Source organism: Neopelma chrysocephalum, unplaced genomic scaffold (assembly GCF_003984885.1).
Source record: "Neopelma chrysocephalum unplaced genomic scaffold, ASM398488v2 Primary Assembly neopelma1_142, whole genome shotgun sequence".
Lineage (NCBI taxonomy): Eukaryota > Metazoa > Chordata > Aves > Passeriformes > Pipridae > Neopelma > Neopelma chrysocephalum.
Window position 1 is genome coordinate 2,650,422 of NW_020897804.1, and position 288,358 is coordinate 2,938,779.

The following is a 288,358-nucleotide window of genomic DNA, read 5'->3' on the forward strand; positions in this document are numbered from 1 at the left end:
CAGACTTGAGATTATCTTTGGATGTGTCAGTAAAAGCTTTCAGGACAGAGTCCAGAGCCAAACATTTCTCAAGTGGCGAGCGGTTTTGGGAAACGCAGCTGTGCTTGAGTTTCCCTTGAGAAAGAGGGATCTGATAACTCACCTTGCAAGGAATCAGGTCCCTTTGCAGGGATGGAAGGAGTTAACTCAGTCTCCCACTCTCAGTAGCTTCCTACACATAAAAGCAATGAGTGAATCCTTCTCAAAGCTGCCTCCATTTTTCCCCAGTAAGATATTTCTGCAAGATGATTCTTCTTTCAATATGAACGTCTGGGATGCATTAGCATTTGAGGTGGTTCTGTATTTCTGTTACTGAGATCTAATTGCTTTCAGTGAAATCACTCCTGGTGGAAAATCAATGGAACTTTTGTCACTTATTTCAATTGCATTGAGATTTCTCGCAAGTGAGAGCTCGGGTGTCAGCCTGCCTCTTCAGAAAGGCCCACTAAACCACTGACCTGAGGACACACCATGCTTGAACATGTGTTCATTGGTCAGACCTCACAGTTGGCTTCATGTAGGAAAAAGGTATTCTTCCTTCCCCATAGAGCAAATGAGGAGTTCTTTCTGAAATCAGTGTGGCAAAATAGTATAACTGAAGAGAAAGTCTGCTAAAAAAAAATCAGCCTTTAAAGTTTATTCTGATTTTATATACATTAGCTCGGATCTGGAGTGTGTCTGAGACAAGGGCTGCACAGCTTAAAACTTGCACTTCAAAGTAAAGGGAGATCTTGGTAGTATGGGAGGTAAAACCAAAAAAGCAAATTAAACATTACTGTGCAGTTAGGTAGTAACCCAGTTGTGAATCCTCTGCTACTATAAGGTCTTCAAGTCTGGTCTGCCTTTCCTCCAACTCCCTTATATATCCATAGGGTGAAAAAAATCTGAAATGTAGGAGACTGAATCCAAGATTTGAAAACAATATTTCTCCTCCAACTCATCTCTCCCTTTCTTCCCTGACCTGGCAGATATTTGACTGCGTAGAGAAAGTGATAGAACTTCAATAGGATGCATCTCTTCAATAACCTAAAGGCTGTCTGACCTTGTAAACAAAGCATGAACTGATAGCCCAGCCTCAGATAAGTTGGAAGGGAGGTTCTCTGCATGGCCACGAGTCACACAGCTGATCTCAAAATGCCCCTGCATTATGTGAAAATCCATTGCACTTTGGTCCATAGGCAGGAGAAGGAGAGGAATGGCCGATATGGAAATCCTCTGAGGTTCATGCATGTCTCCAGGCATCTTAGCTCTGCCAGGTCTTGGCAGGTTTGCTTAGATTTTCTAACAGAAAATTAAGCACCTGCTGTGTCAAGTGGCAGCTGAGATGAAGTTTGGAGCATCTCAGCGGAGCCTGTGTGCTGAATTCAGGCACCTCATCATCCAAACCATTTCCCAAGGTCTATCTGAAATATAATTCCTTCATTTCCCTGAAATGCTTCTCTGAGATCAGGCTTGCAAACAGGCAGAGCTCAGATTCAGATGGTAAAACACTGGGGAACTCTGCTGCACCATCACTTCTCCAAGTGCCATGGTCCAGAGGTGTACACCTCTTCAAACTGGTTGTGTTCTGCCCAGCACTGTACGAGCTAATTATAGTTATTTCACCAAAAAACATTCCCTCCACCAGTTAATCAGGGCAGGGATAGCTGCATCTGTCAATTAACATTTCATTATTGATCCTTCGTGGATGGATTGGAACAACAGCAACTCAGTTATTGCAGCTACACACAAGCTTCAGACTCCAAGTTGTCACCTCCCACTTCTACTATACCCTCGACACTCAGCCTGTGTGAGCCTTTTTTTCTCCCCCAGACATTGGCAGCAGAGCAATGGAAAACAGAACATGTTCAACATGTAGGAGTGTTTACTCTTGTCATGACACAATTTGGGATTTTCCATCTAAGCTTGAAAAACAAACCCTAAACAGAATTCATTAGGAAAATAGTAGCTATGAGGTAAACTTGTGCCAATGAATGCCAAGAGGTCAAGCAGACGACGCATGACATTTTGGTTGAAAATTCTGTGTGTTCCTAGAAGCAGTGTGAAAACTGGCTCACAAAGTATTTGCTGGAGAGTTATAGTGACTGGGGAATAGGGCAAGTCCAGAAAGTTCCTGAAAGCAAAGCCTTATTCTGCTTAGTTAGGACAGAGGATTTTTCTTTATACACCAAAACTGAGCACTCCACACGCCAGGACTGGGGAATGGCAGGGGATGCAGACAGAGGCATGGCCACATCGCCAGCAGGAACCAGAGTATGCAGGGCAGGCTGGTGGTGCAGACATCCCTGCTCCAGCCTGGGTGGAGAATAACTGGTTTTTCCCATGCTGGTCTCAAACTAAGCAGTCATAATTCCTCCAAAAAGTAGTCCTAACCACTCCACTGAAGTGAGGGATTCAGAGTTGCTTCTGGTGAAGGTGCTCTACCCTCATTAAGGAAGGCAGAAATCCACTCAGCCAGCAAGAGGGGAAGCAAGACTAATGGCAAAAGCTGAGGAAGAGGAGAGTAATCATCCATCCTTGCTTCAAGCAAGGTTCATATCACAGAATCGTAGAATCATTAAGGTTGGAAAAGGCCTAGAAGATCATTGAGTCCAACCATAAAGTTATTTAGCAATTGTTGCCCTCAGTAATTACAAACCTGTATCATGTATGTCCCCTATTTTTACATCATACTCATTTTTTACTACTGCCTTGGTTTTTTAACTCCATGAGTTCTGTTTCTAAGAAGAATTTCACACGTCTTTAGATTCACAATGATTATCCCAAATCAGGCCATTCCTTTATTCAGGCAACATCTGGAGACTGGATAAATCCTTCATCGTTAGAGCTCTGCATTCCTGGGTTATTAGCTGTCTACCAAAATCTTACCCTTGTCCATCTGCAGGATGTCTTGGAATAATCTGAATAGAAGTATTGAATACACAAAATATCACACATAGCAATATATTTTAATAGTTATTCTTATTTAACATATTCCCATAACTCTGCAAAATTAATGTTTATTCATTATGTCCCCTTTCTTGCTGTTAATAATGTAATTTCCAGTTCTGCATTTCCAGAAATTATTCTCCCTGGTTTACATTGCAGCACAAGGTGTTTGCAGATGAAACAAACGAAATATACTGGAGTTATGGGAGGGGAATTAGAAGAAAGTCACCAACTGAGAAAGGGCAAATTATAACCTCTATTATCACTAGAGCACCCCAAAGAAGTTAAGACTTAAGTGTTGCGTAGAAGTATTTTGCAGAGAGGCAAAACACTTCAAAATGCCCTCTCAGTAAACAGGGAAAATATTTATACAGACACGTGCTGTTCACAGTTAAAACCCAGTGATTTAGGAGAGCTCACATACCACAATTAGGTGTGCTAGTTTTCATGGCTGTGATAACCACACTGGGAAGGGCATATCCCAACAGGTCTCTTGTAGGCTGCAAATACTACATAACACTGCAGAGTGCACAGGGGCCCCTGGAAGATGCCACTATGCAATTTAACATTTTTTTGCATATCTCCCATGTGCGTTTTAAATTCATATGCTTTACGAGAGTTAATTTACACTGCAGAGAAAGTGGAAAATTAAGAGGAGGAGAAAGGTGGCAAAAATAAGATGTTTCAGATGATGGAAAAAATTTCCAGCAGTATCTGTGTGACCTTGGAGGGTAAAGGCCACAACTATACCAGCATGTTTCCATGGACAAGGCTATAAACAAAAGACTGGATGTACAGACTGTGGGCCACATCATGATGGCTGACTGTGGGAATGCTCCGGTGTGACAGCTAACCCCAACTGCCTTGGTTACCTCACACACTGTCACAGGTAAGAACAAACACTTACCTAGAGTCAGAAGTGAAATAAAGCCATTCCCTGGTTCACTCTGCGATAACCTATTTGTGCAGCCCTAAATCTCAAGTCACAAAACTTAACTTAGAAAAATAGGACTTTGAGTAATTTATAGTCTTTTTTTCTTTTCCCAGCATCTGTGGTACCTTAAGATGCCCAGTAAGATTTCAAAGTTGAAATCCTGTTAGGATCACAGCATATTTGAGCTTCCAGCCTCCAAAAGAATGGAGGTGTCTGAGGTGTGCCTATGTGCAAAATTTAGGTGTACTGAGTCTTTCACCTGTAACTCGAAAGCTTTCCCCTAAATATTTTGACTAATACTATCAACTACATTTCCAACAACAGCCTTTCTGCCAGGCAACTAATTCAAACTAAGTCAACCACTGCTCTGAGCAGAGGTCCAGTAGCAAGCTCCCACTCAGACCTGTTGGGATGTAAAGATACAGCCAGTTTCCCCTGATATCCCAGTTGGCTGGAGAATAAACTTTTACAAGAAAAAGAAGAAGTTTATATCCTGGGCTCTGGTAACTTTTTACACATACATATGTCATACAGATTGACATGTAGGGGCCCCCATACTTCGATCAGCATGGAGCTGAGATACTTTAGTTACTAGGTCATCACTTTCCAAAATTTCAGGAGGTGCAAGATTGCAAACACAGACCTATATTTAGCCTTTTCTTGGCATTAATAAGGATGGTCCTCCACATGTTGACCTGTCCACATCCTTTCTTAAGTTATCTGTACAGTATATAATCCACAGCCCCCAGCTCACAGGTCAGGATCTGTCTCTAAAGGTTAAGCATTTAAGGCAGGTCCTTAACTGTCTGACCTTCTTCTATCTAAATCCTTTATTAGTTCTATCTCTGAGTCTTCAAATTCACCTGAAAATTTTATAATTAGAGTCAGGGAAACTCTTATTCTATCCCCATGAAGAGCTGCATCCACATCTCTGCAAAACCAGCACATCTTTCTTGCAGCGATTAAGTGTCTGTTTGAGGCATCTGTCAGTGGCAGAATCTGATTAAATTTTAACTATGGAGCATTTAGAACTTTAAAATATCAATTTTGAACAACTAGGTCTAGCAACTGCTGACATGGGGTAGCATGGAGCTCTAGGACTGAAATGAATAGCAGAATCCAGTTCTTTTTGATGCCTGGGAGCACAGAGCTTCTAGCAGAGGCCAAATCCTGCCTTGGGCACCCTGACCTGATCTGACTGGTGTGTGGAGGCATTCCTAACAATCCCACAGCAGATCCCAACAAAAAGACAAATGGAGGTCAACACAGTTCCCCACCCTCCCATTCTTTGATGCTAAACCACCACCCCCCTCCCTTTCACCTACACCAACCCTTGATGCAAGTGGGTCAAGACTCACCCTCCATATGGGGCAGTGAATGCTATTTTTAATTTTTGAAAGTTAAACCATCTCTGAAGCTGGATTAGTGATGGCAGATCCCCCTAAACTATAGGCACGTAAACTGAGGGTGGACAGCTGCTCCGACGTTCCTGGCTGGGAACCCAACCCCTAAACACACTGGATGCACATACATGGCTTCTTGGCTGCCCCTTTTATGCCCATCTGTTACGATGGCACCCTGCCTGCTCAGAAGTTGGTCAGATCTTTGCCCTTGGGTAATATACCAGGCAATGATGGATGAATAAGGACAGCCTGCATATGGTGGCAAGGGATCTCTTCCCCAGGAAGTGCCTTCTCCTGCTCTACCTGCACCTTGCACAGATTGGTGTGGTGGTACAACCCTGCACTCCAGGCATACCTGTTCCATTACTACCCTCCTAATAAGTAAGGAAGCCTAGAAGAAGAAAAGGAGCCTGTGGACTTCATGGAAACTTCTGGCTGTCAACAATGAGCCAGGTTGTATTACAGAGCATTCCTGAAATACATGCGGTCACTAATGGGGACATCAACATGACAGTCCCACCCACTGCCACTCTGCATAACAGGCAACAGGACCAGGGGACAAATCAAATTTCAAAGGATTGCTCACATTTGAGCCCAAGATACCACTTGTACATTTGCCTCAAGAAGAGAGCCAAGGGACACAATCCTTCCTGATCTTTAGTAGGGTACATGGTGCCCTTTCACAGGGGAGCATGATCACATGAATAACTGTGTCAGGTCAGAATTGAGGATTTTCTTATTTTCCTTTCACTTATGTCCATTTTTCTTTGCATAAAGTGGGAGAACCCCCTTAATTTGAAGACTAAGAATTTTATAGACTTGTCCCAAAGATTTTTTTTCCCGAACCAAAGATCTTGAGTCTGTAAGAGAAGTAATATTTGGCTTGATGCTGAAGAGGACATGCAGTGATCTGTCTTTGTATTTGCAGTAACACTTACAGACCTCACCTGAGATAGAAGCCCTAGTCACTCTTCAGGATAGCTTCTGTCCTGGGAAATATAAAATATAAGAACATTATATGGAAGAAGGCAAAAGAATAATATTATCTTGCAGCTGACTACCAAGAATTGGATAAAATGGCTTATTTGTACTCACAAAGAAGAATTTTATTTTAGTAAAGTCCCTATAAACTCTTCACTCCCGTTTTATCAGTGAGATAAATCCTCCTGTGTTAGAATCATTTCAAATACATTTGCTCCACTTCAGGTTGGTAACAGTGTCACTTTGCTGCCTTTCTGTCTAAACCTTTCCCACCACCTCATGATTATGTTTCAAGTTGATTTCCTTAGTTCGGCAAAAGCTTGAGGAAGAGAAAACTGTCTTGATGTCACCTTGGAAGTGGCTGTCAGGGAAACGACCCCCCAAAGATCCAAGATCCTGACTCCGGAGACAAGAAGCATGTTGGATTCAATGCATGGTGCCTCTGAGGATGCTACAAATCTCTCACCTATTCTACGCTCCCAGTAAATCTGCTCTACACTATTCTGTACCTATTTCTACACTGTCTGCAAAGCAGTTCCAAGCCCTGTGTGAGCCCTGGTGCCCAAGTGACCGCAGCAGGTCAGTGCACTCTGGCTCCACCACCTCGTGGACAGGCGGCTGGCAGCCCTTCAGAGGCCATTCTTGCACAATGATGCACATGTCCCCAAGGGTAGGGCTTGGAAGGGTAACTGAATGTCTAGATCCCACTGAAATCCTATAGTCTCCTTGTCCCCCAGGCCTCCACATAAATTGGGAATAACAGGAAATCTCCAGCTTAGAGGAGCGCTGTGAGGCACTTAGATGCTGATGTAATCACGTCTATTTATGTACTTCAGGTGGAGGGATCTGATGTATTACCCGCGATGGCCCCCTTGCTGTCCAAACCAGCCTCCAGCCTGTGTGCACTTCTCTGCAACACACTGGCCCCTGTCCCACCACTGACAGCTCTTTAGAGTGCACTTTGAGACTTTCTGGTGAAAACTCTGTTGTTCCGTCACCAGGATGAGAAAACATTCTGATGGAAGTCCGTGGTGTTCTCACCACCAGCAGTGAGAAGCCCTCGGTGTGAACTCCTGGCTCTGGGACTGCGGTGCAGGGCGCTGTCCCACCGACCTCTGAGTCTGGCTCAGCCCCAGAAGCCAGGAGTGGACAATGTGTGCAGTTTCTGACCGTAGGCCATTTCTCTCACTCTAATTAAGTCTGACAAGCTTAGTTTCTCCTTGCGCGTTGAGCTCACATGTTCCCATATGAGAAATTTTATTCCAGCTGCCATTGTATAATCAGAAGTATTATAGGTTTTGGTTCTTTCTTGCCAGACAGTGTTTTTTCTCTAATTAGATCCATAAGAATGCCCTTACCTCTGAGATGAGTCAGGCTTTTGCCAAGTTTAATGTCTGCAGAGGGGACCTAACCTCGTTTATACCTTACAAAGTCATGCTTTTAATCCAAGAAAATGATTTTAACATTGTGTTACTTGGATGAGTGATATGGGGTAGAAGCCGCCCAAGTGACCTCACAACTCTTAAGTAGTTAATGACATAAATCCTTCTCCCTAGAAAAATCTTCCTTCAGTTTTGTGTCTGCTGGCTGTGTTTTGTAAAAGGCCAGTCCTAACAGATGTCTAAACAGCAGTGGGTGCACACCTTGCTGGTGAAACAATTACAGAAATGCCTCTTCTGTGCAGTCTGGCAGGATTTAGCTGTAGGTGAGATGTGTTGATGTCCAGCAAGTTCAAAGTTTAGCTGGATGTGCTCAGGTTGCACTCAGTGTATATCTATCTATCTATCTATCTATCTATCTATATATCAGTATCCAGCAAACCATCCTTCATTTCTGACAAAATTTGTTCCAGGTAGTTCACAACAGCTACTATCCTAGCTTTTCAGTCTATCTGTGTCCTTAGGCACAAGAAATATTCATGTAAAGGATCCTTCCTTCCCTGTGCTGGTACCTCTCTGTATGTCTGGACCACTGCGAAACTCGTACCGTGGGGTGAAATACGATGTTGTTCACACATCTGAGCTCCTGAAGGTCCAAGTCCCCATGCAAATCATGTTCTGAGGCTTCAGCAGAACACACAGACAGCAGCTGAGCCAGGACTGGAGGATCTCAGTTTTGCACTTAGGACCACAGGGAGTTTCCTGTTCATTTTGTGAAGCTAGGTTGAGAACACAGATGCTTCTTTTTCAAAATGCTACTCTTACTTGTTAAATTATATTTCTGTTGGCAAATGAGGGCCTTTGACCTCTCCAGCAGCATGTTCTTTCCAGAAGAAAGTTTATATGTAGACTGGCTAGTACATTACCACATGAAGATCACTTCATTGTTAAGAATAGATGGTACTTGAGCATGGTTAGAAACAAAAACATAAAGAAAATTGGTCCTTTTCAGGCAGAAAATCATGGAAATTCAGCTCTGAGTGAAGTCACTGAACTCCTGCTCTTTACAGTGACATGAGACAGGAAAGGCATGATACAAAGCTGCAATGTGATGTTGCCAGGTAATTGTTGGGGTTGAAATCACTCTTGAACCAAAGACCCAGAGAATCAAAGGCTAAGGACTGCCAGTGTTTTCTGAACCATTTCTTAAAGATTTAAATGCCAAACAGATCTAGCAAAGCTTTTTAAGTTAATGTAGGTTTGAGAAACTCTACCCTACAGAATACTTGAATGCAGCTACACCACAACTTCAGGCTGACTACAGGGATGATGCAGAAGGGAAGGGGGAAAACACAGGGATATGTCCAGGATGTCTGCCTTACACAATACCTTCCAGAAGAAAGGCCAAGATTTCTAACTTATTGGACGTACTCACCCAAAGATTTGCCAAAGCCTTTCATTCTCTGTGCTGTGAACAGGAATAAGGTAATGGTAACGGGAGGTGAAATTCAATTAGGTGGAACAAAAGGGACCTTTTATGAATTTTCCATCATAAATCCTTTACTCAGATTTTTATTTTTTTTGGGGGGGTGGAATCATACTGTTTAAAGAAATGAGGCATAACATATAAACCAGTAATAGTGATTAAATAAACATAAATCAGCACTTAGTGAAAAGTTGGTGCAAATGCAATAGCGGCACAATATGCTGTTGTCCTTTTGCCAGAAAGACTGTTTAAAAGTAAAGGGTAAGAAACTGCTCTTATTTAGGCATCATCTAGACACCAGATGGATGCCAAATGGTATTTGGGATTTTAAATCACAGTCTATGCACTAAGTTCAATGAATCTCAAACAAGGGACCACCTCCACTTCTTAGAATCTCTACATTTAATTCAGGCTGACTTCCATCTTTTCCTGTCCCAATAGGATGAGGAATTACAAGGCATAAATCTGGGCTTTGTCCACTAATATTGAGGGCATAGACTGAAATCCTACTGATGTCAGAACAGCTGCTTTAAATTTAGACCCTAAATACCCTCTTCATTATATTAGTTTGAAATTTTCCCTGGCACATCTCAAAACCCTCTAATGATATAAATTTTGTCACACTGATGTTTTTATGCCACCGTGTAAATCAGTGGTGCTTCTACATCACAAAAACAGTTTTCCCTCACCCTAAGAAAAACCCATATAGTAAAATGAGGAAAGCGAGCATGCGGGATCTCTATTTTCCCCTCCTTTCCTCATCCTTGGGCAGTAGGTCCAGGAAGAAAAGGGTCATGATCCCACCAAAGACTCCTGACAGATGCCCCTACCTGGGAGTGTGTCCAAGGCAATGTGAGAAGTCTACGGGCTTTGGGGGTGCCAATACTGGAGAGTTTTTTACCCCTCTACTGGACCAGGGAGGAGGATGACACTTTCATCTCCTACATCCCACCATCCAGTTTTACATTACTCCAAGAGCAATAATGCTTCTCCACCAAAATTTTGTCAGAGCTGTGGTGTCCATGCCACCCTTGGGAACCTTCATGGCCTTTGGGTCATAGATTTTCCACTTCAGCCCCCGTCAAAGAAATGGATCACTACTCAGATCTTTTGCACAACCAAGGCCTGCCAGATCTCCTGGCACTGCAGTCAGACATGGAGGTGACATGAACGCTGGATCTGTTTCTTCAGGTGGTGGATGAGCCAGAGCCATGGCCCCCAAGAGCCATGCAGGAGTGAGGGTGGTGGTCCAGGAGGTGGAGGCATCCAGACATGACGAGGGTGACAGTGTCAGCTCCATCACCATCACCTGCTCCTCTGAAAGGTTTGCAGAGACAGGTAGAACTAGAGTTTGCAGGTGTATCCCAGTGTCATTGGCACCTAAAGAAACATTGAACAGTGCTGTCAGGAAGTGCTGTTTGCATGGTTAGAGTGCTCTATGCCATGGGATTGACCTACCTTCAGTGATCTTCCAGTTTTCCTCTGAGAAAGCGGTTATCAGCAGGAAAGAAGATATCTTGAGCTTAATGAGGAAGAGCCCAGGTCGGTGTTAGTTATGTGGATACAGACACTAGATCATGGGAGTGAAGTGCTTTGACTCCATCAGTAGCAGAAGCTGGCCCAAGGAGCACTTCTACTCTTCAGAGTTCAGTTGTCTTTTCTGTGCATTGCTAGAACAGCCACTGACACGGTTTTGTCCGGGACTAGCATTGCCACAGACAACTTCTGGGCATAGATCAGGAATCAGCAATTCCCAGTGATCCAGAGACTGTAGAGGAGGAAGAATTCTCTACACTGTCTCTGCTTTTAGCCATATAATTTAGTTGTAGATAGTCCTGAGAGGAGCAGGGAACTGGAACTGATGATTCTTATGGATCCCTTTGCTTTCACCATTATTGCCATGCAGGGTCATGATAATTCCTATCTCTCTCAGGAGAAAAGAAAATAGGTCCTGTTGTGATAATTTAGTTAAATTTCTCTTCCCTAAAGAAGCGAAGATTGCAACAAGAATGTCTATCTTCTTGTAGGGTCCAAATCCCTTAAGTAGAGCAGTTTTTGTACACAAAAATAACATGTACACTTTATTACAGAAAATCACACCCCACAGACATTAGAAGAGGGAGCCACATATTTTGCCTCTCCTCCAGAAGCCCACAGCAACCCAGTCCTTGCATGGAGGGGATGTGGCTATGGCAGTCACCCATCATCAGGCAGCATTTACTGGTCCTGCCCACAGACATGTTGGTCACAGGTATGCAAGAGCTCAGAGAACGGCCCATGCCAAAGTGTACAATTTAAAACCCATCCAGTTACATTCTTGGAAACATTCTCCCCCAAGTCAAACCGAGAAAAACATGTATTCCAAACACAAACAAGAGGCACAAAGAATTGCATCACTCTCCTCTGGCTCCAGACTTGCAGTGTGGGTAAAAAAAAAAAGGAGATGCGGGAAGGGCAGGATGAAAAACTGCAGCCCTTACTGCTACCTTGTAGGAGGCTTGAGGGTCCTTGGGTTCAAGGAGGAGAGGTTACAGCAGCAGAGTTCTCCTCAGCATGTCACCCATAAAGATGGTAGGATGATTTCATACAGGACTCTGTCTTGCTCTTAGTGAAATCAATGTCAAGACTTCTCCCAACTTAATTAAAGGCTCATGAAGTGATGCCTGAGTACAACTGGACTTCAGTGTGTCCACAGTGTTGATCTCTCCTCAGAGCACCACACCCATGCACTGGTGACACAGTGAGCCCATCACAGACACACTGTTACACATCCACATATTCACACGTTCAGAGGAGTCACATCTGTAAACGATCTGCTTTTAAACATGATGATGGAAATGAGCCGTGTATCTTTAAAAAGGTGGGGGCTTCTTTTAGACAAACAATGTTTTTTTTGCATCTTTTCAACGTGTAAGCAAAAAAGTGGTAGGTTGAATCAATGTTCTTTTTTTTTTTTTTTGCAGGGGTCATTATTTGCAATTTCAAGAAAAGAGATCTTAAAACAAAATCAAATTCAACCTGTTCTTTAATCGTCCTTTCTTTGAATCTCTCCTTTCTTTGTAGACATGTCCACTAGTCCTTAACCTGATTTATGTGATTGGTCAATTGTGAGTTAATGAAGGGGATAAAATGTTTTCTGGAATGCTAGGATAATGGACAAATAGCAATGACCAGTAACTGGACCACGTCCAAGACAGGAACTTAATCCCCTGAAGTCCAAGGGTATTGTGAAGTTGCATTGAAGTGGGAACTGAAAGAAACCAGTTACATCATTCCATTTGTTTCCTTAGATTGGGACAAATGTGCTCCCTCCAGAAAGCATATTTGAAGACTAATTATTTAGGGACAAAACAAGTTAGGAAGGAATTTCTCTACTTCTAGGCATATGTGGTTTCAAGTGCAGTTTAAGGGTTTTAATCCTCCTCGTTCCTGGCAACATTTTGCTGTTTGATGCATTCAGTGCAGGTTGTTTCTCTCAGAGGTCACACACTCTTGTCCCATACCTCTGCCTTCCTTAATGATGCAGAGCAGCTCCTTCTCCCTCTTTCAAACATTTCGCCTGAATTCTCAGTGGCAATACAGCAGCTGAATGGTTCAGCTGCAAGGATTGAAAAGGTAGGTTTAAAATGTCTGTATATCTTTCAAGTGCAAAATTTAGATTGGAACACAGAGACACCCTTGCTTGCTCTGCCATGGATTTCATGTAAAGGTCAGAATTCATCACTGCTGGAGCCTCACTGAATTAAGCAGGGATGAACTTGTGGCTGCTCATTCAAGCCAAAGCTTGGATCTTTTTGATTTTGAACATGGACTTCAGGACACACTGTGGGGGTGAAGGGGGAGAGAGGATTTTTAGGTAGTTGGTACACGGTCACTGAATTTAAAAGTTGAAGCTATGCACAGGAAGCCCTGATCAAAGCTCACAAGTTCAGCACCTACAGCACCTGTAAGACCACCAAGAAGTGTGCTATCACACCTTTGGTGGAGGACAAAGAGTGGGATATGGGCAACCCCCTAGTGACAGTGAGAGGACAAGTGGGACACTAAAATATCCCCTCTGCCTGTGATGGTTATTGCCAGCACTGAGCAGCTTGCCAGGAGTAGAGGGAAGACAATCTAATCCGCCCCAGGACTCCAGTTTTGGGAAGTTATACCAGGTTCCCAGTGAGTTACAATATATATGTCTGTACAAAGAGGTTCATCGACTCAGTCCTTGTACTTAGACTGTGCAACACATCTCCCAGAGAGTATTCTGGGGATACTGCAGGATGACCCCTGCAGTATCTAGTCAACAACCAGATGCTCAGTAATGTTTTCTCAATTACACATCATCTTCACAGATTTTAGAACTTGCTGGAATGAAAAAAAACCAACCCTACAAACAAACTGAAGTGGCAGAAACTCTTCATGGACTTCCAAGCTAACACCCTCCCATGTGTTTCTGTGCTGCTTAAGCTCACTTTTCTTTCAATAAGTGGTTAATTTTTATAGCATTTTAAGGATATTTTTCTGACAAGAGGCCCTGGAGGGCCCATGTTGTGCATGCAGGTGGATTGTGAATTCGCTGGGGAGAGGACTGAGGTTTATTTGCCTCATTTACACCTCAGACAGTGGGTCCTGATTTCACTGCTATGCCTAATTCATGTAATTGATGGACAAATAATTGAACAGCTTAAAATGCCTGGGAAGGCCCAGGAGAAGGTTCATATGGAGCCATTGCTTTCCTTACAAGAACAGTTGGGGTCTGTAATGATGTGAGCTTTGAAGGGAGCAGGAGATGATGTTTGTGGTAATGAGATTTCCAGAGTCAGAGGCCCACAGGGAATCGTAAAGGAGAGAGTGAAGTGAGACATGAGAAGTGAGGAGAGATTAATTAGTGGTAAAAAACATCCTCTTGGTATATTTTAATAAGCCAAAACACTTATATATGTAAGAACTGGGTTAATAGCCCATGGTGAAGCACTGGATGGGCCAGCATCAAGGTTCTACATCCAAATGTGGAAGCTCTTGGTCAGTCCTGCTGCTCCTCTCCCTGTCTGGCTCTGATCCGAATTTGTGGACTCCTCACCACCCTGAGCTGACTGGCCATGATGGAGTCAGGTTCCCCTTCCACATCCCCCTGGCTCCTCAGCACCAGTTTCTTTATGCCTTGCTCTGTGTATTGCTTTAGCAATTTTGCCTCTTCATTAGCATTTCAGCAAGCTAATTGCTGTTCCCCCACAAGCTGGCTGGAGAACTGTATCCGCCAGGCAGCTGCATCTCTCCTGTGTTTAGGGATTTGTTGATTAAAACAGTTACCTCATCCAGTGTGACCCTGCGAGCTCCAGCTTCCCATGCTGCTGACGAGAAGCACATGTTGGTGGGCCTGGAGCATTTCACAGCAGAGCTCATCCACAAGACAAAGGGATGGACAACAAGCAGGTGGGCCCTGGCAGTGCAAATTCCTCCTTGCCATGGGTTCAGGACGGATCTGTGGGGACTGATGGTGATCACCAGCATAGAAAACACTGCCAGTAGCCCAGGATCCCATTTAAGACAAAATTCAGCAACAGTTGGCTTCAGAAAAGAAGGTCCCTCAGGAGAAATATTGAAAAAGATGGTGTTGTGTTGGTTGGGTGAGGTCTGGGAAGTTAAGGGAGAGGAGGTGGCATTTAGCTCTATTTTGCTAAAAAACACTTAAAAGAATTATTGTAGAAAAGCCTTGGAAAGAAACAGAAATTATTCTTATCAGATTTGTGTGTGGTGTACTAAGACATCTACTAATGTATTGCATAAATTTGAGAGAGCTCTGTTCGTTTGGTGTGTCAGAGGTTTCAGATGAAGCTTTTGTTACTTGTCAGCTTCCCAATGCTCTGACCAAAGCTAGAACTGATTTGGTTACAGCTCAAAGTTCTAAACCTCATCCCTACACAATTTTAATCACAGAAAAGGCTTGGAGGAGAAATCCAGAAAGGTTTTAATTATTTTTTTGCCTTCAATCCTTAAATGTCATATTAAGGTACAGACTATTAAGGTCTAATCTGAATAAAGTGTTAATCAGGAAGACAATTGGCCTCAATTGCGCCAGGGGAGGTTTAGATTAGATATTAGTAAAAATTTACTCATGGAAAGGATTGTCAAGGCTGCCCAGGGAAGTGGCGGAGTCACCATCCCTGGAAGTGTTCAAAACCCATGTGCATGTGTCACTTGGGGACATGGTTTAGTGCTGGACTTGGCAGTATTAGGTTATTGGTTGGATTCAATGACCTTAGAGGTCTTTTCCAACCTTAAAAACTATATGATTCTACTAATTTCTCTTAAAGACAACAAAAAAAGCTGTCCAACGATGAGTGTCTACAATAGCTCAGTTCAAAGCCTGAGTCACCTATTTCAGGTCTCTTAAAAACCTCCCATCTATGATTTTTTCATCTATTTTCTCTCCTGTGGTTTGGATCTCCTGTGTCTGGAGTATATATTACTTAGGTTGTAGGGCCTGAAGTTGAACAAAATGCTCCACATGTCTCAGATATGCCTCTCTCAATTAACCATAAGCTAGAACTGCCAAGTAGTGACTTAATAACATATCTATTAATAGTGACTGCTATCAGTGAAACTGGAAGGACAGCAGACTGATAAAAGGAGAAAAACAGTATCAAATGAGACATTTCTCTGAAAATACACTCCAATTTAACCACAAATATAGTCAGATAACCTACAGAGTTACAGCTACGGTTACATGAGTGATAAGTCTCTCTTCAATTTTTGCACAGGAAACCATGTTTCAGATTAACTTTTCAGAAGGGATAACAAAAGTGATTTATTCCTACATGCACAAAACCCCACACTAGCATGCTTATGCATTGCCATGGGCAAAGTGCCTTCCAAACACTCAAAATCATTCTTTTTTCTAAGCATTGGGCAAATCAAAATCTGGTTTTTTTGCTTCCTGGGCTATAGCAGAGCTGATTATTAAGTTTGAAACAAAATCTCAGGTAACATGAATATTTAGAAAGAGCAATCCAGAGGGATTAAACCAACAGAGAGCCTAATTCTGACAGGATTTACCCGATGTTGTTATTTAACTTGCAGAGATAAGAAAACCAAACTCTGTGGAGCTCTGTTAATTACTGCCAAAGACTAAATGTCCATATGTATGGTACTAGATTCACTGGAAGGGTTTAAGGATCAGTACTAGACCCTGTTCCTAAATCCTGACTAGGTAATTCCTGAAGAAAGTAGTTCACAAACCCCAGTGCCCTGAGCATGACTCTATATAGACTCCCTCTATAAAAAAAACCAAAATCCTGAGGAAGATAAATTTCATGTGGGATTAACATCTGGAGGTTTTTTGTTAAATCTAAGAAGTGAATCAGGTCAGTAATTCCTCTCCATTCTTTTAAAGAATACTAGAATTGAAGTATCTTGTGCAGAGCTCTCGTGCCCCAAATAGTAGTAACCTACTCATCTTGGACATGAGGGAGCCCCTTCAATCTCCACATCCTCTCCAGAAGACCATCTTAGAGTTAGATCATTACATTTTGTGGTATAGTTATTAAGGGCTTTTCATGCAGAGGGGATGGGATTTTGGTGTGGTGAGGATTGCAGGGAGAAGGGAAAAGGGTCTCTGCAATAGCCCGTGGAATATGCCCTTCATTTCTCACATGCTTCTCCCATCCACAGCCTGAAGAAAACCTCAAACCCAGCTCAGAGTGAGGGGAGGCAGCTTTACGTGGTAAGCCACTGGGTTTTTACACAATGAAAGCTATTTTGGATGGAAAAGCTTCAGCTCCAGCTCCAGAAACATGCTGTCATCAGGGGACTGACCAAGTTATAATTGAATATCTTTGTGCTATTGGTCCCTTGGCCTCCCTAAGCTGAAGCAAACTACGTTTGATTTCTTTGGCATTGTCTAGCATGTGTTCTGCCAGCACTTTGCCCTTGGTGCCTTGTGTAAGCCAAACTGGCCACTTCTGTGACCTCTTGTTCCTTCTATACATGGAACATATTTCAATGAATTTATAACTCCTCAAATAAAGCCTCTTTTATTCTAATCTGAATGCCCTGTTAACTTGGGCTTGGATCCTCTCCCAGTCTCCAGAATACCTGATGCTTTATATTTTGGATGTACCAGACTGCCTGTTGCTCCAGGTTGTGACAGGGAGTGTGTGGTTCCTATACTTCTACCTTTAGATGTTAGACTGATTATACCAGTTCCCCAACAAAGCTTTAAAAGAAAATAAGTGGGGGTGGAGGGGGGGGGGAAGAGCATGAAGTCCCTGCAAAAGCTGCCCACCAGGTCACATATGTTACCTCATCACCTAGCAAAGCAAAAAGTCCCTCTTGCTGGTCAGGTCACCTTGTCCAGCCCATGTAAGTGGACAGATTTGAATCAAGAAAGCTCAGTGTGACTTGCTTCCACACAGGTCTGAGGGCAATGTCTCAGGCGCAGGGCTACAGAGATAAGGATCTCCCAAGCAGTGCAGGAAACTGGCACGAGAAAAGCCACATTTCCTGGAAAGTGGTTTGTCAGAAGCCAACCTGCTTGCAGGAATATTTTCAACTTGCCATAACACACTCTCTCTCTTTTTTTTTTTCTTGCTTAAATGAAGAATTTCTTTTGATTCTAAACTACCTTTGAAATGACAGTATACTCAAACTTTTCAAAAGTTTTTCATTATCTTTAGATATTGAATTGAAATAAACTGGGATCATATGCTTCAGATTAAAAATTGCAGTGGAACAGATCTGAAATTGGAGGGAGAAAGTTTGGCGTGCAGAGTTTTACTCATTCTTCTTATTTATTACAGGAGGGGAAAAACGAAAGCTCTGAAACCTCTCAGAGAACAGGGAACAAGTTTTCTATTCACTTGTGGGGGCCAAGTTCCCCAGGCACAGTGTCTCTCACAGCAAACCAGCCCTGGTGAAGGTTTCTTTCCACCAACAAATGGAGAGAAAATCTTTCTCTCTCAATTGAAAAATGGTCATAGAGGGTATAATGAAAATCATAGGGTAGATTAAGGCAAATAATTGACCCTTTCTCTCATTCTCAATTCAGCTTCATCCTCTTCTTCTAAATTAATTTGGTTTTTTGTAACTCTCCTGCTTAGTATTAAGCGTGAAAACTGTAGCTCCTATGGTGGTCGAAGAGAAGGGTGCAGTTATATTAAATTGTAGCAATTGACCCCCAACTTCCCCTGCTTTTTATGCTCTTATGGTTCATTTTGACTTCTCCCACTGTCCCTGGTCTTGGCCATGTATTTCTTGAACTTCACCCTAAAAAGGCCTCTCAATTCCTGAAACAGCTTCTTGTGTCTCCCTTGTCTGCAGATTTTCCAGTTGAAGTATCCCAGACCACATCAAAGTGGATGTTTTAGAAAAGCCTCCCAGAGGGGAGATTCAAGTGCTTCCCTATGCTCTCCCCCCATTCCTATTCACACCTTTTTTTTATGGTTTGAACTCTGGGCTGCATCATCTCTGCAGCCAGTAAATTATCCAGGAATTCAGCATAAATATATTCAGCATGTGGGTTCCTATCAGTTTCTGTGTCATGCTCTAGTGCAGCAGTAGGAAAGAGGAGAAAAAAGTGATTTCAGCAGAAAAAAAAGTAGGATGAGCAGCCCTAAGTGCCTTGCTGGTCCTCTTCTCCTATGATGATAGGAGGTGCTTAGCAAAGGCTACTGGACATCCAAGCCTTCAGCTTCATTATGGACATGACCGATGAGTTTCCAAAGGGTCATGAGGTCTTGGAAGTGTGGACAAGACTGCCATCCTCAAAAGCTTTTACAAAACAAATGTCAGCCTCTCTTCAGGAGTTACCATGAAAATATATGGTTACTTTTGTAATTTCTTGTCCCTCATGAACTTCCTTTTGCACTCAGATTATTACATTTTTGCCTCTTATTGTCTGTCCCAAGCTTTCAGTCAGAAAGAAAGTGATACTTGGGAGCAAAGGACACATTGCCACGAGATCACACCACTCACCATCCCAGAAACAGCAGCTGAGGCAAAACAGAGCCCAGGCTGATTGTCCCCACATCTGTCAGGACAGCAAACGGGAAATTTCTCCAGGTAGCAGATATGACTGTACAACTGAAGGCTGTGCTCCAAAAGTCATGACATATTGGTAGAGGAGGACTCAATGCCATGTAAAGTGCCATCCAGTGCACTGAAAGCAGGTGCTGCTCACAGAAATGCCATGACTGACATCCATAATCAGCCAAAATTACAGCAATGAAGAATGTTGAATGACCAGGACAGGTCAAGTAAGACTTCAGCGAGTAGTACTACGAGCAGTAAGACAATATTTGTAAAAGCACCTCTAAAATCCAACTTACCTTTTCAGCTCTACACCCTTCTCTTTTCAGAGAGGGAACTTTTCTGGGCTCTATTGTAAAGACGATCCCAAAGGGCCAGGGAAGTGTGAAAGGCTAAGAGGAGATCATGGACAGAAAGAGATGGCAACTGAGGACTAGTCTGGACCAGAAATACAAGTCAACTTGGAATGGCAACCTTACCCTAATCTCTCTGGTAAGGATAATATCCAGGTTTTCCAAACAATCTCCATTCAGAAATAAGAAAATCAGAGATTTGCAATCAATCTATCTCTACATGGCACTGATGTTCTGGCTTAAAATAATAGCCTGTAATCCCAACTGAGGAAGCAATTAGTAATTATAACTGTAAATAGAAAACATGTTTAAAAAGAAATCCCAGTTCCTCTCTTCTTTTCTCACAAATCATTGCTTGAATTTTCTACATGTGGTTTCTATTTGTAAACCTTCAATAAAGATTTTGAGAAATAACTATTATACTGCTGCCCTTTGCAGTGTCAGAGTGGCTGCTAAACCTCCCAGCAGTATCTGTACAGGAGTACAGGGTACTGCTGTAGAATGAACTACAGCATGAGGTGTCCTAAAGGCTGAAGGAAATTATTCTCAGAAATGAGTGGTCAAGAAGATTAGAATATTTTAAGAAATCCCCAGTGGCTGCCACATGAGTTTGTAAATATGATATTTAATTATTTGATGGGCTCTGGGTTGCTATGGGAACTCGATGAATTTGGACAGAAACAGCAAAACAAGGCCCCTCCACTTGGGACCACGATGTCTTTGGTCCCAAACACTTCATGGTGCATTGTAATTACTTGAATACCAGCAGAGAAGTGATATCATGCAAAGACATGACAGATCACACTTTTCTCATATAAGGAGAGGGAGCTGGAACATGTGAGTATGTGTACAGGAGTCTGTTTGTAATGAAACTGCTGTTATGAGGCCCTTGGGTGCTCACAGTCTCATTTCATCGAGTTAGGAGTGCTCACTTTTCTTAATGCTTGCTTAATGTGTTTACTTAAATATATTTAATAGCCCATTGAGTCCATTTCCATTTACTGCTGGAGCTTTTTTAGAGCATCATAGTGGCAAGGCTGAATAAGATACCTGTAAAACGCATAAGAAATTAAACATATTGAAAGCACTGAGAATTGCAGGTTCAGGATGTCAGAGGGTAATATTCAGTTTTGTAATGAAAATAAGTAAATGAGGAAAACTGTGGGGACATATTAAAATAGAGCAACCAGACAGGAAGGTAACAACTTACACTATGTACCCAATGGGAAACAGCGAAGAAAGCCAGTTTCTTTTCTTCTGATGTTGCTCATTGTGGATGTAATAGATGCCCAGTTTGGAAAAAAAACATAATGATAGTACAAGATATTGCTCTCTATGCTCCCAGTTTGCCATCTGACCTCATCACAGTTGCATTCTTGGCTGCAAAACAGCTCGGCTTCAAGGCAAAGACCGGGCAGCTCTCAAGAAACCCTATGACCTGGTGGTTAGGACACTCTCTCAATCTGAAGGAGAGGAAGATTTAGTGGTCTCAAAAATCACCTGAAATCACCTCTTTCTCCCTAGATGAAGTCAGTAGCATGCAAACAGCAGCCACCACAAGAGCAAAGGTAGTGGCTGTCCCGATCATGCTCTGGGACCTTCTCTGAGAGGCCTTGGTTTGGTGCATTTGACTGGTTGAGACTCCAGTGGAGCTCTTGCTGGGAGATCATCCCCTGGTTTTACTATGACAGGTTCTTCTGACCCTGTCTAAGGACTAAAGCTGAACATCTAGGGAAATTTCAGGTGAAGTTCCTGCAGCCATTCTCATTTCCAGGTCACTATACAGGAAACTCCTTGCTCAGTGACCTGCAGGAAGAGAGGCAGTGGAAGAGGCTAACAGCCATGAGGCAGAGATACCAAGAAATTGAGAATCCACCCTTAAATTGCAGGAATGGCAAGGGGATTTTGCACTCACCCCTCCTGTGTTGCTCTACTGGGAGTCCTGATATTTCTGTTAGAGATATCTCTATGCTGGAAAAGCAGGCTCTGGTGGCAAGGCACACAATGATCTCTTCAGAAGGTTCCCAGCTGCCTTTCCCTGTTCAGTGTCACTCATTCCACTGGGCCTGGGGAGCCAGTGCTCATGCATGTAAAATCCCCCTTTTTAATTTTCTGTTTCTGTAACATGACCTATTACTGTACTACATCTTCATGAGGCAGAGCTGTCTGGAGAACATCTGTTGCAGTCCCAGCTGTTCGGGTACTTCCTCTGTCTGATGTTTCAGCCCTGATATGTGCAAATCACTGACAGTAATACATCCCCCAGTTCCTCCTACAAATCCCATTTTCTCTGTTCTCACAGGGAGAGGGGGGGAGAAAAAAAAGAAAAAGACACTTTGCATGGTTAAATATGGGATAGACTCTTCATTCTCACCAAATCGCACCAGTAGGGTCATTGTGGACTGACTCATACCAGACAGACAGTAAAAACCATCCCAGTGTTTATTCCCTTTGGAGCCTATATAATTAAAGCTGCCCACCTGCTGCTGAATTTTGCTGTCATTTTTTGATGCTATGGGCAATGTGATACTCGGTTATTATCATAAACTATGTTAAGCTCTACCCACTATGGGGTTTATGACAACAATCCTTGAAAAAACTGTAATCCTCTGTGCTCAAGTATATCTCCTTGTTATAATGCTTATGATTCTTGGCTTGAGATGATGGCAGATGATGGCCATGAAAGACTTCCAAATATGGGTCCTGGCAACTTGCTCTGTCCCCAGCATGCCTGTGTTAGATATGTTAGATGAAGCCATTTCCAGCCCATCTCCTCCAGCCATACAGCACAGCCGTCATTCCTGTTCAGAGATGCATGGCTGAGATGTGACAGCCTGCCCCAGGCTAATAGTGCCCCTCTCATCCCCAAAGCCACCCCACACATATCTGCTGAGGGTTCAGGGGGAACCAAGGTGGCTGTAGTGTCATCTGAACAGCTTCATCTTGGACTTTGAAAGTCACTTGTCTCCTTTCCCTGCCTGGTCCACAACTCTTGTTTTTATCCCCATGCAAGAGCAAGCTTCAGGATGCTTGGCTGAAAGTCAAGATTTGGGCCAATTTACAGGACTTTTGCTGGAAAATTTGCAAAGATTACAAATATGCAGTCCTTCTCCCACACCTTGAGTGAGCATTACAGCCACCTGATTTTCACATTGAAGGGTGGCAAATCTTCTGGGTGTTTCTTAAAAGAAAACAGTGATTGAATTTTGAGAGAAGGGTTGTACAGAAAAGCACTCCAAGCTGTGGTCCCATGCAGACTGATGGACTTTGGGTGCTTCCAGTTTTGATATTTTGCCTTGGAAAAATGGGAATTATTGACTAGTCCTCCTTATATACTGCACAGGCATTGCCAGAGGCAAAGACCAAAATACATTTCTAATGCTAAACATTTAATCTGCTACATTTAAAAAAAAAAAGGAAGTCTAGCTTCTGAGTTCCAAATACTGTGAAGTAACCAAGGGACACCAACTCACATTATTAAAAATACTACCATGGGACCGCTCAAATATCCAAGAGGGTTAGAAACAATAAAATTGCTTTCCCTATTGGCCGGTACTGGTGACACATATATTAATCATGATAAAATTATAACTTCATCATTGAATACAGCAGTAATATGTTTTGTCTCTGTAAACTCCCTTTATTGGTTTCTGTAAAATTTAAAAAAGCATGAAGGTTATTTTTAAGTACTACTTTGACCTTGATTTGCCCATGTGATTTTCTGCCTCTTGATTCCTAGGTCCTAGTTCCAGCAAAGATGGCAAATTGGATCAGCACTTTAAATGCTGACTGCAGAGTCATGTTTGCACAGAGGCCCCAGCAGCACTGTCAAGGAACCAAAAAGCAAGTGCAAACAGAGCTGTACTGACTTTATGGCCCCTTACAAATCTTTTCTGGCATATGGGAGTATTAGGCCTTAAGAACCAAAATGAGAGGAAAGTGTTTTATCACCTCTCTGTGATAGCGGGTTGAACCTGCCCTTACACGCAGCCTCTATCACACGCACACTTGGAAGGGAGTTTCAGATAAACATCAAAACGCCTCTTCTGATGTCAAGTGGGAGAGCTCTTTGCTCTTACTGAACCATGGCAGAGGGCAGCTCAGGTTCCCCTGGCAGCCCAGGGCTGGGGCCAGCACACAGCAGCTGGAGCCGAGCGATGAAAGCTGGGTCTTGTACCAGCAAGCAATCCCACCCTGTACGCCTCTCCCCTCTCATCATCTCCTTTTGTTTCCTATTCCTGTGGGCAGGGAGAGTTCAGGAGACCACCAGCCTCCCAGGCCCAGAGGGATGCTGCAGAACACAGCAGCATAAGGAAAGTAACCATTATTTGCTGAGGTCTCTACCAGATTTGGGCAAGTGCAACGTAGATAGAAACTTCACCTATTTTCTCTTATTTCTGTATTTTTCTGGTGGTGTATTTCACAAGGTTCATACTTTTGTTTGATGGTAGCTGGATAAAAAAATTCAGCTTGTCTTTAGAGGAACAGGAAACAACATTGGGGGTCTTTCTCTCCACCCAGGAACCAAACCACCTTCAAGAAGTGCCAGTTCCTCTTCCCTATTTAAGGAAGCTCATGATTACTTGGTCCCTAATTTGGCTAACTTGCTTAAGAAATATGAATCTAGGCCTTAAAACATTCATATTTGTCTTTGAAAGGCAGGCAAGGCAAGAACACACTTTTAATGAAAGATGATATGCAGAGATGTGCTCAAGGGAACTTGCATGTTACATATTGGGCATTGACTGCTCTGGTTTGTCCTGCATCTGAGGAAGTTTCCCAAAGCTGCTCCAGCTGCCTCCTGGGCTTCAACACACGTGGAGTGGCCAAAGTAATGACTTGACTTTATCCTGGAAACCTCTGGTGACATGATACTGCTCCCTCTCTTTTTTAATTGCCCCTCCCTACCATTCACAATTCCTTTTTTTCACATTTGCCTCCTGTCTTAGACAGCATTAGTGAATATATTAATATTTTCAATTTTCAGTATTAATAACATTAATATTAATACAGGGTTGAACTTGTCCTTACATGCAGCATAACATTAATATTGAAATAACTCATCAAAATTCGCCTTAAACCCTTACCCAGGTCCTCAACAATATTTCAGATCCCAGCTCCAAGATGGTTTCATCATCTGGACCTCCATCCTTATCTTTTTGATTAAATCATTAGCTTTAAAATCCTTCACCATTATCAACCCTATAATAAAGCACAGGAAAAGGTGGCTGTAAGCTTCATGAATATTTATTTTTTCAGCAATGAAGGAGCAAGTTTACCTAACAGCTTTTCTAACTGATTGTCTGCAGAACAAGGAAGTTACGGCCACGTTAACGCAAGCAGTAGTAGTTTATTGTTTTAGTAGACACTTCTTTTTCCTTCCTTTCGAATAAATACACCGCAGGGTCTGGGAGGACGTGTGCCAAGAGCATTACTGAGCGCAGCAACAGCCGAACAAAGCGCAATCCTAATCATAACAGAGCGAGCAAGTATTGTTACAAATGTTCTCTTTAGTATGGAAACGAGCCAGGGGTAATAAAAACGCCATAAAAACGTCAAAATGACCGATCACCATGAAACGCTGGCCTTTTTATAACCAAAACTTGCAATGAACTTAAAAAATTCCTGTGTTAAGAGAAATGCCATTTTTACTTAACATTATTGTTTGACTTATCCTCAGTTGGCTGCACAGTTAAACGACTGCAGAAGAGAACAACTTCAGAAGGGCATCAGTAAAGACAAGACCTGATTGATATTAAATGGCATTTGAGAATGATGGTGGACTCTGGATGGAAACAAACTGTTAACCAGGGCATTAGCATTAACACTGCTACTGCCTCTTTATGAGAATATGGGGCATATTTAGGTACTAATTGTTTGAACAGCATCAATAAAACATAATGCTTAATAAGATACAAATGAAGGGCTGTGTAACTTGTGTAATTCCATCAGAAAACGCTCAGGAACAGCAGTTTGACTTTAATTACTCAGATCAAAAGAAAAAAGGCATTTTGAAGTCTGGTCTAAAGTGTTATTTATTACTCCTTTCACTTGAGCATAGACAAGCTCAGATAGAAATAGTGCTTTGGACTGGATGTGGTTAGTGAAAATGGGAAACAAAGAATATTCATTGCTTTGCTGATGTCCATGTATATTGGAGGATATGTTAAATCCTAATTACAGAAGACTGGCAGAAAGGAAAAGAGAAAAGAAAGAAAAAGTGTATAAGCTAAAATAAGGACAAATAAAGGTCACAGCTCTGTGTATTGCTCTCAGGGACGTGAAGCTGGTAAGCAAAGTGCCTTGGCTAAACGAAAATTTAAAATGGGCATCCTCTTTCCTCTGGGCTCTACTCTGGACAACATATATGTGCCACTTAACAGTCAATATAGCACCGGCATTTTAAATGTGGTTCTATCAGTCATTACTTCCTTTCACAGATCTAGTCTGAACTTCCACTGGTGGAGTTTAATGCCATTTCCTCTCATCCTTTGACTTGAGACCGATCCCCCCTCACTACAACCTCCTTTCAGGTAGTTGTTGAGAGCAATGAGGTCCCCCTGAGCCTCCTCTTCTCCAGACTAAGCAACCCCATTCCCTCAGCTGTTCCTCATAGGACGTAGAATGACAGACCCTGATGCATCCCAGCACACTTGAATTACAGACTCTAATCCTGGCCAGTCTCTTCATGCCTCATCTCTTCCTCTGTGAAATCATTGCTGAGATCGACAGGTGAAACCCATCCCCTAAAGTTTGGCATTTTTGTGACTATGCCCTTCACACCCTCACCACACCCATCAACCCACAAGCAGAGAAAGGCACACGACTGCTCCCTCCGTGGGCTATCACCCACTGGGATCCCATGGACATAGGAAACCTGCAGGGTCACTTTGGCCAACCTGTACAACACAACATACAACCTCTCATGTCTGAATGTGAGGAGGGACCTGTGTCCACCCCTGTGGAGGGCAGTGGCAGGATCCTGGCTGGCTCCCACACATGGCAAAAAGGGAACAGAAGATACTTGCACCAACAACGAGTTTGTGCAACCGAGCAGGTCATTACATACAAATTCCCATGTAAATCCTCCATGGCACTAACTGTAGCCACTGCAGTGAGATTTTCTGCAGTGCTGGTCACGTAGAGGAGGGGTGTGAGTACACACAGGGCTGCGCCGCTATTTACACAAAGCGGCAGTAAATGCAGATGCAGAACCCCAGTTTGTGTAAATAATGCCATCACTGTAGCAATAAGCTGGAAAGTGCTGAGATCATATAGTCTGGCGGCAAGTGGAGCTGGGTGTGCAGCCTGAACGAGGCAGCTGTGTGCCCAACGGTGCCGTAAGGTCTGCGGTGCAGCTACGGCGCTCGCCAGGAGCAGGGACACACTCTCGTGTCTCCTTTTCTCTGCATCTCAACTGCATTTCTTTAAGGCCAGAAGGGCCTACCAGATGACCTCATCTGGGCTAGAGGTATCCCTTTATCCTAATCACATTCCCAAAATCTCCAATTCAACCAAACACACTGTCCACAAAGCACTCAGTCTTCTTTTGAAGATTTTTGAGAAATGCATTGTCTACGTCTTCCTTTGGTAACTCCTTCCAAAATGTGTGCATTTCCCATTTATATGTGCCTGGCTTCACACTCAGGCCATTGACTCTTGTCACATCTTTCTCAGCCAACGAGCCAGCCAGCACAAAGATGTAAAAACCTTGCAATGACTTCATATGTCCCATTGATTTCCCAGTGGACATTGCAGGGATTTTTTCCCACTGGCATCTGCACGAGCTGGAATAAGCTCTGCATGGGGAATAATTCAATGACCTTAGGAGTCTTTTCCAAGCTAAATGGGTCCATGTTAATCATTGACTTTGGATGATCTGGAGTCCTGGGCATGCTCAACATACCTCATGTAGGCAGAGGTGTTGCCCAGATAGGAAAGCCATGATAAATTCTCCGTTAATCTTTGACCACCTCCCAGGTTTAGCTCACTGATACATCTTCCCCAGATCTTTATTCCAGTATTTCAAAAATCTGAAGAGTTTCAGACAGCCACAGAAATGGAGTCAACACAGAAATATTTCCTCTTTCCCACCCCAAGTGTGCAATTTCTGCACAGGGCTCTTTGGGTCAGAGGTCCAGGTCAGGTCAAGATAAAGTTTGTGTGAAGGCCAGCTTTTCTGAACTTCAGATGTCACAGCTTCGACATTTGCTGTCTCTGGAGTGAGTGGTGAGACACTCACAGGTTTGACTCGAAAGGGGGAGAAGTGCTGGGCTTGACCTAGAAATCACTGCCCCACTCCAGGTACCCCAAAATTTCATCTTGCTAATTGCATCTTGGCTCCTGGTGCAGCTACAGCATTTGGCTCTAGAAGTGAAGAGATCAAAAATTGCCCCTTTTCACTAAAAACCAGAAACCTTTTCCAACCATTTAAGAAATAATACCTCTGCTAGTTTCACAGAACCTACACAAAATATCAGACCAAGTTGTGGTACCAAGGTAATTTTGTAATATTGTCTGCTTTGCCCTGCCAGCACATATTCGTGATGTGTGCTATCACACACACACACACACTCACAAGCACAGGGAGACATCCTTTCCTTCCAAACACAGCAGGTTTGCAGAACTCAAACATCTATTAACACAATTTCAGGCTTTTATTCCGTTTCTTCTGTAACTTTTATTACAAAGCCACAGACACAGACATGCTGTGCCATTCTGCCTCCTTTTGATGTGTTCAGTTACTATATTTGTCACCAACTGAAAATCACAGAACACTTTAACACTTTTTATTTTCAATGTCTGATAAGTTTTCAGTTTGAAAGGGGCCGACCATAGAACGATTGTCCATATAAAGTTTAAAAAAGCCACACACAAACTGGCAGGTAAGGTCATGTTTGATCTCTAATGCAAATAAAATTAACAAAGATAGTGAGTTTTAAGCCTAAAATTCCTTTGATCTTTGAAGCTCCATGGGTTTAAAAGTACAACTGCCTTCTGTATCACAGCCTGGCATGTACATCTATATGCCTATATGTATATGTATACAAATACATGAAATAAAAAACTTTTGTGTTCAAAATAGGGTCAGTTACTAATGGCAAGACTATGGTTTTCTTTAAACACCCTCTATTCAGGAATGAAGTTGCATCCAAATCTTTTTCCACTTAAAAAAAAGAAAATTCATACACAAGCACAACCTGGTTGAATTTATTTAAACTAAGGAAGACTTTGCAATATATGCAAGGCACAACCAAGCCCTAAAAATCAATGGCATGCAGTAGTGTATGGGACAGAGTGACTTGAAAGAGCCCTTACAGGTACCCTGTGGAGGCAAAATAATTCCTCAAAAACATGAACCCCCCCCAGGCACAGCAAGCCAGCAAAAGGCCCAGACAATACCTACAGCCCCTCTTAAACAGGGCATATGATGATATTTTCCTGGGGGGAAATTTCACACCAGTTTTGGTGCGCAACAGGAGATGCTCATGAGGGAGCAGATACCCAAGGCAGGATGAAATCCCCCTGCTTTCTGCAAATCAAGACCTTCACAGCATCTCTCATGGCACATCCAAAACCAGAGTTGCCTTCTCGGTGCCGTGGTTGGGAGCTGCAGCTTTGCTGGGCTGATGCTTCATCCACGCTGGGTAGTTCACTGCAGCTTTGCCTTTGGAGAGCTCTGCCAGCATCACTAGAGATTTATCTCTAATGCAGGAGCTTTAAGGGGCAGGAAGAAGCCACTCCTTCCACTTGAGCCATGTGGCAAAATGTGGAGTTTTTTGACTGGATGATACAACACTGTGGAGCTGGATCACAAGGGGCAGAAGGCACTGGTGGAGAGTGTTACACACAGCCTGGAAGACTGTGCTGTGTGGGAAATGCAGGATTGCCTCTTTTAACCCACTAACCCTCTCTCTGAGGGTCAGAGATAGAGCTGCCATTTGAAAAAGTGCTGTAAGATAATCTCTCAGGGTTTGCTCAGCTGAACCATACAAGCCCAGTGTTCACCTCCACCTTTGAAGCTGGTATCAGTACCACTAACACAGCATGTGTTAGAAGTGTCCTCTTGCTGCAGCACTGGCCTAGAGAGCAGAGAAGGGCCACGGCCTTACAGGGGAATCCTGCTCTTTGCCATGCCTCTAATGTTGCTGGAATGTGCAGTGGCTTGGGATGTACCATGGTGTAGTAAGCAGTTTCCCACAGGTATGAGATATGAGATGTAGCCCTTAGTATCTCTCATACACTTACTGTCTTCTTGAAATAAAGGTGATGCACTTAGTGTATAAAGGCTTTTTTTTTTTTTTTTTACGAAATTACTCAGTATACTACAGCCATTAAAAACTCCTGACTAAATCATGCCTTATATCTGAACAGAGTCCTCAGTCCTCAAATTTAAGTTGCCCTGAAGCTGAGAGAATGCATATGAAGCCCCTCATCTGAATTTAGCTTTTAGGGACCTCGTCAATTTGTGTTAACAAAGTTTAACTGAACCCTCCTGCTGAAAAAGAAACAATGGTTAGCGATGGGTTGCTTTATTACAACCTCTGTAGGAACACCATGGTGAGGAATGGTCTTCCTGTAGAGGTTATTACATGGATATCCCACTACTAAGGCAAAAAAGGGACCTTTTGGAGCAGCATGTATTGATGAAGAAAAGCAGGAGCTGATGTATTTCACTGAATCGGGGCCCCATCTCACAGCACTGCGGCTGAGCAAACAGGGAACTGTTTGGTTTGCTGGTGATTCAAACAAACCACCAGAAAAATCACTGCAGGTCAACACAGAGCAAATACCTTCAGAAATGTTCAGAGAAAAGCAAAGCCTAAAGCACTGCTTTGTTTCAGATTAAATAAAGTGTTTCACTATTAAACGGAGCAGCTGCTTTGGTGGGGATCTCTTTCACAGAACAGGTTTGAGAAGGAAGTCATTTCAAACTTAAAAACTCTCATTTTCAAATTTTCAGTTGTTTTTTTTTTCTTTTACCAGCAAACTTTAAATGAAACTCAAGAGAAGAGCAAACAGTTGCAGCATTGCTGAAGCTGCCTCCTCTAAGGCAAATTTTGGCCACTGAGGAGTTGGGTGCCTCTTGTTGGTGTGCAGAAGAAGGAAGGTTCAAGCCCCACTGGAGGGGAGCAGCTCCAGCTTTTCTCACTGCACCCAGCTCACACTCTGCTGGCTCCTGCAGCAGCTGCAGTTACAAATTGTTTCACCTGCATTCCATAATTTCCCCTTCCAGGCACCCACCCTGAGGCCAAGGTTCCTTTTACAGCCTCACAAATTATTATGTTTTGATTTACAAAATTTTCTTTTAAGAAGTTAAGACCCGCTGCAGATTTGTGCTTAAAAAGCTAATGAAACCTCCTATCCAACTCCTCAAAAATGCATAGTGTGAGCACAGAGCTCTGCTGCTGAAGATGAACGGGGTCCATGAGTAGTGAACTGGCCATTGCAGACCCTCACAGTCAGAATATAAGCAGGGAAAAAGGTCAGTTTCTGATGGAAAGGATGGTACCAGCAGTACCTGAGGTGATAGGAGATTACACATGGTTAGTGTACAAAGGCATAGAGACAGGTGGCCACCAGGTTAGGAGAAGCACAGTTGGTCACAAGCTACATCGAGCATACTCTGAGCATGGCATCTACAGAACCTGGAAAAAAAAAATCTTTATTTTCTTTGATCAAAAATACGTATAGAAATGCCTGTTTCGAGGAAAATATCATACATTTTTTTTCTTGTTTAACAAAATAAATTAAATATACATGACTTCTGTTTAAACTCTATATAGAATTACAAAGGTTTTATATTTTGCAATTGGATTCATTCCCAGTCCATATAGGTATTTAACATGGTCCTTATTTATTTTCTCTTCTTTCTGTTTTTACTGTTGAACTGCAATGAAGTTTTATCATTTACAAATGATATCTGAGGGGAGGGGGCAACCACACACAACCTAGGTGAGTATTTCTCAAATGCATTTTTTCCTACAAGATTATTATTTCATTCTCTTTGTTTCTTACACTTTTTTCTAATGCTTTTATGTATTTTGCACTGATGTAGAAAATCCAGTAGCTTGTTGCCGTAAGCCGTCAGAGAAGGACAGTGTGTTTTGCTTTCTTCACCATCAGCAGTTCAATTATTATTATTATTATTTATTATTATTTCTTAAATATAAATATAAAGGTGTTCTGTACAATGTTCCTCATTCCTTCTCTCCTTTTTCTTGGCAGTGGCACTGAGTCCTAGGACCAGGGGAGTGGCACTCTTGTGGCTTGATCTGCAGAACATCCCATGGGAAACAAGATGTCTTCACCTTGCAGAAATCGAACCAACCAGCTTGGTTAGCTGGTTGTGCTGACTGTGACTGAGAAGCATTCAGCATTTCACCTTGCGAATGGAAATTGGTTTTTCCAGACCCTCTTGTGTTATTTTTTCCCCCTGGAAGAGATGAATTGGTTATGTGTCCTGGTGCTTTGGCTCTAAACCTCAAGTACTTGAGAGCTCGGGTCACTCAGAGCAGGACAGGTCTGGGGGCTTCCCACCAAAACAAGTGATGTGTAGCTGGCACAGGAACAGCAGTGCCCATCCAGAAACATACCACACACACCTCTTGCTCTACTTGTTCCTCTTAGTAACACAAGGAAGGAGGTGGTGGTTCACATCCCTCTGTCCTGTCTCACTTGTTGCCACCCTGATTAAAATATCCAGGAAGGCTTTGCTGTTGGAGATGGCTGCCTCTCTGCTGTGATTTGGAGATCCTTCATTATTCCTTAGCTACATCCTGATTGCAATAATTAAAAAAAAAATCTCTTTTCTCTGTCTTTCTCTATTATATATATATTTATATAGATAGATATAGATATATACACATATATATATACACACATACACACACGCATATACAATTATATATATATGTATATATATATTTAAAATTATATATAAAATATTTTCTGTCTGCTTTGCCTGTTGCTGGCAGTGAGAGCTGACTTGGAGCAGTCTCTTCTGAGGTACCACGAGGGAAAGCCCAAAAACGAGCTACTGTACAGGGCCAGCTCTTAGCACTGGTACTGAATGTGTTGGTGCTGGTGGACTTTGCCTTCCACGTGCGAGTGGGTGTGGGTGTGGATGTCCGTGTAAATCTTTGGGTACATTTTGGATGCCATGGCTGGGGCGAGCGCAGGCCCTTGGGACAGCAAATGCTGCTGCTGGGCCACATATTCCTCATAGTTTATGGAGGAGATGCAGTCTTTGTCCGGGACCTGGGAGACGCAGATCCTCTCCCGGGGCTGCGGTCGGTGCACGGGGGCAGCAGCTGGAGGGGAGCAGGGTTTCTTCTTGGACTGGCAAAGCCACAGGAGGATCGTCCCAAAGATGAAGACAGCTCCGGCGGGGATGCCAATGATCACAGGCCAGGGCAGGCTGCTGGCTGAGGAAGGGGGCACAGGTGCACTCGGAGGCTTGGGATCTGGACATTATGGCAGGAGAGAGACAGAAAGAGTTAATTAAATGCAGGCAAAGTGGATTCAAAACAGATGTCACACTTGGGCTGGCTGTTGTAAAGGCTGTCTGGCAACCCTGCCAGACCAAGTAACGAGGGAGAAATCAAGCCAGCACATGATGTTTGGTAACTGCTTTGCTTTTCAGTGCTCCTGGAAGGACAAGCAACTCATTTTCTCTGGTTTAGGGGTCAGGAGGGGAGTCTTTGGAGGATTTTTTAACTTTCTTATCCAAGCTTTAATGGATGCACTAGAGCCAGCCCTAGACAGTTTCCTAACACTCTCACTCTGTGATGGAGTGAGCTTTGCTGCCCAGATTGGAGTACACAACACGGGACATGTCAGTAATACCTCCATGTCAGCAGCCCAGGAAGCATGATGGGGTTGTGCAGAGACACAGCACATTGCCCACCTGCCTCTGCCAGGTGTAGCTCTGTCTGCTGGGCTTTAGACACTCTTTAGTAACCCCATCTAGCAATACTAGAGCTACTCAGCACTGCTCTGCCATGGCAGGGAGCATGGATGTTGGGTTTCAGAGGTGTTTTCTTGAGTTTCTTGTGCAGCTGGGAGGAAGGCTGAAGGATGCGAAAAACATAGGTGAGCTGGTGTCCCCTCACCGGTGCCCAAGCCATGGAGAGCTGAAAAGTTCACACAGCATTAAAGTGTGTCCACAGCTCCCTACACCAAATGGGCACTGCCTCCACCAGTCTGTTTGGAGCTGCTGTTGGCTTTTCCAAGGCAGTAAATTCAGCTACTGTGGAGGAGACAAGATGCTTCAGACATCATCTTTCACACTTACCTTCCCTTTCCCCCTCTCTGCTCTTAGAGCCTGTACATCCTTGAGTAGCCACTCTGGTTTCTCAGCCTGATCTCTTGATTTATATACCCAAAAGGAGCCCTGGTGGAGGATTCCAGCTATAAAAATCCTTGTCTAGATAGCTACCAGCTGGGAATTCCAAAGCCTGGAAACATACCTAGGCACAGAATTCAGCTTGCAGGGAGACACTCAAGAAATTTCAAAAACCACAGGCTATCTAAATCGCTCAATATGTTATATTGAAACATATATCACTTAACTTTCAAGCCAAACATCTTTTATGACACTAATGTCTTTTTCTCTCCTTGACAAATAATCCCATGGCTGGATTGAAATGTTAAATATATACCATGTGGTCTCTTTGAAGTTAGAAGGACCTATACTGTTGACCTCCATAGACAAAACTTTGATTCACTAACATTGGAAATTACAGAATAATTTAGGCTGGGAGGGGTGTCTGGAGGTCATCTGGTCCACCCTCCTGCTAAAAGCATGACAGGATCAGAGAACTGACCCGTCAGATGACCATGAAAACAACAGTCTTCATGTTGGTTGGCAGAAATCCTTTGCTAGGCTGAAAGTAAAGTGTTTTGACATTCATCCGTGCTGTTCCTCAGAGCTGTCTATGTCAAAACTGGTAGATTTACAAGAAAAATGGTGTTTTTAACTCATGGCCTTACAACCACATCTTTGCCTCTTAGGGCAAGCTGGGCTCTCCTTCTCCATCCTTGCCAATAACAACAGGCCTGCAGGCACTGGCTCTGGCATTAGGGCTCATTATAGTCCCATTTAAATCAATGGAAAGTCCTCCACTGATTTCAGTGGGAGCTGCATCAGCCTCCTATAGTTCAGAAAGTCCCAGAGTCCCATGAGTTATATCCCACCCATGCAGCCTTTTCCTTGGGATTGACTGGCTTTTCAGTTAGAGTTTAGTCCTAAATCCAAGTGATGCAGAGGACAATGCCAAGAGCATTCTCCTACTTGGCAACCTGCTGTCAGTATCTAAGTTCAAGCCAGTGACCCTCGATGGCTGCTGAGACACAGAGCTTTGGCAATCAGGGAGTAGAAGAGGCCATGCAGCCTTAGTTACAGGATTCATGAGCATTTCCCTCACTACCTACGGAGAAAACCAGTTCATGATTGCTGCCTCTCACTGGCGTCTTGACTGGAGACACTCCATTACACCTGGGAGCTCAAATGTTCTGATATTGGCTCCAGCTCCTGCACTCTCTTAGCTGTGTTGCCTTTGTGGTGACGGGAAGAAAAAGCAGTACAATTTATTTTTGTCATAAAACTGGTGGATCTGAAGCAAGATTCACAAGGCAAGATGAGGCAGAAAAAAAATGCCCTTTTCAATAAAAAAAGAATTATCAGGATAGAATTCCACAGTCAAGAGGCAAAGGAGAAAACGGCCAAGCAAAGATGGTGTGTCTCAAACACAGTCTCAGCTGGATGTGGCCACCAGCTCTGAGGTCTGGGGAGAGAAGGCAGCAGCTGTGAGTTTGTCACAGGGACCCCAGGGGACCATTGGGTAAGAATTCAACTAATCAATCATTCTGTTTTTCACACTCATTCTTTTCATTTCCTTGTGACCAGAACGGTTTTTATTCTCCTCTCATTTTATGGGCCTGTATAATTGTTTCCTTTTACCAGCAAAAGCAATATAAATATGGGCAAAAGAAAGGAGAAATGTGAGGGAATGGGGTTGCAAACTGTGCTGTTATTCAGTTCCCCTCTCCTGTCCTGCACTCAAACCTGAAGTAATGTAGTGTCTGAAACTGCAGCATCCGTTCCCAGCTCCTCTTCCATACAGGAGCAGATAATTCATTTTATTTCATCCAGATGACTGAGAGGGGACCTCATCAATGTCCATCAGTATCTGAAGGGCGGGTGTCAAGAGGATGGAGCCAGGCTCTGCTTGGTGCCCAAAAGTAGGACAAGAGAAAATGGGCAGAAACTGATGCATGGGAAGGTCAACCTTAATATGAGAAAGAAGTTTACTTTGTGGGTGACAGGTTGCCCAGAGAAGTTGTGGAATGTCCCTCACTGGAGATATTCAAGAACCTTCTGGACATAATCCTGTGCAACCTGCCTTGGGATGACCCTGCTTGAGCAGGGAGGTTGGACCAGATGACCCATTGTGGTCCCTTCCAATCTCACCTATTCTGTGCTTCAGTGACTATTTCCCATGAAGGGAGAAAAGGAAACATCTTCAACAGGATTTCAGCAGGGAACGTTTTAAATCAGGGCTGATTTAGTCCCCCATTCATTCTTACCAGAACCGGACAAGTCTAAATCAGCATGGCATCACAGAGGGCCAGGGAGCCCAATGGGCATCAGTAGTTGTATAATTAACACCACGAGGCAGACTGTTGGTACAAATGGGGGCAAAAAAGTGAAAACTCACCTGGCAGGACTGTGAGAAAAGCGCTGCGAAAGCTGTAGCCCATGGTGTTTGCCCCCAGGCAAATGTACATCCCCGCATCCTCCTCCTTGGCTCGAGTAATCATCAGTTTGTTCAGGTAGGAACCATCTGGGCGGGACCAGACCTCCCCCGTGGGCAGCACAACAAATTTCTGCCCCCCGACATCGATGGTGGAGTTGTACTTGCTCTCTGTGCCATATTCCACCCTTTTCAGCCACTGGATGACGGGTTTGACGTCGCTGCGGACTTTGCACTGGAAGGATGTGGTCCCACCGTAGTCCACTGTTGTGTTGACAGGGTGTGTCCCTGTCAGGATGGGCTTGGACCTCGTCCTCTCTGCATGGAAACACAGGGGAAAAGGTGTTTGTTTGTCAATCTCAGTAACATGCAATTGCAGAAACATAGGAAAAAGGTGTAGGAGAGATGCAAAATTATAGTCTAGTCCAACTCCCTGCCCCAAGGCAGGCTGAGATCTCTGCAAACCTCCACTGATATAAATTTGCCCAGCCTCTGCCAAAGCCTCCAATGGTAGATGCTCTCTAGTCTCTCCAGACAACTCCTCCGTTGTCCGAGGCTTAGCAAGTCTGTTCTCATGCTCAATCTGAATCTTACTGTTTCTAACAAGGAAGTTACTTTTCTACCCACATCAGACCTGGAGAAAAGTATGCTCTCTCCCTCTGAGCCCTTTTTTTTTGGAAGATTTTCTTCATCCCTCTCTTCTGTACGCTAAATAACTCTCCCATCTGTGATTCTGTGATGCTGTGTCTTACCACCACGTCCAGCAGGGTGCAACTTACAGGTGAATAAGACAGAACTTTATGTCTTCTCAGAAACGACCTCATGTTTTTACCAGATTATTTACAAGTATTTATCTATTAAGACACCACACCATAACCACTGTGGCTACCCCCCAGTTCAGAGACAGTGAGAGGTGGGGTGTTTCTTTCTTCAGTCTAATCCTCGCCACACTCACTACGGAGAAAATTTTCATTGAGGAATAGCTCAGAAGACATTTGATTTTCTAGTCAATAACAAAATCTTTCCTTTCTCACAATGTTTTTTTGCCTCAAGTCTCAGGTGAGGAAGGAAACAAGATGGTAGGAAAGGAAATCAAACAGAAGAGGTTCACAAGAACACCCTTTCCAGCATGACCGTAAGCCTTAGGTTGTGTCAACACCACATAAAGCAAAAAGAAAAATATATGCCTCATTCTGAAGAATGTTTGGATTTTTTTTTAGTGTTAGAATCAGATAAATCAGTCACAGTTTCCAGACAAGGAGGTACTGCAAACCTCTATCCTAGGCACAGAGAGAAATTATGGTACCACAGTGGGTGGTAACTGCTGGCAATCATCATCTCCTTTTGATGGCAAACACTGTTGGTTTGAGCATGTAACAAAACAGCTCCCACCAGCACTGGCTTTGGGGTGAGAGGAAGGAACAATGGACCCTTTTTCAAAAACTCAGGATACGTTCAATAATGAGGGCTATAAAGATGTGCTTGGGAAACAAAAATACCATAGTGGTCTCTGTAGGCCTTGCCTTGGGACTGCGAGCAGCAATCACAGCTGGGGAGACTGAGACTCAGATAAGCAGGACTTAGGAGTGGAGGCTCAAGGGGAAAAAAAAAGAAGGAAATTGAATAAAACCTGTAATGTTTCACAGAATGATGTTAAAAATAGAAAGATGTCTGAAAACTGCTTAATGCCCTTATCTCCTTGACTCTGGTTCCAGCTTTGGTTACTGTTTTCACTCCTGGCCAGCAAAAGCTAATGAAAACAAAGGTTACATACATCTTTAAGTTGATAAAAACCAAGATAAACAGGGACACAGAAAGGGGTTTGTTCCTGGTGCTGTCTGGTTTTGATGAAGTGAAAATGCCACAGCTGCCATTAGGATGGGGCTTGATTCATTTCCCTGCCTCTGCTCCTGGTTTTAGTGTAAACACATGTTTTTACTGTCTCCACACAGCTGCATCTTTATCAATCCCAGATGTCCAGCAGGTTTGTGCCTTCAGAGCCCAACAGAGCTTCCCACATGTGCTTTTAATTCCTGTGATTCTAGAGAAAGGACTTATCAGAGAACAAATCTTTACCTTTAAGAACAATCTTTCGCACCGGGATAAACTTTCTCATGCTAAAATGTATGCACAGACAAACAACATGCTTTCAAAGTGGCTGCAAATAGCCCTCCATGCCCCTGCTCCTCATTAATGAAGGCTATTCAATCTTCCCTCCACTCAGCTCATCTTCTCCTCTTTCTTGATTTGGCTGCTCTGTAATCATTTCCATGACAACTTATGATGATGTCATAGACAAAGCACAATGATTTAAGAATAAGAGCTCTTCTCTGTTAAACTTAGGTAGGATTTGAGTATAATTATCTTTGGTAATAATAGGGGAAACAGGAGATTAGAGAGCGAGCATCAGAATAGCTAAATAGTAAGAAGAGCAATTTGCCTCACCACAATGCAGGGTAATCCCCCACAGCTCATCTTCTAAGGATTGAATCTTTAAAGCTATGTGGGCATCTAAAGATACGGACAGGACCCTAATGGGAATTTTTCAGGTCTGTTTGTGGGTTTTTTTCAAGTATCTCATTTGTACCCACCTGGACCATCAGATGGCCAAATGTTTTTTAGAATCTGGCTCTAAAGCCTTGTCTGGCTAATCACTCTAGACATAAGACTTCTGCTAATTCCCTTTGGAGATTTCTAGATTAAATTTTCAATTGATTGGTTTCACCTATTCTGACAGAGTAATCTGGGCTATCCTAAATATTTTCACTTCTCCTCTATGGTACTTGAAATGCTTTCTCAGCTAGTTCTCAGTCTGTCCTTGAATTGACCGTCTTGGTAGAATAAGATTGAACTGGGCAATGGTAAAGTTTTACCATGCAGGTGCCCTTAGAGATGACTATTTCCCAAGTACCCATCCTCATTTCAGCTACTTAATTGTGTTGTTGCTCCTCTGTCTTGCCCAGGTGCCAGGTTAATTCTGGAGTTTCAGTAATGCTTTCTTTGTCTCTGCTGATGTTTTTAGCACTTCCCCATTTCTGTGTCCAGCCACCAGCACTGCACACTTGCCATCATGCTCTTTCCACCCAGCCAGCCCCCTTCTCAAAGGTCCCTCCCTGCCTTTCCACCCCAGAGGCTGCACTTACGGATCACTTCAACTTTGTACGTTGCATTGATTTCTCCAACTTTGTTAAACACCCGGCAGGTGTATTTCCCACTGTCCTCTGGCTTCAGGTTCTTCAGGTTCAACGTCCACTTCTTCTTCTTGTTCTCCCCAATCTCTTGGGGAGTGAGGGGCTTATTGTCCTTCAGCCACGTGATGTCAGGCCTTGGGTTCCCGCTGGCCACGCACTTGAGGCGGATGGAGCTGCCGACAGGACGGGCGATCACCCTCCGTCTCATCTTGGCAGGCTGTGTGAACCTGGGCCGGGCTGCAAGAGGCATGAAAAATTGGCTGTGGTGAGCAAAGAACACGTAGAAAAGGATAATGTTGTCAAGTGTTGCGGACAAATTTGCTTGAGAGGCACCTGGCAGCCCCATACACATCAGTGCATCACTCTCCCTCATATCAGCTCAAACCGATTTCCTTGGAAAGGAGACACTACCCAGCCTGATGCATTTGAAAGTCTACTGGACTGCTATGGCCACTGTATCAGCCTTCTCCATAGTACAACCCCAGAATTTCTGTGTCTGTAAGGCAGCTGCACCAGACCACCTCACAGAGTAATACCAAAATCACATTATTGCAGCTGTAGGCAAAATGTGGCTCCATAATCACACTGTAATTGTTACCATATTCCATGCCACAGAGGCAAGTCCTTAGCCAAGACCAAAGGAAAAAGCTCAGATTCCTGTCAGGCTGACCATTTTCTCAATTTTTTGCTTGTCACATGAAGCTTCATTCTCCAAAGATGTTTTGCCCCTTAGTTCTCACTGGCTTTAAAGGGACTTCAGAAGAGTCAACATCCTTTCAATACATAGGAAAGTCTCAGAAGTGTGTCAGACTTCTGTACATTGATCTGAACTTAAATGTGTGCAGTTCATTTAACTTCAATTTACAAAGCATTCGTGTTGAAAGGCCCAAAGAAGCAAACAAAGAAATGGAAAGACATAGTAGAAACTCCTAGAGTTTGTTATTAGAAGGTATTCAATGCCAGTCCATCCCAAAAATGGAGAATCTGAAGCAATAGCTGCTGGTGGACAGAACCATGAGATAAGCTACTCATCTTGTCTTAGCAAAGAAATCACCTGTATTTTCAACAGCAGTGACAAGAACATTAGGGAAATGCAAGGTCCCTACCAGTAAAATCTGAACCTTAATGAAAAATCAAAAAGAAATTACAAATTTCTCACAGTTACTTTAACTATACAATGCCAGTCCAGGGGCACTTCTAGTTGCAGGCTCCTGCTGAGATCAATACCACTTCTGACGCCCACTTGACACTCTCTCCTGCATCCAAAATGCTCCTGCCAATTTCATCACCTGTCTTCTTTTTTTTTTATTTTCGCAAAATCAGTTTCTCCTCCAAGTCTGTTCAGAATTTCCACAACAGGTTTTTACCCCTGCTTTTGAACCCTACTTCTTGATTACTGTGGTGTTACTCCTCAGCCCCAAAGGACAGTCACCCTGCACTTTTGCATGCTCCTGGTAAATATTCCGATTCTTTTCTTGAGAAATATGAGAAATAGGTAATGTGTGGCCAGCTTTGTGGCACATGGGGTTGAATTATGCCCATCATAAAATCACTAAAGTTGGAAAAGTCTTCTAAGATCATCGAATACAACCATTTATCTAACACTGCCAGCTCCACCACTAAACCATGTCTGAAGAAGCATATCTACATGCTTTTTTGAACACTTCCAGGGATGGTGATTCCACCACTTCCTTCGGTAGCCACTGGCCTTCACCAACAGCAACTGGAAAGCCACAAACTCAGTAGCATGTAACACACCAAAACAAGCTGAAAAAGTTGTGCTTCAGGTATCAGGGAATTCAGCTACAGGATGGTGGGACTCTCTCCCAGCCAGCCAGCCCTGCTGCCCAGGGCTGAGGGCCAGAAGCTCCGGGATGTGCACTGTAGTGGGGCTTTCCTGAATGGATGAGGCTGGTCTTCAGCTTCCTGTCTCCAAGCACTGGGGAATGGCAGCCATTGCCCTCTGAGGTTTGTGAACATATCCCTTAGTCCTCACCCCCCTGCAGCCTTGGCCAACATCCCTCCCTCTTGGAAGAGGACACCCTTTGGCATACCCCTCTCTGCAGAGTCCTTTTCCGCAGGGGAAACCATCTGTCTCCACAGCCTTCCCTCGCCCCCCTTGGCTGTCATTTTGGGTCCCAGCCACTTCATGTTATTCCAAACTCTTGCTCAGAAATGCTTTACTCTCCATACAGAGTCTTTCATGTGTAATCCAATGAACCGGAGTAACTCCGGCACTGGAAGCCTTTGCCGTGACAGCTGAGCAACAAGTGTGACATACTAACCCACTCCACAGGTCGTGGTGCCTAAATTGCTGGGTGTTCCCTTTGGGGTCTGCTGCAGGAGGCCCCCTCCCAGCAAAAACAATCACCCTCCCTGACAATGAACCCTGTCAGAGCTGCAGGCTGTGGGACACGACATTCCGAAGTCTGAGTCTGAGCCGAGGGAGACGTGCTGATAAGGGTTGTCACTGTGGAAATTGAGTAAATGTCTGCAAGGTGCATGGAGAGGTCAGGAATCAGCTGTGAAATGGGTGCATTTGCAGTTATCCTCTAATCTGGCAGTAATTTACTCCAAGACCAGCAACTCCAGGTCCAGGTAGGGGAAGAAAGGATTTTTGGGCTGGGACTAACATATCAAAGAGCAGGCTGGAGCCAGGATAGTCACACTTCCCCAGCAGACTGAAGACTCAAGGCAGTGATTCTGAGCTCTCAGAAGGACTTGGTGGCATCCCTGCTCAGTAAGGGCACTGTAAGACAAAAACTCTCTTTCCACCCAAAAAAGCCAGGCTTCAGCAATTCTGATTTTCCTCTCACTGTGACTCCCGTGAATCTGTCTGGAGTTTTGCATTCACTCCTTGTACATGGTTGCACAAATACACACCAAACAACAGGTAAAACTACACTTCTTAGGCTCTTTCTGCCTTTTTTTCTTCCTCTGTTTAGGAAAGGTTAAGTGACTATGTGATCTCAAGAGCTACTCCAGGCTATGTGCAATATGCTGAAATCAGATCCCATTTACACAGTTCTGAATGTTTCCTTGACAAAAGCCTGAACTGGACAAGTTTAGAAAAGCCAGTTAACAAAAAAGGAGAAAGAGAGAGAGAGACACACACATAAGAGAGTAAAAGAGACCCAGCAAGCACAAAGAAGAAAGAGGAGAAGCAGCAGTGCGAGAGACAGGCAGAAAAAAAATCTCTTTTGAGTTGGTTCTAGTAAATGTCTGTCCCCAAATCTGTACCGTTTACAGACATTTTGCTTGTTGGAGTGCCAGCAAAGGCCATTACAAAGTGCCTCTGTGTTATTTATACTTCACATGCTTGTTCTCCTCCTCATCATTTGGCATTTGCTTCATAAACATGAACCACACATTTGTACAGTGTAAATTATGTCATACTCAAGAGCAAGGGAAAACACAAGTGGATGGGGACAAAGAGACAGTGTTGTATATGGGTTCCTGGCTGAAATGCTGTTTGCCATGAAGATTTATTCAAGTTAACAAAAATTAAATGAAATTGAAGCCTGTCAGCACGAAGAACTATGATGGAATTCTGTGGTCTCCTCTCCCTGTGGGACATGGATCAGTCCCAGAGGCTCCTGTCAGGTGTTGCTCATATGAAGTGTGGTGATTATCTGAAACATGTTGTCTGCTGTGATCCCCCACAATTACTTTCATGTAGTGACAGTCACTACCACTTCCAGCTTTAATGATACTTACAAAAAAAAATCACAATGTGACCAAGTATTGAAATACTTTCAAGTCTTTTGGGTAAGATCTCAGTCAGTTGTGGGAAGACGTGGATGGGGGTATCTATCTTTCCTCACATCAGTTCCCTGCCCTTGATGGGGACAGGACCTCTCCCCAGTGATACCATGGTGGTTCATGGAAAGCAAAGTGGAGCTTTTTTTATCATGCTTCTCCTCTCACACTTCTCCAGGGCCTAGGACTGTAACAACAAACTGCTTCTTCACCCATCACCCTCCAGAGACATGCAGACACAAACTGACCCTCCCTTCACACCAGCTCCCACCAGCAATTTGCTGGTGAACACTGCTGGATGGAAAGGGTTTTGGTAGGTCTGTGCCTGCCCCAGGCATTTCTCTGCTTGGGGAGAGGAGATAGGAGGGAGGGAAAGGGGAAAAAGGAGAGGTTCAGGAACACTCTGCAGCACAAAGAAGGACTGGGCCAGGGCAGCACAGAGTGACATTATGATATGAGATTGTCAATGCATAATCCTTTTAGTAGGGCTTACATTCTTCTTTCATAATATTATTGTTGCATTGATCCATCACTCAGCAGCTCTACCAGGAGCACATATGCCTTGCCTGCTCCTGTCTCCACCATGGTAATGAAGAGTGGAGAGATGGCAGCTTTTCTTAGTAGCTGCTGAATCCCTCCTTGAAGTACTCCTGACCTGTAGTTTATCTAACTCTAGAATGTCGTCATCCTTTTTCAGAGTGAGGGAAGGTTACCTTCCTCTCCCTGAGCAAGCTCAGCCTCAGACAAATCTGCAATTCAGGTGTAGCCTGGAGTATACCACAGCACTTGTTTGCCAGCTCCTGAAGAAAACTGGCCTCATCTTAAGTGGTGGGGACTCATATGGCAAAAGCCTGTCAGGTTCCACCCCTACCACTGCTATGAGGTTTCTCCTTGGCCACAAATGTGGTACAAAGCCATCTCTATATGAAAGAGAAGGATGTACTGTATGAGCAAAATAGAAATGCTGTTCTTCATCCATCGAGCTCATAAACTCACATCACACTCCTGTCAGTAATGGTCAAAAGCTGTTTGGCATCAGCCTGACAACTTATTGTCCTTCAAGGAGTGCCTGGACCAAACTTTGGACCTGCAAGTCTTGCAGTGATTCTTTCCAAGTCAGATTTTAGCAGTTCCCCAAAGCTCTGCAACAGCAACAAAATCTTATGCCTGAACAGTCCAGGGCTTAGAAAAGTTCAGGCAGGTGTGTAAAAGAAAGGGGGATTTTAAAAAATACTCAGCTTGGCCTAGTGCTAATTCTCCTGAAGTGAAGTCAGACCTCCCATTTGCCCTCAGTGGGAGCAGTGTTATGTTGGCACTGAAGACTTTTGGAAATACTGCTGTAAAAGTCAATATGCTTTTTATAGGGAGTCTATGAAAGCTATAATAGCTGCACATGCAAAAGAAAGTCCCTGCCCAGAAAAACAAATACAAGGGAGAACCATGCTGGGCTATATGGCAGGGGGCCCTAGGGCCGACCACAGGCTGCATTTCGCAGGACCCTTGGATGCAATCCATCCACACCAACATGTTCAGCTGACACTCTGTTTATTATTTGACCATATGTAGGGAGAACTCCCTCCAGTTGCTCTGCCTTTTCTCTCCTTCAGCAACTGAGAAATGTGCCACGTGAACAGCAACGAACCAAGAACTGAGGAAAACCAAAAACCATACACTGCTCCTTACCCCACTGCTTCCCAGAATGATCTTCATATTCTCCGTTGGAGCCTTCAGGTACCTGGCTATCCTTTCCTGAGCTGGCATCATCTGCAAAGGAAAGGAAAGGGAAGATGTTAAGAAGGTCTCCTGCAGTGCAACAGTACAAGAGTTTGCATTTCCTCCTGGAGGCACCATGCAGCTGAAACACACTCAACATACATCAGGCATGCACAGCCTGGCCAGTTTAATGAACAGTTTAGTTTAGTGCTTTACGAGCTTTTCAACAGGCTACCAAAGCAATGGGAGATTAATCAATGTTTGCATTAATATCTCAGAAAAGCCTCTTTGTTTATTTTTACAGGTTGCTGTTCCCTAGGAGGAGCTGATCTGTTGTACCTTCTATGCAAATAGTGGTATAAATCAAAATTAAAGATAAGTAAACCTAGGAGGTGGGGGAAGACGTATGTGATCAGTCATACAGAGCACAAGCAGTGGAATTACAGCCACTAATTCACCTTTCAGCTTCCATGCAAAATCAGAAAAGCAAGCAGTTCTGGGGTTAAATGAGTTCTCAGGGGATGCTGAATGTAAAGTTATGGCTGGTGAAAACAATATTGAATTGAAAAGCTGTTTATGGGTATTTTTTTCTAATTGAGACCATCTCATCCACCTGCATCAACACACCACTTTGTCCCTTATCACTCTAGTTGTCTATATCACTACCACAGAGCAGCACTAAAATTTTGACTTTGTGCCCTGTCCTGCTAGGAGAAATAGAAATCACCACAAGGTAAAACCCCCTTGTTTCCAGCAGTCTCCACCTCAAATTGCCACTGTGATATGGTCACCTGGAAGGTCGCCCTGAGGGCCCAGGGACAATAAGAGTACCTTGAACCTCCTTCTGCAACCTGGGTGATGTTGGTGGCCTCACACCTCTGCAGTGCCCAGATGTGAAGTCTTTTTCCTCCTCCAGTAACAGCTCAACCTCTACTGCACAAGTTCTCAGCTCTAAGCAACCTCTTATAGCAATGCATCACACCAGGAGGGAGGTCCACCTGAGGGACTTTGGGCACCTACAAATGATGGTGCAGCAAAATATGGCTCTTCTAAGGTTACTTCTGTGCTCTACAGGTGGCACAGCCCCATACAGTAGCTGGAGGTGGTGATCTTGATCAAGAGCTCCTCAACTCCTACCTGAAGTGCACTGAAATGGGTGAAACTTGATTTTCAGATATAGGTCAGATGAAGGCTGGGAAAAAGTTCAACTCAATGAGGAACACGATGGTGTAAAAAAAAAAAAAGAGAAGTGGAAACATCTGATCTAAGGAATGAATCTCTTTAAGTGTCCAACTCCTAAAATCCATCAGAAAACAGTCTCATGAGTGAAAAAGAAGAAAATTCTTTCTGTACTGTCTATGACAGAGAGGACAAACTTATCTGAGCTTGTAGATTAGCATGCCCCCCTAAAAAGGTATAAATAATAAAACTGCTCTTTACAGTTGCTTTAGAAATTGAGTTGCTCTTAAACAGTGTTTAACGTGTAAACTCGTGTCCTTGTGAGACAGGAATGTGTGTTTAACCCCATCTTCACCTCAGGTTCTGCTATTTTGGAAACTCATCCCATCTCTTCAGCAAGGGGCATTATATGCCAACAGATGCTCTGCTCTCTTTTGCCTCTGTCCCTTGAGCAGAGAGGCTGCAATGCCATATGGGTTTGTCCCCTCTCGACCCTGACAGATTTTTCTCTTCTCCTTTTGGTTACTTCTGGGCAGTTTCCCCCGGAGGTATGTACAGCTGTCACTCCGAGGGGAAAAGAAAACTTTTGGGGCAGCAGCATGCCGTGCTCGTACTTCAGCAGCTCCATTATATATGATGGCTTGCATATGACAGATTGTCTCCCTTCAGTCAAAATACCACATCAATTTTCTCCTGGCACTTGCATAATTTTTCCCATAAATATCAGTAGTGCTACGAATGAAATCTTGGATGGTCTCTGAGAGACAACTTATTAAATCCCTCTGCACAATTAGGCAAATGTATTGGGCAATGGAGAATAAAGAAAAACTGTAGAGAGAGGTAGGATTCCTGTCCATTGTTAACTGCTGAATATCTTAAAAGTGGTTACGGCATTTAAGTGGCAATGTTCTGTCAATTGTATCTTAATCCTGCTCAGCTTGATGTACAAAGGGCAGTATATCTCCCTTGCCTGCAGCCTCATGTTACAGTATGTCAGCCCATGTGCACTCCTGCTGACACACACGGACTGACTGACGGTCTCCACACCTCTTGACATGCTGCCAAGCTTTTGATGTAAGGAAAATTGCTCATAATCTGTTTGATCCTTTGAAGATGCTTCTTCAGTTTTTATCCTACCAAATCGCAAACCTGTGGAGTAACCTACCAAACCCAGAAAAAAATGTTTTGGGGGAAAGAGATCAGGATAACTAATGCCACCGTGCTGAGCTGACGGAATAGTTAATTTGATGGAGGAGCAACACTGAAATAAATAACTGCATGCATTTAGGCACATTGGTTTAGATACATTGGAACTTGTTTCATGTGTGTTAGGAATGTGGAAACGTTAACAACAATAGCAGAAGTCTTGAGGCGGGGAAATGTCATAAACATGGACACTCTTGCAGAGCAAGAGTTCCTGCTCCTTCCCATCCCCAGAGCCGCACACAGGATGAGAGATGTTACAGCAGTCTCTACCTTCAGCATGACTGTATCTGAACAAACTCACACTTGAGAACCATACCAAAAAGAGTTGATTCATGAGATCCAGAAATTGGGTGAAACTCATTTTGGGAAGGTTCCCTAAACTGTGTGAATCTCCAGTTGAATTTAAAAGTGTGAGTGAGGCAGCAGAGCAGCCAGTGATATAATGATGAAGTGTTAACCTGTGATGCGAGTGACCCAGGGTCAGGTCCCTCTTCTGCTGAATTCAGAGAGGGATTTGGATCTCCATTCTTGCACCTTGGGTGAGTGTCTTAAGCTCTGACCTGTGGCCTCAGAGAGCCAAAAAGGAGCTTAATGTTACATAAAGTAGAGCAGCACTTTGGGAGACAGATATTTCAGGAACACCCTGAGGATGGGAGACCCCTGTCTAAGTCAGATATCACCAATATTTGACTTCCACCTCTCTTATCCAAGTCAGTACTGTGGCTGCATGGAAAGAATATGTCTCTCCCTGTTTTGAAGAACTTTCTTATTTTTACAATTTTAATACTCAGTGGTTTCCTAGGGTAGAGAAACACTTTTACAGTTGTTCTAGTCCCTGTGATGGGAAGGAAGTGTATCTTTCTGTACCACAAATACACTTTGCTCTCTTCTGCGGAGGGATCTGTGACACTGACAGCAAAGCCAAATATCCTGCAAGTTCAGAAGCATCTGGTGCAGACCAAACCTTTAGTCTGAAGCCTGGTTAATAGTGTCAGATCTGAAGACCTGCTGTTTGCATTTCACCCTGAGCTTCACAAATGCAATTGGTCTGGCAATATTCTTATTAGACAGAGAGAGGACCTTAAAAAACAAGTCCCATTCATGTATGTATGACCAGTATACAAAAGGATAAGATAGTAGCAGAAATCACGAGTATTAGCTATATTCGAAAATTACCTAATAAGCCACTTACTCATTCATGCTCTTGTCACCTCCCCCCAGAGATGGGCAGGTTGGGGTGATAAGTACATACAAAAAAATCAGCCTACAGTCTAAGGGTGGCAGGGACCAGCCATGTAGCACTGCCCGCTTTGCTGCCAGCACATTACTGTGAAAGGCAGTGCTAAGAAGGATGAACTGCTGAAGTTTCCTACAAGCTCCCATTTCTGTGACCTACATTGGAAGGTCATCCCGTACTGGACTTCTTGGACAGTATCACAGGTTTAGGATAGCAGCCAGTTGGAAGATGAAGTGGAAAACCTGCCTTGAAAAGCAATCACTGACTAATTTTATGTCACGAGTATCTGATGCTAAGAAAACATACACATGATTTAGGTGTCTTCACTCCACAGTTTGGCTCCATGGTGTTACAAAGCACGCTGGCTGGTCGAGAAACCTGAAGGGCAAGGCTCCAATATCACGTCAGGTGATAGACTTGGAGATATGGGAGAAACTTGTGTAACCCCTTCCCCCCCAAATACGGCACATGGCAATACAAGACAGAGCCAGGATGGACACAGAGGCATCAGCCCATTGTTCAGGAGTGTCACCCCACTGGCATCATCCCCAGACATCGCCTCTCTCTTGCTTCAGGATCTCATTCCAAGCTGGCTTTCAGGTCTGAGATGCCACAGAACTGAGATGGTGCTGGTGTTGGGGATCTGTTTGGTGGAGCTGAAAGGGACAGTCACAGATTTGTATGACTGGACACGTCTGAGTGTATGAGGCCATGATTATCAGTGCTGATGTCATGGGACAAATTACCCTTTCTCACCCCAGAAACCACGATGCTCTATGCATATTGCCTGCCGTGCGTCTTTTTGGTCTATCCCCCGTCCCAAAGCAGGCTGGATTTCTGCAGAGAAGGGATTTCTGTATATAACTCCATCAACTGACAAAGCCCACTGAGGATCCTATGGGACAAGACTGCCACATCAGTGGGGTATAGTTACTGTTTATTACCATAGCAGAATTGTTCCATTCCCTCTTGAAAGTTAAAACAAATGGAAAATTCTGCATAACAGTCCAGCTCTGAGAGAAACTGATGGGAAATATTCAGACTGTTACTGAGTCAGGATCAAATTTTATTTACCCACAGACTATGAAGGCTTCGTGTTTTAACCATGACTGGTTTTCAGGCCAATACCATGTGCTGAGTCCAACCACGAGTCAAGAAAACAGTCCAGTTTTTGAAGCAAAAATCTAGCCATCATATTTCTCTATGATTCACAAAGTTGCTTTAATTTGTTATAATGCAAGGCCCGTCCCTGCTCTGACTTGATGGGACCAGCTTTGGAGTCTTTGATGTCAGAGGCCTTGAAAGCCCCATTTCACAGATGAGCCAGCTTTGCATAAATAAACAAAGTGACCTCTGAACTGGAGCCTGAGACCTGAGCACACTTCAAAGCACTGGGGGAGGTGATGGGGGGGCAATGGGGAATGAAGCGATCAGCATCCATCATTAAGGCAGCCCCGGCTCAACACTGCACTGAACAAGGGGTGTAAATAAAAGGAGGGAGGCAAGTGGGGAGGGAGTGAAATGAGGGGGAAAGTGATGTAATCCAGTCAGGCTTGAACAATTATAATGAGGCCTTCTCCCATGGATGAATGAAAGAGATCTCTCTGAACTCCAGCTTTAAGAGCTGACTTTCACATTTACCCAGATGCATCATATCTGCACATCATATTTGCTCCCCAATGTCCCTCACTGCTGCAGATGTCTAGGAAGTGGCAAAACACAAGTTGCTTGTGGGAGGTAGGTCTTGGGCATACCTAGGAGTTAAACCAGAATTTTTTCTGTTGACCTAACCAATAAAACTTGGACCATGAACTTTGAAGAGGAGGTGATGTACCTATTTTTCAGTAGCCTTGATGGTGCAGTAGGTAGCAGATAAACACAAGCAAAAGCATGTACCATCTGAAAAAGTAGGTCTCTGCAGTTTATCTCAGATACATGCAGGTTTTCCTGTAATACCGACTGGAACTTAAAGGAAAACACAAGGCAAAGATCATTCTGTATTTTGTTTTAGGGACTCTTCTGCTATCCTGGTTGGTTCATCTGCTGCCCAGATGAATGGTCCACGAGGGGTATGTGGAGGACGGCAGGAACAACTTCACCTCTGGGTTTATGGGGATTAAGGCACTTGCTTTCCCTAGATCTCCTTAACATGGATTAACACTCCAGGTTTCACTAGAATTTCAGCTGGTGTTAACCCCCAATGGCCAGGAAAACAGCCCCACTGACTAGCACGATTCCCATCTCACAGCTACCACTGCCAGCTGATGGGGTTTTATTGTTCATGTTGTGATATTTGCGACGTTTCTGAAGTCCTTGATCATGATCTTGACCTTGAAATGACTACTATAGAATCTAGGTTTTTTTGTTATTGAATAGCAATTCTTAACATGTCTGATTCTGAAGAAGAACTCTGTTCAAATACACTCTAAAAACTTGGTGGAAAAGGAAAAAAAACACTAATTTTTGAGATTTTGTGATTTTTCAGCTTGTTTTGTGGTTTTTGCAAGGTCTGAATTATGGCTTCAGGACCCTTGGGACTGGTGATTCATAGATGAATCCCAAAGGCAATTTGAAATAATGAAGATTAACATGCAAAGTTTTCATTTTGACTAATTCTGAATTTTCTCCCATAACTGAGATCTAATTTAGCAAACCTCTTCTCTGAGCTCTTCTTTCTGCTAGAGGCAGACAGGACAAAACTCCAAGGAACTCATCCCACTAATACAAACCTGGTGTAAATCTTAAAAAATACTATTTTGAATGTTTTTCACAGATCCTCCATTAACACTTCATCTCATGCTGACCATTCCTTGACCTGCCTACTATAGTAACAGTGTCACCTACTGTATTATAAAAAGACAGGAAATGTACTCAGCATTTATTTGGAAGGCCTCAGTAAAAGCAAAGGTATCAGGAATATTTGGAGATAAGAAAAAAGACCTCATGGAGGAAACCCCTCCCCTTGGGTCCAGTCAGACAAAACCCCTCAGGATGAAAAAGCAGAAACCCATCCAGAGAAGGGCATAGCTAAAGAAGACTCTACTTTTCTCCCTCTCTGAAAAAAAACCCCAAAACTAAAACCAAAACATCCCCACAATAAAAACCAACACAAAGTAACAGGTTACTGACAGAGTTTTTCCCTCTGTGACAGGCACTGAAGACTTTACTGTTTATTGACTTTGACTCCAGTTGGGCCAAAAATAACCAGAGATATTGATACTGGAATTTCCTGACAACAAAAATAAAAAGAAGTTTGTGTTGGTGGCTTTTTTGGTATTTTCAGTTCAGGCCATTTTCATGAGAATTTCCATGCAAAAATTTTCATGGATTTCACTTCAGGCCAAGCACTGGGAATCTCTTGGTAAGCAAGATGCTTTGCAGAAGAAACATTTGCAGCCCATCTGCCTCCTGAAACACTGAAGAGGTTCCACAGTCTACAGACAAAAGCCCTGGTTGGGTAATGAAGAAACAAGACTTCTGTCCATAGCTGGATCAGTAACTCACATCTTTAAGTTATGATGATGTACAGGCCCATTCTATCACCTGTAGATGACAAAGCTCTAAACTGGTGGTTATTGCTGCATCCCACATCTCAACACACAGGTAAAAATTTATCAGAAGTGACTACTTTAAGACCAAGGAAGACTTAACTCCCTTCCAGAGAATGAGAAAAAGAGTGACTGTGGAGCAGCACAGACATTTCAGAGTCAGTTTATTTTACTGGTTGGTACCAATCTAGCCCTAACACACAAACCAGTCCTACATCTATGGAGAGTTTTAGCACCCCAGAGAGAATCTAGCACTGCTGTGCATAAGCTACTACCAGCACCTTAACTAAATATTTTACCACTAATTCCTTCTTAATACTTCATTATCTGCTGAGAGAGCAACATGGACGTATCCCTGTTCTGTACTCTTTCAGACTCCTAAAGGATGCTGTGGTTTTTTGCTTGGGCTTGATTTAAAAACTTTGGTATGGAAGGGAATCATATATTTCCTTAGAGAGATAAATGTGTAAGGTGGAGAGATGAAACTTCAGAAAAGGGGTATTTTAAGCATATAAAGGGATTAATACACAAAAAATGAGATAGAAAATGAAAGCATTTAAATTGAAGATGAGTGAAAGCTTCATCTGCTAGGCTATGGAATAGTCACGCAGAAGAAGAGAAAGAAGTTCTATTTCATAGAATCATAGAATCACTGAGTTCAACTATAAACCTAACACTGCCAACTCCCTCTAAACCATATCCTTGAGGGCTACATCTACATCTTTTAAACACCTCCAGGGATGGTGACTCAACCACTTCCCTGGGCAGCCTGTTGCAATACCTGAGAAACATTTCCATGAAGAAGTTTTTCCTAATATCCAATCTAAACCTCTCCTGGTGCAACTTGAGGCCATTTCCTCTCATCCTACCACCTGTTACTTGGGAGAAGGGACCACCGCCTACCTGGATACAATCTCCTTTGAGGTAGTTGTAGACAGGGAGAAGGTCTCCCTGAGCCTCCTTTTCTCCAGGCTAAACACCCCCAGCTCTCTCAGCCACCTCTCATCAGGCTTGTGCTCCAGACCCTTCCCCAGCTCCATTGCCCTTTTCTGGACATGCTCCAGCACCTCAATGTTTTTCTTGTAGTGAGGGGTCCAGAACTGAACACAGGATTTGAGTAAAGGGGGACAATCACTGACTGCCCTGGTCCTGCTGGCCACACTATTGCTGACACAGGCCAGGATCCCACTGGCCTTCTTGGCCACCTGGGCACACTGCTGGCTCATGTTCAGCTGGCTCTCAACCAACACCCCCAGCTTCTTTTCTGCCAGGCAGCTTTCCAGCCTCAGACTTTAGAACATATAAAATTATAATGGTCTAACCATGGCTGAACTATAGATTTCATAAATCCATTTGCTAAAATTGGCTCATGTAGTTCTCCAAGAGAGCTTTAGTAACTCCTTTAATGTTACTGTGAATACAGGAAGATTGATAAGAAAGAAAAAGCACAACAGAAAAGAGTGTTAATGAAATAGGAGACTTTGAAGACCATGAAAAATACTCTATTGGCTACATCTATGCAGAGGAATTCTGGAGGTCTTCTGAGTCCATGCAGAATGAGACCTGTGCATAAAACGTTCATCTCTCTCTTCCCTTTTTTCGTGCCCATGACTCTGTATTTGGTTCAGATCTGCAACTAGTTTATAACTTTCTTCCCCTCCTTCCCCAACCACTTTCCATAATGCTGTGGAAGGAGAAGCCTTTCTGAAGGTTTAGCTCTTGCCTTGCTTTTTGTGGTCTGTCCCTACCCACAGAGCTCACAAAGTCATCTGAGACACATCCTCAGTCGTGGCTCCATCTGCTCATAGGGATGCTCCAGCTCCTGCTGTAACCACACAAAGAACCGCAAGGAGAAACAGCTGGAGCTTTCAGTCCACCACTGCAATTCCCTGGCCTGCCATTATAACAATTACATTACAAAGGCAATCACAGCCCTTCCGCCGCGCTGACTCCTCCAGACACCAGGACCTCCCGCCTGACTTCAGGTCTCCATTCCATAGGGGGCAAGCAAACAACTCTTCCTTCTTTGTTGTTGTTGTTGAGGTTACTTTTTTTATCAGCATGCCCCAGCACACACAGACAGCAGCCCTGAGAGCTCTGTACCACAGGCACCAGTCTACGGTTACAGACTTGATCTGCTACTGGAGAGGATGAAAGGGAAAAGAAATCAGAGAACAAGATGAGTGGTTAGGCTTCTGCCTTGTCCCCAGCACTTTCTGAGCATGAAACAGCAGCCCTGAAAAGGCAGCAATTACCAACCAGCTGTTCCAGACCCAGAACAAATTGGTAATATTTCCCAGTATTTTTTACTACGATAGCATCAAGGTTTTCTTAGAGACAGGGTCCCACTATATTACACATTGTTCACAGATAGCACCAAAGATAGACCCTGTTTAAAGAGTTTACTGCCTGGGTAGTGCAGGCACGGAGTGGATGTCACATGTATTAAGGTTCCTCAAAAAACATTTTTTTAGCATCCACCCGTTTTGACCTGGTGGGGGAATGATGGAGGTCTTGTATTTTTATAGAGTTGAGAAGAAAAGGTTCATTTATAACACTAATCAGCTTAACTGAATTACAAAAATTTCATTTGCATTTATTATTTATAGTAATAAATCATTAGTTACTTACAAAAAGTTTATAAACATTGGGAAGGATTCTGTGATTTTAAGTGTTATCTGATAAATAAGTTTAAATAGTCCTTACTTTAGAAACCTAACTCTAGTGCCCAAGTTCAGAGAAAGAATGAAAAGAAGGTCAGGTTGACACTACCTCTCTTCCCTGACTGCAGAAGAGATGATGGCCACATACACTGGATGCCAAAGTGTGAACACTCCACCCAAGAACATAGGCCAAAATTCCATCTTCAACAATCCTAAATTGCTTAGGGCTAAGGGAGGGAGACATGCCACCAAAAGGACTAACACAAGGTTAATGATAAGAAGAAGATTACAGCAGAGCTGAGGATAAACTGATAAGACTTGTCTCTCAGCCTTCTATTTTAACTACTATACAGCTGCTGTTCCCTATAAAGTTATACCTCTATCGCTCCCCTTCCTAGTAGCACTGATCAATGTTAATTATTTTCTTCACCAAAACGTGTAGAAACATCATTGATACATGTTCTATCTCCCTGAAAATTCACATGGCCAGAACAGCCAGCACAAAGAAATTTCCAGAGCAGCTAGAAGGAAAGAGAGGTCATATATGTCAGTGACTGAGCACAGGCATCATTTTTGGATGGCATTTATAATCAAACAAAAATAATCAATTGTACAGTCCTGTCGCATCCAAACACTGAGATAATTCCTTAGTGTGGAATTACCCAATCCATCATGATGAACTGGGAATTGCAATACCAGGCTTTACAGCCAGGAATGTGGATCCAGCTGTTTCTTCCGCACCAGTATGAAAACTATTGAAACATTCTCTGCGGGCTTACATATTTCATAGTCTTCTGGTAGAAAAGTAAAAATAACTCCAATGGAAGAAAATGAAACATCCTGTGACAATTACCAAATGAAGCAAACTCACAGAGAGGACTGCTGCTCAACATCTTTAACGGGAAAAGTGTGTCCCATGTGTGCTTGCTTGAGGTGAAAAATCACACCTCCCCAGGATACATCGTTAGTCTATTATGTTTTAACTTTGACTTCAAGAAATAAGAGGCAATAGTGCTAAGACATAGTGCTAAGAAATTAAAGGATGATGATAGCTTTTAACTGGATATTGCAGAACACCTAAAAATCTCAGTGTCTAAGATGCTCATTATATTCAGTGAGGCACAAAATGTTGTTAGGGAATCCTTCCTCTCAAATTTCAGAAGAGAACTATTTCAGCAGTCCATATATGTAATAAATATGGATTGTAATATGTCATTGGCAGCAGTCAGCTCCTCATCAGTCACCAACACCCAAAAATCTTTTGATAAATGGACTTTCTAAACCACTAAATCAGAAAGTCCAGAAAAGACACTTGAAAGAATGAAAAACAAAAACTCTTTTTAGAGAGAGAAAAAACTCTCTCTTTTTAGAGAAAAAAAAACAAATTTTAGCTTTTTTAACTTAGATTCATCTGTTATAAGCAAACTGATATACAGCTGTGTAATAGCAATATTAGGCAGTGGTGTAATCTCTCTGAGCACTATATTTTACAGCATGACAAGAAGCGAAAGAAATTGAGATTTTGGGGTCTGGTCATGAAAGACAGAAAATAGCCTTGGTGTCTGGTATCAAAACTTGCAACATTGCCCCCATATAATTTTATTAGAGAAGTGCCATATACCTTCTGCATAATGTTCAATACATACATCTCTGGGTCATTGTCAGACTAATAATAAACTGGTTAAAGTAGCAAAATGTTACCACTTTTACAATTCTGTCCAAGAACAACCCTGGACAAGTGGCAATTTTGTTGGCTCCCAAAACAAACTGAATACTTGGCACCCTACCTAACGTGAGGATTACAGTATATTACACAGGATAATACGGGCCTACGTCTCGCCAAAATTAAACCTAACCTAATTACTTGGAGTAAATCATAGCTTTCCATGTGGGGTAAAACACAAATTGTAAAAATGGTTGCTCCACAATTAACTATATAATCCCAATGCTGTCATTACAAATTTCTAAAACATGCTTCAAAACAATGACTAGTGTAGTACAGTCATTCCTGTGGGATGGAATTTAATTCCTTTGTGGTTTTTTGCATTTTCTTTTAATGCCTATCCTAGCACATGACCAGCAGTGCATGAGAACAACAACCATCATAGGACCAGAAAGGACCAGAAAGGACCAGAAAGAGACAGAAACTACCTAAGAAAACATACAATCACAAAATCATAGAATAGCCTGGGTTGGAAGGAGCATTTAAAGGTCACTGCAAAAACATATGAAATCCAAGCTTATTTTAGGTAGAATTCAACAGATTTTGGGTGCTCACTGGCAGAGTTACTCCATATTTTTGAAAGTGAGGGTACAGCTTTCCCCAGTACTCAGAATCCTCTACAGTCAGAGACACAACACATTCCATGTTAGTGCACTTCATACCTTGAACCTCATTTAAAGGTTTCACTGAGATGAAGAAAGAGGAACAGAGAGTCTGCAGGAGTAACAAAACTGGTTTGCAGACAGGGAGGAGACAGACTAGGGCTGCAGTTGGAATTCAGTGCTTGTCAGTGAACCAGAGCTAGCTAACACCTAACCAGTTAGCTGTCACCTAGGACCTTGCCTAGATGATCCATAAACAACATCTTCCGAGAGGTATTTCACCCTCTGATATTTAGAAGCTAAAGCAGGTGCAGTTTATTAGCTTCCTATGCAAGTTACCCCATATGGACTGCTCTTGGAGAGCACTGGAAGCCACAGTGTGCACCAAGGGGGCAACTAGGAACATTTAAGTCCTGTATTCAAGATACAGAGAACATCTCAGTATTATCTGTGGAGAAGAAGTATTTATTTTTTTACTAGTAAACAGTGTTTTCTCCAAAACCTCTAAATATTTACCCTAATGAGCACTGCAGTTACACACCTCATTTTTTACTGTGATAATGTATATTATTATTAACATACTCATATGAATATTGCACACTGAATGTACTCCACACGCTGTTGGCTATTTTAAACAACAGATGTGAGAGGGATTTAAATGCCAATTTTAAAACTGTGCAGTTGATTGAAATCCTGTGAGCCATTCATAGATTGCCAGATATTCTATTTACATGATTCCTCCCATGTAAAATATTTCAGGGAATACTCTAGACTCTGGCATATGGTTTAGAATGATGATAACTGATGTTGGAGATGCCACACAGACAACAGGACATATTATCTGGTTACATCTGTGCGTAAAATGCTTCGAGATTTTTTGATGGAAGGGGTTATGAATGTGTAAGGCTGAGATGCTACATTTATGTCCCTCTAAATCATGCTCAGAGATAACAAGCAGTTAGAGACCCATCAATGCAAAAACAAGCACTTTTATGAATGCATTTCATTGCATCCATGTGTTGTTATCCCCTTGGGTAATTATGACTTGTGGGTGAACCTTGAAAAATTGCAGAGGATCGGCTTAAAAGGAGAACTCCAATGCCAAAACATATCCAAACCTTGAAAACGGAAACCTTATGAGAATAGCCTGTGCACAGTCAGATTGCAGCACACTCAGGGCTATCTCCAACACTCTCCCTTCTTCCAACACTGGGGAAACCCCTCTCCATGTCACAAATCTGACTGACTTCCACTTCTGCATCTGCAGCCTCACAAATCCCACGGGCCCAAAACTCCCACGCTCTATAGCAGAGGCCCTGCCTGACAGATTACATGCAAATGTTACAAATACATCATAGGTTATAGCAGAGGAATGTTCACAGTGCTCAGACACACTCGGGGAAAAGGATTCAGCAAGATCCCTTGGTGAAGTCCCCACGGAAACACATCCTGAATGAGGAACTCTATCGTGTGAAAACATTCCTAATAATTCCTCCTGTTTTCATTAATAATATTAAATTTCCTGCTTCTGGGGTATCCTTTGTTTTAACAAGCACAGCTTTTTGTCTCGTCTTCTGAAAGACTGCGCCACTGTAAGTCTATTATTACTATTTATGCTGAAGTCGTTTAAATGGACCAGCCATCCATATCCAAAATCAGCAATTTGCAAGCCATAATCTCATACCAACCAGATTAATGTGACACCTGAGATGTGTTTTCTTTCAAGACATAGGAGTCTGAATGGCTGAAAGTATCAGAAATGCACTAAGAAATAGTCTTTCTGCTTCAGAAACGTATAAACAGTTGATTCTGTTGTGCTTGTGAATGACCCTTGGTGATTTTTTCCTTGACAAAAAGTCAACTAAAAATTGAATCAAATTCTAACAGGCCAACGGTTTGAAATCAGTAAGGGGAAAAAAAAAAGTTGCTTTCTTACTATCTGAAATACCTCATTCTGGCCCAGAAATAATTAGGGGTGGATAAATTATCTGGGCTACGATTTTCTCTGGGATATTATTTTACCCATGTCTTTTTTCTTCCTCTGCAGGGGGTGCTTGTGGTCATATTGTTCTTTTATTTATGGCTCACAGCCTTTTCAGTGGCAGCACGCACACCGAAGTGCAGGCACAGAGTGGGAATGCAAATTCCTTGCGAGGTAACTGGGAAGGGAAAAATGTCCCTGACCACGCCAAATCTTTACAAGGATGGCAGTTAAACAGAAAACTATACCCTTAAAACCCGAAACCTGTGAAACAGCAATGCTTAATCATAGTATCATGATTTGTATGTTTACGAGCTTTACGCGTAAGACCCAGCTCCCTGTTGAAGCCTAACTGGTTCTTTTGAAATTCTGCTATAAAACAGCGCCCCTTTTACCCAGCTGATGCATTCCCCTATTTATTTTTGCTCGATGGTGACTTGCTTCCACTTTGAATCGGTCGCTCCCAGGGCCGCTCTCTGGCTCAGCTTTCAAGCTGATTTCTCTGACAAGCTGGCAGCAATAAAATAATTCATTGCAGAGGCTGGGAGAATCACCCGCAGCATATACTGCGAGTATCGTCTGGCAGCAGTACAGAGGCCTACGCAATGGGAAGCCTGGGGTAAACCCTGCCCTGGGACTCCTGAATGCCACGGGAGGAGGGAAAGGCTTCGGTAATTCGACCAGGAATAAAGGCAGCCTCACGGCAGAGTGATGGGAGGAACGCCAGAGAGGGGTTGCTCTGAAGAAGATTCACTGAAAGGAAGAAGGAGCAGCCAAGGAGAGGAACATTTTGAATAAAACCAGAATTTTGAAGAGAAGAAGCAATGAGATGAGGCAATGTGGCGCAGGTCTGCGTATCCATGACTCCTTGTGAAGACCCAGGGAAGATATCTGAGGACAAGTTAGCCAGCCATAACCATGCTTTTGCAGTGATTTGATATAGTTTTGTCTGTATGGAAATGCCAGGGATCCACAAGCTGGAAAAAAATAATCCTCTCGCTAAACAATATGATGTAGGAAGTCTAGTAACTATGAAACTCCAGAGGAGAAAAAACAGCAGATCTAATTCTGCTTGAAAAAATAAGATAAACTCAGAATGTAGGAAGAGCACATGGTTTTGGATCACATCTAAAGATAGGGTTTCTATAAGAAAAAATAGGCTTGAGTTACTGCATCTCCCTGTGGAAGCTACTGGATCTCTGCATATTCAAGGCAATCAGGACTTTCCTGTATCAGCATGGCCCAATATCTCACTGAACAATCACCAGCCTGTTGCAAGGAAGTCTGATTACACATCCCTGTGTAGTTACAAACCAACCACAACTGGGTGGAGATTAGTCACTGTTTTTTTAGGAAACTCCTGCTGTCTCGTGTTTCTGAGGGCCAGAGACCCCACTACCTGTATGCCCTGACACCAGCACAGCACCAGCTGACTCCCATGTTCTGCACGGGAGTCCCATGTAGGGGGAGGCAAGTAAGGGGGATTTGGCAAGTCCCTTCGAGATAACACAGCAGGAAAACAGGGTTTGACTGTTCTGGCTTTGCTCTTTGAGCATTCACAAAATTATACTGTTGGAAAACTATCCCAGCCTCTGCATGAATCTTATTAATTTGACTTCTGGCTGGTGTAATTATAACATACCAGCATTTCACACTTGTAACAGAGGGAGCTGGCCCTCCTGCACAACCCAGTTTGTTCAGCTCAGAGGGCAGATTTCCATTGCCTCTGTTCAAACTTGCCCACATCATCCTGGCCCAGTCTACACAAAGTTAATTTGATCCCTAAGGATAGCCTGGTCAAGGTCAACCACCCAGCCTGCAGCCAGGATGGACCTCCACAGAAGCTGGAAGGTGATGCACCACGTTGCCCCTTCCCAAGCAAGAGGCAATGCAACCACACTGTCAGTACAGCAGAGATGCAGAACTGGCTTCAAAACATGACATTCAATCCCATACTGAAACCTTTTCATTGAATTGCCAGGCTGAAGCTGGCAGAATTTGGGATTATGTTTCTAATTAAGCAGAAAATTGCTTCTATTTTATTTCTAAGCTACGTGTTACTCAAGTGACCAGCTATTCCAAATGAAAACTGCATTGGAAAATTCCCAGAAACCGAGGTGTGGCATTAATTCTCTATAAAGCAGAACAGAAGGCAGCTGTCTCCTTTCTATAGCATGAGCAGTTAGTTGGTGCCCAGCAGTCTTAAGAAGATTAAATATCACCTTAATTTCAGAAGCCTTCTGCTCTGGCTATAAAAATGCTACAACTGCAATAATAATACAACCAATTGTAAAACTTCAATGTTTGCCTTGGATTAATACCACTGCTACTTTATTCCACAGGGAAAGTAGTGCAGTGAGTCTTATGTGTTATCTTCTCCACAGAAGAAGGGTTAATTACCCAATATTCATTACAGTAACTGTGGTTTTGCTTGCTCAGTGGAAAAGATTACTTTTTCTGCTTTATAAACAAGGGGTTAATCTTATCAAAAGAAAAAAATTCCTCTGAAAGCAAATTTTTTTTCCCATTATCCGTTTTTAAAAAGAAAAAAGTGAAAAAGCATTTTTGGCTACTGATTAAAAAAAATAAAAGTTAAATAGTTAATCTGGAGACAATAAAGCTGGGGAACACATGCCCATCTCCATAGGTAAATACACCATATGACTGGTGTTCAAGGAACAACTCAGAAGAGGCTTTCAGGAGATGTTATCTCAAAGCTAACAAAGCCCCTTTCCCTTCCTCACCTTCAAAGGAGAAACATGGAGCAGACAGCACAGCACTATCCAGGCTCCAGGCTCTTCTCCACCACTGGAGAGGTGACCTTCCCTGCCAATGGCCCAGGACCTCATCTGTGAACCCAGGAGCAATGAGTTCCCACCAACTGGGAGTAATATGAGGATAAATACAGCCCAGTTGTGAGCTTGTCTGGTACGAGCATTGATGCAGAGAGAGAAGTGTGTTGTTTTAGTGTGTATAACTCACTTAAATTTGCCATGCAGTTTCAACTTGCAATCCCATATTTCCTGTCCTAATCTCATATACAATGTGGGTTTTGTACTGTTAAACAGTTTCTCTGTGGTTGCTCCACAGCGATGGGCAAATTGATTCTTATATGAAAGGCCAGACTCTGCTTTCAGACACACATACTGTTTCCACTGGTCTGAAATGGGAATAGCTCGTGTGTTCATGAACAACTGGTAGAAGGATAAGGCCTAGGTATAAGGCACAGAGGAGCTGATTGCTCCTCAGCTCTCCCCAATGCCCCTGAGTAAAAATGAGCAACCTACTTATCCTCTTACTGCCTCAAAGTTTTAGCCACATTAATATTAATTCTGCTTTCTCTGCTGGTACTAAAATTACTTATTCATGGGGCAAGGACTGCACAACTGTCCACAACCAGTTCTGCAACAGGACCCCTTCAGGAGCTAGAACTAAGAGCAACACTAGCACTCCTTTAGAGGAAAGGCTAAATACAAACTCCTTTTAACAACTTGTACAGCATGACAGCAGCCTTGCACAACCATCACAGGCCTGATCAAAGGACACTAAAGCCAATTAAAATGTTTCATTGGCTTCAAAGAATATTAATGTTCAAGGATGCATATGAACAACACTGAAAGACCCACTAACTTGAAACTGGTCTCCAATGACATCTCCTAAAGGGCTGAAGTGTTCTCCATCATATATTAAGGGATTATATCAAGACTCAATCAATTCCTCTCCCCCCAAAAACAAAAAAAGGTCATGGAAATCATAAGCGGTAGAAGGTCCCAGTAAAAGGAACAATACAAATTACTTAGGATAAAATTACCACCTTTGCCCTTCAAAGTTTCTGCCTGAAACCAAATCTAAATCACACCTTTTCTGCACAGGGGTATTACTGGATGGGAAGGTGAAATACCCAGTTAGCAGCTGCAATGCAAACAGCAGCACTGAAAGGTGCAAACCCATCTGTTTAGTAACATGTTGCCTTAGGACAACATATGTTATGTAGGTTATTTGTATGAGTTCTTTGATACCTGATTTGATCTACACCTTGGGGGGGTTTTTTTGAGCTTAACAAGTAGTAGGCCTTATGATAAATCCTGATCTGTACATACAATGGGCCCACAGGCAATTTGTGGTTAGAACTTAGGGAACATGGTTTTTACAACTATTGCTTCAAAAGGAATCTATTTTTTCAAAATATGCTATTGCTGTTCTGCACACAGTAGATAAGCAGACACAGGTCTGTGCTTCTGTCATTTAACCAACGGACGAGTTTCCAGCATCATCCACCAAATCAGACAGTACACAAGCACCTTCCTATGTGTTACTGGGAAAGGGACGTAAGAGAAACACCACCTGGCCCTAAGTGCTTCTCTGTGCTTGTGATTCTTAAAACAAGTTACTCATCCTCATCTTTGCCATGGCCACAAAGCATATTTCTCAGGAATCTATCCAACCCTTCCTGCCTTCCAGAGCTGGAGAAGTGACAAGTGCTTTGTGTTCAGCAACAAATATCCTGTGGGAATGGTGGACAGTGTGAAGCCACTCCAGCACTGACAATTCACCTGATAAAAGGGTGACGATCCTGCAAAAGGGACAAGGAGACAAGCTTCCCCGGGAACAGATGAAATCCTGTCAGATTGTAACTGAGCAGGCATCAACTAGTGGGAATTCAGTTGTTTAGACAGCCTTACTCCATGCAAGGAGAGAGACTGGACACCCAGTGTAACACCTCCCACCTTTGCCATTCCACTAAGATGAAAGAGAAGTTGAAGGGTTGCCTTTTCCAGCAAAATCACTGCACTCCACTGTGGGTCCCAGGTGTTGGATTTTTTTATCACACGCCCTCAAGATCTAAGAGCAGGAACTGGTTATTAAAACAGCAACAGCTACAAGTGAACACAAGTGACAAGTTGACAAGTGCAGCCAGAAAGGGAGGGGAGACCTGGCTTTTATGTCATACATTACTGCTTCTGAGCAAGGAAAACACAACTGGCAATAAATTAAAAGAAACAAGCTGATCAAATACTAAAATTGTCATTAAGAAGGAACTGATTTAACCAGCCACAGTGCAGTGCATTGTGACACATGAGCTTTGCCCTGTGAAAAGGAAAGGAGATGCTCTTGGAAAATGAGCTAAATGCCTCACAACTTACAGACACCTGTAGTGTAAAGTCACAGCTGAGAACATTTCCAGTAGCAAAGCCAGGCTCACAAATAGCAGGACAGAATAGAGCTTTCTTCTAATGCTTTAACTGTTGCATACTCAGTCTAGCCAAGCTCAGAGCCAAGCAAATGCTCAGAGAGAAGTGGGGCATCAGTGGGAAATTAACTACACAAAGACTTGCCTTAAATCCTCTGGGATAATCTAGCAGGTCTAAATGCTCTGATTTACAGTACAAGCAAGGGAAGATTAGACAAAGTCGACAGAAGCCAAAAAAATAGCAAAAGAACCCAAAAGCCAGTACAGTTGCTCTGAAGAAAGGCTGCTGCATTGGCTGCCTACAAAAGCAGTCCCTTTATCCAAAAATTGTTCAGGAACAACTTTTTAATACTGCAGAAAGGATTATTCTCTGATACGGCAGAAAGTATTGGCAAGGTGAAGAATTTCAAGACAAACCTTGCCCCCAAAAATCCCTAGCCTCTACTATTAATAATTTCTTATCTTTCAAGAAGATAACCCTGGAGTCTGGGAACATTCAAATCTATCTGCAATCAGACATATCAGACCTGCCTGCCTGCCTGCCTGTATCAGACTTGAAGCTCAAACAGTAATTATCTGCCACTGTCTGCAGATAAAGCACCTATTGCAATTTTTCTCTCTGGAGTTATGTGCGTGGTGGGCTCCATCTGCACAAGTGTCTATTAGCACAACATGCAGAGTGCTCTGGGAGAAAAGCGGAAGGATTATGCTACAAACAGTTCAAAAGCCTTCACTATGTTAATAGCCTTTAAAGGGACATTTCACAGCACCAGTGGCACCTGGTCCAGCTGCTCGCAGCTCCGCTTCCAATTAAACCCCTCACTGCTCATCTCCCAACCCCACGGGCCAAGGTGAGGAGGGCTTGTGCCTGCCTACTCAGTGCTAAAATTTATTGGTTAGGCAAGAGGAGAGGACACAGGATTCTCCTTCAGTTTCTTGTGCACATTCTCTTCTACAGCTGCTGAACGTAACTTTAGCAAACATCAAGGAGAACAGGAGGCTTTACTGAATTAAAATATTTAGCATACTGGCTAGTCATCGTTCCCTTTGAAACCAATACCCATCTGGGATTTGACTTCATGAAGACTGCTACAGTCTTTCCATGCCATGTCCCAAAAAAGTTCAGAAGGGAAGCACATTGTCGTATACTTTATGTAGGCCCACAGAAAGATTTGGTTTGGAGTGCACATGGACACAAAAGCTTTTTATCTCCAGGGACCTAACCTTTGATAACTGTCATTGCAAGCATTTTATTTTGCTCACTTAAGTAGCACTATCAATAACTGCCTTTTGCTCTAAAGGCAAAGTGGCCTGCTTTTCCAAGCAAATGAAAACAAATTAAAGACTTAAAACACCCATCAGTTGTTCACTTCAGCAATTTGATCGCTATCTCTCTTTTTTTTTATTTATTTCCAGAAGGCCCTGCAGGCCAGATAATAGTCACTCGCTGCCTGCAACGCTGCACTGCAGCCCACAGCATGTGTATTTTTTGAGAGCTTCAGTGAAATATGAGCAAGAAGCACAGATTAGAATCTGGCCTGGAATTACGGTTTGAACTCTGCAAAAAACGGATACAGCAGGTCAAGTTCCCTCTCAGTTACACCAGAGTAGCATTCCAACAAAGAACAGAAAATCCATGTTTTTTGCCCTCCTTTTTTAGGTTATTTATACAACCCAGAATGATGGGGGGTTTTCAGAAGGATTAAAATAATTTGTAAGAAATCCATGGCAAACTGCATGAATATAGCTCACTGGTGCATCAGCTGAATGCTTGTCTGAAGTATAAAAAAGGGAGTCTCTATGTCATTTGGGGAAAGGCAGGCAGGTCTTAGTTCCTAGCAAGTCCTGTGCCTCTTTCTGGCAATTCCTGGAGCCTGGCTGAGTGTAGAGAAAGATCTCCAGGGAGCAGCAGAAATTTAGTTGCAGCAGCACAGAGCCCAGCAGAGGTGATTTTACTCAAATACCCAAGATTCCTCAGTTATTCTGATTTACTCTGCCCAACAATATGATAAGACAGGCAGACTTTCACACCACCATGGCTAGGTGGATGCTGCTCCCCATGGTATCTGGTCTAATTGCATCTGTCAACACTGAAGACAGTTGTGAATGCATGTTCAAAAAACAGCGAGAGGAATTTGACATTTTCCTTTTCAATGGAAAGAATTGACATAAACATGGTGGCAAAAAACACCAAAAGAGTCCTGTGCAATACAGGCTGGGGAGAGATCACATGGGAACAATATAAAGCATTTCTGATGTGCACTCAGTAAAAACAGCATTTGGGGCCACAAACACACGTGGACACGAGTGGGTTGCAAGTGTGAGTGGCACCCACGTGCATGTGAGAAAGGGAACGGGGCACGTGCACCTCTGCAGTTATTCAAGAGACAGAATTTATTGGTCCTGCTTCTCCACTTGCTCATAGGGGGGACACATCAGGGATAAATTTCATCCTGTGATTCCAAGCAGCTGGCCAAAACAATAAAAATGCGATCTGTAAACTTGCTCAGACTTTTTTTTTCCTCCCCCAAAAGGTAGTAACTTCCCTTTACATAAACAGATGCACATTGTTCAGAAATATTAGCCATTTCTCCCCTGCTCCAGCTCTGGTAAGTCAGGTAATTGAAGCTTCAAAGGAGAATCACGGTTTAATGGAGTTGTGCTTGCCAAAGAAGACAAAGAACTTTGATTAGATTTCTTCCAGCTTATTTACATGACTTATCTTTTTATAAATTCAACTTCCTTCCAAAGTTGATAATGAGATGCCTTGGAAAAAAGAAAGAAATGGAATGGTTTGTTTTGTCATAAGACAAGTGATTATTTTTGTGATAGACTACGTCTGGTGTAAAGTTCAAAAACAATGGAAGTAATAGTCTTTAGGCAAAACACATAACTGTTCCTGATAACAGTCTACGAGGAAAAAATGGCATTTTTCAGAATTCTGTATAATAGCATGGACAAATACCTTCCAGGAGCAGCTGTCATGGTTAATTTCTGCTCTAAGACCTAAAAGCAGGGATGGCTTTTTGATTAGATGTTATTCATAACTTTTTTTTGCATCTCATTTCTTTTGCCGGAGAAGAGAAGGGACATTTCCGAGACAGGAAAAGAACCATTAACATACTAGATTAAAATGTTTCCATGCATTTCAGCCCTTGTCATTCTGACTTGGACACAAGTCTATCCAATTTCTCCACCGTGGAGTCCTCAGAAAATCACAGGCATGCTGGTATTTTCCTAAACTGGCCTCTGAAGTGTGGCAATGAGCCTTGTTAACATTGAAATTTTAGTGAAGGAAAAGGAGAGTAATTGCATAATTTGAAAAAACGATGGAAGTTTCTTTCTAGGCAATAAGTAACAAAAAAATAGACAAGGTGATTTGCCCTGATTTGCCATTCAGCAGCTGGGATGTATGGAGAAGATTTACCCAAAAGAACAGAAGGAGGGGGACAGATGATCAGAGAAAGGATGGAGTAAAGCACCCCTCTCTGCAGGGAGTCAGCTTTAACACTTAAACTATCTCTTTATGGTTTGCATAAAACCTGACAATTAAGTACTCACCCAGCCAGGGCATCTGACAAAATAATCTGAAAGTCTACCCGTGTGAATTTATCCCAAATAACTACCACAGTTAAATAATGCCTTAGCTGAATCTAAATTCACTTGAGAAGCACTGAATTCTGGCCCCAAACTTTTTCAATATTTACATCAGCAAAAGAAAGGCTTGTATGTTTGAGCTTCACTCAAAAAATACATATATTCTGTGTCATGAAATAAAAACAACATTAAAGGAAAACTATGTGTGCAATAATTAAACAAAAACAAAAAGCTCCAGCATACTTGAGCAGCAAACCTATAAATAGTTTTCCAAAGAGATTCTCAACATTTCTAAAAATAAAAGCTGTCATAATAAGAGCATGTTGCAATAGCAAATCTTGCTGGAAAAAGTTCTGAACCTTATGTCTGTGAACTAAGAGAAACTAAAGGAAGAATTTTTACAAGTCACTTGACTCAATATTATGGTACATTAACCTTGATTTTTATTACCGCTCAGCATTTTTGCTTTTGAACCAGACCAACCCCCAGAAATACCGATGAATACACAAATGGGGGTGGGGAGGGGAGAAATGGGAGGATTTGGGTTGAAATCACTGAAAAATTGCAGCATGAGTTCTGTGCTAAAAACCCGAGTGGGTTGTCATTCTACTTAACTGATTGGCTCCATCCATAATTAAGCCCCCACTTTTCTCCCTACAGGCCATGAATCAAAACACGTGTCTGTGAACTGTGCGGGAGGCACACCCCAGGATGGGATGTGGGCTCAGCCTCACTCCATTGAGACTGGAGTCCAGGAGGAAAGTAACTTGCCAAAACATCCATTTAACTGACCACCTCTTATTCAGTGGAATATCACATGTTTGCAAATAAAGTTGCTAAAAATAAGAAGTGCAACTGCTCTGCCTTTCCACTGATGGGAAAGGCAGATGTTGCCTGTAGCTCTTACCCACCACAATTTTATTCCCAATTTACCCACCATCCCCTGTTTTATGGCTCACCCTGTGCTAAGATACTGGAAGTCAGGGCTGCTGATTGCCAGTACCTTGTGCTGGTGTTTATAGTGCCTTGTACCGACTGCCTTTGCTGGAAAACAGTTTGGAAAATATTGGGAAACATTCTCCAGTCATTCCAGTGAAACCTCATAAGAGCTCTGAATTAACCTTGGCCAAAGAGGAAGCAAAAAGGGAAATGAAGAAAACGAGCGAAGATAGCATTCCTGATAATGCATTTAGTTTATGTGCCTAAATCCTGCCCTCTGACAGAAATAGGCGACTCAGTTGCTAAACAAACACACAAATGCCTGAGCAAAGAATTTGGCACCCACATTTCTAACCACAGGTCATGCCCTTCGCAGCATTGGAAAAGGTGATTTCCCAGGGGTGTTCTGAGCGGGCCAGGACATCCCAGAAGCACTGTAGCAGAGCATGAAAGGTAGCATGAAGTAGCAGCAAAGTTAATTCATCTCAATCTTTTCTTAAGGCAACTGTGTCTCTCTGCATTCTGCCAGGTATGACTTAGAGCTGTTTGTGTTTGACAGAATGGGATGCCAGTGGTGTGTTCCGACCTTTCCAGGCTTTCTCTCACCTTCCTCATTAGGAGTCTAATGATATCATGATCACCCCAGATTCATTCCATTTCATAGATTTTAAGCCATGCCAACATAGTTTCAGGTGCCCTTTCCCACCCTCTGTTTGCATCCCTCCTGACTCAGACACACCTTTACATTTGTCTGCAATCAAATGTCAGGGTGTTACCGTGGGACCTTTCTAAAATAAATATTTGAATTGTGATTTCTCCTAGTAACAGAGAGCTCCTGCACTGATTTGTGAACACTGTTCTTCTACAACATGTAAGATCAGGAGTAAATGGGTAGATAGGTCTGAGGAAGCCAAACAGACTGCAGCAAACACACTGGCACACCAAAGGAGGAGACAACACAGCAAAAAATGAGATCAGACTTCTTTAGTTAAACTGTCATGTGAGTGGTTCAGCTGTGGCTCACCTCGAGAGGAAATGCAGCATATGCTGAGTATTTCAGTGATGTGGTGAATGCAGAGAAATGCAAGCCCAGGGAAACACATGGCTGGGTTTACAGGAGATGCAACACGGTCTCATCTCAATCAGACTCCCTCATTCTCAACCACCTCCACCTATTCAAATATTTTTTAAAAATACCTAAACTGCCTAATGGTCAGCTGTAAATCACCTGGTGTACCTTTACGGGCTAGGAAATCACAGGAGGGTACACACAGGTGAAAAGAAGCAATTGCAAATTCTAACTTGGTTTTTTTTTTTGCTCTTAGTTGGAGGTGTTTTTTTGTATTACTCATTTGTGGCTCTTTCATTAAGCTAAATTATTTGGATGCCTTTATGTACGCAGGCTGGCAATGTGAGGCAGCAAGACTGGACCTCCAGGCCCACCAAAACTCCCACTGCTCCAGAGGAAATAGCCCTGAGAGCATCTGCGCTTGAAGCTGGTTCCAGAAAAACTGTTCTGCCGCCAGTCCCATGGCAATAACCTTATTCCCAAGCTCTCAGTCCAGACAAGGAATGAGTGGTGAGCTCAGACCCTGGAAAGATGGGTTTCCATTCCAGAATCAATGTTTAACAATTAATTTATGCCACAATATCTTTTCCAGAACTTCCAAGCAAGGGAAGCAAAGCGGGCTCCCCAGATGGCTCTCTGTGCCAGTGAGACCCGCAGTAATTCTACATTTGATCGTATCCACCTGAAAGAACAAGAACTGCTTTGATTGAAAAAGGAATTTTCCATAGGAACAGCAGGAGGCAAATCATGGAGCCTGGACTTGCCTGTTATAGTGGACGATACCTATTTGAGGATCCCAGCAAGGACAGAGAGAATTTACCTGCACAAAAGCTTCACATTTTGGCCCCAAGGGACTATTGATACCTAAAAAACAAAACCCTTTTCTGCCTCCAAAGCAGAGGCATTTGGAAATCAAGGGGAAGTCTGAAAGCTCCTAACGAAGGGAAACATTTCTATGGAGAAACTCCTCGGTGCGAGCAAATTAGAAGTGGAAAAATATCAAAGCTCCGGAGGGTTTTATGCAACAGTAGCCAAAACCTTGAAAGAAAACATTGTTAAAGGTTCGTATTTTCTCTTTTCTTTGGGGGGACTGTTTCTTCTAGAGTGGCCTACATTCTCAGTCCTGAATGCTCCCAAATTAATTGCTTTGCGTCCTCTTCCCTTCCCCCCCCCAATCCTTTTCTTTCTCTCTCTTTAGCTTAGTCCCAAGCCAATGAAGTCTTGGCTGGGGCTTGTAATGAACTGGCAGAATGATAAAGAGATGCTGGGCTGGAGGGAGGTGGGAGACCCAAAGCCCACTAATAAGACCAGGATCCCTACTTACGCCGTGCCCCACCGCGGGGAAGCCATTAAAGACCCGCAGAATAGAAGAGAAAAGGAAGAAAGTTCTTACAGGGAGCCCTCCCCTCCCCGGGCCCTCTCCAGTGCTCTTTCAGAGCAGAGCTCTCGACATGGCTAATCCCTCCACCACTTAATGAACTACAAGCTTCCCTTTCACTCGGACAAAAGTTTCTTTCCTTTCTCGGGCCTAATCGCAGACAAATGGTCCCCCCACCATGATGCCTGTTAAAAACCCATTCCCTTTTTTGAGGCTGCGAGGCAGGAGGAATGCCACTGGCAAGAATAGGTACCCTTGAAATGAGGTCCTTCTGCACTTCTGTGAGAGATAAGTGGGAGATGACATTGGAGCCATAATGGAAAAAATATTTTCACAAGGCAGCATCTGTTGTTTCAGTGGATGCAGCCCCATTTTTGTTCCAGAATGCTTCTGTGCATCTGTCTATATCTTTTCTGTCAGTGAAACAATTACTGCCTGCCCGCCCTCTCTCTACACACACATATATTACTGGTAGGAATGTTGCATGGCTGTACAATAAAGCTGCCACAGCCTGTACTGAGTTTTGTATGGACAACAACTTACTGCAAGGAAGAGTTATCAGTTCCCTTCCAAAATGAAATAGTAGGCTTGACTTGTACAATTTATTACTTCACAATGCATGGAATGAGCTGAAATATTGCCAGTTCCATACAGAAACAGGAAGATATGCTGTCTAGTTGTGTATAAAATCCTTGAGCATCCAAATTTTACTTTGATATGTAAATAATTATCCTTATTCCAGGATAATAAAGAGGCAAAATGTTTTCAGCTCTCACTTCTGCTAAGCAACAATGAAACCAGGCCACTTATTTTAGTGCTTGACGTTCCAAATATAGTATGAATATTTTGTCTTGGATGTGTTTTTAGATGACCATTCAAGGTTGTTTTCTGTAGGTTTACACAACGCATCAGTATTAGACCTGGGAATGTACCAGGTCTGCCAAGCCTCCCTCCAGAGCTATGTTTCACACTCCTGTGTGACAAGAAGATGTATAGGCTTTAAACAAGTAGGGACTGTTTGAACATCTAATCTGAACTCCCATCTAGTCAGTGCTGCTGTATTTGGCAAAAGCATTTTCCAGGAAAGCTTCCAGAAATAAGCTGAAGACATCAAAAGATGGAAAATCCATCCTTTCCCTCAGCAGTTTGTCCCAGAGGCTTTCCACCTCCACTGCCTGGCTAGATTCTGCCTTGCTTTTGTCCAGACTCACCTTTCAGCTCTGCTATCGGCTGATGCCTTTCTTTTCCTAAATTAAAGAGCTGTTTAATATCCTGTATCTTCAGCCCACGAAATACTTGCACACTGCAATTAAGTCACCTCTCAATCTTCCTGTTGATAAGGTTTACAGCTGAAGGTCTTTAAATCTCTTTCTTCAATGCCCTATCCTCATCCTGTCAACATTTTGGTGACTTTTTACATAAGCCCCATGGTATGTCAATGTGTTTTTTAATGCATGGGCCCTTGGTTGTGTGCAATATCCCTCTGTCTCACCACTGCTGTTCACATGGTAAAACAACCTCCCACTCCTAACAAATGACACACACTAGCCCTTTTGCAATGGCACCACTTACGTCAACATACAATCATATTTAACAAACAGAGAGAGGTATTTAGCATATAGAAATGCTTCTCTGGACTTTCTGTGGCAATGGATACTGCTTCTTTTCTGCACCCAAACTGAGGGAAAAGGCAGACTTCAATTTGTTTGCAAGACAATATGTAGTTACCGGATTTGACTTAGAAGGGAAGGGAGAAAGAAAAACTCCCCAAACGATTCCAGCACAGAGCCTTGGGACACAGGCTTCTCTTCTGCTTCCACGATAAAGAAATGATGGAGTTTGAATCCATATTTCAGTAGATTTATTATCCAGTTATTTTATATTTTTAAAGGGGAAAATAAAATCATTGTGTTGATTAAATGAGCAGCTGTTAATCAACTAAGACCAAATGCTCACAACAGATTAGTTTACATCAATAAGCAGGTCAAATAAGACCTGAAGCATGGCTCTGGGGCATCACACATTCAATGTTTCCTTTCCTATTACAAACCATCCCAGCAACAGTAACTGCAGTTTCCTAACAGGCCCCTGAGTAGATACCCAGAGCTTTGGATAAGTCACCAGCAGCCCAGAGCCTGTCTGGCAACACATAGATGCATTTTTCCCTGCAGGTTTCCCAGCAGCTCTTGCTCCTGGTCTCCTCTCCTACAAGTATACTTCTGTCTGTGCTCTGCATAGATTAAAAAAAAAAATGCAGAGGCAATTGAGGACAGTACAAAGAAGACCAGTAACACCTTCAAAGCTGCATAAAGCAATTTCACATCACCATGTACTGCAGAGGAGAGAGAAGCTGAAACCCTCTGGTGTGAATAGAAGCTTTGTGGCTTTGAGCCCACCTTGAACAACCACATTTATCTAAAACAAGGGTGATGACACACAGTTGGACCAATGAGGCTTTAAACTGAACTAGTAACAGCTATACAGAATCAGGAAAATGCATTTTTGACAGAAGAGGTCTTTTCTAAGGGTATTTCCCTCAATGACAACATTGAATTATGGCTGTCTTAGGAGAGGATCTTCCTGTTCCAGTGGCAGAGCCCCCTGATATTCATGTTACTCCGGTAGCACAGATCTTATCATCACCAACTTGCAGCTGGATTCACAATACAGTCTGGGTGAATCTTTGCCAATGTCTGCAAAGTACCTAGGATGTGAGAAGTGACAAGTAGTAGTACTTTCAACCACGCATTTCTGACTCTTTGGAACAGGCTCAGTTTCAAAGGGCTGGATTGATTCTTATTTCTCCAAGCTTGTCTGCCCATCAGTACTTGTAGGGTCAGGCATGGGAGGAGGGGACTTCTACTCAGAAAATCAAGCAGCTACAAAACAAAAGGAATCCCATTCAATTATTCCCAGCAAGCGGATTAAGCAATGAAAGCGACATACGAGTCTTTTGTGTGGTATTTTTGCAATTATGCTCATTTTTCCTACATTACTAACATGCTACTAGAAACCAGACACCATGCCCAATAACGTGAAAACAAGACATGAATAGAGCCAAGAAGGGGAAGAAACAGAGTGGAAAATGCAATACAGTACACTATTCCTCTTAGCATTTGTTAAGTATCAGCAAGGGCACATTATAGCTAGGTCCCCAGGCTCACACAGCAGTGAACTAAGAGCAGAGCAGCAGATGGTGATGCAGAAGATTAGAAATCGCTAACAACTGCCTGTCTGGAGAGCTTTGCTTGGGATTATGGATTTGAGGATAGAGTAAAAACCTGTAGTGACAGTCGTCAAAATGTAGGCATCCCTGAAATGGGAAGGGTCCAGGCTTCATGGAGATTTAATCTGCCTGTGTGTACTCTGCCCTGCCAGTGTTGGAGAAAGCAGATAGAAAGGTTTTGTCAATGTGTTACTAGAAAAAGTAACTAGATCAAGTTACTGTTGTGAATCAGTGCAGCTGTGCTGGCACCAGCAGATCTGAGTCAAAATGTACTATCTGAGATTCTGGCTTCAGAGCCCAGGCAAAAACTGATGAAGGTAACTGTCTTGTAATGGGTTTACAAAGGATTGGGAATGAAAAAACCCACCATGGTCTATGTATGTCCTAGAAGGAAAAACTAAAAACAAATTGGCTGCTTATGTTTGTAAATTTTTTTTTAAAGACCACTTGTAAACTCTGACCAGGTAGAACTGAAGCAGCTTTGACAGGTCTTGTAGACTTTCTCTGCCCTTTCAGAGAGCCTGGTGTGCAGTGTGCTGAACTTTCCATGTATCCCTCTGGTTTCTTGCCACAAGGATTCAACACTTTTCTCCTAAAGTGTTGATAAAATGATGTACAGCATTTGAGGGATGATCATCTGTACTGCTGACTGCTTGGAATAGTGGCTGCAGCACAGCGAGGGAGAGCAGAGAGCACTGCAGCACTCTTTAGTGTGTGCTAAGTGTCTAACAAACTATTTCATTCAGAATTTCATTCACAAGGTCACCCTCATGTTAAACGGTTCTCAATTAAATTCCTGTTAACTACCAGCAGCCACTAGTTTATCAGTCTATTTCTGACTACAAGGTGACAGACAACACACCTAAGTTTGAACTAAAGAAAGTAAAGGAACTGGCCTCCCACTTCACTGGGTATAGCCTTTCCCTTGCGCCACTAGAGGTATTTTACAGAGCAAAAGTTTGATGAAAGCCTGGGAGGAGAGCTACTGTATCAGGATGGGCAAATGTGCATATATGCATATATTTATCACCACAGTCCTCCCAAGGACTCAAAGCCCCTTCTGCAGAGGGATACAGTTTCTTTACTGGGTGATGTCCAAGCATCTTCTGCATTGGTTTTAACTAATGAAACATTCTGACAATAAACTGCAGAAACCCACATGCCACATCCATCGTGTTGAACAGTGTGTGTTTGCACATGCATTTTTGAAAGCACATTTTCCTCGATGAGCCTGTAATTTGACTCAGTGGATCAGTGCAATGTGCACTAGATGGGATGGGAGAGTCCTTCATGGTATCACTCACATGGCCAAAGATCTGAAGCAAATCTATTAAACACATTATGTTATTCCAGATATTTAGCTGTGGAAACAAGATCAGGACCTGGCTTATGATCACAAGAAAAATGTTCCTTATGACCTTTGTCTTTTAAGAGTGAAGGGGAAAATCTGTCACTTGAACATATATAAGGTTTACTGATATAGATTTCAACCTGGAGCAAAGAGAACCTAATAAGTGGGCCAAATGTCAAATCAAAGTAAGTATTTTACAATAGTTCAGATATGGGGTTACAGTTGTCAGATCAACCACATGTTGACCTCTTTCTATTCCAACATCTTCCAACCAAAGAAGCACAGGATTTCCAGTCTCTCTTGAAAAGGTAAAGCTCCAAATGACCTTGGAGTTTTACTATAAAATACCTACATATATATATATATATTAGAATTGCACCTTTGCCTCAGCATAAGCCCTGTTTATGAGAAAGTATCTTCAAAAAATTATTTTTTAAAAAGTGTGATAAAGGCAATCTTCTCCCATAAGTACTGCTCCACAGCCATGAAGGAAGCCCAGCCCCCATCAAGGTAGATGGGGAGTTGTAGAGGGCAACTATAAGGAGGTGAAACAACTGTCTAGTTCAGAAGTATTTAATGTGGTATAAATACATACATATATATATATATACACATATAGGCAAACGTTGGACTTGATGATCCTTGTGGGTCCCTTCCAACTCAGCATATTCTGTGATACTGTGAGATATATATATATATACATAAAAAATAATGGTGAATGTGTATGTATATATATATATATATATAATGTTTTCATTGTATATATATAACACACAAACAAAACCATTTCCCCTCAGTACAGGTGCTCCAAAAGCTTGGCTGACAAACACAATTTTCACATGGTGTTTGTGAGTCAAGTAAGACTTCACTGGGCAACAAATAAAATACACAGGCTACCCCACACTAAGGCTTTTTCTAAGAAGACTGGTGACAAGAGCAGCAAGACCTGTCACCAGTTGCATGGGGGACAGTTAGTGCATCAGATCCTGCCGACAATGCCATGCAGTGTACCCCACCAGTGCACACTGGGAGCTGTGGGAAAGGAGTAGTTGGAGTTTATTTCCATTTCTATGAGGAATAAACCCTGGCTAGACTGGCCAAGGTAAACACTGGCCTTCCCTCCCACCTGCCACAAAGGTCAGGGCTGGTGGGGCCCAGCCAAGTGCTGGCCGTCATCTGCTGAACGGGTGCCATCCCACATGCAGACGAGGCTTTTCCAACACGCAGCTACAGCCAGGCCTGGCAGATGCTCTCCGCTGGTGATGCCAGCACTTTTGCCTTGGCTTGGCTTCTCCCCTTTGGATGGGAGTCATCTTTAGCGGCAGACAGACGGACGCCTGACAAGGGTCTGCCCTGCAGGCAGGATGCGACCCATCAGTGATGGCCGAGGGCTCCCTTTTCCATGGCCTCTGAGTCCACACTCCAACTAAAGAGGCAGAAAGGGACAAGGCTGTGGTGCACAAGGGTGCTGGATCTACCTCTTGCCATTCAGCAGATGAAGGCATGAAATGTGGTCACTTCACTCACTGCAGAGAACTCAAGACTATAACACAGCAGAGCTGGCAAAGTTCCTTTTAAAGCTGGTGCTCTTTGCAATGAATGCAAAAGAAATCTGTGAAATGAAAACCCCAATTATAATGGTACTTTTACATCAAAAGAAATTGTAGTAACTTTGTTGCTTCCACAATAATAATAGAGAAAGAACCACTTATCAGGAGACACAAATTAAATATTTGTCTTCTTTGCTGATAGAAAGGGTGAGGTTTCTCTCATCTGCTGCACAAGTAATTTGCATGTGCTCCCCTGGTGTAACACTACCCCTCTCCGCCATCAAAGGAGTGTGAGTAGATTCTAATCACTGCCCCTACTTGCTCTGCTTACAAGCTTTGTCTTAGAAGATAGGTCTCCCTTTGGAGATGGATTTTACTGTCAAATCCCTCTTTTCAGTGCCACACCCACAGCACAAGATCACAAAGAAAGGGGATTGTTTAAACACAAAACCACAACTGTTTGATCACAGCAGTGTTATCACTTATAAATACTGCAGAATCTTTCAAATCTCCAGGTATTTATCTAAGAAATTTCTGGTTTATGTCTTAAAGACTTCATTCCCTCTTTTCCAAAGAGAGTTGACTTAAACTCAGAAAATTACAATGGCTCTTATATACATAACACATATAAATATATTATACTGCCCTTTCCATGCATTACAGATCTACTCAAAGATCAGCCCAAGCCCAAAGTCAGGATCTAAACAATCTCAGGCTGTGAAAACACATGGATCCAACAGAATTTATGCCAGTCTCCAGTAACACATCAAGGGGATACACTTCAGCAGCGAGATAGGGACCCCTTCCTCCCCTGAACTAGGCATAAATTTTAGCTGACCTTAGAGTCCTTCCTTCAGGCTAAATGGCTTTCTAGAATATCAGTACTTACATGTTATATTTCAAGCAAGAACCATGTAAACCTTTCAGTTAATTGAACTAAACAAGGAAAATGGAAAAATTTAAGGAAGAAATATACAAAATATCTTGAAATAAATAACTGTAAGGCTACAGCCTTGTGACATTATGAAGATATAGGTTAATATATGAAAAAGTAATACCACGGAGCTCTTGAGACAGCTTTGAGAATTGAACAAATCCTCAAAGAGCATAGAAATATGCAGAATTTTGACATTTGTTTTCTATTCTGCATCTAAAATATTGACATCTCTTAACATTTGTCTAACGGACCAAAACATCAAACTGTTTCATTTTCATGTTGCCAAATCAAAACAAAACATCCTAATATTCTCAAAAGTTCAACACCCCATTCTGATACATTCAAAGAGCCTGAAATGCTCTTTGTGCAGCAGGCCTAGGGAACTGATCGTCTCCCTGTACTCGGCACTGGTGAGGCCATACCTTGAATCCTGTGTTCAGTTTTGGGCCCCTCTCTACAAGAAGGACATTGAGGTGCTGGAGTGTCTCCAGAGAAGGACAACGGAGCTTGGGGAGAGTCTAGAGTGCAAGTCTGATGAGGAGCAGCTGAGGGAGCTGGGGGTGTTTAGCCTGGAGAAAAGGATGCTCTTCTTGCTCTCTACAATCTGAAAGGAGTTACAGGTTGGTCTCTTCTCCCAAGTAACAATTGACAGGACAAGAGGGAATGGCCTGAAGTTGTGTCAGGTGAGGTTTAGATCAGATATTGGGAAAATTTTCTTCAAGGAAAGTGTTATCGAGCATTGGAACAGGCTTCCCCAGGGAAGTGTTTTGACTCAACCACTTCTCTGGGCAGCCTCCATCCCTGGAGGTATTTAAAGATGTGTAGATGTGGCACTTAGTGACATGGTTTAGTGGTGGAATTGGCAGTTCCTGGTTAAGGGTTGGACTCGGTGACCTTAGAGGTCCTTTCCAACCTAAATGATTCCATCATTCTATGATTTCTCACTATGTTGACGCTAGACACTTCTCCACATTGCCTCATGGGAGCTGTAGCTCCTGACCATACTTCATCTTCTAATAGGTCTGCAGATGACTGATTCTTGCAATGGATCAAACAAGAGACACAGGTATTGTATTACAAAAATAGCCCATGGTAAAGAATGTAAGACTGCCGTATAACTGGTAGAAGGTGTTCGCTGCATTATTGGAAGCAACTCAATACCTTATTCAACTGACTCAAAACTAAGTCAGTTGAGTCAGATTCAGTAAAACAACATAATTTGAATCACGCATACTCTTAATTTTGTCAGGATTTTCCCAGTATTCTTAGCATAATTAGAGGCTTTCTGAATTAATATATTTGTAATGTTATGGAAATTCCATTTTTCCATTAGAAAATGTTGCCAGGAAAAGTTTCCAAATAGGTTTCATAAACTTTGTTGGTTGAAGCAGCAACCGTCTTTCTGTTCATCATACACCAGGTCCTAGTTTGCGCTGAGGCTCTTAGATGTTACCTTTTTGCCAATATAATTAAATACTAGAAAAAATATACTCCCATTGCCTTGCTTTTTGACAGCATTTTAGGTTTATTGTGGCATATTTCTTTCACCTCCAAGTCATAAGTCAGTTTTACATTCATGAAGTTTCTTGCATTGCCAGATAAAGAACTTGTCCTTGGATCACAAAAAAAGCTGGCAAGGCTTACTACCCCTGGCAAAACTTTACTAAACATGGCTCAAATGCCAAATTTACTATGAAAACACCCAGAAGAGAAGACTCACATTGATTTCTTGTATTTCAACAACACACCACCAAACAGGTCTTCTCCCGTGGCGAGCAATTCACAGGCAAGCAAATAAGGGATATATTTTATGCTGGGCTTCATTCTCATGGCACACACCTACTCCTCCAGGCAAGAGAAGTTATTTTCTGGGCCTGGGGGAAAGTATTTGACAGTAACTGATCAGGACGAATGGCTGCTGAGTGCCTCCCCAAGCCAGTGAAACATGGTAACGCGCCATCCAGAACCCGTAATGCCGCAGCTTAAAACACATTAGGAAAATGGCCCGATCAATAAATCCTCAATGAATGCACCAGCACATTGCTGCGTTATCACACAAGTGGAAACAACAAATGTGTCACTCCAGTGACTGTTTGATGTGAAATCATGTGGAACGCCTCATTTGGAGAGCGGCCCGGTCGGCCTCTCTGAAACTGATTCCCCTCACGCCATGTTAACGAACGCCGGAGCGTGAAATTCAACCTCCCATCTGCGCTGCCCCAACCTCATTCTGTGCCCGCTACGTGTCAGCGTCTGTTTTTATTTTCTGGCACCTTGAGCAAGTGTTGGCGACTCTAAATAATAAGTGACATACAGACACTTTGCTGGAAACAAGCACCTGGGCTGGAGCACAGCATTCATTAAAGCTTGACACATTCACCCTCTGCACTCTTTTTGGTGCCTTCCTTTCTTTCCCTTACCACACGATTACTCATGTGCCTGCTGGCAATGTGAGAAATGGAAAATACAGCATGCCCCACTGGCCTAACAACTGGACCATGATTCCAGCAAAACTCTCCTCTTCTACGGTCCCTTTCATCCTTTCTGCACAGCACATTGAATAAAACCAGAGGCACACCTTGGTCAGCTTCCTCATTAGAGAAGATTAGGCATTCATGTTTTCTTCACTGCATCAAAACCAGGGATGCCATACACAGGTGCACTCAAGCTACAAGGGTATGCATGTTTTGCTTTAGATGAGAAAAGAAATTTATGGGTAAGTTAACTCCATCTCCACGGCTTTGTAACATGCAAAGGGTCTGAATTTTTGATGCACGTCCTCAATGAAGTTGAACTTCAGAGAAAATGAGAACAGTGTGCACTATGATGTTTTTGAGACTTGTTTGTGCTCTCTCACCCTGTGCAACTAAATGCTCACTCACCACCACAGCATGAAGGAAAGAGGAAGGAAAGGAGAAGGCATGCTGGACAATCATTTAACAAACTTGAGGAGGTGAATTAACACTGAAATTTGTATTCTTGTAGAAAACAAAACAAATGCACCTTGTCAGCTTGACTGGTCTAGCCTAGGGGATCCTAGTTTCCAGTAAAACCCAGACAAACTAAATCACACTTCACGAATGAACAACGTAAAGGGGCTTCACATTTAGATTGAGATCCCAGTTTCTACAGCTGATGAGGCAACAGAAAGGAAGATGCAGAAGAAGATGTGTATTGGATAACTTGTGGGTGATCAGGAAGTTGTCAGCAGTAACACTCTCCATAGGAGTTCCTCAATTAAACATCTACTGTCCTCCAAAGAGAAATAAGTGTCTGGAAGGCTTCAGGGATTGCAATGGCCATGTCATACTGCAGTAGGTAATGCAAGACAAACTAAACATTTCCAGACCATGTGAAGCAGGAAAAGAGGCTTATAACCTTTACCTAAAGCAAGCTCAGCCCAATGAGCTAAGGATGTGACAATCCTGATGATTTTTCACAGAGCATCTACTTGGCAGACCATCCACCGTCATTAGCAAAGACAATGACTGCTCCTTAGACTTCTAGTCATAACATGTGTGGGTTTAGTTTTTTGGGGGAGTTGTTTGTTTTAAAAAAATAATCTTTCCAGGGATTACTTGGAGTATTTACCTGGGTACCCCATGCTGCCTGACCTTCCTAGGGGCAAAAAACCGTCTTGGCTGAAATGATGTGTGAAAATAATACCAAAACATTAAGATAAAGCATTTATACACACACACACACACATATATATATAGGTTTCCTGAAAAACAGGGAGAAGAGAAGATTGATGACAAAGAATGTCATTAGTCTTTAAAAAACACAGCCTGCAAAAAAGTCAAGTTAAAGGAGTGAAACACCAGAGACTCATCAAGCCAAAATCAATAAAGCAGCAGTTAAAAATCCATTTCCAGTTCAGGATAAGCCTGTTGCTGTGTGGGGAAGGAAAAACCATCAGTGGTAACACAGAAAAGAGAGAAGTAAAAGCAAACTGTGGAGAATGCATTACAGCCTGAGGAAAGAGATGACTGTTAGAGCATAAACTGCATCCCTCACTGAATAGGTAACCATTCAGCAGGGTGATGCAGGCAGCATGTATGTGAGGCTGCAAGAGTGCAAAGCTTCAGGTTGTGAGACTCAGACTTCAAAAGCAGAGACTGTAGGATGACCAACTCAACTTGAATTCTCAGGCAAAATCTGTGGCAAAAACAGCTAATGCATTATTTGGACACAAGAAGAATACTACACAGAAGTTGGTAGGTATACTGACTGTATGCATAATAGTATCTGAGATAGCATCTGGGTCCAGACTCGATGTCATGGCTCAAAAATTAAATGGGAAGAATGAATTTAAGAAAGAGTATAACAGTGAGACAAAAAAAGAATTAAAAGAGCAGGAGAAAACACTTGTAAATGTTAAAGTACTCAACACTTTCCAATAGTCAGAAAAAAGGCTGAGAAGTGAGTTAAGCTTCCTTAAAAGATGATACTACCTAAGCAACACAGGAAATTGGTGTCTCTGCAGTCTTGGTGAACCAGGCAAAATATAAGGCAGTGGCTGGTGTTGGAAGTCAGCAAATGGTAAAGGAGCATTTGCAACAGTACAATTCTTTACATTTCATTCATGCCCTGAAGTAAAGAATTTTCCAACCTTTTCCCGGACACATAAATGGATGTAGAGTTGTAATATGGGACCAAAGGAGTCAACTGCTTTTTACAGCAAATCTTTCATGGATTCCTAGACCTGACATTTTTCATTAATCTCTGCAGGCAGCAATGCTTAACACTATCTCCCTAAAAAAAAAAAAAAAAAAAAAAAAAGAAAGAAATAAAAGAGAGAGAGAGAAAACCAAATAAACAAAATCTAATCTTTCACTATTTTTCAAACAAAAGGAGCTAAGGTAGCATAGGTAGCAATTGTGATGACATTTGAGATTATCCCATAATCCACTTTCAATCTTCCAGCTGGAGAGTGGAGACGGGATGGTTTGAAATCTATGAAACTATTTGATTTTAAAGGCTTAACGGGCAAATAAAAGGCAGTGTAGGCTAATGAAATAAATTTTGCTGTACAACATGTAGTATGCTGTATCCAGATTTTATACGTGTCCTCTGTGTGCTTACTCTGATATAAACAGTTACAGCAAACCAGAAATATGTGCTGTCTGTGCAAGATGGACTGGAATTCTGTCCTTGCTTGTGTCTGATCTGTTCACACAGAAGTCAGAAGGATCAGCCAAAGGAAGAGAAGTTCTCAAGACAGAAGGTATTCAACAACAACAAAAAAGCCCTAAAAAATTTGATCATGAAGGAAGAAAGGTCATGGAGAGCAGAGTATGCATCTTTATATTCTTTGTATCACACTGTTGTGTGCGGCTAGCTCTTGTCCACTAACTTAATCAGGAAGACATATTTTAGACAGTGACAAGCAGGAATGAATACAGTCAGTCTTGTTTTCACCGCAGGATACAGAGATTGCCTTGGATGTCTTTCTGAAACATTCATTTGCCAGGCAGAATGGGAGCCTGAGGGCAGAAGACTTCAAAAAAGAAAAATATATACATCCCAAAAGTCATGTAAAATACAGGGCTACACTGTCAGCTAGTGTAAATGAATGTAACTCCACTAATGAGAAGGAGCATCTACAGTAAAAACCAGAGGAAGATCTGTCCATGACAAACTGAAATTGTGCCCTTGGTCACTCCTGATCTATTCACAAAAATATGCATGCCTTATGGGGCAAATTTTACTATGTGTCAAGTTTGTTTGGGGAGTATGTGCAGCTATGTCTGCTGGGAGAACCAGGAAGGGCAGAGGGAGTGCTCTGGCATAAAAAGCACTACATCATTAAACATCTTGAGAAGCAACTTCCCCCCTTCAGCTGCACAGAGGGACAATCAACCCCTCCAGAGCTCTGCTCCAGATGATCATTCCAATGTCCAGTTCTCACCCTCTTGTAGCTAAACTCACATTAGAGCCATGGTCTCCGAACACTCTGTTGGCACAAAACACGAGCAACTTTGCTGAAATAACCATCATATCCATTCTACCATAAAGCTGAGCTGCCTGCAAGGGGAATACAATTAGAAATAAGAATTTATCTGTCATGAGTGGCAGCATGCTACAGTTCAGAGCAAATTCCTTGTCATTTACGCATGCAGCTCTGTGTGGTTTTAACCTTAGCACAGTCACTGGTAAGTCAATAGTAACAGAAGGGACGGGGGGAGGATGATTTATTTTTCCTTCCTGCTGCTGCAGAGCAACTGCATATTTTCCTCATTAACAGCTGTGGTTCATATACACTAAAGAGATAGGCAGAAAGAGGGGAAAAACTCCACCCAACAAACAAGATGTAGGACTCCAAGGAATCGTTATTACATGCTGGGCATGCCAATATAATGCTATTCACAGTGTCCTCTCTAGGTCACTAGAGATTCCAGCATCCTTTGTCCAAAACAGTTGCTCTTCCCTAGAACCATGTGCAAACCCCTGTCTTTCTGCCATACTGTCAAACCTGATGAAGGTTTTAACCAAGGAGGGGCGAACAAGTCTCACTTGTGCACCCAGCTGAAATGCCTCTGGCTCTTCACATTAGATTACTATGTGCCTTTTCTGCTTCTTTTCTGCTGCCTTCCACGTGACTGCTCGTGTCTATAATCATTTCCGAGTCCCGGTCCTCTAATGCCTTCCACACACTTCTGGGAGGTTTTATTGACGTTAAAGTCCACAGGGACATGTAATCTGAATGCTGACAGGCATTGGACACTTTTACTTGCTTTGCACCCTCTGCATACACAGTGTCTTCTTATGGCTTACAATATTGGAAGCTCCAAGAGGATAACTCTGGCTATGCTCTCTTTTTGCGTAAAGGCTCACAACCAAAGACAGCAGAGTTGCCAAGTCTATCCCTGCCACCTCTTTGTCACAGTAAATAAACACTCAGCCTCTATCCAAATGGCAAATTAAACTGTGAGGGTGGTGAGGCACTGGAACAGGCTGTCCAGAGAAGTTGTGGATGCCCCGTCCCTGGAAGTGTTCAAGGCCAGGTTGGATGGGTCTTGGAGTAACTTGGCCTAGTAGAAGGTGTCCCTGCTCATGGAAGAGGGTTGGAATGAAATGGTCTTTAAGGTCCCTTCTAATGAAAACTATTCCATGAATTCATGATTCTATGAGAATGCCATTTCAGTTTCCACAGCTCATTAAATGGTAATCACATCTGCAATGTTCAACAAAAGCCTGGGATTTTAGGTTGCTTGAATTTAGCTGTAGATTCACTACCACCTTACTGATATGAAAATACAAGTGCATTCAGACTCAGCCCTCTGCTTCAGCTTTCATCTGGGTAGGACAGCAAATACCATCAGCTGTCTGTGAGCACAGAACACAAGTGCTGACCTAAACCTTCACACACCATCTGAGACAAACTGAAATTGTATTCAAAGAGCTATGAAGTCCTTGCTTTACTCTAAAAAACTTTCTTGAATTCCTATGGCACTTTCCAAGAAAGCTGATGTCACATTTTCATGACAGAGGCTGATCACTGAAATGTTGATTCACATTTACACTGTGACAGTGCCTCAGAAAAACCTCTGTCATGTCCCCACTGTCTGCATCGCTCTCTCTAAAATCATTCAGCCTACTGAAACACCAAACCATTTTAGCAGGATGGAGAGGGGGAGGACAAGAAATTACGGTCAATTATTTAGAGTTCCAGTGAAATCCAAGCAAGCCTATTTATACATGCAGTCTTAAGCTGATTTTTCTTTTCAATAGAGGAGCTCAGCAGAAGTTGAGGACAGTAGAAAGACCAAAATTCAATTTTCCACTGTCTTGCTTTCACCAGAAAGAAGATTTCTCAGGGAAAAATAACATAGTAGCCGAGTGTCTCACAGCAAGCATGTTATCCAAGTTTTTCAGTCTGAGATCTCATTTCATGTTTGTAATACTGGCTCTGTGAATGGCTCTTGGAAAAAATCACATTACAAAAGTATCAGGAACAGATGCTGTCCTGCAGGAAATTAACTGTTCTCAGGTGGAAGAGTAAGCACCTAGAGCACCCAAAACAATTTTAATATTCATCTTCAAAAATAAATAATATAAAATAGTTAATGATAGTCACAGTGGTCCTGCAGCCAGGCTGAAACCTGATTTCAAACTAAACACCATGGAAAAGTGAGCAGCATTGCTGGCATTTCCACAGCTCAGGTTAGAAGGAACTCCATAACCACTTATTGATACTTGACTCCTTCCCAATAACCTTCAGGAGTCTCACAAAAACATCTCCCTGCACCCACTTGCCTTCCACTCCTGCTCTCCAGAGAAGAGCATTGCATCCTCCCAGATGGACTGAAGTTTGACACTGGCAGCTGCACCGATGAGAACAACAAAACACAACAAACTCTTGCTCTCCTGGGCTAGGCACTGGGCTGTGCCTACGTATCTGGAGCCAGATAGTTTCCTGCCTGGCTTTCACAATGCCAGCTTCTCCTTTGTTGTGCAGCACGTCTTACACAAGGAGCCACGTATCTGCTTTCACTCGCAAAGAAAGATCACCCACCGAGCGGCACCTCCGTGAGCCTGGGGGGGAGTCCTTCTCTTTCACTTGGTGGGGTTTATGAGGGCTATCTTCCAGTTTGCACAGCAAACATATGTCCCGATCCAAAGACCATTCAAGTCAACAGAAAGGCTTCTCTTGACTTCTATAGGCTTTGGCTCTTGCTGCCCTGGGGAGCAAGGAACTGTTGTCTTCACTCTGGGCCAAAAATAGGGTTGTGCAGATGACACGACTCTCACCCCCAGCCCCATTCTCATCCCCCACCTGCTCCTACAGGTCACAGCTTTGTAGCCACAGGAAGATGTTTACATCATGGTCCTATTGACAGAGGTCAGAGTTCAAGGAAGCTCAGTAAATCATGAGTCTAAATAGGGTAGGGCTGGAGCCGGGTGGAGGAGAGAGGGGAAGTAATGAGAGCAGAACCATCTCTTTGAAGAGGAACAAATGTGAATGTTTACAGTCCCCCGATGCATTCTCCCTGTACTGAAAACATGTTCAGGCGCTGGTTGGTTAATCTGCCTTCTGAGAAGTTGTGCTGAATGGCAAGGAGCCCTGTTCATGCCACCAACATGATCTTTGCCTATGCTTCAGTTTACTCTGAAAACTCCTAGTGGCGTGGAAGGGAGCCAGTGCATTAGTCCTGTATTTTCATATGTGCTGTACCAAAGAGGCTGAACTATGCATTGTGTATTCCCAAAAGGTTGGTGAAATCAGACTTAGCCCTGGCACACAGTGGGATTCTTCTCAAAAAGGAGAAGGGAAAAAAAAAATACAACCAAAAACCCAGTTAGCAAACAAGACATGGCATGTTTCTGCACTAAACCACAGTACATAGTTTAACAATGTTTCACAAATCTTCTTCATTTATCGTTAATCTGAAGTCATCATCTTTTTCCCCAGCAGAGGATGTCACATCCAGCTCCATTTCTGAAGTTACAACATTTCTGGGTTTCCTATGCAGTTCAGAGGATCTCAAAGATATTCCCACTGTCTGTAATTACTGCACAGTGCATTAGGACTTCACTCTGTCACTTACTGATTTCCTCTGCCTCATTAAGACTTCAGGAGTGTGTGATGAGTGCATTTAATTAAAGTGAATGCAAATTGATAACAAGGCCTTGTGATTCTTTCATCTATCTCTTTGTTGACCAGTAATTAGTAATAAGTAAACTAAAGGGACTGAAAGGGACAGTGCAGGACAAAAGGAATGGAGGGACGGTAAAAACGGAGAGTCAAAGTCCAGGTGTGGGACATCGACTCAGCAAAAGTCGATTTAAGTTTCCTTTAAATCAAATCTTCATGCTGAGATCCACATAGCAAGGGTGGACACAGTAATAGAAATGCCTGACCTTTCTTCCTTTTAAAAACAGTCCATGTTTGAAAGACATCTGAAAAGCATTTGCAAGACAGGACAGGGCTGTGCACAGGGATAGGCTTCTAAAGGGAGGAGTGATCTTCCTGATGGGCTCCATCCACTTAGCAAACATAATCCAGCCTGTCTTCAGCACAGCCTCTTTACTGATGCCTCATCTACACGAGAAACATTATACTTGCACAGTTTTATTGCCAGACCATTCCTTGCTCAAACAAGCACAGAAAATTATCATATGGACAAAATCCTGCCATTGCTAGTAAAATTGATTCTTAGGTTTCATTTTCTCTGCAAGAAAGTCCTAGCAGAGATTCACACAAAGAAAATGATGCCCAGGTAATGCATCACAAGAACATTCATTTGGCTCTCTGGCCATAGCCTTGGCTGGTATCACTGCTATTAGAAGATTGTTTTGGTGAAGAAACCATGTGGGTAGTCAGCCTCCCACTTCTGCAGCTTTCAGTGAAATCTCCAACTTGTCTTCAGCCCTTTTAAGCCACAAATATTGCTCCTGATCAAGTTTCTTTATAAATTGCAAAGGTAGCTACTGCATTTTGCAGCGGACAGTGGTGGCCTCACTTTGCTGCTCCACAGACAGACAAATGCTCGCCCACAGGAGCTTAAAGGTTCCTCTCTTGAGGCAACCACAGAGGAGTCTGTGGGATGAGACTGGCCTTTCCTACATAACCTCTACATTTAGATGTTGCAACAGAAGGTCAAAAGAGATCACAGACACATCTACACTGACCACCGACCTGCCACATGGCATGACACATTGCCTATACTCTTCATTGGAAGTGAAAAAATCTTAGTTAATGCAGCCTCAGATTTTCAGACAACTACAACCCTAAGATTAGTTCAGTCGGTTACAGCATGGTGCTAATAATGCCAAGCTCGTGGGTTTAATCCCCATATGGGCCTAAGAATCGGACTCGATGACCCTTGTGGGTCCCTTCCAACTCAGAATATCCTGTGAACAGGGAAGGCTCAACCACTGACTCCAGACCTTGATGAAGAAGAGGGTTAATTGCCCGAGGTAAGCCCCAGTACCAGTAATATGCCTGACTGCAAACACACACACAAAAATAACTTGAGAGATCCTTGTGAAAAGCTCAAGAGAAAAAAATTGCTGGCTTCTATTCTGGCAATGAAAAGTCCTTACTATGTGAGAAATATGCACAAGACAGACATTGAAATTGTTGTAATGCCTCAGAAATAGGACAAAAGGCCTCTATTTTTTTGGTAAGGTCTACTGGATTCGGCTAGAAAACAGAATAATATGAATTCTGGAGAGGTAACAGTTTTCCTTATTCTTTCCTGAATTTCTTTCATGTAACCTGTGAATTTTAACAACGTAGGATCACAGCCTTTGAAATGATTGCTGGTTTTGTATTTATTATTTATTCTGTAGCTATTTCTCAGAGACTCCATTCAGGCCATTAGACAATAGTCCAGGAGCACAAAGCACAAGGTGACATGGTTATGCAAACAAGTCTTATGTCTGGCTTGCAGGTTTTGAGTTGTTATTTATTATTTTGTTGTTAGGTAACTAACCATAAGATGCAATGGTATCAGTCATCCTTCCTGGCACCTGCCTGGCCACATGAGTGATAAGCACAGCCTACGGTTTCTCTTTTAGTAGGGGACATGCACAGTTCTCTCCTCTGGCTACCTGGAACAAAATACTTCAGTCCTATCTGCACAGGAGAAAAACCCTGTGTTAGCAAACATACTTGTCAGCACGAGGTTCAACATAATTTGTCCTTCTGAATAATTATTATTGCTTTAAAAAACACATTAAGTGATCTCAGGTATTTCACAGAAACCCAAGTGAGTGACTTTTCAATATGTTTACCTGTGTCTTGGCTCATGCCCTCTGGGAAGTCAAGGACAAGCTTATCTCTCTACCTGTAAACTACTTAACTACCTTTACTTTTTTAAAAAGAGTTAGTTGTAAAATTTGGTTGTTGAAGGCTCTTCTTTCCATCCCCTGCATTCTGAGGCCCTGAGCTGCTGCAGATATTCTTCAGGCAAAATGCCCTTTTCAGAGGCAACCCAACACAGGTCTTCTGGGTGAGCACCCAGCACACGGTGCTGCCCACTCTGCCAAGAATGAAGTTCACCAGCTGCAGCTGTGCAGACAACTTTCCTAACACCATCCCATGATGCAACGTCTCCTGCTCAGAAATTACTCAGAAATCCCCACTTACAAAACAGGACACAGGAAGAGTGTTTTTAGGACACCCAGGACAGCCTGGCATAACCACAGCTCTGTCAAAATATGTGTCCCTCTGTGGGCATAGTAACAGTCCTGCCTGGTTAAGTGAAACAACCTGCCATATTCCAAAGAGGCACCAGCTGCAATTTTCTCTGTATTTTTAAAATTACATGTGGCTCTCAAGCGCCTGGCAAATTGTCAACACAGCCCCTAGTCTGGTGCAATTTAAGTGCCCTTAATCCAAATGGTATAAAAGGAAACAGTTTCAGAAACTCTGAAAATAAAGGATGATGTCGGTTTGATGGTTTTCTAAATATTTCTTAAAATCCTGGGGGTGCTTTCTGTAGACACTTATTTTCAGGCAAAACTTTAAAAGCCTGAGCTGCCATCACTTTCCAGAGGAGCTAGTTTAAAGGCTATATTTAGAAGATCTTGTCAAAAAAGTTTCCTTTAAATCAGGCTGCTTAGTCCTACCTAGAAAAGGATGTCATTTTTTACTCATTTGCTTAACTTTCAGTTATTTCCATACACGTACATTTTTTAAAGGAGAGAGATGACAGAGCTACCTCCTAAACTTAAATTAAACCATCATAAAAAGACTGCAGAGAAAATGCCAGCTTTGTGACTAGTAAAAACCAACACAGTATTTTCCTGGCACTGTGCAAATGACTGATCCAGTGCTTGTTATCTTTGAAAAATGCTCAAACTATGAAATTCTTCGTTGGTTGGCAGTTACCAAAAACTTGTGGGCAGAATCTGGCTTATGTGATTTAAGCACTGCTTAGCATCTGTCATGAGAAAGGCTTAGGCTGAGTTTTCTTGTTTTGCAGAAATGTCATGGAACTGAAGGAAAACCTGAAAGCTCAAGGAAAGAAGCATGTGAACACAACAGCTAAGACATTGCTACTGAAGTGTTCTTCAAGTGTCTTTAACCATCACAAATTAATATGATCCTGTCTTCTTGGGGATGATTAGATAACCTCTTTCTGTAAGTCTTTTCCAGCTCTTATGTCTATGATTCATCCCTCTTGGGCAAAACATAAAACCAGTGTGCTGATCATCCATCATCGTTAAAAATCTCACTGCAGTTTTCAAAAAAGCAAAGATGTTTGTTCTAGCCAAAATTCCAATTTATGTAATTACTGTACACTGCCTACCTAAAAAACTCACTTTGGTTTGAATCACAGAGGCATCACTCTAGAATATGTTCTAATCAGAGAAAAAGACCACCATTCCCCACTTTCTTGAAAACTGTGCAGTCATTTACTCAAAGTGGATATAAAGCCCTGTTCATACACATTTGAGTCCCACCAGGTAAAGCATCACACAAGATACTGTGCAGAGGAAAACTGAGCTTTATATGCGGGGCAAGTCATGAGAGTGTAGGAAGAAGGACAGAAAAACATTTTGCAAGCTTTCAGGATATTAATTCCTTCTTGCTGCAAAGCTAAAAGCCTCTATGGTGAGTATGGGGCACAGCCCTCTCAGGAGACATCATCCTACACTGATCCCTCATGGATCTCAGCTTTTTGGCCCCTCCTTCGAGCTGAGTCTCAAAGACCTTGCAGACATTATACACTCTGTTCAATATGACATTGCCTATGCATGTAAAATAAATTTGGACAAAAAAAAATTCCACCAAAACAAAATACAAATTAAAGTGGAGAATATCCACCTTAGTCAGGGTTTAGGTTACACAGCAGAACCTTCTAAATTGTAAAAAGATGGAGTATGTCTGTGGAGGTACCCTCGTCCCATGTATTCTCCTCTTCGCACTGAGACATCATAGACTGCTTTAATACACTTTATAAGCTTGTCTGATTGGCAAATTTTAACACACAATACCTTCCAGGTGTGTAAGAGAAGTTTTCTGATGCACCAACAGATCTTACATCTGTGTGCTGGAGCAAATGTGACAGTCACTGTTCTCTATCAGGTATGTGTGTAGTAAATAGTAGAAAGCCAAATCAAAAGGGGATATTGAATTTTTCACAGTGTGTCTACCTCAAAGTAGCAGAATGAAATTCAAAATGAAAATATTTAGGTTCTACATCAGGAAATAATAAAAAAAAATAATCAAGCTCTCTGGAGAAAAACAAAATCTCTTAATAAGTTTTGGAAAAGAAGGACAGACTTCTGATTATGGCACCTAGAATTGTAACACAGATGCTTAGTTCCTAGTTCCTGTACAAACTTCCTTTGGGACTTCAGGCAAGTTCCCTCACTCAGTAAAATGGGACAAGGCCTGTCACTCATCATTTGTCTGTGTGTTTGACTTACTCTGTAAGATCATAGGGGTGAGGTCTATTTGTTACTACATGGAAGAAAAATGACCAGCACAACATGGCTTTGCTTTCCATTTGTACCTCTGAGCACTCTCATATAAACAAGGAATAACCCCAACCTATTTAAAGCTGCTTGGGACAAAAAAAAAAAAAGAGAGAGAGAGAGAAAAAGAAAAATAATAGGCTGAGTGGGACAAAGAAAAGACCAAAATGCAGAGTTCACAGTTGGGAATGGGCAGTAGTGTCCTGGGACCTGCCAGATAGATGTTGCTGCCTCAATATCCAGGACAGCAAGATGGGAGCTGACAGCAACTCTGAATTTCTGTTGGGCTGCTCCTATTTCAGTTTCTGTCTGAAACCACTCTGAGATGCTGCTGGGGGCTCTATCTCCAGCTCCTGCTCTGCCCTGTAGAACGTGGCACATTAGGGGACTGTGATGTACCACTGTACCTTCTATCCTGTCAGATACCCTTTTATCAATCTCAATCTCAGCCTCTCACTGAGGGTCTATCATATAACCTGCCCTTTCACCCAATGGATGCAATAATCTGCTGGTGTTTCCTCTGCCGCTGGCCACCGCTGGAGAGGCATGAGAGGACACAGAGAAGATAATTCCATAAGCCCTGTTCTCCCATGGTGTAAATCTTGGATCCCGAAAAACACATGCGAGGTTTTTTCCCGCAGACAAAAAGCACATTTCAAAACTGGAGAATCAAATTCAGCCTTGGCACATTCCCAAGCAAATGGACAACTCAGGCTAGACTGAAGCCCAAGGGGCTGCACAAGGCAGCATCCTGCTTTTTATCAGTGCACTTCTGGCCATCACACCACCGCACTTCAAATTAAAGGTCTGCAAAAGCCTCCACTTCATAAACCTCTAAAATGTTTGTCCCATGTCATACCAAACTGTAAGTGACAGAGAGAGGTAAGTGGAGGGGGAGGGAGGGGAACTAATGCACTAAGGAAATCAAATGCTGTGCAAAACTGACATAAGCACTAAATATTTACCTCCATTTAAAAACTTGAGCTATTTTCCTTTTCAGTCCTATCAAATCACCTTCCTAATCATACGCACTTGTTATTTTTCCCCAAGGACATGAACTCAGCTTGTAAAACATCTACTTGAGGAAAAGCAAAGTGTTGCTGGTGTGACGTGAATTGCTGAGGAAATGCTGCTGAGGGTCTGACCCAAAGGCAAGCCTGAGCCATGGGCTCCCAGCAATGCTGCAGACACAAGTCTGAAAATCACTCTTCTCTCTCCCTATGCATCTTTTGATTCAGTCCCAATCTTTCCGATTATCAGAACCCACATTTCACTTAATTCCTAAGACAGAAGAATCCTAATGAAAACCTGAGCTCAGCTGCTTTTGCCTGAGCCTGAGATCTGCCACTTGAAATAAAGGGACTACTTTTTCAATTTCTTTTTTTTTTTTTTTTGCAAAGAAATTGTTTTAGCAGAAGCCATGCAAATGATGAACCTTTTGCAAGCTGTGAAGATCCACAGGAACTGAAGAACTTTTCTCCCATGACTGTTGCATTGTTTTACACAAGGAAGGATAACAGGAGGTCAAAAGCAATGCAGGAACAGGAGCTTTTGGCCAATTTTGTGTGCTGTGGACTAGGAAGTCCCACTACAATTTGCTCAGCATTATACAAAGCAATATGATTTCTTTTCAGTGTCCAAAAATCCTGCTCCACCTCCTCAACAGTGCTACATAGACCCTAGAGCAAGCAAAAATTGCTTTAAAATATTTCATCCTGTGCTCTGGCTAAAGTGTTAAACCAGGCTTCCTTCCACCACTCAAAGCTCACTGAAAAAAAACAACCAAGCTCTCTGCAAAGACAATATCCAGAATTAGGTCTTTGAATTCTTTAACATCCAGTAAAGAAACAAGCAGAAATAAACTGCTCTGTCTCAAGAATTAAACATAGAATTAGAAGAAAAATACTTCAAAACAGTCTTAAGTGATTTAAGTGTGACCCTGCATTTAATGACGTTCTTTGAAACCTCTTTAAAGAACTGCAAAGTATTATTGTTGTAGCATTAATAGCTCCATTGTTGCAGCACAAATAACTGTGTGAAATAATTCCAGATGTAATGAGGATGGAAAGGAACAGGGTGCCTCACACTCCTTCAGAACTATATCTTCAGACGACTCTTTCCAGATGAAATTTCCCACTCTGTGTCCCAGCAGTGGAGGTCTGCAGTGCCTTACACACTGGAGTTGCTAAATTGAAGCCTACGATGAATAATAGCACTTTTGTTTCAAACATTCCCATGGTTTCTTTTGAGATCTCTCTCCCCCTTCACATATCCTATATTTTGCTGACTTTTCCTTATATTTAAGTGTCAGCCAGCAAGGAATTGGCAACAATTGTGGGACAATTGCTTCTTCTCATCTCCCTCTTGCAGGGGAAAAAAAAAAAAGAGAAAAAGGAATTTAAAGAGATAGCCTGTAAGCTGCACATTTTTGGAAAGTATGAATCATAGAATCACAGAATGGCCCAGGTTGGAAGGGACCTTAAAGATCAAGGGCATTTATTATCCCTTTTCAGCCCTCCCAGCATCTTCTGTGGGCACAGAAAAGACATGGCCAGAGAAAAATCACCCTTCTGCTCTGGATGGAGGCCACCCTGGTTAGATGTCCCTCCTCCCTCTGCACATGGTCAGAGGTGATGCTTCATCTCCACGATGCACAAGGGACTTGGAACAGCATGAAGGAAGAAGATAGGATGAGGACAAATAGGCTCAAACCTGGGAGACACACCAGCAGGACACCTTCAATGCCCAGGAGACTGGGAAAAAGCTGGCTTAGACTCTATGGACATGAACTTGGTCCCTTTCTAATCCTTCACACAAGACTCCCTGGGACAAATTGTCTGGCTTATTCACCTTCCTAACTTATCCTCCTCCATCTTCCCTAATGCCAACAAAAGCCCAAGGGTCCCAAGAAGCAGCTTTGCCATTTCTCCAGCATGAATACTCTGGTTGCGCACAGGAATGAGAATTTAGCCTGGAGACATAAACCCAAATATACAGCTGTGCATGGTATGCTGAAAACTAACCCAGCACAGAGAGCTGCTTTTATGGGCAGGATTTGTTTTTCCAAATGGGATTTATTTAAAAGAAAATTGAATGGTTATAAAGAGCTCACTCTAACAATAACACAGAAAATGAATCCAGTGTTCACTGCCGGCTTTGCCTCGCAGTACAATCCAGACAGAGAAATCTTCTTTAGAGGGTCCTGGCAGCAAATGACCTGCCCTGCAGAGCAACCCATAGGGAAACAGCTGGCTGAAAACTGGGACTCTGCTAATGACTGAAGTAAGGGCAGGAATTTCACTGGGGGAGGGTGTTGCAATGCCAGAGTGAGGAAGTGACTATGGGAACACCCTATTTCAATAACCCTGTTTCATATCAATAGCATGGCAAGGCTCTAGGAGACAAAAGAGGACTTTCCCCTTCAGGAAATAATCAGCAGTCCCCATTCCCTATTACACCATCTTCATCATCAGGACCCCTTAAGTCCAAAGGTCTCTTAACTTCCCCTGATGCTCCAGTCAGCTGTATAAAACTTCCTCTATACAACCTTGTTTCAATTTTCATGGTATTTGGGAATTATGGGTACCATAATTGGGAAGTATGTATCAATAAACCCCTGACGGTGTTTCAGCATAAGGTATCCATAACTTCCCTCTGAGTTCCCTAAAACAAAGCACTTAGGACCTTTAACCCTCTTCAAACTCTCTTCTCTACCTGCTTTTCCAAGTACAGTACAGTGTGCTGCTGCTTCCTTTGCCCTGTTTTTGTCCTTCAATATGTGTCCCAACAGGCCAGTACACCCAGTCAGAGCAGTTTATCTGACTATCTGAAGAACAGAAACAAAAATGGTTCAGAGAGAAGGCTTAGCCTGGACATCAAGGAGCATTTCCTTACTGAGAGGGCAGTCACAGACTGGGACAGGCTTCCCAGAGAGGTGATTGATGTCCCAAGCCTGCCAATATTTCAAGAGGCATTTGACAATGCTCTTAACATTTAACTTTTGGTCAGTCCTGAACTGGTCAGGCATTTGCACTAGATGGTCCCTATAGGTCCAATCAAAACAGTCTATTCTATTCTAAAAATCATTAGCCATGACCATTAATGCTTCTGATACAATTTGAATCAGAACCACAAATCTACTTCAGTGACTAATTAGAGAGAGCATCTGATGTCTTTAATCTGGAGCACATCAAAGACCTTCCTTCTGCAATTAGGCACTGGGCTTCATTCATTCCTGCCCAGGACAGTGAGCCATGCACTGTTGCACAGATGTTTTCAAGTCACAAAGCAGAGCGGGTGTGGGGACAATTTTTACAGCTCTTACTGGAAACCTATTAAGGTCATGATATTGAGAAAGAGCACAGTATGGCCTTCATATTTTAAGCTTTGGAAATATCAACCCCAGAGTTGAAAGATTATTTATACTGGAAGCTGGCTACTGGGCAGCTGCCAGAGCAGAGCTAATCAAGGGACTGAGTGGTCTATTAACCCTGACATATTCCCCAGCCCATAGTCTCCTCATAGCCTTCCATGGCTGCTTCACAGATGACCCAAGAAGTTCTGACAAAACCCCAAACACAACTAATTTTTTTAACCTGTCCCAACTAAATCCATGCAGGGAAGACAGAGCTGATTATTTAGCTATTATGGAGGGATATCATGAAACTTGGATTAGCCCTGGGAGAACCTTTCCAGATCCTCCAAGAGCTTCACTAACTTTTCCTTTCTAAAGAGACATCATCTGTTCAGTCCTCCCCACAGATGCTCTAGTTTTAATCCAAATTAGCTCCCATCTCCTTGTCCCAGTGCTCCATCACTGCCCGAGACTTCACTCACCAACAGCCTGGGATAACACCTCCAAATATATTGGAGCATTCTTTCCCTCTCCCACACTCCAAATTCAACACTCAGCAACTCAGCAAACTCAGCAACTCAGCAAAGCTCCATATTTTTTCCAGCAAAGCTTGAGGAAAGATGACCTCATTAAAAGGTGAGCCTGATGCTTCATGCCAGCACAGAATCTACCAGACCCTACACTCCTTTACAATTATCCAGATTTCAGCAGTAATTCCAAATGTATCTGCCTTCCCTGAAGCAAAGTAGTTTTCTCCTGCATAAATTGACTGTGCTGATATCCCAAGCTCCATCTTGCCATCAAAAATGTCCTTATTTGATTCCCACATGGGTTATTTGAGTATTAATTCACTCAAAATTGTGCAGCACCTTGAAGAGATAAGACACCTGTGCAAGTCACAAATTGCAAGACACAGCATACCCAGCTGGTCAAAAGGAGTGATGATCCTGCTGTATTTGGTGTTGGTGTGACCCCATCTTGGGTAATGTGTGCAGTTCTGAGCCCCACAATTTAAGAAATATGTTGAGGTGTTCAAATGTATTCAGAGAAGGGCAACAAAGTTGGTGAAAAGGCTGGAAGAACGTCCTACGAGGAGGACTTTGGGTTTGTCTGCTTGCTCTAGTTTGTCAAGCTGGTGAAGGGTCTAGAGAACAAGACCTATGAGGAACAGCGGGGGGATCTGGAGGTGTTCAGCCTGGAGAAAAGGAGGGTCAGGGAAGAACTTACCACTCTCTACAATTACCTGAAAGGAGGCTGAACTGAGGTGGCTGTTAGTCTCTTCTCCCAAGTAACAAGCAATAGGACAAGAGGAAATGGCCTCAAGTTGTGTTAGGGGAGGTTTAGATTGGATATCGGGAAAAATTTCTTCACCACAAGGGTTGTCAAGCATTGGAACAGGCTGGCAAGGAAGGGGTTGAGTCACCATCCCTGGAGGTATTTAAAAGATGTGCAGATGTGGCACCTGGGGACATGGTTTAGTGTTGGACTTGGCAGTGATGGATTAATGTTTGGACTCAATACTCTTAGATATTTTTTTCAACCTAAATGATTCTATGATTCCAGTTTGGAGAAAAAGAGGCTGAGGGGCAATTTGCCTCTCCACCTTCCTGAGGAAGGGAAGTTGAAAGGCAAGTGTTGAGCTTTTTCTCCCTGGTATCCAGTGCCAGGATGTGTGGGAATAGACCAAAGCTGCACCAGGGGAGGTTTAGGCTGGACATTAGGAAGCATTTTTTTACCCAGAGGGTGGTTGAACACCGGAACAGGCTTTCTGGAGTGGTGGTTGATGCCCTGGGCCTGTCAGTGTTTGAGACAGTTGTACAATGCCCTTAACAGCATGCTTTAACTTGGTCATCCCTGAACCGATGAACAGTTGGACTAAATCATCATTGTAGGTCCCTTCCAACTGAAACAATCTGTTCTAGTCTGTGCTATTCTATTCTATTCTGGTACATTAAGTGATAGTGAAAATTAAATGGGGTATATGAATTATATGACACAAGCCGTTTTCTAAGACATCTGTAGAAAACTTGCAAGTAAATGTTTCTTTTACCCTTATGTTGGCTCATTTTCTGAGAAATCCGGTGTTACCCAGTGCTAAGGAAACTTTGTCAAATAGCTACCAGTGTTAAAAAGAGGAATTTCCCTTACTTAACCTTTTGAGGAACAAGAGGTTAACAGAAAAAGGTAAATTATAAATCTTTCCAATTTAGAAAGTGGGACCTTTTCAGCAGCATTTTCAAGGAAATCTACTGCCACAGTGTTCCCAGAATTAAAATGGAAAACCTGACACCTTTAACAATTTCCTGCCACTGTATAACTGTCAGCGTTGCATGGATTTTATCAACCCAAACGTTAAGTTTCAATGTTAGGAAACCTTTGCATTCATGTGTTTTGGGTTGGTTTTGTACAGTTTTCTTTCCTCTGCAGCCTCAAGATGCCTGGCTGAGGAAAGGCAGCACTGTGGGTTTTTTACAGGTTCTTCCTTTTCCCGTGAAACATCATGCAGTAAAGATCCGAACAAGAGAGGTTTGGACCACTCCCATGATCCGAAAGAGCACGAATATGTTGCCCTTCATGTCATGTCACTTTCACAAGGGCTGCTGAAGAAGCATCGGTGTGGCTACTATTTGCCATGCAATGAAATCCAGATGCCATAACAAAAATTAGAGCCCCTCAAAGATGAACCTTGTCCTTCTAGGAGCATACAAGTGCCATAAGACCCAGGCAGAAAGCAAAAATCAGTGGCACCCAGTGGTTAAATGCCAGAACCAGGATTAAAATCAGGGTTTCTTAACGCCTTGCCTCATGTTCAGTATGCTGTGCTACCTGTGTCTCTGGGGAAAAGTGGAAATTTGGCTTAGCTGCCTGTGCTGAATGTAATTCAAGTTAGGGAGGACTGAGGTGAAGTTACATCTTGTTGGGTTGATCCTACACATGGATGCACACAACTTTTACAAGCTTATCAGCCTAGATAAACTCCTTCTAAAAATTGCAATTACTCTATTTCTTGGCCTCGCTCACATGTCAGAGTCAAATCAGCATCACTGAGATCACAAGGAACATTGAGAGTCACCTGCATGGAAAAAGGTCTCAATATTTTACTTCTCCATCTTGTTTATTACAGAAAAAAAAGCTGGCTTTCTTCTCCAGAGGTGTTCTATGGTATATTATTAGCTTTCTTTAATCACTGTGAAGACACTCACATGCCTGTGTGTCAGCCAGAGATGCTCAGTACACTGAGAGCACTACGTGTTATGATTTGATCAGTTTTAATAACAAAAGCAGCATAAACATCATAAACTCAACACAAAAAGCACCCCAAAGCACATACATCACTGAGAGTAGAAAAGCAGATCTAGGGGAAAGGGAGATCACATGGAAGAAGGAGACTACAACTACTGAAAATGCTTCCACAGTGCTGTTAATTATTTTATCCTCACCATCCCCTACAATATGCTGCCTTTATTTTTTTTTTTTTCCACAACAGAAAGAGCATTTGAGACAGGAGAAGGCATTCGGTTCAGCTGTCCGCTCCCAACCCTGCAAAACCACAGGGCACCCTCTGTATTTCCACCTCCACCGAGCCGGGGAATGACATCACCTCTGCTCGAGGGGGCTGGCGGGCCAACAAAAATAACTGTTACTGACCAAGAGCGCTGTTGCAGGGAATATTTTTGGAACCATACTCTGCATTCCTCCGAGTCCCCTGCTTCCTAGTCCAAACATATCATGGCCTAAAAATTCCTCACATTTTCTATGCAGTGTTTCCTTTGGGCTCGCACAATGGGGCAGTTCTTCTGCTCAGCAGCACTAGTGTTCTGGAAAGGGAAGGGGGGAAAAAAAAAGGCTGTCGCACTAAATAACCCTAATGGCAACCACAAGGGCCACAGTGTTATTTTTAGGTCAGAAAAATGATGCAGAAGGCAACAGAGTCACCTCAGATTTACCTTCCTTCCCTTTACTGAACAAAAGGCCAAAGAATTTGGTTATTTCTTCCATGCGGTGGTAAGGGGGACTCACCTATGTTTGTGGTGAAGCCCCAGCTATTTAGTGGGTTTTTGCATGGAAGGAGGAGGCCAGGAGGATGTGGCATCTCCCTCTGACAGCACCTCTAGGACTGTGCAGAGGTAACACAGACCCAAAGCCTCCTCACCTCTCTGCTCAGCTGCCCTTCACTGCTAGAGGCACAAAACAACAGAGGCAAGTTCTAGGTTGTGTCTAGGCTGTGCAGATGCCATAGTTTCCCCAGAAGAAAGAGCAGGAGGCCCCCTAACATCCCACCCAGGTGACATTATACCAATCCCTTCCACTCCCATGTCTGTTGGTGTATTGACATAAGGTCATTTTGGAGGCTTTCTACTAGCCACCAAAGGTCTTGGGCAAAATGTGTATACCTAAAAATATTCCAGCCTAGGGTAAGCAACGGAAAAAAACTCTTATTCCTTCCTCATATGCATTTCTACCTTTTTTTTTTCTCCTTCATTGGAAGAAAGCCATTTTCCTTGCTGTCAAGGTAAAACTCATGGATAATCTTGCAGGGAGAAGTTATATGTGCCTTCCAGTCCCTGTTCCACTTCTCTGGCCCAAGCAGCACTTGTACCCAGTCTTCATACAAATTTCTATTTGCATAGAAACAGAGGCTATCAAACAACATGTGCATCACTGGACAATACTTTGTTTCTTTTTCTAGCTGCCCAGATGAGAAAAAAAATGCAGAGAAGAATAGGGAGCAAAAGAGGCCACTTATTCTACCAACGCTCAGCACAAGGTTTAGAAACTCCTTTTGCATCTTTTTACCTCTGTTGCTCCACCAGTCCTTGATCAACTTCATCTGTACAAAGTCTGGGTCTTGCTTTCTGCTGTGCCCTACTCTCCCCACTCACAGTTGGGCCTGGAAGCACGTGTTTTTTAAAAATCCTTATATTTTTAAAGGTATTTAGATTCACCGCACGCCCAAAAGCACAACAGTTGCCATAAAACTGTTTTCAAACATAGGAAGAGTAAAAGAAAATTCACTCTTTGGGGTGTTATAATTGAGAGACGAGGAATGGGCTGGGGAAATCAGTATTTAGGTGGAACTAATTAGCAACGACTAAAAGCTAAATGACAATGTAACCCATAGCCCCCTTGTGGGATATTCTAAAATGGCTGTGCATGTCTGAAGCTTTTCAAGGATTTGCATTATCTGCTTGGTCTACTGCTTTCACAGCTCAGATAAATCAGTATTTTCCACCACGGCATTGAGCTTGTTGCTCTGCAGAATAATTCCCCAGCCATACGTTCCAGAGATACAGAAGCACACAAAATATGATCTCTTTTACTAGGCTAATAAAAATCAGAAAGTGTACTATATACATTTTATAGACCTCAAAGGTAGGTCTTCTGTAGGAAGAAACTGGGACTCCAGGCTACTGTCGGCACCGTAACAGAGAGAAAAATATTTATCAGCTGCTTTGGAAAACCCAGCAGGCAGAAGTCACCAGCGAAGCAAAATAATGTAACCGTAAACTTACCTGAATCTTTCCTCTCTGAGGAGCTCTTTCACGTTACGGTTTCAACTTCCAGATTAACGCCTGCAGAGCCACAGGGGGAAAAGGGCCAACCAGCAAGGAAAAATAATTCTCCCCCTTTGAGCCTACCCCGAGCAGGCAACTCTATACGATCAGAATGCAAAGTGCGAGGGGTCCACACCGCTGTGCCGAGCCTGCTCTGCGCCGTGCGTGGGGTCACCGGCCCCTCCGGCTGAGCCGGGCTGGGGGCGTTCAAGGGAGAGAAGGCGCCTGCTCTGTGCAGAAGGTCCTGCTGATTCAGTAGGATGATCCAGGGAACCTATCCTTGATCCGCTGCTGAAATGCACTGGCCCTTGAGGTATTGCTGTGACACTGAGCGCTCTGAGGTATGTCAAGCACAGCCCTCATGGCTGTGTTGCTCCTTGCTGAGCTGGAGATGAGAGATCGGAAACCCAAACGCCTTCCGAAAGCTCACAGGAGCTACGTCCCAGGCCAAGAAGATCTCCACATGTATTCAGCTTCTCCACAAAGTGTGGGGAGGCACAGAGTGAAAACACCAGAGGTAAGGAAACTGAAAGATTCATGCAATTTTCCTCAAGGAAACCAAGGTGTTGAGCTGATGTTTTCATAAAGCTGAATGACTAGGCAAGAGGTGGGAAGGAGGACCCACCTGATAGATTGTCAGATTGGTGAAAGTGGGAAGAAGCTGAATACTGGAGTTCCAAGGGGGAGGGAGACTGTGCTTCAAGTAGAAGTTGAGCCCCGCAGAAGGGGAGCCCAGCAGAGGCAACCCAGAGGTTCAGAGTGGCAGCACTATTAGAGATTTTAAAGATCACCTCAGGGTTGGAAGGAAGACCCCTGCACCAACAATGTGTTTACTTCATTCAACATAGCTCCTGTGTGGTACAAAGCAGAAAGTGACTTCTTCAAAGAGCTTTCTGCAAAATCCAAGTCTGTTTTGCTTGTGGACAAAACCTCGGGTCTCACACAGGCACTTCAGTAAATGCCCTGCGTTCTCAAAAAGTTTCTAAAGACACCTGATCCAGTTTGAGATCAGAGGCAAGAATGGTGTCATGAGCACAGAACTGAGCAAATGTGTTTTCATGTGCCTTTGCTGAAGGTTCTGAAGGCCTTCTAGGGTTGTTTGGGTCCAGAGTGTTTGGCCACTTCTTCCCAGCTTCATTTCAGTGATCCAGGACCGAGCAGTTTCAGAGGGGGGACACAATGGTTATGCAAATAAAGCCACCCAGAGACCATCACATTTTTTGCTTCTCTAATGACCAAGGAGGTCAGAGACTATGGGGCCAAATGATCCTGAGTTTAAGCCAAAAGGTGCTTTTTACTTCCCCCGGGATGACAGTTAGTTCAGATTGCACAAAGAAACGTGATTCTTGCCAAGATAAGAAAGCTCTTCTTAGCCCTGAGATAAAACCCCAGGGCTTTCAATCTCACCCACCATGGATATGGACAGCACTCACCACTCACCCCTTCAGTCAAGCCTCAGGGAAGAGATCTGCTGCAAAGGAAGACATATGAGTGTTTGTTGTGAATGGCTTCCACTTATGTAACTTGCGACTAATTTGGGAGTTAGTCCCAAATTCATTAGCTGATTTTCTCTGTTTCTAACAAATGAACAAACAAAATCCCTCCCTGGATTTGTAGAGCAGAAGGAGATTCCAGTAACCTTGAAAGGATTGTGGGAAACAGAGAGAGGAGAAAGTACTGAGACAAAGTTCCCCAAGTGAGATTAACATAACAAATCAGTATTCTGTCTTCATAGGAGAGAAAGGCAGTCACACAACCAGTTTAACTCAGGTTAATGAGATGAGGAACCCATTCCCACAGTCTAGTGATAAAAAACAGTGGGTGTCTTCAGCCCAGCTCTAGTCCTAGTTTCACTGTTAAAAGATGGAACAAATTGATCTGGCTCATGACTTTGACATTTGCTCTGCTATCATCATCAGCTCTATCTGATAGGATGACACTGCTTAAGCTATGGTAGCCAGAGGAAATCCAATGCTAAGGAAATGGACATTCATTTAATGTTTATCTAGGATCAGCTCCACCAATGAATTCCAGATGTTGGCTTTAATTGTCGCATTCTGGTATGTTTAAGCAGCAGGGGTTCGTAAGGCCGATTTGTAAATCAATCTGGCAGACTCATACTGAATCCCATCTCTGCCAGCTTTTCTAAGTCAGAAGATGCTCTTAAAATGTTAAGTACTTAACGTGTCTGCAGTGGAAAAGGAAGGATTTTTTTTAAAAAAAAACCTCTCCCCTAATGTTTTTCTCCTTTTGCTCCTTCTGTCCTTCATTTCCTCCCTGTAGAACTGCAAGACAGACCATTCCCTTCAGATGAGTCCAATGAATCTTAGCAGCCCTAAAGCTAAGGAGGGCAGGTATCGGGATGCAGCCTTGCAACATGGGTGGGGAACCCTGCTCATCATTCACATACATTCCTTCTGACTAACTCCACCAATTTCCCACCAGAACCAATGGCAACTGCATGCATGGACTACATCCAGCAACAGTGTTCCTGATGTTTGAACCTCGAATTTTCATTAAGTGGGGAAAAAAAATTGATTACTGCAACCTTGGGACTCTCTCAGTCCTCAGCTTCCATATTCCTATTAGTTTGTATTTAACTGGTACAGCAGTTACAGCTCATATCCAGAGGTGGTACAGAAATGGCTTTCCTTATTCTGAATCCCAAAGCATTGTACAAGCTCTGAGTCAGACACCAGCAAATGTTGCAATGGTTCTGTGCTCAACATGACTTTAAACATCAGCTGAATGTGTCGGACCGGTATCAGGGGATTGCTTATTGCCACAGCCAACTTATCAGTCAGGCCTTGCTTACAGGAGAGAAAACTATGCTAAAACATAGCTTCAGCCTAAGTATTCTGTTCTGCTGACCGGGGCAGACACCATAGCTCATTAAAATTGTTTTAGAAACCCGTTTTCTCAATTTCCTTTCAAAACACCTGCTTCTGAGAAAGCACCTCAGTATTCAACACATGTGAACCCTACTTACATTTTCCCAGGAATGTGTGCTTAGTACACACATTTTTCAAAAAGTGTCACTAGATGGTTAGGTAAGGTTTCAAAAGCTTTCAGCATTGGCAATGCTCATCCCATGAAAGTTCATGGGAATTGTTCAAAAGCAGTTGACTCAGCCTCGGCTGACTGCTTTTGAAAAACTCCCCTTCATCCTCCATCTTTAATGGTCCCAGAGATAAAGTGCTGTAAGTTCAGTCTACCATCCTCCTTTAACACCACAGGCCTCTAAGTGGGATCTACTTTTTCCCTCACTGAGAACATGAAAAGCATTTCACTCGTGGCCTGAGTCATGCCACATTTGAAGATAGGCTTGAGAAAAGCAGTGGCTAAAAATCCACCCACTACTTTACACTCTGAGCAGAGACCAAGGTATCAAAAAAGAACTGGCTGTATCACCTCACCTTAGTAGTGGTTTAGCATTTGAGGCTGGAGAAGAAACCCCACTGAATTACAATAGAAAATCCCCAAAACAAGGCAGGATGAATTAAGCAGTCTTGAAAATACATTCCAAGTTCATTGGATCATAACTAAGCAAGGCCCAAAAGCAATGCCTTCCCCAAAAGTTAAATCATAATCATTGCACATCCTGCAGAGTGCTGGGGTGGCACCAGGTGTCCATGACACATCTGAAATATAAAAAGGCAAGTCAGAACTCTATAAGGTAATAAACAAACTGGTTATTCCCCCACAGCAAACATGCTCCCTGTGCTAAGAGTCAAAAGAGCTGGTACAGTGCTCCAGGGATGTAGCTGTCAATAAGAAAAGCAATAAAATACTCTTAAAAAAAGGCTGCAGTGAAAGAACAGAAATGACATGCAGGCAACTTGTTGACTTTTATTCCTCACATCTGAAACTACTTCTGTGGTCCATAGCATATGAGTGAAGATGAATAGATTTGGCCCAAAACACAAAAAGAGTGTTTTCTCCAAGTACCAGGTAGGAAGAATCTAGGGAAACTTTTAAAGAGTTTCCCCCTCAGGATATGCCAACATGGCCTTGGAAGAACAGAGATGTTGTCACAGGATCTGCAATATTTCCTCCCTTGCTGCAGATGCTAAAGGGTGGCAAAAATGTCACTTGTGAGCAGTCAGTCCAGCACGCAGCCTGTCCTCCTGTTAAGTGGAGTTTGAACACAAGCAGGGCCAAAAATTCCTAAGAAAAGCTAACACAGGTCAAACAAACGAATAGCAATAACCACATATAAGGCATAATTTCTGTATTTAAGGTTTAACAGTTTAATTTATAGTTGAGTATGTCCATGACCCAGCTTTTGCCTAGAACAAGGGTAAAAACGTATCCAAATCATTCCTGGCAAAGGGATATGAAATACAGATGAGTGCTGACAGTACTGAGGATGTTGAGTGGCCAAATTCCTTTCTGATGCAATTCCACCAATCTAGCCCTGAAAGCTGTTGCCCTTTTGTCTGTTTATCATGGCAAGGTCTCAAGGGGCCACCACAAAATTCTCCATAATTATCCAAGGACAGAGCACCCAGTGAACCACTTCATTTTTCTGAAGGTCACATAGACGTGTTTTTACAACGGTCATGATTAGAGTTTTTCAGACACCTCCCTAGAGGCTCTGAAAACCATCCCAGAGGAAATAGGGTGAGGGAGTTCCTACAGACAAAGCCAATCAGTCCACTAATGTGAGCAGGACATGATTTGCATGTCAGGAGCAAGTCTGCCAGGGTGGGAGGAGCACACCCAGCACCTTGCTGGCATTTCAAGCCAAAGACACAAACCAGCTTCTCAAAATTCAACACTATTCACTTCCCAGAAGTAACGGCTACTGCATCTTCCAAGCCTCCTTGAAGGAAAGGGATTAACAAAACCACACTCAAAACAAAGCAGCTCACAAGAGACCTTGGCTGACACAACCCTCTGGATGTCCAGTTCCCACAACTTTCTCCCGGGTTGGAGTTTCCCCTGCCAAAGCACACGCCAGAGCTACCAGGAGAAGCTGAAGTGGGCTTGCAGTTGTCATGAGACACTGCAAACAGAGCACAAACACTGGGCTGGGCTGTGGGGAGGCGCCATCCTTCTCCTCCATGAGATTCCTGGGATTGTTAGCCGTGAATCCCAGCCCACATCTGAAGTGGGTCCAACTCCCCCAGTTCCCTGCCAGTGATCAAGGAGGACTGTCACCAGCTCTTCCCTCTCCTGCCAATTGCACATTCAACAAAGGTGAGATGAAGATCCTTGTCTACTTCAGTGCAAAGGTCACCATAAGTTATTCTAGTTTGAAAAAAAAACCACAAAACCAACATGCCAACTCACATGGCTTCTCTTTAAGAAGAGAAACATCTAATACTGGACTGAAGAAAACTCAACAAATAATTTGGTGGTGATGCTTTTTCCAAGTCAAAACAGTTTTGCAATGGAGGATTCAATCCCAAATATTTCAAAGCCCTTTGCTGACAACCAAGCAGAAAACTGACTCAACTGAATAGTTCAACTGATTTGACAACATTTTTCAGGGAAACAATGAATTGCAAGTAAAAAAAAAGGCAATAAAAGTCCTATGTATAATTTCAATTGTGTGACAAACTCAGATTTAGTGGCTTGGTTGGCATGAAGAGATCAAAAAACCATCCATATTTTGCATTTTTGCCCTATAACCTTTGTAATGTGTCTGTAAGAAATTAATATACACACACAGGAACAAACATTTCTGCAGCAAGATCAAAGAAAAGAAGAAAAGAAGAAAGACATCAACTGCCTCTGTTGCACTGGATCATTGCAATGGAAAATAAAATAATTTGTTTCCCTTCAATTTACATGAAATATTTTCTGTACAGGCCTGTTAATAATTTAGCTTGTTATTAAACAACAGCATTGTTCTTACTGTTTGTCTCCCTATTGTTTTGCCACTTGCAGTAATTTAAAACAACCCAGAAGAAATCACAGACATGCATTGTGCAGAGGACAGATGCATTGTGCAGAGGACAGATGTGCTGACCCATTACAGCACTTTAACAGCTACACTTGCAAGGTATGTTTACGTTCTTTGCTTTTGCTGCACGTTAAAAGAGGGTTCTCTTTAAAACACTAACTTGAGAGCTGCAAAATACATCACGGGAGTAGAAAGTGAAGGGATAAATTCTGTGTTATCTGATTCCTTTTACTGCTTATTTCTCCCCTCTTTCCCTTGGCTTCAGTGCGAGGAGCAGGTTCCACGCCCCCAGCGCGACCAGAGTAAAACTGACATTTTATGGGTGGAAACAGTCCAAGGATGGTGGCTTATGCTCTTAACATCCTGACATCTCAACCTCTGAAAGCAGCAGCGGCGCTGCTTCCAGTGGCTGCAGAACACCTTAAAAAGCAGCACAAACTGACAATGAAAATAAACTACGGTTGCAGCACTGCTGGAGTCTGGCAGCCCTTAACAAATACGGCAGCGTCTGGGTGTTAAAATACATAAATCTGTCATCATTACCAGGCTAAGGGGTCGTCATCCTATTCACAAAATAAAAGAACTGTGCATAATCAGTAGGGCAGGGAGTTCAGAACAAAGTACGCCTTTTACAAACTCTCAACTGCTGATAGATGGATGTTTGCAAGGGACTTAATGTCTTTAGCAGGGTACGTTTAAGAAGGAGTGTAGGTTTCAGAACTCCTGGGATTAGTACTTTTTTTTCTCTCCTTTTCCAATTTTATTGCCAAAAAGTGTATAATGTAAACACTCAGGCCTTCTGACTGTGAAACCCACATTACTATAAAGAAAGAAGAATCAAAGCATTTTAGCACAATGATGTTATTCATCAAGCACAACACAGAATATGTTCTTCCTGTCATCAAACAATAATAAATTGGATTTAAAAATAAGTTTATACACTAATTTTCAGCAGTTTTGTTGGGGTTTATTTTCCTTTTTTTTCATCTTTTTTCTTAATGTGGATGCCAAAGACAGCACAGGAAAGGTAGAGAACCAGACCCTACAGGAATGTAAAAATACACCTCCTCAACAACCATACATTTTAACACGCAACATACCTACATGTATGGATCAAGAAGAAGCATGTGAGCAATTGGTGCTGTGTACGTGCACTTACACATAAAGAAGGAGTCTCCAAAATCAACATTCAAGCTACACCTTATAAACTAGTCCAACTTGGCGCTGCTCTCTCTACAATAAATATTCTTCACTGTGCCTTAATTTACAAGTGTGCCTTTTGTGTATTTCTGAGTTAACTGATACCAAAGGGACTCAAATTTGGCTAAAAACCCACCATCTGTGGTATTTACTGGGCAAACTGAGGACAGCAGAGCTGTGACCAGCGAATGGGGGACAATGCTCTGGAACAGACCTCCTGGAGACACTGTGACCATGGAGCTCAACCCAGCTTCAGTGGTCCTCTGAGTCCAACGAGGCCACGCTAAATCCTTCATCCTCAGCCTGTAGCAAGAAGCAGAGGGATGGAGCACAACTTTCAAGGAAAAAATGTCAGGAGTAGGGGAGGACAGTAGTAGTTATAGGAAAGTTAACAGAAAGATCCTGCTACTTGGAGAAGATAGTCATCTTGGATGGTTGGCAAGATGGTAGATATCTCAAAAATGCTGATGCCCAAGTCTGCAATTAGCTTGATGGCTTCTCATTACTTGGGGTGCTAGTAAAAGACTCTTAAACTACTATTCTGCAGTCACAGCAGACCTTGACTGGGAATCTACATCATCTTCTGCCAGCCTGCCTTCCACACACGTACGTATCACCTGCTTGGACCAGGGACTGTCTTGGCTTTACTCACAAATGCAGCCATTTCTAAGCATGATAGATGCGTAGATGTGGGCAAATTGTTGGCCATGCACATCAGCATTGCACTGTCAACAGGATAATTCTGCCCACTGGCTGTAACAAAGACAGCTCTGATTAATAAAGTCAGAGGCAAAAGACGTTTTTAGCCTCAGACAAACTGACGAGAAAAACCCGACATGTACACCACAAACTCGTTGGGATCAGAGGCTAATTCTATTAATATCATTTAACAGAAGGAAGCCATAAATTTCTCAGATCAAACGCAGTTTTAATGTCAGCCTGCCTGGTATTGTGTGTTGCTTTCATTTCCAAACAATATTCGTGCAGCAAACAGAGCTGCAGCTCGCTATTTGCACGGGTGTAGCAGCCACTACACACTCCAAAGCATCTGCAAAGGATTGTGGGCTAAATGCATCCATATGTCCTGCATGCCTCGAATTTACACTGGCTGCAGCTCTGGTTTGCTGCAGTCTGCCACAGGATGGAGTACGGGGGGAAATTATATATCCATACACATATGTATGAATTTCATGCTTACATCCATGGAAAAAAATCTTTTCATTTCCTTTAAATTGTGAACAGGTGTTGTCACCTTCTTAACTTGGCTTCTATGTTACAGCTTCACGAAGGGAAAACAGAGATCTACCCGAAACAGTGAGGCTTTTGTTAGCCAGAAAATGATGTATTGATAAGCATATTGTAAAGTTTGTTATAAAATCAAATGAAACTAATAAAACCTAACAAAGATCTTGTAAAAACTGTGGACATTATACAGCATTAGCACTGAGTTACGTTAGAGATCTGGACTTGGAAGAAACAAGACTGCTGCCCAGTTGTGATATTTTCCAGGTTTTTACACCCATTCACCAAGACCATCAGTCAAACCACTCAGTGTTACATTGTTGATCAGTCATTTTTAGGATAGTTACAGCTAATACTGGCACTCACATCATCACCTTTTTATGGAGAAGTCTTTTCAAAAACAAAATTGTTATGAGCTGCTGTGACATCAGTCTAGTAGCAGTCATCAAAATTATGAAAACCATTGAAATTGTTTCTCTGCAGCAATCCAGCAATAGCCACCTTTTCATTTTGGTGTATTTCTTTTTCCTCCTTTCCTCTCCCAGGACAGTGGACATTTTACAGGACTCAACATGCTGCATATATAGGGACAAGGAGTCTGTTGGACTCGGAGTGAGATCCCCCAAATAAGGAGGAAATTAAGCATCCCTGAAATTCAGGGGGTAGGAATGCGTGGTTGCATTTAGAGTTCTTTTAACATGCTTGTGCTGTCCCTGAGCAACATCAAGCTTGGTCAGGGTGTGTGTCTTTATGCCTACGCTAATAAACACTTGGAAGAAAGAGCCCTTGCTTGGGTGAGGGCATCATTAATCAACCATGAGTCACTTCCAGTGGAAAAGGAGCTTCATTTCCAAGTGAAGAGTTTTTAGCTATGAGTTTGCACCAAGACATGAAAATACATTTTATGTACCAAGCATTTCTCTGACTCTTCTATTCAATGGGATCAATTCATGCCCAGTGCCAGTCTCTTCCCACAGACTGACACACAGGACCCTCACTTGGCAACACCACTAAGACAGGTCTTGTTATGAACCAAAACCATATCTGCACCTCCACAGAGGGTGACCCAGTGGCACCACACCACAAGCTGACAAGGAGTCCTTGTGCAATGATTGCCCTGGGTAGGCCTTAGGTAGGCTCCCCTTTTCTGCTCAGCTCCCAAAGGCCCAAACCAATCTGAGCTTTAATTAGCAACATAACCATTACTAAGCACCAGTGACTATGGCCAGATTCTCATCTGGTGTTAATCACACTGCTTGTGCACAGGAGGCCACCAACGTAGATCCAGCTGCTGGACTGGGGCCTTAACAAATTAAACACGAGAACTTTGTTACTGTTTATTGTCACAAGGAACTCTTCATTTCCATATAACAACTGACTAATCATCATTAGTCATGATTATGTGTCCGGCGATTGTGTTAATGGTCCCACACTGGATGGACTGCCCTTTGCACTTTGTGTTGAGGTAAATGCACTTAAGAAATTTTGCTAACTCCATACCATGACCAGCACAAGCTCTACCACCTTGTTCTCAAATGCAAAAACTGCACCTTTTAGTTCTTTCTTTTTAAGTGTTGACTCATTTCAGTTTTTGCTTAGCACTAGCAGACCCTTGGTGCACACATTGCTGACTCAACATTGATTCACATCTTGCTGAGCACATCCCTCTCTGGTCCCCAGAGTTTATTAAGAGGCCAAAACCCAAACATAAATGAATTTGTCATGCTTTTCCAAGATGGCTGGTGGCACCTGACTGGGCTAGAAATGTTTTCTCAGCTTTTGCACTGTAAATGAGTTCTGAGACACGGATTGATGACTTCATTGGAGAAGTGTAATGCAAACCATATTTTACTGTACTTGAATTTTTTTCACACAGTATTTTCTACTACTATGAGCAGAAAAAAGGACATTAGAATAAATATCCATTCAGACATGGCCATGACTTTTTTCAGGATACTTATGCTGACTGTTTAAAAAAAATGGTTATTTTAATGCAAATTTTTCACACATGCCTGTTATCAAAGAGAGCTGTCTTGGACAAGCTGTAAAAAAGCATAAAATAGCAGCTGGCTCAGCAGGAAAAAGCTACTTTAAAGATAAATCATCTGATGTCAGGGCAGATTCGCAAAGCAATCTATTGCAACAGACAGACAGCAGACATTAAATAGCAAATTAGTTTGAGATGTCGTTCAAATTCTGAACAGCCCATCAGAGGTTTAGGACAACAAGATGCACTCTTCCTCCTGCTCTCTGCATCAAGACTTTGCTACTCTACAGCCCAAATGGAGGGTCACTCAGAGGGCCAGGCACCAGAGAGGGATATGAACTGGATAGATGACAGATTCTTCCCCAAAATCTTCCTCCAAAAACACAAGAAGAAGAGAATAAACAACTGCAGCAGTCAGAGATATAGGGCAAGAAAAAGAAATACTGAAGAAGCTGTTCCTTGGATTTATATATTATTTTTCATTTTTTCATTATTTACACATTATTTTACAGTTATTTTTCATGCTGAGATGCACCCAAGCGAGATGTGTCCTTAGTTTACAAACACCAAGTGAAGCAAGAAGGCTACAGTGCAGAGACAATCCCAAACCCTGCTCTTGCTGCTGGTTTGTTGTTTTGGGTTTTTTTGTGCTACAGAAGGTAATAAGAGTCATGGATGCAGATGTGAAAACAGAGACAGTTTGATCTTTCATCACTTGGTTGAGCAACTGATGCAAGATGAAGTATTTACCAGCAGCACCTGTAGCAATAGCCCTGCATGTTGTAATGCTGGCACACCTTGTAGGATTTGGCCCATAACACTTCTGCAAGTGAAAAGTCCTCTGTGTTGTGCATTACTGAAAGAGGTCATTGTGCTATAGCATAAATATTTACCTATAGTCCTTCCTACAGCTGTTCACCAACAATTTTCCCTTCAGAGAATGTCCAGACCTCTGGAACTAGGGATACTGTTTATTATTGCAGAAGGAGACGGTCATGGACATTCTCGAGCACTTCCATGTTAGAATACTTTGTTTTCTAAGTTATTTATAAGTCAGGAAAATCTCACCCATTTGGGCTAAGATTTCCCAGGAAGGGCCTGACGACTGGAGTGTGTGATGGCTCCATGTGTGCAACCTCACAGTTTCTCCAAGCTGGCCACAGCTCGACAGAGGCTTCAGTTACACCACCACCTGCTATTTTTTTTCCTGCAGAACATGCCTCCATTCAGCACACAAGGTGGACAGTTTTCAAATAAGGATCAGCTATTCAACACTTTGTTTCTTCCTCTATGGCCTTGGGTTTCCTTTTAGAACGCGCTGGCAAGGAATTTTTTAATTCTGCAGCAAAGAAACCGCAGGTTTCAACCAAGCATAAATGAAATGATGTTACTTTTCACACCTGTAGGTTATAAATCAGCTCTTCTGAATTGATTCAGCTGCAGAAAAACCCCTTAAAAATAAGATATTCATGAGCATCATTGAACACATAATTTTTTGGGAAGGTACAGCACATTTGTTTTGATGAGCTACACATAATTCTCCAAAATAAGGGAGCATTGTACTTAATAACTGCAATGTGATTTAATACTGATTAAAGTTATTCTTCCAGCATTTGTACGTCTGCCTGCAGTGTAATTGGCATCCCAAATCTTGTGGTGAGCCACAAAAACTATTAAGGATAGCTAAGAGAGGAAATTGTAGTTTTGACTTATACTGGTAATCTGCTTTTACTGGCTTACATTTCATGCAGGGGTGTATTAGAGCAGGATTCCTTGGATCTTTGGGATCCAGGCCCTGCAGCCTGAGAAGATGGGGAAATAAGCAGGGCAGAAACCAATTGCTACCATCTGGGTTGGCAAAACCTATGTCTGAGAAGGAAGATCAAAAACATAATATAAGAGAAGATTCCCTACTGCCAACAGAGCAGTGGGAAGATGCTAAATGAGGAAGAAAAGGCTTTAGTAAGTGTTATGAAGGAGGAATAGCCTTTTATGGTGCGATTTAAGAGGTTTAGACACAACTCAGAGCCACAGCTCGTATTTTATGTGGTCTTGGCCTAATCACCTGGTCTCTCTTTGTCCTAGTTACCATCTGTAAAATCACTGTAATCCATCTCACCCGCATTTGCAGACTGAGAAGTTCTCCAGCCAAGCAATGAGTAGGCACGTCTACCAAACGTGTAGAGGCAGACCTAAGCCTGCTCTGCTCGTGCACTCAGCTGGCTGGTTGCAAGCAAGATCTGTCCTGAAAGCCTCAAAGCAACATCCAAACAGGTTTCTACCTAAATTATTACATCTCACAGAGTCCAGCCGGGGAGCTCACCTCTGCCATGTCTGCCCCCCCTCAACAATGTTGGTGGATCCACTGCCCTTTTTTGTAAAATGTTACAATATTTGTTGGTTTTCTGTACCATAATGGAATACAGATGCTAATAAGAGTTAAGATTAATAAGAGTTACACAGCACTGAATGCAGGCAGAGAAGCTGAAGACTGGTGAATTTAGTCTCACCTCTCTGTAGGATTTTGGGTAAACCATCACCTTATCCTGCTGCAGCCCACATGTATATAGCACAGGGGTGACAATTTCTTACTTACCAGTGGTGTGGGATAGCTCACTTAAAAGCATACAGCATAATTTCAAAACCTTTCAATAAGCTACCGTATATTTTCCAGATATTATTGATTAAATTTCCAGAATGTTTTCATGTCAATATGAATTTTATTTTTTCAAGTCCCAATGTTTAATGAATCCTTTAATGCTATTCTAGATTTAATATCTTAACCACCTTGCCCATGTCTGACACCTGTGTGGTTTTACATGTTTGGTGTTAGCAGTAAAGCTGGAATAAGAGGGTTTTTTCTCCTTTGAAGGAGTGGGAGAATAGAGAGGCCATATGGTTCAAAAAGCCACTCTGCCTAATGAAGTTTGTGCTTTCTGGAACACAAACAAAAAAGCTCCATCAATTCGATCTTCATTGTCAAAACTGACATGCAGTTGGTTTTAAAACACTGCCTCCTTCTCAAAAATCAACAAGGGATTGATTTTCTCTCAACCAAAAGCATTTTCGCCAAGATGAACACGAGCATCTGGTCAGTGCATTAAATGTCTGGGTCCTTTGAAAGAATAAGTCAGTGATACCTTGTGTTTACTTGCAGAGCTTGACACGAAAGACACAAGGGGAACATTTGTTTTCAGGGGAAACTGTTCTAGTGAAAAGCAATTGGTTTGAAATACCACATGAACACAACAGCACCACTGGAGATGAGAGATGTAAGTAATCCATCAAAAATGGTCTGAGCAAGAAGAATGCACAATGGCACACTGTGAGATGAGGAAGAGTCTGCAAAAGAGTCTGCAAAAGAGTGTAGGAAGTACTGGTTTTTACAACAAGGATGCATGGAGATGAACGATACCTCAGCCCATATGTCTGCCACACTTTTAGGTTAAAGTTATCCTTCTCTTGGCACTTGGTGATCAATATTTGTTTGCATAGGGCTCAATCCCACACCCACAGAGGCCAGTGGGAGTTTGCCATTTCCTTCCATAGCTGCCCGATGAGGCTCTAAATAACTAGTGTTTGTGCTCAGGGTTTTTCAGTGCCAAATATAATGAACACTATTGTTCTTAACACAATTAAATTTGATAATCCAATTTCCCTGAGCAACTGAATTGGAGTTTTTGTCTCAATCTTTCCTGAATTCTAGTCCAACTTTTACCCTGTGCCTCCTGGCTTTTCCCTTTCATTTGCCTCAGTTGTGCTACCAGGAATAAGGCAGTCTTCTTTGACTCACAGATGCCTTGATGCCTTGGAATAATGGGATCTGGCTTGGCCCCTGAGCTTCATAGAAGATATAGCATGACACAGAAGATCAAAGACTGTGGCAACCTCCACATACTGCAAAAGCACAAGCTGGTCTGAAACAGGCTCCTATAGCATTCCTTTCTCCCCACCAAAAAGTCTGGAAAGCATGTCCAAAAGGAGTCTGTATAGACATGATTCTGTGTGACTATTTCCACTTCATCATTTTTGTTCAGTGTAGCATAAAGAAATGGAGGAATGTGGCTAAGAAAAAGGTGAATTAGGAAAACCAAATCCCCAAACTATGTAAACAATAAGATGACTTTTGCAGCTCTATCCCACTGATGCTGCAGGAGTCATATCACCAGAGGGTTTCCCTCATCTAAGCATCTCATTCCAGATAAGATATTTACATTCTGGTTTCTTTTCTATACTGGCTGTGCAGCATAGTGCATTCTCCAAGAATCACCTTGTTATCGGGTGATAATCCTTCATCAAGCAGCACCAAGTGTTTGCTACACGCTCTGAGTCCACAGCAGCTCTACTTCTGCAGAGGTGAAGAAGAAGAAATAAAACAAAACCAGGCCAAGTGCCAATCAGTAGGCAGCTGGAAACTGCCCTGAACTCTGTCCTCATTTCCACTGTCTCAGAGAAACAGAACTTTGTAGAGCAGATACTTGGGGTGCTGATCATGCAACAGGGTGAGGAAGACACCTGATGTCACGCCCTGCTTTGTAACCCTCCCCATTGCCCCCTAAGCATCCTCTAGCATGCTGATTTTCACCCAGTTCTTTCCCTTCTCACAGATAAGGATCAATGAACCTATTTTTGTGGCACCTGCAGCAGAGGAATCTCTGATTACCCTGAAAAGTGTCTTTGGGAGTCTGCAGGAATGCTCAGTCCAGCAAGCGACCCCAAAATCTCACTGCTGGGCCAAGCAAGCCCTTTGAAGATGGCCAAAAGCATTACCAGGGAACCCATGGTCACTGAGACAGCACCTGGAGCTTGTTTCATCCTGCCTCCATCAGGAGGATTTCTCAGGAGCTGAGCATCCCTGGGTTACATGCCAGCTCTGAGCTTTGTTTCAACACAAATATTATTATTCCTGAAGACACCATGCTTTGCAAAAGCTCAGTGCATGGATCTCCCCGCTGTGCATTTTTATACGGGTGCCTCAACATTTGTTTTGAGAACTATCCTGTTCCAACAGCAAACATAAAGATCAGAGTGACCTCTCCTTATCGCACAGCCTTTCCTGTGTGGAACTCATTGTGATCTGGACCCCAGTGACTATTGCATCATTTCTGCTTATTTGTAACCTTTGGCACTGCACAATCTTATCTGCCTGCAGCCGGCTGCAGCAGAAGATGTGCAGCAACACAGCCAGCTCTGGCAATCCTCAAACACTGGAAAGGGCCAGTTAAGAGTGGAGGTCAGTAAATGATTAGCAAAACAAATCTGCAACCACTGACAGCTACGCAGACATCAGCTCGCTCGCTCACCCCACAGCAGGTGAGGTCTGGCTTTTCTCCATCTCTACTCACCAATTACGATGAGGGTGTAGTTCACGTTGGTGCTGCCGAAGCCGTTGGTGGCTTTGCAAATGTAGGTTCCTGCATCTTCGCTTTCCACCTCCTTGATTTTCAGCCCTTGCTGAAGGATCCGGAACCTTGTCCAGCCGCTGTGGATAGTCCGTCCGTCCTTCATCCACATGGTGAGGGGCGGGGGGTCACCTTCCACTGGGCACAGGAGTTTGATGGTCCTCCCCAGCCTCACGGACTGGCGGTGAATCACTTTATCGGCAATCCTTGGGGGGCCTAAGAAAGAACAGAGAGAGGAAGAGCTGTCATGACTTTTGCCAGTGACACAACACTGATTCAAAGCCAAGTCATCAGTCAGGCCACTGGCTGCTATACAGAGATATAGTAAGAGGTGCTAACTGAAAATCACTTACAATCAAGGCTAAAAATGCAGGCAATTACAGAGGGATACAACAGAGATACTGGTTCATGCAAGACCTGAAGCTGTAGCCTTGCCATCATCAGCAGCTCAAGCTAACCCAGCAAGGAAGCCTGATTCTGAGGCTCTCTTGCTTTTCCAAAATTTCCAGCATTTTCCTATCACAAGAAGGAGTCTAATACACAAACCGTTCCACTGTATTTGGTAAAGAAACTGTAGTTGTTTCAAACTTAACACCTATCCTGAAGGCAAAATTAGTAACAGGACTGGTACTTAAAACAAAACACTGCCCCCTCTCCAAATGTTATAATCCTTTCATGTTGTATGTACAGTAATTCCCTTTAATAGTCACCAGATGGGCTTTATCTGAGACACATAAGCCTGCAGTTGTTGGACACAGAGCATTCACTGGGTAGTGCTTCACTCAAAGATCCAGTTTAGCCTGATATGTTAACATTGCTTATAGTCCAAAAGAGGATATTTTTATAAATGGCCTTAGCAACCCTGCTTGTTTGACCCGCCTGGCAAATATTTGCTCTTTATAAAAGGTGATAATTTCATGCAAAGCAGAGTGTCCCTGGAATGCCACAGAGTGAACACACTGTTTGCCACATGATAACAGGATGCACTTGGACAGGTCAACACTCAGAAAAGAGAAGTGATAAAGATTCCAACGGTGGGATGGTCCCATAGCTGAATTCCAACTAGAATTTCTTCCTAAGGCGCTGAAAAGTTGAAACAGAGAGCCTTTTTCCTGCATCTGCCTTTTCTGCCGTTTTATTAATTGCACAAGTTCCCCATACAGACTGCAATAGCAATGCTCTTCCCAGAATAGTCTATTAATGGGTGTGATAGTAAGTGCCCTGTTCTTGCATAAGGACAAAATGTTTTGCTAAGGATTGCTGATGCTGAGTTGCACCCAAAACCCACAAGATGTTTGTGGGATTTGGAACTGTTCCCTCATATTTTATTCTTGTTTCTAGTTTTTTGCAGGATTGGACCCACAGGGGATAAGCTACAGAGCTCATATTTGCACTTCCTCATGACTAATTCCTATTATTCCAAAGTCTGTCTGATTTTTCCCCGGCATGACTAAGGCAGTACATACAGTCATGAATGACTACAGAGCTGCTGTTGCAGTTACTCATGTTGAATTGCACGCATGAATTTCACAGCTTTGCTGCTGAACAGAAATGCTGCTCAAGCTGAGAAAAGAGTTGTGAACTAGGTTGAAACTCTTTAATGAGTTTAACTGGTTAAATCAATGGGTCTTAGAAACACACAGATTCTGATGAACTTCTGATGACCCAAAGTGGGGATATGAAGAGCACTTTTTCTGAAAAAGTCAGTCCCTGGCAAAGAGAACACCCACCCCTGCACATCTTCTGCAGGGCCCTGTTGGGACAGCATCTGAGCCAATGGTGTCTTCCCAGACTCCAAGGGAACTGGCAAAACAACCATGAGAAATCCTGCCTTTCCAGGTCTTTCGAAGCACTCCAAACCACATTGTTAATGTTCTTCACCTTGGGAGACCTCCAACCAACTCTGTGGTTGGAGAGATAATCCCAAGATCCTTCGAATGCTGGTCTGACACAAGTCACACTGCTGAATCTTTTTAAGTGGAAATCCATCCATCAGGAGGGGCTGTGTGTGTTTGCTTGGATAAAGCAGAATTCACCAACACTGGGTGAGGATCCAGCCCCAAACACAGCTACATTTCCCTCCAGGGTGCAGTGTTTTGCTCAGTGCACAGGAGCTGAAATGTCCACAGACTTGTTGAAATTCTGGATTGGCCCTTGGAGAGGTCCTTTCTGACCCAGAGCCCTACCAAGCCATGTCAAATTTTAAGAGTAGCTTCACTGCAATCTGCTTGTGAGCCAGGATACTACTCCATGCATATTCAAATGACAAAAACAGATCTATAATTAGTGCTGGAGAAAAATGTTTGGGGCAGGGCAAGCAGGGACAGTGAGAAAGAGCACCCTCCTCACAGCTTGGAAACCTGCTGTAGCTCCTTCAAAATCCCTTTCCTTCCGACATTCAGGTTGACTCCTGATGAATTTTGAGACCTGGAGGAATCAGATAGTTTCCCAGTCACGTCATGTGCTTCTCTTGGTCAGGCTGCACGAGCAGCACTCCTGATGGCACCGGAGTTGCCTCTGGATCTGTCACATGTTTGGGTCAGCAGTAAGCTTGGTCCTCCTAAATGCCATTTTCCTTTGATTGACCTTTCGTTCTGAGGAATTGTTGGATCACTCCCTGTCACAAGATCTATTCGCAGACCTTTATGACATTTAGAAAAGGGTGCGTTTCTTAGAGCCTTTCGGCCTGAAAAGAAAAACACTAGCACAGCCCTTCATTAGCTCCTTCAGCAACTTTCTTGGTAAGATGAATAAAAGTCTCCCCCCACTGTTCTTTCTGCTGTGAATTTTGCCAGATACAGCATGCACTTCTCAGTAGGACACAGCCCCAGGACAAAGATGCTAAAGCCTTGCTTCTGTTCATTTAGCACTGTAAATACTCCCATTTTATTACCTATCATCTTTGCATTAATAACTTTCTGCTCAAGTAGTACTGTCTGGAATCAGCACCTTCACATGTGCCAGAGGCTTCAAAGGCCCTGGCAAGCCAGTGATAGCTGGACCTCCTAAAGCTGGGCTACAGCAAGAATAAAATGATATCATCATAGATCTCTGTCACTCTTTCTCATATACAGGCATTCATTGGGTCTTATTTCACTACATATCTGTAGAGCCCTGTCTCAGGACTGCAACAGTGATGAATGAATGCTTTTCCAGTCAAGGCATACTTTGGCGCATCTTGCCACTCTGTGCTGTCAGTATTTGTAGGGGAGGCAGGGGAGAGGGGGAAGTGTGTTTTGCAGAAAGGCCCTTCTCCAGTATCCCCTGGGCAGCGGGTGCTACTGACGCAGAGCTGCCTCGCACAGAAATCCCACACTATCCAGGCAACAACATCTTCCCCTTCTGAATCCATACACTGAGCTGCCCAGCACCGCTCGGGTTCTCCTGGAGATTAATGTCCAGGGTTTCTCTATGCCACTTTCATCTTTTGCTATATGAACAGAGCAAAAAGGTGTAGTAAAAACATGTTGAGCCCCCAGTTTCCCACGTGCAGCATTGGTACTGACAGGAGCTCTCCACCTTCCAGAACTGGCCCATAATATGCCAGGGGGTGGCCAGGAGAGCAGAGTGACCAGTTAGCTCTCCCAAGGCGCTGATTTGGGAGTGTCCCTGGTGTCTGATCCTGCAGGGCTGGGGCACTCACTGTGTGTGCTCACAGCGGAGTGCGGCAGTGCGGCAGCAGAGCCCAGGGCACAGCCCGTGGCCCCACCGGCTGGATACATTTCTGCAGCTGCTTAGAGAGGCAGAATCCCATGAAAGCACCTGCTGCTTCACCTACAGCTGCCAGTGAGGTAAAAACAGACTGAACCCTGGCTGCTGCAGGCTTCCATCCCTCGCTGCTCTAATGCAGCAGTAAAAGACAGATGAAATTACTCCTCGAGCAGCCACTGTTAAGACCTCTGCTGTCCTAGACTCCAGCTTTGTGTTGTGAGTGAGCAGAAAAGATCTAATGTATTTTGAGAGCAATACCCTCTGGCTGCTCACTATAGCGCTGCCCTTGCCTTGTTTGTGGGCAGGGCGATACCACAAGAACTAGAGAGCGACAGCATAAGGGATCATTCTGAAACCTGAAAACATTTTGTTAAATCAGATTGTTAAAATTGTGACTTCGTATATTTACCAACGCAAAATTAACGCTATTATATACCATCTCTCTGGCTGGGGTGGGGATCCTGTGAATTGCCATGTGCTTGCAGCTGTGGGCCAAAGCTCCAGATTGGATCCTTTCAAAGACAGAGTAGCAGAAAGCAGTGCTCTCTGGTCCTGGGTGTAAATCCTGGGGAAGGAGTCCCTACGTCATGCCCCTCCTCATTTCTTAACCATTAGGCAGCAATTCTTGAAAACATCAGCCTTTTAAAGTGCTGAGAACCTGCAATCTGTGATGCTCTTGGACATAGAAATTACTTCTTCCAGCATTTTTCCACAGGATGTGGGAGAAGGGGACAAAAACAAGGCCCTAGGTAGATACTCCATCCAAATTACTGACACATACATTTTCATAGTCAGGGAGGGAGGGGGAATGGCGAGGAGAGAAAACAGTCACCATTCCTTGCTTCCACTCTTGCAGTTTTTCACCAGGCAAAGGCAGCTCTATAGCCACAGGGCACTGCTTTTAAGCCCCACCACGGAGGAGAGGGCGCAGCTGGCTCTGCAGCCTGTGCGAACAGAAGGAGCTCTTACAGTAAGTTAAGCCCCACCTCAACACAAGCCCAGTGGGGGCAGGTTTTCTTCAGTCCCCCTTGTCCTCAACCCAATAGTCTGAGGGAATCATTCCTTAATACTTTGGCTGAGGGGGAAGGGTGGGGTTTGACATCCACGGATGTGACTTGGGAAGAAGTGACGAGAATGCAGCTGCCTCCTCCCCATACTTGCTTGTTATTCTTTCTCCAAACACAAACTAAATTTAACTTTGCCCCATAACATTCAAATCATTTTAGTTACTAGAAGGGATCGTGCCTGGAGTTCCAAGGGCCAGGGTGCAATCAGGCTTAAAATATAATTTAAACAACCCAGAACCTACATTTTCCACCGAGTTATTTTCTTGCTTGTAGTTTCCCCATCTGCAAATACATATAAACACACCCAGAAAGAAACCAACAAGCCCAGCCAGATGCCAAGTTTTCTGCTCAAGATCATATAAACTCAGTCAAACATTAACAAGGAAATGCCATGATCACTTCATTTGTTTTAAATATTTCTGCTCATATACATGGAGACATGTGTGCAGATTTATTTGCCTCATTTACGAATACAAGCAACTGGAATCTCCATTCTGTTCCATTATATAAAAGACAGATCCTACACCTGTCTTACTGAACAGCTGGGCAATTTTCAATTTATATCCACTATCTTACACCACAGAAAAGTCCCACTTGCTGCTCTGCTGCTGACACTGCTTTACTAGCATTCCTGCTCTCTTCCCCAGTGCCTTGGAAGGGATGGTGGTTGCCATTTCTTGCCAAGAGGAGTTATGTAAAACCCAAGAAAGCCTCTTTGCTTTAGCAAATAGCTATTTCCGGGAAGCAGCAAAAACAATTTCTAGAAGTGTATTTAAGGCACAACAGTGGAATAGCCTGGAGCTTCCTGTCCATATTTCTCACAGTCAAAAACACACACACATATAATTATATTTTCCTGGACTGCATTGCAAAGTTCATGCACTCGTTCAACTCATACATGTAGTAAACATGATTTACAGCTCTGTGTGAAAACCCTTTAGATATATGGTGTTTTGATAGTGACTCAAACCTAGCACTATAATTTAGTAACACCTAGCAGTGAAAGCTAAATGATTTCCCACTCCACATTCCTAACTTTCCATGAACCCCTTTTTACTGCTAACCTGGGGAGGAGATACTGCTTCTACAATTGTTTGGACTTCGCCTTGCTATTCCTTCAACTAAACTGCACACTAACGTCAGGCTTCACATATGGTGAACGCACCAGCACTGACCCACGTCCTATGAGACCATTTGCCATCATACAGTTCAAAGTGAACTTTATTAACACATTAAACATAATTACAAAGAGGAAATTCCAAGGAAGGTCAACAAGCCCGGACAGTTTCTTGGAATGGAAAGTAATTTATAATATCCACATACTGTATTGTAAAGTTTATAAAGAAGTTAAATAAGTTTTAAGAGCCTCATGGGTTATGTATATTTTATTATTTAATACCAAACACATTCACTTTCCATGTCGATAAGATTTCTTTTGAAGTGCTGTGTTAGCAAATTAGCAAAGTCATTTACCAAGAAGCACCCAAACAACCCATCAACACATGCATGGAATTAGCATCGGAGGCTGAGGTACCACAGGCAGTGTGTGTCCTACAAGGAGAATACAGTCAAGCAGAGAAATCTTTCATTACAATAGTGAGATGAAGAAATTGGACAAGCATCACCAACCAAACTGCTCGTTTAGTGTGAACATAATCTCTTATACCAACACTTGAGGCAACATTTGGCCTTCACCACACTCATCACTGTAAAACCTGAACCTGAACCAAAGTCCTTAGTGCAGGGGTGGTTCACAGCAAAGTTGATTTCTTTCACCTTTGCCATGCTTCAAAATGAACATAGCTGGAAAGGACCACCTAAAAGCCATGTTTGAAACATGCAGCCAGAGTTGCCTAACTGGGGTATTCACTACTACAAAGCTGGGCTGGACAACTCCCGCTTACAGTGGGGGTTTAACCCTTTCTACAATAGTTTAACCCTCTCTTCAAGACCAACATGAGGATTATACACTCACACTCCCTGCACATTATTATTACCATTATTTGTATTGGCATTCCAGCTGTAATGATGGATCAATGGATAGAGGCCTCTCTATGCTAAGGGCTGGACAAACACTACCAAGGAGCAAATCCCACAGGGAAGGGCTTACAAAGCAAGGATGGCACATGAGTAGGTGTTCCTGAAAGAGGGGAATTCTTGGCTCTCTGCACAGTTGGAAGCCATTACATGGAGAGCAGAACTGATAAAAATGCTTTTTGAAAGAGATAAAAGGATGAATGCGTTGCCCATGTATCCCATTAACTAATGGAATAAGCAGTTCAAAGGACTGGTGAATCCAACCTCTTTTCATATTTTCAAAACAAAACAGTTTGCATTTCCAAAAGGTATGCATTAGCCAAGTGAAGTAGGGGTCAGCGTAGGGGTAACTGGTCCAAATGCTTTGGTATGTGACATGAGGAGATGAGATTAGATGAGCTAATGGGTCCTGCTTGGCTTGAAAACATAGGCGCCCACAGACAAAAACAATGCTTATCAAAAACAATCAAAAGATTAAAGAAAAAACCAACAGCATCTCTGTAGAACAAAGACTCCTAGCAAGGAACACAAAACCACCACAAGTATTTGCTGACCAGCCCCGACGGTTGGTCAGGCTTAGATTTTGAAGCAGCGGACTGTTTGCAGGAGCAATCTCTAGTCTTGGGCTGCGTGGCTGAGCCAGACAAACTGATGGAGAAAACAGCCTTGTGGATCCATTTTACAGCAAGTGAAGTGCCATATTTTCTCTTTCTTCCCTACCTCTGTGGTAGGAGCTGCTTTCCTGACGAAATGGATATTTATTGATAGCACAAGAAGTGCTTGCCATATTTTTACATGAGTAATAACTAGCCCCTTGGGTGAAGGCTGCCAGTAAATTTCCTACTCTAGATGTTCCAAAACTAAGAAAAATAGAATATTTGGGAACATGTTCCATTTAATTAAGTGCCCTGCATACACATTTCACTGACATTTAATAAAATAGTTATTGTATGTTAAACAATTGGCACTTGATTATTGCATAGATTTATTGCAGTTCAACAACAGCAGATGAGATACATATCTCTTACATGGTTTTTAAATCCTTTGAGCATATGTTTTCAATAATCAGTTGGTATTTATTTAACATGAAATTACCATCTTATTAAATTAAATGTGCATGGGTGACATTCAATTTCAATTGTTGCCGAACATTTTTTCAGCAGCAAAAAAGAGTAACATTATCCCTTAGGTTTTGAGGTAGCAAACGCAAAGGAGAGTTAGGATTACTTCAAATTACTTTTGAAGAAACAGACTTCATATGCTAGAAGATTTCTCCTTTACTGTGGAAGAAAAGATATTATTTATTGTTTCTTAAGTGCTGCCAGTGGGCTTAGATTGGGCCAAAAGAGAGGACTAACATTTCTACTCTAAGGCTAAAATTATCCTGATGGTGCAGTTCAGGTATGCAGTTCAACAGGTAACCAGAAGACTTTCTTTAGAGAAAAGTACAACAAAGATGTGTTGGCACACGTACCCACACAATCTACCTTTTCCATTCCCATTCAAGAAGGCAAGCCCATCTGAATAATGGCATTCCTAATTTGAAGAGCATTTTTTTCAAAAGAAATGGTCTTAAAATATGTTTTCAAGGTTTTAAAATTAATTTTTCTTTAGTTTTTTTTAGCCTCCTACTTCCAGGAAGAAAGTGCACTTAACTGCCTAATTCTGGAAGAAAGCTAGAAATCCTCTGACTTGAGGGAGGGAAGAGGATCCAGTACCCAACTGAAAATCCTGCCCCATAACCCCAATCTGCTCTCTCCAAAACTACCCCAAACCCCTGAGCATCTCCACCACAGGTCACACAGGGACGATTCCTGCCAACATAAGGCATTTGTTTGCTTCCCATAATGTCTGGGAAACAATCCAGTAAGGCAGCCCTGAATTACCTTCTGGGGTGAATCTACCATAATTTTAACATAAATATGATTGTACTATGCACTTCCAACTGCTTCCCAATCATGCAAATCCTGCTTCACAACCCCAGTGGATTTCCCAGCCAAATTGCTCACCATCTCCAAGACTTTCAGTAAAAGAAACCAGACATTCTGCAAATCTCAGTTTAATGCACTTCTTGTGTATCAGAACTCCCCTTTGAGCCGCCAATTGCAATCACACTCCAAACCCCAAAGCTCCAAAGACAGGCATTTAGTCTGAGCCAATCTGCTCCAATTTTTGTCCCCTTCTTTTCCCTCCTGCCTGCATGCAGTATTTTGTCACCTATCCATTTTATTTGAACAGCTCCTAGAAAACAGGACGCCCAAGTTCACGTTTGGTGACACAGATTCCCCTTGAACTTTCGTTGTCAATATTTAACCCAGTCTAAGCACCGTGCAAGGTTTAATAAGTAATTAGCCATTTCCCTTACAGACAGATGCTTGTGTGAGCACTATGCAGGCAGGAAATTGTAAGTGTCATTGTTTATGTCTGCAGGAAAATAGAAACCACGATGGTTGACTCCATGCCATATGCGGGAACGATGTGAACGAAGACCTTTAAACGGTGGGTTTGCCTTCCTGCTGGTCCACAGTGGCAACTTCAGCTGAACACTGAGACAGGAGCCTTCTCATTTGTATCCAAGGATTCAGTTTTCCTCAAAATACTCTTAAAAATATTTTTAAACAGATTTTTCTCTAAGGGGTGAAATTGGAGAAGACTTTAAACTCTTCCATCCAATGCTGGTTCATACTGGTCTTTGCCAATACCCAGGATGGAAAAGGTGTGATTAAGTGCACTAAGGGCTCAGAAAATAAAACAACATCTTGAACACTCACTCCCGAACACAAGACACTGCCAAAATATCCATAAGCCTTCTGCTGTTGGGAAATCATCAGTGCCCTGCATGGGGAGGCTGCTCTCAGCCCTCCCTTGGCTCTGGCTTTGTCACTGGGGGCTTCTAAGTTTGGCCACCGCAAAAGCGTGGTAACAACTGTTTGAGGGTGACCACAAAGAGATAAACATTGTGGTATTTAAGAACTGAAGATATTTTTGGAGGCTTCTCTAGAACAGAAGGCATTTCTAGCTGAATGGCTGCAGAGCAGGCTTGGTATGGAGTGGCATAAATGTTTTTCTATCAGAAAATTACATTTTTGTCAAGAACTAAGACTTTACCTGGTGGTTTTTTTTCAATACTCCCCCTTTCAGCTTGAGAAACATTTTGCGTAATAATTTGGGCAAATCAAAATGAAACACATGCAAACTAAAAAGTTGTGATTTTAAAAGTGTCTTGATTAAGCAATAGCAATATTTTTTTTAATTGGTTGCTGTATCCCTAAAATGTGAAAACAGTTCTGAATTTGGGCAGAAATAAACTAACATATATACATATACACATATGCATATATATACACACACACACACACATATATATATAACTTGTCTTGCTACAAAAGAAAAATGCAGTGAGGCACCTTCTAAGACACCAGCATTTTAAAATTCTGCCTGAAACCATTTACTGCTGCCCTACCAAAACCTCCAATTCATGGTAGGTGTGATGGGAGCTGGCTCTTTCCAGCTCTCTCAAAATTAACTGTCGTCATAAAGGTCTACTTTAAATTTGCCCACATCAGTGTCTTAATTAATTTGGACCAGAGGTGTGCTTTAAGATGAATTTTTTGATCTTCCCCACCAATTATACTTTGCTTCACATCATGAAGCTGTTTTGGTGCACATGGGCTCAGTGGCTTTTGTATGAAATTGAGCTGCAAGGGGTGTTCCAGTTCAGATGAGCATTTAGTTCACAGGACCAAACAAAAGCTATTCTGAAGTGAAACACTCCTCTGAAATGGGGGTGCCAGGTCCTCAACACCAAACACTTTGCTTTACAGATCCAATATTACCAAAGCCCATCAGCTGCTAATGTAGACAGTCAGCAATTAATTGCTAGTTGGGTCCCTGATAAAACAACAGCAGAAGCTGTGCTCTTGCATTTCCATTAATGAGCATTCAATCTACACGACCAGATTGGAGCTCATCCAGAATAAACTCCCAAAATGCCTTTAGTGTGAACATCACCTCCTCAGCACCAAATATTTCACTTTAAAGATTTTTTCCTGCTGTGCCATTCTACAGGCTAACTTGGACACACCTGTACATCTCTTCCAGGAAGGGAAAAGCCTTAAATGCACTTTAAAATAAAGTTTTTACAAGGTTGAGTCAGTGAAAACTTACATTTAAACTCAAGAGACACCATGTCTCCTGCATATAAAAACAGGGAAACCATCACTGAATTCTTATAGCATTCACATCTGGTTCCTGCTCCCCAGACACTGAAGCACACATAACCTGATGTAAAAACAAAAGATACCTGTGTGTATTGGCAGGAGACAGGACTTCTTAATGCATTAAACCCTCACACCTGCAGAATAGTCAGATCTTGCATAGGGAACAGCTCCAGGCCATACCCAAAGGAAAGTAGTAACACTTTCTTCAAATGGATGGACTCTGAATGGCACAGCACAGCAATAAAACATGCAATGATGCCTGCACAAGTCTGTGCACAAGTGACCTTCTGGCTGTGGAACTTCTTTTGTCTCTGGCACAGTCCGAGGGCTGAGCTGGTGCCTTGGACAGGGGGTAGTGGAGGTTTCTGCAGCCTGCCGGCACCTGAGACAGCTTCAAACAGATCCACTTCCTCTGTTCCTCCTCTTCTACATGATGGTTTGCTCACAACAACAATATTGCACTCTTACGTGGCTTTATTAGCTTTACTGTCAGAAGAGAGTGAAGACTTGTTGTTCTGTTAGACTTACTGTGTCCCATTGCACCACCTGGGATTGCCAGAGGCTTTGCTGTAAAGTTCTAGGACTGTTCAGCTACTGAAATCAGATAGAATCAGTGCATTTAATCTGCTATGTCCAAAGCTTTGCTGCACCCCTTGCTGCTCAAAAGCTGCTTCACTTCATATGGAAGAAGGTATTCCTCCTGTACCTCTACTGCACACCAGTGTGGCATGTCTCAGGATGAGTGATATTCCCAAATCAGCACCTAACAGTGGGTCTATTCTGCCAAAATTGAAACATTGAAAATAAATATCTAAAACATAAACCCATTTAAACTCCCCAAGCTATTCAAAGGATTTGGAAATATTTCTCCTTTGCTGAAGATCCCATTATTGCCTGTCTTTGATCTCTATACATCTGCATGAGTACATCATGATGGTGCTAATTATTATCTGATACACAAGCAAACTACCAGCACCCTGTTTGCAGCACAGCCTGTTGCTTTATTTGAGCTGCCCAAACCTCAGCAGCTCCAGAGCCTATGGGAGTTCTGCTGACACCGACTGCTCCGCGATTTCAAATGACGCCATTCCACTGGCGGGCTACGCACTGGTATGTAACATCATATCCATCAGGTAGATAGAGCTACACTGGAATATCAATTAATGTGCAATCCTATTACCTCAGTGTCTGGTAATGTACAGCCCCAGCTACCCTCCTGCAAGTGTGCAAAGGGGGAGAAATCTGGAGAGCACAGCGGCTCTCTAGGAGAAGCTGTGCATGGAGAAATGTGGTCTCATTGCGTGATTACAGAGCTGCTGCACATCCCTCCGCGCACGTGCGGGTACCAGCACACGCACAGAGCATCAGCTGTCAGCAGGAATTCCTGACTGCAGACTAAACCACTGCCACAGTCTGTCTGCTCAGCCTGTCCTGGTCGATGCACATCTGAGCAACTTGTCCACTCGCATAAACGTTTCTGAGCTTCTCTGCTCATGGAGATAGGAGGTTTTACTGTTGCAGTGATCTGAACTTGTTCTTGAGGGAGGCCATGTCAGAAATCACTCTGTGCTGCTCACTGGCCTTTCCAAGAGAGGAGTCAAGAGGTCAAAACCCAAGGTCAGAAAAAAGCAGACACACAGGCTGTACCTGAGGCTGGAGAAATCAGCACGCTCCTAATCAGTCACTAATCCCCTAATCTTTATTGCATGTAAATTCCAATCCCTTCCCAATGGCTCTGCCATGGTATTCTCCAATCTGATTACAGTGAAACCCCATTGGAAGACTCATCGATAAAAGATGGAAATGTGTAAAATCAATTTGCTGTATATCACAAACAGCACTGCACACTCCTTCAGGAATCAAAGAACCGCCATCAAATAGCAACAAATAAGGGGCTGTTAAAAACGCTTTTTATCTAATAGTGGATGTGATTATTTGACAAAAGACAAAATTCACTTCCGAAGGGAGAACAGTGCTGTATTGTTTTACAGACAGTAGAGGATCAGTTGGTGAGTAAGGCAGAAAAGGCAATGTACAAAAGGCCATCATTTAAGGCCATGCTTTAAAAGCGAGAGGGCAGAAGACAAGAGGGACTAGATGCACTCAGACTCACAAGTCTGGCAGGAGTTCAAACTCAGCCAGCAATCTCAGCTTTACCTCCAGGAGGTACAGCAGGAGAACTGTTGGCATGGAACGGCTGGTCAATGAATTTGTCATTTGGCATTTATCTTGATATGAAGCGATAATCATTGGTAAGGTTGAGCAAAACTCTCCAGATTTTGGTCCTGAGCTCAATCAAGCTTTGCCTGAAGTGCCTTCATCCATAGGATCCACAGCTCTGGTCCCCTGGGATTAGCCTCCATTATTGCTAACTACAGCAGTTCTTGGTGTTGAAAACAATGAAAAACTGATAACACTTGTAAAAAATAAAATACCTTGGCAGGATCTCACTCTCATATCACTTTCCTACAGTGAGTAGAAGGGAAGCCAAAGCCTCCTTTGTGTAATTCACCAGAAGACAGAGAAAAATACTAATTTAAAACAAAGTAGAGGCCAATCTGACTCCTGTGTTTCATCCATTGAGGGGAATTTGCCAGCATTCATAATTCTGTTTTTCAAATCTTATGATACTAGGTGCTTGTTTCTTACTGTCTCTTTTCTAAGGGCATAATCCTGAAGGAGACTCTCCTGTTTATTTGAACATGAAAGGAAATTTGTGACCTTTGCAATCGTGGGGAATCACTAAATGCTCTAAAAACAGGAAGCAAATAAATAAAATCCAATTTGTTGTAACATTCATGCTATTCAAACCAGAGTACTGGTTTTCTGGGGTTTGATCCAGGAGTGTTGAACATGCAGGATTAGTAACGTGAGTGTTTCCCACGGAAGTGTCCCATGTTATTTATTTGAGCATCTTTATGACATGCATTTACAAAAAGCTACACTGGCTGTGAGATCCAATAGCTGTAGGATCTAAAATAGTTTATGCTCCATTCACCATAGAGGAGATTATAAGCAGGTGTCTCTCCTAGAAAAGCTGGCACAGTACAATCAACAGGGAGCTGGCTCATATTCCCAGATGTTTGTCATTATGGGAAGGAGGGAGAAAAAGGGACGTTTGGGTCAATAAAACCACACTGCTACTCTTGCAGCACCTACAGTCCAAGAGGGACTTCAGTAGCTCAGCTCTGCCATTGATAAAAGTTTTACAAGACCTCTGCTCCAAACAGCCCTGAAATCAAAGGTCTGTTTACTTAGCCTTTGCTTGCTGGGCTTTAGGATAGTGCAAGGAAGATCAAAGGAGGGACCTCGTTTAACATGTCCAAGTACACAACCAGCAAGTCTGTTTATGTTGGATTCCTACGCACTGAGAGTGCCGCTGTCTGTCAACACTTCAGGCTCATTTTCAGCAATATTGGGTGAAGAGGGAAATATTCAGAAAGCCCCACACATTTCGGTCCTGCTGAAACAGAAGTGAAAGTCAGAGCAGGGCGTTCTGCTTGTAACTGTGACTGCCGAGGTCAAACACAAACTCCTTGAAGGGAAAAAGAAACCTTCACAGGTCAGAGACCTCTGGTCTCTGCTGAAGTGTTACACGATTAAAATGCAGCTAAAGTCTGCATGAAAAGCTGGAAAAGACAATTCTGGTTCTGTATTATTTGGGTGCCACCTATTTTTATTGCCAATGCCCAGCGAGACTGAGGTACTTGGTTTGGCACTGGCAAGGGATGACACCTCGAGCACCTAAGACACAGAAAGAGGTGCAACAGCAATTCACATCTTCCTGCAGTCTCCCACTGACACCTGTACAAGCCCGCACTGGGGATGGGGCAGTTTGCAATGCCAGGCCATTTATTAGCAAAGTTTAGTTTCCAATGGCCCTGCATTCTGTAGCTTTATTTCCCAATGTCTATTAGGGGCAAGAAACTGATGACATATTCATTTATTTATTTGCTTGTTTGTTGCTTCTGTATTAATGTCTCTCTATTTAGAAAATTCATCCAGGTATTTAGAAGAGGCTGAAGCCATGGCCTTTGCCCCAGGCATGGTAGCAGTGGGACTTTTTTTTTTTTGCAGCCCTATTACAATCACTCCCTTCTACATGACTTCTCACTTCCAAAAATTTTGAACTCAGTATCTCTCACATCACTCCTTCTAAAACAATGTGTGTGAAATTGGCTTATAGGCTTAAAAGCTATTGAAAAGGATGGAGATGGATCAGCCCTCAAAAAATGTCACCACATGAATCTCATCTCTTCAGGAAACCAATGTAAAGACCCCAGACACAGACAGGTATGGAAAGAGCTCTCAGGCAGGAGACAGGTGGTATTTAAATTTGGAAATAGAGCTCTTTCTTTGAAAGATTTATCTGAAGATATAACCCCTATCTGATATCACAGCAGAACAGCAGAACCTCCATTAGTAAATCAAATGACAAAAGTTGGGATGGATCCACTTTATGCTGATTTCTTTTACTTTTTTTGGTGCTTCTGTAAAAGTTTCCTAGAAAAACCCTCTCATGTTCTGATCAGTGTTGCTCAGAAGAAACAGAAACCCAGGACATGTAGAAGTCTGTAACCAGTGTTAGGAAACCAAGTCTCCCAACAGACAGCTGGTTCTGGAGGTGCCTCCTGCAGATGCCCTGCATCTCCCTCTGAAATACCCAAAAAGACTATGGGCAGCATCAAGGCTCTGGATTGTGCAAACCACAGATGCGCCCAGCAGAGGACTGTCATTCAAAATAGATGATATATACTATTCCTCCATCTCCCACATGCTTTGACCTCAGATCACCTTTATTTCACCAGATGAGAAATCGAGACATTTTCTGAAAAGCATTGCATATGTGCTTTGAGATTCTCAGCTGACGGAACCCAGAGTGGCACTCCTGGGGCAGAAATGGAGCCATTTGGTCTGAATTAGACCAGTCTGTTATTTGCTTTAGGAAAATAAAACATACAACTCACAACCAAACCAACAGTTACTACAGCTGTGACCAGACAGGAACCAGCAACATCATTCCCACAGCAACACAATGTACATGCACCTTATTCCCACGGCTGTCCAGGCTTAGGGCAAAATTGCTTCAGCCCTAACTCCAGCCCTAACTCCCCATCTGAGCATGCCATTTCCAGTGGTTCCCTCCCAGGCTTGCTCTCTTGCACTGATGGGAGGAGCTCATGTAGGAATGAGAGACAAATTAATACCTGTTGCTTCTTCCCTTGGCTTCAAAGAGGAGTAAAACTTTATAAGGTAAAAATATGTATGGAGCATGTGGAGAAACCCACACGAACTGTGGGCTGGAGGAACCCCATTAGGTCTCATTCCCATCTTGAAAACAGAGACAAATAAAAGGAAAGGTTAAGACAGTCTCTTAGGTCCTTGATAGTCAGATAGCAAGGGCCACACAAGGTACCAAAGTGCCACAACCGCACAAAGTTGGGGACACCTTCCTTCTTGGGGTGCTGGGAGGACACACAGGATTGGCAGGCCCTCTGCAATCACAGGGGTGCAGATGGAGACCTAGATGGATATGCAAGTCCCAAGACTCACCAAAGAATCTTCACTGTTTTGCAGGGGAGATATCTTCCCTAACAAGGCAATACAGCTGGCTTTGCTCCACTTTATTCCACTGCCTCTAGTCAAAATCCTCATCTACACTCCTAAACTGTTCCCTCCCCCTCCTCCTGGCTCCAGTATCCAATCCCTTCATACACTTGCAGACAGTTATTGTCCCCTCAGGTGTCACTTAGCCGAGCTACACACATATTTAACAAGCAGCTCTTTTAATCTTCTCACATAAATCAGTCCCCCCAGTTGTCTGATCCGATCATCCAGGCCTGTCTTTCTCTGTCCGGACGAAAACCTTGTCTGTCTCCCTGACATCTTCTGGATGTTGAGCTGTCAGCTCAAGCTCAGAGCTCTTAATCTTCCTCCCCCTTCCCACCTCCCTCCTTAATTGCTGCGGACACTACTACTGTCCCGCCTGTCGCTCAGGCCCACAGCCCAAGTGTTATTTTTTACTCTGCTCTCCCTCTAGGTCTTCCCATCCTGGCTCAGACCCTGAGCCAGACTCTTTCTGCAGCTTGTTGATAAGCCCAGCCCTGGCTGTCCATCCACTCACTTGCAGTTTGCATCCAGACTCCCGTCATATTTCATCATGACTCCTCTGCTCCAGCCTTGGCGAAACAGACTCTTGCCTCATCTATATTAATCTTTTTCCAGGCACTGGTCTGGCCACCTCCACTTCTCTTTGCATCTACCTCTCCCTTTCCCTGCCACACCAAACAGCTGCTACTTCTCTTCACTTGTCAAGGCTCCTCCTGGCCTCTTCCCACTCACTGTTCTATCACCTCTTCCCTACCAGAGGTCCACCCTCTTCCAGCTGTACCAGAATCCAGGCTCTCTCCTCACTTTTTACCTTTTTCAAAGAAAATATAAGTGCTTTCTGCCAGGCTGCCTGCCTCATGCGGGAGCAGCTCCCCCTTGGCATTGGCTGAGGCACTCGGCTCTCTCCCTGCACATGCCCCTTTAAAGCTTTCCTGCACCAGGTACCCACAGTTAACAGTGAGCAGCTAAGCGTGGCACCTCTGCAGGTCCTCATGGACAACACCATCAAACAGCTTTAAACTAAAAGAGGAGAGATTTAGATTAGATGTTAGGAAGAAATTCTTTGCTCAGAGGGTAGGGATGCACTGGAACAGATTGCTCAGAGAAGCTGTGGATGCCCCATCCCTGGATGTGTTCAAGGCCAAGTCAGACAGGGCTTGGAGCAACCTGGTCTAGTGGAAGGTGTCCCTGTCCATGGCAGGGGCATTGGAACTAAATGACCTTTGAGGTTCCTTCCAACCTAAACCATTCCCTGATTCTGTGATTCTATGCTGCTTTGCTCCACCCATTTTTCTTTCTTCCTACCATCACCCTTCATCTCACACCCCCAGGTAGCTCTTTGGGCATAGCCTTCTTGCTGTGTCCAAACACTTTGCACAGGGGGGTGAAGGCCCTGAGCACAGCAGTGACACACATAAATCACGCTAATCACAACAGCCTCACTAGCACCTCTCTGCTGATTATCCTCATTTGTGCATCCACAGCATTAACATATAATTGCATTTTAACAAGCTTCATTAGCACATTGCTTTGGTAAAGCTTAACACAGCCCAAGCACCCAAGGAAACCTCATGGTGCTTTTTTTCTGCTCAATATAATTTTCAAGGCTTCTGTAACCTGATTTGTTAGGAATAACCTCAGGGCTGTAAAGCTTTTCTTCTGCCATCCAGCAATTAAGGAATAATTTGTCACGGAGCAAGTCAAGCTGCAGGGCAGGAAAGCCCTGTGCAATATAATGAAGCTGTGTAAACCCTAGCCCCCAGTGCAGGAATGAAGTGAGCATCCCTCCTCTCTTCTTCATTAGCTGGGAGCTGGTGCTCAGGTCCTGTAAACTCTGCACAGTAATGCAGCAAGTAATGCAACTCTGGATGCAGGCAGAGAAACGCCTGTATGCACCCCATCCTTTCAGGGTACATTAGCTGTGGCTCTGCCACTCCTGCACTTTTTTTGGACATTGTGCAGAAAGGTAAAGAGCCAGTTGCCAACCCATACTGTTGGCATGAGCTGTATAATGGAATGGGATTAAGAAATGGGCTGCAAAGCTTTTTTAAACAAGTTTTATGAAGCTCCAAAGGATAACTGACAGTTAACTCCATCATTTTTTAAAAGATACTCACCCTCGGAAGAAAAACGTTAGTAACTTAAGAATACGACAAAAGGAGCAAAGGTAGGTGACGAGTTTGTAACACTCTGGATGCCTTGAACTGACCTAATTTGTGCACACTGGTATCCATGACAGGCATGAAACACAGAACCTTGGACAGACCAGGGCAAACTGTGGTGCATCCAGGACTGGATCAGGATGTGACCTTGAGCAGCAAGGGACACACTCCACATTTCAAACAGTTTATGGTCTCCTAATTGTTCATGCACCCATTGACAGATGCAAACACATACGTGGAGGAGAAACCCGTCTCACATCAGAAAGAAAGAAGGGAAAGCTCATACATCTATTGAGTATGATGAGTATTTCTGTCTGGCTAAACCTTTGCTAGTTTTAATACTTTCTCCAGTTATCTTAGTCACATAAAAGTCAAACTCTTTCTCAAGCATTCCTGGAAAGATGCTTCCTGTTTTGGTGATGGAGGGAGGGTATTTTTAAATAAAAAATGATCTGACTATGCTGACTGCGTATAATGCCCAGTCACAAAACCAGAAGTAGTTTTGCAGATGGAAGTTGTTACCTGATTTTTTTTCCCTAACATCCATAGTAGCCAGATTAAGGAACTGCTTGCAAACCTCAGTCATTGTTTCCAAAACCATACATATGAACAGCGTGGCAGGAATAGAAAGCTATAGAATATCAACTGCTACACAGCCCCAGACAGCTGTCTGTGAAAGCAGAAAACAAGGGGTTAATGGTTCTTTTATACTTTTCTTTTAGGACTTGCAGACAACTGAGGAGATCATTGATCACTGCTGGAAATTCCTCATGCAAAGAGACACTCTGATCTTATGAAGTGTGAGCAACACTCAAATCCCATTTATTTAAAGGGAGATCAAAGTTGTCCAGCATTTTGTCAGATATTCTAAATCTATGGACAGATAGGCTCCCACCTCACTATAAAAGGGGTTCTCCTCCAGCAAACCCCTCTCATATCTCTATTTGTCCATGCTTTGCAATTTTCCTGCTTATGCACATAAAGAAGAAAGAAAAACCCAGTTGCTAACTATCTGATATTACAATAGTACATTCTTTAGGGATATGTACTTTTCACATCCTACTACCATTATTTTAACGTTCAGAGGTAGAGGAAAAACTTTCACCCATCTGCACCTTCCTCCCCCTAAACCAGACAAATAAGGCATTCAGCTTGTCTGAATTTAAATTTTTATTGGAGTTGATCCAGCAACCAGAGCGCATTGCTAGAAGCCAAGGTCCCGCTTCCTTCAATACACCTCCTTCATTCCGACTCCCTGCTTTTGTACAGCTTTGGTAATCTCAATCTGTGGTCAGGGATAGGATAAAATTTCAGCTATTTCCCCCCTCAACTGCACAGAATAGGGCTTGCTCTTAAATCAAAAGCCCTGCACCCTAAACCTCTGCTTAAGTACTTAACTATAGGCAAGCCTTTGAAATCATCACAGGCTTTTTTCTTTTTTTTTTTCGCTTAGATATATCTTGAAAACCACAGAAGTAAACCAAGTTCTTGGGAATATCAAAGGTATTCACAGGAAACTGGGGGAAGGAGGCACATAGGGTGGCTCCCCAATGCTTTCTTGTCATGATCCTCTGAAGTAGATGGCATTACCAGTCCTCATCAAGAATGTAAAATTTCCTCCCTTATCCTCCAGGGCATGAGAGAATATTGCTAACTTTTCTGGAAGCATTAGGAGCAGACAGCAACTGGAATCAAGCAGAAGTCACATTTCTGTCATTGCCTTGGTAAATGACCTCCACCTTTCTGCACAGGATGGTGTGGGTTCCCACATACCTTCTACTAATGTTTAGATTTTCCTCTCTCAGTGTTTTTTCTTTTTTTTTCCCCTATTCCCTCTCCTCTATACAAATAGTAATTCAAGAACCACGATCAACCCTTCATTTGGCTTCAGGTCTCTTGCATGGGCTAAAGTTACCTCCAATTCTCCAGCATGGTTTGGGGAATTTATTTATATTCCATGTTCTAGAGATAGACCCAGTGTCTTGCCAAGGGCTCGCATGGGTCTTACAAAAGGAACACTGACAAATATTTATGGAACCTAAAGTGAAATTCAAGACACTGTTAAAATAAAGTTTGCTTTAGTTTTTTTATTTTCCTGAAGAATTGACCTGGCTTTCTCGGCAAAAAGACTAATCCAAATGCTATTGGTATCTTAACAGCTCATAAGAACCACATGCTTCAAATAAAGCCATTACTATCAGACACGCTGAGTGGTTCAATTAAACAAATATGAAAATAGACACTTCATCCTGCTTTAACTAAGTGGGATCATTTCACTCCTGAATCCAGACTGACAATGAAAATGATATAGTATTTATAGAGTAGCTTTTTATCCTGAAAGATCCCAAAGGATTACACAGACCCTGCTTCACACACTACCGAGATGCTGCCACTTCCAGGGAGGAACACATGAGCTGTCCCACAGCCCCGAGGAATGGCACATGGCAATTTAGACAGAGAAGCAGAAAAGAATTTCACATTCAGCTGAAACTATAGAAGGGAATTTAGGCAAGCAGAATGGAGATTGTTTGGACTGGAGCACATCCAGCACAGAGGAGGTATAGTAATCTGGTGTTTTAAATATAGAAGTTAAGGCAAAACAATAAAAGAGTTCTTTTAAACTATCCAAAAAACCAGAATTTAGGGCAGAAAGAGAAATGCCATCTTGATGATGAACAGTTTCATTCCTTCCCCTTCAGTTGTGCGTGGGAAATTCTCTAGAAGATGCTCTTGCTCACTATTCCCTTCAGAAATGCAATAACCTGAATGGGAATTCTCCAGAAGATGTTCTTGCTCACTATTCCCTTCAGGAATATAAGAACCAGGACTAATAATACTTTCCATAGCTGCCTGTTCACATAAGGATGACATAGGATACATTATGAATTAAAGGCTTCAAGAAGCTTTGCCTGGTAGTCTCACACACACTGTAGGGAGGGAAAAAACGAGTCCATCTACATTATAGATTGACTGCTACCTTGATCCCTGCTGGATTTCTGCCCCATTTCACATCAGCTGCATTGCAAATGTAATGCAGCCCAGTATGGAGAGAGCGAGAGACTTGCCCAAAGTTGCCCTGTGAGTCTGCAGTGGCAACATCAGGAATCCAGTTTTGAACCCCAGTGCTCTACTGTGACAACCAGATGCTTCCTCACTCCAGGACATGTTCCCTCCTGGGAAACCTTGGCCATGCATGAAGAGCTCAGCAGGCCTCAGAGTATTACGCTAATACGTGGCCAAAATATTTCCAGTGAGAAGCTTTTGCGAAAGAAGGAAAATGAAACCACTGATTTGTGGAGCAGCAGCATGGCAGATCATGGTAAAACAGGGAAAATCCATTATTTTAAGAAGTTAGGGACATGGAGACATGACATGAAGTCATGTAGGCATGCACCAAGTGTCAGCTGCAACTCTAGCTGTTACAGCAAGGACTGGAACAGCTCAGCATGAAGAGTTCAGCCTCTGGATATGTTCACAATGACACATCTGTGAAGAATCATAGAATCATTTAGGTTAGAAAAGACCTTTAAGATCATCAAGTCTAACCATTAAACCAGCACTGCCAAGTCCACCACCAAACTATGTCCCTACATGCCACATCTACATATCCTTTAAACTCATCCAGGAATGGTAAAGATAAGCAGCCCTGACATTATTACTGCAAACATCTTCCCAGTACAAAAGGGTGAGAGAAATACACCTGTGCCATGAGAGCTTTTTACCTGGCACATAGACTAGCACCAGCAGAAGCATTTCTTCAGAACAATTAGCAAAAAGCATCAATCTTAAAAGCTTCTTTCTTTTTTCCAGTTCATTTAGCCCAAAGTAGAGCAATCAAGGCTCTTCTGGCAGGATATCACATTCTCAATATGTAACCACTTAAAGGAAGAGGACAGCTATTGCAGAGACATGTCCCAGGAGAAGAAATCACTGTACAAGTGAAAGGGATTTCTTTGGAGTGACTTTTAAAGTAATGTGAAGCTACCCTTTTTTTTTTTGCTTCCCCCCCCCCCAGGACTGGACTATGAATCTTTCTTTTTCTAGTCAGCAGTTGTTCACACACCTAATTTTCTGTGATTTAAATGAAACCCCTCAGGCAGATAATCAGGAGAAAGGGGCTAATTCTGTGGCCCTACAACCTTCAGGCACTACTTATCCCCCTGGAGGGGAATGGAATGAGCAAAAGGAAAATACTCAGACGTGAGAGATAAGCAAACAAGAAGGAAGAAGTTGCATGTTGTGTAAAGGAGAAAACTTCCAGTGGCTCTATAAACTGCCAAGAGCTAAGTCTGTTCTCATATTTATATGTATTTTTGGGTGGTTTCAGTACTCACAGAACTCACATCACTGACAGCACAGGGAAAAGCACATCTATACAGAGATTGTGCATTTCCCCGCAGTGACAGGGAACCTGTCCTCAGGTATGACAGAGGAGCAGGATGCAGAGAGGTCAGTCCTGTCCTGCTCAGGGTTCCACAACACACAGGACAGCAGAACTCCAGACCCACATGGCAGTGCAGAAGGAGGCTGCAGGATATGTCATGGCTAAGCAGGTAAGGAAAGTAGGTGCCAACTCAGGTGGGGTGGTTTGGGAGGTGCATTGGACTGAGGCCACCAGTTCTGCTGCTGTTTTGGAACAAGAAACCCACTATTTTCATTTCTTCTGAGCAAGAGCCAGACTGTACTAAAGGGCAGAAGTCTGACCTATAAGAAACTCTGTGCAGCAACCTTAAGGCAAAGCAGCCCACATGACCCACGGGAATCAGGATTTCATACACAAGTGACTCCGTCCCTCCGTTCCTGTGTGAACACGCTGTTCGTGGTGAGTAAGCCTGTGTCATCCTGCAAGCCCAGGACGTTAGAAACACACCCAGCTCCAAAACCTGGTGGATGGTGAACCTTTGCAATGCCAGCCTTTGAACTGCAGTGCAGGGCTGTGCAGAAAAACCACACATCTGCAAGATACGGCACCCACGGAGGTGTGGTGGTAAGGGCTCCTGTACAGATTAGCAGCCAAAATGTGTGCCTTGGAGAACCTCTGGCTGGTGTCCAAGGTAAGAAACCAAGCCTTGCAGAGAGTTCACCTTCTCCTAGTGCCTTTAGGACAGTACATTGCGCTCTGGCTGTTGCTGGTGCCGATATACCTTTGCTGATACATTAATGCAGCAATAGCACCACTGCTGCCTGCACAGCCCGAGTGCTCCTGCTAATGCCCCCCCCTAAACTTCTCTGACCCAGAAAATGCCCAGTGAGCCATCCATGCTGTGGAAAAAAATGGTGACTGTTGCTGGGAATGGAGGTAAGGTGGAAAGGGCAGAGATGTTTAAATAATGCAACAAATGACTGAAGATACTAAAAATTATTTAAAATCTATTTTTTTATAAATAAAAAAACTTTTATTGCTGAACTTAGCAGCTTATAATTGGCTCCTCTGCTTTGTATGTACATGCACACATGAACACCACACATGACCTACGTGTAGAAATGCTGCATTTTATCACAGGTTCTGCAGGTCAGGACATGACATCACCCCACATACAAAAAACGCCATGGGTGAATATTGCCACATATCTCATGGAAGTAGAACTGGGATTGCACTGTATTAATGAAATGCATGATGTTACTCCACAGCCACAAGGGCTCTCTCTATCCTGAAATACATGGCTATTTTAGCCCATGCAGAGCCTACTTTCTGCAACAGCATGACATCACCCACCCCACATTCAGAGAATAATTATGGCCTTGTCTGCACTGCAAAAACTGGCCCCATAATTCAAAAAAAAAAAAAAGTGCAGTTCAGCCAGTAGCAGCAAGAGCAGTGCTCTAATGCAATACTGGACTCAGCTGTTTTTAGTATTGGATCATCTAACTCTGCTCAGAGTGGGGTTAGAAAAACCACAGGGAGAAACTCCTACACCCTGACACCCCCCTGCCATAGTCTAATTGCAGCAGTCGCGAAGAAAGTGAGGGGGAAATGGTTTTCCAGTCCCCAGATATTTTTCTGATATTTCTAAAGGAAAATCCTGTTCCAAAGACGGGTCACAAAAAAACAATAAAAAGTAAGAACCTCGGTGTTTTCTCAAAATATTAATCTATGAACATTGTCCTATCTAGTCAAATGTTCTATCAGCAGTTTGGGAGTGTTTCATTTCAATCCTGGCAGTTGCTACTAATTTTTAATCTTTTCAAGTTTTTTGGTAAAAAGTGACCTAAATCACAGATAAAACCCAAACTATGCCAAATCAGAATATGTTGCTTTTCATTCGAAGAAAATAAACGGCAATCACAACCTCCCTGGGAGACAATTTTATTCCTACCATTATTTATTTGTACAACAATTAGCCTTTTTCTGATCCAAGATAAAGTCCCCCAGGCACAGTTGTGAAACAGATGATAATAGTAATGTGTTAGCATTTTTTAAATGAACCTGATAAATGACCAAAATTAACCATTCCCTCAAAATCTGAGTTACGATGAGCTGGCATCTTGCACCCCAAAAGTGTTACCTCCAAAAATTCTCAGCTAGACCCAAGGGTGATATAGGAGCATCCTAAACTTCCATGTCTTGCAGCAGTTCACGGGTGTTACGTTATTCCACAGTGCCTCCGCAGCTGTGCATTGGCACAGTCACTAGCCACTCTTCTTAAACACAGAATATGTAAGATTTCATGCGCATCAGACTTTAAAAAGCAAAAGTAATCCCCTCCCCTACATGGCAATGTCAATGAGAGATGAAATTAATTGAATTCTTTCACGCACGGAGCCAACAAGCCGTAACACACGGCAGAACTCCAGCTCACCCTGTCAGCCAGCGAGGAAGAAATGCACTGAGACCTTGTGCCAGATGCACCTTATCATTTCACTCACATGCAGTGACAGACAAATGCATCAGTTACACACCCCTTCCCTCTGGTACATCCTTATCCCTCAATTCCCTGCCAGGGAAAGTGAAGCCATTGCAAAGTGACCTCCTCTCTGCAAGCACCTGGGAGGCCGCCCTGCGCAGCGAGCTATTGGCATGGCCTTCAAGATCGTCCATCCCTCCACACAGATTGCTTCAGTCACTCAGATAAAAGCAGAGGGAGATGAAGAAGCGCTAGTGTCTGGAATCCCCTGAGTTTCATTACCAACCACCAAGGAACCAGCCAGGGCCAAGCCCTGTGGTTATTGCACAGCCACGCTCTGACTGCAGGGTGATAAAGGTCCATTCACTACCACCATCAGGCCTTGAGAGGTGTGGTACAGGTGCAATGAGGGACAAGGAAACAGCCCTCACAGTGACACTGGATTGAACTCATGCAAATGGCTGTCACATTTGGTATTTCTGCTGCTCTTGCAGTGCTTAACCTACGTCTACTGCCTTCTGAGCCGTCCCTTCAGGACCTGACAGTGACAGACATGTAATTTGGTTTGGGAAGGCGTGAGACCCGACGCCTGCTCTCCCTTACCACCTCCCTCCCACGTCTATCCACTTTCCCTGCTGCTGGGTTGTGTCAGCCCAAAAGCTTCTCAGGGGAGGAGGAGAACAGCTGGCTCTCTCAAAACCATCTCACCCAATTAAAGAAAAATCTGCAATCAATGCTTACGTGCTTTTATTGTTGACAAGGAGGAGGAGAAGGAGCGACCTCACCCTCCCTCAGTTGTGCTGTCTAAAAAATTCCTGAAAAAAGTCATCTGAACAAGAAGGCACCACTTGTAGCCCATAGTTTACAAGAGCAGAACCAGGCTTGTAATGTTAGGGCTCATGTAAAACTGTCCAAGATGCCACCTGTGCTGTTTTCATCCTTAGTTAATGATAATTGGTACATTTTCATGTAAACCCAAGCTCTAGAGTCATGGGATAACACAAAAGGATGAACTTTAAGGAATTTTTTAGCTGTTGTGGTGACAAGCTTGTGGAAAGCTTGAGAATTTGAACCCTTAGCCAGAAAACAAGCAACAAGTGCCTAAATGGGAATTTTAAAATACCTTAATATCCTCTTGAGTACTGGAGACTGAGTCATGGTTCTGGGAAGGGCAACTTTACAGCTTTATGGTCTGCTGCAAGACTTGGCTAGGATGAAATCAGAGGTTTTCTGTAATAATTTTGAGCCTCTGTGCCTTCTGTGGAGGGGATGGTCCTCAGCAAGCAGCAAAGGATGCCTGCCTGTTAAACTGGTATTCAATTAAGAGAATTACAACCATTTAGCAGACTTCACGGATCAGGACAAGGCAACACATTGAGATGTCGGTACACATTTAAGTTAAGTCTAAATCTAAATCCTTCTCTCTATCTCACCACTGCATCATGAGATTATTCTAGTGCCTGGAAAGTAACCTGAGATTGAATGAGAGGGGCAATGGAAGAAGTGTTTTGCAGCAGGGACACAACAAGGTAATGTCAGAAGAGCAATTCTGAACAATTCCTAGGCAATTCCAAGTGCAACTCCTCTAGCAAGAGGCCAGCTACACTGACATGGCCACTGCAGTGTGAATCCAAGATCAACAAATGGGCTCTTGGGCAGGTCAGGGCTTTAGTGGCTAAAGCTGTCACAGGTCACATTTTACTGTCTTCTGGCCCTCCCATCCCCACCCTCTCCTCCCCTCCCAAAACATAAGGAAGCAGCACTTCTGGAGGAACTCATGGAACAATTTTCTGATAAAGTACGATGTGCTGAGGGATATGGCAGCAATCCACCTCCCTCTGTGAGCCCTTTTGCACATGTATCTGCAGAGCCCAGGCTCCCATGCTCCAAGTGATGTGTGTATTTGTACCATTGTCCTTCAGAGTCAGCTCAGCAACCCTCACACCCATCAGCTTTCAACCAGGACCTCATAAGTTTTGATAAACCCCTTTATCACCATGCCACACAAAAGCCCCCCTTCTCTTGGAACAGAACTCTCAAGTCTATGTCCACACAGCCTGGCTCTGTTGTAGCCCCCTACACAGCATTCACATAATCCTTGTTATTTATTAACAGAGCCATATATTTCCTGCCAAATATGTTTCTCCTTCATACAGATCATGGGGCCATTCAGCACTTTGCCAAGCAGACCTTTCAGATACATGGTGTTAACTAAAAAGGGCCCTTGTAGTTGTGCAGTGTTGTGCAGAGAAATGTTTCTTCCCTGATCTATGTTGTACTCTAGGTAGAGCTGCGGCCTTACTCACTCAGGGGAGCCAAGGGCCACGTGGTGACATTGCTGCTATTACCCCAACACAGAGGGAGCAGGGTGGGGGCACAGGTCCATTCCCAAGAGGTAACCAATGGCTTGTATGTGGCAGGGTACAGTTCACCCCTATCAGCTAACAGTGAAGAGACAACAGGGTTTTTTAGGCCTGGATTCATCACACCAGATTTTGGATTTTGCAGAATCTCTGTTCTTGGATGTGGAACTGCTCCCAAGGAAGGGCCATAATTTGACCAAGCTGGCATGCAGTGCTCCACAAAATTCAGAACTTCAGGCATTAGTCACCCGCAAGCCCTCACATGACAGCAGTTCAGTGCAGGTAGGAAGGGATTCCTTTCCTGTAAAAGTCCACAGTAATAATCACCAGCCTAAAAAGCCCTTACATGGGTAGGAATCTCAGCAGGACCAACCAGGCTCCTTCCATTGTTCACGTAGAGCAGGAGGCAAACGGCACTTTATCAGTCATCTTCATTACGTTCACAATCAAGAGAAGGGAGGGGGATTTTCAGCAGCGCCGGATGGCCTGGCAAGTGTGACTGGTGCTGAAAGACGAAGGGACTTTTGCTCCTCAGCCAGCCAGGAACTTCAAAGCCTTTTTCATTCAGTTGCTGTTACGGCGGTACACACATACACAACTGCTGTTAAGGTATCACGAGCCTTGGCGGAGGTCGGAGCTGCCTGACTCACGCTACAACTGCCTGCTGCAAACACAAAGTAGACAGCTTTCTAAAAGGTTTTTTTATCTACATACAACCAATGTTCTGTGCCCAACAAAAACACTGCAGAAAGGACCATGTGAGAGTTTGTGAAGCGTATTATGCAAGAGATTGGACAAGATTACAGCACAACCATTTTACAGCTGCCTGCATTTCAGTCAGAAGATGCCAATTTAAAGAAAAGTACAAATCTGGGATGAAAGCGTATAAAAATTGAAATACTATAAAAAACTTCTTAGGTTCAGGATGGAAATTTATGTTTCCCAGAACAGCCACAGCCTAGATCACAAAAATCTCATTTCAAGCCATGTAATAAATCAGTAACAATAGCACTTACATATTCTCTCACAGCTCTAGTGCACACACAGATGCACCTGTACAGCTTTTCTCTCTTTATGCCCTGAGGAATACTGACTTTACAATAATAATAAAGAGCTCCAAGAAGTGAGACTGGGAGAGTGTCACCTCAAACTAGCTTGTCCGGTGAGAACCAGCTTCCCACCCACCTCAGTGATTTCCCTCCCACAGAATAGGTTGGCCCACCTTCCTGTCTCTTGGTTTTTGCATTGTCATAACACTACTCAACTGCAAAATACAAATCTCCAAAGGAGAAAGGGTGAGACAGGAAGAAGGCTACTATAACTTTTTACCATGAAACAAACAGAATAAATAAAACAAAACACTTCAAAACTCTTCCTACGTTGGTTGTTTTGTTGGTTGTTTTTCCCTGAAGTGTTAACAAGAAGAGGAATGAAGATACGTGGTCACGAGGTTTAAGTCCATGGTTCCCTTCAAAAAGAAATATTCACCCTCCTCTGCTCTCAGTAGGTTTTTATTGAGCAATTGAAAGATGCTATTTTCAAAGGCAGGACTCAAGTCGGTTAATTGTTACACCTCTTTGTGTTGCCTTTTCTTTCAGTGAGAACCAGCTAAAGGTTTGCAGGAAGGAGCCTCAGGGCTGCAACAGATGTCATGAGCCACTTCCTACAAATTAGAAAAGGAAAGTAACCCCCTCAGGTTAATTATGGGGAGAGGCCACACACGGAGCTGTGTAATGAGCCTGTGGGATGGAGAGAAGGCAACTGCTTCATATTGGATTTCAAGAGACAGAGCATGAAATCTCTTGTGCTGACTACAAGCTTTCACACTGCAAGGGCAATGCCTCCTGCTCGGGGAGGACACAAGCCATACTGTCTGGGGCAGGCAGCAGAGGTGGGGAGGACGTACTGACATTGTTCAACCACCCTCTGACGACACCTCTGCGTGTACTTGCCTTCCTGACGGACGGCTACCACAGCACACCGGGACTTTGCACCTGCCTCCCTATTTACACAGGTGCAAGGCAGTTAGAAAGCCAAGGCCTAAGGACCAAAGTGTAAAGACGGGGACTTGGCTGACCTGGATGTTGGGTTTTTTCCTGGTGGGCTGAATAGGCCAAAGTCCTTTCATCTTTCTCTGCCTCATTTCCCCATCTATATAATGGAGATGGTGGAATTTATCTCTTTTTTTTCTTTTTCTTTTTAATTTTTTAAATATGGGGGTTAGATTTTCAGCAGGGGAAAGCACCAGAAGAGTCCTAGGTAACATCATTACCAGAAGAGTCCAGTGAGAGCACAGGTTATGCCTTTTTTCTCTCTTTATTTCCATTCCCCCCACCTCAGTCGGTTGGTCCAGGCTTTTCTTTTTCTCTTGAAACTGTTTCCTCAGGGATAGGGGCACTTTAAAAACTCGCAGAAGCTTGTTTAAAGTAAATTGGTGCAGCTATGCAATTGTAGCTCTGCCATGAACCTCAGCTGAAGAATCAGCCCCATGTTTCCTTCAACTAAAATATACATCTATGGTCAGGTTATCATGACCTGACAACAAAACCAGCAATGACAAAAACAACCCTGAACATGCCAGCTACAGTGCCTAGAAGATTTATTTTAGTGGAGGGGGGGAATAGCTTGATATTTAGTTAAACTGTGATTTGCAGATGGGGTGGGGGTTACGTGACACTTAATGGGTTGATCTACAAACAGGGAGAATCCTGGCAAAATTGAGCTACAGCTTCATGAGGGAAGGCATTGCTGCCATTGGAGGAGAGGTTACTGGGATTCAAGCAACACAGCACAGGCATAGCTGAACCTCCTACTGCCAGGATGGCCTCAGGTAATTGTTCCTGAAGAAACAGGGATAAGTAACTGCGCGTTTCAGCGAACTCGTGTAGTGGCCAGGAGGAATGGAAAAGGTCAAGATTTTCAATCCAAAAGGGACATTTTGTTGACATTCCATCCTGTGGGGGAAAACAAAGTGAAACATTTTGGGTTTGTTCCAGTGCAGAACAGTAGTTTTGGTTTTTCATCTCAGAAAAGCAACAGAAGATAGATCTGCCATCTTTTGGGCAGCCACAATAATAGTTCCTCCTGTAGCATCTTCCCAGTTGTGTGCACATCACTTCCAACACTTTTGTTTGACACTATGCTCAAAACAGAGGCCAAGAAGCAAAGTTTGAATAATTTCAAACTTCTTATAAAGCAAGACCAGTGCAGAATAATACACAGTGCCCTCGCTGACAACAGCATGAAGCGGTGCTTGTGGCAGTGAATTTTCATCAACACCCATCTCTTCCAAGTGCACAGGAGGATATTCACTCCAAAAATGACTACTGAGCAATGAATATTAAATGTCTTCCAATTTTTCCACACCCAATGACAAACAATCAATCTCCAGACTTGAACTGCCAGTTTGCATGTCATCTTACTTCCCACTTCTTCCAAAACAAGGCACACCAAATCCACCCTAGTTTCAGCAGGTAGATTAGAGGCTAAGAAAAACTGGTTTTCTTGAGCAGGATTAGCTTGAGGTGCTTCTGAGATAATCTATCTGCCTTCCAGGCACCCTCTAAATACTTAGAGGCACCCATTTGTCATCACTGCTGCATTATCCTTGCAAAATGCATCATCCTTGCAGGATGGAGCTACCTGATCTGCAGGGTGGGAGTGTGCATGCCTGTTACCTTGCGTGTGTATCTTGTGTATCTACTGGGGAGAAAAAAAAAGTCTGTGGTCTGCATATTTCAAGCTGAACACAGAGACTGCTCAGATATTACAGGGAGACACATTGCTGAACTCTGATCACTCTGCCCCAGTAGCCCAGGACAGCACCCAGCTGAGCTACAGGAATGCAGGAAAGCAGCAGTTTCAGTTTCTCGCAGCAGATACAGAGGACACAAACAGCCCACCTGGGCAGTTATCAGTGTCCTGTTAAGTGCAACAGGATGGCAAGGCAGCCTGGAAAACTGAAAAAAACACAGCAAGTCCTGTTCATACCTGTAACAAATTTTCTTGGGCTCAAAGGATTTCTCTGAGATTTAAACAAATAAAAGGATCAGAAGGTTTTAAGAAGCTCCCATGGGCTTGTAAGGGGCTCGATCCAGCCCCCAGTGCAGTCAATAACTTTTTAAAAAAGAAATCTCTAAATCACACACAGCTATTGTGATTTACACCAGCTAAGGACCTCTCAGCCTGCCTGTAATGGGACCAGGACCAGGCTGCTTGCCAGCCCTTTTGGCTTTGCTGCAGTAGGAGTGACGTTCAGGTATGCGTGACCACTCACCATCAGATTTCTTTACAATGACAAGCTTTGAAGTCAGAGCACTTTGCTCTCCTTCCACAAACCATTTTGACTCAAAACAATAACTATTTAAACGGGAGTCTCACCAAAGCCATTTCAGATTTTTTTTTTACTCCTTTGTCAGTGACAAAATATAGTTAAATTACAGAGAAATCTGCGTGCTCCATGGCACCTATTCATCATAGGCTGGATATCCCAACGCTAAACCACCTCCATTAATTTTCAATGCTGGGAGAGAAGGCACCAATGGCTTCACCCGATATTACACTGAAACCTAGAAAGATTAAAATTGAGCAAATTACTCTTTTTGCTGAAAATCTTGTTAAGCTCCTCCCTACAAAACCCACTAAAAGTTGTCTTTTCATAGCCAGCGGGGCTGCTAGAGGCTTGAATGAGATTTGTGGACCTCATCCTGCCTATTCAGAGCAAAAGATAACACCTGCGGGAAGCAGGCGAAAGGTTAAAACCTGGTACCTCTGTGTTTTCCTAAGTGCAGAGCTTGGCACCAGAACAGAGACTGGGAACAATGGCAGGAGCATTGTGCCTGTTTTCTTTTCCCTTAAAGTAACATTTTTGCTGCAGTGTCATCTTTCTGCTCAGCCAAGCAGGCGCTCTGGGTCAAATCAGCTGCGTGAGCCGTCAGCAGATTTTTCTGGCCCTTTCAAAAGATCTTCAGGCATTGTATTAAGAAGCCAAATCAGTGAAAAAACAGGAAAAAAAAAAAGTGGACAGACTGCCCACACGTTTTACCAGTCAGGCGCTCGCATGACTGTGAAATAATCAGCATTCTTTTGGTGAAATGTAGCAGCTTTAAACCAGCAATCTGGCTTCACTCTCTGGAAAACAGTGTGCTTTCTCGAAAAAGCTAAACCCAGGGTATTACAGCCTGACAGCTTCAAAATTCCTCAGACCTCCCATAGGACTCGCTCACAAAAGAGCAGGCTGTTCCCCAGGGCTGGATGTCAGGGAAACAGACCCTCTGATGGAAAACCCTAAGGGAAGGCATACTTCCATTTACACCATCTTTTATGTTTTGGCTAAGTGGCTTGTTTATAATTGCTGGGTTTAGGCGAGAAAGGCTCCACCTCTCCTCACAGTTCCTGTAATGCAGCAGTAAGAGCTTTAGGGCCTGTTGGGTCACTTCCCAAATACAGAAGACAGGAGAAAACTTCCTACAGTTATTTCACGTATTTTGGCAAGCATCCTCCAGCAGACATGGGCACAAACAGCACAGAGGACAGTCCCACTTTCACAGCCCTTTGCACAAACCATACCCATTTCTAGGAGCTGCCACGCACCGACCTTGCAGAGAGACAAGAGGCACTGAACAAACTTCATCACTATTTGCTAGGTGTTCCACAAGTCCATAAAAGAGAACCGGCATTTTTAAAAAGTATTTTTAAAAAACCCCACCCTTCCTATACAAAATTTCTTCAAGGGCTATTGCTATCCCAAACAAAAGAAATTGAGGAGTTACATATGGGACTCCCATACATAACAGCTACCACAAGTCCCTGTGGTTGTGGTGAGAATGAACAGGTTGCTGAAACTGATGAAGACAAAAGTTTAATTGCTCATAATTTTGCCACACAGAATCGTTTTGGCTAAGACTTCCCAATGTTTGGGACATATAACTACATCCTTATGAGAGAAAAATAATAGGAGAACATCTAATTAGAAATTCTATGATTTGGCATATTCACACATGAGCTGAATTAAGGCAGAAAAGGACATTTTCTTCAATTCTTTGTTTTGCAACCTTAATAACTTGTTTGATTTAGTTTTATGTATTTGTAAATTTATTTAATTTAGTAATGTGATGGTAAGTGAATGTTAATTTCTAGTACTTGTGGAGCAGAGGAGTTGAACTAATCATTGCTGCACATTAAATAGCAGATTATGGCCTTGATTTCTATTTGTATGGTACTACAGGAATGGCCTTCAAGCTTATGTTCTCCCTGCTGCCTCTTCTCATGTGAACTTCCTCCAGTTTGCACTATAGTGAAAGCCAGATAAAATCATTTCTAAAATGAGACAGAGGCCTGAAATGCAAATCAGGGGAAGAAGTCGTCAGAAAGGGGTCTTCATACAGATTTAGTAGGTTATCAGGTCTTTACCTGCCTGGTAATCAATCCCAGTGCCTGATCAGCTTCAGGGGATGGACCCAGGAGGAGCACAAAGGCTCTTTATTTCCTCTGCTCGTGTTGTGACTCTGCTATAAAGCCTGGTTCACCAGGAAGGGCACGGTGGAGCTGGACATAGGGCCTATCAGGTAACGTTAATGTTCAGTCAAGATATGGACCTTGTGTTTGAAAGAGACAGACAGTCTTTGAAGAACATAATCTGTGTTGCCAACAATGGCTGGAGTGAAAGGAGCTCGCTCTGGTTACCCTATAGGATGGCCCAGTAAAGCAAAGTTGGATTCTTATCAAGATATTGGGTTGGGGTTTTTTTAATCATTGATTCATATGGTAATGGCTGTGAATACACAATGCAAGGTCTTCAAAGGGAGGAAATATAAGGAGGGTATAGTTTCACCCAGTTCATGTTAAGGTTCTACATTTTTGTTCTGTGTGATTTTTTTTAATTTTTTTTTTTCAGATACATACACTCTGCTATCCTCACAGGGATTAATCCTATCCATGTCTTTTCAGATTCACTCCAATTCCAGTAGGATGCAGGCTCGCCAGCAGCACTGAAAAGCAGCAGCTCTCCTGGAGTGCTGTGTTTCTCAGATTGACCTTAGCTCTGTTTACCCTTGCTTGAAAGTTTGGGCCAACATCTGCTAAATAAACTGTTCAGTGCCGGGGTGACTGGGACAGGGAGGGGGAGTTAAAAACAAATGGGATTGTTCTGAAATGAGAGAGTAGCAAGAGGAGCTCTAGGGAGATTACTGTGGGTCAGAATACAGAGGCAAATCCCCTTAAATCAATAGAAAACCTTCTTCTGACATCTCTGACCCAGTTTTGAAGCATGTAGTACATACCTATCCAGAGGTCACGTTTCCAATTCAGATTGAAACACTCATCTAAATATCCAGCCAAACCATACTTCTATTTCATCTGTTTCATCTTCATTTTCAGCACACTGGAAATATCCAGGTACTTCAGCCATGCAGACAGTAGTGGAGATCTGCTTGACAGATCAGACATGTAGGTATTGTCTCACATCCTTCCCAATTTGAAGGTCTTGCCAGCTAGGTTATCATCTAGGCACTGATTCTGTGGGCAATTTTGCTGTGGGCAAAGCATGGTTTTCTTGTAGCAGCTATATTCACACTAGGAAGTCACTGACTGCATAGCACTCCTTTAATAACTGTATCCTCAGTATTCAGTATATGCCTTTAAAGCATCAGGATTAACATCCCTTAAAAAAGAAAAACTGGGTAATATGAGAGCAGATATTCCCATTATCAACATATCGACATTTTTTAATCCCAACCAGCACGTGGCCCTGGTATTATCTCATGGCAGTATGTTCCAGAGCTTATCTAGAATAACTTTGCTTTTCATCACCTTCAAAGTTCTCTGAACATTTCCTTGTTTGTCTGTCAGGCTGCCTTTGGCTTTCTAAACAGCTCTGTTCATACTCAAGGCATCCGAGAAACAGATTCCAGCTGAGTCTAAGACACTGTCTAGAAAAAAAAGGCAAATGAGGCTCTCCTGGACAGCAAGCTGTCTGATACACAGTGTTAGTGAAACCAGCACAGTGTCATCTGAGGTGAGTTCAAGCCCAAGAATACCATCTCGGCACTATACAGGGCTTTACAGCAAATCTTGAAGCCCTGAGCAATCAAAGGCATCTGAGTAGCCAAGAAAATTGGGTAAAATGCAACATTTTTTAATTAAAGATGTCAACTAACTGAGAATCTGCTTTAGATATGAAAACTGATTGCCTACTGACAAAACTGATGAAAAGTTGATGCTGAGTTTGAACAAAGCTTCATTGGCTCATGCCAACCACTCAGAGAAATTAAGTGGAACTCATCTTGTCTGAAAGCACCTTGCTGAGCCATGCTGGAAATTATCAGTGAGCATGAACAGATGGGAACCAATAAAGTCAGCTGGTCAGTCACTGACCAGGAAACCACCCAGCCTCATGTTAAAAAGCTCAACCTCCAGGAACTTTCCTGGCAGAGTTCTTCCAGAAGGGTCCGCAGGGTAAATCTTGCTAAAGGGTATCACTAACAGTTTTGGCGCAAGAGCATAACATGGTGTTTAGAGGCTGGAAAACTCCATCTCAGGGTCTCCAATCCATTCACCACTCAAAGATCAGAGCTGGATGCCACGTCTCTCCAGAGCAAGCTGATTACAGGCAACCTGGCATTTTCCAGTTGAAGTATTTCTATTAAGCATCATTATCCTTGTTTCACACCTGGGAAACTCATCCACATGCTGGTGATGGCAAAGACAAGAGGGATTTCTCTCACATCAGTCAGGAAGGTGACCGATTCACAAAGATTTAAACAATGGTTTGTTAAGCACCAAACAAGAACAGTAACAACCAAACCAGTCTTTCTCCCCTTGAGGTTACAAGTTCTTGAATTCCTCTACTAGAACAAATCTCAAGTACATCAATCCTACATTGGGATATTTAAGGGTTAAATAGGGATTACAAAGCATTTTCTCTGCTGATGGTAAAGCATTTAAAATATGTTACAAATAGAAACAATAAAAATGGCAAAGGAAGCTCTATTGATAACTGTCACAATGGGAATTCCCTGAACTACATTTGTAGTCAAAAGCAGCAAAATAGTAATCTAAACCTGTTCAGTTCACCTTTAAAAGAAGAAAACTAGAAGAAGCAGGGAGTTGGAATCTGTGTCACTCAATAGCTCCTGGCAAACTTTTCTTGGCTTTATGGTTATGCTTCTAAATCCTCTCAATTTATTGGTGTAGGTTTCCCTATTTTTAGATCACAAACTAAGGCAGCTCTGCTTTTTTCCCTGCATTATTTTTTAACCAGACCGTGGTTATTAAACTTAGCGGCAAAGAAGCAGGAACGTCCTTTAAATGAAAAAAAACCTCACTGTACATGCAAAATAACCACATGGCTGGAGAAAGAAAATCGCTCCCAGGGGCTGACAGACCTCTTGAGTTTCCACTTCACTGGCCCACGAGGCAGGTCTGTTGCTGGGACTCCCGAGACCCCAGGGGTGCCAGGACGCTTGGCGGCCGACGGAGGAGCTGCCTTGGCACAAGTCTCCCATCGAGCGCAGGTCACCAGCAGGTCTGCAGCAAGTGTCAGCCCACAACACTCGGGCTGGACTGTAACCAAATAACCCCCAGCATAGTGCAATAATCAGGGTGAATTTGGCACCTTGCTGCCTCCCCTCTGCCCAGCTGTGGTCGAGCCGGGGGGGTGTCTGCACAGGGAGGGCACGCTGTCCTCCAGATTGTTTTGAAACAACAAGAAAAAAGCTTATCGTAATCCTCCTGGCAATTAGAGCCTGGCTGGCTGTAAAGTGTAATGCATTTATCAAAACCTCCTTTGAAGGCGCTGAGGGAAGTGAATTTGAAGCTGTTGGGGACTGCAGGAGTAAGAGAGCCCAGCTGCTCCCAGGGAGCCTGAACTGTGGTGAGGGGGCAGAGGGAGGAGGGAGAATTCCCTTGTCTGGGACATGCACATTTTCCATCAGCCTGTTTGTTCAAGGATAAATAAAACATTATCTCCCTCAGTGTATCTCTCGAAAGCTTGGCCGATTACAGCTGGCATGCTTTGGGGGCTCTTCATGCAAAGTTTGCCAAAAAATTAGCCTCTCCTGGAGCCATAAATCATCCCGAATCAGGCTTCTTCTCCCCTCATCCCCATCAACGTGAGAAAAATCCCAACTTTAAAAAAAAAAAGGAAAGAAAATGACAGGAGGACAAAACTGGCAGCTTTTGCCATTTTTCCAACATCCATCAGCCCAAGCTTCCCAGAGGCAATTCAGACACAGCAACATGTTGAAGGGGCTCATCTCTCCTTACCACACAACAAGGCTCTGGTCCAGCTGTGTGAGGTGGGATTACAACAGTGCAGTCTTGTAAAAACCATCTAAAGTAACAGGCTGGAGCACTGTTCCCAGACCTCTACCACCACAGACTGGGTACTGGCATCTGATTAAATTCTCCAGATCACTTTAATTTCCAAACTAGGGCCCACTGCCCTCTCTGCAGCCCTGCAGACCTCTGGACATCGCTTTCCCTCTCCCTGATACTCCCAGTTACAAGTCTTTTCCTTAGAGGGCAAAGGGAAGAAAATTGCTCATGATTCTCATCTGCTTCCCTCTGTCCAGTGTGGACATTCAAGCTTTGGCCACAGGACACCCTCTTAGAGCAAAGACCATCTTTGAGCAAAGACCATATCCCTGGATTTTTATACTGTAATATAAGTGGTCTCCCTACAGCAACCAGGGAGGTTGATCAGGACACCAGGCCTCTCCTACTTCAAGGAAAGGAGCTGCCTATGGTGCAGCCATCCAAAACTGCCAGGGCTCTTTGCAGAAGCTTGTTGGCACACGTGAGCCCTCACCAAGAGAAAGGGTGTCAGAGTAGGGAGCAAAAGCCACAGAAGGGTGGGAATGAGCAGATGGGAAAGTAAATATGAATTAAAGATTAATTAAATTGCCCTGAGTAAAGTGTCTGCAGAGAGCAGGACCCTTGTGTCACCTCCCTGTATCTCCATATCCCTTTCCAAAACAGCTTCTCTCCTCTGCAATGTTTTGTTCATCCAAAACCACTGAATAATCGTTGCCTTTTGTATTATTTTAATCATTCCCAAATGCCTTTCCTTTGGGGGATTCCTGCTGAGATCCCAAGCTGGGTTCTCCACTGGAGTAAACCAGCCTAGTTACTCAAACTGGGTTGCTGATTTACATCTGATCTACCCTCCTCCCAGCCAACTCCACTCCCTACGCTCACCCCTGCACAAGCCTTGTCTAAAAAACTGGCGATACCTTGCAGTGCATCCTCCCCTGCACAGGGCTATTCTTGGGATTTAAGGAATGTGGGCATTACATTGCTATGAAAAGGGGCACTGTACCGAATTTATACACGGGAAGGTTGCAGGGATGAGAGCCAGGGCGTAGTAGCCTTACATCTGTGACAATCTTACAGGGGTGACAACAGCAAAAAAACTTTGATCAATCCCAGAGTACAAACGCAGGTTTATATTCTTGCCATCTGGCAGAGTATCATGTTAAGAGCTGAGCAGACAACAGTGGCTGCTACCACACAGTGTACTATATACCAATAAAAGCTGAATGGATCTACAATAAAGCAGACTTTTGAAATAGCTGTGAAAGGAAAATCTAGGCCACTAAGTGCTGTTAGAAACAATGTCCTTATATTTTTTCCCTTCCCTTACTATTCTCTTCTGTCTTGCTTCTGCTCTTGGGATTCCTCTTCCCTCCCTTTTCCCAGCCCCGGTGGCTGCACAGAGAGCTATCAAGTGAAATGCTGAACCTAAACTAAAGGTTGTGTTCATTTAACAAGCATTAAATAACGGTCAGGAGGGGCAGACTGGCAGCTGCCTTCACAGCTGAAGCCAATCCCCCTCCATAAATGGCGAAGCACAGCATCCCCTCGGCTGGAGGAGGTGGCTGCAGTCTCTTCTTTCCTCCTTCTTCCTCCCCTACTCAGCACAAAGGCATACAAGACGCATTCTGAGCCAGAGACCTGTGGATAAAATCCTGGACTAGTGTAATCATTGTCTTTTGCACTTCTCCAGAGTTTCTTTGGCACAAGATGCTTCAATCATTCCCTGGACCTTGCCCATAGCAGCTACAAACTCCCAAATATGATCAAGCCACCACTGCTTAGTGGTCAACAGAGCTCTGCATACATTCTCAAATGCAAATGTCTTTTATTAGAAACTAAATGGACACACTCTGCCCTGCGCTTTCCACATGCCAAGAGCACATTTGCTCAGAGACACACAGTAGTGCCTTACACATTGTTACTTAGGCTGCCAAGAAACTGAGTATCCCTCTGATGGGGATCAGGAGGAACAAACCCTTATTTCACTCAGGAGTTCACCATAGCTTAAAGATATTTGCCCAAGTTAGCAGCAAAGTCAGGAAGAGACTCTGCCCATCCTGGTTCCCAGAAATGGGTTTCAACACCAAGATCACCACTCCTACGTTATTTAACTTCACAGGCCATAGACCTCAACGCAAAACCTACTCAGTATCATTCTTCACACCAAGCTGTATAAAGTATCTCAGCTACCAAATTATCACACCCACTGGACATGGACAGGCACAAACACAGAAATGCCAAGATACATTCTCCGGTGTCGCACTGGTGAAAATACCACGGACAATGGCACGCCATCTAAGGGACCCCATGGGATCCCTTCTCTCTGAGTGTGTATTTCCCATGAAATGAATAAGAATAATAGCCAGCAATTAGGCAGAAGAAAAATTTAGCCTGGCAGTTAGGTCTCATTGTTACTTAATTTTCCTATCAGGAAACACAAGGGTCTTAGAAGGGAAGCAATGGAAACGATCACTCGAAACAACTGAACAGGTTGCTAGACTAGACACTACATGGAACAGTCCTGACCTGGCAGGAAGACCCAATAGCTCTATTCTTCCTCTTTGGCATCTGCGATCCTACAATCGCTCAGTCATTTCAATAAATCCTTCAGCCCCTCTATCTAATATCATTTTTTATGGGCTTAATTCTCAAGAGAAGTTACTGCCCATCATTCAGGCCAGCTTTTCATCTTCAATTACAACTCTGAGCTTCCCAAACATGCTCAGCACTCAAGAGGCCATCTTCAGAAAGTCACAGTGAAGGTGTCATTGTCTTGCCAAGACTGAAGCACTGAGGGCATATTTGATGGCTGCCTGACTCTTCAACAGGAAGAAATGTTTGCATGATGTTCTTACGGATGTTCACACTGTCAAAAGGGCTAGATACTATTTTCCCAAAGTAACTTGACCCATTTGAAGAACTTCTCTGGGAAAGCCAGTTGAGTATCTCTGACATCTGCATTACCACAGCCACCCTCATTTACACCATCCCCTTTATCTCACTATATTTTTGTTGATAGCTGAACTATGCAATGCAGTGGTTCTGGCATCCCAGCAATGGCTAGTTATCAGGAGCAAGAAAGCACGAGGTCTGGGAACTCATTGAAAACATTCAGAGGCGATACGTGAGGGACTGGGAAAGATTAGACAGGGTTTGCTGGGACTCCAGGAATTCCTGCAATTCAGGAGTTACATGGCAGGATTTCTTTTTTTTTGCATGGGACAGCAGCAAGCAGGAAGATGGAATTTCCATTTCCCTTTAAAGTTTTTTCTCCAAACTGTCACACATATACAGCTTCTCCTGTTTTTCCTCCACTGTTTCAACCAGCTGGGGTACCCAGGGCAAGTCCTTGGAGTAACAACACTCATGTTCACTGGAGAGGCTCAACTGAGCTCTCATTTCACCAGGAGCTAGACTTTGCAGCCTGACTGACAACATCCACACAGCTGCCTCCCCAGAAATTCACCACTTAGAAAAGGCTAATTAGTATGAGGTAATTACTTTTAGGTAAAGAATATTTGAAAAATAATCTGTGTTTGTAAGGTCTGCCATTCTACACTTTGTTCAACACACTTTTTTTTTCTCTGCTGCTGAAAGAGATCCCAGAAAGATGATGTAAGACACCCAAACTAGGCAGATTCTGAAGATTCAGAAAATCAAGTGTTAAACATACTAAAATGCCTAAGGATGCAACTTCATCCCTAAAGGCTTCTGATGTAACAGGCATATAAAATGTGGCAGTTTCATGGATGATGCTAATTATCCTAAAAGCTCATCTTCTTTTCCCATCATACATCTCCACACCTAAGTTCTTGCTTTTCCCGAGGAAACCAACAAGACAACACAAAAGTGATCCAGCAGATCACATCCAGACAGATGTGCTGACAACGAGGTCTTGCCAGAACTGTGGCTACGTTCCTTTGCCACTCAGCTCCTGCCCAGTCATGGGGCAGCTGTGAAAACAAGGCCACTGGGAAAGCACCACGTGAAGTCAGAATGGAAATGCCAACACAGCCCTCAAGTAACAGCAGCCAACCTCAACCACAGACACTGCAGTGGGACCTTTCTTGCATTGTTGTTGTTTTTCCCTGAAATAGCCTGTAAGACAAAGAGAGCCAGTGATTAGCTAAGTGCCATCCTCCCTGATATGTGTTTGCCCATTATCTGCTCCTGACACCTAATATCTAATTGCCCTGCAACGCCCCAGCAGGACAGCTTGTTCTAAGAGGGACTCAATGGACTGACTGGGCGAAGAAAAAAAAAGGGAAAATAAAGCTTGCTGTCACAACCAAGAAATGAAAAGGCTGCACTCCAGCAGGGTTAGGATGTTAGTATGGAGACTTCAACAGCAATGGTGCTAAAGGTTACTTCTAGGAATGGTTGGCTATCTCTCAGAAGCACATCCAGGTTCCAAACTATCAGGTCTGGAAAGGTTTCCCACCCACAAAAATAGCCACATGCTGCCTGTCAATGAGCCCTGGGCTCTTCCCTCTTTCCTGCCTGTTCCATCTCTCCAAACAGAGACTCTCAGTGCTCCAAAGAGAGATACAGCCCCTGCCTCCCCATGCTTAAAATCTCCACAGAAAAAGCAACAGGGGAGAGGAAGCATTATCAACTCTCAAGAAGCTTTATGTTGCCTTCTTTTTTTTAATTGCTTTTTTTTTGTTGTTTTAATGGTTCATTTCAGTGAATGCCAAGCAAACACATGAACAACCTGATCAGTACAGTGGACGACCAACATACCAAGCCCTGTGGTATTGTCTCCCCAACATCCTCATTGATAAATTGATTAAGTATGGACTAGAGAAATGGACAGCAAGGTGAACGCTGACTGAACTGCCAGACATAACAGGCTGTGATCAGAAGCATGAAGTCCAACTGGAGGCCAGTCACTACCCAGGGGTCAATACTGGGGCTGGTACTGTTTAGAATCTTCATCAATGACCTGGAGAATAGGACCAACAAGTTTGCAGAGGATACAAAACTGGGAGCAGTGACTGTTGTACCAGATGGTCATGCTGCCATTCAGAGGGACCTCAACAGGTTGGAGAAATGGGGAAACTGAAGCCTCAAAGAATTCAACAATGGAATATGGAATATGCAAGATCCAACAGCTGGGGAGGAACCATGCACCAGGACAGACTACAGATATCTCCACCTTGGAGGTATTAAAAACCAGGCTGGTCATGGCCTCTCCAGCTGCCCCTTTTGTGAGCAGGGCATTTGGACTACATGGTCTCCAGAGGTTCCTTCCCACCTCAGCTATTCTCTGATTCTGTTAAGTTCTCATGGAATCTATGGAGAGTATGCAAACACTCTGACTTTACAACACATGAATAAACTCAGATACTGAGACTGCCCAATAGCTATTGTACCTTCAAGTAAAAGGTGACTATGAAAGCTGTCCAAGTGATGAAGGCTGCCACAAAGGTCACCAGAGGGAAGGCTGTGTATCTCCACAAGCATAGCAAGCAATGAACAAAAACACTGCACCATCTATGGCCAAATATGAAGTCCCTTCCTTCTCTTGCTTTTCTGATTTTACTCTTATTTCAGCTTTTACTCAGGAATGAGGTTACAGTTTACCACCTGTCAGAGACGCAGGGTCAAGTTTCTCTCATTCTCCCTCTTTTAAAAGTACATTTCATTTCAGATCAGACATTTGATCAGGGAGTTCCATATCCTGAGCCAACAACCTGAACTGAAGATGAGTAGCACCACGCTGCCTTGTTCTTCCTTTGTCTTGGCTTTTCTTGAGATATTCCTATTTACATTTTCTTCTAACACAAGTATGTTGGTCTCAACAAAAGTACAAAAACAATTTCAGGAAAGCTTCATTTCCCAAAAATATTCCCATCACCTCTAGTGGGGACTTAACTTTCTCTAAGTATGCACAACACGAGCCCAGCTGCAATGTGAGTGTTGTGTAAACCTGGTGTGACTCTGCTGAAGTCAGCAGATGTGGTGTGGATTTGCAGTGCTTCCTTGGAATGAAGAACTTTGCCTTCTATTTATCACTCATTTCCTTGCTAAAGAAACACCCTTAAAATGGCATTCACATTTTCAGTAAATGCTTTAGAAAAAGAAACAAAAAAGACCATCAATTACCAAAAAAACAACCCCTTCCTAGGCAATGGCAAAAAATAGCCTGTAGTCCAAGTTTTGCTGTTACACTGACACAAAGTTGGACTCATTCTGATCTTGTCCTTAACAACACTGCACAGTCACTCTAATTTAAACAGGCAGCAATAATGCTGTTTTCATGCAAATAATACACAAATCTGCCATGAATTGGTAATACTTAGCTCAATTTGATAGCTATTCATACCATCAGACAAGTATTGATGAAAAGTAAAGATAATGAATGAGAAACTCGTGTTTAAATCCTGAGCAATTAATAACCAAAGACAGACAGACAGATGAAATCTGTCAGCACACGGAAAGGATTCACAAACTGCATTGCATATAAGTTGCAAAAGTGTACAGCTTTTAATGTTTTCTTTTTCAGAAGGACAAATTTATAAGAAAATTTAAAATGATGATGCTTATTTGTGACAGCAGCTCTACCCTGAACAGGGAGATGCCATATCTGCCAGGCACCTTTCAGGTGCCCTACCCCAGCATTTCTGCTCCACAAGGGAAGTGGGACAACAAGAGCGCCTACCTCAGATTTTCCTCCTATTAGTCAGACTTTCCTATTACTTTAACTCCCTTTTCTTTAAAGTCTCTAAGGTTGAGCTTTCCAACATAAGTCCCATTCATATTTAATCTCTACCTCTATTTAACTTGTCAAGGCTCTAATAAATGAGGAGAGCACTCTCGGCCGAAGGTGTTCCTCTGATCTGCTTGGTCCAAACAAGCACAAGGAACTGGAAATACTTCACATGATACAGCTCACATCTGGGAGGATGCAGCCAGCAGCAGGGCATGCAGACACCCCAGCCACACAGCAGACCTCTGAGATCATTGAGTCCAACTTATGATCAAACACCACAGCCCTAAGTGCCACGTCCAGTCTTTCCCTAAACACCTCCAGGGACAGCAACTCCACCACTGCACCCCTTCAGTTTGAGACAGATACCAGTCCCCAGCTCCCACCTTAGCCTTGCTTCCATGTCCCAGTTAGTCCCTGGAAGAGGGAAGAGAACATCCACATGGTGAAAATGGCCACTAAGCAGGTTAAGCAAAAGCAATTTTGAGGACTGCAGGAGGCTGGGATGATGGGTTCACCATGGCCTCCTCCCACTTTGGAAAGAGACAACTTTCAAGGGTCCCTCCTGCACTTTTTTCAGGAGCAGGGACTGATCCCACTCCCTTGGCCCCAGGGATCCACTTAAGCTCTGAGGCCTCATTCATTAGTGCAACTTCTGCCAGAGAAATGGGACAAATCCCATAAACAACCTCTAAATGAAAGTGTAGGACATCTGATGAGACAAGAGCTGGTCCTGGCCAGAAACATCAGAAAACAAGGCTGTAACTGCTGTGGCTCAGAAATCTTGCTCCTATTTGACCACACTTTCATCCCTTGTCCTCCAAAAACCTTGGTGCCCTTGTTGCTCACAGCCCTGGAGCTGGATCCCATTGTCACCAGGACTTTCCTCACTCTTCCTTCTATCAACTGCTGCAATCCCCCATCCTCCCTCACCAGCACTGGCCCCACCCACACATACACAGGGCATGTCATTTCAATAAATAAACCAGCCCTACCCACCATGTCATGTTACATCCACCATGTGTTTTCCATCTGCCATGTGATGCCCTACCCACCGCCCCACCCCACCCAGCTCCTCATGGCACCCATTGCAGCAGGTCTGCACCACGACCTCAGCCACCAGAGCAAAGCACAAGCCCTTCTCTGCCTCAGCTGCCAGTTTTTCCTCTCCCAACCTCCACATCAGTAGACATTTATCTGAAAAAAGTCACCTTTGAAGCCAAAACCCATGCGGGGGCTGGGATGCCGGGAAGCGGGAGCCCTTTCCATCCACGCTGCCCAGACACTCTGGCAAGCAGCACTATCTCAGCTTGGCTCCCTCCTCAGACCCAGACAAACGTGGTTTCCCTCTTGACTTGCTATTTAAAAACTGTCCCAAGATTGGCACACGGCGGTTTCAGATTAACGGGCTGGAGCCATCAGCAGGCAGGCGGTGTCCCTGTCCCCTGCACTGTGCCAGGTGCCCCCACAGCAGAGCTCTTGCCTCCTCCGTGTCAGACCAGTCCATTTATTTACTGGTGGCTTTCTATTATTTTTTAATTTAAGGAGGATCACTTCCTAAAACAGTTTAGAAGCTCCAACTGCAGGGGAGAGAAGGCTCAGTCACGGGAATATATTGCATAAATTTAAGGGTTTATTGCATTTACACATCCCCTCTTAGTGCACTTTACCAGAATAGCTCTTTATCTACAGACACAGCTCATTGACCCAGGCTGAATGTGGAGCCCATACCAAGGTGAATAGGACAACAGAAACCACTTGGCTCCCTGAGTTGTGTCCCTCTAGCAAGCCTCTCCCCTCAAAGGCCCACAGCTGCCCAGCCCACAGTACAGAAAGCCTCCTCCATCCAGAGTTTGGCAGAAGGTGGATATTTGGTTTCACGTACAATTTCAGAGATTTTGAAATCCTGATTGATGTGGAGCAGTAGCAACACAGCAATGGCAGCACAGCAATGAGGTGACAAAGGTCTCGAGAAATGCCATCAAGTCGCAGCACACAAAGAAAGGGGCCGCAAGCTGGAGGGACAATTTGAGAGGCTGCACCAATTTTGTTACCCCCAAAAGTTGTTGGTGCATGCTAAAAATAGTGGCTGCTGTGGAAGACATCTGAATAAAAAAGAACAGGAATTGTATTCTAACCCTGAGAGCTGCATGGTCAAAGTTCATGGAAAATCTCATCTAGGATCCCTAGAAGACAAGCCTCATCCTAGGCTAAAAAGCCATCTTGGTGAGTCCTTAGTGGACAGTATTTTGTTTCCAATCAGCACCCATCATCTTTAAATAACCCCGTCAAACAGCAACCTCATCCACACCATCCTCCAAGAGCAGTATTGAGAACACTCGCTCACATGACCTCCTCTATCTCCCACCAGTGCCCACCCAGCAGCACAAGGACCACAGGGAAGCTCTGCCAGCTTCGACCCAGGCTGGAACAGAGTTTGGAGATGGCTGGTTTGGAGGTCAGCAGCAAGGCTGCCCACCCCAAACAGCACAGACACACGTGTGGCTCGTATATTTACTATGACCATTTGTGCCTTGCAATTTCTGAAAGCACTTTTGGGGGGCCAACATAAGAAAGGAACCACAAGATTGCAAAGGACTCGTGGAAAGCCAGAGCCAGTCTCAGCACAGGTGAAACTGCGGGCACCCCAAAAAAGGGACAGAAAATCTCCATGACCCTCAAGCCTATCACCAGGTGCCGACTCTTTTGTATCCCTCAGATTCAGATGAGGAGAACAGGCATTAAATCCACAGCAGATCTGCAGTTTAGGACTCCAGCCGTAAAAGGGAGGCTTTGCCTTACTTATTTTTACATTCCAGTCGTGCATAAACAAAGAATATAATCTGCTTTTGAGGATTTAAAGTCTGTGGATCTCACTGTCAATGTTAAGGTGCTTGGCTGGTGCCATCATTGGGTCTGATGTGTTAGGTTGATTTTTTTTTCTGCCCTAATGTTTTAAAAAGGCAGGAAGCACAAGAGAAGGGAAAATTGAGGTTGCTTTTGAAGGATTTGTTGCTGTTAGGGAAGGCAGAGAAACACTTTAGGTTCAGATCAGCAGAGCTGGGTAATGACTGAGGAGACCTTGTTTCATCAGCACATGAGCTCTTCCCTTGTGCACTGTCCAGCCCAGTTCCAACCATTAAAGCAATGGCATTTTCAGCACTGTTTCCCTCCAGAGGCTGTCGTGTAAGTTCAAATATCTGGAGCTATTTCCACTGCCTATCTTTACCCTCCTGTGTGGCTAAAAGAGTAGACACCACACTTAGATACCCAAATTAGATGCCTACAGTTAGATGATACCCCCACTTTCTCACACACTCCCTTTCACATCTGTCTCACACTGTCAGATTGGTGCCAACAAACCTGAGCATCCACAAAACTAAGTGTCTCTCTTTCTATGATTACATTACCCCAGGAACAAACTGCAGCCCTTGCTTGTGAGCTGTGGTTCAACTGGTTGTTGGCTGTTGGTTGGGGCAGAATACAAAAGAAGGTTCCATCAACTTTCCTGCACAATAAAGAGAAACCACAGATGAAATGCAGGACCAGCCTCCTGCACTCAGACATCCGTCTACTGAGGCAGTGCCTTGCACTCAGAGGTTGGTTTGTAAGGGGAAGGAGAAGGAGAGAAACCTCTCTCTAAACTCACACTCCACCTGTCCAAGTGGTCAGCTTGCCTCTGGTGGTCTCGCTTTGACACTTTACACACTGGATTTGGGCTGTAAACCCAAACCTTGGGTTGCAATACATCTGTAAAACTAACAGCCACCATAAAAGGAAGGGGGGGGAGCTCCGGGAATCCTGCAAAATGTAACTAGCAGGAATTAAAATGTAAAAGAAACACCCTCCAGGGTCTTCACAGAAGCTATAAACGCAAGCAACTGTTTTGCCAGGTGTTATTGTGCAGCGCCCGCTGTTAAAGCGACTCTTTGCTGGCATCTCGCCTGTCTCATCTTCCCAGTACCCCTAAGCCCACTGGGCAGGCAGTGCTGAGCGGGGCAGCCGGGGAAGTTATTAGCCAGCCCTGCTCGGCAAGGGCTGAACCGGCGCCGGGCTTTGAGCAGCTGAATGAAGTGTTGTCATTTCCCAGCTGGGAGCGGGAAAGAGCACGGTGCCGCTTCCTGATGCTGTTATTTTATTTTGCAGCAGCTTCCCCTTCCCGCTGTCTGAATGTCACAGATTACTTCACTGCTGTGCGAGCCTTGGAGGGGGGGAGCAGAGGGGGGAAGTGAAAAATCTGGCAAGAGGTTCCCAAAGTGCCGGCATCCCCGGTGCCCCAGCTGCTGCAAAGAAACCAGGGGCTGGAAGGGACGGGTGGCAAATTCACCTTTTGGGAAGCAAGAGCCACGCACAGATCAGTAACACACCTGCCATGGTCCACAAGCACCTGGGGATCCCGCTCTCACTCCCATCTATTTAACCCCTCTGTGCTAAGGCTGGGGATGTCCTGCTGGCTCAGGAAATATAAACCCTGGGCTGCTTTTTGGAGCCTGTCAGCAGTGCTCTTTTGTCAAGCAGAGGCCTTCCTGTCAAGTGATACAAAGTGCTCGCTCTCCTTTTCCCCTTGGGATCTGCACACGCTTCCTCCCGCAGCAGCCCCAGCCTTTGTCAGCCCAAGGGAGCGGGGCAGCTGGCAGGACGCCCGCGCGTCTGGCAGGGAGACCACTCTGCACAGCCCTGGAGCTCACAACACGCTGCATGCAAAGGGCCTGGGCAGGGGATGCAGCGGGGAATCCAGGGGACCAGGCTGGAGAATGGCAGAGATCACCAGTCTGGGTAAACACAAGGATCGTTCCTTCAGAGCAAAGTATCTCGGCTGATCCCGCCTGCGGCCACTCCGGGCTGATGTCCCAGCGATTGGGACTGGCCCACCGCACGGCTGCTGGGAGACAGCATGGCAGAATGGGAAAAGCAGCAGTGAGGGCTGCATCCAAAGGTCCTGTACGAACCTTTCCAACCTGCCTGGCTTCAAACTAGAGGCAGACGGCAAAGAAGAGGGTCTACTTGATCAAATCAGAATGAGTGCAGCAGCCCCATGATTTCATGCAGTTTACAGAAACTCCTTCCCACAGCAGGAGTAAGCTGTCCAACCAAGGCTGGACTGGAGCACTCCGACAACTAACAAGAATAACTAAGAATAAGAAACAAAAGAGACATGACATGATTTCCTCAATGATGCTACACAGCTACAGCAGCAGCTGTGAGAACATCAAGTTCTCCAGCATCCAGGAGAAGCCTCTTTCACCAGAGCATCCTTGTCTTCACTTATCTCTGAAATTTTAGCTGGCCATAGCCCAGTTTTGGGGAATTGGCTCCATATCTGCAAATTTACACCGACCTACAATGCTGACACTATCAGGTAGGTCATATTCTCTTTCCCTTGCTGGTTTAGTGAAATTTCTGAAAGTACCAGTTTTAAACACTGCCAGCTCCAGGCTGAAGGATAGACAATATCTGGTAGTGCACATCACTGCTTCACAATAATTCAGGCTAGGAAAAACCACCACACAGCACCATGGCTTCAAGAAGAATTTAGGCAGACAGGTTGCATTAAATCCCATGTCAACATGCAGCCTCCAGCTCTGATGTCTGGATTGAGTGTGTGTAACTCTCCACTGATCTCTGGAGTGATGGGGAAAACACTATCCTCTCATCCCTCAAGGCACAAAGAAAATCTTTTCGTTCTCACTTGTTTTTTCACCCCTCTTAAAGCGATGGCATTCCTCACCAGCTGTAATCAGCACGCACACCCTCCCAAAGTGCCATTTAATACCGTCACACAAAACTGCTGCGTGACCCACTTTGGGTTATTATGTGCAATAATTACAAGACACCACAGTCCCGGTCTGCCAGGCTCCAAGAGGCTTTCTGCAAGGGCACTCGCTCAATTCCCCCTTCCTGTGGACTCTCAGCTACATGCCTGGGAGATGGACAGTATTTCTCTCCATCGCATCCACCCCCACCTCCACTTAATTTCATGCTTGGACTGTGACTACACTAACAGGGCATATCAAGTTTCTCCCTCGTACACTGATTAAACCGACATGGTGCTTTGCACAGTCTTTCACGGACTCCTTATCTCAGTAACAAGAGGGAGGAAAAAGCACAAGGACAACTCTGAGCAAAGCAACACTGTCTCCTTTCCTGGCACTGGCAGAAGCCTCTTTGGGAAATGGTGTGCACCCTCTGTCAGGAAGCTGAGAGAGAAAAGTTTCGACGGCTCAAGGGCTTGCCAGGGCAGGCCAGGCCTGGTAAATGGGTAATTCTGGAGGTCTATTTCACAACAACATTTTCCAAGCTTTTCACAGGATTATTCAACTATCACATTGAGGAGGTGGGTAGAGATCATGGCTATGGATTCACAGCACTGAAGTCACAGCTGAATGCTGTTACTTTCCATCAGTCCACAACTCACTAGTCCAGTTTTAACTGAACTGGCTTTCCCAATACTGCCTTCTTGTCCTCCAGGCTTTGGTGTTGTTGAATGTAACCTAGTGAGTGTCCAAAGGTTTTCTGGACAAACATCTTGCTTTAGGACTAAAAAATACTAAAAAATATGAAACGGGAGATTTTTAACCTAATCCAATTTCTTTGATTTTTCAAAAGGTCATAAAAGAAGGCAATATTCCAAAGCCCACAATAGTTATGAAGGGAACTGCCACCATACCAGGATAAATCAGTGGCAGATAGAGGCACAGAGGGGAGACAGCTCCCCTGCCTTCAGGGCTTGAGTCACTCTGAACATAAGATGTCCAGAGCAGCACAAGACACACCAGGCCATCCATATGGAGCTGGCATATAGGACACTGAACCTATGTGATGCCTATATTCTTGCAGAGCAACAGAGCCTTAGGTAAGAGTGCCCATGTACCAGTTATCTGTGTTTGGGAAAGCAAATAACAGGCCAGATTTCCACAATGCAGCTGTCCACACATTCAAGCTAGTTCCCTTCAGCTCCATGTACCACAAGCATAGAGAGACTGTCTTTATTTCATCATAGTGCAGGCACTGAAAACAAGTCAAATGATTCCCACATCAGGTTTCCTAGCCCACAGCCCAGCACACTCAGCAAAGACTCTGTTTGACGGGCTCTTCAGGCCCCAATAGAGCAACAAGTGCACAGGCTGTAAAATAAGGAGGGCCCCAAATCAAAGACTTCATCAATCCTAGGATTTGAAGCTCTAAGAGACCTTTGGAAAATGCAAAGGCATAAACTTGCTTTTCTCTCCTGTCTTGTTCTTGGCAGCTACAAAACTGCTTTGGTACCATAAGACAGACTTTTCGCTCCTCATGGGCTTGTGAAGCACTCACAGCTCCTTTCAGCTCCTACTAGAACCATTCAACACCTTTGCAAGTTCCTTGCTTTCTCAAAGGAGCCAGCCCAGCATCTGCAGAGCCAGTTACAGGAGAGCACAATGCAAATATAAAGGAAGTGACTCTGTTTCCAACATACACATTAGAGGCTTTGCTTAGAGAACTTCCAAACCCATCACAAGGATATTCACTGCCCTCAAATCCCCTTGCAAGACTCTTGCAGTTCCTGGAAGAGTAATGAGAAGAGCCGATTTCAGAGGCAGATTTTTTTACCTGGGACACATCTCACTGATGCAAAGGTACCAGCTCAGACCTCAGCTTTCCCAGCAGTTCCTTTGTTTGTCACACAAAGCTACATTTTGCAAGAGACTTGTTCTACTCAGAAAGACCTACAGGTGACGTGCAGTTTAAAACAGGCTATTTTCCAGAGGAACTTTCTTTTTTTTTTTGCTTAGGTTTCTTCATGGGACCAGAGAATTGCAGCAGACATCACTATTGAATGGAGCTAGGCTATCATTCCAGATAGATGGTCTGCTGGAAAGTGCTTTCACACATGCACATACACAAACATGTGCACACAGACTTTGGCTGGGCTGGTTAAAACACCACAGCACTTATTGCTCCTTGAGGCCTATGAGTTCACTTCTAGGCTCCCAGCCAGCTTGGAAATCACATAACCCACGTGAGCAGCAAGGTTGTAAGGAGACATTTGTCAAGAAAAAAGACAGTTCCTGAGTGCTGTTCCCCGCAGGACGTATCTCAGCAACCCTGAAACCAAGATAGTAACTAGTCAACACTTTGGGGACTATCCTTGGCGAGGTCAGCCCACCACCAGGAGTAAAGGCTGCCATGCTGGGGGATAAAGGAGAAAGCTCCTCCTAGGCCTGGCTCTTTTATGCAGAGAAGCACAGAAATTTTTAGTCATGTCCTAATGCTTTTGTAGCAAGCAATAGGGCCAAAGAGGCACAGAAGCACATAAATCATTTGTGCTGTCTAGAAAAGATAGCAGAGCATGGAGCACCTTTTAAGGACCTCCTTGCAAGCACCAGGGACAAGGGGAGGATCCCTGGTAACCAGGGGATGGCACACTGAAGGGGCATGGAGCAATAGTGGATGGCCTCACATGGCCCACAGGGCACCTCATTTATAGACATCCTCCTAAGGGAGACTGCAAACCACCACAGGTCTCTCTCCCTCACCAGAGCAACACATGATGGGCAGGCAGCAACATAGAGAAATACGTCTCAGAGCTACTGATCTACCAACAGAACAAGGTCCTTTTCCCAAAATAGTGCTGGCCCTTCAAAAACCCTTCCCATTGTGTCCTTCCTCTCCATCAGCTTCAGCTGGATCACAATGGGGTGAGAACTGGTTCTGAGACATGAGGGGGGATTAGGCCACCTTGTCAGGCCAAATTCAGATACCTCACAAGCATATGCCAGGCTTAGGAACGGAACAGGGGTTTGGCCCATCATATGGAGGTGAAATTTATGCTAAAGACAAGCTAAAGTAAAGGCAGAACCCTCTTGCATCATGCAGTAACAATCTGCATGAAAACACAGCTACTGATATCATCAGGTTTCCCATCCCTAACATTCATCTTTTTCTTCTTTTGTTTTAATTTTTGCTGATAAGAGGTAGCTCACTATTTGGGGGGAAGGGGAGGCTGATTATGTTTTTTTCAAATTAAATTGTGGCAGCGGTGCACAGAGAAGCACAGCACTTCCCCTCTCTCACCGGGTAAGCTGCAGCACAAAGGCTCAGGGCTGATCTCACATCCTCTTCAACAATTAAAAGTCAAGGCCAGCAGCACAGCCAAAACTTGACACGCTCTTTAGAGAACAAAGGTCACTAGATTGAAGTCTTCACTCCCCGCTTTGGCTGAAGCAGCATGAAACATCCTCTTCAAAACCTAAGGCAGTTGAATCTTTATCAGGTGATGATGGCTTTTTGGAGAATAAAGACAACTGACCTCTGTGTCTTGCCTCCTACTGTTCCACAAGAAACTTTCAAGCCACCTAATTAGTATAAATCATTTTCCAGTAGGTGCTTCTGCCCCATGACGGCCTCATCAGACACCAGGTCTGGAGATAAAGCTGCTGATGGGCTGTGATAGCAGCTGGGCCAACACTGGGTATGAAGGAAGCCAGAAACCAGGCGGTCACAGCTCTGGTTGGCCCCAGCTCTCTGAGGAGCTGAGGTGGTCACTGCAGATGTGCAGGTGTGACCTCTGCACAGCTGAAGGCCACATCACCGCCCAGCCAGGAGACAGAGGCTGGAGCAGACAACATCTGGGCAGGAAATGAGCCAGAGAAACGCTGCATCAGAAACCCCAGCACTCCTAGTGCTTTTGTATAAATAGCATTTTTGGAAGATTAAATAAAATAAAAAGTCATGACACGGTTAAATGGTTAAATGGTTAATTTCACGGCCACAGTCATAAAGTTGTCAGAAGTCAGGACAGCCACAGGGAGGCCCTGTCCAAGCTTGAAAGCATCAACATCCTCTGAAGAATGAGGGTTCACTAAGTAATTTGGGTTTGGCTAATTTAAAATTAATCCTGAGAGCACGTTGGTTGGTCAGCCCAGGAATCTCACTCTTGGAAGAGTCCAAAAGACATACTCACAGGACAATAGTCACTTACCTTCTTGCCCATCGTGGCATAGGAATAAAATCCATCCCAGAGTGTTCAGAGGCCCTTCCCACCTGCTGTCCCTTCTTAATGCTCCCTGCTTCACCCAGCACACTGAAATCCTTACCCATTCAAAGATCCAATTTGAGGAAACTTTTTGTAACTGGTGAACAAGACCTACCATGGTCCAAACTCCACCTAATTTGGTCAAGGCAAGGATAACACAAGAGGAGAACCTACAGTGGTGGACTGAAATTGCCATGGGTTTCATCTTACTCCTTCCACAGCCTCAGATAGACTGTGGAAGTGGAGTGCAAACACTGCATTTCTCCACACACTTCAATTTGCTTCTAGTTTAGCTCTTGTTCCAGCAGAGAACCTTCCCGACACCTCTCCAGCAGACAGGGAAAACCCTCACAAAAAGGGTATTTTTAGGAGCTGTTTCGTTCTAATCAATCTGAAGAGCAAGTGGCATTTCCCTATCATTAGCCCAACAAAAATAGAAAGCACAAGGCACCACAGCATCAGACCTCTCACTTCCATGAAGAACTCAAATATCTAAACCTGGGCTCTTCCAAACTTAGGCTCAAATTGCAAAGATGAAACCAAGTAACTCCTACCAGCACTGGGAAAGCATTTGGATTCCCCCATGAACTTGGAGAGATCTAAGTCCAAAGCAACGCTAAAGCAAAATTCAAACTGACTCCTTCCTCTCCTCAGAGTGTGGTCACTCCCTAGGTACTGATGGGGTAAGAAGGAAGACTCAGGTCATTAAATCATTGGAAAATGTTTTGTTGCATTAGTTTTTAGTCGTGTTATGAGTCCAATAGGTCCAGTGCAGGCAGGGAAGTGTGAGCTGGCAGCAGGGAACCAGAAGCAGGGCAGGACACAGGGAAAGGAGGGCCTCCAAAATGAAACTTCCCCGGAAAATACCATTTTTATATAAAACAGCCTCTGCAGACAAGTAGTTCTTTGTCCCAACACAAAGAGCATGTTTCAGGCATGACTTGCTAAGGCAGAATTTCCATCATGCAATTCCCTGCTCAAGATACGCTGCAGAAGCCAGTACTGCCTCCATGTGCCCTGCCTGCTCTGGGGTTAAGGCAAAACATTTCCAGCCATGTCCCTACATAAATAAGTTATCCACATCATGTACTGATCTCCTTCGCTTTTGCTAAGACAAACTCAAAACCTTCCTCCAGTTCCACTGAAGTCAGTGGGACTGCACTGCTGGGGCCTGGGCAGAACCACTCCTCTCCTCAAAGCCCCATCTGACTTAACTGAGGCTCAGAAAACAAGACACGGGATAAAACATGATGTAGCTTCAATCAGGCTACACTAATTGATACCTTAAATTCCGGCATGTAATTTTAGTTTTAAAAAAAATGTGTCTCCAAAAAAAAAAATCTAAGAGGGAGGAAAAAATCCCAAATTTTCTTCAGTTTTCTTTCATGGGATACCAAAGAAATTCTAAAAGGTGGATGGATAGAATAGAATACATTGTATCTTAACTCTGGAATCAACTCACTTAATACTGTTAGGAACCTCCATCAAAGTTTATCCCAAGAAAACTGGATTCAGGTTTATCAGATATTGATTACCTATATAAAAGAAAATAATTCCACCTCTTCCTAAAAACTAGTGATTAAAAAAATAAAATTGATAAAGAAGTCATAATGGATGAACACACACGTGCAGTCACCCTGCTCCTTACTAACCACAGCCCCTAATAGGAGATAATGGAAGCTGCTTTCAAATGAAATGTCTAAATGGGCCTAGAGCTTGTTTTCTCCAAACTCAGCCAGGCATTACTGCTGCCACAGCCACTTTCAATCAAGCTTTTACTGCAAAGGAAAACAAAGGAAGAAGTTAAATCCATGGGAGATTTCCAATGAATACTTAAAAATCTTTTCATGGGACAGAGTGAGGGAACTCTGTACCAGTAATGACCTCAGAAATCTTGTGAGTTCACTCCATTGCAGACTGTTCCCTCTCTCCACTAGATTTTAATTAGCTAATTCAAGGCCTTGTATGGAGTAGGAAAGAGTACTGCTTAAGCAGCAGAAAGTTCAGCTAAATTTGCTGTGTGCTTGGAATTCAATAGACAAATACCAAGATCCTTTTGGGACTGTCATTTCCCACAGTTAAAGGTAGACACAAGGCCATTTGGAGCCTTTCAAAGGACCATAGACACAGACAGTGTGCCCATGTATGCTCACAGCTCTTCTTATATATCAAATATATGCCCAGATTTGTGTGCCATTGTACACCCTCCGATGTGGTGAGGATGCAGGCATGGGGAGAGGTGCTGCTGTGCTGTACCCATGCAAATTTGTGACTGTGCAGACACACAGCACACACCAGAGGCATTTTCCCTGACTGCCTGTTTCTCCCCCTTAAGCTCTTTTCACCCGTCTGAGGAACAAAGCCAGCGGCTGAAAGATCCAGCGAAAGTGCCTTGTTACGCAGAAGAAAGAGATACTTTAACCCAGCTGTCAATAAGTTTTGCCCATTTACATGTGTGCGGAACACTTTGAATAAATTACGTTTCCAGGATTTAGCTCCTCGACACTGGCCTAACAAAAGCGGACTTACAGCTCCCGGGGGAAGGGAGGGGGCCAAGGGGGAAACACATTCTGCACAAGACAAAATCCCTTCCAGAACCATGAGGGCAAACTGGGCTGGCGTTTTTCTTTGACAAGCGTGGCTTTTACATCACTTGCGTTCTATTTTCAGACACATTTTCTGTATTTGCATCAACCACACAAATGTCACTTCTACATATGGTCTCTGTGGGGGTGAGGATGGGATGGTTTTGCTTTTTTAATTACAGACCCAGCAAAAGTAAAACCAATGGGGGGAACAATGGGGTGCTGCTGAAGTCAGGTGGAGAGGGGTCCCTTGGGGCATCGAGCTTTCCTGGAGAGTGAAATCTGCTGTTCCAGCTTTTAGCAGGACCAGAACCCAACAGAAGCACTTACAAGACACTGGTTGGGGGTTTTATCTTATTTTAAATATGCACACATGTGTCCCCAGCTGACTACTCTGAAGAAAATTTACCTGTGGGGAGTGAAGGAGAGGAGGATTCAGTCTGTCACATCACTGTGGGGCAGGAAAAGCAGCTTTCTGATGGACCAGTCCTACACCAGGGGAATCACTTCAGCATTTTGGTAAGCAAGAGACCCTAAAGAGAAAAAACTCACTGGGGTAAAGTCAGTGGGATTTGTTAAGAAAAAAACTGGGAAATTAGGTTTCCTGCTTGTTGAGACTACCAGATATTGGAGTCTCACCTCTATCCTTTACTTGCCCGCAGGGAAATAATCACAGAGAGAGTGCTAGAATGGATTTAATCAAACACAGGTTTGTGCCCCCATTAAGAGACTCCGTAGATAAAGCTCCCAGCTCTGTGCCAGGCAGGACAGATCAGCCACTCTAATGGTACTCACTGATCTTCGCATCCTTCAAATTGTAATGCCATGATATAAAGCCTGGCTGCCTTCCAGGGTTGCACTGGTCACTGACTTTAATAAAAATAAGTGAAGTAAAATAGATCCATGAGGCTGAAAGCTCAGGCAGGTTCCCCACAAAAACAGCAACTGAAAATATCCCCAGCTGACAGGCTCTAGAGTGCTTCGATGACAGCAGTTTGGGATGGGCAGCCAGAAAGAGCTAAAGACTACCCAAACCCTTCCTCCTCCAAGGCAGCAAACATGAATTCCTGACCTCCCTGATATGAAAACCAAATACACTGAAAGCAAGAGAAAAGGAAACCACCGGCATCACAGCTTCGTGTTTAATATCAGTGGCAACACGCAGAACCTTTCTTCACTGCCTCAAACAAACGAGTGACTCATTCCCTTCGCAGCAGCAACCCTCATGGCCACTGCCAGCCAAAGAAACAAGGTGGAGGAAGAAAAATCCATCTCAATTAGGCGAGTTCTGTGACCCCCAGCACCCACCAGCGAACGGTGCTTAACAAGTGATACAGGAAAACTTTTGAAAAATTTCTCATTGCCCAAAACAGCCTCTCTCCAATTACCACCCTGAGCCAGTAAAAACCACTGCCAGAAGCGTGCCGACTTCCACGGTCCTAATCTTATCTGTGGAAGAGGATCCAGGGCATCAACTTCATTGATGTTTCCAGGAAGAGGAGCCCTAATCAAGCATTTCTGCCCATGAATAACAGACAAGGAATGTCTCCGCTTGGCCAGCAGTAGCCTGTGAAAAATTAAAAAAAACATTGTAAAATCCGCTTTGGAAGCAGGGAGGGCTTGCAGAGGGTGTGATTGCTGTCTTATCTCCACCAGTACAGATGCTGCAAGGGCAAGGTTGACCCACGGACGGCCTGTTGCTCCAAGACAGCCTCACTAAATCCGCAAGGGAACTGGCCTACAATGCTGGATGGCCATCACCCAAAATGGAATTCTCTGCCCAAAAGATGCTGGGTTTTTTATTAAGAGACTTGTTATAATCACTGATTTTCTTAAAGCTTCAGCTGCTGTGGGTTTGCAGCAATGCAAAAGTTGCAGTCAAAAAACACCCATGCTTTTTAGAGAACTCTGAACATGCACCAAAAACAGTCAACTAATCACAAACTGCTTCAGGTATGAATCTGAGACTAATCAGACCCGGACTGGGGACTTGACCCACCACTCGGGAAGGCATCAAGTGGGTCATGTTGACTTTTTACTAGAGGATACCCTGAAAAAGAAAAGCAAATGTTTACAAGCTGTCTTTCATGCCAACTGGGTCTGCCCATTCCCAACCAAACCTCATGACCCCACACGGTTGGCAGATGGTACTGCATTTGCCAGGAATAATTGCTAATGTTGGGATGGTTGCTCCTAAGCAAGTAAAAGCACTTCCAAGTGCATATGTGCATGCAGATCTGCCATGGCAGTTCTTACGGATCTGACAACATGCAGCAAAGGGTCAACAGTTCTCTCTGGAAGGCTGTGTTGATATCTGCTGCGAGATAATGCACCCTGAAGTCAAAGGGACTTGCTTATTTTCTAGGCTCGTTATCAGTTGTTATTGTAAGTAAAGCAGTACTATGTCAAATGCCCCTTCGTTCTGACCTTACCATGGGCAGGACCCACTAAGATCTCATGGAATGTGAAATAATCATTAATACAGTCTCCATGGCAGTGCTAATAAATCATATAGCTCAACGTCTTTTAACAAAGCCATAAAATTCTACTAAAGATACACCAATAAACTGCACATACAAGAACCATTCCACTCCCAGCCTCTTTCCTCGCATTTCAAAAATGCAGAAAAGCAGCAGTGATGTTGGCTCCATCCTCTAATCCCCAAATCCCCAATTACACCGAGGGAGCTGAAGATAACAAAGATTTAAGACCTAGAAGGAAGCTTCTTTCAGAGGTAGAAGAAAGGTGTTATATCAACAATCCTGGGTAATGGATTCATTTACCATGGCACTTCTCTGTGTGCAGACAGACAGGCAGCATAATGTCTATAGACCTTTGGCCTCCCATGCAGGCCCTTAAGAGAAGGGTTTGGTGGTACCTGAGCCTTCTGCAATGAGCTGAACTTCATGCCATAAGGAAAAGCTTTGCCTGTGTAAGGAAATGGGCTGGCTCACATACTAATCCTTCTAACTCTCACTGAAGCCTGAGGGTGAATTCACATTTATTGGCTTTAAATTAGCCTTTCCTTTTCCACTTCGAAGAAGCCGTTCCCGATTTACACCAGGACATGCTCAAAACCAGATCCCATCAGGCTTCCTTCACCTCTAAGTTCAGACACACAGAGCACATCTCTTTTTACAGGAGGAAAAGGTGTCCTAAGGTATGACGCATCTCAATCCCATGCAGGTAAAGACTGGGATAAATCCTGCTCCTGTGGCATAGCAGGGGCTGTATGAGCTTCCCTCCTTCCCACTACCAAAGGGACTATCGGGGTTCTGCCCAGAACACTTTCTGTTGGTGGCTTTTTCCCACCATGATTTGATGCTCCCTGTCATGACTGTAGAGCTCTGGGCCATCGTGTCCATCTTTTCCGGTTCACACAGAGCAGGAGCTGCTGTATCAACCCTGTATCCAGCCATGGTGAAGGCCACCAAGTCCTCTGCGTGCGTCACCAGCCTTGTCTGCAAGGGCAAGATCTGCAGCAGTAACTCAGAGAGGAAAGTTTTGCTTCCAGCTCCTGATCCACCACCCACAACCCCTCCTCCTGGATCCAGCTACAATCTCTCTGCTAGGACTCTAAAATAAATGTTGTTTTCAGGGTCACTGTGAAATGATTTTGTTTTCAGCAAGCAGAACTGCCTGAACCTAATTTACTGTACATCCTGCCTGTGCTTCACAATGAAAACACCACACAAGGTTGCAGGGCAGACCTCTGAGCCCCTTCTGTTTGGGATGCTAATTCCTGCATGGTGATGAGAAAGTCCTAAGGGCTATCAAGCCTTCCCACTCTGGGGTATAAACTGATCACCAGGAGGGAGGAAAACCACCTCTTCCCTTAAATACATATAATATTACACACTCGGGAGCAATGAGCCTGTGTGTGAAGCTCCCAGACGCAGCTACTTTGCTGACGATGACCAAAACATACCATGGGAATGTCCTTGGATGTTTAACTGTGTTGTGTCCTCAGGCAGCATCACCCGGCAGGGAGGAGCTGGGGGCTCTGGGTAAGAGTGGTTCAGGATATTAGGTAGCTATGGAGTGAGCTACAGCTCATTTAGGCTCAAACTCAGGGGAAAAAAACCTCAGTGGGGACTTGCCTGTGATTTATCTGGAGGCTTTAACCACTGGCACTGCATGCAGATATATATGAGAAGTGACCACAGCAGCATCACCACTAGCTATCCCAGGAACTTAAGTGTGGCCAGGGCTCACCTAAATTTAGATGTCTAATTCCCATTACAGTCTGCAGAGAGATGGTCAATACTGGCTCAATGCCCTACTTACTAACATCTCCATCAGCCTTGAGGGCAGCTCAGACACTGACACATAAATCACTTCATCTATGAGCTGAACACCCCTCACGGTGCCTCGGCTTCATGACACAGGACAGCATTCCCATGCCTGGTGGGGTGAGCCCCATGGAGAGGGCCAAGGGGTCCCCTGGAGCACCTTCCTCACATGTACCTACCTTCTCACATTCCTCAGTGGTGCGGAGGCTCCTTGCCCACCCACAGACTCAATGCACCAGCACAGCTGGATCAGAAAATAATCTGCAGACCTGCAGATGCAATGGGTTTAGTCCTATCTGAGCAGGAGCACATGGAGGGAGCCAAGTGCATGGATGGGTTCCTCTGGACTGTCCTGGTGCTCCTTACAGGCAGAAGGCAGTGTGAGAGAGGAGGCAGTGAGGGGAGCCCCGTGGGCAGGCAGTAGTTTTCAGAAACGCTTTTTCATTCTCACTAAATCCTCAATCCAAACCTTCCCCTTTCGCTAAAAGTCTTTGCAAACACTAGCAAAACCTTTCCCGTTAATCTTTCTTCATCTTGCTAAAACAACACAGACTGACTGTCTCCAGGGAAGGCTGTCACAGGATATGGAGGAGGAATCTATCATTTGTAATGCACGGAAATATAACTTACATATATCAAAGGCATTTGCTGTAAAAAAAAAAAACAAATACGCATCAGAGATTGGGAGGCCAAACCCTCATTGCCTTCAAGCTACTGTGCTTAGCAATCGTGTGAGCAACAGCCTGAGCAAACCCAATTAATTTGATTTGTAGATGGCACAGATTAGCAATTGTGTTCCAATGGTAAATCCCACAAGGAGCCCCTCTCGCTTACATTTCTGTACAGCTCCTCATTTGTTACCCTAATATGTGAGGGCACCTATCTAAATCCCTGCAATTTATGTACTGGTAGGTATGCAGCCCTGGCTTCCAACAGCACCTTCCCACCAAGATTTGTGGAGATCTCTGCAAATTTTAGTTCTGAAAACTCTCCAATGTCTACGTCAGGAATATAAGCAAAAACCCTGACCCTGAGGCATCTACTGACTCAATTTAGCTGTTTACACAAACAGTTTGGAACACAACTAAACTGTCTTTAGGAGACTATTTCTGATGGGCTTCATACTTCAGCCACCAGCCATGCCAGGCCTTCTACACCCTCCAACACCTCTGGCTTGATCCAAATTTAATGCTCAGTGGGTTCAGATTCAAATGTGAGACCCTCTGTGTGGTAACAACCCAAACGAGGGGCATCTAAGCAAAAATAAAACCACCTCACTCTGAAAACTGAAAAAAGCTGCATGAACTACTCTGAGAGTGAAAATTATTCTTTCAGATTTATGAACAGTTATCTCTCAAGTAAAAATGCCTGATGCAGCAGTATATAGTCAAAGTTGCATTACATTCTAGTAAAGTTTGTTTAAAGCCAGAGATGGCCCTCTAAAATGAGGTCTGTGAAGCTGGAGGTAAAAAAAAAAACCAAAAAAACCAGTGAGGACAGAGGGGTAGGGAAAGCTTTTTTCTAGTTTTTTTTGGTGCAGCATCAACTAAAGGAACATGTTCTGCTGGTTAAAATAAGAACAGCAAGATTCTACTGATATTGACTGGATTTCTGTATTTCTAAAAACATGAGCACTTCATAAATACACTGAAATATTCTGTCATCACCAGGAAGAACATGCAAGTTTTCTATAAATATAGACATCTGGCAGTGGTTTCTTCTACTGTTATAGATTTCTGGTGTGAAGAATGCTATTTTGTAAGCAAATGCATGTTGGAAATTAATTTCATATGCGACAGGTTACATTAAAGAGCAAGAAGGATTTGGTGGGCAGAAGCATGTAACAAAAACACTGTGTTCCCATACTGCTCCTGACCCTCTGTATAAGGTTGCCTGCATGATACTTTAGGCATAGAATATCTTCCTCCAAGCAGTGCTGTGGTGCTTAATTAAAACATGCCCACAAATTGCATTGAAATTTGAAAAGGGGACTTGATGTTTGGCATTGTAATTCCAGCCATGGTGAAACATTACTGACAAAACAATGAATATTAAATATCAGCCTGCTTGGTACAAAACACCTGAAGGGTGCCACAAGCAACTGCCAGGTATATAAAATCCAGTGCTATAGGGCTGTGTCACGACTTTTTGTCTTTCTTTTTTTTTTTTTTTTTGGTGGGATTTCCAGCCAGACCTGTGCCCTAGTCTGGTCCATGGTACAATCACCCAGAATTGGACCAGACAGGGGTAAGATATTAGGATGAAATTCTTTCCTGTGAGGGTAGTGAGGCATTGGAACAGGTTGCCCAAAGAAGCTGTGGATGCCCCATCCCTGGAAGTGTTCAAGGTAAGGCTGGATGGGGCTTTGAGCAACCTGGCCTAGTGGAAGCTGTTCCTGCCCAGGGCAAGGGATTGGAACAAGATGATCTTTGAGGTGCCTTCCAACCCAACCAGTCTACAATTCCATAATTCTATGACACTGGGGACACACAGGGTCACTACAAAGATGTGAGTACGGGGGGACACCTTACTTCACTAAGGGCTCACTGAGGCTAAAAATAGATACTAATCTCACACTCCAAGGGTGACAGAAAACATCTTTGTCTAAGGGTATGGGCTATGTTTTCTATCCACATCTACCTTGCTCACCAAGCTTCCCATAACAAAGTCATTAGCATGTGCAGATAGATCAATTTTTTACTGGAAAATTTTCCCTTCTGGTTAACATAAGCCAAGCATAAACGCTCCCTCAGAGGTTAACAAAAGCCAGCAGCCTAAACAGGGATAACACTGCAAGAAAAGAGGAGCGGGAGTCAGAGGGGAGTTGAAAAGACAATTAATCACAAGCTTTCATATACCATAATACATTTTTGCCAGTGATCAGGCATTTACAGAGACTGTGTTTCTCCTCATCCTCTTTAAACCCTATTTAGGGGGAGTATATTCCAGGTGGAGATATCAAAACAGCAAGGCACAAGAGCTAACCTCACTATCCAGCCCCCACTGCCCACCTTCCCCACTCCCTTCAGTAAACACCACTAATTCCCCAGCTACATTAGAATTTTTTTTTCCTCTCTCTCAAATCACCCTAAAAGCATTTTTGTAGCAAAGACAAAGAGAAAGCTGGGGGGACCCACTAAACCCAAAGTCTCCAGACAGCTCTCAGCGTCTGTCAAATACTTGCTAAAAAAGCCAACCAAAGACAAACCCGAGAAGCCTTGATACCTTGTGTTATCTTTGCAGGCTGCCTGCTGCCTTATCAGCTCTGACAGAACCCAGCATTCAAGAAAAATTCAGTAGACTTTGGGTGGAAGTTGGTTCCTAAGAAAACACGCAGCCAAATTGCTGGAAGTTGGTACAAGAGGAGAGGGTGAGCGGGTTAGGGACGGCCTGAAAGCCTCCACCGTCATCTTGCTGTTCCCTCTCAGGAAATACACTGCCATGTAAGATTTTTAATTCTTTGTTCATAATTCACTCCTCACATTTCACACCCATTGCACATGCCAAGAGCTACAAGGGTGAACAATGGCTCAAAACGCTGCTTGCTCTCATTAGGAATGAGAATGGAATGGAACTAGGATGGAATCCAGGCAAAGCCACCAGCCCTTACTACCGGGTCTCAAAACTCATCAGAAATGGATGAAGATCTTGTGACCATGTCCAATGCTGGTGTTAAGTGCTGCTGCCCTGATGGGGAAGGATGAAGACATCTTTTACCCATCTTCACTTATAACAAAGCTGCTCCTTTTCAATAAACTCTCCAAGGAAGAATTTGGATGTTAAGGAGCATTTCTTTCATGAAAAGCAAATGTTCTGTTTGCTCTCGCACACAAGTCACTATACACAGATTTTGGCAGCCACCTCACACAGGAGTTGGACTTTCCCTTTGCAAAGGCGTGAGGGTCCTGCTTTGGAAAAAGTTATAAAAGAGTTATAAAACACCTTTGCTTGACATTAATTGATGGGTAGAACAAGTTAGCAAGAGAAGAGCTGTCTCAAGGCCAAGGGCTGCTTTTCAGCGTCTCATTTGTAATGTGACAGAGGGAACAGCTGGGGGGAGGCTGTCTGCCTCTCGTCAACCCCAGAGGGAAGGACAGACAGAGAGACGCTCCCCAGGGAGCTGCCCTGGCATTATAACTGCCTCTCGTAGAGGGTGAGCCGGCTTTCTACCTCTGACCTGACCCTTTCTCCCCCAGAGAGTCCTCACAAATCTTCCTCAACAGCTAACAAAATCTGAAGTGACACAGCTGGTCCCCCAAAATGTCCTCTTTTCTTTGGTTTATTTTCAAGTTTTGCCTGAGATAACATTGCAGGGGAGGCAGAGGATCAAAGCAAAGGGAGCTGCAAGTATGGAAGGTCCTCAGCAAGCATTTCTCTAAATACAAGCAATTCTCAGGTGCTTGAAGTAAGTATGTGCCTAAATACTTGGTAAAAATGGTGTCTGAGAACAGAGACTTCTGTAGTTGCAAAAGTGCACTGAAATCCTTGGGTTTATACTTCCCCTTGTGTGCCTCCGGTGTCGTGCTACATGGGTTTCAGTGGATTCAAACTGGGATGAATTCAAATAGATGTGTCATACATTATTTTTCGTGTTTTATTTGACTTTAATTACTTCTTAACAGTACTGCTGTTTGAAAAATCTTTCTCAATTGAGGGTGTTGGTTTTGCCTAGGGCTGCTTGGCCCTTTTCCACTGAAATGCCCTTTCAACAACCACCACGAGCCTTTCCAAGCAAAACGAAATCTTTTGGAAGAATCTCTTTTTTCGTGACTGTGTGAAAATTTGACTTGCTCAACTCTCTTTCCTTCACTCAGATTTTATACTGGTTGTTCTTTCCACCTTTCTAGAAGTTGGAAACCTATGGTGGGCTCCAGTAGGATGTGGAGCAGCACTTGGGAGTCAGACCTTGCTGGTAGCACAGATGAAGACACCTTGATGATGATGATGACAATAATAGTAATAATGCTTGAATAATCTGTGTAATTTTTTTTTCATTCCAGGACTTTTGATGGTTGTTTATGTAATAAATAAGCACTGTGTAATGCCCACCTCTCCCTAAAGTCAATGCTGACTTGTACCCAGCAGAGAAGGGACAACTGGATTTGCGATTCATGCACATGAACTGCGGTGGGTGAGCGGTGCAAGACTCCAGCCTGTGCATGAACATTACGTTTGCATCTGTTTCACCTTGGGCACAGGGTTTGGGCACAGGATTATTGGCCTCGTGGGTCTGTACTGTAGCAACAGCAAGAAATCTTTATCAGGGCAACATCTGCATTGCACGGGGAACTGCCAGCAAATACGGGATCTCAGCTTTCTCAGGGGTACGTGGGTAAATAAAACTCAGCTGACCAATGGGTCTGGTTTTGGAGGGGGCCTTTGTCAGAGTAAAACAAAGTCACTATACAAAGAGCTGTTAGTAACCTGAATTTAAGTCTGTAGCTGCCTGCTTATTCTGGGTTTAACAGCCCTTAACACAACAACGGGGCTTTGCTACAATGAAGACTTCCAGGCACTAACCCCAATCTAACTATAATAACAACTTTGCCTTACACTGTGTTCATCGTATCAACCAAACCCACTGCTTAGTTGTTGACCTACTCTCCAAGAGCAATATTAAATATTTCAGATGTTGCAGTCCTCCTCGAGCTCTGCTTTAATAACTGTCTTGTAGCAAAATAACCTCCAACACATGCCACAGACAGAAGGCCTTGCCTTAGTTTTAAGGCTGGGATAATTATAGCTGAAAACTTGTTCAATTACTTTGAAGCATTTTTCATCTCCCTTAGACAAGTTATTGGGTTTGCTGGTTGGGGTTATTTTGCACTTTATAGTATGTGCATTACTTGCAGAGGTAAAAGGGAAAATGCCTGTAAGTATGCAAACAAAAAGATCCAAATCAAGAGGCCATTAAAATGCATTCAGGCTTATTCCTCTTTGCTGTTATGTCAATTAGTGCCTGATAACTAAGCAGTTCCCTTTTAATTCTGCATTGCACATTTTTTCTTTCAAACACTTGTCTCAGTGAAAGTTTGATGCTGTTTTTCCTTCTGGAGAAAGAAACCCCAAAGATGTATTTTCAACCTCCTGGCTCAGTGTTTCCCAGATATTTTGAATCAGGGACTGTTGCCAAGATTCAGATTTTCCCCAGATCACTGCACACCCTCACACTCTCAGCTTAAAGCCATCACAGATGTAGGGATGGACCCTGGAGTGGTTCTTATTGCCCTATTCCTGTTATCCTTACTGCGGTCCATGAGCCAGCACGGGAACCAGCAGTTGTCCCTCTGACATCTACTGGCATGAGAAGATTTGGCAGATTTTAAAGCACATTTAAGAAAAAAAAAAAAGTCTTTTCCTTGCAATAAGTATAGTTACTTAGTACCAAGTTCTGATTTTCATGCCTGTACCAGAGTTTAGTCTTCCAAGGCAGAGTAACCCCAGCAGTCTCCACGTAGATACTGATACACGTACTGGGATCTTCCCCTCTTTACAAAAAGTTGGATCAAGAGGCAAAAGCCACAGTTTCCCCAGGGTGCCGGCTCATGTTTCAAAATGTTAGACATGTGTCAATCATCCCTGGACAGAATTCATGCACCACGTCTCACAGGCCAACATAAATACCCCCTTCCAGAAATCCCCTGAAAGCGTTGTTCATGCAGCCCTGCAGCATTACCTGTATTAGCCTACTGAAAAAATATTTACCCCTGGAAAAATATTTTCACCCACAGGGAGTATTTTTCACAAGTTGTTTTCTCTGCCTTATTTTTGCAACCGCCTGAAGCAGTGTCAGTAGTCAAAAGTCCATGTAGATACAAAGCCAAGGTTGGGGGGGGAACTTCCTGGTGACATACCACATTCACCTTGATACCAGGGTCAATGCAATACTGTGCCTGGACCAGAGGGAACACCTGGTCCCCAGTAGCACTGGTTGCAGCCCACCTTTGCTGCCAGCTGTGCTCCTGATGGAGCAGCTCCTTCCTTGCAGCAGGCGATGCCCTAGGAGGGCCAGCAAATGCTGACAGCATTAACTCGCCATTTTCCGGCTCCCCAAAATGATCCTTCTCCCTCAGAAGCCAAAAACAGAGACAGAGGAAGGAAGATACCCATTCCCCCTACAGAGCATTCCCAAATTCAAGGGGACACTGAGACAAACAGAAAATTGTCATGATACAGAGTGTGAAAGCCAGAATCTCCCAATGCAGACAGGTCAGCGATGCTCTACCCTCTGACTGAGCTGAACCAAGACCCAAAGTCAACAAGGAATAACTACTGCCTGTTCAGAATGGCCCAAACCACTTCTGGGTGAGATGTTTCTACCATCTTTTTCCAGTAAGATCCACAGAGGGAGCACTCAGGATCCAAATCTGATTTTTTTCAGTCTTCACATTCACTGCCCCCAGGCAATGCTACATTTTGCAGTGGGGACTCGGCTGTATTTTAGACTCCAAATGAGTAATTTTATAAATGTTCCTATAAATACCCAGTCCTTCAAAGTACTAAGCCTTCCTGCCATAAGTGGGAATGGAAAGGACTTGCTGCCTATGGAGACCCCGTGATATTCCACGAGCTCAGCCCATGCTCCCCTAAGAATTTAAACCATCACATTTTTTTCCAGGTTGGCTTCCTGCCGTGGTTTCCTCCCCAAAACACCCACAGCAAGGTCAAAAGAGCTCTCATGATGGCACAGGGGAGTTCCAGGCTGGGAGTAGTGCGGGACAAGGACAGGAAAGTGATGGGGTCAAGTTCAGTCATCTTCAGCTGCCATGAAATCACACTGAGAAGGATTTACTGCTGGGATCCAAGTGGCTGCAGTCAAGCAAAAGAAGGGGGGATCCTATTTGTGCCTCTAATGAGCCAACTTAGAAGGACAGAAATCAAGTGCTTGACCTTTCTCAACATCATGTGAAGCAAATGCTCCATATGACACAGCTCCAGCATTATCTACCAGGCACAGGTGCATGACTGCAATTAGAAATGACCGGCATTTCATACATAACAGCACCTTTCAACCCAACTCAGCCCATCCAAAACCACCCGGAGACTCAGTTACCATCTTCTTCCCATCCAACCTCCCCAGCTCCCTTGCCAGCTCAGGCAGCATCAAATAATTCCTCGTGAAGTCTCACAGCTGTTATTTGAAAATTAAACTGCAAGTCACAACACCTTTCTGCATGCTGGTAGATCCTGCACTTGGCATTTGGTTTATCCCGACACCATTTCTCACCCCCACCCCTAAACCAACTTCCGTGGAGAACAATGCTGCTGGTTTGTGTCCACAACAGATTTATTTCCCCCCCTTCCTTCCAGCAGCTCACGACGACTATACCTTCAAGGGGGCAGTAGCTGCTTGAAGCGAATGGTTCCTTGTGGTTTCTGGGAAGAAAAGGCTGCCCTCCATAATCAGGGTATTGTTCTCCCTAAATGGACCCAGACTCTGTAAACACACTCCTCTGCACAGCACTGGGAGGGCGAATGCCAGCGTGTGTACACATACATGCAAGGGAATGTGTCTTGTTCTAAAAAACAGTAAATTATGTTAATTCATTTCCTCTGCCTAAACACTGGTAATAAGCTTCGGGAAGGGAGGAGAAAAAAGTAAACAAGAGTCAATTACAAAAAGGTGAGGGGGAGAGGTAACCAAATAACTCCACCAAATGTCTCCTTTGGGGAAGGACATTCACGTTACAGCTCAGATGGGCTCCACACCGCCCTCCCTCTGACCTGCTGCTGGTAGAAATGTAACTGTAACAATTTCTTTCATTTCTTTAATAAGGTTTCAGCCTGTTTGCCCGAGTGAACTGGAAAACGAGCCCCCACCAGTGCCCCGATCCATAGCGAGTACATCCCTGGGGGCTTTGCTCTGCGATGTGAGTGCTCCGGTGACTGAAGCCAACACGAATAGTCAGACTCTATTTGTAATTTTCTAACAGGAAAATAATTTCACTGAGCAAACTACCATGCTTTGACTCAAAACCCTGATTAGCACAGTTTGAAAACAGGGCAGCATACTGTTCTGGGAATTAACTTGCTTGACCCCTAGTCTATAATGGCACTCAAATAATCTGTGAGTCAGACGAAGTTGAAAAACTCTTGGAAGACCACACTGAAAGAATTTACTGGATTTATTGGATTTTCTAGGATAAAAGAAAAATAAGCCTGAAACTCCACTTAGTTAGACTGTGGCCTTCAGGTAGACAAGCTTTTTCTCCTGACAGTATCTAGAAGAGGAACACTGGCCTACGCTAAGCAGCACTTTTTGTGTCTCTCTTTTATATATATTTTGTTTTCTTTACTGGAAACTCTCAATAAATAGTCACAGTGATCACAAATTTGCAGGTCTATTGCTATGATTACTTTAGAGTAGCATCTTGCTGTTTTCTTCTTTGGTAATACTGGTAAAGCAAGAGCCAGATTCCCATCCCTGTGAATCTGCAATACTCCTCCCAACAGGAGAAGAGCCCTGAAATTAACTGCAAATGAAATATCCAGAGTCTACTTTACCAATTGCATACAAGGACTAGTCTGGTGTTTCCAATGAATTTCTAAGGATACATCACCATCATAAAGTACTGTTTTAAATCCTCCAAATCCTCTGGTCTATCCCTGTTTGAGCAAGCAGGGAATCAGGAAAAGCATTCTGCCTTAGGGATACAAGCAGGACCTTGCTCTGGTCTAGACAAAACACTGACCCATCTCCACCTCATGGTTTCTGCAGCTCCTGAGTAAAATGCTCTGATTAGCCTCTATTACTTTTTTGTGTCTCTTTGTATCCCAGAAACAATAGTTGAGTGCTGAGAGCAGTGGCAAACACCTTCAGACAGCAAATCCAGCAATTAGAAATTGAGTGTCCAAAGCCAGTTTCCCTGCATATGCAAATATCTCCCTAACAGGTTTACAGTCCCTGTCTGTCAATCAAACAAGGAAAAGTAAACACCTGTCCTGGACATGATTAAGTTGAAAGTTTCACTCTCATTAGCCCTTAACGAAATGAACCCCAGCAATACTGCATTTCTGATTGGTTGGGAATACCAGGAGGAGGAAAGATACTCATCAGCTCTGATCTGTTATTCTAGTTTTATATTAACTATTGCAGATCACGATGAACCCTCCCATGGCGTGGTGCCACACCGCGCAGAACTGAAACTCAGCCTGGTCTTACGAGGCTCCAGTTTCTGCTCTCTGGTAGGATTACATATTTAAATCCTACTCACACCTACTCAGCCACAACCCACTGAACCTAAGGGGACTATCACCTTTGTAATGCAACCCTGAACATTAAAATATGAAATGACTTATCAGAGCATGGAGCCTGATCTCCGTATGCTGGAGGAGCTGGCAACTCTTCTCCAGTTTCCCATTTTAAACTGCCCAAAAATATACATTAAACACTTCCTAATATTACTTGTCTGGATAAAGAGACAGTGTTATTTCCACCAAAATGTAGTGTTAGTCTGCAAAAGAACAGGAAAGATTTTGATTCACCCAGACAGGGAGCAAGGTGGCTCACAGCACCCTCTCTCAGAAGCACATCCACACTCTGAAGGAGTTATAGCCACCAGTTTTACATCGACTGGTCGATACAAACAAGCATTCTTCCTTCCACAGAGAGTCTGCAGTATCCCTGGGGAGATATTCCACAATGTTCAGAGGTTCATCCTGTTATTCATTAACCCTTCCATCCTTGACATGCCGTTCATACACCTGTAACTCGTCTGACATTTGTCATTGCTTAACCAGCAGTTACAGATCTGTTACAGATCTGTGTTAACAGGTCTGAGAACAGCCACCTAGAAAAACAGCTTCCTCTATTACTCCAACTCCCACAAATCTATTAAAGAAGAGGAAGGAGGGAAAGAAACCAGGTCAGAGTGCTCCAGCATCTGCTGCAGCCTAACTCCAGTACTTTGGCTTGTGCAGCTTTGAGAGGCTGGTGGGGCTGAATAGCTTTCCCTTCTCCCTCCTTTGCGGTCAATTTAGTCTCACCCCATCCACCTCTGTCTAGAAAAAGGAAGATTTAAATCTGTACAAAGCAATAATAAAATAGTAGTTAGCACAGTGAAAGCACCCCTTTTACATTAGAATGTTTTTACTCAGAATCACATGTTGGTCAAAAGCCAATCAAGTCTCACACCTGTATGTGGGGGCACCTGGGAGGACACAGGAAAAAACAGAACTATAGCACAGATTTTGGAAAGCTGAATCCCAACCTCCTCTCTAGAGCCACACACTGCCTGCTCAAGATCCTCTCCCAAGGACCACCAGACCTCAAAAGCAGCAGTACATTAACTAATCTGGCCTAAATTTACTGTTGAAGGTTGGCTAATGTTTACATTTCCCTCCATGTCCTCCTCCAGCTTTTTTCTTCTGCCCTTGTTCTGGGCAGAACTAGCAAGCCCACAGGTGCCACAAAGATGTTGTGCCACTGCACAAAACTAGTACCTAACTCATACAGTCATCAATTCATGGGGCATGTGGAGCAAACTCAGCAAGGAGAATATGAATTTTTTAAAAAAAACACAGCCTAGTGCACAATTTCAGTCTGCATTTCCATATTTGTATGCTGTTCCTGTGTTTTTATCTAACATGCACAAATACTGATGGCTCCTAAAACTCCCACCAAATTCAGTACCACCTAAGTGGCATCTAAGGCATGACACCTCTTGAATTACTCTCTTGACTGGATACACAAGATTGCGTAAATCTTTCATGAAATAAATTTACCAGATATCAGAAGAAATTTCTTGGGTCCCATCAAGCTAGAAGCCACTTGGAGAGAGGCTGAGAATAGAGGTGCAGCCATCCTGAGAAACATTAACCTGCTCCAAGAAGTCTCTGTTCCCAATTTACATTTTTCTCCTTCCCTTAGTGAAGCTCAAAATTAAGTTTGAACACTTAATGGAAGAAGTAGCCTGGAGTTATTGGCTGAAATTCTTCATGAAAATTGGAGTGGTTGGGATGAAATAAAATGTTAGGTTGTTCACAGCACTGCAGGATGCTGTGTTTCTACTGCGATACAATGGGGAGACTGTGCAATCAGGGCAACCAACCAAACTCCACGCAGCCCGTGTTTATTTGACTGGGAAGTGGGGGGAAAAAGAAATAAAAATCAGAGCTGTGAATGGATTCAACGGCACACATTAACTTATTAAATAACACACAGGCCAGTCTTCAACCCCTCCACACCCAGAACACTGCCTGCAGAACAGCACCCTTCCTTTGGGGATAAATCTCTCTGTGGCAGCCCAAAGTGTATGCAATGAATTTCCAAATTGTTTTCAGCCCCAGCAGTGCACGCTCCACCCACCAGCCAGAGCTCACAGTGGCAACAGCAACATGCTTCTAGAATAAAAAAAAAGTGAGTTCCAAGCTCTCCAGTCAAGCAGGCGGATGGCAGGATCCAAACTGCCACACTTAGCCAACATCTCCTCTGCTGCCATACATGAGGGATCCATATGGAGGTAGATATCACGGATACTCTGGGTAAGCTACCCTTCAGGGATGGATCCAAAGCCCATGGGAGTGAGTAGGAGTCACAGCACCAACACTCACTGGCTCTGAATCAGGTCCTAACGTGTTAAAACTGGCATGGGCTGCATCTGCCTATCTCATACGACATCGGGACAGCAGGATCAGATTATTCAAGCTTGCTTTTGGAAATATTTTTTTTTTACCATAGTACCACAGTTGCTATGAATGAGCAGCAAATTCAGTAGGCTTGCATCAGACTGTGGTCTTTGCAACGTCTGCAACCACACTGGCTCCACTCTCAAAAAAGTCCCTTATATGACTAAAAATGTTCCACCTTGGTGCAAAAGATTAGAACAGGTCAACACAGCTAAACATGTACGGGGGTGTTATTATTTCAGAAAACTCCAAGTCAAGGCTGATTACAGAGAACAAGATAAGGAATAGAAATCCAAATTAAATGTTCAAAACAAGATCAAATGCATTTCAGCTTGAGCAGCCCCTCAGAAAACATAGGAAGAGTTCAGATGTAAGACAAATTCCTTGAAACAAGACAAAATGAGCAGGTTAATGAAAGAAAGGGGAGAAAAGAACATTTCCACCAACTCCTGTAATGCTGGGTTACATATGCACAGATCTTTAGCTCAGCATGATTTTACAAGTCACTGCAGACACAAGTAGGAGCTTCATGTCTTACGAAAATCAGCTGCTCTGGTTCTACTCCCACTGAACAAATAAAGCTATGCCTAAAGGTTGTTGGGGGTTTTTTTTCACTTAAACTAGGCATGAGAGGACTTCTGTATTATTATTTTCCCCTTTCGGTGGAAATTTTTACCAATAATTAATTAATTTTTAATAAATAATTAATTTTTCCAATAATTAATCCAAAAAGGCACATCGAGACTCCATTGTATTCACACTATTCCATAAGGATTGTTCTGCACCCAGATGTACCAGCATCGCTCACGGTGAGACAGACACTCAAAAAGGAATTATCAGGCAGGCCATTGGAAAGGATCAGCTCTATCAGCCAATTAATGTCTAATGACAAACTTCATCTTCAGTTAATAGATTAGCACCAATGGTCCCAAATCTTGAAAAAAGGGGTTCTTACTTGCTAGCAAGTGTCATTTCTAGGTTTTTTTTATTTTGAATGACTTTTTTTTTCCTGGAAGAACCACTGTTGTATAATATCTCAAGAACCATATCATAGCATATGAAAGTTTCTTCTGTGGCTAAGAGTCAGGCTTTGGAGTCCAGCCTTTGCTGTGTATACAAGTTCAACCCAAAAAAGACACGCTTTAATTTGCTGCTTGCGTCTTTTAGCGAAGGTCAAAGAAACATATGGACTCTGGAAAACAGAGTTATAAAAACTTTAAGGAAAATCTAAATGTATTTGAGCAATTTGCTGAGTTTTTTAATATTCCTAATTAAAAACAAATAAAATCAACCCTAATTTTCCAGTATGACGCACACTACATTTTAAGTTTAAACTCAGCCACAATTTAAAGCGGCCAACAGCCTCAGAAGAAGGGAGGAACCAGCATTTAAAAAAATAACCAGGATTTTCTTAGATCGTCATGTTGACTCTAGGTACAAGTCATGCTGACAGATTATTCATGAGCAAGTTCCCCAAGAGAATGATCAAAAAAATGCCCCAAAATTCACCAGAAGATGTGCTGTGTCTTACATAAAATCTGAACTGGGCTGTTAGATCTGAACATGCTTCTCTTTCACAAGCGAGAAATTACCTAATCGTTATCTGGTAGCAACCACTCAACAAGAATAAAGGAGTAAAACAGAAGCCAACAACCATGTCTGTCATATTATAATTATTTATCTTTCCTAATTTTACTACCATTCACTCTTATAAACCTCAAAGTTACAGAATGGGAATTCTGTTCATCGTAATGAAGAATTCAATTCCCAAGAAATAAAAACACTTCCAACAACCTACTCCCTTTTCTTCAACATTAAGAGAAACAAAAATGGCACATAACATTATTTCTGCATGAAGCCATCGGATTTTGAGGTGGCCCCATCAGCAAATTCCCCGTAAAGCAGGCACCAAGCAGGTTTGCAAGCCAAGGTCGCACAGAGAAGTGCCAGAACAGAAAGCAATTAAGGTCCCGTTCTTCCCCTCCCTACGCAATGCACCGAAAATGAAATCAACATCCAAACTAATTAGTTTCCAGCAGAATATCAGTTTACTCGCTAACAGGAGGGTGGTTGCTGCTCTCACCAAAACCTTCCAAACATACCATACAAAATCTTGTTTAAGCCACGGGACCAAGCCAAACACATCCCAATGTTACCATATACGGTCACCAACGTGAATATGATGGCAACTTGACAGATTCAGAACAAATATTGCGTTGTCTGTCACTGAGATAACATAAGCAGGAAAATATCAGATTATATTACCTGTGCCCGACCGGAGGTGTGGAGTGGCAGGAGCTACACTGCTGCAGGACATAGTCTCTAAAGGTTAGTGACCCAAGATGGCATTCGTCCCCGCAGAGGAGGGCTGGGGCTGGACACTGAGGACTTTTATGCCCAGTATGGGGCTGCTTGGAGAGAACAGGAATGGAGTGACACGAGGGACGAGCCACTGGACCTGCGCTGTTATCCCAGGTTCAGAGCTAACATTATCCTGTGTGGTTGGAAACCAGGCTGAAGCTGCTGCCTCACACCTTGGCTGTCAGCCGGGAGGCACAATCCCTCCAAAAAACCACAGCACAGGTTTTGTTCTCAAAGAGTGGGTTTTGTGCACACAGATGTTCTAGTCTTCATCCACAAGGGAAAGAAAGCTACCAAAGTAGCTTTCTTTCTTCCTGAGGAAGACTTTTTGGTACAGGCTCCCTCTAGGAGATCGTTAGCCTGGAATAAGATTGGCCACTGAGGAAGTTATTCCAGATTAAGTTTTTTGAAAGAGTTATTCCAGTGCATTTGCAGGTGTAGACAAGCCCATAACCAGACTCTTTAAGTTTCGACCCCAAAAGCTTAACTTATACAAACTTATACAGAGTTAGCTCATCCTTCATCCCTCCAAACACAGCCAGTTCTGCACTTGGACATCTAAAATCAGACCTGTCCTCTGCTTTGCCTGGATACTTCAAAGGTATTGCCACTTTCTTAAGAGCTTTCTTATCTTGGTTTGCTAAGATATCCCCCTTTTTGCAGCGTCTTCTACCTCAGCGATGAGACGCCTTGGGTCTCAAGAAGGGACAGAGCCAGTAGGCAAAGATCTGAACCTGGAAAAACGCCTCCTTTTGCTAGTGGAGGTGGAAAAAAATAATTGCCGCGTTAGCCCAATCAGTCATCCCTGTGGGGCCCTTTGCCTTAAAAGGCATCACCTAAATAAAGATTTAAAAATAATACAACGTAACATTTAATGCAAGATTGCAGCTGAGTATTCAACTGTCAGGAAATATCAAAGCCGGAGTGCGTGGGCAACTTAACTCTGCCCCCTTGTGCAGATGCACTATGGCACAGCCCTTCCCCGCGCAAGGGCACGACATCAGTCGGCTCCAAATTAACATCCTAACTCTAGCATAACCTACTTTTGCCTAATATGAGCAGAAAAGAAGGACCACCACTTTCCCAGAGAGCCTCTTCAGCCGCTTCCCTCACTTGATCACAAGCCAGCAAGCACCTATTTAACTTCCAGTGCCTTGGATCAGGAGGTATTGGCACACTTTGGGCCACACACGTCTAATTTGCAATCAGGATACAGATATTAAATGCTGTTTGGCCAAAACAAAGAGCCCTTCTTCCTCCAGAGAAGAGCCTCATGACCTCAGGCTGAGATTTGGCTGAGGAACTGTCTATAAAACCTGAGTGACTGAAACAGGTAACACTTACACATCTCCAGTGGCCAAACCCGTTGTATGAGATGTTCAGAAAAAATCTCCAGGCATGTTAACAGTCTGGTACATTTTTCAGAGAACCTGAAATTATCCCAATGTAAATGCCTAATAATTGGACATATTTGTCAGGACAAAATAACGTTTGAAAGTTCTGGAGAGTGCCTCATCTCCGCTCATATACAAATTTCATCTTCCATCTACATCCTCCAATATCAAAAATGCTCTCAACCTTAAGGAGGTCCAAAGCAGGATTTAAATGTCAGGATATTGTCTATATTTTTACAGCAGTAAATCTTGAAATCAGCACATGACTGAATGACATTTTTCAGGGGTTTGGCCCTGGTTTTTAAACTCTATTTCTAGATAATTTTAAACAACCAGAACCATCTCTCCATACACTTACAGGATGGATTTTTCCAGCTCTGAAAAGGGTTCAAATAACCCAATTACCAATATGATCCTATCAAAGTTTTATTAAAAAGACCTTCCCATAGGAAAAATTATGATGGTCTGAAATTACCACGGTTAATTTTCTGCCACTTCTTCACACGACAACAGCCCACAGCACTTCACTTTCCAGGGGCAACAAAAGTACAAGCAAGACAAGTGCAAACCAAATTTAAACAGGGTCACCCAGTAAAGCAGCCGATACTCAGCTCACAACAGAGACAAAAATCTTTTTGTCTTCTCCTGCCCACTTCAGATCTTTTCCGGAACTCCACCAACTTCTCAGGTCCATTGCAATAATATACATCCATGAGGTCATCTCAATTCATACGCTGCTGCCCATCGCCTACAACTTAAACTGAGTCTCCATTGTAAACCTTGCCGGGAACTCAGACTTGCAGAACTTACAGCCTATGTACTGTTTTCTTTTTCATCCAGCTTCCAGCCAAATAATTTTATAGTGCTTTTGCCTCCATAAAATATTTGCTTGGGAGCCAATGCCAAGAAGAAGAAAAAAAAAAGCACAGTGCACTAACCAAACCTTGGGTTTTCAGAGTAACATTCCCCCTCTTCTTTCCCACCCTCAACCCCAAGGTTTATTTTTGGCAAGTTACAGCCCAAGTGAAGGACAAGTTTAAACCTTTTAATTCACAACTTCATCACACTGGGTGATTTAAAGGTCTTACAACAGTTCATGAAACTCTGATACTATTGGGAATTGCAGCTGGAGCAATCTGCATCCTAAAGTCATACTCCCATTTTTCTGGAACAATGCAGCCCATTACATTGTGACCAGAGGTGGGGAAGCTGAAAGCATGAATTCCCATTCAGGCTTCCCGAGGACAGCACCCATCAAGGTACAACACAGGCGAGAGCGGAGGAAAAGCCACTGTTCCTTGCACTCTGACCCCAGAGCTTTGCTCAAAGCACCTTCCCATAAAGACACTTCTTTTTTTCCTACCCCCATCACTCCCAGGTCAATGTATTTCAATTTGCCTCTGGTAAGGAAACCTGTTTATTGAAATCTGATCAACTGCTGGAGCCTCAGCGTTAAAATACGCTCTCGCTTTTGGGAACTGTCATTTGTCTGTCACCAAGGAAGTTAATGGATGTGTTTGTTTAGTTTGTAAGTGGGAATACATGGGGCAGGGGCTGGAGGGATTACAGGAGGGGAGAGGTATTTCTGATCCACAGAGGAATGCAGATGCTTTTCTTCAAAATTGTCTGTGTACTTTTACACAGGCACAACAAAAGCCCCTGAAAGTTCACCTGCGCCTCAGAGACCTCAGCAAAAGCTGGTGTGACCTTGCTCCATCCAAAAGGATGGCCCCAAAACCACACAGGTGAGGAGGCACCACACGTGGGCACGAGCCGGAACCCCTGAGCAGATAAGTAATGAGCCTGTGCCGACAGCAACTCCCCTACAGGGTCCCTCCGAGGGCACGGTTTGCGGAGCAGGAGCCCAGCGGAGCAGAGGGAAGGGTGTGAGTCACAAAGTGTTTGCACCCAGCGCAGTCTCCTTACCTCTCGCCGAGTCCGAAAATGCAATTATCCCTGCGAAAAGGAGCGCGAGCTGCAATTCCATTTTGAAAACCAGATCCCACCGTATCGTACAGGCTACTGTCCTCTCAGACCTGGAGGCAGGGAAAAGGAGAGCAGAATAATTACTGAGGGGGGAAATCCCAAACAACCCTCAACTTTGCAGAGTTTTAAATCCTATTGCGAAGACTTGAGAGCAGAAACAGCAAATGAAAGTGCAACGTACTTGTAATTCATTCCTTAGTGCTCAGCGAGTAAAACTTTGCCCTCCTCTCTGCTCTAGCCTGATATAAATCAAGAACCCACTGAGGTCAGTAAGCTCCTCTAAGTTTACAGTTAATGCATAATTCTTTCGTATCTTGTACAGAACCAGTCTAGAAGGCAAACAAAACACTAGCAAGTAGCCATAAAATAAGATTTCAGGTTAACAATTTGTGGAGGAACTTGGGGAATGGAGAGGAGGAATGTTACCTCTCCCATCAGCAGCCCAGAAAACTTTGTGTTGCTGCTCCAGTGCCCCTCAGCCAAGCTCCACTCTGGGTACGCGCCTTCCTCCACTCCGAGACTTCTCTGCACAGCACTGATTCCTCCTTTCCTCTTCTTCGCCCCCGCCCCCCCCCCAGCCCCACTTGTTTCCGTGGGCTCCAGAGGTGCTTCCCAAAGCAAAACCACGCTTAATTACTCAGATTCTTGAAGATGCCTTCGCTGTGATACACACACCCGGGGTAGATCAGGTTTACATTAATTACACCCTGTTCTCCTCCTAAAACTCTCACTCTCTAAACACTGTCTGGATTCCTCACCCTTGTAAAACTCCCCGGTTTAAACACTCCGTGCCCCCAGGACACACAACAACCCGCGTACAGCATCCAGCAAAGCGAACACGGCCGCTTCGCCCTTCTCTTCCCCGTTTTTGCGTCGGGGAGCGGGGCACGGGGAGCGGGGCACGGGGGGGCTCCCCCGGGGCAGACCCGGGGGCGCAACGCGGTTCAGCCCCGCGGCGGCCGCTAACGGGATATTCGCAGCCGGGAATCGGGGTCGGGAGGGACGCACGGGGTGGGGGGGGACACCCGGCGCGATGCCACCTGGTGCTGCCCCCCCAGCCCTCGGCGGCTCCCAGCTGTGCGTTAGTGTCTCCCGGGACCCCGCGGGGTGACCCGGGCGGGGGCGTCGGCGCGGGGGGCACTTACCTCGGGTGCTGCCGGGGCTCTAACACCGCGCTCTGGTGCTGGAGCCCATCCCCGCCGCTCGCCGCCTCATGCCCTCCGCGGCCACGGCGCCCGGCGGGCGCTCCGCCGCCGGCCTCTACCTCATCCCCCCTCCCCGGGCGGGCGGGGGCTGCCTGGGGGTGCCCTCCCCACGGAGCGGCTCTGCCCCTTCACTGGCTTTCTATCGACACCACCCCCCCCGCCGCCCTTCGCCCCGGGAGCGTTTTTTTCCACTCGAGAGTCACGGAGCGAGGAGCTCGGGGAAAGGGGGGAAACCTTGTAATTTTTTTTTTCCTGCTTTCCGGGCTGGGCTGAGAGTGTGTGTGTGTGTGCGCGGGGAGGGACAGCGGGGACCTGCCAGAGCCGCCGGGGCTCCGCGCCGCGGGATGCCCGGTGATGCCGTCCTGAGGCTCGCCCAGCCGGAATCCCGTTTAAGGAGCGAGGGGAGGAGGGGTAAGGGGCTGGGGAAGGGGAGGGGAAGGGACGGGGGGGGGAGAGCCGGGGCGAGAGAAACCGGCGATAAAGCAACTTTCCCTGCAGGGCTTTGTGGCGGTGGGGGCCGAGCCGCCGCGGAGGGCGGTGCGGGGCCGCCCCGCTCCAAACTTCGCACCAATCCCCGGGAGCCCCCGGCAGCCCCCGCCCTCCGCCGGCCCCGCTCCCCTTAACCCTTTGCGGGAGCGGCTGGGGCGGCTCCCTGAACGACGGGAGTGGGTGGGAGCGCCTCGCAGCCCCCTCTGCAGAGGAGCCCCGCAGCGCTCCGCATCCCACCACCGCCATCCCTCCGGGCTCTGGGAGCCCCCGCGATGCTGTGCCACCCCGCTGCCTCCCTGTGCCCCAGAGCATCCATCCCCCTCCCCGCACACCCTGGAGCCCCCGTGAGCCCAACGGCGGTGGAGACATCCAACCCCACAGCACCCCCCCTCCGCACCCCAGAACCCGTCCCTGCCAAAGCACCCCTCTCCCCACGGCCAGGAGAGAGCCCCGGCCGTGGGAACCCACCGCGAAGGCAGCGACGGAGAGTTGGGGGGGCGGCTGCACCGTTTTGATCTCTCGGCTTGGATACAAATGATGCCAGAAAGAAACTGGCCTGAACTAAACCAAGCCAACAAGAAAATAAACTGTGGATATGTCATTTTCTTATATTAACTGTTACAATTATTTATTATTTACTTTCAAACAGGGCTCGGCTGATGCATCCGCTCTTACAGCAAATCACTCTCGCGCAGGATCAAAACCAACCTGGCAGAATTCACCAAACAGACTAAACAAACGACATGAGAAAAAGCTGCCTCAATAGCTAAACTTTTTGTATATTGAGAGAAACATCATAACTGTTGATGTTATTGTTTCTTAGATCTCTTACTTGATATGCTCTAGCATGAAGACCTCCTTGAAAATGGGGCTGTCTCAATACTAATTGAATGTGATAGGCACCAGAACAACCCCTAAACCCAAGCCAAGAAGTAATTTGAACATCCGTCTTATCTATTTTGTTAGGATTATCAAATCACACCCTCAATTATTATTGTTATTACTAAATATTTTTACTCAGTGGTTCCTGATAGCATTAAATCTTGATACACAAAATCAATACGAAAAAACATCCAAGACTAAACATATAAACCCCCAGAGCCAGAAACAAAGTGGCTGACAATACTGTTTTTATATTTTGCATATTTATATCAACAGTTTTATCATTAAAGTCAATTCAGCTGAGAAATCCCAGACGGACTACTCCTCCTATCAGGCAATAACTTCAGCCTCATTGACTTCAAAGACAGTGTTGACTGAGGGAAACCTTCAGGACTTAACCTATGTAGTCATGTTCATGCCGTGCCTTCTGATAAAATCACCCCAACTTGCACCAGAATGAGAGCCCAACTCCACACTACATCTTGGGGGATGATGTGTGAAACACCTCTTTGTAACGTTTCCCTACCATTTCATCACAAAGGATTCGAGGTCTTTGTCCCAAGGACATCACCACACAGGTGACCCAGTCCTAAAACTATCTCCACGACCTCTGTTCCCCTGCAGACCGAAGTCCAAAGCAGCCTCAGTTATGGCTCACCATATGGCTCACCAGTTCACAGGCAGGTTTCCCACCAGGTTAGAGGGACCTGACTGAGCTCCTACTCCTCATCTTGTTTTTCTGAGTCATGCACCAAGACCGAGGTTTAATTCCCAGGTACACCATCACTGTCTTGTCTCAGACTGGGTGAACTCTCTCTGGGCCTGAATCAACTCCAGTCTAGAAGAAGAGACCTTCTTCCAACGCAGGCTATGCCCAAGCCCAGCACCGAGCATCCAGCTCAGGTTGGACACAGCAGATAAAAACCTTCTGATGGATCCATTCCTTACATACTCACTTCCTTACTGAAAATCACATGTGCCTTTGTAGACTCCAACATCTCCCAGACTCTTTCTCCTCCCAATACAACTATAAAGGAGCAAAATCTTTCCTGCAGCCTTTCACCAGTGTGAAGTTCTGGGAGATGGAGGATTACAGAAGTGGTACACAAGATGGTCAAAATGACTCAGGCGGCTGAACACCTTCAGATGTCCCTAAACCTCTGTCTTTAGGCATTCAGAAACTTTTTAAGAACCTGACTCCAAGTGATGTTGCAAAAAGATTACATGGGGCAGGGAATGGAGCCCACAGCTTCCATACCCCAGGCTAAAATAACCAGAAAATAAACCCTACTGACTCCAAAATGTCAGCACAATTTCTTTTAATTTTTTTTCAAAGGCTTGAGTGCCTGACAGAAAGTCTGAAACTATTCTGTAGACTTCATCCATCTCATTCCCAATGCTGCAGTGGAGGAATAAATGTAAAACATTGATACAAGAAAAATAATTAATATTCCTGAAACAGCTCCTACTTTATCAGAAACAAAATCTCATGCTGTTTTCCCAACACTTCTACCTAAATAAGGAAACATGCAGAGCTGTGTTTTTTCTGGGCTGGCTGTAATTTGCAGGATGATTGAGTAGTCTGAAAGTCAACAGCCCCAGTTTGCTCCTGCACCCCGCGATCCTGAGACAAGGCTGTGGGAAAACAGCTTTCTGGAGCTGACAAACAAAAACGAATGCTAAGCAACGAAATACGTGTCTCCACATGGCCTGAGAAGCAGCCTAACAGTCCATTTGTATCCCAGTTGTCCCCAAAGCCCCGTTTCCAGAGCATGACTTTTCAGATTTCACATAGTTGTGATGGTCTAGTGAACATCCATCCCCAGAACGACTTTTCTCATGTCTCCAAAACCACAAATTGGACTTTTTCCAGCTTTCTTACCTCTTTTCTCCCAGGAACTGCTCACCTCCATCATCACAGAACTCCATTTCCCCCATTTTCTCCCTTCCATCTTGATTGTTTTGCCTTTTTTTTCCTCCCCTACAGATGACCTGGGAGACACAACACCTTCGGACTGTAATTCCTAACCTTTTTCAGTGATTTTTTTCAAACTGTCAGTGGCAGCCATGTGGTTGAATTTCCCATCACACCCAGCACCCCAGGGGAGCTCTGGTCATCCAAGCGACCTGGGTTGGCAACAGTGCCTTGCAGGAGCACGAGGTCCCATGGCACAGATCCACAAGGACATGCCACCGGGGCGGAGGGCGTGCGGGACTGGGTGGCTCCGTGCAGCTGACGGAGCACGTGAAGGTGATGGAAGGGCATGGCCAGGATTAGCACATTCCTTCCACCTGCCACCCTGTTTATGCAGCCCTCCTCTGGTTACCCAGGGCAGAGCAACCACGTGGTGTCAACCTGAGCATCCATCTAGGGATGCCTGGAAAAGGGGATTACTCCGGATGCAGGGAAAGGTAAGTAACATGATTGATGGGGCAGAGGGCAGGTTTCCCTGGGTGGATCAGTTCTGACAAAGTATTTGGCATGTGACAAGACAGCACAGAAAATGTCACAGCTGGGCAGACAAGGAGCACAACAGACACTTTTCCATTTGCACAACAGCAGAGTCACTGTGCTCTGTTTGGGTCTACAGTTGAAACTGAAATGGTGTTTTACAGAGAAAGCAGTGTTTTGTGAGAGTGGAATCACTATATTCCCTATACGTGGTAACTGAGACTCAGCTATAACCTTAGGTAATATTCAGAGGGGATGTACAGGCAGATGGCAAGATCAAACAGGGTGATACAGTCCTGAAATCTGTATTTTCTTCTTAATAAAAGATGCCATCTCTTCTCCCCACATAAACATTTATTGCCTCAGAGTATGCTTTGCTCTAAGCAGTGTTGCAAAGAAACAAATGATTCCTCATACACATACAGTTCACTTTTATATATGAAGCACAAATGCCATTGTCCAACAGAGAAGAAAGGATGGTAACAGGGTTAAATATCCTATAATCCAAACCTTGGGTCCTGTGCAGAATGCTGTGAGGTCCCAATTCCTCATGGCCCTTGCATCAGGGTTTTCAAGGTTTTTACAGGCACAAGTGATCCCTCTGGTACCTTGTGGTCTCTGCCTTGATCTGAAGTACCATCAGGAGAGAGTTCCCAGCCCTTTCACCAAGGACTGGTCACACATGCTGCCCAGCACACTGTGCCTGGAGAATGTGCTTGGATTTCTCACTGTTGCTAAATTTGCACATGATGGCATCTGCAGGAAATCATTTCCACCATCCCCAGTTGGCCGGGAGACCCTATCTGTCTTGGCCAGGTTAGGCACGCTGTGTCAGCGCTCCCTGGCACTGGGGAAACGTGACAGCCCTGATCAGGGCCCAGGCGGTGCTCAGGGAATGCCAGCCAGCCAAGCCCAGCCCATCCCAGCCCAGGAGGATGCATCCTGTTGGCAGCGCGAGTCCCTCACGCTGCCTTCCCAGGGGCTGCCAAATGAATTTCAAGGTCTCTGTGACTAGGACACACTACTCAGCAGCTTAGTTCGTGCTTCCAAGATGGATGACAGCAGAAGAAAACTCCTCGCTCCAGGCTAAGCTGAACGCTCCTCTCAAAGGGGAAGTTTGCTTGTGCAGGAGAAACAGGGCATCCCAAAGCAGCACCGGGAAGTACAGACCAGTATTCCCTGGGTGACACCTTCAAACAGCCTTCTCTGCTCCAAAAGTGTGTATAAGAAGGTTGTAGTATAATAAAACACTACAATCCACACAAAATTCTCCTTCCTTGCAGGAAAGGTAGGAACAAGGAAGGGGTTTAGATCAAGCAATCCATACAGATGAACACAGAGAAGGTTTTGGACCCCCGAGGCCCAGACCTCACCTGCTTTTTGCCCGACTTCTCTCAGTAGACCTAAGATACTACTTCTCCCAACAAAATCTGCTTCCCTTTCACCCAATAACTAGACCACTGTGGCTGCTGTCACAGGAATAAACCTAATCTGAAACTCAGGGCACCATTTCTACACTCCTGGAATGTTCTCAGCTGTTCGGATTAGGAATATGGAATATGGTACAAAAAGATTATGGAAGAATAGGTTGCCATTTGGTTAAAAGAGCTGTACTCTTGCATTCTTTAATTGTATCTCATTCCTCTTTTTCATATCCCTTTGCATCACTCCCTACTTTTTTCCACTCTTAAATATTTGCAGGCAGTTCCCTAACTCAGCGGTTGCTCAAACTACAAGTAGTTAAAGTTTCCAAATGTTCTCCATAAACACATCCTTCCTCAGGCCCCTTATCCTTTATATCACTCAACACTGGTTTCTTGGAGTCAGTCTGACACTGATGTATGAAGGATTTGATTTTGCTTTCCTTTTACATCTGGCTAGTACAAGAATAATCCCACTGGAGCCATTGGAATCATTCTAAGTGAGAAAAAAAACCTGATCAAGCCAACAGACTCATACGTGCAGCCACTATTCAGTACAGGTAGGCTGAGCTGAAAACTCTGAATATGCACCTTTGAATCGAAATATCTCATCTCGGGAGGAGACCACGGTTTCGGAGACCTAAATCTCCTCTCACTGCTCCCTCACATCATCATCCTGTGCAAGGAAGTTTGTCTGTACACATCGATGCTGCGTTTAGCAAACAGATGTAGTAAACATGAAAGGAGAGTTGCAATAAATAACCAAAAAAAAAAAAAAAAGCCCCAGATCAACAGACAGAGTGAAAAACAGAAATGTCAAGTATTAATTGCTGGACGGACGTGAGGAATGTTAAAGGAAACTGTTTCGGGATTTATGTTCAAAAAAATAAGACAACTTCCCAAACTATTTCCTTTCAAATCTCTCAGCATTTTCCATAAATTCCATGTGCATGTGTGGTGCTCTCTGATAACATACAAATCTGCATGCATAAACTGTTTTGAAATGTTTGTACAGTTTCATCCAAAAATATGACTACATGTTTGTGTTTTAATTGTCAGCAATAGGAGATTAGGCAAGAGCCACATGCATCATGTCAGGGGCACTGAGTAACTTTAGGTGGTATGAGCACAACCTTCCCCTTTCTGGCTGGACCTTGATAACAAAGAGAAACCAAATTATCTGAAGGACGAACCTGTAATAAAGCAGCAGCACAGCCCCTGCTCTCAGTGACCGTGGTGCTGGCCCAGACAAACCCCCTGAAACCAATAAAGCCATTTCAGATTCATACAAGTGTAACCAGGAGTAGAAATTTGCTGATTTCCAGGTCAGGCGTCAGAGTTTTTGCAACTCTGCGAAAAAATAAAGATAAAGCCCTTGGAGGGAAGGGGAGGGGGGGAAAGAGGGACTGACACTTTGCCTCAATCAGTGTTGTTTGAAATGTCTTTCATTTATTAACATTTCATGCTGAAGCCAAACTTTAGTTCCACTTTATCAGGAATATAATGCAGCTGCATTTTCTGGATGGGAACACCACCAAAAATATGGTAACTATATAGTCGACAGCTATGTCTTGTTTACTCTCATGCGTAAAAACCATACGGAAATGATCCTCATAGGAAATCTCTATCTGTATGCAAATAGAAACAATAGGAGAGGCTGGAATGGGATGCTTGCTGAGAAATGGGGTGGGAGAGCTGTGCTGCCCTCTCCCCAGTGAGTATCTTGCTCCATCCTGCCTGGACTGGCACGAGCTTGATTTTGCCCAGGGTTTGCCTGAGAAAGTCTCCTTGATTGCCCGAAGTGCGGATCCAGCCAGGTCAGGCAGCTCTGGTACAGCAGTAGGGTTTTCAGGGAATATGCACCATCTCCTCAATGCTTTCACTGTAGGACATTCCTCTTAGAGATGCATTATTTCTGAAGCAAATGTTGAGGGCAGGGTGCTGGCTTGTGGATGGCTGTCAGCCTTGGCATTATTCCTCACAGGGCATGAGCTGCCCATGGGGGAAACCATGGCACAGGGCATGAGAGCTGCAATGAGGGAGGCATCTCAAGAGAGGTACCCCCTGAGCTCAGTGGGGATTTCTCAGCCCTTCAGCTGCTCAAATGCTCATCAGACTCTCCTTGTCCTGGTGCTGCACCCATGGGCTTATCCTGCAGGTGCAGAGCAAGGCTGGGGGGAAGGTCACTCACACCACGGGGACAAATCTTGGTGGACCTGAGGAGCGCTGCCAGCTTGCCCACAGCTCAAGGAAGATGGATACAAAATCCACCATGATATGACCCACCAGAAAGTACATGGTGGAACACCTGTCCCACCCTCCCCAGGCACAGGGAGTGTTCAATATTAACCACACCAGGTCTGCTCAGGCTAGGGGGCTGCAAGACAGCCCCTTGGGTTGGGCAGCTGCCCCTTTAGCCATCCCCAGTGAAGGGAACAGCAGAGAGCATGCTAAGGAGCCCTGGACATATGCAAGGACCTGCCAACATTTGCTGCCAAACACTTATATCTTTCAACAAAGATAAATCTGTTGCTTACTTAACCCAGCCTTCATGAAACTCACAGCTCCAGGTTTCCAAAATAACAGGAGCAGAGCAGGCTGGCTGGTGTCCTGGTGAGCAGCAGATATATACAGGGCAGCTAGAAGGTAACACCATATCTCATGAGAAAAATGGCTGGATAGTAAATCATATATGATAGAAATAAACAAGAACTTAACCTCCACGGGCCAGAGAACTTATCTTCTCATGTTTCTGTAAAGTGCAGGTGTCTGTTTTCTTAAAGAGCTATTAAGGTACAGCGTTAATAATGAGGAACAAAAAAATCTGCTACTCAAAAAGAATAATGAAGAACATAAAAATATTGCATGGCAAGGCAGATGTAATGCAATAGTGAAAGAGCAGAAAGGTGCCATAAATACATAAGAGGGTGTCCTCATCTGTCACACGGCTTGTAACCCAAGGCCAGAGGGAAGAGAGATGCTGGGATACAAAAGACACAGCCCCCACAGCAGTGCTGGCTCTGAACTCCAGGGTCTGCTCACCCAGGTGCTTTTATCCATGTTATACACGACTGTGAGTTCAAACAGATTAATGTCATCCCAGAGTTTGGGTGTGGAGCTTTGGTGGGAATGTGGAGCCTGCCTTCTCCACAAGGCCCCACATCTGTCTGACCAGGCATTGCCATTTGCCAAAGCTTTTGTCAAACCTCAGGTTTCCTGCAAAAAATGAGCTGAACTCCAATCTCATTTTCAGGTCATTTGCTCCTTTTTTACAGGGATAGGTGCTTCAAAACCATTACAAATACTGGGACTAGAAACTCCCTTTTTAGCTATAAATCTCACCAGTCTCAGTAAATACCATTTTTTTTAATACTAAAGTTATTATCTGGCAAGAATATAGCCCCTTACTCTGCCATCCGTGACCCAGGCTGAACCTGTTTGGCCTGTGTTATTGTGCTAGTGTAATTCAGTGGAAAAGAGATTGGATTAAACAGGCAGCCCTGGAGGAGTAAATAAAAGGAACATGCTTTAAAGAGTAAATAGACAAGTCTGGGTATAATGGAATAACTCCTGGTCGTGCTAAATCAAAGAGAAAATAATGCCCTCACTAAAATCTGAACGTGGATGTTTGTCTCTGCCAGAACGAGAAACAACAAAGCCCAGAGGGGAGCAGAGGATGCTCTGGGGGTCTCTGCAAATCCACACTAGAAACAGTACCCCCCAAAAATATTATTATTATTATTATTATTATTATTATTATTATTATTAATAATAATAATAATAATAATAAAGAGGCAAGATCTCTGTGACAGCCAGGCAAGTACTGGGGAAGAAATCAAATTTCTGAATGATCTGCACAGGTTTTCTAAGATGAGTGTAGAGAAAGCTGGGTTAGCTCCGGTTAGTTCCTCACTGATTCCAGACCAAATTTGTTTAGCAGCAAAAATATTATTTTTTTCCTCCCTGCCAGCCCTGCAGTTCAACCTGGACTGGCGGGTTGCGTCCTCAGCTTCACCTCCTCTCTTCCTTTTATGCTGCTCCAGCAAAGCCAGGAGCATGTTTGATGTTTGAAGGCAGTAATCCCCTAGCACAGGGGATCCTATGAGAGTAGCCAGTAGCTTCTGTGTGAGCCAGCAGCATAATGTCCTAAGGCAGGAGAGGGCTGGGAGGATTCAGCACTCCCTGGCAGCCTCAGCATGCAGATTCTAACTTTGGGAATTGTGAGCTCGCATCATCAATCAGCCCAGCTGTAAAGTCAATTGATTTGTCTCTCTTCATAGGCTGTTTTACCCCCAGCAAAAATTTGAGAAGCTGATGATACAAAGCTCACTGCATTTCCTCCCCTTGCTCACCAGGGATTTGTACCTCAGGATTTGTACCTGCGAGAGAAACAGGGCGCTCACCCCTCTGGGACCAAAACAAGAAAAAATATTTGTTTGTAAACCAGGGGCTGATTCTGGTTATGTTCATTCCTGTATAATCCATGGTGTATCTTGGTCTGTCCCCATCCCTGGGCTGGCCTGAAGAGAGCAGGGGAAAAGATTTTAAAATATTTTTTAAAATTTTGTCATACTGCTTCTATGAGCAATAAATATCCAAGTAGGATAAAGCATATGTGGAGTCGCATTTCTGAGCTGACATCCTCATTTTCATGCAGGGGCATCAGAAAAAGGACATTGTGAATGACTCGGGGACATTTGTTTCCCATTAGCTGCAGAGGAAATTCTCTGCACTTTAGAGGTGTGAGAGTTCTTCCAATGGGAAAATAGGACAGTGAATCTGGGAGCCAAAAATGAAGTTCTCTTCCTCATTTCTACAGTGACTTTAGTGACAGAGCTTTAACAAAGAGTTTTGACAATACACAACATTGTATATGTTGCTTTAGCTTTATGGATATATTACCTCTCCTCTGCTAACAAGGGAATAAGGATTAGGAGATAAAAATGTAACTCACATTTTACACAGGTACAATCCTGCAAGCAAGAGAGTGCAAGTTCTTGAAGGAGGTGCTGTGTTTCTTCCATCACTTTGAGGACCCTTTGGTACCACTCTTCACATCGATCCTCTGGATTTAATTGGAAGGAAAGACCCCATTGCACTGTGCAGGAAGGCACATCGTGGCTGTGCTGGAGAACAGTTTGCAGGTGTGATTCAGTAGAAATCCATCCAGGGCCCAGCTGAGTCTCAGACTGGTTTTCTAAGTGGAGTCACTGGAGTCCTATGCATCAGAACAGTGAACCTTTTGCTTGGATAGGCTGGACAACACAGTATTATAGCCCTGACAAAACTAGATGCCAAATTGCTTCAGAGTTAAACACAAACTTGAATGCTGGCATAGCTCAAATTTTTCTAGGAATAAACCACATCCTTTAGAAGTTTAGCTCTGTTTTCCCAACCAAGATTTTCTTAAAACAATCTGAGGTGTGAAAAGGCAGCCAAATCAACAACTCCTTATTCTGGGAAAACTGGTAAAGACACAAGGAAGTTAAGATGCTTGGAGCTGCCAGCTGAAATACCACATGTATAATGTTGGAATCTCTTCAGCCTTACATGTGTGTTCTCTGCATAGACCTGGGGTTATCTTTGAATGCATAAGGACACCAGTATAGCCAATAGCCCAGTCAGTTCTTGGGCTTGTGTAAGAAGCTGTTTGGTTGCTCTATTGATAGACACTAATCTGGTCACTCAAGCATTTTACTAGCATTCATAATGTAAATGCCAGTGAAGCCTCCCCTCCACTGATCTGGGAACACCTGCACTGAGAGGAGATGCAAGATGCACTGGCCAAATGCAGTCAGTTGGCTGAGCTCTCCCACTTAGCTGCAGCTCTGAAACCCAGACTCCCAGTCCTTCCTGATAAACATTAGTTTTTCATTATGGACAAATCCCATTTCAAACAAGAGCAATGTAAGATGTGAGAACAGATTTGCCTGCAGCACACATACTGCAAGAGGGACCTCATGGTCCCAGAGCAAGGTGGCTGAAGGGCTTTCACTGGAGGAGGGTTTGCCACCAAGGACATACCCAAGCTGCAGCACAGAGCATGGGTAAGCCAGATACCAGCCCTTTTCCTCTCACTGCCAGTTCAAATGTCAATCTCATACAGGCTCCTGATTTACAGTAAGTCATGCCATCACTCTTGTGAGCTGGAAGTGAGAATGCCTGTGTGAAGCCCCAGATGCCACCACAGAGTGCAGGACACATGGTGTGAAAGTGTCTCTTAATGATGAAGTAGGTGTAGGTGTAGGGCAAGCGGCTGACACCATCGTCCTCTAACAAGGGGAATTTGCACAAAGAGCAAACACGAGCACTTGGGCCAAGGTTAACAAAATGCTGGTCAGAGATGAGCCACAGACATGGATTTCATCTCCGAGTCCAAGTCTTTTCCAAAGCTCAGGAGGATTTGGGCCTGGAGCTCTTGTTCAGCCTGTCAGAGACAGACAGTCTCATAGAGACACTGTGAGAGACACGTGCTGCTTGTGTTTCTAGAGACTGATCCACATACCTACATGAGCCCATGGCACTCCCAGCATCTTCCTCTTCCCCTCCCATTGTCCTGACATGTTCTCATCAACTCACTTCAGTTAGTATCATATTTAGGGAAGCTTTGGAAACACTTCTCAGCTTTGCCAGGAATTTATCTCCTTGTCCCAGTTTGTCCTGAAGATAGCCTAGACCATGTTTGTCTAGGCTATAGGAACTACCCTTAGCTAATCATTCCACTTCCTCACCCCAGCATTGAGACAAAAGAGAAAGGGAGAAATAAATGTTGTCAAGCCTCAGTTATGGGTGAGTACCAGAGGGAAGGTTTATTCCCCCACTGCTAAACCCTTCTGGTGGTGCAGAGACATCCATCTGAGCTCCATCAGAGCTAGTATGTCACCACTTTGCTCCCTACCTCTGATACCATGTGAACTGAATTATGTGATTTCCAGGGCCACATCAAAAGTTATCGGCAAGATCTCACATGTGAATAAATCCTCTGAGACCCAGGTATGTTAGGGAGCAAAAGGAAAAAACAGGTAAGATGCTCCACACAGTCTTCCAGACCTGCTAAGACGAGTATTGATGATCATTGGAAGGCCTGCGTGGCTCTGTGCAGGCACGTCTCCATTGTGTTCCCAGTGCATTCCAGAGCTACCTCAATTTCTGTCAATGTCTGATTATCCCTCCCTTCCCTTCACAGCTAAAGGAAACTCTGAAAATGCCAGCACTTTTTTTTGTTTACTCTTTTTTTATCCATGTCTCCCTCTTAGCTGGTAAGTACTGCACAGCCTCTGTTCTGCCATGTACAGCAGTAGTGTGTGAATAATAAATAACAATGATATGCTTTCAGCCAGAAAATAAACCCCATATGTGTCCTCAAGTATCTCTTTTCTCTTGAAGTATTCATGCAAACATTGGTTCCAGAGACTGTTATAATCCTGTTTACTTGTCAATGCTTGGAGTGAGCATGTAATTACAGTTCCACTGTAAGATACTTAACATGTAATTCAATGGCAAAGAGCTGTCATGTTATTATAGTCTTCTAAGGTTGGATTTATGCCCTGAAACCTAAATTAGTCCCAACAATTTCTGTTTAGAGGAGGATAATTTAATGCAAATATTATCAAGCACACCAAAGAGCAAATTTCACCAACACAAGAAAAAATGCAAGCAAGTAATTTTTTTAATTTTTCTTTTTAAGCCTTCCATCCCACCACAGTTTCCTTGTATCTCCCCAGATAGGCAAAGGGTTTGTGTTTGAGTAGGGTGCAAAAGTGAAATGATAAATGTCAGTGGCAATCAAAGAAACCTTGGGAATCAGTTCTGTCCTTGGAGACAGACACAAAACCTCTGAGACACATCTCTTTAGGTGATACCCAGTGTACAACCTTGATATCAGCACTGAGTTTAAAGGACAAGGAAGTTATAGGTTTACCTGGCTTTTTCTCACTCATTCATGCTGGTGTAGCTCTGTCTCTAGGATCTGTTGTTAAGCTACTGCCTGTCATACCATCATCATCAACTTCATTAATTGGGCCCTGCTTTTAAAATAATCCATCCTCAGCACCGCAACACTTTGCACTCCTACAGGCCTGTTCATTCAAGACTCTCAGAGGGCTTTACATGTCCCAACTGCTCAAGCAATACAATGTGCCTAAGAATTTGGTCAGAGGCACAACAGGGGGTAGCTGTGTTTGCCACACGCTTGCCTACAGCCACAGCCAAGGCTGCTCAAGGAACAGGGGAGAAATGCAGGTCCCAGCTGCATTACTGCTTACATACCCAGTCCCATGTTTTGTTGGGAGCTTCAGTTTCCCATTTGTAAAAGGAGCTTCAGGCTTTCAGCCTTTCCAAGAACGAGGTGACACGAGCCATGGGACCCCTCAAGAACAAGTGAGTTATCTGTGGCCATGGAGACACCTGGTTCTCCTTCACCACCTTTCAGCAAGATTGCCCTTCCTGAGCCATTCCCTGACTCCTGAAGCTCATTGCCCGCCCTTTCAGCACAAAATTAAGGCAGGCAGTTCTGTTACAAGGCTTAGAGGCCACAGCAAGGCTGAGAGTCCACGGGAGTCATGGGAATGTGGGCAGAAATTCCCCAAAGCTCAGAGGAAGAAGAGGAGAGGAGAGGAATGCAGCCCCGGAGCACCTGGGACCTCTGGATGCTGCCAGCAAGCCCAGGTGTGCTCCACACCGGCGGGGGGACCGTGGCCTGAGCCGGTGATGACAGCCCAGGGTCCCTGGTACATCAGCTCTTGGGGTCTCTCATGCATCTGCTGGAGGGTTTGAGATACGCTGGGGGCCAAGAGGATCTTCAGGCAGGTGGGCTGCTGGCTGTCCAGCACGGCTGCCGGACTCCAAGCAAGCTGGAAGGGGGTGTAACCCCATGGAAATCATGCAGGCATGTGGATGAATGTGCAATATCCTCACCCACACAGGCACACGAACACATGGGGAGACGGAAGAGGGGAGTGCACGTGCTGGCTTGGATATGGTTGCTGAAGCACAAGAAGACCCCAGAAGAGAGATGCATGACCAGCAACACAGAAGCCATCACCTGAGAGCCACCATATGCCCCTTTGAAATTGTCTGGCTGTTTAGCTCTCCTCTTAGCAACTCTCCACTCTCTTATTTAGGGAGAGCTCCTGATTGTCCCGGTTCATACAGCAGTTACATTGTGCCATCTTCTGGTTAAAGGCTGTGGACTCCCTCTCCGGGAGTCCTGCTTCCCTCCAGCACGTAAGAAAAGCTATTTTATTACGCCTTCAAGAAGTGAGATCTGGAGATACTGGGGCAACTCGGTTGTTGTGGTGTAGCAGCATTACCTGCAGAAAGGAGCCCCAAGCCCAGGGCAGGGTTTGTGAGGATCACAGTAGAGGAGCTGCCAAACACAGCTCTGCCAAGCCTGCTGTTCTTGCCTCCAGGAGAAATAACACTTCAGCATATCTTTTCAATGAGACATTGAGATACCCTTATAACCCATTTGGCCAGCTGTGCAGCTATGAACCACCTGTAGGTGACGAGCAAACCCGCAGAAAAGCGAAAAAGAAAGTAGACTCAGCGGGGTCCTTGGAGACAAAACACGTTCATCTCTAGCAAGGAAGATCATAAATATCCATAAATGCATGAGGACACATGTTCAGAGACACTGCCAATTACTCATCTGGATCATGAATATGGGGAACTGGATGTTCCCAACCCACCCTTTGCTGCAGAAAAATGAAGACACAAAACTGCATAGGGATATGTGATTTTGGAAAGAGCTCTCCGTGGAGAAATAACTGGTCTGAATGTGCAAGCCTAGACTTGATGCAAAAGAATCAACTGACAAATCCTCTTGATTTTCAGCAGCACAGTTTATAATGTAAGTTTTAAAACATAGCTCCTGAAAGTAAAGCAATTTCCAGCACTGCCACATCATGCCCAACTCTGACCTCACTTGCACCAACACAGCTTGCTTGATTTCAACAGCAGCATTTCTCCACCTACCAGGATTATTTTGCAGAAGTAGGTGTACAGGATGATGAGTTCAAAAGGAGCTAATTAGGCACATATTAGAGAGACAAATTAGAAACAATGACTTCACTAAATACTGGTTAAGCAAGCACAGCTTCAGGGAAGATATATGTCGGGGATTGTCATCAGCAGTACTAGTGTGAGCTGCGTGAATTAAGTGCACAGCAGTCCCCACCAAAAAGCTGGCATTTAATGATGTTGCTACAGGAAACAGTATGAAAGGATGAAATCATCTCCTCCTCCAAGAAAGGGAAACAGCCACTACATTTTAGACACCGCAGAGCATGGGACCTGACAGACCTGTGGCTGCAAGTGTAGCAATATTTAATTATTTGGCTGTAATGAGCTCTGAAAATGGGTTTAGCCTCAAAATGTCTTTTTATAGTGTTCTGAAATTTCAAGTGAATCAGAATCGTTCTGAAAGCAGTCTGGTGATGTTACACGCAGGTATCAGCCAGTGCCAAGGTACCATTTCATTCTTAGCTTAACTAAAGCAGAAGCAGAGACAAAGAGTTTTACAAGATTTACATGACTTCAGCCTAGTCTGCCCGCTTATAATCTGCCTACAATTCCTAACATGCCAGCTATTTCCTTGTACAAGTCTGTCATCAGGAGGAGATAGGAGAACATGTCCAGATTTTGAAGTAATTCAGGTCTGTGCCCTCACTGATTTGGCACCTGAGCAGCTGGGAGCTTGGCTTGCAGCATCCTGCAGCCTGGTCGTGCATGAGGTCTCTGTGCCTTACAGGGACGGCAGGAAAATGCTTTCTGATGCTAAGCTCACACTTACATCAGGATCACCAACAGCAGAAGAAGGATTTTGGACCTGAACTGGGATGCTTGGTGGGTTGAAATGGGAACTGAAGCACATAACCATCTCCCGGCAAGACATGAGCTTTGCTAGCATCTGACCACTGCTGTTATCTAGTCATCTCCCAAGAATGAGTAAGTCCCTCCCTAGAGTTGCATCATTGCTTGAACGCATTGGTAATAAAAATGAAGAGCTTTTGCTTCCTGCAAGTACACCAAATATCAGTCCCCCTTATATATCAGCTTTTAAACCTTGCAGCATTTTTCTTTTGATCCTCTCTGTGCCTAGATTTAGATTTTACAGGGTAAGACTGATTCAAATATTCATTACGGGGTCTTTCAGGGCTGTGGCTTCTGCAAGCAGCAATCTGCACTTGTATTTATTTTGTTATTTACTACAACTTTCAAACTTCCTTTGAACTCATTTTTTTCCCCTGGATATGCTTATGGGTTGCTGTCCATTCACTGCTGCCACAGTTTTCTTTCTCTCCACTGCAGTTTGGCTCTGTCCTTCTCCACTTTTGGCATCACTGAAATTTAGCTGAAAGCTAAATTAAGGTTTTCTGCCAGGTCCTCAGTTCTTGATGAACACACCCACCCTCGGTGCATTTTACAGGATCTCGTGGCCCATGGCCTCGCTCTCCCTTCCTAGAGGACTATCCCATTTCATCCCATCTCAGTTCTCTGATCTGATTGTGACTGGAGTTTTTGACCCATCTCTCCCCTTGTCCTTTTGCCGCTTATTGCCTGCAGCACTCCAGCTTTTCACCACGGGGGAGTTCGTGCCACCATCTCACATGCCTGGTGAGTCCCCCTTCACCATCCCCTGCTCTCAACATTCCCATGTCTAGAGGACCTGGTAGCTGGCTCTTGCTGGAAGCACCGCAGATGATGCCCACAGCCTTTGAATCTCCTGATACTCTCTCTGGGACCAACAGAGGGAGTGAGTCCCCAGACGACCGGGAACTGGCCTGGTCTTGAAGGTGTGAAATAAGAGTCACCTCCACTACTGACCTCCTTGGCACCCTGCTGTGCCCTGGGGAGCTCACCAACTGCAACAGCTCTCTGCTCTGGATAATATATAGTCTGAGCAAGAGTATTTTTAACAGTTAGTATTTTTATCCAGTTTCTAGCACAGTGCGATATCAAATGCCCAGCTGAATCCCAAATACATCATGACTGCACTAGATTCACTGCATCTACTGAATCAGGAAGGCAATTGTATGGTTTTTGGCATGAAAAGTGCCCATGTTGTCTGCTGGCCATTGGATAATTTGCTGCCAAATGTTCCTGCACAAACTCCTTCAACAGACTGTGAAGTCTGGTCCCTAAAACAGACGACAAGCTAGTAACACAGGAGATGCCAAGACCTGATTTCATGATCTTCCTAAAGACAGGTCCATTTGCTGTCAGTCTTCAGATGTCTCTGACCTGGAGGTTCATTGACTTAATTTTTTCTGGCATTTTTTTTTTCTCACTAGATGCCTGATCCTTTCATGTCATCCAATTCCCACTGACACCAGACAGAATTTCAGCTGATGCAGGGCTAGAGGACACAGCCCTGGCTTTTTTCAGCTCCCCTGGGTGCATTACATCTGCTGATTTATGTGAGAAATAGTTACTTTGCCTTGGTGGAGAAACAAAAACACCCAAGTGTGAAAAGAAAAGGCAACCAAAAACACAGTGGTCATGTCATTCCTGAAATGTTCGTCTCACTTCAGAAACAACACGCTGCGCTCAGACCAAGTGATAAGTGGGGACAAAGATTAAGCCAAAATAAACCTCCTTATCTTAAAAAAATTCAGCTTCCTAAAGCCAACCTGGATCGGATCTGTGTGAACAACAAGAGAAAGTGCAAGAAAGCTGAGATATTTCTTAAAATAATATTACTCTAAGACCAAACAAAATGTAAACTCTGCTCGTGGGACAAAAGCTATTTGCAATTAGCACTGACATGATGCCCATGAGAGGTCAGATGGAGAGCAGGGCACTAACCCTTCTATGTCTTGCACATTTAATTTACAAACCTAGGCAATGATCCCGTTGGGAGATACCTTGGCTGGACATCAGATACCAAGTGGTTCTCATTGTCTGTGAACTTCCCTTTAAAAGCAACAGGACTCCTCCCAGCACATAAGGTTAGAGGCCTTTGGTTAAAAACTCTGTATCAGACTTATTTCACCAACTCCACTGAGGCAAGAAGGATGATTCTTAGTGTGTGGCATTGGTTAAGGGGCTTCATTAAAAACCCTGGCCCTGTGAAAAAATCCTTGGGGAAGTTTCCCCAGCAAATTTACCTTCCTCTTTTAATCGCATTCCTTGAGGTTTAATTAAAATTTAAAAACATAATTCCTTGATGTTAGGACATCAAGTCAAGCTCTCATATGCTGTAAACAGGCATAACACAGAAAACAACATTTTAGGCTCAATAAGGTTACTGAGTGTATGGCAAGGGAGATGTCCCATGCTGTGCCTTGAACTCATTCCTCCTTAGTCACCTGATCCAACACCATAGGTGTCGACCAGGGGGCTTTGTCTTCACTGCACAGTGAAAACCTCTCCAGTATCAGACACAAACCCATCTACCCCAACCCTTCTTCCCACCTACAGCACACAGATCAGCCCTGGGCTGGGACATCCCCTCCCTGCTCCTGCCTGCTTAGAACTGTCACTTAAGATCTGCTTTGCTTGCCTGTTGTGCAGATTTCTTTCCTTTATGCATAAAATATAAATGTAAGGGGGAACACACATACATATTTAGATGCTTGTACACCAACCTATGTGTACAGGATACATCTTTGTCTTTTAGTTAATATAACCTAATAATTAAAAAAGGGAAGTAAGAGATGTCATGTCATGAGACCTCCAGGTCCTCTGTGACTTGTACATGTGAAAAGCCATCCGGTTGCCACCATGAGTCACCACCCTTCAGCCAAACTGACTTTTGTTTTTCAGGTTAGCAACACACTGGTCCACCCCAGGGTTTTTCCTAATGAATGTGCTGTAAACAGAAATGTCTGGTTAGTGGTTCACGCAGACCCTGAAGCACTTTCAGGGTGACACTGTCACACAACCCCAAGGAAGGGCTGTGCCAGATGTGAGGGTCCCAGCAGGCCCACCACCCTCTTCCACTCCAGGTTACCAGCAGCACGAGCTCCAACTGAGCGATGCTGCAGGGGCACCACAACGCACATGAAGGAAACTGACTGTTTGACAAAGGTTATTGTCCATGTGGCACTGGCAGTGGGCAAACTGACACCTCCAGATGGTAAACATAGGGCTATGGATGTCCAGAAGGGGGTAACAGTCCAGTGCAATCCCCCTGAGCTCAGACCAAGGGATTTGCCAAGTATTTTGCAGAGAGAGAAGAAGATCCGCTGGGACACTGTTTCCTAGCAAGACAGAGGAGAAAGGACACTTCAAGTGTTCCCACTAAAGCCCATGTCCAACTGGTCTGGGTGCTGGAAGAAATCCAGCCCCACCATCAAACCATCCATGAAGGAAAGACACTAATGAAGCAGAGCACCCCCTGGGAAAGACTGTTTGTCCTTTTTCGCCTTTCGGAGAATCTCTCAACACAGTTTCAATCATATGACACACTCAGCAGTAATGTTGACTGAATTGTTGCTCCTCGGGGGTCTGTCTGCCAAGAAAACTGAGGAATGACTCATGTCGTGGTATTCAGAGCGAGGGGAGGGAAGGACCTGGAGGTGACTAATGATTCAAAAGCACAGAGGTTTAATTCCAAGGGAGGACAGGCGAATCCTACACATGATGCAGGAAAATGCCTTGCAGCACATCGGGATGATGGAGCAGAGCAGTGGGTACATGAATGGTGAAGAGTATCCCTCTTCCAATGCAGAGACAGCATTGCCATTAAGAGGCAAGTGATACGCATCTGATCCACCACAAACTGGGAGATCCAGAGGATATGGCTGGTTCAAAGCTGAACTAGATCATTAGAAAATAAATGGACTGTTTGGTGGCAACCTGAAGGGGGATTTGAAGTTTCTGCTGAATTCCTTCCTAAATCACAGGAAAGACTCAGTGGGAACATTCAAGAAAAGGGCCAAGATGGTCTTTCCTCAGTCAGAGGAGGAAAATGTGTTAGATCCATGTCATTTTCACTCCACTGTGACCTATGCAAGCAATATCCATGTTAGAGAGAACCAGATCTGCTCTAGTGATATTTTTGGGATATGCACTCAATGAGCCTCTGAAAGCAGGCTGCAGAAGGGAGAGAATATATCCTCTTTGCTTCCAGAAATCCTTGCTTTGCATCCATCACTTTACTCATAACAACCCTCTCATTTAGAGAGCCCAAGTGGCCTGTCTTTTGTAGTTCTTGCTGCTTTAACAAATCACATGCAAGAAAGCCATTCCTTCTTTCCCATCCACTGTCCAAAGGGGGGAGTCAAGCAGGGGGAGAGTGAAAACTGTTATAAAATCACTGGCTCCTTGTTACATCTCTTGCTCCTCTGCTTTCTTGCATATCTTTGGTCATAAAAATCCCTCCCTGCTACACATACCAGCCTCCTCCAACCCAGGCTGGGCATCTCGCAGGAGGCAACAGCACCTTGGGGGCCAGGAAGGGCCATGTCAGTTTTACAGAAAAATGGGCAAGTTCTGGAGAAATAATTACCAAAGAGGCAGTTTTGCCTTGAAACTATTATAAAATACATGGCTGTGCTTATCTGACACTTGACACTGCCAAAAGGAGCTTGGAGTGGGAAAATAAGTCAGCCCCCACCCCTACACTTGCTGCCAGCACTGAAGTGTGCCCAGCTGCTAAAATGGAGAGACCCCACCAGCCATGGGGCACTGGGCCAGGCTGCAGATCCCTTGTTGCTGGTGAGCATCAGGAAAAGCAAGAGGGGCAGGTTGCCCGACAGTCCCAGGGCTGAGCGGCAGCCAAGCACAGCCCCATCTGGGCACAGGGCTGGTCTGCAGAGGTTGGGGCTGGCTCCTGGAGTCACTAAAGCAGGGATGGGGTTTGCATTTGGCAGGGGGTGGAGGGGCTGCTGCGCCATGGCGTCGTTGCCCAGCTGCTGAGACGATGTCTGGACCCAGGCACTGATTAGAAGTTATCCCAGACGGAGCAGGGTGAGGGCAAGGGGGGAGAGTGAGTGATGGATTAACCCGTTTTCAGTCACACTCTCTATAAAGAGCGGGTTACTTTCTGCTCCAACACTGAGTTATGCTAACAGGCATTGCTGAGACGGGGCCTGGGTGAGATTTATTTATCTTGAATCCCTTTAAACATTTCAACACCCTGTGGCTGTGCACCCAGCAAGCCTGTGAAACCACATGCCTCACAGTTCCTACAGTTCCTACCCTCTCCCTGCTATTCCCTCCTGGTTGTTTCACTCCCTCCTTGCTGCAAGCAAGATTGCTTGTGGAAAAAACAAAGGCATAGGAGGCACGCACTTGGCTTTCCCCTATGCCCATCTGGTAGGGCCTGGTCCTGCCTGGGGATGGTGGGACCTCTCATCAGCACACAATCAGTTCTAGAAGACCCCATGGCCTCTTCTTTTCTTTGTGGTCCAAGGCAATATGGATACTGGGGAGCAGCACAGCATGGGTCACTTCTTTGAATTCATGTTAACTTTGGAGCACCTCATGCCTCATACAAGATGCGTTTTGGGAAGAGCTCCTACATCTGCAATCCATCACCCAAAGATCCAGCAGAGAAGCTGAGGTGATACAGCCCATTTGTTAACTTTGCTGTCCTGCTGAGTAACGAAATGCATGGGGTTGGTTTATGGGCTAGCACTGAATGGCACAGGAGCCCCAGCACCCTTGTTTCAGTCCAACACCTTTGTTTGGAGGACACACTGAAACCATCTGGGCTCCCTGTTGGTTATGTATAAGGTGCTCCGCCCACTTCAGGAGGGTTGCAAAAATGGAAAAGGACAGCAGTTTATCCCAAAGATTTCTTTGCAAAGTTAACAGCCAAAGCGCACAAATTTGCCCTCCTCTTGCACTACTGAATGAATTCTTCTTGCTGTTGAACCCGAGTTGAAGGGCTTGCAGCTCAGCCTTACTATTCTAAGCTGCCCTCTATTCAAAAAACGTCTTCCCCCAACCTCCAAAAACAGGACAGTCACCACACATCAAGGCAAGAATTCCTTGCCAACACAGGTGGACATTTCAGGCTCTTTCCTCCCAAGTATCGTCAGTACCTTCACTGTGTGGCAGACTCTTTTGCCACACCAGCTGGTGAATTCTGTGCTTTTCTATCTTACTGTTTCTACCATTTCAACATTCTAACACCATTTAGAACAATTTCATCCAAAGATCTCAAAGTGCTTTATGAGGTTAAGTTAATTAAGCCACTGAAGTGTTATTACATCTCTCTTACGGAAGAGAAAGCCAAGCAAAGATGTTAAACGACTTGCCAAACATAATATGACTCAGTAGCTAAGTTGGGAAAAGAACCCAGGAGTCCTGACTCTTAACCCATGGCTGTAAACCATTTTTCTCTATAAAATAGAAATGAAGCAAGCAGGAGGGTGGCAGCACAGCTTTTCCTTTTACTTGAGCTGCCTTAAAATTAGGACAGTAAGAAAAATATTGATTCTTAATCTTGAAATTTGGCACATTTGTTTGAAATGGACTGTGTGGACATTTTGAGGGGCTTGCTGTCTTTTGAAGTTCTCACATCGTGGTCGTATTTGAAGAAGCTATTCTATGGGCTTGTTGTTGTGTTATCTGAGAAGTCAGAGCAGATCACTGAAACTTCACTTCAAAACAATCTGACAAATTTATGACATATTCCTGCTAATAAAATGCATAAACTCCACCAGAACAGGTTACCCTTTGTTTTCCCTTTTACCAAAGAAGCAAAAATGAGAATATAAAGGTGAATTCTCTTGCAAATAAGGACTCCTCTTCCTCCAGCCCAGCACAGGATCTGCAAGAGGAACTGCTCCAAGCCTAAAGATAAACACAGCGATAGCAAGGGCATTTCCACAAGGAGGCCAAGGAATTTGAAAGAGGAAGGAGCAACTGGGACCCCAACGAGCCATTTGCCTGTATCCTGCTGTCCAGAAGTTTTATAAATTATGGGAGAAAAAATGCTGTGCATAACTGAAAGCTGCCCCCAGGCACCAATAATTTGTCTGACCCGCGTTTAGACGGCCGATCCGCTCAGCTCTAACCAGCCTTGGCAGCCTCGCGCCGGCCGTATTTTTGCATGGATGAACTGTTCTTCCACAATTTCCTCCAGTGTGCTCGCAGCACAAACAGGCTTTTCTTTGCAAGCAGGTATATGTGTGTGCCTTCTTTTTCCAGTTATTTCTTTTCTCACGCACGTGATTCATGTGGCCATTTGAGAAGAAAAAACACCCAGCTCCCGCTCTCTTTCCTACTGACGGTGTTGCTACGAGCCCTGCTGCAGTTTTATGGGACAGGGATGGAGGTTTGCTTAGGTTTGGACTCCCTTGTTTTAGGAGGCAACAGCATCACCTTTTTCTTCCATTTCTCCAAATCCTATTTCTATCTTTCCCTAACATTTGCCTGCAGTATCATGTTTTATTATTCAAGTAATAAAACAATCATAGTGAGAGCGAGAATTTACAGTTGCAAAATAACCATTGCTTTCCAGGGCAATTCTGAGGCAGAATTGGACATCCAGAAGAAATCACTGTGAAGAAGGGGAGGAAAAAGCTGTGCCACCACCTCTCTAAATACAGGGCTCTCATCCTATGAGTTTGCTCATCATGGCCAAACCTTTAGTCCCTTGGCGCTACGGGATTGAAGATGTGGTGAGAAAAGCAATAAATAAAGCAAGCAGGAGACAAGGGCACTGTCAGATATACAAATATACATATATATATATATATCTCTTTCTGTGAAGGAATTTGTCATATGCCCCATGACCTCAGGGTGTAAGTGCAGGATTTAGGGCCTTGTAGGAATGTGCCCTCGTTCTTTATTTAACACCGAGTAGGATTGTGCCTGTATGAATTCAACACATCCAGTGGTTTCCCGCAGACATTTTGATGATGGATTGCTGGCATCACTTGTTTTCTTTTGAAGGCAATTCATTTATCAGAGACAATTACTCAACTGATAAGTTCAGTGTGTTCAGCTGTTCGTGGCTACACAGCAGCTACGGGCCAATAAATATGAGCTGCAATTAGCTTGATTAATGATTTCAGATCACTAAACTGCAGCTTTGTTTAAGATAAGGCTCTAATAAGCTTTTCTGCTGAATCTGGCAAGTTTACCAGCGTCGGTGACACTACCTTCATTGTCAGAGCCCCAAGCCCAGCAGCTCCTTCAGTCTGACTTTTTGACAAAGCAAGTCCCAGTCCTCAGGACCCCTGAAGAGCTCAGCAGGTGTTTGGAGGGTGGAGTACAGCAAACGGGAACCCCCTCCCATCTGCCACATTGCAGCGTGCTAAGGAAATTGTTTCCAAATGTCCCTTAATTTAGAAGTTTACTCCCAATTCCAGCCCCCCATCCAGCCTCCTGTTTTACTCCTCTGGGCTGCTGACCTCCACCTCTTCTGCCATCCTTCAGCCATCGTGCAAAACCTGATGGTGAGCCAGTGTCCTGGAGCACAGAGCAAGGGAAGAGAAAGGCGAGTAATAGGGAGCAGGTTTTAGGAGGACCACGTTTGCTTTAACATGTTGGCTGTCACCAACAGTGGGAGCACTCGCAGAGCACAGTGTGTGTGCTGACAGCAATCCCTTCAGATCAGTGGCATTTGCCTTTCATTCATTTTCAGTGTGTGAAGAACGAGCGTGGATGCACGTGTGCATATGCATGTACCTACATGCTCTTCCCTTGCTGCCCTCTGTTAAAGGAATCAACGTCACTGATTTTTGTGACACAAGCCCAGACTGGTCAGGACTGTGCTTGTGGGGCAGCAGTTTTGGAGTTACAGCCCTTGCTAAGCTCCAAGCCACGAAATGAGCTGGGGTTCACCCCATTGTATCCATCATGTTTTACACAGACTCAGTCCCACCTCCCACTCCTTCCAGGCTGAGGAACATCTGGGCAGAGACCTCTGGAGATTTGATTTCAGTGGTCTGGGAAACGATGCGATTGGCATTTTGCCTTGGATGGACATCAGGTGAAATTCAAACCATTGCTATTAGGCGTTCCAGTTATAACACAGGCACCTGCCTCCACCAGCTCACTCAGAGGCTCTAAGTGGGGTGTCCTCCCTGAAGTCGGGGGAGAGAAACAAACAATTTGGTGCTAGTAAGAGTCTGCTATTTCTGGGCTCAAGGTAACACCATGCACAGGGACACGGCTGCAGTCTCAGTCCTTTCTCAAGTTTAGGTGCTGAATTATCTCTGCAGCTGTTTCATCCCAAGCTGAGTCTCACGTCTCCTTCGAAGAAGAAACATTGGGAGAAGGCATCCACTGCTAGGGCAAGGGTCCTGCAGCTGTGGCATTTGCTTGTGCAGTGCAAGATTTTGGGCTCAGTTCCTGCATCAAGATGGGGAAAAACAGTGCAACAACTGCTGCATTTCCCCTCCACGTATTCAAACTGTGTCTCTACATAGGCACAAGGAGCAGGAAGGAGAGCCATGGAGCATGAAGTGAACACAGCCAGGAGGAGGAGAAGTCTTTGCTCCATCTTCAGGGCCCTTCATGCATTTTACATGACACTTTAGAGGAAAATGTGCTGCAGCTGTTAATGTTATGCCTCTCTCGTTTCTTGAGAATACATTTAAAACATGGCATAAATATTTGGAAATCAATACATTTCCCTGGGAAGTTTCCTCACCAAAGACAGGTAGCAGGTATGTTTTATTAGCTTAATTGGAATTGCTCTCTTCCATACCAGTAATCCAGTAATCTATTTGTCAGCCACAGCCAAGCACTGAATTCTTTGCCCAGAGGTACCTAGGGACTCAATAAAGGAAAAAAAAACAAGACAAACCCACCCCAAACTGTAGGAACACAGGGCTGTGTACTCAGGTACTTGGATGTCCTCATTTTGCAAACAAGCCTGAGGCCAGGAAGGCTCTAATGAACCCTTCAGGAGAGGGTTCATTAGATGTCCTGGGAGCCATCCACTCATCTGCTGGTCTGAAGGCCTGAGTAAGGATGACAGGAAAAGAGGAGACCAGGAAAGGAGGAATTGTTGATCCAGACATTTGATACAGCCCATCTTCTGACCTTTGTTTTAGAGAGAAGGGAGATTTTGGTGTCAATTTTGGTAACCTATGGCTGTTTGATTACACCATGGAAAGGAAATATGCCCATCAGAAACTTCACCTAGAGTTCTGGGAGTGGTTCAGATGAAATCTCGTGGTTGGTCAGACCTCTGACTTTCCCTTGCTGGAGGGATTTATCTACTGAATCCAAACTGGAAACCAACTGTATTCCGATAAAAACCTGATGATGTGATTAAAACTGTAGAATTGCCATGAGAATGCCCCAAAAGTGGGACAAGGAATCCTATACAGTTTTGAGGACCATAAAGCCTTAACCCAGCCTTAACACAGAAATTAAACCCATTTCATCCCCTTCTCAAGGCTGCTTATCTCTTGATTTCAAAATTACCCACCTTTCCTTGGGGTGATGCTGGCACATTGATACCCCAAAGAACCTGGAAGCATACTAAGAGTTGGAAAAGGGATATTTATATTTTCCACAGACTTCAAAAAGACAGTCTGTGTCTGACTGGGTTCCTATGGATTCAAGACTTGGAATTAATTTGCTAAAACCTCACATTCTTCTCCTGCAGCAAACCATCAGCAAACTTCTTGGAGCCAGTCAAATCATAAAAGGAACTACCAAGAGAAAATAAGGTGAAGAGCATGTATAGTTTTAGCTCCCACAGAAAATCTACTGGTCCTATGCTGTAGCAGAGACCAAATCCAATATTACTACAGTATCACAGGGAAAAATGGCAAAGGAACACAGGTTACATTGAAGGCTGGTATAAAAACATGAGAACAATGTTATCATGACACCAGTTTTACAGGGTCCTACACTGGTGACATTTTTGGGGAATTATTTCTGACATCCACTGTGACAAATGTGCTCAGAAAGTGGCCAAGAGGTGAATGAAGCCAAATCAATCTAAGAGACACACGGAGCCCAAATCCTGGGCTTGGCTACACCAGAGTAATTTCCAGCTGATCAGCATTCCTCTCCTTGGCTTCAGACCTGCAAAGCTAAAGGTGGTCCCTTCAGCTGCACACAGAAAACATCTGAAGCAGCAGGAAGATGGACCAAGTGGGAGGATGAGATGAAAAGAGAAGGAAGGCTTCACTGAGATGAGAGACAGGAGCAGCAACAGTCAGGAGAAGACAATTTCTGGACCAATTTCTGCAGCCTGGTTTCTAGAAAAACACAGTTTCGGCCCATGCTTTATACTCCATCCCTTGCCAGCCCAACTGGCATTTTAGCAGGATGATGACAACAATCCCCTGCGAAAAGAGAGTCATGCCAACACGTACCTCACTGTCTGGAGCATAGTCAGGATTCAGGGGAAATAGCAAAGATGGCATGATGAGGTACCAAATCAAGTCATTGAAGAGGTCTCAGCCTAAGGTGGAGAAGCAGAAAGCTATGGCCAAAGTCATACTCCCAATGCAACCAGCTCCAATGGCAGAGAGAATGGTTTGGTTCAGCACAGAGGAAAAATGGAGTAACAAGAGCAGGGAATACTCAATTGCCCAAGGGCTGCACCACGTGGAGAGAAAAGTCAGCAGATTGGACAGGGAAAGGAAAAATCCACCAGCACGAAAAGCCCTGTTGGAAACCCTCCCTGATGAATGCTATCCTGAAGGAAAGGTTGAAGTCTTGCTCGGGGAGTGATGTTTTGACCTAGACTCAGGGAGAGTCCAGACCCACAGGAATGTGGGTCTAGCCTGTGATTTGGGATTCAAGAACAGAGCATGACAGCTTCAGTCCAGTACTTGGAAGACTCATCACCAGAACCATAAGCTAAGAACAAAATAAGTTTTACCAACTTTCAAATGAAAAAGTCTTTCCCAATCACCTTGCTCCATAAAGAAGGCACTGAGCCTCAAAACCCATATAGTTTCTTTTCAGCAATTTGTTTTTTTGGGAAAGCTGAAAATAATTGTCTTTAACTGAACATTTACATTTAGTCAAGGCCCCATTTTTCCTTGCGAAAAAAAATAGCTTGAAAAACTTTTGCTAAATATTAGATTCAGTCTTGTGACTAAGGAGTGAACAGACCAACATGGTTTAATTTTAGTCCAGTTCACAACCTTGCATTTCTCTTCAGTCAGTGTAGGGCAGGCTGTTGAAACAGCACTGAAATTTTCTGAGTCTGCAAATGCCAAGATCTCTCAGAACACTGGAGGGGTGGTGCAAAGGGGTTAAAGAGACAAAATTGCCCCATTCTCATGTGGAGGGACAGATCCTGACCATACTGTCACCACCAGCTGGATCACAGTTGTAATCAAGCAATGCCTTTTGTGAAGGGAGCTGGGACCATAGACAGTCCCAGTTATTATAGAGTCATAGAATGGTTTGGGTTGGAAGGGACCTTAGAGAGCATCTAGTTCCAACCTCCCTGCCATGGGCAGGGACACCTCCCACTAGGCCAGGTTGCTCCAAGCCCCATCCAATCTGTCCTTAAACACTGCCAGGGATAGGGCATCCACAGCTTCTCTGGGTAACCTGGTCCAGTGCCTCACTACCATTTAAGTAAAGAATTTCTTCCTAGTGTCTAACCTGAACCTCTCCTCTTTCAGTTTAAAGCCACTACCCCTTGTCCTGTCACTATCTGCCCACGTAAAAAAGTCACCTTCCCCCTTTTTTATAAGACCTATTTGAGTACTGAAAGATCCCAATGAAGTCTCCCTGGAGCCTTCTCTTCTCCAGGTTGAACAACCCCAGCATTCTCAGCCTGTCTCCATAGCAGAGGTGCTCCAGCCCTCTGAGCACCTTCATGTCCCTCCTCTGGATTCACTCCAACAGCTCCACATCCTTCTTATGTTGGGCACCTCAATACTCTAGGTGGGGTCTCACAAGGAAAAGATGGAGAGAATCACCTCCCTGGACCTGCTGGTCACACTTCTTTGGACCCAGCCCAGGATGCACTTGGCTTTCTGGGCTGCATGTTAACAGCCTACAGGGAAGTGCACAACAGGGGGATAACAAATGGCCACAAGTATTTTTTTACCAAGCAATCAAGAGCAGGAGTAGGAGCCTCCCAGCCCTTATGCTGGGCAGGGGGGTTTATTTAATCTATCCAGTCCCCTCTGCTGACCCTGGATCATTTCCTCCTTCAACAGCTGCAGCTGTGGGGGACGGCAGAGCACAGAGACACACAGCTGTCCCTTGCTGATTGTCACACATCCCTGTCAAGGCTTGCTGGATCCAGCTCTGGGACCAGCTCCCCAAGCCTGTCCTCAAACCTCAGTCCTTGTAAGCTGTTCAGGACAAACTGCAAATGTTCTTTTTTTGTTGCCTCAACCGCATCAGTTTGGAGAAAAAAAGATGCAGCTGCTCCTTGCAAACTTTGCCTGTTTTACAACTTTCAACTGGCAAAGCCACGGTGTGATGGTGGAAATACACAGCATTTCCAAGGTATATTTTGTATTTTAGGTATGGCATAGAAACATGTTTCTCCTTGACCAGCACACCAGATGAGATGGTTCCAGCACATGCTGCTCTTGATCTGTATCCCCAGCATGTGAACAGGAATGATGGTGCTTGCAGAATTCAGCTGTCACGAAGTTCTTACAGCAGTTTGTTAAATCTCCACTCCAAGGTTTACAGTCCTGTCTGAGGAGAAGGGTTTGGGTTATCTGCATCAGTCTTTTAGCACTTGGGGGAAAGGGGATTGTTTCTGCCAATTAGCTGAAGGGGATTTCAGAACACGAGGACTCTCACGGCAGTGAATGTCACTTCTCACAGGGAGGGCTTTTTCCATGGCAAGATTTGCACAGTTGGAATCTGAACAGAATAAACCTACAGACTGACCAAACACAAATGAGCCTTTTAAAAGGTCTGTGTCAGATTTGTTAACACTGGTCCACAAAGACCTGGCTGCAGTCGTGAGGACAAAGGCTTTAAAAGAAGACTCATCCTCAAACTGGGTTGGATTCACCAATACAAAGGGGACCAGAACAAGGGCACTAACTGCATTTCTCCTTTATTTTTTGTCCTATTTCATTTGACCCTACCCATAGCACAGTTTCCTGGCCTGGCTCTATATGAATGACAACTTTATAAAGTTGAACTGGTCTTTTTCTAACATGGAATTTGGGGGGTTTTTTTGGACACAAAAAGTTCAGTATTAGACATAATCACTTTTTGGCATGCTATATAAATATGCATTTTGTTAGATTGATTGGGTCTGTGTAAAGGCCTAAAAGGAATAAAGTTCTGCTATTCACCATTGTCAAAGCAATACCCCAGACTCCCAATCAAATCTGCTGCTGCAAAGGTAGGAAAAAAATAATAACCCTGCTATAATTACCTTGCCTGGAGCCACTGCTCTGACACCACAAATGGAGTTTTTCTGTGCTGTGTAGGGACTCAACTGATACATTTTTTCCTAATTCATAATCACTTTCTCGATGGCACAGCATTTTCTCCCAAGGGACATCAGAAGGTGCTCAGGTTACAGAGGGTTAGATCTCAATGCTGTTAGAGAAGAAGCACAACTATCTCATTGTACACAAGCTAAAAGCAGTCCACAAGCTGCCCAAAATTGCAGCCACATCCACACTAATGGTCCTCATAGCAAACTTAAACCATCTCATGTTCAGACCACTGAATTTGGAAAAAAATCAGTATCATCACTGTTCAGCTACTTTATACTTGCTATCAGTAACAGACCTGCTCATGCAGTCAGTTCTATCCTGAAAAATTCAATGCTGATGCTTTGAGATTTGGGCAGGAGTTTTGACTAGCTGATCTAGTTGGAGGGTTGGAACTAGATCATCTTTAAGGTTCCTTCCAACCCAAACCATTCTCTGATTCTATCTCCAGAGATCCCCTTTCCTAGCCCCTGTTTCTCAATGGCTGTGTGGGTCTGTTCTTTCCTTTACCACCAGTAGGACTTCAGCCTTTCATGTACAGATAAAAAGATCTGCCTGGAAGGGATCACTGGACTCAGTGGAAAAAAAAAATACAAACCACAAACCATTTTCATACTACTGAGTATGTTTTGGAGTATTAAAAGAAATAAAACTACTAATTGTCATAATTGCACAGGCTCTTGATTTATACACTGTTTTGGCCAAAGGTGTACATATTCATAAGGTCTCATGCAGACAAGATGCAGACAGCCTGGAGCATTTCAAGGAAAAGTAAGCATTGAGAAACAAGATTTTTTTCAGAGATTAGTGATGTCAAGGCTTTCATTTGCATTTTTATGGAGTAACAGAGTCTAATTTTATCTTTGTACATAACACAACACTTGGGGTCAAGAGACCAATGTCTGGATCTATTATGAATTTCTGTTTTTGAAGACCATGGCAATAAACATATGCCTGACCTGCCAGGCTGCTCCATTCTTTCCCCATTCTCCAAGAGACATAAAGAGTTTCCTAATTAGATTATTAATTATTGAGCCACCGGACCAGCCTCACAGCAAATTGCATAAAACCAGCTTTACCAGTTATATCAACAGCACTGTCACTTCCAGGAAGAGTACAGGAAAGCAGATTTTGCACCTGACCCTGCTGAGTAGCAACAGTCAACTGTTTTGCCTTACCTTTCTAACATTTCCTTTCAAACAAAAGCTGGTTCCTTGTATTTCTGATCAGCCTCATATGTCTTGTCCCCATTTCACACCAAAAACCTTCTGTGATTCTATGATGTCATTTGAGATCAAGGGAGCAACAAAGCAATGTGCCCATGAGCAACAGCTTAGCTAAGCCCTGGGCCTGCAGTCCTGTCCAAAAGAAAAATTGAAATCAGAAAAAAATATTTTGGAAGGCTTTCATAGGAGTATGTCTCTGAAAAAGTCCCCGTTCACTAAAGCCACTCTTTTTCCACAGGATGTGGAAGCAGTAGAGGACATGAGCCAGCAGTGTGCCCAGGTGGCCAAGAAGGCCAACGACATCCTGGTCTGTATCAGGAACAGTGTGGCCAACAGGTCCAGGGAAGTGATTCTTCCCCTGTACTCAGCACTGGTGAGGCCACACCTCAAGTGCTGTGTCCAGTTCTGGGCCCCTCAGTTCAGGAAGGATATTGAGGTGCTGGAGCAGGTCCAGAGAAGAGCAACAAGGCTGGTGAAGGGACTCGAGCACAAGTCCTATGAGGAGAGTCTGAGGGAGCTGGGGCTGTTCAGCCTGGAGAAGAGGAGGGGAGACCTCATCACTCTCTACGACTCCCTGACAGGAGGCTGTATCCAGGTCAAGGTTGGTCTCTTCTCCCAGGCAACTATCAGAAAGACAAGAGGGCATGGTCTTAAGCTCTGCCAGGGGACTTTAAGGTTTAGGTATTAGGAAGAAATTCTTTACAGAGAGGGTAATCAGGCATTGGAATGGGCTGCCCAGGGAAGTGGTGGATTCTCCATCCCTGGAGGTTTTTAAGATAAGACTGGATGTGGCACTTCGTGCCATGGTCTAGTGACCACGGCGGTAGTGGATCAAGGGTTGGACCTGATGGTCTCAGAGGTGCCTTCCAACCCAGCTGATTCTATGATTCTATGACATACAGGTAGGTATTAGTACTGCTGGATATCTTCCCCAAACTGTTACAAAACTTCCCAAAACATCTTCATGTTCCTGTTAAGGCAAGGTATTTCCAAAATACTGATACCCCCTGCCATGGAGGGATATGGGGTAAGTCCAGTTTCGATTTGAATCTCAGCCAAAGTATTACTGCAGCTTTTCATTGGAGAAAAATACTTATTAAACTGATCAAAACCACTTCTTATTGCTAACAGGAGGTAAAGGGCAGAGAGGAAATGATGGCCCTCATTGCTCCAGTGCAGCCCTCATAATGTTGGCTTGGATACTTTCAGGGAAGCTGAAATTATTCTTAGAAGCCCTGGCCTCCTCTGGAGTTCAGTTATTGGGACCTGGAGGAGGAAAGGAACGTGGGTGAATGACCATGAAACTTATCACACAAGCAGAACTCAGTGTTCCTGCCCATTTCCAAAGGGGTGAGAGGAGCCAGCCGGGAAACAGAGCGAGACTTAAAAAACACACAACCAAATTCGATTAACTGAAGAGGAGGAAGAATGGCAAGTTAGTCTCACCTTGAGGGTTTTATACAAATGCACAAAACCATGTTTGTATTTAGGCTTCCAAGCCTAAAGTAGTTGTGGGAAGGAAGAGGGGGCTCTTTTCTTAAAAAAAAAAAAATATTGAAGCTTTATTTTAAAGAAGACCTAGTACTCTTCAAAACATAGTTCTGACAGTGTGGTCTCCAGAGGTAGAGAGGAGATCACATCTTATTGGCATGATGGGGATGGAGGGATGAAAGGAATGAACATACATAGAACACAGCAAGGACACATTGGCAGAGGAGAGGGTCTGTAATACCCGTGGACGAGCTTTTCAGACACTTTAGCACCAAAGCAAGATGAACCCATGTGCACCAGGCAGTGAAGAGCCATAAAATCATCCCTGCTAGTATCCAGGCTACTGAGATGCCCTTGGTCACTGGTAAATGAGTGTTCATTGGGTGATTCACACTATCTCTTAGACTAGCAAGGTGGTAAGGGCACAGTCTACACTTATTCTTTGGGTTGTCAAGGGGGCACAGCCAAAAAGCACCAGCCCTCTAAGTGTTTCCTACACTTGTGAATGTACAACATCCCTCATGCTATGTGGTCAGGCATCCCCCACACAACTGAAAATGGCCTTTGTTCCTCTGTGAAGGAGCACATGTTCCCCCTGAGCAATCCACAGCTTTGCTGAAAATTCATATCATCATTCCCATGGCTGCTGCCCATGGTCTCCCAAATCGTATCCTGGGCAAAATGCACATTGGCCCAGATCTGTGCCCTCTCCCTGCTGCACCCAGACCACTGTCCCAGCAGCAGGCCTGACCTTTAGATGAGAAAGTGAGGGTCCTGCCTGCACCACACTTTTCAAAGAGCACATTAACCCTGATTGTCTTGGCTAACTCTCTGGAATTTCCTTCCTTGCCCCGGAGACAGAGCATTCTGTGGAAATGAAAATTAATACTTACAGGCAACTTGAGTTTGGGTGTGTTTTCAATTATATACTAAAAAAAAAAAAGAGTGGAAATTCAGTGGCTGTTACAAATAAGCCCATTTTAATTGTAAATTTATTTAGCAGGAGGTGGAATTAATCACCGAAAAGAGGGGGGGGGAGAGCCCCAAAGTTGCACACAACGCAAGGAGAGTGCGAATCACACAGTTGGCATGAGATCCCGTTTCATATTTGTTAAGTGCAGGGGTTTTAAGATCCTGAATATCTCACTGTTCTTTCCCTCCTGTTCTCCAGAGGGAGAACAAATGCAAACAGTGTCGAGTTAGAAGGGGCTAAAAGGGCACCCTGTAATAATCCAGTGCACGAAACCCCATGGATTCATCAAGGAGGGAAGGTGTAACAGCCCTCAGGAAGCCTGCAATAGCCTCTGTGTACACATAACACCTCCAAAGGAATTTTCTGCAGCTATTCAAGAACAGACCCAGGTCTATTTACCCCAGCTTCACCCCATAGCTCACTTGCACATGCCTTGGTAGCACATGGGGGAGCACAACAGAGGGCTGTGACACACCAAAATAACCCCAGCCAGATGAAAAATAGGCTCTGTTGTTTCTCCCATGGTGCCGGTGTTGGGATTTGACAGGCAAGGGGAAAGAGTGTGTACCCCACAGCACAGGGTAGCAAGAGCACAGTAAGCCCCCAGCAGTAGCTGATTACATTATACCACTTCCCCACACCATACTCTTACAGCTCCTTTTCCACCCCAAGCAAGGACACGAGAGGCCAGGCAAGATACTGGCACCCACAATTCTCTGCCACAGCAAGTCCCAACAAATGTGGCCATGGCACAGCAGGCTGCATGCAGGATGAAGATCCCATTCATGGAGTGGCAGCTGAGATGTGAGTCAGCTCCAACAGGTTTCCCATGCCCATTTCCCTTGAAGGCTGTGAATTACTTCAGCTTGGACAACCTTGCCTTCATCTGAGATTCCTGCTCCACAAACATTCAAGCTTTAGCTGTACAAACAGAGGAAATATATTCCATGTTTCCAGCCAGTGCTTGTCACCTTGCACATCAGTGAGCACTGAATCCTTCTACTGTTGATGAATTGGTTCAACTCTTCCTTGGACCTGCTGATGCCATCTCTACAACCTCCTGTGGCAGCACAGCCCCACCATTTGCTTCCTCTGCCCAAAAAAGCTCTTTCTAAAGAGAAAGAGCTGGTCTTCTACTAGTTTTGCCCTCTAGCTTTCATATTAAGAGATTTGGTGAAGAACAGAATCAGAGAATCAATCAGTAAGGCTGGAAAGGACCACAGTGGGTCTTCACTGTTGAACTTCAAACAGTTCAGCTTATCCATTACCAAGAAGCTTTTGAAAACCTGAATTGCACTCTACAATTAGTACCCTCCTCCTCCCCAGGTGTTGTTTATAATATTGCCATTTTCTGCAATGACTCAATTCAGAGATCCCAGTCTCTGACCCAGAGGAGAGGGATCGTCAGCCCACTTAGTCACCTCCAGTGAGCAATATAACACTTAACTCCCCAGTTAGCCGATTTTTTTAAATTATTACTATTGCAAACTGGCTCTGTGTAACGTACTGAGAACAGTGTGTTGCACAAGTTTTTGTAGGAACCAAATTTTGAAACTGCTACGTGCAAGAACAGATATCAGCTGTGACTGTGAGAAAAACTGTGGGTCTCATCCAGCTGACCACATCTCGCACGTAGAGTACGAGCAATCAGTCAGTTTGACTCTTGGAAAACACACACATCTCTCAGTCACAGGGTTTATCTTACAGGGGGAAAAATAAATCTCTTTTCAGTACACAAGGCTGAGAATCATTAATCCATCAGTTTGGCCATCAAGCCAAAAACATTTTGTTTGTGTAGGGTGAAGCTATAATTTTGCCTAGCTTCCCTGAAAACACAAGCAAGACATCAATCCCCCAAAATGAGGCATGGACAGCCTCACACAAGAGCACTTATTTAGTTTTCAAAACGGCAAAACTGATCTTCTAAACCACTTTCTAGGAAAGACTCTGTGAGCCCTGAAGAGCATCCCAAGAGCAAAGAGCTGAGTAGAGGGTTTGTGACACTGAGGAAAAGCTCCTATTGCCCCGGATCTGCTGCACAGTCCGACAGCTCACAGCCCTTCAAGCACTAGTTCTCCTGACACCCTCCACACCAGGGAAATGGTATTTTCCCCACTGCATGAAACAGACCTTAGATCCCCAAAGGACACCAAAGCAAAACAAGGTCAGCACCATATGATGCATGCCCCACCACAGGAGAGGAAGCAGGAGCCTGCAAAGGAGACAGGCAGCAAAGAAAGAAAAAAGTAAGGGAAAGGCAACAATTGCAGTTACGTTGTGCAGCTGCTAGAAAGGCTGAGGGACAGAATGTGATGTCTGCTATAGAATTATAGTCTATAGCATTGCAGTATGGTGACAGGTCCCTGCACCACAAAGGCACAGGCTGCATTCAAAGATTGAGCTTGGTGCTCTCCCTAAGACTCCAGCAGCCTGACAGTGTTATTACAAACTCACTTTTTGATAGAATAAAGCAAGCTTTCAAGCACACAGCTACAGGAAACTGTCCTGATGGACAGTATGCCTAGGGAAGTGGTGAAATCGCTGCCCCTGAAAGTATTCAAAAAACATGTAGATGTGGTGCTTATGGACATGGTTTCATGCCAGATGTGGCAGTATTAGTTTAATGATTGGAGTCAATGATCTTAGAGGTCTTTTCCAAACTTAATGGTTCTATGATTCTATATATGCATACACAGTACGTTCAGATAATAGAGCTGATTGACTGATAACTCTCATTTTAAAAGACAGATTCATATTGGTGGAAGTGACCTGTAAAGTTCAAGTGTTCAAATTATTTGGCTTAAACATGAGATCTGGGAGGGGGGAGGAAAGCTCATGATTTTTGAGAGATGGACAAGCAATTTCTGAAAGCAGCGTCTGGCCACACTTTATCTAATGACACGTGGTGGGCTTCCTATCTCCATTGAAATTCCATTATTACTATACCAAATGCTTAATGTTTTCCAGTGAAGATAGTGGCCAATTCAGCAGGCTATTTGCAAGCAGAGGATAACCGGTTCCTAAACATTATAAGGAATTACAGAACTTAGGAGCATTGGCAGAATCTTCCTCCAACTGTCTACATTTGCTGTAGGCTAGGTCCCTTCTAAGTAGCCTCATGACTTCTGCACAGTCAGTTACCACCCCTGTGCTGGCCAATGCACCCATGAACCTGCCAAGAACTAGAGATGTTCATAAAACTTTCCTACCCACACCCCCTTTATCCCTTCGCCCTCCCCACACATCACAATTTCAAGGCCAGCATGGCCGCGAACAAGTTCAACCTCAAACTACTGGCAGTGATGCAACAGTGGTTGTATTTACCCTGTCAAACCAGGTAAAAATGGTTCCCATGCACTTTCTTCAGAGCAGCAGGCTGAAATAGAATCACAGAATAGGCTGGGTTGGAAGGGACCTTAAAGACCATATAGTTCCAACCTTCCCACCAGGGGCAGGGACACCTTCCACTAGCCCAGGTTGCTCACAGCCCCATCCAGCCTGGCCTGGGACACTGCCAGGGGTGGGGCCTCCACAGCTTCTCTGAGCAACCTGTTCCAGTGCCTCACCCCCCTCACAGTAAAGAATTTCTTCCGTAACATACCAAGCTCCATATCTCCTACAGGTAGGAAAAGGCTTTAAATTAAGTATTTTTTAGAGACTATCAGTGGCACTTATTTACATGCGATTTGATAGGGATGTGTGGGTGCATTTGTTACCAAACCCCAGTAATCAGATGTTCAAGGTGTGCACTGCACAGAGCCCACTGGGGCTTTGCACAATGTTCTGAGCACTCAAAACCAGACAAGATGCTGGTAACACCTTCCTGTGTGTTGTGCAAGTGCACTGAAGAAATACGAGCTCTCTTTTCAATTTTTAAGAAAAGAAGTAGGAAAAAAAAAAAGATAAAAGGGATGATATGGATCACCTGCCATACCTGGGGGAAATTCACAGTAAAAGAGGCATGATAAACCCTTTGCTTGAAAATGAACATTTCAGCTGAAAGGAATTTTTTAGTGCTGCTTTTCAAGCCCTAAGAAGAACTATAACCAGACACAAAAATATGATTACATTGAGAAGTGCTGCAGGTAGGTGTTATTAAAACAATGTTCACAAGGAATAGAAATGTAAGAGGAGAGCAAAAGAACTGGTACAAAAGAGTCCCAAAGACAAAAACAACCCATGACCCCACCACTTGCAACACAGATATCAATACATGGGAACCAAATCCCTTTGGCACATCAACATTACGGAGCCGGAAACTTGTGAAACTCGTTCCACGGGTCCACAAATGCAGCAGAGGAGATACAGCCAGAGCACAGAAGACAGAGAAATGACACCAGGGAAAAGGAAGGTTATGGACAGGGCATCAGTAAATTAAGCCAGGAAGAAATTAAATTGAGGGGAAGCAGGAACGGGCAGTTAGAGATGACATCGCAGCTCCTTCTGCGAACTCTCTGCCCCAAGAGGACTCTCAGCCTTCAGCAATTGTCTTTCTGCAGGTTTCTGTGCTCTGCTTCAGGAGGGGACACTGTGCAGAACCAGAGAAGGAGCTTAGAGTCTAGCATGGTGCTACATTTATAAAAAATTACAATCCAAATTAACTTGGGATGTATCAAGATCTGACAAACCACTAGAGATGGAGGAAAGGAAGTTTCTTTCATCTATACATTGGAAAAGCATTCCCAGTAACTGCCACTGCTCCTCCATCAATGGCCCCTTTTCCCTGGCATCTCCCCATACAGCAGACCCTGCTCTCCTCCCTCCACAGCCCAACATCATCACACAAAGTCACACAACCACAGAGCACCACCACCAATGGCAAAAACAGAGTATTCAAACACAAGTAGCAACAGATGCCTTGTTTGCAAATTAACACAATTTCCCAAGACAGCAGGAAAAGATTACCAATTTTGAGATTCTCAATAAAGTATTTCGTTCCCCTCTCTGTTGATTCACCAGCCTAAATATTACAGTGCTTGCTTGGGGAAGGAAGGGAGACAAAAGGGACTAACTCTCTTTACCTCATCCATCATTTTAAGGATGCAAGACCATCCTTGATGCTTTATGACAAGGTTCACTAGGCTTTGCAGGCAGCTTTTTTAAATCTGCCTGGCTGATAACGTGAAGGGAAAAAACACCACTTCAGCTTCTCAGTCCTGCATAGTATAGACTCATGTTACAGTATCTGGATTCTTGGGGTAACCTAGCACATTAAACCAGCACTTGGCCAAATTTGTAGGAGTTTTTCCATGCTCAGCAGAACTGCTTTACAGCAGGGTTTGTTCTTCAAAGCCCCCCGTGCTGCCCTTCCAATTGCGGGGGGTTTCTATGAATGTCAGTGAATGTCACTGTGGCATAAACATCATGTGACAGTGGGTGGCTCATAAAACAAGGTCTTCCCAGAGCTGCAACTCTCCAAAAGCAGCTGCTGACAATACTCCAACCATCCCAATTCTGCCAACCAGCTAGTTTTGCCCTGGAAAGCACCTGATCTTCCAGTTTAAGCGTCTTTTCATCATCCCAGTGGCGCATGACCTTCGGCTCTAGAAACAGCACCAGCCTCAAAGCACAAACCCTGCGTCAGCCTGTCACAGCACATGCAAAGAGCTTTTGTTAAGAAGAAAAGCCATGGACCAGAGAAGTGCTCAAAGGGCATGTGTGGACAGTCAGCAGTAGATAAGGACTGTGTTCACTCAGACATACAGAAATTCACGGCTGACTAAGCACAAAAAAAAAAACCCAAACCTTTATCATGCTTACATGGGCAAGTCTATAAATAATCCCAGTGGATGGAGCACACTGCTGGCAATTTTCTTGTCAGAGCTGCAGAAGTGAGAGCTGCAGTATCTACCAGACAAGTTAATGCCCTCAGATTTTAAGGGGTTATTAGAGTCTCCAGGAACATCAATGACTGCATTGCTTCTGTGGCATTTTAATACCTCCATAGTAGGGAGGCAGCTGCCTCTCCATGTACCTGTGTCCTCTTCCCTCCCTGGTGAACAATACCAACACTAAATCTGACCTCTACGCAACCTGGTAGAATTGTTGTGCATGACAGATGTGCCTCTGGCTTTTTGCACAGAGCTATGCAAGGCTGGGACCTGCCCTGTGGCTGTGCCTGGGAGCTCAGGATGTGTGGCAGCCCAGCTAGAGCCACTGTGCCATTACAGGGGCTAAATTCATAGAAACACCTTCAAGAGTCTTCCTGGACAACATTCCAAGGAAGGAGGAAAGGCTCACTGAGAATACATGGACAGACATCAGCCCTGCATGGGAGAACCCCAGGAACCCTAATGGGACCTCAGCACCCCTTCCCATCACTGCAGGCAGAGCCCAAACATGGGAAAGCTGCACATCAGATTAGGAACACAAACCTGTGGTGAGACCCTGCTGTGTCCATAGGCACATTAAAGCTAATGCATCTTCCATGTCTATTGGGGGGTTACACAGCTCACATAGAAAACATCTTCATGAAAGCAACAATCCCAAATGCACACTGCGAGTAAGGGCTCAGCAGAAGATCCCAGACCACTCCTCTCATCAGGGATGGGGGAAAAAAACAGATCCTATTTGATCTGCAGTGGGAAGGGAAACAGAGCATGAATGCCCTCATTCAGCTGGTGCCCTTGCAATTAACAGTACACCAAGAGAGAAAAGCTTTCGAAAGCTCCAGCCGACGGGGTTAACTGGATGGGTTTGGGATGGAGGGAGCAAATCTTCCCCCAACGACAGCTTAACAGTACCACCTGGTGGAGAAAGCTAAATCTGCTCTGCTGCCTCGGAGTGAGGCTGTAGAGGGACGCAAAGAAACGCAGAGAAAGAAGATAAAGATGTAACAGGACTATTCAGGTTTATTTTTCCAAAGAAACTGAATTTTCCACCCCTTCTCAGCAGGCGCTCAGTGAGGGTGAAAAACACACTGAGACTGAGCTGTTTAGTTCACGTGTCCCACTACAAACTCAGTCACACAGCTGGCAAAGAGGCCCTTGGTGTGGGGCATCCAGCAGCCTCCTCCCAAGCTGCTTCGTTTAATATATCCCCCCAAAAAATAAGCAACAGTCTTCGAGGATTGTCAGGAAGCAACCAGGCAGCCAAGATCAGCCTACACAGTACAAACAAGTGTCTCTCAGTGATACCCATCTCCAATCAAAGATATTTCATAACTAGTTATTTAAAAAAAAATCAAGCTCCTTAATATTTGTATTAACAAAGGAATTATTTGGAGAAGCCCTGGATGAGAAAAGAAATACGAAAAACTGCAGAACTAGAGGACTAAATAAATTCCTAAATCTGCACGTATCTAATGGTTTCGAAGTGTTTAATTAGCAATCTTTCCAGAATCTGCAGATAAAACATTCATTTTTGACAGTGTGAGGGTTTCATTGCACTTAAGTAGCCTCATTATGCAGTTCCATCCTGGTGTTGAATCAATTAAGCATGGCAGCAATAAAGCAAAGTGGAACTAAAACTAATGTTCTAGTGGGAGCTAAATCACCAGGATTATTCAGAGTGAAATGCTGCTTAAGGAGACCCAGGCGAAGGTTATTTACACTGGTGAGCATCGCTGTGCTGTGCCACATAACCTGCAGAGCTTGACCTACTGCTGCACCCCTCCAAGATGCAGCAAATTAAATCCCTAAATCATGTGAGGTGTTTGCACTCTCATAGCTAATTTAAGGTTCTGAGTAACTTTATTTTTATATATATTATATAGATAACTTATATAAACATGTTTTAATTTTATATATCTGAAACAAAATTCTATCTAAAATAAAGCTCTGAAGGAAAGTCTCGTTCAAAACCAGCAATATCTTAACAGAGACGAGGTAAATAACTTCCACTTTTTATAAAATTGTGCAGTGAAAATTCATGAGCAAGAGTCTTGGCTACTGCAAATCAGACACTGTTGACTTTTACTCAACTACAACAACTTACAGACTCCTCCACAATTTGCCATGGCCACTAATTAGTTTATTAAAGACTCCCTGCCAGTTGTGAACTCCTGAGATGATCGAAGCTGGAGTGTTGGGGGTTTTTAACATGTAATTAATTTTTCCATTTGCTGTTTTCTCCCCTCCTTGCTCTTGGCTCAGCTCACACTGCTCTGTCTTTGGATCAAGCTGAGCTCAGCTCAAGCATGGTGCTGCAGCTATGTTGTGCTTAGCCCAGGGATTTCTCACCAGATGTTAATGGCATTTATTAAGAGAAGTGATTGTGAACAGAATTGCTCTGGATTTCAGCCAAAACAGGCTTTCAGTTGCTCAGGCTGTTCAGATCTGCAGGAAAACCAAGGTTTGGGTATTCTAAACTGAAAACTTCTTCCATTTGGAAATGCTGGGAGGAAGCAAGTTTTGGGAAACAGTCACCTACTCTCCATCTTTGCACAGGGCAAATCAGATTTTACCTCTGAGTCTTTGGCCCTGGAATCCTGTTGCTTTCAGGGCAAAAAAGCTATGAAGCAGCCAAACTAGATCCTCAAGCTGTTGCTTGATGTCCTGCTGAAATCAAAATGCTCTTGTTTCCCACCACTGCTGGCCCAAGAGAAGTAACTTTTGCACAGAGACATTTATTTTGTGAAAGCTGCAAGTCAAAAGCTTAGTGCTCCCCCTCGAAAGACAATTTCATCAAAATATTTCCTTAGATTAAGTAATTTTAATAGCATCTCTCTAGATACCATTTACATACCATTTGCCTGGAAATGGACCAGCTTCCAGTAGGAAAGCAGGCAGTCCTGACCCAGCATCTCCCCAACCAGCCTGTGAAGACAGGAATGAAATTAATCCCTGGTTGACTTCCCAAAAGTTGCACAATTAGATAGAAAGTCATGGTGAGTCCTGAGCCAGAAAGTTATCAAACTGGGGAGTAGAAAACTACACTGCTGCTTCACCTTCACAGAAAACTACACCACTGCTTTACCTTCATAGGTCAGCAGGAGCTTGGCCATTGAGCCAGGAGGGACTCAAGGCGTCAGGACAGGGTGAATGGTTAATCTGGAGGATGGAGGACACCAACTCTGCAGCATCCTGCCAGGGTGGGCTGTGAGGAGCCAAGGAGTTGGGTAAAAAACTTCCTGGCTTCTCTCACAGCGTCACAGAGGCAATACAGCCCTGCAGTGTTTCCATTGTAATGAATTGGCATTTTCTAAAGGAAAAAAAAACAGTGCTCAGCCTGGAAGCAGTTTTGTAGTGAGTGCTGCCAGCGCACACTGGAGTCAGGGTGTTTGAGAAGCCTCTTGCTTTCTCAGGTATCCAAAATGAAATTTCAGAGCCTAGGCTCAGGCTCTGCTTTTCTCACCCATTCTGGCTACTCTTCAGCTTTCCATCAGATGGGTCAGCAGCAAATCTTGTGGCCACCATCTTTTGCATTGGGGTTGCTCCATGTAAGTCATCATCAGTCTTGCTTCTTTCCTGCATTTAGGCAGAGGCAAGGTTTGCAGATCCTGTCTCAGGAGGCTCCTTTCATCTTCTGTGTCCTTGTTGTTGTTCAGGCTCCAGGAAAGTAAATATTTTTGTTTCCCAATCCCTCTCATGCTTCATGGGGACATTTGCAGCCTGAGGCATCTGAAAAGATGTTGGAAAGGCAGAAGCTGTGCGCTCTTGCCCATGCAAGGAGAACTGGAAAAATTTTTGTATTTGGCCCTGCCAGCAGCGTTGCTTCTGGACTTCTAGCGGTGCAAAGCATCCTGGTGATGCCCTCTCCTAGAGGACATCCTACACAGAGGGGAGGAAACTGCTGTTGGGCAGCCAGGGCTCAGGGCCCAGATTGAGCAGCAAGCTGGGGAGTGAGCAGAGGAGCTGGTCCAGCTGGCAGCTCTTCCCTTGTGCTTCTCCCACCCTCTGCACATCTCCAAAAGATTTTGAGAAAGTGCAGGCCTGTCCACAAGCCTCTGCAAGCTCCACAGCCCCAGCAGAGAGCCTCACAGCTCCTGTCCCACAGCTCAGGCTATAAGTTCATGGGCCTCCCCAAATGCTTGTCTTCTGGGGAAGACTGTCAAGAAAACAATCACTCTCCAGACATAGAATCCTGTGCCCTTCCTGCAGCAGCAGGGGCCCTCCAGTTCCTTTCTCTTTTGAACAGGCATCTCTACAACTTCTCCTTCCACTGCCTTCCCAGCCTCAACCCTCACTCTCCAGCCAGCTTTTCCCTCCTGATGTGGGCTCCAGGGCAGACTTTCACAGAAGCATTAATCTTGGAAACGACCTTTAAGATCACTGAGTCCAACTGTTAACCTAACACTGCCAAGTCCACCACTAAACCACGTCTCTAAGTGCCACGTCTACCTGGTTTTTTGAACGCTTCCAGGGACAGTGACACCACCCCTTCCCCGGGCAGCCTGTTCCAATGCTTGACCACCATTTCAGTGAAGAATAGTTTCCTAGTATCCAATCTAAACCTCTTCCAACACAACTTGAGGCCATTTCTTCTTCTCCTGTCACTTGTTACCTGGAAGAAGAGACTGACCCCCACCTGGCTACACTTCATTTCAGGTAGTTGTAGAGAACAATAAGGTCTCCCCTGAGCCTCCTTTTCTCCAGGCTAAACAGCCCCAGCTCCCTCAGCCTCTTCTCATGCTTCAGACCCTTCACCAACTGCACTGCATTTTTTTGCCACCCATTGCACCCTCACTCTGCTACCTGGAGCTCAGAAGGACAAGGACACCTGTGTTGTTTAGTGAGAAAGGACCCGCAGGTCTGTGCCAGTGTCAAACCCCAACTAGAAGCAGAACACAACCTGTTTCCAGCAAGTGGAGCTCACATTTCCAGCTCCACAGCCTTTCCCTCCCTTCAATATCCTGTAACAGAACTTGACTAGTTCCTTCTTGGAAGAGCCCTTTCCAGCTATTAGAACCCAACCACAGGCTAATGAATACTCAATACTGAGTTTTGCTGAGGACTCAGCCCCATCCAATACTGGCAGATCCACTGGGCTTGGGGCACGTTGCAGCATTCAGGTCAAAGCAACCAAAATCTGATTAAGGGAAGTGATTTGGAGGCTTCCCAGAGTCCTAGGGAGCCCCTGTGTGTTTATGCAGCTAAGGGAAGAACAGTAGATAAGTCATCACAGACAAAAAGGATTTTGACATGCCCTGCTGAGTTTCAGAATGGGACCTACCAGGGTCTGAACTTCCAAAAATCAACAGGACTTACCAGTGTCCAGCAACTGGCACCATTTTCACTTCATGCAGCTCAGCAGTGTCTTCTCTCAGTCACACATGCTTCAGACTACCCAAAAATACCATCTCTGGCTCACCACGAGACAAAGCTTTAGCTCAGCCCCAGAGCTTTCCACTACCTGCCTTGCACAGACCAGATTTCTCAGGCTTTCAGCCTAAATCAAGAGACTCCACCCAACCTCCCTTGGCACTAAATAACCTGGGTTTGAGCATGATGAGCCCTGGACCCCCCCACCTCCACCTGGGCAAACAAGTTACACCTGAATCAGGTGAACCTGAGTCAAACCGTCTTACAGGGTTGTGACAGTCTGTGAGGACCATCCAACAGTAACACCCAAATGAAAGCTTGCTTCCAGAAATCATGGTCCCAGCAAATGCTATCCACTTCCTCTCAGTGTCTTCCATGGTGAAAATGTGGGAATTGGAGTAAAATACAACCATGATAATGGAAGCACCTTTTGCCAAGTCCTGGTGGCTCTCTAAGTGCCTCTTTCGTCAACAGGTACCAAAGACCCTGGGGACTGAAACTGTAAACCTCTGTAATCATTAGAGTCATAGAATTAAGAATGGTTTGGGTTGGAAGGGACCTTAAAGATCATCCCATTCTAAGCCTTCTGCCATGGGCAGGGACACCTTTCACTACACCAGGTTACTCAATGTCCCATCCAGCCTGGCCTGGATCTGGTATGAACCACTTGGGACTAAGGTAAAGGGTAGCTTACTGCTGAAGATGGGAGGAGACTTACTGGCCCCGTGGTGAATCTTTGCAGGCCCTTTCTATGGAGAATAAACATATCCTGCCTTCTTGACTCACCATTATACTGTTAACATTTGGTGCCAAAGGGAATTACTCTATTGGTAGCAGAGAGGATCCTGAAGGCAGAAGACTTGTTGCTTGGCACAAATTAACCCCTGAAGGTTCACAGACTGAGAGAAGTCACTGCAGAGCAGCAGTGGTGGGGACCAACCAGCCAGAGCAGGGCACGAGGGATGGATGAAGGAGTGGGAAATGAAGGAGTGGGGTGCGGGAAGTGTGCAGGAAGGACTGGATATCTTCGGAGTGATGAAGGGAGAGATAATGATGCCTAGGGCTGTGATGGACACACAGGAAAGTTCCACTGCCAGCATGGATGTGCCCCAGAGCTCTGTTGTTCCACTCTACCCCCAGGACCCCAACCCAGATGGTTTTGTGATAAAAAAAATTGCTCCCTTGTTGCTGTGAGATGTGTTATATGCAGAAGTCCTGAGAGAGACAAATTCCCCAAAAAGGTCCAAATTCACACATTAAAAGGAATCAAAGCAGGGATCCTGAAGCCAGTAGCGGAGAGTAGGTGCCCAGGACCCAGAAAGAGTAAGATGTGCACCTGACTTTGAGCCATAGCATGTCCTGGGGACCTGCCTTTGCCAGCCAGGGCCACCAGCAGGAGAAGAGGCAGGCCTGGACAGGGAATTACACACCAGGATAACTGGGACTGCCTCAGTCTGTGCAGCCCAGTCCTGAAATAAATGAATATCCAGTGGAAGAAACTCTGAGCCCCAAACATGCATTAGCTTAAACGCAAAGAAGAGACAGATCTTCAAATAAGGTGAGATTGGGCAGCTCTCTAAAGTCCAAATTCCACTTCCAGGGCTGCATATAAGACTCTGAACCATATATGCCCTCTCCCTTCTTACAGAGAATCCTGGGAATATTAATACCAGAAAAATCAATCCACAAAATGCAGGTTTCCCTTCCTACCAACAACCGGCTATCCCAATGCTCGTGCCCAGAATGACTCTCTAGTGTGGGAGCCCACCGGCAAGCCCATGTTCATACTGCTGTCCTCCAGACCTGGAGGGACACATCCAAGCTGCTCAGTCCTGAGCCCCTGCCAGCTCCCAGGCCATCTGTATTCACAGGCCAGGGACTGACACTTTAACAGCACAATTGAGTTGCAAGGCCTGAGGACATTCCTTGGCTCTGCTCAACTCGCTGGTGTAGCTGCAGTTCCTCAGACCACTCCCTTCCTGCCTTTCATAGCCAAGGCCTCTTTGATGTATTTCCAGTGTAGGTTGGGTCATGAAATTGCTACACAGAAAGACCCTCTCATGGTCCTTACTAAGGGAGGACTTCCCATACCCACCTTTTTCATGGGTGCTCATCATTATGTAAATAATGTATTTGCTTCTACCTCTTTTTTTTATCTCTTCTGCAAAAGAGCACAAGGCAACTCACCCAGAAATCACCAGATTGGTTTGGGATTGCTTCTAGTTGCAATATTAGGATAGGATTGGGTCTTCCCCATGCACTTATACTGTCCTGGCTACTCATTTCCACCAGCAGCTGGTCATGTGCACAATTGTCTGTGCACCAAGAGCTGTGTCAGGTGTGCAGAAAAAAATACCTTTTCTGGGAGTCAAGGGGCTGGATATGGCTTGGAGTGACTGCACAAAGTACTGCTGACAAAACTCGTGCACAGCAGGAGGTGGAGAAGCCAGGGCAGGAGGCAAGGGCACAGTGAGCCAATATTGCTGACAAAGACAGCATTGCATGTAACCACAAACCCAGCTTCTGACTGATATGGTATTTGCAAGCCCACCCTCTTAAACTGGCATGGCAATGTCTATACAAGCTGCAGTCGTGCAGCAAACTGCCATGCAGACACAGTCTGCATGGACAACTTCTTGATGAAAACAAACAAAAAAAACCCAAAAAAAAGCATTCTCAACAGGATGGTTATATTTGACCTAAGAACACTGTGGGAACAAACATCAGCAGTATCACATATAGGTGTCGGTGCTTATTTTCTTCCTAAACAAGCAATCTTTTGCTATTTAAAAAACCCTCTTGTTCTCAAGAACATTCCATCCCCGAATTCCCCACACAAAGCTTGGATCGGATGTCTACTATTCATATATTTTTTTTCCCTCTTGGTTTCAATATTAGCTGAGGAGCATTATCGGCAGGAGTTAGAGCCGGAAATAGGAAATGAGATGGAAATTGTTAACAAGAGGAGAAAATAGCTCAAAAAGGTTGATCCTTCTAAGAACTTATACAGCCTAGGATTATGTAACACTCAGACCAGAAACAACTTAACAAAATGAAAATTCAAGACATATTTTGGTTTTGATCTCGTTGTGCTGGTCAGATACCTTGTTATTTGCTGTTTTAATGTGCTTTACAAATGCAGAATGTGCATGCAGTCCTTGCCCAAGGAGCTGACAGCTTAAGTGTGAAAGAAATGGCAGGTGTGTCCATAGCACACAATATGAAGTGGAAGAAGGAGGTAAGAGGAGCCAGCAATGTAAACTGTGGTCTTAGCAATATCTCTTGAAAGTTTTACCACTGTCTCTTCTGAACAAACAAAACCTTGTGTCAGAGGTGGAACTGCACACACAGCAGTCACACAGCTAAAAGGCCAATGGGATAGAGGCAGGACATGGAAGATGGATACTCCAAGCCCAGCTCTGTCAGTTGCAGTCCCAATGCAACTTTAGTTCCAGCATCAGTGAGACCAAGAATGGCAGATACTTCACTGTGTGAGGTGGAAACTAAAAGGGACGTGCCCAAATGCATCTTCATGGGATGTGTTATCATTTAGGGTTCTTATCTATGTGAATAACAATCCAGGATGAGACAGTTGGAGGGGTACCACTGTTCTCCACAGCTACATCTTTTCGTCTTTGTGCCCTGTGCATTGTGTTAATAATGAATAAACAGAAAACTGGAGGGAGAAAACCCAGCCACAGTTAAATCTGAGTTACTGCTGATACACATTAAACAGATGAAGTTGGTACCACAAGTCAGGAAGGCACTAAATAACAAATCAGTGCATCAGGCAATTTTCAGTGTTTCTTTCCAGTGCTTTTCCCATTTGTGCTTTGCTGGTGTTAATGTCCAATCTCGCTCCAAATAATTCGTCCTTCCTGAAGACCAACACCATGCAGTGTCTGTACTCAAACTAAAAACCTATCTCTATGCTAGGATATACCAACATCCTACTGGCTGTGAAATAGAATCTCAAGGGACACTGCAGATGTTTATTGCTGGTAGTTATTTACAACTGGAGTAGAAAAAAGCAATAGTTATTCTCATATGCTGGAGAAGAGTCTTACCCTGGATGATTTAGGAGTAACTAACAAAAGATCATAAGCAATCAAGTTTGTGTGACCTGAAAAGGTAACCCCCTCTCTAACATAAAGAAAACTGCTCACATGCAGCAACAGCAAAGTAAAATGGGCTTCCTTAAGCTATTATGAATGTGTCCTGTCTTATTATGCACTCTTACCATCCAGAATGAACATAATTACAGCTGCAGGGGGGTAAATCCTTGCCATATGCCAACCTGATGATTTGCTCTCTGATCCTACCCTAACCCTAGGGGTAGGATGCATCAGCGGATGCTTAAATTCTCTCCGGTTCCCCAAGAGACAGATTGAACATATTATCTGTACATACACAGCCTATATTGTTGCCATTTCAACATATGTTGCTGAAATTATGATGTTTTGCTGGCACCACTATTTCAGATTCAATTAATACCCATAGAGAATCCCTGAGCAGTGTGGTTTGGCACCACCAGGAGAAGTGATGATGCTCCTCATTGGGTTTCTCAAGGATAAAGGCCCATCTGACAAATTGTGCAGTAAAAAAATAACCTAAATGTATAGATTGGGAGCTTAAGATAAGCAGAGATTTACTAAATGTGCAACAACCACAGGTTTTGACTGTGGATTTGATCAAAATGGTGAGCATAATCCTAAGAACAAAGTATTTAGTTAACTTAAGCACAGCTGTGACAGGCGAGATCCTGTGGCTTTGATTCCAAGCTAATTTTGTCTTTCTTGAGTTTGGTATGAGTAGTTCTGGGATCCCTGTAATACAGTTCAATTTGCAGTCTAAGCAGAAATTCAGCAAAAATAGTTTGCCTGACTTCAGAATAAAAACATCCTCAGTCATGTAGGGACTGCTATGATTTCCATCTCAAAATAAACTCTGAGCTACCCAAAGAAAAGCAACACTCCCACCTAAAATTAAACCCTATTCTTTCCTCAAAGTTTTATTTTGAATTGTTTTTGTTTATCCTTTGCTTCTGAGCTACATACACACACAAATGGGATTTCTCCATTCTTTAATATTGAGTAAATAACACAAGACATCACAAACGTTCCCCATAAACAATCTCCCATTACACATCCACTCTGCAAACATGGCTGTGCATTGCCGTATGGATGTTTTGGTATGTGACATCCATACTTTGGCTCCCAACTCAGGGCAAATTTCTTCATATCTGATGTATCTTCCATCAGATCAAAGCATTTCAAATCAAGAGAGACAGTTTCTGAACAAGGATGACCCTCATCTTGTCCAGAAAGATGCAGCTTGAAGATTTTGGTCTTCTGTAGCAACAGACATGAGGACAGCACCTGAGCGTGGGGGTAGACCCTGACATTCACTTCCAGATTAGTGAGGGACTTTGTACCAGTCTTTGTACCAGTTTTCCTGCTCTGGATACCACTGTTGTATGGATGCGATTTAAGATCTTTTCCAAGGGACTACTTGCATTCCCAAGGTTTATAAATGGAATGCACTGTGGGAAACGAAACAAATACAAGCAAGGGACGGAGAGGACTTCCTATTGCACTTATAGAAACAAAGCCAGCCCTGGGGATTCCAGCTGACATGATGAATCGCTGCACATGTTCATGTCCTAAGGGCTCTTTCCAGCCTCGCTGATCTTGGTCTCTTTGAGCCATACAGTGCCCAAAGAGTGTTTCAGCCTCAGCTTTCCATGAATGGGTAGTGTACTGGCTTGAACTGGATCCAGACTCCCTAAAAATGTGTATTTAAAAGAAGTACTGGTCTCTGAAATGAGCTGGGTTAGGGGATAGAGGATGCACACCTATTTTATTGATCTGTCCAAAGAATTAGTAGCTCAGGCCCTGCACAGTAACCTCACACAATCTCGGGTTTGCTGGCTGAAGAATTCCTGTGTGCTGCTCTGTGCAACTTTTCGCTGGGGTCTCCAATAGCATCTTTATTTCTATCCGATCTTCTACTCACATCTCTTCTGCCACAGCTGGTGTAGGCATCTCCCAAGAAGAGACACAGTTAAAAACCCTCAGTGCAGTCACATTTAGTCACTTGTCAGCTCCGTACGAGGTGGTCGGAGTGCACCTAGAAGCTTTTATTAATTTAGCTTTCCCACACTATTGTTACTTTCCTGCTTCTCCTATTTAATTAGAAACTCATTTCCTGAGGGATACACGTCTCCCAGAGGGGAAACAATAAGAAACATTCGGTAATCACTAGCCCATGCTATAAGTTTATTTTAAGGCTGTAATTGCTAAGAGTTACAAGGGATTTGGGGGATATTTATTGTTACAACAGAGCAAGTCAAGGTACTGGCACTAGGATAGAAAGCCTTTCGTCTCTGGGTCACTGATTCCAATCCAGAACAGGTAAACAGTGGCTATAAGTTGCCTTCATTCAAAGAGTCCTCAGGGGTCAATATGACATTCATTTGGTGCCCTTCATTTATTGCCTGTTAGGCAGATGTCGGGCTCCCCAGTCCACTGCCTCTGGGTGAGCCCACCAGCAGCCTCAGGAGGATCAGTCACCGCATTGGCCGACAGGAAAGGTGTTGGGAAAATTATTTATTTTCATAAAACCAGCTGTACATGTGCACTCCTGGAAGAAGGGCTTAATGCCAAGACTAATCAACTGGAGTCGCAGCGCATCCAAGTTCCACCTTTCTCCTGCTCCATAACAATCCTCTAACAACAGAATGAAGAGGGTTCAAGTTTTCACTTGATCTGCTCTGAATCCCCAATCTGAGCATCCTTCACGCAGCCAAAAGAAAACAGATGATATTACTAAGTGTAAAATCTTCATGGGCTTCACCACTTGCAGGTGGATCTGCCCTGTGTATGGGTCTTGCGGTAAATCAAAAGGTGTGGATCTGAGACCCGGTCCAGGCTTATACTGAAATCCCCCATTAGCCAACGAGCCTGTCAGTCCTTCAGGGTGACAGACCTCGTGGGCTGCTGGCTGTGGAGTCTTTGTATCTCTTCAAGGGCTATAGACACCATATATCTGTCTCACGCTCAGCTCTCATCCTCCAGGGCTTTCCACACTTCCCACTGCAGCTTTGCACCTTGGACCTTGTCTCTTAGAACAGTTGCCTCTGACTTGTCAAAGATGTTTTCACGCAGACACAGCATGAGAAAGCAGTGGTGCCAACATGGTATCTGAGGTTGCATCAGGGCTGGCCCAGCTCCAGCACGTACCTCAGGGAGGGCTGGAGTCTGGGAGCCAGTTTCCAGCCTTAGTTACGTGAGCTTGACTCCCGCACATCTCCACCAAGTTCAGTGGCACAGCTGCACCTGGAGTAGACACACAGTCCCAACCAGGACCTGGCTCTGCAGTTTCAAACACTGTTGTTGTAAAATCTGGCTCAAGGACAAGTGGTTATGTGGGCTCTGCCACCTGGCAAGCTGAGCACACACATCTGCCTTTTGGGGAGCACATTTCCTGTGTATGAATTGAGGGCTTCTTCTCAGGCCCAGTGACAGCTCCTGGTTTGGCCAGGCTCAGCTCAGTTTCTTGGGAATGTCTGAGGGCAGAGGTGTGCTTTGAAGCATTTAAACCATTAAAGATCCAAGTTTTATGAACCAGAAAAACATAAGGTGCACTCGGTCTTGACACCTTGTGCACAATTTGCGTATTTCCCAAACAAGCCCTCCCTAAACCATCCAAGAAGTCAGCATGGGATTTGTAAATGTGGACAATTTGACAGCTTTGTTTTTGATGAGCAGAGCTAAGTTACACAACTTTTCTCACTGTTATTTAATTGGCTTAGACATTTGAAATTAGACCTAATTACTTTTCTCACCCCATTAATGCCCACTGACAGTTGATTTCTGTTTTGTGAGAATAGTTGGAGCTTTTGCTGAATTATTCAACTACCACCTCACTGCGAAGGATCCTAGGAAGTAATATCAACAACAGCCTTGGCTAGTTTATGCTAAAATGCCTTGTGCACACAACCTGCCTTTCACCCAGGTCAATTGGCTGTAGTTAAGCCTCCTTGGATCACATGGTACTTTACTTTGAGGAGAGCTTGTTCTTACTGGGCTGCTGTGGACGGACTCCCACCGCTCTCACTGCTGGAAAGTGCTTGAACTGCTACCCCTTGAACTGCTTGGCTTGGCACTGCCTTTTGCACTTGGGTGTTCGTCTTTGCCCCAGGTTATTCTGGCAGGATCTCTCCTCCCCATATAAATTCTTGTGGGCAAGAAGGACTTCACCATGTTGAGCTCAACGAGCACTGAGGTCATGTAAGATTTCCAGCTGCTCTCTCCCTCTACGTGTGCATGTGCATCCCTTCAGAGCACTGCCTTTGCTTGCCCTGATTCTTCTCTTCTGAGATGACTCATTGTAGAAAGAGATTTGAAAAGCTTCTTAATATTCCAAAACAAACCTTAGAGTACGAGGAAAAGATGGGAACAGCATTCAACAAGCTGAAGAAATACAATCTCTCCATCATACTTGGCCTTAAGATTAGAATTGGGAACAGAAGCAGTTGTGCTCGGACTCTCCTCAGCATCTTCCACAACTTGGCTGACACAAACAGGAGAGCCATCACCTGCAAAGAGGGTGACCTATGTCTCCGGGTGAAACTGGGAGGACAGGAGATGGGAAAACCACAGCCATTCCAAGAAACAGCTGTCAGGACTGCATTTCCTGGAAAAAGTTCAGGGAATCAAAAAAGCAATTTTGTAAATGTACAATTAAGAAAATTCAGAAACAAGACATAGCAGTGAAGGTCTTGCTGTTAGACAGACTATTTTCTGCTCTTCCAGTTTCCTGGAAAATACAGAGAACACTCTTCGATGAGATCAAGCGTTTTAGTCAAAATAGTTTGATCATGGTTTCAATTATTTGATCAAACCATGGGGCTCCAATGGCTGTGTTACACAGTCAGATGCACAAAAAATCTTATTTATATGCTTTTCTAACTTTTTTTCCCCTAGATTCAGTGCATTTTTATCAACTCTAATACATGAATTTTATGCAACTCATATGGAAAAAATATCATCAAAGTGCTGTCTAACAATTCTAAAACTTGACATCCTCCCAGAGCATTCAGAAATACATATTTTTCTTAATTCTTTTTTTTCTCTCAGCACATTTCAAAGCAGTTGCACAATGCACTCCTGACCTTCCTGTCATCATGTGGGGCATTTTTTTCACCTGTCTACAATATGTCTGCTCCAAGCCATACTCCAGAATCTCCCTTGGTACTACATAGTCTTCTCTGTGAAGCTGTTATCTGAAAAGGAAACAGATGGGAAACAGCCACGATTAGCACAAGGCAGCGCTTCTTATCTCTCTGTCTTCCAGAAATATATGAGGCCAGCATCCTCCTCTCAACTTTCTGTGTAAGGATATGTAGAAAACAATGAAAACCTGATCCTCCTCCAGAATGCCTGGAAAATCACGACTTCGTCCATGTTCAGGACCTGAGTGCAGCCATTCCCCAGGGGTTTTGGCCAGAAGGTGCTTGAACTGCAACCTTTTCAGACTGTTATCACATCGATATTGAGTCATCTTTGCATCAGAGGGATACATCGTTCCTGCTGAAATGGCCATTGCCCAGGCTGCAGGGCATTCCCGTGCAATAGCTTCTTCCAGCTTCTCTGAGAAATCCCAGCAAGAGGAAATTGCCAACACATCCACGTGCTGTTGGGCTTTAAGTTCTTGGCTTAGGGACAGTCCACACCACACCTTCCTCCTGTAACCCAGGAAGGACTGGGGTTGCAGACTGGTAAGTGGCCAAGCTGCAGGATGAGACCAAGAGGCAAAAGCCATCAAAGACATGCCAAGCAGGTCTGCATGCTCCCGAACTGTAAGAGAGCTCATATCTGGCCAACATCTCCATGGTTTCCAAAATCTGTACTACATCTCCCATGTTTCAGCGCGGTCTCATCTCCAGGGCTGGAATTGTGAAAAAAGTCTGAGTGGTTTCCTGACCTCCCCTTTTGCAGGGACAAAACCATCACTGTGCTGATTGCAGCCCATCCCCATGAGTCATGGTCAGAGCAGCCAGAAACAGCCCTCCACTGCAAAACACAGTGCCTGATAAATCATCCAGGAAAAATAACCACCTCATTCGTTTCTCCTCAGCCTGCCCCTCCTTCAGCCACCGTGCAGAGCCACAGCAGAACAAGCTGGAGGAAATATCAGACCTTAACCTCTCCATCAGGGCAGCAGGCAGGGGGTGTGTGTGTCACTATGTTCCTGAAACTGGCTGTTGTGATCCCACCGCTCTGCAGGATTCCTGGGAGCACTATCTGAACTCATGAATGCCAGCAGAGGGAATATCAGCAAGTGCTTGTTTATCCTCTCTTAGGAGAGATATGTTGTAGGAGACTTTGCAACAGCTGTTACAAAGACCATCACAGAGCACAGAGGTGTGGGATGGGACTTTGAGCCATGTGCTGCTTGCTCAGGGCTGTCCCTTAACGCACAGCCTGATCTGTGTGTGTGCCCTGAGGAACAGGATCCCAAACGCAGGTGAATTCCCCATCATCTTGAATCCTTGCCTGAAGTAGGGACAGGAACACTGAATTTGATATAGGCATCCCCTGTGCTGGGGAGAGGTCGGAGTAGTTGGGTATTAGATTCTGGTTTGACCTAGAAAATCTGATACCTGCGCTTCAGTTCAGCCTAGCAACTGCACCACCAGCAGTATCCCAACCAGTGAGCACTGGGACACAGGACTGGGAGGACCTCCTGGATTGCTGACACATGCAATCCTAAGAAAAACCAGCATGAAAATCCTTTTATAAATCAACCACGCTCCCAACTTCTACCAACACCTGTTTTCTTCCCTCCTGATTAGAAGGGAGCTCATTATCCCAACTTTACCACAACCTTCCCAATTTCTAACCTAGATTTATTCACAGCCACTTCGTGCCCATTTGTTCTTGTGCCAAGATTGTCCTTAGGCTGAAATAACCCTCTTCTGTCCCTAGTATATTTATAGACAGTCGTCACATCCTCCCTTGAGCTTTTGTTTTTCTAAACTAAACAAGCCAAATCCAGACATCCCATCCCATGTGACAGCTTCTCCATAGTCCTGTTTCTGTTTGTTTTGTCCAGCCTCAGGTCACCTTCCCCATTCCAGGAGCTCTGACCTGACCCAGATGTCCCACCTAAATGACCAGATCATTTCAGGTCCTATACATAGTGCCTGGGTGAGGGAGAAACGGAAAAAAAGATGCAGCCAGCTGGATTTTGACCCAGACACCCATGCTAGTAGCTCCCAAGTGCTACCACCACACACAACTCCTGCAACACCTGTGATGGGGCAGAGCCATCATGCTGTGTGGGTAGCACAGCCTAGAGCCAATGTGTGAAGGAATAAGCCCAAGGGATGATGCCCCACGAATACCAGCTGAGCACTTCATACTGCAGGGATTTCTTCACCAGTTAGGGGGATTTCTTAACGCATGTCCTGGGTTTTGTTACTGTCATGAGGCCCATCCTGTAAAGAGATTTTGTCCAATGACTAAAGCAAAATACAGAACAGCAGCACAGCGACTTGCATTAAATAGGGGGCAGACCACAAAGGAAGAAATAGTTTGTGGATATTTAGGAAAGCCGGACACATCCAAGTGACAGGGTGGAGAGCAGGAAAGGGGCTGAAAGTGAACCAGCAGTGCCATTCTGTGATCTGAGTAAAGACTGCCCCATGGCAGTAAGTCCTCTGAACTTCCCCCTGGCACAGCCTCTCCCTGCACAGAAGCATACGAGTTGTACAGGGAGCCTTAATAAATTACAGCTCCTAATTAAGCTCCAGATGATTAGGTGTCTAATCTGAATGTTTGATTTTAGAACCCCATTTTTCTTTGGACATGTATTTTTCCTTATGCTTGGTCATTTTAAAGTTCATATTTTGAGTAAGCCTAGTTCTTGATTGTTCTTTGAGCAGCACTGCACCACTGAGATGTACATCACTGACCACAAGCTGCTGAGAAACAGAGAGGTTGTTATAATCACCCTGTCACCACAAAGAATCAGTCTTTTTGTCAGCTCCCAAAGGCAAGGGACATAAGGATGATGCTGAGCTTTCCTGCTTCTGTGAATTTATTTTGATTTTGCTGATGGATGGGTGTTTGGGCAGCTGATCCACCTAGACTGGGATTTTCCTATTCATCTTGCCTAGGGAAGGTTGTAACAACTTCTCAGAAAACTTAGGACTAGTAACTCAAATAAGGCCATGGAAAATTACTCCGAAGTGACCTGATGTCCCAAGATATTGTGTTTCATTGTTTATTTGTTTATTTACTAGGAGGAAAACCTAGCAGTAATTTCTGCTATGCAAATTGCTGAATGCTTTAAAAGTTCTTGGCCTGTGCATGACTTTTCCTACTTAGTGACTACCAACAGTGACCTAATTCTGACTTGATTGGACTAAGCTGCAGGGCTCCAGTGTACCAGAAACGTCCCAGAACTTCAGCAACACACACTGCATGGCAGAGAAAATAGAAATCATGAATTTTAAGACCACACATGGCTAGGAAGGGCTGCCTTTTGAACCAAGTTACCTGAGGGAAGAGTGCTGCTCTGAACACCTCTTAGTAGTGTTGTAGTATGTCCAATGCTGGCCTGAAGGTGAGGAGCTCTTGGCCATCAAAGAATTTCCATTGCCACAATCCACCACCTGCTTGTCAGCAGTTCCAGACACACCACTGTGAGAGCAAGAGGAGTGGAGAAGACAGTAACAGAGGACGAGTATTTGAAGTTTCAGCACTTTCAGCAACCTGTTTTCCATGCTTCTATTTTTTTCTGCCCAAATTGTCCTCTGATCACATTTAGCTTTAGGATGTCAGTGCACCTCATGTGCACTCATAAAACTGACATGAAAGAAGGTCAGATATAGACAAGTCCTCCAGGTCCAATACTCCAAACAAAATTAACAAATGCACTCAGTAAGACACATTAGGAGTTCACAAATTTTGAGCTGTCATTGAAATCCCAGTAAATAAAGGTTCTGAGCCACCTGTCATGTAATGTTTCATTCATGTCTGAATTATGATACCTCTTATGGGAGAGAGAACAGAGGAAGTTGAAACTGAACATGAGAACTGAAATATAAGGACATGGAAATGTTGTGGTTCAGACAAGGGATATTTTAGCTATTTAATCAGATTTTTTTATGATGCATTTGAATGACAGTGGTAAAATTCCAGACCAACCATTTATAATTAGCCACATTCTTAGAATCCTTCTTACCACTTACAAAAGAGTTGACTACACTTCCAACAGAATTAACAATTCAGCTCCAGTCCAGCACTGAAACTGTCTTGCCCCAGCCAGTCCATTTGGTAATTCAAGTATTCTATTGTTGGGTTAGTTCAGTATTTTATTAATAAAAAATATAACTTCAGTGATATTTTCTTGGGTTTTGGTTAGTTTATTTAACAGCTCTAATAAAATATATAAAAATGAAACTGATACTGAACCCATCTCTCTGGAGCAGCACTCCTCCCAAACCTTGGAGGGCCTAGAGCAGATGCCAGTGGGTTGGTTCAAAGGTAATTTCCCCCACAATAAATCTATGCTCTCACACTGGGAAGCTGTTAACAGTGGGAGAGGGGAGTTCTGCTCCAACAGGGTCTGGCAGCAGAGGACCACACAAGGTGCAAGACAGAGCTGAACTGGGCCATAAATTGTCACTTCATTGTGTTACTATTTAAATATCCTTGGGGACGGAGGTTGCCACCCTTCCACCATACATTTTGCTGTCTTCCACCTCCAGAGCATCTCTCCTCTGCCCCAGTTCTTCCAGCCTGCCTGATGGAGAGATACTCCATACCTGAACGTCATCATCGTCTCCATGGAGCCTCCACTTCTGCTCTTTACTGGCACATTCTGTGGATGGGAACAACATAAAGTGAGAATTTTGTGGGTTTTAGGCATGTCTTCAGTGTGGACCTTCACTGCACAGCAGGCACGTAGATTCAGGTGCAGTGTAGAGGCCACCGGAAGGAGCATTTTGGAGTAGGCTGTCCTGACACTGGTGTTCAGAGAGATCATGTAAAATAGAAAGTAAAAGTTAGTCCTTGGCCATTCAAAATTTGAGTGAAGAGTTGCTAAAATCCACCAGGTTATTTATCATCCACTTACAACTTCTTAGGATCTCATAGTCTTGGGATCAGATTCTTTCCCCACACAGTCCATCATCAGACTCAGAGCAACGCTGTTCCATCTCTATGTTTTGCTTCTACTGCAGGAAAAAAATGACGAAGAAAGGCAAATATGGTGCCTAAACAATTTTAATTTGGCCTAATTTTCCAGAATTCTTCGGTAGAAACATTTCTAGAAAAGAGAAAATGTGAAGTTTCTTTAGAAGTGTTTGGGTACTTACATCTTGCTTTGTCATCAGAAATGGCAATGTGCCAGAAAGTAGAGCAGGCAGGCAAGGGACACAGAAGGGAGCCTGGATTTCTGATTCCCCTGGGGTATGGAGAGTGGGTAACACTGTTGTCTGAGAACTGCAGCCCTATCAGCTTGTACACATACTTTAGGTAACACTTTCTGCAGTGAAGACCCACATTCTAATGCTCTTGAAGATGCTACAAGCATTTAGCTTCTATTTTGGATTACTCTTTTTATGTCCCAATCTGTGTCCACATGTAACATACTCCTTTTTCACAGATAGCTACAAGAATATAAACTTTGTCAGATTAAAAAAAAAAAAACAGTTAAAACCACTCAGGTCTTCCACCTGTGACAAATCATTTAAAACGAGGATGCTGACACATCACATCAGCAGCTGGTGGATGGATTCACCAGGAAGGCAAAGTGAAATTACACTTCTCCCAGAAAGCTCAAGTCCTTCCATCTAAGGATTCTCTCTGCTAACACCCAGAAGAGCAGATGAACAGTTAGCAATCAATACCCAAGGCCTGAACAGTCTGTGATAGGATGAGAAAGGACTCCCACTGGCTTCTCTCCTCTGTAATTGCACTCTGTGATATCCATGTGCTGGAGACCTCTGTGACCTCTTCCCTCCTGGAAGACACTTGTGCACCTTCTCACCAGCACAACTCTCAGGACTTTGTATTGATGTTGGGCCAGAAGTTATTGCTGCCAGCCTCCAAGAAGGCCACAAAGAATTATCAAGCAATAGACACTCAGAAATTGTAAAAATGGAAGAGAGCAGTGTCCAGCATTTTATTAAAACCATCCTTATCTATAATAAGCAAAGAGACCAACCGCAGGATGTGGATACTCATCTGGCCAGAAGTTCCCTATGCTCTTGTAGCAGGACAGGCAACCAGCAGAGAGGGCAGGATGAACTGCCTCTACTCCCCAGAGGAGAGCTGATATTTATGGCAATTCTAAAAATTATGGCACAAGGAAATCAACAAGCTGGAAAATTACTCTGGCTGTGGCTCCATAGGAAACAGCAGGGCGGAAAAGCAAAGTTTGCCAAATGGAGGAGGAGGAAAAATCTGGTAGGAATGCCTTTTCTTTCTTTTTTTTTTCTTACTTTATTAAAAATAGAGTTGCTTAAGATGTTTTACAAGCAATGAAGCACATAAGAAGACAGTGCATGGCTGGGGAAGGCATCTGTAGTTCAAATGAAGTTGAAATTAATGAATGATTGGCAGTGTCTTCTGATTCTTGATTCTACCATGTCTTGCCCAACCTATGTCCAGAGCAGCACAGATATCAAGGTTCTCATCCCCTTTACCTGGCCAAACTTTTGACCTGGCCCTTCTTATTGCAATAAGCATAAGAAGAGCATTAGGATAGCATTTCTCTCTGTATCTTCCCAACCAGTTTTTGCTTTTCCTCTCTCCACCCCAGATGCAACAAAACACCTCTGCACCTGCCTAACTTTAAGCCCTGTGTTTGGATCCTCCTTGCTTTAGATGAATTCAAGCATATCCTCATTGCTGGGCTGGATCCAACACCATCACTGACAGTGTTACGTGGCCTCAACCTTCAGGGCACCAAATACCCAGACCCAGGCTCAGTTGTGAAGATTTTTGGGTTGCACTCCTCTTCTGCTTTGATCAAGGCAGGGTGGGACTTTGAGAAACCTGGTCTAGTGGAAGGCTGGAACTAGATAATCTTTAAGGTCCTTTCCAACACAAACCGTTCTGGGATTCTATGAAGAATGTGTCATTTAAAGAAGAAACACAGGTGATTTGTCCCCAAAAAATCATTGCACGACCACAGACCTCACATATAGCTTCCAAACCTTGGCTTTTCCCCTGTGAAACACCAACATCTGTGCATCCTCACTTGCCTTCTGTCAAGGTAGATTTGTTTAAGATTGGGAAGTGTTTGAATCTATTGGAACAGGAATGACACATATGCTGTAAACAGATTTGGCTGCATGTTTAAATATAGACCACCTGACAGGGGTATCCCTGTTTGCTGGCACCCCTTGAGCATCACACAGGAAGACTGTGCCTCTCCTGGTCAATTCAGGTTGGACCAGCAACATTCCCATGCATTGGAGGCATTTGCCCATGTGAGGAAATTGTTGAACCATCCCTTGGTGTGAATCTGTCCCGAGCCAGTTAGAAATATCCCCAAGCCATTCCCAGGTTTGGAAGAGTACAGGACCTGTTCACAGTTGGTGTTTTGGATGCAATCAACCTGGCAAGGTGGTGAAAACATTTGCTAGGGGAGCTGAAGGCCATCACCTACCAGTTGGCCTCAAGGCTTAGAAATGTTCCTCAGCACATTTCATTTCCTGGAACTGATATAGCTGGAGAGACCACCACAACCCTGTGTATATTTCCAGTTAAATAAAGAGGTAAGCAAAAAATTTCCAAAGAAAAAGTATTAAATTAATCAAAACAATTTTAAAACTTACATTGGAAAAGTATGGTCACTAAAAACATTGAAAAAGTATAGTTTTATTAGTGTGCTGAGATTTCTTTATAACCTTCACACAGGAACTCATCCCATGAAGAGCAGAGTTTTGTTTCCTTCTCCTTTGATGTACAGGTTTAGCTGCTGCTACAATGAAATCTGACTTGAGTTTTGGTATTAGTGACCTGACAGAGACCAGTAGGGGAGGACTTCTCTCCCTTCTTATAGAGAACAATAATTAAATAGGATTCAGATATAGTCTTCGGGGGACATTTTCTTAAAAGTTTCCATAAAATAGGGTTACAAAGCACTGTTCATCTAGGTCTCTGTAGTAATTTTTAATGATAAGAGACTTCAAAAACAAAGTTATTTGAAAAAGAAAAGTAATTTTTTAATTAGAAGATTGAACAATTTATCGATATTAGACATAATTTTAAAATTTAATTAAAAAAATATTAGAGGGGACCCCCAATTGTGAAATTCTAACATAAATTTGAAACCAAACTCAGAATTCTGGGTGCTCAGACCCAGGATTTTAAAGTTACCTGTTATGAATAGGAGCTAGGAAGGTCCAGTTTATGGGCAGTATTATCTGACTCAGAGCTTGGGGTCAGAGGACCTACTGGGTCTCTTTTGGAGCCATTCCTGGGAATCTCAATTAACTCTATTTCCCAACATCCATGGAAAGCCTCACTTTGGCTAGAAGATCTCCCAGTTGCAGCAAACATTACATGGTTATATGGCATCTTCCACCCTAAGGTGTCCTGAAACAACAGCACCTGAGGCTCTTCACCCCTCAGTGCAATTCCATCCTTTCCCTTTTGGAAGGTGCCATTGGTTTAACAACCTCCAACACAATGAGAACATTTAGAAGTGGAATTTCAGCAGACAGAGTCCAGCTGAAACCTTACAGAAATGCCCCCTTTCCTTTGCAAATACAGACTGGAGGCAAAATTTTAGGGCATTAGTTTGGTTTCCTGCTCCAGGGAAAGCTGTTATATAGAGAAAAACCATCCCTGTTCATAACCCTGTATAACCCAGCTAAAATCAAATGTCAAATCCCCATAAGCATCTGTCCCTCAGCCAGAGGTTGTTTTTCTTCACGGATGAATCAAACATACTGAGTAAATCACATGAATCACCAAAGGAAACATCATCCTCACAGCTTCATCTCACACTTATGAATAAGGAGCTTGTTTTGCAGGTCCCTAGAGAAGAAATAAAGCACTTGGAGCTCAAGGAGGGGCCCAGGACTTTCACAAGCATTTTGTTTTAATAGATCACAAACAATAAGATACCTCCCTCCTCCCATCAAAAAAGTTACAGGCAACTGCTTTACAAACCATCTCTCAATTTAGCAGTACTTTTATTAATAAGAAAATGCTTGCACTGATGACATAGTTCAATAACCCAGTTATAAATCGCATAAATCTGTTGCAACGGTTACAAATGAGCAACGTGATTTATGAGCAGGGCCACTGACTTCTGCACCTGACATAAAACTTTGTAGGCAATCAGCCACATGTTTCATTTTAGTTTTATATTTGACATATAAATCAGGCAGTGAAAGGGACTCTCTCTCCGCCCCCACTCCTCCCCTTTAAACAGGCAGAGCAAATATTTTACAAGCAACATGTAAGTCACTGTAGCAAGGACACAATATGAGGTATGGAAAATATTATGCTGTTATTTCATTAGTTACTTGTGAGCCAATATGAGGTACAGCGACCTGCCCTGCAGAGCAGGCAGGGTAGCAGGCAGTTAAGGGGGCAATAACCATGCAGGACACCATGGCAAAACAAGTTTTCCTGCACTACATCCCCCATTTATCTCCAGGTCTTGCAAGCCTGAGAAAGATCCCCATCTTTCCCTCCTGAGCTGAGTGGGGTTTGGCCCTGCTTTTGAGATCAAGGTGTCCAACACAACCCCACAAAGGTGATGTGGTCATCAGCAGAACGGAGCAGAAAAGTAAACTCAACAGTCCCGAACTGGATTTTTGAGGGCTGTTTTCCATAGGTGTTAACAACTCTTTGCCCGGCATGTATCACAGGATCCCTTCCCTCTTCAGATATTACAGATGTACCCAAGAGTTTAGATTTTCAAATCTGACCGCCAGCTCAATGCTGAACAGCCATAATTTAAAAAAAAAATGCACTGGGAGAACATTTCAGTCATTTTAGGGGATTCTGGGTTAACTGGCAAATTTCTCCTGAGTTAAAGTGTGAACCAGTTCCAAAGTGTGTCAAAACCAGAAGGACTCCTTCATTCATCTGAATCTCAAGATGAGTTAGATATTTGTGTGAAGTGCTGTATGAAATTAGGTAGTTAGATATTCGCCTTAGAAACCCGAGGAAATGCTGCTCCAATTGTCTAGATGCAAATTCAAATATCTGATTTTCAGTACATGTAAAATCAGACCCACAAATATGAGAAATTTGCTAAAGGGAGGATGTACAGAAGTGAGATGAAGTGTGAAATAATACGTAACAACCTAAAGAAAAGGTTTTTTTAAACAAGCTTTATAAATCTGTAGTACTTTCACCCAATTGCATGAGTTACTTTATCTCAGCTGGATAAAGTCCTGTGGAAGGTTTTTGTATGATCTCCTCCAGGGATGTGAATTTTTCCATAACAGAGGTGTTGGCCATTTCTGGAAAGCTCTTCCTATGAGTCAGGCATGTACTACTTTTCCATTTTCTCAGAAGAACTCTTTAAATACCCTTGAGGCAATGGAAAGCCATCTGGAGGCAGAGGTTGAAGGACGGGTTATGACTGACTTGTTCAGCCGTGCAGAGCTCTGAAGATGGGGGTGGGAAACGAACTATACAATGTAGCAGTAAGATTTTTGTCAGAATTAATCCACTATGTCTTCACTTTTAATGTTCAGTGATTTTATGTGATATATTTTATAAACACAGGCCTCTTGGAAACTCCTGTTAGGCTCCAATCAACCACCCAGGTTACACCACCATCTAACGTCTAGTGCAGATGAGGCATTTGCATAACCTCAGGTGACAACTACATCTTCAACAGCACAAATACCTGCAGACCCACTCAGCCTGTTAATGGCTTGTCTACTCTAAGAAATGATGTATGCTCCAGCTTAATCAGACACCATCTGATTTCTCTAGTGTGTGTTCCAAGTGGAAAACAGATTATTTGTTTATAAAGATGAGCTTCTTGGACCATAGCTGTGATCTCATTATTTATTTAAAAATAAGTTGCAAAAATACAGGAGAAAGCCAAGCTAAGAATTCCCTCTGTACATTTTTCAGCTGCTCATGGCCTTATGTCTTTCTCCTTACTGACAGGTGACAGAGTCGATTTCCCCATACACAGAAGGAGCACTGGATACTGGGAACTTTACACCTTTAAATGTTTGTCCTAATTAAATATGTTCAACGAGTGCTGAAAGACTGATAATTAAGATGTTCTCTGCATGCAAATTGACATTTAGTTGGGGAGATGGGACTGAAGCAAACACAGCAATGAAATAAATCAAGGTAAGTGTAAGACTGAGCTGTGAGGGTAGTGGTTGAGTGTTGGAATATGTCTGGATCTGACAGCAGAGGAATCCAGTACCCACCAGTATTTGAAGCCCTTGCCATGACAAGAAATGCACTAGGACAAATGCTTCCACAGGAGTCCATAGCCCAGATTTGCTTCTTTGGCAGCAACTCATCAGGCACCAGTCTTTTCAGCCATAATTTGCTCTCTCTCACCTTCCTACTCTGTGAGTCCTTCCTTAAGCATAAAGTTGTCCTTTCATTAGCTCCCTGTAACAGTAGGACTGTGCTGAGTTTCTTCAGTGGCCCATCTGGTCATCACGTGGCTTGTATTATGTCTTTCCCAGTGTCACAGTATTTAAGAGCCTTAAATGACCATTTGCATTTCCACAGGTCTTCCACTGGAGCTCCCATTCCTTCTCCTCTCCCCTACATGTTGACTTCAAAACAAGGTATATATAATGACCAGGAGGGATCAGGAGTAGCCAGCCATGATTTATAAAGGGGAAATCATGCTTGACCAACCTGATTTCCTTCTTCAAAGAGGTGACCAGCTTGGAGGCCTGAGGGGAGAGCAGTGGATGTTGTTTGTTTACATTGACTAGTAAAGCCTTTGTCCCTGTCTCCCATAATATCAAAGATAAGATGACAAATTAATGTGTTGGATAAGTGGATAGTAAAACAAATTAAAAACTGGCTGAATCACTAGACCCAGAAGGCTGTGACCAGTGACACAGATTCAAGTTGGAGGAAAGTCACTAGAGGTGTGCCCCAGGGCTCAATTCCTGAGGCCAACACTGTCTAACATATTCATTAATGACCCGGATGATGGGACAGAGTGCACCTTCAGCAAGTTCACAAGCGAAACAAAACTGGGAGAAGTGGCCAGTACACCAGATGGTCATGTTGACATTCAGAGGGACCTCAACAAGCTGGAGAATTGGGCAGAGAGGAATCTCTTGAAGTCTAACAAGGGGAAATGGCACATCCTGCACTTAGAGAGGAATGACCCCATGCACCATCACACACTGGGGATGACTGGCTGTAAAACAGCTTTGCTGAGAAGGACTCTGAGGTTCTGGTGGACAACAAGTTGACCATGAGCCAGCAATGTGCCCTGAAAGAAAGAAGGTCAGCAGCATCCTAGTCTGCAGTAGGCAAAGTACAGCCTAATGTCACACAGGTCAAGAGGAGGTGATGCTTCCTCTCTACTCAGCACTGGCGAGGCCACACCTGGAGCCCTGTGCCCAGTTCTGGGCTCCCCAGTGCAGGAGTGACACAGATGTACTGGAGCAAGTCCAGCACAGGATCACAAGGATGATTACTGGATTGGAGCATTTCTCATATCAGGAGACACTGAGAGAGCTGGGACTGCTCAGCCTGGAGAGGAAGGTGAGGGAGTCAGACTCTTCACTGACTGGACAAGAGGGACTAAACACATTAAAATGTTTATTGTGAGAAACGTCAAACACTGGACCAGGTTGCCTGGTGATGATCTGGAGATAATTCAAAACCAGACTGAAGTTATGAACACGCCTCTGTAAATAACCCTGCTTGAGCAGGGTTGGGTTAGGTCTCAAGGTTGGACTAGATTTCACAAGCTGCCTCCAACTTCAATGACTCTGTGATTCTGTGAGTCTGTAATAACACATGGCAGCATTCATCTTCTTTGAAGGCAAAGAATATCCAAAATATGGCATTGCTCATTAGCTTATTAATTGTTCATTAGCACAGTTCTCATTGCCATATTTATGTATGTTTCTAGACTGTGTTTTCAGTTGCAGGCAATTTGACACACTATTATACAATAATTATAACTGGAAGTGCAGCAATGGTCAGATCCAAGAAACATTTTGGCTGTAGACTCCCAGATTTTCAGGAAGCTCCAGTGCAGATCTGCACCTCACACCTGGTTCCTGTCTGTGTAATGGGCAGAACCAGCATTTCTTATCTGAACAGCCACCTGCTATTTCAAGAAAACCCAAACATGGAGATATTCTTGTTTAGATTCAGACTCAAGGGTTTTTAGCCAAGGTCAAGACTGTCCCCGTAAATTGTTCTACCTGCTCCACTCAATCCTGCACCTCTAAATGTATTTTAGAAATGTAGGGTTTAAAATGTTGCAAAAGAAAAAATTATAGCAGAAAAGGGGGCATTGAATTAGAGCAGAACAAGACAAGAATAAAAATGTTTTTAAACAGATTTGATTTCCATTTTTTGGCAAGTTTTTCAAATAGCTTTTGGTGACGCATATTGCTAAAATGGAGCCAGAAATAAACTGTTTACAAGGATTTTTTTCCCACTAAGTGAAAATCCAATTATTTTGATTTGAAGGTTTGTTTCTTCTTTTTTTTAATTAACATTTTTAAATATTTGAGGGATTGTTCTTTAAATGACATAAGCAATCACAGTCTGCAGAGGACTGGTCTCCCAAGGTGACTGCCCTTCTCCACCTGAAGAACCAGGCAGAAGAAGAGAAATTCTGAGTCTCAAATCTTCAGTGAGAATTGTTACATTATAGGAAGGTCTGACTTCACAAGCTGAGAATGTATTTGCTGGGCACCTTTTTCCAAAAGCGTGAGCTCCATTACGAGTAAATGTGCACTATTACAATAATATAATTGCCCTGATAGAGTGTAAATTCAGACTGTAATTGTTTCTCATTTTGTTTTCTGCTGGGGTCTTCTGGTGACACTTATTTTTCTGCAGCTGCCTATATTCCCACACCAGTGGTTTCTCATAAACCACAGCTACTGTGGATCAGCTCTGAATCAGGTCTTTTTAAAAGATACCCATAAAAGAGAAATTCTCACTCGAAGAGCATTATCAGTGGACATTTTCTGTCTGGACTAGCAGTGGATATTGTCTCCTGGACTTCAGTGAGACCTTTGACACTGTCTCACATAAGATACTCACAGACAAGCTGATGATAAACGGGCTGGATAAGCAGATGGTGAGGTGGATTGAAAACTGGCTGAGCACCTGGGACCAGGGTTATTGATCAGTGGCATGAAGTCAAGTTGGAGGCCAGTAACAAGTGATTGATCCTCAGGAGTCAGTACTGAGTCCAGTTCTGTTTAACATCTTCATTAACAGTTGGGGTGATGGGGCAGAGTGTACACTTAGCAAGTTTGCCAGCAACACCAAACTGGAAGGAGTAGCTGGTGTGCCAGGGGGTCGTGTACCCATTCAGAGGGACCTCAGTGGGCTGGAGAAATGGGACAACAGGAACCTCATGGAGTTCAACTGCATCCAGGGAGGAACAACCACAGGCACCAGCACCTGCTGGAGAACAAGCAGTTGGAAAGCAGCTTGACAGAAAAGGACCTGGGGCTGCTGGTGAACACCAAGTTGAACATGAGCCAGAAACATGCTCTTGAGGCCAAGAAGGTCAGTGATATCCTGGGCTGCAAGTACAGTCAGCAGGTCAAGAGGGGTGATCCCATTTATTCAGCACTGGTGAGGCCAGAGCTGGAGTCTGGTTGTGTCCCACCCTTAGTGCAGACAGTCAGACCTACTGTACTACATACAGTAGTAGTGGTAGGATGCTGCTTTACCACGTGTTCCTTGTCTCTGATTGCTCCCCCTCAGTACAATTTCATGCATTTTGTCCCATCTAGTTTAAGAGATACCTTCAAACCCAAGCCATTCTAGGATTCTATGTGCTGAGCCTATTACCATTTCTTCTTCATGACTTTGTGAATCTAACCAGATTTTGGCACCTAACTTTAATAAAGAGACCCCTCTACTCTTTTCTACATTTTGCAAAATACTGCTAGCCCACTTTGGGAGGATCAGAGAGCAGCCTGCATGACCACACACCTCTTGCTGTCTTTTTCACCCCTTTTCCTTGTGTCAGTTTGTCTCGGGAGGGTTTTACTTCAAGAGAGACTATCAGCAGTGCTGGTGATGGAGACACCATCCAGAGGTGCAGTGTCCCATCCTCACTTGCATGCCAGCCGTTTTGGGCTACATCTCCCAGTACAGGCTCCTTGTCCTCCTGTAACCCCTGGCACAGGCACAAATCATGCAGCAGGCTGCTGTGTCTGTCGTGGGGGTTGGTTTTCTTTGGTGTTGAAATTTCATGAAGCCTTAATAACTTTCCCTCACAACTTTCCAGCCAAAGCTTCACTGGCGTTGACCCTGAAAAAATGAATGTATAAACAGAAGTCTGAGAAGTGAATGCAGCTGAGCTGAACTAGCTTACTGATTAGGGCTATAATGTCTTAATGGGTAAAGCATGTGCCCTCTTAGTCTCTTGCTTTGGCTTATTTGGGGTGATGGAGAAGAGATAAAGACCAGCTGAACATAGGAAATATGCAGACAAGATCCACCTGTCATTGTCTATTGGTAATTTTGTTACTGCAAGGACTCTGAGGGAAGAAAACCTGACATCTGACAAGATTTGTTATGAGAACCATTGCCATCATCTCCTTATTAACAATTTTACCACATTCCAAAAGAAGGTATTGGGTAAATACTGTACCAGAGAAATTAGATATGTTTATAAAAAATACCTCCTCTGTCAGAGTTTGACAAGTCCTGAAAACACTGAGCTAAGGTACATCATGCAATAGGTAGTCAGGCATAAAACCAAACAGAAAACATCACAAGTTGGGTTCACAACTCAACAACAGCTCCATATGACCTCGTCTACCAAAGAGATAAGGAAAATACCATATTTAAGTAAAAGCACAGTGCCATTGTTTTCCCTTCCTGATACTCAAAACTTGGCCCCAGATTTACCATGTGTTTCATTGACTACTGAGAATGTGTCTGACAAACTTGGCTTGAGTTTTGGGCTTTTAACTAAACAGCTGGTATCCTCTATAGAGTTACTTGTCCCCAGTCCCCCAGTTTAGCAGCCAGAGTCAGTGCAGCTCTACCTTCAGCTGCTGGAGGCGTTGATGGTTGATTGTTGCTATTCCTTCTTTTATTTCTTTCAACTGTGGTATCCTCCTCCGGAAATTAATCCCATTAGCAATGACAGTAGTCTTGCAAAAATAGGAATAATGTAAATTAAGGAACAGGCTGCCTAGCAAAAGTTGATGCCCCATCCCTGAAAGTGTTCAAGGCCAGGTTGGATGGGGCTCTGAGAGACCTGATCTAGTGGGAGGTGTCCCAGTCCACGGCAGGCGGGTTGAAACTAGATGATCTCTAAGGCCCCTTCCAATGCTAACCATTCCATGGTTCTATGATTCTAAGATAAGACATGTTTGGAGAGGGACAGAGATATACAGGGAAAAAAAGCAGCAATGCTCTGGGGAAAAGGAGGAGACATTTTACATGCTTCAGGGATATTCATGCTCAGCCCGTGAAGTCTAAATTTATGAATCCATTCTGATTTTCTGAAATGATTGAACACATACTTTAATAATATGGATTCTTGCTTTCAAAGCCCAGCCAGCATAAATCACAAATCTGCACTGTCTGCAATATATATGTCACATTTTATTACCTTGGTTCACGGCCGATACTTAATTTAATGCTCACCCTTTCATGTAATATATTCCAAGATATGCATCACTTCACGGTTCTGCACCACGGCACTCAAATTGCCTATGGTATTGATCCATACGATGATTAAACCCCAGCATTCTTTAAGAACCAGGGCTTTCAGAGCACTAGATGGTGCTAGAGAATGCTCTTAGCCAGCTCCGGGGCTGCATCCCCATAAATTCCCTCCATGTACAATTTATTTTTGTACAATCAAGCATCTATATTCTCAGCAGTGTTTCAGATGGGCTGCTGACATTGCCCATCACTCTTCCTTGTCGGGTGATGAGAAGTTGTTTGTTGTTGCCAGAGGCAAGCTGTCAGACCCATGAGTCAGGCTCCCAGGTCATGAGACTGCCTTCAAAACCAGGGGATATATAAATTTTTTGAAGTGTGCTTTTATTTGCACTCTGGTTCCTAAGCTTTAGGACTGTTATGATGCTATTTATGTGCTCCCTAGGAAGGCATGGAAGTGCTGGGCACTAAAAGAATCTATGATCAGAGCCAGGCGTGGGGTTGAGCTACAAGGTTCAAACCACAGTTCAGAGCTGACCTTGGGGGTGTTTGGAAGTTTGGTTTTGACCCATCCAAAGTAAAGAAACCACCCTAGGAAACCACTAGACGAAAAAGACAATTAGGAAATGGAGTAGAGCATGGTACAGTTCTGTGTCTGCTAACAACTATAGTAATTTTTTGGCTGGAGCACATGCTGGGAGAGGAGGGTTTGAGGGAGACTAGAGCAGCCTGCACCCAGCAAGAGGTTTTCTCATGTCAGCTGGTCCCAGCAGGGTTAGGCTGGGTATGTGTCCTGTCATGTCCAGAAAGGGAAAGGAAATGGGCTGCACTCCACCTCAGAGATGACCCTGCCATTAACATCAATGGGTCATTTTGTCACCAGCAGCTGCCCCACATGAGGACAGTCTCTTGCAGAGGAACTCAAGTGTCACTTCTTCTCCTTCTCCTGCCAGGTCCCCCAAGGATGTGGAGTGTCTCAGGGAAGCAAGGCAGACAGATTCTGGCAGAATAACAGGGATGATACAGGGCATTTCCACCCCCCCTTCACAGCTCAGCTGTGAGGCTGCACACTGTAGGCTGTACAAGACTCAGGTGCTTACAGGGTAGCCATAAATATTTTGCAGACAGGTGCCAAACCAACAGTACTTTCATGCCATTGGCACCATGAGAGATGCTCCCCAGCTGTGCCTATCCAGAGTGCCGGCGACACACAGGCAGCCAACAAGCCACAGACAGCAACTGCTGCCGACAGCTGGAGCTGCCAGTGGGATACAGGGTGGCCTTGGGGTCAGCCCCAGGGGCACAGTTGGCAGCGAGCACCCCTCCTTCCTCCTCCTCCTCCTCCTGCCTGCAGGGCAGCTGCAATCAGCAGGACAGCAGCTTCCCCAGCAGCTTCCCCAGGCCCTGACCCCACAGGGGCTTGGTCCAATCCTGCCCACGCAGGATGGGCTGGAGCCTCCTCCAGCTGCAGCTCCCCCATCCCACCCGGCTGCAGGCTCTGCCCAGGGAGTCATCCAAACCACGACTCCCCAGTATGGGGGCAGGTCAGATCAGGTATGATGGGGCCAAACACATGATGGGCACATCTCCTGTGGTTGGTTCTTCCTAGATGTGGTGTAGCTACCCCATGTTCAAACAACAGCCAGAGACATACATGGACAGGGGTGCAGCCATTGACCATGCTATGTTTCATCCCACCAGGAGTTCCAATGAAGAGCTAGTGCAGAATAAAAATCATAGCTTGTAAAACATGGAAATCCAGATGGGTATTTTGAGCCCTGCACTTAAGTGCCTCTGATATCATGGACTGAAAGCAATCACTTTCTAGGGCTCATTTAACCTTGGTGTTGTTGGTGATACACGTTCCCATTCTGCCCCTGATTCACAATGGCATTGAAACCAGATGGAAAAGGTTTGAAGAATTTAGATGTGACATCATGGAATTACAACATCATCACTAAAACAACCAATCAGATAACAGCTAAAGAATGACATTTTCAGGGAACAGAACTTGTGTTTTCAGCACCATTAGGACATTTAAGAGGCACAATCGGACCACATTAGACCTGTAGCCTAAGACTTTTTGAAACATCAGTAGAAATGTACCCATCATTTTTCTTCTAGTTGAAATCAAATCAATTGTTTATATGAATTTAAAGGTATCCCTGAAGAATTCCCCAAAGGTGAAACTGCAAACCAAAGGGGAAACCCCACTGCTGGGCTGGTTCTCTCAGTCAAGTAACGTGTCTAAAGTTTCTGCACTACCCAAGAAACTTGCCATGGTGTCTCATCCCTGTCTCATGTTATATCACCCACAGCCTTCTAACATCACACAGGGAGGGAAATTTGCTTTTAATTGATTGTTAACCTACCAGCGTTCCTCTGTGTGCCTTTTATTTACATTAGCAGTCTGAAAGAGCAAAGTATTCCCCTTCACGTTTCACTCCGCTGGAGAAACGGGTTTGCTGTCATCACTCCTCACAAGCACAGCCTGAGACCCGCTTTCCTGAATCTCTCCCTTCCATCGTTTGTCTTTACTACCTCATAGCTGTCAGCTTTTCTTCTAGCTGCTACTATGAAAGGAGCACAGGGTCGTTTTGGTCAAAAATCACTCAAGAATCAAGAAGTAAAGGAGGAGGGGATCAGTTATTGATCTTCGAAGGGAAAACTTCACTGGTAAAAGTATCCTTGATGGAGGGTTGCAATCCTCAGCCTTCAGACTGAAAATCACCCTTAATCTTACCCAACAGCAAGTTCAAGGGAATTATAAGTGAGCATTTATTCCAGCATCACCAAAGTTCTCAAATCCTCCTGCCACAAAGAAACCTCTTCTCTCCTAAAATTATTTGATATGTGGAGAAGCCCTGAAGTGGCTCTCAGTTCTCTTACTGCAGCAGCTGTGTTAAACAAAGATTGGCAGTTCTCTATGACTCCCTTATTCAACAAAATTTTCCTTAGGCAAGTTATTTCATCCATGCTGCCTCAGTTTCCCCACTTGTAAAATGGACACAGTGGGAGCTGCTGGTTTGACAGTGGAAGATGTGCCCAAGGACGAACCGAGTTTTCTATGAGGTGGTTGATTTTCTTTCCCCGGCTGAATGAGCACTCAAATACAGAGAAAATTAGCTAAGAAACATTCCCGAGAACCTGGGAGAAGTAAATAGCCCAAATTACTACAGAGAGAGCCCTCTTTGGACCACCTCATGAAAAAACAGCATGTCATGTTCAGGCTCTTTCTGTTCAAATGATAGATGATTTATTAGACAGATCAATATATTTATTTTCCACAAAGAAAAAAAACCTTGTGCAGAAAAACCCACTACATTTTAATATCACTGCAACTTCCACTTGGACTAGAAAGTCTAAACATTTCTTTCCAGGCCTTTGGTTTCCCAGAAGGGTTGGGGTTTCTTTCTAATGGCCAGTGAAAATTCAGACAAATGTGTCAAATACTGCAGAGATTTGAGAATGAAAGAAGGGGTCCTCCAAGACAAGAAAGAGAAGGCATCTTCCTTTACCCTGCTCAAGCTTCTTGGCATCCTGCTGGGTAAAGTACCCCCATTTTGGGGATGCAGGAAGAATCCTAGAAAGACTAGAAGATGGAAGGGGGCTGAATTCTCACTTTTGCATGAAATCCTTAGGTAAGAACAGCCCAGCAGATGTGGGGCTGGTTCACTACCAATTAGACATAATCAATAAAACACCCACTCTGTGGTCTAAGTGGGAGCCAGCAGGAACTGATGGTGGTCCAGACCATCAGCCACCTGGGTGCTGCTGGGTGCTGTCACCTGCCTGCAGGAGGATGCTGGCAGTGCCGTCTGGAGGCGGCTCTGTGCCCTTTTCGGGGGAGCCCCCCTGCTGCCACACACCATCCCAGCTGGCCAGGCAGCAACCCTAACCTGGGTCTGTACGTCAGGGCGGCCAGCGCGGAGCCAGGCTGTCCCCTCACTCCCCTCCCACCTCCCCCTCGCTGGCCGCGAGGACTTTGTGTCCTAAAAGCTCATTCTTTCCATAGCGTAAAAAATAAACCAGCATGTGCTCCTCTCTCCAACGCCGCCCGTCTCCACAACGGCCCCGGGTGGGTTGTTGTCGTTCGGCCCTGTCTCTCCTTAAATAACAGAATTACAGCGGGTCTAATCCTGCAAAGTGCTGAGTAACAGCTCGTTCCCAATAAATTAAGCAGGCACTCAGCGCCGCAGCCTGATATTTGTATCCATGTCCTCCCGGATTATCAGTCTCTCCTTCTTGCTCTCTCCCCGGCCCCTCGGGGAGCAATTATCTGTGAATGAGAACAGAATAACTCTTTTTGCAGAAGGTTTCCACACTCTCACACAAGGAGCGCTCTGAATGGATTTATCATGCTTGCTAAAAAGGGAGGTGGTAAAAAATCCCCCTTCTCTCTCTCTTTTTTTTTTTCCTCCCCTATATTTCAAGGAGAAATCCCTGAAGTGGCAGCAGTTCCCCCGTGGCTCCACGCACCAGGGAGAAAAAAAAAAAAAGAAAAAATAGAAAAAAATGGATATAGTAAAACTTTTTAAGGGAGGCATGAATCGGTTCTTCAGAAAAACAAGGCAGCGGTGCCAACTGGAAATGTTTGCTTTGGGGGTGAGTTAGATGGCTGGCGTCAGCCAGGGCTAAAGACATGCCAGCGGAATGCAATATTGGGGAAGCAGCAGGTCACTCAATCACTGGCAATTTGCCCAGGAGCAACTGGATGCCTTCAGATTTTTTTTTTCCTTGTGTGTGCATGTTGCTTTTTTCTTTTTTTTTCTTTTTTTTTTCATTTTTTTTCCCTAGGCAAACAGAGCCCCAGCAGTTTTGAGGCTGGGGAGCTGGAGAATGGTATTTGTGAAAGGCACGTTCCTGCAGGAATACCCCTGTGGTCTGCTCTGCTGCACAGTGGTGACATCTGGCAGAAGTTGTTGCATTGGGATGGATGAGGCTGAATCCTGCCCGCTGCTGCCTCCACACACAAGACAGAAGATGCAGCAGAGTGTGCTGGCTCTTCCAGAGCAGTGGGCAGCCCCAGGGAAGGGATGGGGCAGAAGGGTGGGACAGCAGTGCCAATGCCTCCAAAAATACCCTCCAGAAAACCAGAATATTTTTTCCTCCAGTAACAAGTACTAAATCCTAAAGAAGAGACTTTTGTTTATATTTTGGGGAGGCAATAGGATTTTATTCAAGGTTAATATGCTCACAGGAGTGGAAAAATTAGGTAAAAGACAAAAAGAAAAATTTCCCCTAATAAACAATGTCCATTAACTCCCCACAGCACAGGAGGAGGAAAAGACCCCACAGGAATTTTTGTCTGCACATCTGTAGTTCTTCATTGCTCTATCATTTGTGCAGAGTGCCAGGCTGCACACAGAGCCCAAATAACCCACGGAGGGAGGTTGTCTCGGCAGGAAAGGCTCTAAACGATCTGGTGGCCCACTCACCAGGATTAGGGATTTGCCCTTTTTGCTAACACACAGCAGAATGCAGCACAGTCACCAGCACATGATGGGCTGATGTCAACTGTGGCAGTTCTCCAGAGGTAAAAAAAGGGGTAAAATTGCCTTCTTTGTTGCCTTCTCCATCCATATGGTAAAATACAATGTGTGAGAGGGAGGGGAGCTATTGTGAAAGCAAACCCAAAGACAAAGCTGTGCCTGAGACTCCAAATCCACAGGGTTCAGTACCACTCCAAAGCATTTTCACAGTTAAACACCAGCACCAGCACCCACCCATCTTCCACCACAATGTCACCACTCCACAGGGCACCCAAGGGGATTGCTGCTGCAGAAGGAGGAGAGGTGATCTTCCACAAAGGCAAATCTTTTCAATCCGTGAAAAAAATGGAGAAAAAGCGTAGGTGTTTGGAGGCAAATCACAGCTATGGTCAGCAGGTAGGGTCTCTACATGTGCTCTGATGTCTCCTGACCTGGCAGTTGCCCTTGCAGCTACCCTGTTGTGCCACGGTGCCCAATGAGACAGCCACCAGCCCACACAAATCCAAAGATCATCAGGTTTTGAACTGCAGCTTCAGTTCAGGACACAATCCACACCCGAAATGCAGGTTTTTTCCCCCACTTCTGGCTTCCAGAGCCATTGGTCCAGCAAAGATGATTTTAGCTTGATCACTCTTGTCTCTCCATCAACACCTTTCTTTTTACATTTTCATCCTGGTTTTGGATCTTGATCCAGCTACGGGGGAGAACGGACCAAAATGTCCTCAGTGTTCAAGGCCTCTATTGCTCTCCTTTTCTGCATCCCTTTTCATGTTATTAAGATTCATACTTGAAACAAGAGCTTGTCCTTAAATCACTAGAAAAGGGCTTTAGTTCAAATGGACTGCATTCCCAGGTCAGTTTCTTGTGTGATCTGCCCTGCCTCAGATCTTGCTACTGTAAAATGGATGTTGCAACCTTTTCTTTTCCTTGCTGTGCTTTTTTTAATCTTAAGGAAGAGACTCTCTCACACAAAGTGTATGCACAGCAAAACAGTGAAAATTATTATTTATTATTTTTATTGTAAAGTATCTTTAACCATTATTTAACAAAATACCCAAGTTCCTGACAATGTCTTCAGGAAAAAAACCCCAACATTTCACCTTCTTCTCTACGCGATTAATCCTTGTAAAAAGTATCGCACCAGAGTGCCCAGGCCATACAACTGTTCCAGGTGCTGTAGTTGTCCATTCAACCACAGCACCTAATCACCTGCCTGCAAGTGCCTCCTTCTTCCCAGGAACATTCTCAGTGTGGTCCAAGGGAGCACTGATGGGCAGAGAGGAAAGAAAGTAAGGACACAGTCACCTCAAAGGATAAATGTCACAGTGAGTTCTCCTACCCAGCCCTGTGCTCCAGGGCTGCAGATCAAGGCAGGGTGGCCAACAGAGATGGGCAGTACTGAGCCCTTCCCTGTTCGTGCCTCGCTGCTGCTGTGTAACTGGGGGAAATCATTTTAGCTTCACACACCTCAGTTTCCGCATCTGGAACACGGAAATAATGATCTTGTCTTCTTTTTAAAGCCCTTTCAGTTGAACAGCCCTTTTAAAGAGGTAAGTTGTATTATAGGCAGCAGACTCTCACGTCTGCCAAGAACCAAAAGTGATATGAGGGTGATGAAATTCAGGCCACCTCATCAGCAAAGCATGTTGTCCTGGCCTTCAAGACAAGGTTAGGGCTCTTGGAGAGAGCCCATTCCTTTTTGGGATAGAAAGGAGTGGACACAGACCCAGCACATGCTTTCCTATTATTAGTCATTTGTATCCATGTATTGCTGCAAGTGTGTACAGATCTAAACAACGCACCAAAGCAAGGGCATAGCCCAAAGTCATCCAACCCAGGAGCTCAACCACGCAATGGGTGCTGAGGAGAAGTTGCCAGCTAATTTCCCTGTTATGGCTCAAGCAGGATGGATGCAACCAGTCCTTAAAAAGCTTGAAAGCCCCAGGATCTCCATGAGCTTTTCATTAGGACTGGAGAAGAACAAGAGCAGGCAGAGGGACCTGCCTGGGGACCAAGTGGAGAGCATGACATCTGTCGAGGACCAGGTGGGTGACTCACATTTGGCTGGGGGAAGGAAGCTGGAAGCAGGCGAGATGCAGGCACAGGCAAGGTTCCTGAGGACCTCACAAACCGGGCTGGAAGCACGACCGAGAGCTGCTTTGCGCGACAGGGCCAAATCCGTCCCTGGCACAGCTCCCCTCCAGCCGCGTCCGTGTGTTTGTGTTAAGGATTCAGCTCCGGCCGCGTTGGGAGGCACCGGCTGCGCGGGGCTGGCATGCCAGCCTGGAGGCCCAGACACGAGGACAGTGCCAGATGCCGGGCATATTTTGTCAGCTGCGCGGGCTGCGGGCTGTCACACGGGGCCGGGTGTGCACCTGCGCGACCCTGGCCCGCCCGGCTATTAACAGCCGGCGACAGCGCTCTGATGCCGGATCACTGACCGCTCCGTCCCCGAGCGCGGAGATAAATCAGCCTCCCCGCTGACAACCCCGCGGCTCTTCTACGGCCGGGACTGATGCAAACGCTAATGCACCTAATGCTCACTCCACGGCAGGATTCGATGTGTGCGGCCAGCCCAGCCTCACAGAGTCCTGCCGACTCTGGTCACTGTTCATGAGATACTCAGTGCTCCTGGTGCTCCTGGTCTGGTCCCTTGAGCTGATGGGGCTCCAAAGGTCTCCTGATGCTGTTGCTGAATGTTTGGGGTCCTCCAAGCAGAGATGAGACCAGTACAAATTTCTGTGAGAGGAGCTAACACAGGGAGGGCTCACACAAGATGTGAAGTGGATGGGGCGTGTTTGAGTACATATGAAGAAGCCAGAGGCCAGAGCTGCAGCAGGCATCATGTATTTGGGGGCTAAAACCTTCTCAGACTTTGGGGATAGCATCTGAAGGGGTCAGGGAAAGAGGCACTGATGGAGGAAGATGCATTTACCTATTTCCTCAACTCCTCCACAACAACCTAAGCATCAGTCCTGTGCAATCTTGAATGCCCAGAGGAAAAGTCCTGCCATATCCAGGCCTTTTGGAAGAAACACGCAATGGGTGATGGCCACCACATTCTCTCTTTTCTTTCACTTCTGACCCAAAATAAGTGCAATCTGACTAATTAACAGAGCTAGTTAGCATCAGGATGAAACGCCCAACATGAACCACAGGCTCTTAGGAAATAGATTTTGGTGCTTTGGGACACAGAAAAATGATTTCCCAGGCATCATGTGCACAGCACAGCTGGCTCTGTGACTTTTCTTCTTTTTCATCATCAGTTCTTGGTTCTAGCACAGCAATGATTTTTAATGCCAAAGCATTGTGCTTCTTCCCTCTTTATTTCAGGCCGCAGGCTCACCACATTCTGGACTGGTTGCAACCCATCTGGTTTCACTAATACTTCTAATATAATATTTATAACTAGCTAAGGGCTGATCATATGACGGGTGTAATCAATAAGTCATGTGCCAGTTGTGGTTATTTTAACACCTCAAGCTATTTTTCTGTCTTCTGGTGTCCATAGCCTGCTGGGCTATTTGTATGTTTTGTTGTTGTTGTACCTTCCCACCTCTGCAGTCTGCCCATTAAAAAAGGCTACTTCAGTAACTGAGAGAAAAAAAACCATCACTTTGTTTCCACCCAAAAAAAGGAAATGAGATGAGAGAATCGACCAAAGGCTCTGCTTGCCATCAACTTTGGATTTTCTGAAGGAACTTGTGCTTAGTAAAGTTGTTCAATCTGAACAAAATCATCTTCTCAACAAATTCCTCCTTCCCACTGCCAGAAGAATCATCCAACAGAAACCACAACCAGCTCTGACAGTTTTAGCTCACCCCTGGCCAGCTGTGGCAGCCCAACTTCATCATCAGTGAACACAGGACATTTCCTGGCAGACCATCGGGTGCCAGGGAGGAAAGATCTCCTACATTAAAAGGGGAGTTCCCATTGCATGCAGTTACTTCCTTCTTGTTCTTTCTGCCCTTCTCACCCGATGTTGCTAAGGTGGGCAAACAGGAGGAATCTCTGGATAGATGCTCAGATGCATCAAGAGGTTTTCTCAACTCCTCCCAACAGTGCTTTATAAATACCTTAAAGAAGTTTTGGGTGAGACCAGATTTGAGGAAAAAAAACCAAATAAACAAACAAACCCCACTTTTACCTTAGTTTTGAAAAGAGTGAATATCATTAGTGTTAAGCCACTGGCAACAGGCTGGGATTTGGCCCCGTGTGGCTGCACAGAGGCAGACGGAGACTGAATTCTCCCTTTCCACGGGTGCTTGTAGTTGGCCACAGCCTGTAAAAGCAAATGATTTAATGATTCATTCTGGCACGCAGGGAAGGATGACTTCAGGTTTGAGCTTCCCACATCACTTCCAGCAGCTCCCCCCGGAGATCCAACACATCAATGGCCAAGACGATTGCACGTCGCAGAGCCAAGCAGTGCTGCCTTCTCTGCCTCTGGAGCAGGAGCACAAAGGAGGGTCCCTCTGTGGCACATGGGAATTCAGCAGCAAAACAGAGGCTGTGCATCAACCTCAGGAGGACAAACTAAACCTCTCCTTTTTACGTGGAGCCTTTAAGCTGCTACCTTGTGAGTCAGTTTATTCAGAATGGCTCTGCACTAATGGGATTAAGAAGCTCTTCACCGCTTGGATCGCTTTGCAGTGGGAAGATCCAAAATCAACTGATGGAAAACAGGATAATTCCTCCTGCGGAGGGAGCAAGATTGTTTGTGGAACCAAACGATCAAACAATGACTCTGAGTGCTTCAAGCATGCCATGCATGGAGACACGTACCCAAACCCTGCGGGTGCTGGGCGGGGTGATGCAGGCACACAGTGTCAGTGCAAGGTTGGGACCCCATGCCCTACCCTGGGGTGCAGTTCTGTGGGACTGTGTTTGAAGGTAGGAGAGGTTATGGGGGAAAGGAGCAGTCATTCTTTCCAGCAAACCTCAGGCTGGAGGCTCAGATCCAGCAAGGAGTGCACACACCTTGAAGGAACTTAAAATCCTGAACTGCCCCTGCACTGCTTCTACTGAGCAGTCACAAATAACACATCCACCATCACGTGGAATATCTCAAAGATGATTGCCAAGAAGATGGTGCCAGACTCTTTTTGGTGGTGCCCAGCAACAGGATGAAGAGCAGTGGCCATAAATCAAAACATAAGAAGTTTCACCTCAATATGAGGAAGAACTTCTTTATGCTGAGAGCAGCAGAGTACTGGAACAGACTGCCCAAGGAGGTAATGGAATTTCCCTCTCTGGAGACATTCCAAACACAGCTGGATGTATGCCTGTGTCACCTGCTCCAGGTGACACTGCCTTGGCAGGAGGGTTGGACTAGATGAACTCCAGAGGTCCCTTCCAACTCTAACAATTCTGTGGTTCTCTGATCATGTGAGGATGTGCAAAACACTTCTCTTCTTTGCAGAACTGGGTTTCTCCTGCCCCACAGACACTGCATGGCCTTGGACCTTGCACAAAACATTCTCTCCAAGGAGAAAGTCTCAAATTCTTTCTGTATCAGTCTTGCCAAACTAATTTTCTGGTTCATCCAGCTCACATGGTAATTGGAACTGAAGAATTGGCTGAGCATCAGCACCAGTGGGCACCTAGAGTTTGTGACAGAAGAGCAAGGCAAATTGTGGAGACCATCAAGTCTCCACCATCAAGAATGGGAGCCACTCAACTGGCCTTGTTTCCTGCTCTGGCTGTATCTCAACAATTTGCCACATAGCACAAACAAATATAGGGCCCTGACCACCCAAAAAATCCTGGTGTGTGGTACATCAGTTGTCTCAACTTGGTACACGTGGTCAGAACATCAAAATGCTACACTCTAGTGTAGCCAGCACCACACTATCTTGCCAGCACCAAGCACCAAAAGCAGCTAGTCACAAAAAGGTTTGTGGCTGTCACCTGAGGCAACATGGTAGATTACTTTCTCAGGCACATAACCTGGTATTTGGAGTTCACATCTTAAGAAAGAGAGACACTCAAAGAGCCTTCATGAGTACAAATATTTTACACTAAAGGCAGTCATACATTTAACATGTGTGCATGATTTCAACCCTGAGAAGTTTTAGGATCTTGTTACAAATTATTATTAGAGGTTTCATACATGTCCTGTTTTCCTTTCCTTTCCTTCCTTTCCTGCCATGGCAGGCAGTGAAGCCATGTGACAGACATGAGTTAAACTTATCTAGCCAGGACCCTACTAGGGGTTTCCAATGTTCACACAGAGCTTGACACCTCAACATGTCATTATTCAGGCTCTTCTCCATCTGGAAGAGTGAATGGACTACAGTTGGTCTGAAAATGGAGTTTTCTTCTTTTCTCACAAAAATTCTGACTTTTACTTAAAAAAAAAAATAGAAACAGCTAAAAATAAACTTTCTGCTTTTAGTTGAAAAACTTCAGTAAACACCTGAAATTTCATGCTGAAAACAGACACTTCCCAAAAAAAGTTGCTTAATCCATAATGGCATTTTCTGACAGAAAACATTTTAGAGGTAAACCTTTTGAAGCAGTCCTGGAAATGCTCTTTTGTCTAGCTCAGTTCAGTGCAGATACTTATTTCAAATATCAGTGGGAACACTGTCATCTGGATCTTGAAACAGAGAAATCATTTTTACCCTCCCTTACAGGTAAGATCAGCAATAGATCCTCATAATGGCTCTATGGCTTTCCTCCCATCCCATTTCCACCTTGATTGTGACCAGGTTTAATAGTTATCAGGATATGTACCCGCAGATTTGAAAGCAAATGAGTATCTCAGGAATTTATCAGGGGCTCTGAATGTCATTAGGAGCAATCAGCAGCAGTAAAATGGCTGTAAATTAAGGTGAATGTGAAAGTTAAGGGGCCTCAATGTCTTGCTTGTCTGTGCATCATGTTTGGCTCTGCTCAAAGGTGGGTGGAAAGCACAAGAATAAAAATGTTCACAAGAAAACTGGAGTCGGGTCCACAGCATATATTTCAAAAGGCTCCAGTTTCAGGGCAGTTAAGGTTAGCTTTCTGGTCGGCTCAGCCCGGTATCACAAAGAGAAACATTATCGGCTCTTTCTGTTGTGCTAATATGCAATTTATTTTTCAGCAGTGCAATTTCCTGCCTGCTCTTTGAACAGCTATCAAAGGACAAGACACCAGATCATGGCAGACATTCTTGTAGTGCTGACATCTGCTAAACTAGTCAGTCTGTTCATATACAGCCCACTCAGTGCATCCTAAAATATTTTATAAGCCACCAGTGGAACAGAGAATGGTAATGTGGGTCCCTGACCTTTATTTGAGACATCTTGATGTTCAGTACAGATGGGGAATCACACTTCAGCAGCCAGAATTTCTGGGTCCATTCAGCTTAGAGTTTCTATGTTACCTCCAAACCCAATAAAATTCACTTAATGCCATCTGGCACTTCATATCCTTCACTGTTTTTCATCCGAGAGCACTGGCAAATCTGCATATGAGGCTTAATCCAAAAGCCTGTGAAAACCAATGGAAAGATGGTTTTGGATCACACCTAAAAGTACAAGACTTTATATAGAAAACTGCTTTCTACAGCTTTGCTGGAAGGTGTTCCTCCTTCGAACAGGCACTCAAACAGAGTGAACATATTCCAACAAAACATCTGGACACCTAGGAAAAGCTTAGTCTAATTACATTTAGAGAAGCCAAGAAATATCACTAATGAGATATTACCCAAACTCTTGTGTGTTAGCTCTGTTGCTATTTTTGTTTTGGGTGACGCCACTTAATACCATGAATATCAATGTGTTTCACAAACATAGTCAAGTACTGTGAGGGACTACTCACAGCCCATTTTCAGAGTTATTCATGGGACCTGCAGTCTCTGTGTCACTGTCTCTCATGTGATCTCTGGCTATATCCCAAAATGTTTTCCATACCAGTACTGACTTCTGCCTTAGTTTTGAGCTCTGCAGCAAGGGAAAAAAAAAATAAGAGAAAATAAAAAAGTGCCCAAGCACCTGAGAGTTTTCATTATTCAAGGAGTCCCTCTCATTGCTTTCTGCTCCTCACCATCCTTCTGGGTTGTGGTTTTACGTCCTCAGCATGATCTCTCCTATGCTTCAGACCTGCTCCCTGATGCACATTTGCCCTATCTCATTCCTATTCCATCTGTCCTTGTCCTGGATCCTCTCCCATGCCATTGCTCTTCCTAATCTTCAACTTAATTCCAGGCTAAACTTTTATTTTCTTCTTGAAAGAGTTCCTATACATATTTTGGCCAAATTTCTGGCCACTCACTTCATTTATCCTGACCACTGTATTCTTCAAATTCATGTCCATTGACCTCATTTGTCCTCATTCACTTCTTCTGAGCCTTGCCTGACTTGCTCAGACTTATAACCAAGACCACTCAAGAACAGCAGAAAAGATTCCAGCTGCATGCATAATGATAAATGAAAAAAAAAAAAAGGACATTTTCTAGCCGTGAGGTCAATCATTATGGCCATGAGGTCAATCAATCATAGCATAATTACGGATCCAAATGGCTGAATGTTCCTCACCCCCACCCAAGGGAAAAAAAAGACAGAAAGGAAAAACCCTATGTTGGCCCACTAGGAGCTCAGGGAGGGGCCCTCTGATGTGGTGTGCACCTCTGGATGCAGAGTGGAGGATGGCCATGGTGCAGCAGTCCCTCTGCTCTCCTGCGAAAGCTTCCATGGTGGGGAAGTAAGGCCTGGATGGGTTCACTGACACAGTCCTGCTAAAGTGTCTTCACCAGGCTGAAGGGACTGGAACAAATTCAACAAGAAGTCAATCCATATTCAGCCAGCTGAGAGACCATCACTCCTGTGACTTGTCAAGGAAGGAGGTGCCAAACCACAGATGTGGCAACTAATAATCAACCTCTTTACACTGCCTTCGTGTCACCCAGCTGGATGGATGTGCCCAGTTCTCAGCACTGAATGACTCATATCCAAGATAGTAGGATGCCAAAACACAATCCTGAGGCCAAACTCCCACTCTAAGGCTGCTTCATATTGACAATGGATCAACAAATTTCAGCCAAAGCTTGGTTCACCGGCAGCATCAACACTCTGGGCTTTATAGAGATACTCTGTGTATAACAGGTTGACAGCTCTACTTCAACCCATCACTAATTTCTCTTTCCCTGTTTCTTTTTGGTACACTGTTCACTGTTCACAGGACCCTGATCAGCACAGAAGTGAGAAGTTTACAGACCAAATTGTCGGAAAGTTGGTACGGGCCGTGAAACATGTTAGGAGGCCAAGGTGGAGAAACCATATGGCAGAACTGGCTTGGATTTCAGCAGGGGTCATATTTTATATCATATTAAACCTAGGAAGACATTTACTGACTAGTATTAACCCAAGTCCTGCATTAAACTGATGTATTGGCTATCAGTCATATCTTTCATATGTTAAGTAATTGAACTTTTTCTCTACTTTTAGGATGCTGACAGGCAGTAACACAAAACTGAAGAGTTGTACTGTAAGGAAGTTGAAAGGGAAATTTAAGATGGTTTCAGGACTCACAGAGTCTATTTAAACAGTACCTAAATGTTAATAGAATGAACAACATAGTGAAGTATGGGGATGAAATTCAAAAAGGGAATATGGAAGAAACGTGAACATAGGTAAGCTAATGTTAAAATCAATATAAATCTATTATAAACATTCTGAAGAGCAATTTCCTAAAGCTCTGGAAGGTAATAATAAAAGCTGCCTCAAACACTTCAAAGCAAGTAGTTTGCCAGACAGCTGTTCAGACTGATAGATGATCAATATGCGATAGATGAGCACTCAAGACACATTATCTCACGATAGCAAAGTCAAATAAATACTAAGGATGCACCCCACACTACAGCCTTTCCTTACTGGGAACACATCTGAAGAGATACCTCAAATTGAAGAGCGAGTAGAAAAGATTTTCCAACAAATTGATAAAGTGAATAAGACCAATCTGCAAGACCAGACAGTATTCACTCAAGAGCTCTATGGAAATCCAAAGAGGAAATTGCTGCATGGTTATCCGCAGTGCAGAGCCAACCTGCTGTTTAAATCAGCCTTTGTCAAAGGAATAGAAGCAGTAAATGTGATGCAAAATGAAAAAGTTTCCAGAGATGGCTCATAAAAGGAGTGAATACAGACAAGTGTGATTCTGTGTAAGGCAAACTGGTAAGTGTTCTAAAAAAGAACATTAGACACATCAGAGAGCAAGGTGTAAAGGGAAGGAGTCAAGTATTGCATCTGTAGGTGGAAGTCACGTCTCACAGATCAAGTTCTTTGAGGGGGTCACTGCGTTTTGGGGGATAGTGATCTGAGTAATACCATTCACTTGCCTTTCCCAGTGTGGCAACCTATGAAAAAATTAAATTGTTCTTGAACAAGGGAGAAGGTCCTCTTATGACTCAACAACTGGTTAAAGATAGAAGATCAAACAGGGGATAAATGACCAGGTTTCACAATAAAGGGAGCCAACCTGCAGGACTGGATGAGGCTCTAGGCTTTAGGACCTCTGGTGCTCAACACACACATTTATTCTAGAAAAGGCATAAGAAGTCAAAAGCAGGGTGATTGACTTTTTCTGATGATACCAAACCACCTAAAATATTCCAGACTAAAGGTGTGAGCAAACAATTCAGAAGGATCTACAATGCTAAGTGGCTGCACAGTAAAATGGAAGACAACATTCAGAGTAATATAAGTAATATGAAGTGAGCAATGCTTAGGATACATTCACTATAATGAGCACTGACTTAGCTACTCTTGTTGGGAATAAGATCCTGGAGCTAGTGTGGGTGGTTTTCTAAAAATGAGAACTTAGTGCTTTATGGGAATTTAAAAAGCAAAGACAAAATTAAAAACTACTAGGAAAAGACTTCAGAGCAATATAACAAATTTTTGCACATAGCTCCAATGCACCAATCTCATATAGGATAGAGCAGAACTATAAAAGGCAAGAAAGGGTAACAAGACACCAGAGACAAGGAACAGTTTCCAGAAAAGAAGAGCCAAAATAGGCTAAACCCCTTCATCGTGGGAGAAAAAACAGCAAAGGGGATCTGAGAGAGGTCTCTCAAGTGATGAGCTGCATGGAGAAGATAAATGGAAAATAATTGTGCATCATTTCTCAGAACTTCAAGGGCCAGACACTAACTAATGAAATGACGAGACAGCGAGTTAAAGACAGAAAAAAAGGACATTTCTCTCACAAATGAGTTATGGGACTGTCATGAACACTAAAAATTACGAATTAGTAAAAATGGGTTTAAAATAATAATGGTAGTTAGCTCCAGCAGGGCTGCTAAACACCAGAATCAAAACTCAACTTTTAGTTCAGGAGACCCCTTAGATGCTGACTGTCAGAAACTGGGATGATGTACCATGGGTAGGACTCTGCACTCAACATGCTTCTTACTTTTTTTTTTTCAGTTTCTTACAAACTTTCTTTTTTATAAGTCCAAGACAGCACGATCCTGGATTCCCAATGACTTTATTCACTAATATACCTCTAAAGTAATGCACCCCAATGTGAAGTTCAGCCTTAACCGGAAATAAGCTGCTACATGAAGTTTTGTGGAAAAATACCAAGCTACAATATTGATATACTCTAATAATAAATTCAGCCCATCTGATGAATGATTAATACAAGGAAATAATGAACTTT

General features: G+C 44.0%; 1 protein-coding gene across 3 annotated transcripts; it reads right to left on the reverse strand.

Moving 5' to 3' along the window:
• Positions 1-28,155: 28,155 nt before the first annotated feature.
• FGFRL1 (fibroblast growth factor receptor like 1) lies at positions 28,156-199,967 on the reverse strand. Of its 3 annotated transcripts, none has more exons than XM_027699882.1 (7): positions 199,842-199,967; positions 198,637-198,746; positions 118,342-118,614; positions 44,908-44,988; positions 39,418-39,702; positions 36,239-36,592; positions 28,156-32,983 (listed from the first exon to the last, which is right to left on the reverse strand). In XM_027699882.1, exons 2-7 carry the CDS (start codon positions 198,695-198,697, stop codon positions 32,574-32,576), a joined length of 1,464 nt encoding a protein of 487 aa, XP_027555683.1. In that variant the 5' UTR covers positions 198,698-198,746; positions 199,842-199,967; the 3' UTR covers positions 28,156-32,573. The 3 variants fall into 3 exon arrangements, with proteins under 3 accessions (XP_027555683.1, XP_027555682.1, XP_027555681.1); XM_027699881.1 differs by lacking the exon at positions 199,842-199,967 and adding an exon at positions 199,123-199,232; XM_027699880.1 differs by lacking the exon at positions 199,842-199,967 and adding an exon at positions 198,878-199,014.
• Positions 199,968-288,358: the final 88,391 nt, after the last annotated feature.

Coding starts and splice junctions, on each gene's coding strand:
- FGFRL1 (XM_027699880.1), bottom strand. Junction 44,989..118,341: donor CTACACCCTCATCGTAATTG/GTGAGTAGAGAT, acceptor TTTCCTTTGCAG/ATGATGCCAGCTCAGGAAAG. Junction 36,593..39,417: donor GTACAAAGTTGAAGTGATCC/GTAAGTGCAGCC, acceptor GTTTCCATGCAG/AGAGGACGAGGTCCAAGCCC.